The following is a 288,358-nucleotide window of genomic DNA, read 5'->3' as shown; positions in this document are numbered from 1 at the left end:
AGTACAGTCTGCTGTTCTGTAAGGACCGCTATCGGTCCACAATACATAGGGTTGCCGTGCACTACTGCTGACCGCTGCCCTATACTGCAGCAGTCCTTCATTGGTATAGGGACTGACGTACAGTCTGCTAATCACTAACACACAACCTGCTTGGTCCACAAAAGTTCTTATAAGGACTGGTAACTTGGTATAGGGTGCTACGGTACATAGGCCTGAGTGCGTTACAGTCTGCTGTTCTGTAAGGACCGCTATCGGTCCACAATACATAGGGTTGACGTGCACCACTGCTGACCGCTGCCCTATACTGCAGCAGTCCTTCAGCGGTATAGGGACTGACGTACAGTCTGCTAAACACTAATACACAACCTGCTTGGTCCACAAAAGTTCTTATAAGGACTGGTAACTTGGTATAGGGTGCTACGGTACATAGGCTTGAGTGCGGTACAGTCTGCTGTTCTGTAAGGACCGCTATCGGTCCACAATAGATAGGGTTGACGTGCACCACTGCTGACCGCTGCCCTATACTGCAGCAGTCCTTCAGCGGTATAGGGACTGACGCACAGTCTGCTAAACACTAACACACAACCTGCTTGGTCCACAAAAGTTTTTATAAGGACTGGTAACTTGGTATAGGGTGCTACGGTACATAGGCCTGAGTGCGTTACAGTCTGCTGTTCTGTAAGGACCGCTATCGGTCCACAATACATAGGGTTGCCGTGCACTACTGCTGACCGCTGCCCTATACTGCAGCAGTCCTTCATTGGTATAGGGACTGACGTACAGTCTGCTAATCACTAACACACAACCTGCTTGGTCCACAAAAGTTCTTATAAGGACTGGTAACTTGGTATAGGGTGCTACGGTACATAGGCCTGAGTGCGTTACAGTCTGCTGTTCTGTAAGGACCGCTATCGGTCCACAATACATAGGGTTGACGTGCACCACTGCTGACCGCTGCCCTATACTGCAGCAGTCCTTCATTGGTATAGGGACTGACGTACAGTCTGCTAATCACTAACACACAACCTGCTTGTTCCACAAAAGTTCTTATAAGGACTGGTAACTTGGTATAGGGTGCTACGGTACATAGGCTTGAGTGCGGTACAGTCTGCTGTTCTGTAAGGACCGCTATCGGTCCACAATAGATAGGGTTGACGTGCACCACTGCTGACCGCTGCCCTATACTGCAGCAGTCCTTCAGCGGTATAGGGACTGACGTACAGTCTGCTAAACACTAATACACAACCTGCTTGGTCCACAAAAGTTCTTATAAGGACTGGTAACTTGGTATAGGGTGCTACGGTACATAGGCTTGAGTGCGGTACAGTCTGCTGTTCTGTAAGGACCGCTATCGGTCCACAATAGATAGGGTTGACGTGCACCACTGCTGACCGCTGCCCTATACTGCAGCAGTCCTTCAGCGGTATAGGGACTGACGTACAGTCTGCTAAACACTAATACACAACCTGCTTGGTCCACAAAAGTTCTTATAAGGACTGGTAACTTGGTATAGGGTGCTACGGTACATAGGCTTGAGTGCGGTACAGTCTGCTGTTCTGTAAGGACCGCTATCGGTCCACAATACATAGGGTTGCCGTGCACTACTGCTGACCGCTGCCCTATACTGCAGCAGTCCTTCATTGGTATAGGGACTGACGTACAGTCTGCTAATCACTAACACACAACCTGCTTGTTCCACAAAAGTTCTTATAAGGACTGGTAACTTGGTATAGGGTGCTACGGTACATAGGCTTGAGTGCGGTACAGTCTGCTGTTCTGTAAGGACCGCTATCGGTCCACAATAGATAGGGTTGACGTGCACCACTGCTGACCGCTGCCCTATACTGCAGCAGTCCTTCAGCGGTATAGGGACTGACGTACAGTCTGCTAAACACTAATACACAACCTGCTTGGTCCACAAAAGTTCTTATAAGGACTGGTAACTTGGTATAGGGTGCTACGGTACATAGGCTTGAGTGCGGTACAGTCTGCTGTTCTGTAAGGACCGCTATCGGTCCACAATAGATAGGGTTGACGTGCACCACTGCTGACCGCTGCCCTATACTGCAGCAGTCCTTCAGCGGTATAGGGACTGACGTACAGTCTGCTAAACACTAATACACAACCTGCTTGGTCCACAAAAGTTCTTATAAGGACTGGTAACTTGGTATAGGGTGCTACGGTACATAGGCTTGAGTGCGGTACAGTCTGCTGTTCTGTAAGGACCGCTATAGGTCCACAATAGATAGGGTTGACGTGCACCACTGCTGACCGCTCACCTATACTGCAGCAGTCCTTCAGCGGTATAGGGACTAAGAGTTTTGTCACAGGGTCATTTAAAAAATGACATGCAGAGGAAGAGGCAGGCCCTTCCGCAGGGGTGGTAGGGGTAGGGCAGGAGCAACAGGCTTGAGCCAAAGTGGGAAGTTGCAGAAGGTGCGTTCAATTACTTTAAAGGATGCACCAGACTTGGTTGAGTGGCTCGCTCAGCCTTACTCTTCTGCACCCTCCTCATCCTCTCGATCTGCACCCTCTTCTTCACTCTCTGCTATGTGCACCCCCAAAGACACTACCACCAACAACACGACCACCACCACCACCACCACATACCTTCCGCTTGAGTCACTGGAATTATTTTCCGATCCATATCAAGAGGACATTTCTGATGCGCAGCCACTCTTGGTATTGGATCAGGAAGAGGAGGTAGCAACAAGCGCTACTCAGCAGTCTGACGCCAGTACCCAGATCAGCCCAAGGAGGAGGTTGGTCCCCGGTGTTGCTGCCTACTCTACTTATAGCGGTGGGGAAGGTGACGTTGATGATGACGTGTCTAGTGATGTCACGTGGGTGCCCACAAGAGAGGAAGAGGAGGGGAGTTCAGAGGGAGATATGGACCAGCAGATAGGGAGGAGAAGCAGCAATGACTTACATTGCACAGCAGGGACAAAGCAGACTGCAAATGTATCAGGAGCGAGTCATCGACCATGTACGGTCACATCTGGCGCTCCCAGGACACCGGCACATGGCTCCGCAGTGTGGGCTTTTTTTAACGTGTCCGCTGCTGACAATAGCGTTGCCATCTGCAATCTTTGCAGTCAACGCGTTAGTCGCGGTAAGCCCAATACTCACCTAGGGACGACCGCCTTAAGAAGGCACATGAGCAGCCATCACCGAGCCCAGTGGGAGCAACGGAACACACAAAGCCACACTGCAGGCTCTCACCGTCCAGCCTCGTCTTCTACTTCTCCTTCTCCTCTCTCCTCACAATTGTCCTCCACTCCACCTTCCATCACGCCAAGCTCACATTTTTCTGCAAAAAGGCAGGCTTCCGTGGGCCTAATGTTTGAGCGTAAAAAAATGATGACGCCGGATAACCCTCTTGCCCAACGGTTGGCGGCTGGCTTGTCAGAACTCATAGCCCGCCAACTACTGCCATATAAACTGGTGGACTCGGAGGCCTTTCGCAAATTTGTGGCCATTGGAACACCACAATGGAAGGTCCCAGGAAGGAAGTATTTCTCAGAGAAGGGCATCCCAGAGCTATATGGCCATGTTCAGCGGCAAGTGAATGTATCTCTGGCACACAGTGTCGGTGCCAAGATACATCTGACCACAGACACGTGGTCTAGCAAACACGGGCAGGGAAGGTATATCAGTTTTACTGCCCACTGGGTGAACCTTCTGACGGCCGTCAAGCATGTAACCCGTGGCACCCGTGTAGATTTGGTTTTACCGCCACGGATTGCATGCAGGCCTGACTCTTCTTCTCCTCCTCCTACTCCATCCTCCTCCCTCTCCTCCTCAGCTGCCTCCTCCTTTTCCGCTGCTAGCGTCTCTTCCACTGCACCGCCCAAGCTCCCCAGAACCTATTCCACATGCCAGGTGAGACGTTGCCATGCCGTGCTGCGTCTGTTGTGCCTGGAAGCAAAGAGCCACACTGGCCCGGCACTCCTTTCAGCTTTGCGTTCACAGGCAGATGAGTGGCTAACACCGCTCAATTTGACAGTTGGTAAAGTGGTGTGTGACAACGGTGCCAATCTGCTTAGCGCATTGAAACAGGGCAAAATCACGCACGTGCCGTGCATGGCACACGTCTTAAACTTGGTCGTGCAGCGATTCCTTGTCAAATACCCTGGGGTCCAGGACATCTTGCGGCAGGCAAGGAAAATCTCGGCCCATTTCAGAAGATCTTACACGGCCATGGCTCGCCTTGCTGACATTCAGCGGCGACACCATCTGCCGGTCAGACGTCTTATTTGCGATTGCCCGACGCGATGGAACTCAACCTTCTATATGCTTGATAGGCTGCTCCAGCAGAAACGTGCAGTTAACGTCTACCTGTATGAACTCTGCGAAAGAAACGGTTCTGGGGAGCTGGGTTTTTTTTCACCGCGCCAGTGGCTGCTCATGCGCGACACATGCAGACTTCTGCGGCCATTTGAGGAGATCACCAAACTGGTCAGTCGCAGCCATGGCGCCATCAGTGACATGGTACCTTATGCCTTCTTTCTGGAGCGTGCATTGCGTCGTGTCATTGATCAGGCTGTGGAGGAGCAGGAGCGGGAAGATGAGGAAGTCGCAATGCTGGATGAATTCCCAGGGGGGGCTACTCTATCTGAGACAAGTCAACAACAGGAGTCTGATGAGGAGTCAGAGGAGGATGGTGCCGGGGCGGATGAGCAGGAGCAAGAAGAGCATGCTTTAAACCTTTCTGGGATCCCTGTTGTGCGAGGATGGGGAGAGGAGAATGAAGAGGACGACATTATCCTGGATGATGAGCAGGAGCCAGGCCACCACACCGCTTCCACTTTAGTGCAAATGGGGGCCTTCATGCTCCAGTGTTTTAATAGGGACCCCCGTATAAAAAGCATGAGGGTCAAGGACCAGTACTGGGTGGCAACGTACTTAGACCCCCGGTACAAACACAAAATGGCGGAAATGTTACCGCCGTCGCAGAGGGCTGTCAGAATGCAGCACTTCCAGGCCTTGCTTCGAGAAATGCTGCATTCTGCTTTTGCGTGCGCTGGCAGAGGAGCAATTCCCACTCCCAGAGAAGGATTTGCGGGTACCAATCCAACAGCGCCTGCAAGAAGAGGCCGGTTTGAAGATGTGTTGGTGACTTCGGATATGAGGTCATTCTTTCAGCCGACCCATCGACAGGTGTCATCCGGATCCAGCATCAGGGAACGCCTAGACCGTCAGGTGTCCGACTACATTGGGTTAACGGCCGATGTGGACGCTCTGAGGAGTGATGAACCCCTAGACTACTGGGTGGGCAGGCTTGACCTCTGGCCAGAGCTTGCCCAATTTGCAATCGAACTGTTGGCTTGCCCCTCATCCAGTGTCCTGTCCGAAAGGACGTTCAGCGCAGCAGGGGGGATTGTGACCGATAAGCGTACTCGCCTAGCTCACCACAGTGTTAACTACCTCACATTTCTAAAAATGAATGAGGCATGGATCTCGGAGGAATTCAACACATGTGATCAGTAGACCATGTATATGTCTATAAACAATTTTTGGAATCAAGCACACAGACCTTCTTAATTCATTTGGCTCACTTCCCTGACCCAAAAAAGCACACCGTACTATATGCCCCTACCCTCCTCTTTGAAGAGGTTGAGCGGTGTCATATTTCTACTGGGGCTGCTTATTATGAGGGGTTCCCACCATCCCTGTGCTGTGCTGACTTCCTCCTGGGTGTTCTTATTATGAGGGGCTCCCACCATCCCTGTGCTGTGCTGACTTCCTCCTGGGGGTTCTTATTATGAGGGGATCACACCATCCCTGTGCTGTGCTGACTTCCTCCTGGGGCTGCTTACGGTGCTGCTGTCAGCGCTGTATGTCACGGAGCTGCTGTCAGCGCTGTATGTCACGGAGCTGCTGTCAGCGCTGTATGTCACGGAGCTGCTGTCAGCGCTGTATGTCACGGAGCTGCTGTCAGCGCTGTATGTCACGGTGCTGCTGTCAGCGCTGTATGTCACGGAGCTGCTGTCAGCGCTGTATGTCACGGAGCTGCTGTCAGTGCTGTATGTCACGGAGCTGCTGTCAGCGCTGTATGTCACGGAGCTGCTGTCAGCGCTGTATGTCACGGAGCTGCTGTCAGCGCTGTATGTCACGGTGCTGCTGTCAGCGCTGTATGTCACGGAGCTGCTGTCAGCGCTGTATGTCACGGAGCTGCTGTCAGCGCTGTATGTCACGGAGCTGCTGTCAGCGCTGTATGTCACGGAGCTGCTGTCAGCGCTGTATGTCACGGAGCTGCTGTCAGCGCTGTATGTCACGGTGCTGCTGTCAGCGCTGTATGTCACGGAGCTGCTGTCAGCGCTGTATGTCACGGAGCTGCTGTCAGTGCTGTATGTCACGGAGCTGCTGTCAGCGCTGTATGTCACGGAGCTGCTGTCAGCGCTGTATGTCACGGAGCTGCTGTCAGCGCTGTATGTCACGGTGCTGCTGTCAGCGCTGTATGTCACGGAGCTGCTGTCAGCGCTGTATGTCACGGAGCTGCTGTCAGCGCTGTATGTCACGGAGCTGCTGTCAGCGCTGTATGTCACGGAGCTGCTGTCAGCGCTGTATGTCACGGAGCTGCTGTCAGCGCTGTATGTCACGGTGCTGATGTCAGTGCTCTGTATTACGGTGCTGCTGTCAGTGCTCTGTATCTCCTGCACCCTCTTGTTTGCCTACCCTGGTCCCTGACCTTCCCTCTCCTCCATTGCCTTCATTAGCTCCATAGTCCTGAATTGTCAGAACAATTTCCCAAATAAAAAAAAAATGCTTGTAGTTATCGATCCCAAATTCACCTCATACATGTATTATGCTATTGTCCAGGTGGTGGGACTACGTGCTACCCCCTAATAATTACCCCGTGGCCGCAAATTCGACCTAAAGGTTTGCGAAATTCGCCTCCCATTGAAGTCAATGGAGCCCGCGGCGAACGGTCGTTTTCGCGAACGTTTGTGTCCGTTCGCGTTTCGCGTTCGCGAAACGTCCCGTCGGAAGTTCGTCCATCACTAGTGACACCTACTACGGTGATTTTCAGCTTCCGGGGGGGAGTGCTCAGGTATGGCACATACATACTTACATTGGTCCAAACTAACTATAGTACTTAAAAATCGTTATACCCATAGGCGTACACAGGGGGTGTGCCAGATGTGCCTGGGTACATGCTAATTACTCTGTGCGGTGCCGATTCCCCTTACTGCCCGGGCTTCCCCCTTATTAACTTTCCCCCATCGCAGTGCTGCTGGTTTACCTCCTCTCCTCTTCCCTCGGCTACTGCGGGAGATATTTCAGGAAGAGAAGGGTCTAGTCAATAAGTCATTTACTGGCTTCTTCCTTTTCTAAATGAACACAGTGAACACACTATTTCATTTGTAATGGAAGCATAGTAAACTATGTTTACTATGCTTTCGTTTGTGAATGAACAGGAAGTCACTCAGCACAGAGCACTTCCCATTCATTTACTGGGCAGTGCAGCTGAGGCTGCAAGGAAAGACATGTGTGTTTGAGCTTTGGGGGGAACACCCTTATGCAATAGGCTGTGCACATACCTAAACTTCAGCTTTAATATTATTTGTAGCATGCCTAAATACAATAAACCTTGCTGAATTTAGAATCCATGATGAAGAATCCCTGGCTCACTGATGTATCTACATTTGATATATTAGGTTATATAAGGAAATGCCAACAGCAGCTGAAAGAAGTAATCTTGCTGCTTTGCACAGTGGAATGTTAAGGGAAAATTCTCTCTTTATTTAGCATGTAATTATATAGAGGTGTAACATGACATTATAAATGCAGGCTATTTATTTTTAGTAACGGTCACTCCCACAATAAAGTGACCTCCATTGACTTAGATCATCAGTGGGTGTGTTGTGATAATATCTGCTTTAAAATATGATTTCTTGGGTGTTGTAATGATGCAGAATATTTAGTCTTAATTTACACGTGTTCACCTGCCCTTGACCTGAATAATACAGGTGTGTTTTGTGCAATTAGTATCGCACTCTGCCTATACAAGAAACAGTACTGGAGCAGGTGTATCACTGTGTTCTTTTTCTCATGATTAAAGGGGGAAAAAAAAAGAATGTTACCTATGAGGCACATTTGATGCTATTTCTGACCCCTATAGCTCGTTACCGCCATTGATGATGCAGCGGCGGATCCAGGGGGGGGGGGGGGCAATGGGGCAATTGCCCCCTCCGAGAATATGCCCAGCGGGTGCCAGCGCGGCCGGTTCCGCGGGTACAATCGCGGCCGGTTCCGCGGGTACAATCGCGGCCGGTTCTGCGGGTGCTAGCAGAAAAGTGGCACAGTAGGTGACAATCCGCAATGTGTGGCAGGCTACGTGGCAATCCGAAATGTGTGGCAGGCTACGTGGCAGTCCGCAATGTGTGGCAGGTGACGTGGCAAGTGACAATCCGCAATGTGTCGCAGGTGACGTGGCAAGTGGCAATCTGCAATGTGTGGCAGGCTACGTGACAATCCGCAATGTGTGGCAGGCGACGTGGCAAGTGGCAATCCGCAATGTGTGGCAGGCTGCGTGTCAATCCGCAATGTGTGGCAGGTGACATGGCAAGTGGCAATCCGCAATGTGTGGCAAGCGACGTGGCAAGTGACAATCAGCAATGTGTTGCAGGTGACGTGGCAAGTGACAATCCGCAATGTGTGGCAGGCTACGTGGCAATCCGCAATGTGTGGCAGGTGACGTGGCAAGTGAAAATCCGCAATGTGTGGCAGGTGACGTGGAAAGTGGCAATTCGCAATGTGTGGCAGGCTATGTGACAATCCGCAATGTGTGGCAGGCGACGTGGCAAGTGGCAATCCGCAATGTGTGGCAGGCTACGTGACAATCCGCAATGTGTGGCAGGCGACGTGGCAAGTGACAATCCGCAATGTGTGGCAGGTGACGTGGCAAGTGACAATCCGCAATGTGTGGCAGGCGGCAATCCGCAATGTGTGGCAGGCTACGTGTCAATCCGCAATGTGTGGCAGGTGACGTGGCAAGTGACAATCCGCAATGTGTGGTAGGTGACGTGACAAGTGGCAATCCGCAATGTGTGGTAGGCGACGTGGCAAGTGACAATCCGCAATGTGTGGCAGGCTACGTGGCAAGTGACAATCAGCAATGTGTGGCAGGTGACGTGGCAAGTGACAATCCGCAATGTGTGGCAGACTACGTGGCAAGTGACAATCCGCAATGTGTGGCAGGCGACGTGGCAAGTGACAATCCACAATGTGTGACAGGCTATGTGGCAAGTGACAATCCGCAATGTGTGGCAGGTGACGTGGCAAGTGACAATCCGCAATGTGTGGCAGGTGGCAATCCGCAATGTGTGGCAGGCTACGTGTCAACCCGCAATGTGTGGCAGGTGACGTGGCAAGTGACAATCCGCAATGTGTGGTAGGTGACGTGGCAAGTGGCAATCTGCAATGTGTGGTAGGCGACGTGGCAAGTCACAATCCGCAATGTGTGGCAGGCTACGTGGCAAGTGACAATCAGCAATGTGTGGCAGGTGACGTAGCAAGTGACAATCCGCAATGTGTGGCAGACTACGTGGCAAGTGGCAATCCGCAATGTGTGGCAGGCGACGTGGCAAGTGACAATCCACAATGTGTGACAGGCTATGTGGCAAGTGACAATCCGCAATGTGTGGCAGGTGATGTGGCAAGTGACAATCCGCAATGTGTGGCAGGTGGCAATCCGCAATGTGTGGCAGGCTACGTGTCAATCCGCAATGTGTGGCAGATGACGTGGCAAGTAAAAATCCGCAATGTGTGGTAGGTGACGTGGCAAGTGGCAATCCGCAATGTGTGGCAGGCGACGTGGCAAGTGACAATCCGCAATGTGTGGCAGGTTACGTGGCAAGTGACAATCAGCAATGTGTGGCAGGTGACGTGGCAAGTGACAATCCGCAATGTGTGGCAGACTACGTGGCAAGTGGCAATCCGCAATGTGTGGCAGGCCACGTGGCAAGTGACATTCCGCAATGTGTGGCAGGCTACGTGACAATCCGTATTTGGTGACAAGTGACGTGGCAAGTGGCAATCCGCATTTGGTGGCAGGCGACATGGCGAAAGACACCCTCAGGGCTCCCATTGATTCTGCATTATGGTGAGTTGAACCATTTAATTTTATATTACAATGTATTAATAGAAATAATGTGCTTCAATCATCCTGACACCATAACAACCATGGTGCCGTAATGATTGAAGTGCCAATACCAGCCATTTCCCATATAAATTGCCCCCAAAAAAACGTATTTTATAGAAGTGCCCCTCCCGAGACTAGACTCTGGATCCGCCCCTGTGATGATGGGGATTTTCACTTTACACCAGAAAAGGTAAATTCCAGATTTGTTGACTAAAAATAACATCATCTATGTAAACTACTTTATATACAGTACATTGCAAAGTTTTTAGTAAACTTTGCTGATTTCTGCCTTGCTCCTATCCTGTAGATCAGGGGACTCAAACTGGTGGCACTCCAGCTGTTGCGAAACTACAAGTCCAATGATGCCACGTACACGCGACTGGGCTTTCCGTCAGAATAAACTCTGACGGTCTTTCCGACGGAGTTCCATCAGAGTTCCGACCAAACGGACTTGCCTACACGCAATCACACCAAAGTCTGTTTGTTTTGAAAGCGATGACATATGATGGGACTAGAAAAAGAAGTTCAATAGCCAGTAGCCAATAGCTGCCCTTGCGTCGTATTTGGTCTGTCGGAATAGCATACAGACAAACGGTTTTGCCGATAGGAATTGATTCCGTCGGAAAGATTTAAAACATGTTCTAATTCTAGGTCAGTCAGAATTTTTGAAGAAAAAAGTCAGATGAAGCCCGCACACAATCGGAATATCCGATGAAATGATTTCATCTGACCTTTTCTGCTGGAAAGTCCGGTCGTGTATACGCGGCATTAGGCATTGCAAGGCTGACAGTCACAATCTTGACTACCACAGGCATGATGGGACTTTCGCAAAAGCTGGAGAGCTGTCAGTTTGAGACCCCTGCTGTAGATGTTTAAACAGAGCTTGGTAGCATTTTCTTAAAGGTTAAAGCGGTAGTAAACCCGCAATTTTTTTTTTTTTTTTTTTTAAACCTGCAAAGCAAAAGGCATAATGAGCTAGTATGCACCGCATACTAGCTCATTATGAAATACTTACCTTAGAACGAGGCCCCGACATCTGGCCCGATCCACGCCGAGGGAGCCGACATGCTCCCTCGGCGTCTCTTCCGGGTATCGCGGCTCCGGCGCTGTGAGTGGCCAGAGCCGCGATATCGTCACTCCCGCGCATGCGCGCGGGAGATTTCAGTCCGGCCGCACGAGCGCTGCCGGATTTTCACGGAGAGAACCCCCTTGTGCGCATGCGCCGCTGCAGTCAGCGGCGCATACCGAGGGGAATATCTCCTAAACCGTACAGGTTTAGGAGATATTTTTTTTACCTACAGGTAAGCCTTATTATAGGCTTTCCTGTAGGTAAAAGTTAAAAAATTGACCATACTACCACTTTAAGTCCATCTTAACAAGATTAAATAAATTCACGTGTAGCTCCTTTAGTGTGTGCTGCTAATGTTAGTACAAGCAAAATATAGTCTGGTTCTGGGATAAACCTGAGTCATTGAATCTGTGTCAGGGTTATGAGAGGCCAGGGCTGGATGACTCATCCTGGCAGCTCTCTGGTGCCTCCCCCTGTTTCTACAATGTTGGAGAACATTCTAGAAAATAGTGGGCAGAAGGGGTTGCCTTGAATATTTTTAACACATACTGTTAGGTCAATTCGGTTGGTCGCAGGCTGGTTGATAAGTTGGTAAGTTGAGCTTGGAAATGTATTTGGTTTTATTTGACATACAGTACGTTGTCCTTCCAGTGCTCCATGCTGCAAAGGCCAGTTATAGGTGGGGCAGTGGCCACTTGTTTGTATTGTTAATATATTGGTCAGGCAATGCACTGACACCTTTGCTGCCATAGTGCTATGTGCTGGGTGTTCAATGTGGCCCTGCACCTTTAAGGAGGGGTGGACTCCCTCCGGCTCACCTGCCCTCTATCTATCCATTAAAAAGCATGTGCTTCCACTGTAGAGACTCTTAAAAGTTATGCCTCATACACATGAGCGGATTTTCCATCTGAAAAAACTTGGATGGTTTTTCCGACGGAATTCCGCTCAAGCTTGGCTTGCATACACACGGTCACACATAAGTTCTCGGAACTTTCGAACATCAAGAAGGCGGTGACGTATAGCACTATGACAAGCTGGAAAATGAAGTTCAATGCTTCCAAGTATGTGTCAAATTTTTTCTGAGCATGCGTAGGAATTTTGCGCGACGGAATTTGTGCAAACTATCAGAATTTCCGACCGAAAAAATAGAGAACCTGTTCTCAATCTTTTGCTGGCTGGAATTCTGCCAGCAAAAGTCTAATGAAGCATACACATGGTCAGAATTTCTGACCAAAAGCTCACATCCGACTTTTGCTGTCAGAATTTCTGATCATGTGTATGGGGCTTAAGAGTCACAGGTAACAGGGTACCTTGACGGGGCCTGTAGCTTATGCATGCATTTGCAAATGTATGCAGAATAAACTCCTGTTTTTAATGCATACTGTTGGACAGGTCAATTCAGTTGGTCACAGGCTGGTTGGTAAGTTGAGCTCGGAAATTTCTTTGTTTTTTTTTAATGTTTAGGGGCCTTTAGCCAATACCCAGTTTGGGGGCCTGGCAGGGAACTAAAAATTCTTTAAACAGACATGTGCCAAGCCAGCAGGGGAGTCGTGGGAGATGGAGAAGCAGTGCTGAGAGAGGCTGTCGTGGCCTCTGAAAGACCCTGAGAAAGGAGAAGGTTTTCCAGCAGGGGTTCCAGCCGGAGAGGCAGCAGGGAGAGCAAGGAGAGAAAGTGAGATCAGCAAGGTGCAGGGACAGACACGGGGAGAGACTGCTAGCTGTAGAGGTGCTCTCTTGAAGACAGCGGTGTGCCAAGTCTTCATCAAACCTTACAATGGGGAATCTCTATGTACATGTCAGTGAGGACTGGGAAGATAAAAGCAGCCAGGTCGGCTAGCATTTTCTGCAAGCAGTGGAACTGGGATCAGTGGTCATGCGGAAGCAGATGGTGATGTGTTGTGCTGTTCATGCCTTAAGTGCTACTTTACTAAGGGACTGAGAGTTCCTGCCTGTACTGTGCCATTGCTGAACTGACAATTGACTGTTAGTTCCCCCAGGAGTGAACCAGCAGAAACTGTACAAAGAAGAACAAAGTTTGTGCAGGAGGAAGGAAAAAGTCTGTAAATAGGGAGGAAGTGTCCCTGATGTATTGTTGTTGTCACACTGGGCAACCCAAAAGCCCTTACCCCATCCAAGTTATCATCACGTAATAAATCTACATAAACAAGCCAAAGACTGTTTTCTGTGTCCGGAAGAAAGAATGAAATGCTGTGTGACTGACTGCAGCAGTGGAGAACCCTGACTTCAACAACTTTTACGGGGGTCATACTACACTGTTTTTGAAGGTAAAGCATTGCACCCACGATCAGTGGATACTTTAGACGCTACAGACACTTTCTACAGCTCTTTCCATACCTTTGTAGCACCCACCTAGGTAGGTGCTAGGATAAGTAAATAAGTGTTATGCCTTGTACACACGGTCGGATTTCCAACGGAAACGGTCCGATCGGATTATGTTGTCAGAAAATCCAATCGTGTGTGGGCTCTATCTGACTTTTTGAAGTTTCAGAGATGGATCTAAAATTTTCCAACAACAAGATCCGATCTGACTTTTTCCGATTGTTTGTAGAGAATTCTGATGGACAAAGTGCCACACATGCTCAGAATAAATTACAAGATGAAAGCTATTGGCTACTGGCCTCTACATAGTCCCGTCTTACGTAACGAACATCACCGCGTTCAGAACGATCAGATTGTCCGACCGCGTGTATGCAACAAGTTTCGGTGAAAATCCATCGGAAAAAATCTGATAGATTTTGTGGTCGGAATGTCCGACTGTGTGTACAGTGCTCTGATAGCATGCTGGGAGATTGTATTTACTCTGGGAGCACACAGAGTTCTGGGTCTTTTCCTATAATAGAGGAGTCCAGCCTGAGGGGGGGCACACTGCCCTCCCAGGCAGAAGCTGCTGTTGATGAGGCCTCAGGTGGATGACCTGAGGAGAAGAATGCTGAGACTCAGGTGATAGGAAGAGGCTTACTAAGGGGAGCTGTCTGCCACATATCTGTCTGGTATCACTGGAGGGTATCACTTGGAAGATTGCAAGGAGGTTACAATCTGTCCTTGGGCCTTGTGAGTACAGACACTGAGACACTGATCTCGGGGACCTTGTGCTCTAGTTACCCCTCATTCCTTATAGTCAGCTGTGGGTCTTGAAGAGCTCTGTCTAGATAATATCCTACTTAAAGGGACTTTGCTTTTGTGGCCCTAACTACTACTACTACTACTACTAATTAACTTAAAGTCTACTGTTTGTTTCAAGCCTGGACTTCATTACATTATAGCTTGTTCAATAAGGAAGATCAAGTCCTCAGGCAGTACGTAGTTCTTATCTTTAAAAAATCCCACCACTTCCCTCAACCCTTTCCAAGTTTTCCAAAAATAAAAAACACAAAAACAACTTCCCCTAAACTGGTCCTTGAAGAAAGTGTGAATGAGCCTACTGTATGCCTGGCTGCATGGCAGAAGATTTGGGAAGATCTGCACAGTAATGCTGCGACTCCTACAGGGGTAGTGCTACACCTCTGTACAAGCTTTCAGTTACAGAGCTGCAAGAAGTGTCAATGGTCTACGAATGCACTGATCGGAGCATTTGTAGTGCATTGAGAGCTACAAGTCCATCTGCTGTTGAGGAAAATGGGACATGTAGTGTATTCATTCACAGATCTCTGTGAATGAATGACGTGGATGTGTGGGCAAAGTATTTAGAACTTAACAAACACCCAAAGACTGCCGCGTATAGACCTGGTGAGAGGGTCATACCCCCATACATTTTGTTCCCCTAAGATAGCTAAACTCCCTTGCTGTCAACTCTCACTGAAAGCAGAAGGCGTCCAGGCATGTAACAGTCAACATCATGCCGGTACCCAAGCTTAGTGATGAACCATACACTGTGTGCAGTGATTAATATACAGAGTTCTTCTGTGAGTTCCTCTTGTCTCCCGTTCCTACAGACCTTGCAGTCAAGTGTTTGCCTCTAGGAGGGACACTGCTGAGTCCACTCCACTAATCCAGCATACCTATGCCACCAAACTCCCAGTGACATAATGGGGTCCTATTGTGCATATAGTAGGGATTTCATGTGCGCACTTAGTTAACTTTTTTCACTCTCCCGTACCATGCGTCAAGGTACATGAGGTCTCTGTACCACGGGTTAGGGCCAAGATGCTTTGGGGGAACCAACTGCTAGGGAGGGAGTCAGATCACCGACCACCCCGCTACAGGAGGACCTGTCACCTACGTCAGGTACCATAATTTATGAACTGGCTGCTGTATATTTCACAAAGAGTTCTAGGTTACCCGTGGCAACTGTTCTTTAACTCCAACACTTCTGCCGAGTTAACTCTTAGTAGTGGCCTTGCTTTCATACCCCATTGTGCTTTACAGACGCTGTTCTTCTGATACACCATAATCTACAATGCACCCCTTTAATTAACTTCAGACCAGGCTTAGAATGTTTTTAAAACTTTACTAAGAACTTCTCATGGCAAAGTCCGTAACAGTACAATACAGTTCCAGTGCAACACTTCTCTAAATCATAACCACCTAAACTGATGCTGCCCAGGTATACCTTTGTAGCACTGCCTCCTTGAGGACTGCTGGCAAATACATGTCCCTCTGTGCAGCCTTCTCCCTGTGAACCTCCCAGCCCTCCTGACACTCTAGGTTCAGACATATTGTGCATACCTTTAAATGACACACAGACACAGTTAGGGTTGCCACTTTTTTTTCAAATCAAACCTGAACACTTTAGCGGCGCACAGCATAACATTTTTTTTTAGCATACTCCATAGGATTGTAAAAGACCTGGGACACTTTGGGCGCTCCAAAGAGAATAGTAATGGGGCGTGCATAGTGTCCCCACACCCTCCTATCAGGCTCTGTTCTGAGCTACATTCCTGTCTGAATATTGTGCCTGGGATTCAGGTGGACTGAAACCTGGACACATGATTCAAAACCTGAACTGTCTGGGTGAATCCCGGACAGGTGGCAACCCTAGACACAGTGCAAATAGTTTGAGCTCTCTTAGATTTACTTACTAAAGAGAATAGCCTGAAAAAGAGAGTTGATCAGCCAAATCCTGGTAACAATAACAATTAAGTGATACCAATATACACAGTAAACAACAGTAACAATTACATTTCTTAGGGAAGCTAAAAGTGGCTAAAAGTGGCTATATGGAATGCTTCTGCTTAAAGAGGAATCCCAGGCTTGCCTATAATACCTTTAATCCTAATGAGAGATAATGTAATATAGATACCAGACCAGTGATGTGACACCTTTAAAAGTAATGAACAGCAATGTTGTAATGAAGGCCTTGCTACTGTCTTCGCCTGGCAGTTGGAGCTCATAGAACAAGAATTCCTTAATGTGGCAAAGTGATAGTGAACAAAGCAAAGTGTCTGGTTCTGACTTATAATCCAGGTAAATGTTGTCTGTGCACAGTGTTCAGAGTGTAGCGTTAATGGCTGTCTATGGAATCTGTGGGTAAATGCCCTCTCCCCAATCCCGACAGCATTCAGCAACCTCCTGGAGGACAATCAGACGATTCTCCTTGCTGCAGATGGACAGAGATGACGATCAGTCTGCTGCGTCAGCAACCCGGCCGGTTCCTCAGTGTCCTGCTCTGCTGCCTAGCGTCCTTCTGGAAACGAGCAACGTTCTGACCCTCTGGGGCTGTATCTGTAGGCTGTGCACCACATGGTAGGCCGTGGTCTCCTCACACAGCGGCAAGATGGTGCTCACACAATGGGATCCAGGAAGCAAGACAACATGGGCCTGCCTTGCAGAACATTTTATAGCCTCTTCCAGAATTCTCCCCTGGAGCCAATTGCTAGTTGGGAGATGTAGTCCATGGACAGTTCTGCAGTTCAGTAATGTCTGCTCAGAAAACTACAGTTGCCACAATTTTCTGCAGACTCAGTAGTGTGATGCAAGAAACCCGAGCCCAGCACTAGGGAGATACAGGAACAGACTGAGATGGCAGAAGACAAGTCTGCAAGATCAAATAACTGTAGTCAGCTCCTAGCTACACCTTGTCAAAGGTGGAAGTCCATGAATAGCATTGTCCAGACACTTTGCAGTTCCTCCGGTAATCTGGTGTTCTGTAGGACCACATGGCTCAGTGGCCCTATTCAGTATCCCAGGTTGGTTTCGGCCAGAAGCGGGAACGGAGGACTCTCGGGACCTGTCCTTTCCCCTCTTTTATATCACAGGGTAGGCAGGCAGGACCCAAAAAGCCCAGGAAAGGAGTCCAAACCTAGTTAAGCTCTTCCCAGCCTGGACAGGCTAAGTAACTCACTATAACAAAAACCCACATTTGCAAGCAACCTGCCTAATGCTTTGACCGGCCACTCTTAAAGGACTAAGGATAATCTGTAATTTATCTGTTCTTAAACTCTTCACAGTCCATGCATGCCAGCCATTATCCTGAACTTTCCAGATTTTGTGAGCTACCTGAAGGCAAAACTTGGCTGCATGTGTAGTGTGTCAAACACTCAGACCTAAGCCTAACCCATCTTCCCTGAAAGTCCCCAAGTGAGCTAGTCTGTCACATTAATTGTTAGCCCTATACTATAGCTATTGTTTATGCATTGGCAGTGGCAGCATGTCCATTAAGGGTGCACAGGCAATGCCCCCTCTCTCCAGCCACCCCCTCTATGTAAAATGGATAGGTTCATGGATTGCATGAATCTATCCATGGCTGCTGTAGCCACCCCCTACTCAGGCATCCAGCCCCTTTTCGTATGCCGAACTCCTGAATTACAGCGGCGGGGGTGTTTTTGAAGCACCCAATTAGAGCCATAGGCTCTAATAGGCTTAAAAAAAAAGTGAACAGCAAGCACAGAGCATTGCGCTCGCAGTCCACCCAGGCTTTGCTAATACTAAACCACCTCTCTGCCAATCAGGAGGCGTGGATCTAATACCGGTCACCTGATTGGCTGAAGGCAGAGGCAATCCCAATGGCCGCCTAGCAGAACAGGAAGAAGAGACACAGGGAGGACACAGCTGCCATCCCACAGCTCGCTGCCTGACCCGTCACCACAATGGGGTAAGTGTTGGGTAGGCAGCAGGCAGGCAGGTGGGGGGCACAGTGGCTGCATATTGATGGGCACAGTTGGCTGCATTTGCTGGGCACAGAGGCTGCGTATGATGGGCACATTTGACTGCATATGATGGGCACAGTCAGCTGCATTTGCTGGGCACAGTTGGCTGCATATGATGGGCACAGTGGTTGCATATGATGGGTACAGTGGCTGCAATTGATGGGCATAGTTGGCTGCATATGATGGGCACAGTGGCTGCATATGATGGGCACAGTGGCTGCATATGATGTTTTTGTTTCAGTATTTTTCAGTTTCCTTGCGCCCCCCCCAAAAAAAAAAAAAACTATTTGAGCACCAGTCGCCACTGCATTTTGGTACTGCAGTACATACCAAGATCACCTTTAAAGGTACTTGAATTGACTACATTGTGTCCATTATTGCACTGGTTTATTATCTGCCATTGTTGAACTACTGGTTTATTGTGTTACCTATCTACTCTGGTTTGCCATTATAAACTGTTTATTTCCCATAATAAGCAGTGGGTGCTATTTTTGTGTGACTGTTATGCATAGGATGCATTAAAGCGGAGGTCCACCCTAAAGTGGACCTCCGCTCATCGGAACCCTCCCCCCCTCCGGCGCCACAATTGGCACCTTTCAAGGGGGAGGGGGGTGCAGATACCTGTACAGTACAGGTATTCTGCACCCACTTCCGGGATAGCTCTCTGCGGAAAGGGGCGTAGATTACGCCCCTTTCCGCAAGTGCCCGCCCCTTTCCGCAAGTGCCCCGCTGCCTGCTGGGAAACACACAGATCCCAGAGGCAGCAGGGACCGTCCTTATTGCGCAGCGCGATTCGCGCATGCGCAGTAGGGAACCGGGAAATGAAGCCGAAAGGCTCCATTTCCTGATTCCCATACCCAAGATGGCGGCGGCAGCACCTTACAGACGATCTAGAGATCGGCTTCGGGTGCCGACATCGCGGGCGCGCTGGACAGGTAAGTGTCACTATTTTAAAAGTCAGCAGCTGCAGTATTTGTAGCTGCTGGCTTTTAAAAAAAAAACGCGGAGTCCCGGTGGACTCCCGCTTTAAGGTGAAAAAACACAAAGCTTTACAACCCCTTTAAGTGGTTAAAACCTTTTGGAAGGCACCTACTTACAAAGAGAGAAGTGACCTCATCAGTCTGCCGCTGCTCCTCCAGTTTCCAGTTAGCAGGCTCGGGAGATGATACCACAGTATTCCCTAATTGCGACAGAGAGAGTGGTGTTGTCCATCTGGCTGTGCTATGTAAATCAGCTGTGTAGATCTCAGCAGTAATTGGATAGAAATGCAAATCCTTTTTCAGATTAATTAGCCCCATGCATTTCATCTGTGTATTTAAATGTTTGTCTGGAGTTCAACTTTAATGTATATCTAGTTTGGGAACCCCTTAACAATTGCTATGAAAGCAACTAGTATCCTATATCACTAGAAGAATAGCCTGTGGGATGGAGATTAGAGAGGTAGGGGCCCCTAATGATTTTGCTTTGGGGCCCCCATCACACATAGTTACGGCCATGCTGACGAGTTCATTTTAAATGTAACCCTTTTAGCTACGAAATAATTGCTACCGAATACAGAAAGAGTTCTTGTGAACCATGAAAAAGACATCTGTGTGCCTGCTTACGCAGTCACAAAATACCACAGGCAGGATGAAAAACCATGGCAGAATGCCGGCTGCCAATTTCATGTAATTTGTGTTTGTTTAAGCCTGGTGACTGGATCAATGTGTTGTGCAATTCCACGGTGATGAATACTTTGTAGCAAAGGCCAGAGCTCACTAACATTTTTAAATTTTTACTTGGAACTGCAAAGTCGCAATAACTTGGTATGTTAACATAGTACTAGAAATGCAACAAATTAAAGAACACAAGGCTAAATGTAAAACGTATATTTCGTCTGCAGGAACCTTCACGCACTTTGCGTTCCAATTGTTGCAAAAGAAAAACAAAAAAAAAGTCATATTGGGGTATATTTACTAAAACTGATGCACACAAAATCTGGTGAAGCCGTGCATGGTAGCCAATCAGCTTCTAACTTCAGTTTGTTCAATTAAGCTTTGGCAATAAAACCTGGAAGCGGATTGGTTTTCCTGCAGAGCTGCACCAGATGTTGCACTCTTCAGTTTTAGTAAATAACCCCTATTGCTTGAATATATTAGTTTATCAATGTAGGCCCACTGGTTTCTAGATGGGGAGATATTGCCTGCTGCAGTCATAAACATCTTGCTTTATATCTTGGGTAACTCACATTGCAGAAGTCTCAGTCAAGCCTCCCTGGTTTTCCTAATCCTATATGTATTGAGGTTAATTTAGTAGTGGAGATTAATAATATAAAGCTGTGAAAGTTCACTAACCATAGTAAATAAGGTGAAGTTGTGTAATAATTATACTCTCAGATCCCACCGCTGTGACCAGAATCTGATGTATTACACAATCGCCTAAGCCTCCCCAGAGATTTTCCAGCTCTGTGACAACCCTCTAAGCATCTGCAGTCATCAAAGGGCAGGTTAATTAACCACTTAAGCCCCGGACCAATTTGCAGCCAAAGGATCAAGCCCCTTTTTTCGATTGGGCACTGCGTCGCTTTAACTGACAATTGCACGGTCATGCGACGCGACTCCCAAACAAAATTGGCGTTCTTTTTTTCCCACAAATAGAGCTTTTTTTTAATGGTATTTGATCACTTCTGCGGTTTTTATTTTTTGCGCTATAAACAAAAATAGAGCGACAATTTTGAAAAAAATGCAATATTTTTTACTTTTTGCTATAATAAATATCCCCCAAAAATATATAAAAAAACTTTTTTTCCTCAGTTTAGGCCGATACATATTCTTCTACATATTTAGCAATTAGCGATTATTGATTGGTTTGCACAAAAGTTATAGCGTTTACAAAATAGGGGATAGTTTTATAGCATTTTTTTTCTTTTTACTAGTAATGGCGGCTATCAGTGATTTTTATTTTGACTGCGACATGGCGGACACATCGGAAAATGTTGACACATTTTTGGAACCATTGTCATTTATACAGCAATCAGTGCTATACAAATGCACTGATTCCTGTGTAAATGACACTGGCAGTGAAAGAGTTAACCACTAGGGGGCAGTGTAGGTGTTATGTATGACGTTATGTTTTTTTTATTGTAGGGGGTGTGGTCTGGCATGTGACGTCACTGATTGTCCTTCCCTATAAAAGGGAACAGACGATCGGTGACAGCCACACAGGGAAGCACGGGGAGAGGTTTGTTTACACAGACCTCTCCTCGTTCTTCAGCTCTGTGACCCGATCGCGGGACACCAGCGGCGATCGGGTCCGCTGGTCCTGCGGTCATGGAGCACAGGACCGGGTCGGGAGCGCGCCGCCGCCGGCACGCTCCCGACCTACGGCTGGGCACTTAAAAAGCAACGTACAAGTACGTGCTTGTGCCCAGCCACGCCATTCTGCCGACGTACATCGGCATGAGGCGGTCCTTAAGTGGTTAAGCAATTAGCCATTTACACATGCATCATTCACAGCTTCTGCTGTTGCAATTCTGTCCTTCAAGAAATGTCTATAACACTTGCTGCCACACCAAGACAGGAATGTTACAGATGTAGCGCTTATACCAGCAGGAGCCGCTGGTGATGATGACTTCTCTGTTCTGCCATGACTCTTAAAGCTTCTCAGTCCCTACTGACACACACAGTTAGAGGCAAAGGGCCACTCACACCTGGAATTAACACCAATCAATAGAACACTTTAAAGCGGGAGTCCGCCGGGAGTTCCGCCGTTTTTTTTTTTTAAAAAGCCAGCAGCTACAAATACTGCAGCTGCTGACTTTTAAAATAAGGACACTTACCCGCCCAGCGCGCCCGCGATGTCGGCACCCGAAGCCGATCTCTCGATCGTCTCTCGGGTGCTGCCGCCGCCATCTTGGGTATGGGAATCAGGAAGTGGAGCCTTTCGGCTTAATTTCCCGGTTCCCTACTGCGCATGCACGAGTCGCGCTGCGCAATAAGGATGGTCCCGCTGCCTCTGGGATCCGTGTGTTTCCCAGCAGGCAGCGGGGGACTTTCGGAAAGGGGCGTAATCTACGCCCCTTTCCGCAGATAGCTATGCCTGAAGTGGGTGCAGATACCTGTACTGTACAGGTACCTGCACCCCCCTCCCCCCTGAAAGGTGCCAATTGTGGCACCGGAGGGGGGGGATTCCAATGAGCGGAAGGTCCACTTTAGGGTGGACCTCCGCTTTAACACTGCAGAACTATGTGAAGTAAACTCTAGCCTATAAGAGGATGAAGTAACTAAACTGCAACAGTGTCAGTTCAAATTATAACTGAGGTTCCTGGTAGTGAACAGAATCAGATCCAATCAACACAATAATAGTGTTTTTTTTTGGAGTGCATTCTGTACTAATATCCTGGATGTCAGTATCCGTAAATGTTCCTGAGCAGGGTACCCCTCAATGGTGGTGTCTCAAGTACCTGGCGCCTTAATGTTAATGCTGGCGGGCTTGCAGTGGGGCTCTTCTGGTGGTGGTGCACAAGAATCTGTCTCTTTATGAGTATGTGGGGTATAGGTGCTAAGTAACAAGCAATCTCTGTGGGACTGGGTGTAGCAAGGGGTTACGTTTTGTATCTCCTCTCACCACTCCTGGCACGTGACAACTCTGGTTCTAATCACTTTGTGGTTAGCAGTTCTAAATGTGGGGTCACAAAGGCTCAGTCTCTCATCTCTGGCCCACACACATGGCTTGGTATCTCAGCTCTGCTTCACATATTGTGCAGTCTCTGGCAAGCTCTGGCAGCAAGTCTGTCCTCCCTCTGATGCAAGCAGGCAAGCTCAGGCAGCAAGTCTTCTCTGTGTAATGCTCTTTCTCTGGTGTAGCTGTGGCCTGTCCCACAGCAGGTCTTCTCGGTTCAGTTTCTCACCATAAAAGCCTCCCCATAACCCGATTTTGCCTTTGAAGGGAAGGGGAGTGAGCAGAAGTAGCAGAGTTCACACTGACATGGCCAAAGCTGTACATAAACAACCTGCTGCAGTCTCTGCTCATAGCGGGGAAGTGGATGATTGGCGAATCACACGGTCAGCACAAAGAGAGAGTAGAGCACTGATACCCACAGCCTGCCCATGCTCTAACACAACCCCTTGGGGGGGGGGGGGGGTCGAACAGATAGATGGAGTGATCCAGCACTGCTTTGCACATCTGGCGGAGGGAGGATAAGCGGGAAGACATGAGAGCACACAGCACACAGAGCCAGTTACACAGAGTTTACAATATGGTGGTACCTTACAGAGGCAGAATTTCTTTCATTTATAATTAGAACATTCGGAGATTCAGCTTAACAGTTTTTTTATGTCATTTTAAAGCAGATCTCCAGCGCCCCCATCAAAACATACTGTAGCTGCTAACTTTTAAAATTAGGACACTTGCCTGTCCAGGGATCCTACGATGTTGGCTCCCCAGCCAAATTTTTCAATCGCCTCTCGGGTGCTGCCACTGCTATTCCTTGTAAGGGAAACCAGCAGTGAAGCCTTGTGGCTTCACAGCCGTTTCCCTACTGCGCATGTGCGAAGCCTGGCAATGTGGAAAGAAGGAGGGAGGCCGAACTTCCAGGGGACTTCACTGTGGTGAGGTCACCAGAAGGTGGGGACGGGTACCTGTTAAAAACAGGTACCCGCTCCCCCCTGGAAGGTGCCAAATGTAGCAGCGGAGGGTGGAAGGAAAAGCTCCATTTTGATGAAACACAAGAAAAACTGTGCAGAAGAAAAATGTTGCAAAACAGATAAAGCAGCAACAGTAAAACAAAAGGAGTAAAAAGTGTATTTGTAACATACAGAATTTGTCATTTGTATTTAGTAAAAGCTAAATTTGTCTGTTCTGTAGTTCTGTAAAGAATTTTGCTTGCAGAGTAGTCCATATTTAAGAGTCACCCACTCTCATAAATGACAGGGAGATATCACATGCTGCAGTCATAACCATTTTGCTTTATATTCTTATATATAACATGCATGTGCAGAGGTCTCAGTCAAGCCTCTCTGGTTTTGGTATATGTATTGGGTTTGCGTTAATAAAGTAATGGAAAATAAGAGGTTGATTTACTAAAGGCAAATATACTGTGTACTAGAAGGGCACTGCAAGTGCAGTTGCTCTAGATCTGAGTGGAAGCTCTGAAATGACGGGGAGCTCTGCTGATTTCTGTCATCCAAGCATGTGCAAGCAAAACGTTTTTTGTCTTTTTTATCATTAAAGAAAACATAGCTTGATATTCTACTAAGCTTAGCGATAGCGAACATTCATAAGTGAGCAGTCTTCTGCATTAGCAAATCATCCACATTTAGTGTTGGTGCATATGCATGATTGTACAGATTAACAAATCCTAATATGCGCCTGTGTGCTTTCAGATTCACTGATCCACCAACAGACTGATCTCTGTTTCATGTTTGCTCTTAGAAAAAATCAAAAAGGGTGGCACTGTTACTCAACTAAAGTCAGGCAAGATTTTAATTACAACAGCAGAGGGAGTAGATTGGGAACCTCAAGGTGACCCGTCTGAGAAATGTGAACGGTTAAAGGAAATTATATTATTGCAGTGAGGCATGGTAAACTTGGGCTCTATATAGCTTAGACTCAGTTAAGCTTATATCCACTACAGTATATATACCTTATTCAATGGAACCATTTAGTTCAGGAGTCTCCAAACTGCGGCCCTTTGCTAGTCTTTATCCGGCCCTTTGGACACTATTCCTTGAAATGATATTAAGCACTATTCGTCCCACTGGCACCAACAATGGGGCATTATTTCTTCCACCGATACCAATGATGGGGCATTACTCTTCCTACTGACCACCAACCCCAAGGCCATGTTTATTCTCACTGATGCTGAGTTTTTTCTACCCCCACTGGCTACATTCCAGCCCCCCAGAGGTCTGGAGGCTGGTAAACTGGACCTTTGTTTGGAAAGTCTTGAGACTCTTGGTTTAGGCCTAATTCACACCTATGCATGTTGCAGTTTGCATATTGCAGGTGCATATTGCATATTTCAATACATGCTTTTCATCCATTGAAGTCCATGGAACCAAAAAACTGAAAAAAGTGCCTGTCCCTTTCCTACATCGTTACATCCTACATGGTTAACTACATTGATAGGAAACCATGTTAAATGGACTGTAGTATGTTCCTGCAAAACTGAAAAAAATGCATAGGTGTGAACCAGGCCTAAGTTTAGAAGAAAATTTTAACTTACTCCTATCTAATGTACGGGTAAGGTAGAATGTATTTTTAGCCATCAGATATTTTGAGTTATCCTTGCAATGGTGACCTTAAATGATTCCTGTCACCAACTTGAAAAATTGCAAATAAAAACACTGTAAATCAAACTAAATTACTTAGTGTTTTTCATTAGTGTGGCCAGGATCTGGATATATATATATATATATTCCTGCAGTCAGGAGACACTGTGTGGCTTTGCTGCGGGGAAGCCAGTTCCCTCTAGTGCTGAGTTTGACACTGACCGGTTACCTCCTTGATACAGAGACAAGGCAGAGCAAAGCAATTTCGGACATGTAGTCCAAATGGATGGGATTTGGCCTCTTGCTGAATCACCAGGAACTACAACTACCAGATGGCTGATGGGGAAGAACAGACTGGGAGAGTCTATAAGAGCAACTGTTTGAGGCCTGGCGCACTCTCTTGGGACCCGGCGTGGGTCTATGTGCAGGGATTCTGTGATGGTGTGTGCTGCAGCAGAGTTGGTGCCATTGCCGGCAATAGCCGCTGATTTGGCATGTAATTTGACATGTCAAATCGCATGCCAGCTTGGCCCAATGTAAATTTGAACTTCAAGTGGATACCAAGTGTAGCATCACCAGTGCCCATCAAAGCAGCCTCACCAGTGCCGCCTCATCAGTCCTCCCCTAGCATCAGGGACACAGAGGGTTAATTTGCCAGAGAGTCCATATATCAGATAAGAGGGAGACAGGGGAACCAAAGTGGGAAACTGTAGCACAGATAAGCTGTGGCATGAGGTTTTCAAGGAGACACAGTGAGGATCAGTATCATACTCTCACCCCTTCCAAGTCAGATATAAAGAATGTACAGTAGCTGGATCCACTGCTGAAGCCACAATCTCCTCACCAGTGCCCATCAAAGCAGCCTCACCAGTGCCGCCTCATCAGTCCTCCCCTAGCATCAGGGACACAGAGGGTTAATTTGCCAGAGAGTCCATATTTCAGATAAGAGGGAGACAGGGGAAACAAAGTGGGAAAGCTGTAGCACAGATAAGCCATGGCATGAGGTTTTCAAGTAGACACAGTGAGGATCAGTATCATACTCTCACCCCTTCCAAGTCAGATATAAAGAATGTACAGTAGCTGGATCCACTGCTGAAGCCACAATCTGATGGCTCCATGTGCACCCAGGGTCACAACACAGGAAGAGAAACTGACCAGCTGTCTCTTTGCTCCCACATCTGTGTGGAGGGGAAGGGGAAGAGGGAACTGTCACCACACACTCTATGAGAGAGAAGTTCTCCCAACACTGCAGCCAACAACCCCTGGCACTGAATGGGCTGACTCAAGAGCGGGGGGCTTTTTTAGTGCGGGGGCGGCTTTTCCCCCCCCCTCCCCCAAAGTGCCACCCTAGACCTGGGATTGTCAGCCTAGGCCAAGACACAGCACTGAACCCCCCTTCAGATTCCTGTCTTTATCTCCCCTTCATATGACCCCCCCTTCACATTATTCCCAGCTTCCATCCCATCTTTAACAGCAGTGATATTGCCCTCTCACCTGTCCTACCTTACACAGGGCAGAAGGTGGGAGGCACAGCAGGGCTAGAGCTGACATTGGAGACAGGACAGTTCTAGATGGAGGGCTGGAGCTGCACCAATTTTCAAGTTAACCAACTTGTGATTGGTTACCAATCACTTGCTGGTTTACCTAAAACATTAACTCAGCAGTTCCTGTTCTCCGTCCACAGCTGTCCTACCTTCCAATGTCAGCTCTGTGAAGAAGACAGCGGTGGCGGCAGCTGAGGAGAAGAACCGGCTCCTAAATGGCAGGACCACGGCAATCTGGATTAGACAGTGATGTGGTCCAGATCTTGACTGTGGTCCGCCATTTAGTGATACTTGGTATAGAGGGTCACTTAAGAAACAGTTCTAAGACTACTAAGACTACTGGTACTGCACATCCAAGATGGTAGTGCCCAGAAGCAGTCCCAGTGCTTTTGGAGGTCTACACAAAGGAGGCTTTAACACGCTTAAATAACATGCCTAAAATCTAATAAATGGGCATATAATATTATGGGAAAATTTAAGTTGTGGTAATGTAAAGTAAACTTGTGCTTTACCCATGCAGAGCAAAACAGCAGGCTCACTTTAATGCCCCTTCCCCAGGAGCCCATAATCACCTTTCTTTCACTAACTCACTGTTTAATTCTGGCACTGGAAAATGCCTGTCAATGCTCCAATAACAATGTGTTGCTTATCAAAGAATGAGGACTCTCTTCCTGTCTGCAAATGTAGCCAATCACCAAATACCAGGTCTGTCACATTTGAGAAAGGATACATGGCGGCAGTAGCATTACATTAATGTAAGAATGGGCAGCTGGGGAACATAGCATTTAAGGAAAAAAATTACCTTGTCCTGTCATTTTTTTATTTATTTTTTTGCGATTCACATTTTAAAATTCTAGCTTTTCCAAATTTCTTGTTATTGTGTATTTAGAAATTAATAGATGAGCCTCTAGATGCAAATTGTTCACTATAATCACTCTTGTGCTTGTCAATGTTGGTGCAGTTAAAATATCTCATATTAAAAATCCCACATCAAATGCACACAACTCTTCAGAGATAGGATCTTGATATAGTGCAGAAAACTACTTACCTATTTCCACATGTCATTCTCTCGCTGGCCAGATGAGGGTGGCTCACTAGCAAGTGAAATTTTGCTGTTTTCACCACTGGAAAAATGAGGCTTCTCTTTTTCAATCAGTAAAGCCTCGTACACGCGGTATGATTGTTGACCAACTGAGCGTCTGATTTTTGTCAAAAGGGCGTGTGCCAGGATCTCGTCTTGCATACTAAAGGTACACAATTGTCGTGCCACAAACACGAAAGTAGTGACGTACTACGAGGAATTTCAGCTCTTGAAAGCCACCCTTTGGGCCCCTTCTGCTAATTTTGTGTTTGGTGAGCATTGATTCCGAGCATGTGTGTCTATACTTTCGACTTTTGTGTGACGGATTTGTGAACTGACCAATACGAAAATCAGACGTGGAGCCGTTCTCCGCTGAAAATTTACTAGCCTGCCATCCGTTTGTTGGCCGAAAATTGGAAAACTATTGTCTAAAGGAGCATACTAACCGTAAAGCCCCGTACACACGAGCGGACTTTTCAACATCCAAAGTCCGACGGACTGATTCCGTCAGACTATTCGATCGTGTGTGGGCTGCAACGGACTTTTGACTCGCCAAAGTCTGAAGGACTTTAGAATATGGAACATGCTTCAAATTTTTCCGAAGGAACTCCGCCGGACCCGGTCCCTTCGAAAAATTCGCTCGTGTGTATGCTATTCCGACGGACTAAAACCGACGCTAGGGCAGCTATTGGCTACTGGCTATGAACTTCCTTATTCGAATCCAGTCGTACGTCATCACGTTCGAATCCGTCGGAGTTTAGTGTGATTGTGTGAGGCCAAGTCCGCTCAGCCGAAAAGTCTGTCAGAACTCTGTCGGAACTCTGGCAGAACTCCGACAGAACTCCTTCGGAAGTCTGTCGGACATAAGTCCTCTCGTGTGTACGGGGCTTAAGAATTTAGGACAACAGCCTATCAACAGACAATCCACTTCCAACAATCGAACTATGTGTACGAGGCTTAAGTTAGCAGTCAGAATTTTCTCTGCCCTGCTTAGCAATATATGTATCTAAATCTGCTCCCAAATTTAGGCCCTGTCTGTTCTGAAAATGAAAACAAACAAAAAAAATTCCCGGCACATTATGGCAGCATACAATGTGTTGTGGCTCCTCCCCCACAACCTGATAAGACTGGTTAACTATAAATCAAAGACAGACCCGGCTTGTAGCATTCCCTTTTTGTCCTCACCTGATCAGGTTTGGAGTGGTAAGGTATCCCTTAGACCTCTTTTTACACTAAGGTGGTTTTCAGGCGTTTTAGTGCTAGAAATAGTCTCTAAATAGCGCCTGAACACCGCCTCTCATTCATTTCAGTGTGACTTTTGACACTAGGGAAGTGTGCTTGCGGGACCTTAGGAAAAGTCCTGCAAGCAGCATCTTTGGGGTGGTTTGTGAGCGCTGTATACAGCGCTCCCAAAACGCCCTGTCTATTGAAATGAATGGGCAGCACTTCCAAAGTGCCTGAAAAGTGCTTCGGAAATGCCGCAACATCACCGCTTTTAACCCCTTCTTTGGGTTTTAAAGCGCTCCGCTAGGGGCCACAGCTCAGTGTGAAATGGATCTTACCATTTGTCGCCCCAGCCAGGTTCAGCCTCTCCTGGGTGGAAGTCCTTCCTGTACAGTCTCTACATGAGCTATATGGTTGGAGCCCCATTCTGGTGCTGCAGACCTGTCAAAGAAAGCTTTAAACAAGCTTTGGCGTAAGTGCCAGTGTTTTTCCTTTGCTTTCTATAAGCTTTTCACTTCTGTTTCTCTGAGCGTGAAAGGCAGGAAGCGATGCGACCTCTGTGCCCAGTTTCCTGGCTAGCCCCTTTCCAAGATGGCGATCTGAGCATTCTCAGGCACTGATAGCATCACTGAGTAAATACTACGCTGTGCTATAAATATGATCTCATCAAAAATAAATAAATACATATAAAAGGTATTGGATCAATATAACATACAGCGGCTAAAATCACAATAAATTATTAAATAATTAAATTGGAAAAGTGCTGTGCTAGGTATTATGCACTATATACCCAATAATTGGATAACAAATGCATACATATCATAAAAACACACACATATTGACCAATGGTGAAGTGTCAATAAATAAAAAATAAAAAATAATAAAAAATAAAATAAGAGAGTGGAAAACTCAAATGCACAGTAAGTATATAGTGCTCATGTGAGAAAACATATAAACTCAGAAGATTCATAAAGTTCATAAAAGTCCATATAGTGTATAAGAAAAAATATATAACAAATATTAAAGTGCTCATGTGCAGACAAAGTGTCTTGCTGTGCTTCTAATCAATACGCTGAGTAGTCCATGCAATCGCAAAAACAACTTGGTAGGTGTTCAAATATGCCAAGGTGTTCTCCCTTCAGTGATCCCCTAGGTAGTGAACGCTCACCTTAGCGTGTGACTTGGCGATTAAGCTAAGTCTAAACACTCATTAGAGCCTCCTCTGGGCTCAGAAGGGGAAAACTGCTTCCAGGGCTCCTCAGTGAAATACCTCCATTTTATGCAAAAATAAAAGCGCTTGATAGTGTAGTAAGGTTTAAACAATTTAATGAACACAAGTAAACAAACCCTAATACAGGGTACTCACATTTATGAAGTGCGTCTAGTGCATCACTCTATTGCCAACAATAACCAATAAGATCAGATACTGGATAGGTATGGGGGTGATGTTTGTCTCCTCCTATGACAGGTAAACTGCTCCTCGTGTCGTCCTCCCCCCGACACATATTCGATACAGGGAATTCGTATCTAGATAATCTACCCTGAAGTAGATAAGAATTCCCATCTTTCTTGGTGAAGCGAGAGAACCACATACCCTTGATGTTGATCTAATTTTGATGGCCTGCTTGCCAGCTACCTTTTCATTCAGGAAAGCTGAAATCTGTGCTTGGTTCCAGCATGGCTTAAGGCAGGGTCAGTCAGTATCAACACATACAGTCACCACCCACATTGCTAAGACAACTAAAAGAGCCTACTCTTCACAAGACCTTCTTGTTCCAGGGAGGACTTAAGAATAAGGATGGCCTGAACACCCCACTATTCTGTTCGCAGAAGAACTTCCGAACAGGGGAGATGTTCTAATTCGAACAAGAACCCATTGAAGTATATGGGAGCCAAACAGGAAAAATCAAAAGTGCCCATTTTGAAGGCTTATGTGCAAGTAACTGGCCGTAAAAGGGGTATGGGGGGTCCAGGTACTGCTCTGGGGGACATGTATCAATACTTTTTTTTTTTAACAATAATTTTTTCAGGAGCAGTGATTTTAATTATGCTTAAAGTGCAATAAGTGCTTAAACAATAAAAATGAAAAATTCCCTTAAATATGGTGCCAGGGGGCCCTTAATGTGCCTGAAAAGTAGCACATCTGTAGCATGCCTAAAACAAAAATAACATTTTCCCTCCCCTTTCCTGACCCGCCGGACTGCATGCTCAGATGAGGCTCTGGTATGGATTTCAGAGGGAACCCCACACGTATTTTCTTAATTTTGGCATGGCGTTCCCCTTAAAATCCATTGCAGACCCGAATGGCCTGGTATGGACTGGGGGGAACCCCATGCAGTTTTTTTTCTTCCTTTTTTTTTTTTTTTTCTTTTTTTTACCAGCAATTTATTTTCTTTTATTCAGCTGTCAGCAGGAAACCCATTGACAGCTGATGACTCATCGGTTGTTAAGGAAACACGGCCGGCTTCATGACCCTGCTCCTTAACAACCAGCTTACACTGCACCCTGATTGGGAAAAGCATTGCCCAATCAGGACACAGAATGCACTATGCAGGCTCCAGTGCATTGCAGGGTGTTCGCCAGGGGTGAACACCCAGTGAACACTCTGCAAATTCTTGTGTTCGGCGAACAGGTAAATGTTTGGCATGAACTCATGCTCAAGCTGAACCGTTTGCCCATCCCTACTTGAGTGCACATATAACCAGGGCAGTGCCAGCTCTGTGAACTTTTCAGATTTTTCTTTCACTCTCCCATATGGAACAGGGGTCAACAGAGACAGATGAATCACTGGAAACTCAGAAGCGAACAGGGATCAACAGAAACACATGAATCAATGGAGATCCAGAAGCACAGAGGGTTACAGGAGTATACAGGGGTCAATGGAGACCCAGAAGTGCAGAGGGGTCACTAAGGATGGGAAGCAGTAAAGGAGGACTGTAGCAGGGGTCCTGGCTTAGGATTACACATGCATTACTTGAGTTTCTAGCAGCACATCAGTGTTTTCAGATTGGCCATTGCACCAGTGAAACTTGTAAGTTCCAGTGGCTACACCCCCATAATAAAAACCCAATACTAAATCCATGGAGAAGTGAGTATAACACTTTCTACTTTCTGCCTGTGCTGTCTGGTATCAAATACATTGTTCTCAGGTATCTCTGAGCACTACAGAACCATACCCCTCTATGTTATGGGGGATAGAAGAGGAGTTGTAAAGCGCTGCGTAAATTGCTGGCGCTATATAAATCCTGAATAATAATAATAATAATAGTAATATCCTTTTTCTCATGTCCCAATGCAGAAGGGTGAGTAAGCGTTGTCATCCTAGGACTAGAAGTGTGTTAGAGGTAGAATCACCAGGTACAAATACCAGATAAAAAGTCTGAATAATATAAGAAAACTTATATAGCATCCTACTAGCTAGGCTGCTGGATAAATTTAATCTTTGATTCCACGGTTGTGAGTGGAGTAGCAATCGATTGTTTTGATCTTGTTGGGGTTTCCTAAGAGTTTGATTGCTTGCTCCCGGAAGAAGCTTAGGGAGCGCGATTCAAATGATAAGTTGAATATTTATCAGGCCCCAGCCAATCCCTGGGAAGGTGACTGAGGAAGTAACAAATATGCAGATGAGCCTGCTCATGCTCCCCAGGAGGGTTCCAAACCTTAGGGGGCTGTTGCCCCTAGGGACAGCTGAAGTGAGTTAAGGATTACAGTCTGGGCCTCAGCAGGTGCTTGGCTGTAGTATTGGGGAAGGATTACCAAAGGACTATGTAGCACTAACCCCCGAAGGAGCTGCTGGTTAGATTTGGGTTTACCGTTACCGTCTGTTCTCCTCATTGTACGTCTAGGGGTGTCCTGTGGTAATGGCCCAGTAACTTGAGAGGCAACAGATTCACTTGAATGGATTTTATTTGCAAAACGTAGACAATGAACAGTCTCTTAAATTGGGATCAGAGGGTTGGAAAAGGAATTCAGGTACTCTTAGTGGCAAAGTCAAATTGTTGAAGAACTTGCTCACTTTGACTGCATCCAGAGAATAGCCATTCACAACTGGATGATCACTCAGGTTGGACAGTCCCTCTCTCACAAGGACTAGCAGCCAACAAGGTGCTTATTCAGGAACAAGTCTCTGTCACAGACGTTGTTGTAGAATGTACAAGATAATGTCTCTGCCACAGACGTTGTTGATGAACACGTAGGGAAACTAAGCTTGAAACACTTGTAGGATACCTGGATCTTTCAGCCAGCTTGGCGTTATCCACAAGACCGGATTCTCTAGGATACTTCAGCCCTTCCAGGCTCTTACTAAGAAACCAACCCGTAAGTGGTCTTCTTCTGAAGAGTCCTCCCCTGGAATGCTTGAAGTCACTGGGTCTCTCCCAAGCCGGAGACAGCACCCAACCACCTCAGAATCCTTCTTTTAGTTTCCTTGCCTCTGGCTAGCCAGCGCCGAGACGTCAAAGTCGGGTGGATCCGCACCCCAGGCCATAGCCTTCCTGGGGGCTGGTCAGGAGGACCAGGACCATGAAGTCAACACATCATTCTGGACCGGAACCCCAAACCACGTGACGTCCGCATCTTAAATACCCTCTCCCAGAAAGCACAGTGAGAGCGCCACTCCCACTGGGTGGGCTCCGAGAGAGTAACTTAAACACTTAACCAGACCATAGTTCCATGCCTGCCAGAAGAGACAGTGCCCCCTGTGGCCAGGCTGAACATCTCACAGTCCAGTCAGACTGATGCTGAAGTCTAATTTAGATAATTGCACCCAAACTAAACTAAAGTTTAGGTAATTTTAACTTTTGAGAAACCGCATAGCGCATCCTCTTCAGGAGCCACCGCTACAGCTATATTTGCTGGAGTGCACTATCCCTAAGGCCTGGTCTGGAGAAAGGATATTTTATCTCTATCACGGAGGATCTACCTGTGCATGCTGCATGGCAGACAACTCCTGGTGTGTTGTGAGTAAAGACCTTGCTGTGGGACTTTACTTTATGGGATCTTGTCTGGAGAAGGATTGTCTCCCTCACTGGGAAGTGTCCGGTGGAAAGCTGGAAAGTGTGTAACTGTTCTGTGGATTTGTGAGTACTGAACTGGAATTATGATCCCTGGCAATCATGTGCTCTTGTGATGTAAATGCCAGAGGTAGCTATAGACTGAGACAGCTCTCATGATGAGGTCTCAGAATACTGGCCATTCATCTGTGTCCTTAGCAGAATCCGTGTATGAGAGTTTAGAGAAATGAGTCCTGTTAGTGTACAAGAGTTTTGGATTATCCCATGCCCTAATCCCCCTCCTTTCAAGCAATAAATATCAAAAAGACATCCCCTAGACTGAGTTATTGGAGTCGATGTGCCTACAGCATACAGCAATTCAAGTAGTTATAGACTCAAAATGGTCTTTTTACCTTAATGCATTATCTGCATTAAGGTAAAAAAAAAAAAAAAAAACTCTAAATTCGAATGTGTAATAAAGTCTTAGCCCTTGTACACACGGTCGGAGATTCCGACGGAATGTGTCCGATCGGACCGTTTTGTCGGATATTCCGACTGTGTGTGGTCTACATCGGACTGTTTCCGTCGGAGTATCCGACGGACCAAGTTTTCCAACTTGTTGGTAAAATTTTCCGACAAAATGCTCCGATCGGACATACTCCGATCATGTGTAGAGAATTCCGATCGGACAAAGTGCCACGCATGCTCAGATCAAATTCCTACACCAAAGCTATTGGCTACTAGCGTGAACGTAGTCCCGTTGTAACAAAATAACGTTGTCAAGTCGGATTTTCTGACAACTTTGTCCGACCGTGTGTATGCAACAGTTTCGGACAAAATCGACAATATCCGACGGATTTGGTTGTCGGAATCTCCGACCGTGTGTACAAGGGCTAACAAAGATCACAAAGTGCACAATAATCCTTGCTTGAATTTTATTTTGTACACAGGCAAAATAATCCTTCCAAGACATACAGTGTGGGTGAAAGTCCCTCCGTAGGTCAATCTTTTTTCTTATTTTCATTAATGAGCAGTTACTTTTTTTTAAACATCTCAACATTATATGATACGAAGACCACCTGTACTGTAAGGTTGGATATATCACATGGAAAATAATGGTGGAGATACATTCATTTGTGTTGGCACATTCGATGGAATGCATCCTAAGTGTTTTTGCCTTGCACAGAAAAATCCTTTACATTCTGCCTGGATTTATAGATCAAAAGCTTAAATATATGAGAGTAGTTAAAAATTTCCTCTTGCTTGTAAGAATATGTAACAGATTTTAAACTGGCAGTCAATAATCCCACAAAGACCACCGACTGTTTCTCCCATCTCACATATTTTGGCAAACAGATTTGCGGGTTCTCAACGGACCACTAATTGGAGCTTATTTCAAGCCATCAGGTGGGTTGACGAGAATGACTTGTTGGTTTAGGATCGAAAGATCTCACTGTCTATTTACAGAAAAAAAAAACAGCTTTGCCTGTGATTGAGTATTTTGCTATAGTTGTTAGCAGCTTGTAGCACCTACACACCTGTTTTTCCCCCAATTTGCTTTAGTTTTCGGTTTGCAAAGTCAGTTGCTCCTGTGAATTTAACTTGCTTACTGGACACTTGAACCCATTTCCTGCCCAGGCCAATTTTTCAGCTTTCATCGCTGTCACTCTTTGAATGACAATTGCGCGTTCATGCAACACTGTACCCAGATTAAACATTTTTCCTTTTTTTCACACAAAAAAAATATTTCTTTTGGTGGTATTTAACCACTTCCCGAGCGTACGTCGGCAGAATGGCATGGGCAGGCATATTGGCGTACAGTGTGTCCAGTTTTAAATGCCGCCCTGCCATCGCGAGCGTGCCGCCCTGCCATCCAGCCGCGGGTCCCGCGGACTCGATCGCCGCGGGAATACCCGCGATCGTCTCACGGGGCGGCTGAAGGAGGAGATGCCGTTGTAAACAGCATCTCCCCGTTCTGCCTAGCAACAAGTGACGCTGATCTCTGCTCCATGTGATTGGAGCAGAGATCAGTGTTCACTAAAACAAAGCCCAGCCCCCCACAGTTAGTAACACGCCCCTAGGAACACTTAACCCCTATATTGCCACCCACTGGTTAACCCCTTCACTGCCAGTGTCATTTACACAGGAATCACTGCATTTGTATAGCAGTGATTGCTGTAAAAATGACAATGGTCCCAAAAATATGTAAAAAATGTCCGATGTGTCCGCCATAATGTCGCAGTCACAATGAAAATCGCTGATCGCCACCATTACTAGTAAAAAAAAAAATGATGAATAAAAATGCCATAAAACTATCCCCTATTTTGTAAACGATATAACTTTTGTGCAAACCAATCAATAATCGCTTATTGTGATTTTTTTACCAAAAAAATTTAGAAGAATATGTATCGGCCTAAACTGAGGGAATAAATAGTTTTTTATATATTTTTGGGGGATATTTATTATAACAAAAAGTAAAAAAAAGTGTTTTTTTCAAAATTGTCACTCTATTTTTATTTATAGCGCAAAAAATAAAAATTGCAGGGGTGATCAAATACACCCAAAAGAAAGCTCTATTTGTGGGAAAAAAGGACGTCAATTTTGTTTGGGAGCCACATTGCACGACCGCGCAATTGTCAGTTAAAGCGACGCAGTGCCGAATCTCAAAAAGTTGTCTGGTCTTAAAGCGGAGGTCCACCCTAAAGTGGACCTTCCACTCATTGGAACCCCCCCCCCCTCCGGCGCCACAATTGGCACTTTTCAGGGGGGAGGGGGCAGCAGGTACCTGTACAGTACAGGTATCTGCACCCACTTCCGGCGTAGATTCTGCAGAAGGTACGCCCCTTTCCGCAGAATCTACGCCCCTTTCCGAAGGTCCCCCGCTGCCTGCTGGGAAACACACGGATCCCAGAGACAGCGGGGACCATCCTTATTGCGCAGCGCGACTCGCGCATGCGCAGTAGGGAACCGGGAAATGAAGCCGAAAGGCTCCACTTCCTGATTCCCATACCCAAGATGGCGGCGGCAGCACCCGAGAGACGATCGAGAGATCGGCTTTGGGTGCCGACATCGCGGGCGCGCTGGGCGGGTAAGTGTCATTATTTTAAAAGTCAGCAGCTGCAGTATTTGTAGCTGCTGGCTTTTAAAAAAAATAAAACGGCGGACTCCCGCTTTAAGCCAGCAAAATGGTCCAGTCTGAAAGTAGTTAATCACTGCTGGGTTTTTTCTTTTTTGCTAAAAAAACGAAAAAAGACAGAAAAGTTTGAAAAAATAAAAACTGTTTTAAAGTTTGTATTTTGCTAATTTTTCTCCTTCATTGATGTGCGCTGATGAGGCTACACTGATGGCCACTGATGGGCACTGATAGGCTGCATTGATGGACACTGATAAGGTGGCACTGATGGGTGGCACTGAAGGGCATTGATAGGTAGCACTGATGGGTGGCACTGATGGGCACTGGTAGGTGGCACTGATGATGAGGCACTGATTGGCAGCACTGATGGGCATTGATAGGTGGCACTGGTGGGCACTGGTAGATAGCACTGGTGGGCACTGATTGGCGGCACTGATATGCACTGGAAGGTGGCACTGGTGGGCACTGACAGGCAGAACTGGTGGGCACAGATGAGGTGGTGGTTTCTCCCCCTGTTCAGGACCGTTGTCCCTTTGAAAGAAGCCAGCCATCGTTTTTTTTTTTTCAAAGAGCTGATTACCAATCTTCTGTTTACATCACGTGATCAGCTGTCATTGGCTTACAGCTGATCACATTGCAAGGGGACGGGACCGGGATTGTTTCAACTAGGTATTTTAGTAGTCATATTCCGTGTGTTGTTTGTTTGCCTTATGTAATGATGGCCTCACATATTGCTGCTGCTGTTTGTAGTGTCATGGCTAATCTATTCCTATGTATTCTTTCACCTAGCTTGTCCCTATTCACTAAAGGGTCAGGCAACTTCTTGGTCACAATCCATGCCTCGCCTTTTACTCTTTGTTGCATCACAAAAATGGGATTGCTAAAGTTATGAATGTATGGCAGCCATTCTCAACCAGGGTTCCATGGAACCCTGGGGTTCCTCCAGAGGTTGCTAGGGGTTCCTTGAGATGTGGCTGATGAATCACCTTTTTTATGGTGCCTACAGAGTTCGAGATTCAGCATCCCTTGGCAAAGCCAGCAGCATGACACCAAATATCTTTTTAGCTGTCTTTAAGTGTGGCATTCTGAGTAGTGATGGAGGAACTTCCGACGGGACGTTTTCGCGAACGCGGACCGCGAACGCGGCCGATAGTTCGCAAACCGTAACGTTCGCGGGGGGCCCCATTGACTTCCATGGGAGGTGAACTTTGCAAACCTACAGGTCAAATTTGCAGCCACAGGGGGCGTGGCAAGATGGCAACCTGAGCGGACGTGCGGGACGGAAGCTCCGCATTGCATTGGCCAAATTATCCGGCTAGAGAGACTTTAAATCACCCTTATACTCCTGTATTGGTGCCACTTGGCTCTGGGAATGCGAAGAGGCAACCCCGGCTCACAGAGGAAGCGGCAGCAGAACCCAAAGACCCCGCCGACTAACCGGGACGCACGTGCATCCTCCTCTAACATGGCGTCCCAGACTGATAACCCGGAGGCGTCGGCCGCGCTGGGGAGTGAGCAATTCACTAAGGTTAGTGTTGTTCCCGGCCGCCTGTCCCCTGTGTGTCCCTGCCGTTTGCTCTGTGCTCTGACATGCTGCGCCTAACTGTCCATATGTGTCTCCGGTTGCTGCCCGCTCAGTCGACCCCCCTTGTTTTTCCCCCCCTGGAGCAGAGCCTTCTGCGCTTGGGCAACTGGCTGCGGCGGGGCTGCACGGGGCGCTGAGCACTGGCGGGCTCCGGGGCGCTTCCTTCGGAGCACATCGGCCCGGGGGCTGAGACATATTGGAGACACGGTTGCCTATCTGTGGACCGGTGCAGAGCAGCTATCTGACTTCTCGACCGACTCGCCTGCTGGCGTGGTTGAGAGGACTGTCTCGTTTTCCACTCTGGTGGGGCACGTCTCTGCTCCCCCCCCCCGAATGACTTCTCCTGTTGAGGTTGGTGGAGCTGGGGACAGGCGGTGGGGACACAAGTTAGGAGCCTTGGTGACTGTCAGGAGACGGTAGCTGCACATGTTCTCCTGAATGTACGGGACTGCTATGTTTTCTTAATGCAGGAACTTTGTACATGTGTTGCGGTGTGGGGCTCCCAGGTTCCCACCCCCCCATTTGGTTCTTTTTTTCCCTTTTCTTTTTCTTTCTTTCCCGGTGGGAGTTGTGTCCATGGTGTGTTGTCTGTGCCACATTCCCCCACTAGGAGACATTCCTAATTAAGACTTTCTTTTTGGTTGGTTTGGGTATGCAAACACCCTACGCTACGTTAGGCGGGGTGTGGGGAGGGAGGGGTTGGGTGTTTAAGTTTCCATTTTGTTATGTTCTTATTTTTCAGTTTTTTTTTGTTATATTATATGCCAGACAGTTATGTGGTAACAAATACATGTGGTTAATGCGGTTGGGGGTTGCCCCGGGGCTGCACCTCTACTATGGAAGCTGGGCAGGAGCTGATATTGTCTTAGGGGAGGGGCCGCTTCACCGGGACCCGCCTACTCTACCATTCCCCGTGAGTTATCCCATTCCCTACAGGCTATGGCCCAGCTAAAAGTTCTCTTGTGGAACGTTAGGGGGCTTAATAGCAAAATTAAACGTTCCCTTGTATTTGAGTTCCTTAAAAAGTACAGCCCTCATATTTGTATCTTGCAGGAAACCCACTTGGTGGGCAGCAAAATTCTCAGTCTCAAACGGCCATGGGTGGGGAGGCACTTTCATGCTACCCACAGGGCGTACTCCCGGGGGGTCAGCATCTTAATACATAAACACCTTAATTTTGAATTGCTGGATGTTAAGTTGGACCCCAGGGGACGCTATGTCATACTTCATGCACTCATAGATGCGGTGGAGATGGTGGTGCTGGGCCTGTACCTGCCCCCCCGGTGGACCTGTCCCTGCTCTATAATATTGTCCCCATCCTGGCTCAATACTCCACAGATAATATCCTTTTGGCGGGGGACTTCAACATTGCCCCGAATCCCTCTCTGGATAGAGCGGCCCCGGGTTCCTCAACCGAGTCTAACTTATCCAAATGGGCGGGATTGTTTGGCCTGGAGGATGTGTGGCGGTGGAAAAACCCCTCGGAGCATTCCTATACTTGCCACTCCCTCCCCCACAATTCACTGTCACGCATTGATCTTGCCTATGCTTGTGTTACCCTGCTTCCTAGGATTGGGGATGTTACCACTCTCCCTAGGGGCATCTCGGATCACTCCCCCTTGCTCTGTAGTATACAAACATCTACCGCCCCATTAGATAGAATCTGGCGTCTTTCCAGGTTTTGGGTTAAGCATCCCACTATAGAATTTGAAATGGCTGCGCTGATACAACAGTACTGGCGGTTGAACGCAGGTACAGCTTCGATAGGTAGTGTATGGGACGCTTTCAAAGCGTACATACGGGGGTGCTACCTCTTGGCTATAGCAAGGGAACGCAGGAATGATCAGGTCACCCTTGAGGAAGCCGAGGCCAGAGCCCAGTCCTTGGAATCTAGGTTTGCCAGTACGGCCAATCCGGTTACGGGACAGGACATGAAGGCGGCGTAAAGGGAAGTAATGCTCCTGAGGGTAGCTAAGGTGCACAAGCGGCAACTGGCCCAGACACAAAGAATTTTTGAGCAGGGGGAAAAGACTGGAAGGATGCTGGCCTGTATAGCTCGGGAACAGTCCCCAATCTCCACCATAGCTAGGATACAGTCTGAAGATGGGACCGTTAATATAGACCCAGCAGGCATTAATAAGTGCTTTGAGGACTTTTACACTAAGCTGTACTCCTCTAGAGTGGCCTACTCCACTGAACAGCTGCACAATTTTTTAGATGACGTAAAGTTTCCAACCCTGACCCCTGAGGCTAAGGAGGCCCTGGATAGCCCAATTACGATTCAAGAGGTGCGGGTGGCGCTGGGCTCTCCAGTCGGGTAAGACCCCAGGTACGGATGGACTTCCACCTGAATTCTTTAAACAATACGTAGAGGATTTGGCGCCCAGACTTCATGACACGTTTACAAAGACGTTGTCTGGCGGTGAGCTTCCCCACTCTATGGCACAAGCTATTATTGTGGTAATACCTAAACCCGGGAAGGACCCCCAGCTCTGCTCCTCCTATAGGCATATCTCCCTTCTTAACTCTGACGCCAAGGTATTGACTAAAATCCTGGCCAGGCGCCTCAATGAGGTGATACTTTAATACCCGATACCCTAATTCATGAAGACCAGTCGGGCTTTATGCCTGGGAAGGGGACGGACATCAATCTTTGGAGACTGTATGCGGTCTTGTCCTCGGGGGTCGGAGACGTTGACGAATCGGTGGTGGCCTCCCTGGAATCGGAAAAGGTGTTTGATTCAGTGGAGTGGATCTATCTATGGGAGGTCCTCCGCAGATTTGGCATTGGTCCCGTCTTCGTCTCCTGGGTTGAGGCCGTGTACAGATCCCTGACTGCTAGGGTGCGCACGGGGACGGTTCTCTCCCCACCCTTCCCCCTGCGAAGGGGGACGAGACAGGGTTGCCCTCTGTCCCTGGGGCTGTTCGCCTTGGCGATAGAACCTATGGCTATCCTTCTCAGATCTGCGACTCAAGTGAAGGGTATAGATATAGGTCTCCTGCAGGAAAAAGTGTCGCAATATGCAGAGGTTCCTCCTTACAACGGGCCCTTGAAGTTATTGACAGGTTTGGGAGATACTCAGGGGTCTGTATAAACTGGGGCAAGTCAGTATTATTTCCTCTCCATTCAAAGGTGGGCCCTGTAGATTCAGATGGGCAGCTCAAGCGGGTATCCCAGTTTAGATACCTGGGAGTGGAGATTGGTGGAGATCTCGGGAACTTCGTTGCTCTTAACCTCGCCCCAGTGGTGTCTCGGGTTGCCCAGCGATGTGCGGTGTGGAGATCTTTCCCCCTCTCCCCGGTGGGTGGAGTCAACTTAATTAAAATGTCCATCCTACATCGACTCCTCTATCTCTTTAGGCAGACCCCCGTCAACATACCCATGTCCTTCTTTAGGAGACTGGACAGTGTGATGGTGTCCTTTATTTGGAATGGGAGAGCCCCCAGGATAGCGAAATCTACGCTACAACTACCGGTCACGCTGGGGGGCCTTGCCCTCCCGTGTTTCATAAAATATTACTGGGCGGCGGTTCTAGTGACACTCAAGTGGTGGTTGGCCCGGGAATGTGCGAACCCGGCATCGGCGGTGGAGGCTGCGTTACTGGGGTCGTGCGCCGAACTGCGGAATCTAATATTTAGAGGACCGAGAGCCAATGCGGGGGTGATACCACCTATGAGGGCAACTATTCAGGTATGGGACACGGTGGCCAGGAAGTTGGGGAAACCTAACACATGGTCCCTGGAGACGCCGTTGTGGGGTAACCCGAGACTCCCCCACTTTCACTCGATCCCAGACCCAGTAGTATGGACTAGGTATGGGATTGCCACTCTGGGGGATATAGTGTCCCAGGGACAGCTCATTACGTTTGATGCTCTGAAGGCCCTTAGGGGTCTTCCGAATCGGATGTTTTTCAGGTACCTATAGATGTGTCACGCATATAGGTCCCAATTTCCTGAACCGATCACCCTACAAATGTCGACTCTGGAATTAGAGCTTCGATCCCCAGAGCAAAATAAAACATTATCGACCATCTACAACATGCTAGCTCTACTAGACACCTCTATGGTCTCCCAGCTGTATGAGACTTGGAGACGGGACATATCGGACCTGACGGGGGAGGATTGGGAGGAAGGGATTCAACAGTACCTGACCTTGGCTATCTCCTCGAGGGATAGATTTGGCCAACTTAAATTCCTCCACTGGGCTTACTTCTCCCCGTTGCGGTTGGCCAAAATATATCCAGACAGATCAGCTGCATGCCCCAGATGCGGAGCAGGGGAGGCAGATTTCTTCAAAAAGGTTTGGTCATGTCCGCTGATCAGAGATTTCTGGTTGGGGGTCCTGGATGACATCCACTCTATAGGGCAGTTAAATGTACCTAATAGTCCAATCCCCCTCCTCCTGGGTATATGCTCCTCCATTGAGGCTCCTCAGCGGAAAAAGCTATATGTCTTTTACACCTCTATGTACGCTAGAAAGGCTATTCTTTTGAACTGGAATCAAGCTCAACCCCCCACCAAGCAGCTCTGGCTACAACTTATTAATAGTGCACTGCCTTTATACAAATTAACTTACATGGGGAGGAATTGCCCAGGGAAGTTTGATAGAATATGGGCAGATTGGGTGGAGGCCAAGCAACTGACTATTGGGTAGACGGGTGCTCCTATCCGGAATGACCGGGCCTGGAGCTGTCAAATGGCTGTCATTGGGGGCGGGGGGGGGCTGGGGGGGACATGGCGAGCTTGGTGCCCCTCTCCCCCCCCCCCCCTCTGGTGGTGCTTTTTTGCACGCGGGACGCCCACATGCTGCAAGGGTTGAGAGTGGGCTGTGCCCCACAGTACTACTCCGGTCGGTTACATATGTATTTGATAAGGAACAGGGTTACAGATTGTACTACATTGTCTGGCTAAACTGTACTGATTCTGGATTGTATTAATTGTGTTGTTATGGTTAAATAAAAATTTTATGTTTAAAAAATTTGCAGCCACAAAATAATTACTAGCTGTGCAAACATAGTCCCACCACATGGCCAATGACATAACACATGTATGAGGTGAATCTGGGATCGACAACTACAAGCATTCTTTTTTTATATGTGAAATTGTTGTGACAATTCAGGACTGTGGAGCGCATGAAGGCAATGGAGGAGAGGGAAGGTCAGGGTAGGCAAAGAAGAGGGTGCAGGAGATGATCACCAGCAGCGTGACATACAGCAATGACACCTGCACCGTGATAGAGAGCACTGACATCAGCAGCGTGACATACAGCAATGACACCTGCACCGTGATAGAGTCATCTGACACCAGCACCGTGATAGAGAGCACTGACATCAGCAGCGTGACATACAGCAATGACACCTGCACCGTGATAGATTGATCTGACACCAGCACCGTGATAGAGAACACTGACATCAGCAGCGTGACATAAAGCACTGACACCAGCACCATGATATACAGCACTGACACCAGCACCGTGATAGAGAGCACTGACATCAGCAGCGTGACATAAAGCACTCACACCAGCACCGTGATATACAGCACTGACACCAGCACCGTGATATACAGCACTGACACCTGCACCGTAAGCAGCCCCAGGAGGAAGTCAGCATAGCACAGGGATGGTGGGAGTACCTCATAATGAGCATAGCACAGGGATGGTGGGAGCCCCTCATAATATGCACAGCAGAGGTACAGCCCCAGGAGGAAGTCAGCACAGCACAGGGATGGTGGGAGCCCCTCATAATAAGCAGCCCCAGGAGGAAGTCAGCACAGCACAGGGATGTGGGAGCCCCTCATAATAAGCAGCCGCAGGAGGATGTCAGCATAGCACAGGGATGGTGGGAGCCCCTCATAATGAGCATAGCACAGGGATGGTGGGAGCCCCTCATAATATGCACAGCAGAGGTACAGCCCCAGGAGGAAGTCAGCACAGGGATGGTGGGAGCCCCTCATAATAAGCAGCCCCAGGAGGATGTCAGCATAGCACAGGGATGGTGGGAGCCCCTCATAATAAGCAGCCCCAGGAGGAAGTCAGCACAGCACAGGGATGGTGGGAGCCCCTCATAATGAGCATAGCACAGGGATGGTGGGAGCCCCTCATAATATGCACAGCAGAGGTACAGCCCCAGGAGGAAGTCAGCACAGCACAGGGAGCCCCTCATAATAAGCAGCCCCAGTAGAAATATGACACCGCTCAAGCTCTTCAAACAGGAGGGTACGGGCATATAGTACGGTGTGCTTTTTTTGGACAAGGAAGTGAGCCAAATGAAGAAAGAAGGTCTGTGTGCTCGATTAAAAAAATCGTTTATAGACATATACATGGTCTACTGGTCACATGTGTTGAATTCCTCCGAGATCCACGCCTCATTAATTTTTAGAAATGTGAGGTAGTTAACACTGTCGTGAGCTAGGCGAGTACGCTTATCGGTCACGATCCCCCCTGCTGCGCTGAACGTCCTTTCTGACAGGACACTGGACGAGGGGCAAGCCAACAGTTCGATTGCAAATTGGGCAAGCTCTGGCCAGAGGTCAAGCCTGCCCACCCAGTAGTCCAGGGGCTCATCACTCCTCAGAGCGTCCACATCGGCCGTTAACCTGATGTGGTCAGACACCTGACGGTCTAGGCGTTCCCTGATGCTGGATCCGGATGACACCTGTCGATGGGTCAGCTGAAAGAATGACCTCATATCAGAAGTCACCAACACATCTTCAAACCGGCCTCTTCTTGCAGGCGCTGTTGGATTGGTACCCGCAACTCCTTCTCTGGGAGTGGGAATTGCTCCTCTGCCAGCGCACGCAAAAGCAGAATGCAGAATTTCGCGAAGCAAGGCCTGGAAGTGCTCCATTCTGACAGCCCTCTGTGACGGCGGTAACATTTCCGCCATTTTGTGTTTGTACCGGGGGTCTAAGTACGTTGCCACCCAGTACTGGTCCTTGACCCTTATGCTTTTTATACGGGGGTCCCTGTTAAAACACTGGAGCATGAAGGCCCCCATTTGCACTAAACTGGAAGCGGTGTGGTGGCCTGGCTCCTGCTCATCATCCAGGATAATGTCGTCCTCTTCATTCTCCTCTCTCCATCCACGCACAACAACAGGTATCCCAGAAAGGTTTAAAGCATGCTCTTCTTGCTCCTCCTCATCCGCCCAGGCACCATCCTCCTCTGACTCCTCTTCAGACTCCTGTTGTTGACTTGTCTCAGATAGAGTAGCCCCCCCTGGGAATTCATCCAGCATTGCGACTTCCTCATCTTCCCGCTCCTGCTCCTCCACAGCTTGATCAATGACACGAGGCAATGCACGCTCCATAAAGAAGGCATAAGGTACCATGTCACTGATGGCGCCATGGCTGCGACTGACCAGTTTGGTGATCTCCTCAAATGGGCGCAGAAGTCTGCATGCGTCGATCATGAGCAGCCACTTGCGCAGTGAAAAAAACCCCAGCTCCCCAGAACCTGTTCTGCCGCAGAGTTCATACAGGTAGACGTTAACTGCACGTTTCTGCTGGAGCAGCCTATCAAGCATATAGAAGGTTGAGTTCCATCGCGTTGGGCAATCGCAAATAAGACGTCTGACCGGCAGATTGTGTCGCTGCTGAATGTCAGCAAGGCGAGCCATGGCCGTGTAAGATCTTCTGAAATGGGCCGAGATTTTCCTTGCCTGCCGCAAGATGTCCTGGACCCCAGGGTATTTGACAGCGAATCGATGCACGACCAAATTTAAGACGTGTGTCATGCATGGCACGTGCGTCATTTTGCCCTGTTTCAATGCGCTAAGCAGATTGGCACCGTTGTCACACACCACTTTACCAACTGTCAAATTGAGCGGTGTTAGCCGCTGATCTGCCTGTGAATGCAAAGCTGAAAGGAGTGCCGGGCCAGTGTGGCTCTTGGCTTCCAGGCACAACAGACGCAGCACGGCATGGCAATGTCTCACCTGGCATGTCGAATAGGTTCTGGGGAGCTTGGCCGGCGCAGCGGAAGAGACGCTAGCAGCGGAAAAGGAGGAGGCAGCCGAGGAGGAGAGGGAGGAGGAGGCGAAGAAGAGCCAGGCCTGCATGCAATCCGTGGCGGTAAAACCAAATCTACACGGGTGCCACGGGTTACATGCTTGACGGCCGTCAGAAGGTTCAACCAGGGGGCAGTAAAAGTGATATACCTTCCCTGCCCGTGTTTGCTAGACCACGTGTCTGTGGTCAGATGTATCTTGGCACCGACACTGTGTGCCAGATATACATTTACTAGCCGCTGAACATGGCCATATAGCTCTGGGATGCCCTTCTGTGAGAAATACTTCCTTCCTGGGACCTTCCATTGTGGTGTTCCAATGGCCACAAATTTGCGAAAGGCCTCCGAGTCCACCAGTTTATATGGCAGTAGTTGGCGGGCTATGAGTTCTGACAAGCCAGCCGTCAACCGTTGGGCAAGAGGGTTATCCGGCGTCATCATATTTTTACGCTCGAACATTAGGCCCACGGAAGCCTGCCTTTTTGCAGAAAAACGTGAGCTTGGCGTAATGGAAGGTGGAGTGGAGGACAATTGTGAGGAGGGAGGAGAAGGAGAAGTAGAAGACGAGGCTGGACGGTGAGAGCCTGAAGTGTGGCTTTGTGTTCCATTGCTCCCACTGGGCTCGGTGATGGCTGCTCATGTGCCTTCTTAAGGCGGTCGTCCCTAGGTGAGTGTTGGGCTTACCGCGACTAATGCGTTGACTGCAAAGATTTCAGATGGCAACGCTATTGTCAGCAGCGGACACGTTAAAAAAAGCCCACACAGCGGAGCCATGTGCCGGTGTCCTGGGAGCGCCAGATGTGACCGTACATGGTCGATGACTCGCTCCTGATACATTTGTAGTCTGCTTTGTCCCTCCTGTGCAATGTCAGTTATTCCTGCTTCTCCTCCCTATCTGCTGGTCCATATCTCCCTCTGAACTCCCCTCCTCTTCCTCTCTTGTGGGCACCCACGTGACATCACTAGACACGTCATCATCTATGTCACCTTCCCCGCCACTATAAGTAGAGATCTCGGAGTAGGCAGCAACACCAGGGACCAACCTCCTCCTTGGGCTGATCTGGGTACTGTCGTCAGACTGCTGAGTGGCGGTTTTTGCTATCTCCTCTTCCTGATCCAATACCAACAGTGGCTGCGCATCAGAAATGTCTTGATATGGATCGGAAAATAATTCCTGTGACTCAAGCGGAAGGTATGTGGTGGTGGTGGTGTTGTTGGTGGTAGTGTCTTTGGGGGTGCACATAGCAGAGAGTGAAGAAGAGGGTGCAGATCGAGAGGATGAGGAGGGTGCAGAAGAATAAGGCTGAGTGAGCCACTCAACCAAGTCTGGTGCGTCCTTTAAATGAATTGAACGCACCTTCTGCAACTTCCCACTTTGGCTTAAGCCTGTTGCTCCTGCCCTACCCCTACCACCCCTGCGGAAGGGCCTGCCTCTTCCTCTGCCTGTCATTTTTTAAATGACCCTGTGACAAAACTCTCAGTCCCTATACTGATAAAGGACTGCTGCAGTATAGGGCAGGCTCACTCAACCCTATGTACTGTAGTACCCTATACCTTACCAGTCCTTATAAGGACCTTTGTGGAACAAGTAGGTTGTGAATGATTAGCAGACTGTACCTCAGTCCCTATACTGATAAAGGACTACTGCAGCAGAAGGGCAGCAGTCAGCAGTAGTGTACCTCAACCCTATGTATTGTGGACCTATACCAGTCCTTACGGAATAGCAGACTGTACCTCACTCAACCCTATGTACTGTAGTACCCTATACCTTACCAGTCCTTATAAGGACCTTTGTGGAACAAGTAGGTTGTGAATGATTAGCAGACTGTACCTCAGTCCCTATACTGATAAAGGACTACTGCAGCAGAAGGGCAGCAGTCAGCAGTAGTGCACCTCAACCCTATGTATTGTGGACCTATACCAGTCCTTACGGAATAGCAGACTGTACCTCACTCAACCCTATGTACTGTAGTACCCTATACCTTACCAGTCCTTATAAGGACCTTTGTGGAACAAGTAGGTTGTGAATGATTAAGAGACTGTACCTCAGTCCCTATACTGATAAAGGACTACTGCAGCAGAAGGGCAGCAGTTAGCAGTAGTGCACCTCAACCCTATGTATTGTGGACCTATACCAGTCCTTAAGGAATAGCAGACTGTACCTCACCCAACCCTATGTACTGTAGTACCCTATACCTTACCAGTCCTTATAAGGACCTTTGTGGAACAAGTAGGTTGTGAATGATTAGCAGACTGTACCTCAGTCCTTATACTGATAAAGGACTACTGCAGCAGAAGGGTAGCAATCAAGTATAATATTCTTTCTATATTTGGAAGAAAGAATATTATACGTGTACAAGCCTATTACCATACCAGTCCTGAAAAGAACCTTTGTGGACCTAATAGTAACAGCTACTGATTAAACTGACTGTCCCTCACTGCCTCACACACAGCTTCCTGCCTGTCCCTATTTAAACTGACAAAACAGAGGCTGCTGGAACAATAACCTGAAGAGCACTTTTGTGGACCTAATAGTAACAGCTAATGATTAAACTGACTGTCCCTGCAGCACACAGCGTCCTGTCCCTCTCTCTACACTGACAAAAGACAGGCTGCTGCAAAAATCAGTAGCACAGCAGTGCCTCAAACCTATATCCTGAACTACACCTAACACCTATACCAGTCCTGAAAATAACTTTTGTGGACCAAATAGCTAGCGATTTGGGTCACTGCAGTCTCTCCCTACTCCACACAGCAACCTCTCCCTATAGTGACAGAAGAAAGAATGTAAAATGGCCGCCAGATCGGGTCTATTTATAAGTTAGGGGGAATGTCCAAGTGTCCATGTGCTGTAATGTCTCAATTGGCTGTCCTGTACCCCATGATGGATGTGTCATCATAGGTCAAAGTTCTTTTACACAGTAAACACGGAAGTCCACCGGGCGATTGACGGCAATAGTCCGCTGATCGGGCGGACGGCGGCAATAGTCCGCCAATCGGGCGGACGGCGAACAGCTGAAATTCACCACGAAACGACCGCCGGGCGAACCGTTCGGCCATCCCTAATTCTGAGCACCACTTTAAGGGGGACATTCTTCCTATTGGCCACCAGTATAAGAGCATTGTACCTATTGACCCCTGATAAATTGGTTTTAGTAAGGGTTCCTCGAGACCTGAAAATTATTTTTGGGGTTACTTCAGGGTTAAAAGGTTGCGAAAGGCTGCTGTATGGTAATATCTCTGTTGCTCTGCATCCTTGGTCTGTGTCAGATCTAATTACTGCAGGGCACTAGAGTGAGAGACCCAGCGATTGTGGGATATTTAGGTGGTAGTTTGTAGGTTGGGTGCAGCATGGTATGGCGGCAATACACACAGGCCCAGTGCGATAAAAGATCTATTGAAATACTGCAAAGACAGTACACAATTAAACCTGTGAGAAGGCAGTTTAGCTGGGAACACTCACAAGTCCAACACTGTGCAGAAAAACAGGTTTCAACTGAACTGACAGGGATTGTTGAGAAGGGCAGAATGCGGTCTAGCCGTCTTGAGTCCAAGAGGAAGGAAATTGAAAAATAACAATACTAGCAGGATCAGCATGTAAAAAAAATCAAATAAAAATATATAACACGTTTGGTTTTGGCTTTAAAGTAGTATTAATCCCATAGCCAAAAATGTATTATATACTGCAGTTTACAAATCATTACGTGTTAGCTACGTTTGTTTTTTGGCTTTTCTCTGTTTTCACCTGGTGATCTGGCCACTAACACACCTCCTATATTAGAGTGACTCCACTCTGGATGAAAGACCAACAGAGACACCTTTGGACAGCAGCATTGTTAATCTGGGGGAGGGGTGTGTTAGATGTACTAGCAGATGTAAATATGTTAACAAATTTAAAGAGGTTATAAACCAAGGCTAAGAAAACAAAAAAAACTGTAAGACAAAGGCATAATGAGCTAGTATTCATGAAGAATGATGCCCTGCAGCAGCAACCGCACACCGCTGACATGGTCGATATCTTTCCCAGTGTTTATTCCGGGTTCGTGAGCTCCGGCATTGTGATTGGCTGGAGCCGCCCTGATGTTACTCCCATGCATGCGCATTGGGAGCCGCTGGTCACAGGTGGCCGTTCCTTCAGAGTGCATGCGCCAATGACGTAATACAGTAAAAATCTCCTAAACGGTGCAAGTTTAGCAGATATTTACAGTACCTATAGGTAAGCCTTATTATAGGCTTACCTATAGGTAAAATAAACACACAAAGGGAGTTTACTTCCTCTTTAAGCCAAACTAGAGGTAACACTATATAAGCAGTTACAGCAAACATTTTTTTTTCTTTTTGGGATAAAGGGTGAGTTCATTTCATTCAACAAACGGGCTGAACATAACAAACCTCACAGATTCCACACAAGTGATGTGGATGAAGGGATCTCTCCTGCTGTGCTACGTATTCTGACAGCAGGGACTCCTCCCCTGTCAGAATACACTGATCAGTGCTTCAGCCATTGGCTACAGCAGCTGATTAAATGCTGGTTTTCCAGCAGAGCCTTTAACAGAATATGGTCTAAATTCAGCTGGTTCCTGGTGCATGTCCCTATTTTATGGATTATTTTGGTCTTAATGGTGCTGAGAATGTTAGGGGTGGGGGGCCTTTTCTTAGATTTCCACTACAAAACATTTACTACTCTCATGCAGGGCAAAGCAATAGGTCCCTGCCCTCTGAAACTAAATATACCTTCCACTTCTAGCCCCCCAAGTTCTCATCGGATATCAGTTGCAAAGATAGAAACACATGGGGAGAAAATATAGCTTTGTGTAAGCTAGGACTTAAGCAATTTGTAGCTTAGACATGGTGCCACAGGGTGCCCATTTACTCACCATGTTCAGATGCAGGCATAGACCCTCTAAATATATTTCCCACAACTTCCTGGGTTCCTGGACATGCCCAATTATTGGTAAGATAAGTTACTCAGCTTCCCTCCCTCAGAGAGTCAGAAGACTTAAGCCCCGTACACACGAGAGGACTTATGTCCGACAGACTTCCGAAGGAGTTCCGTCGGAGTTCTGCTGGAATTCCGACGGAGTTCTGACAGACTTTTCGGCCGAGCGGACTTGGCCACACACGATCACACTAAACTCCGACGGATTCGAACGTGATGACGTACGACCCGACTCGAATAAGGAAGTTCATAGCCAGTAGCCAATAGCTGCCCTAGCGTCGGTTTTAGTCCGTCGGAGTAGCATACACACGAGTGGAGTTTTCGAAGGGGACCGGGTCCGGCGGAGTTCCTTCGGGAAAATTTGAAGCATGTTCCATATTCTAAAGTCCGTCAGACTTTGGTGAATCAAAAGTCCGTTGCAGCCCACACACGATCGGATAGTCTGACGGACTCGGTCCTTCGGACTTTGGATGTTGAAAAGTCCACTCGTGTGTACGCGGCATAATAGTTTACAGCTTCTCCAGAAGACCCAGCTACTGTGGGAAGCCCCTCTCCAATTGCTACCAGAGGACTCCAGTTTCGATGGGGAGGCTCTTTATCCTTGCTCATTTGATCCCTCCAACTGTTCACATGTATTACCAGAGCTACCCTGGACTTCACTGAATTGGTGCTGTTTATAAAGATAATCACAAGAAGTTTTTTTTTTTCTTTTGAATGGTTTTACTGTAGTAGTAGTAAAACAGTCAATGTAGAACTAAGCCAGAAATACTATCCTCCACTTTCCAATAATGGGGCAGTTACATCGCTCATGGGCTGCTGTCATCTTCTTCCGGGTGCCTGGTTAGACAGGGTCAATTCGGTTTGTTGGAGGCTAGCTGGTAAATGAGCTGGGATTTTTTGTTTGTTATTTCTTGACATTTTTGACATGCGTCGCCCTTCCATGTGCTCCCTGCTGCAAAGGCCAGTTGTAGGTTGGAATGGCTGCTATTTGTTTGTACTGTTGGTAATTGGTGGGCACGCACTGGAAAGTTTGCCTGCCATTGTGCTATTGCTGGGTGTCCAGTGTGTCCCTGCACCGTTAAGAAGGGGTGGGCTCCCTCCAGACTTACCTGCCCTTAGAGTAATGAGAAAGAAGGGGGTAAAGTGGCACTGCCTAATCTTATTGTGTGATATTGTCAGGGCTGGCTTAGCCCTTCCTTCTCCTGTGCTATCTGCTCAGCTGTCGGCTAATTGCCAGCTCTCATCTCTCTCTACAGTTACCAGCTGTTCCTGATCATGCTCGTCTGACCTGCCTACTTAAAGCTGTCCAGCTCACTTCACCTCTGCCTTCGCCTTGGTCACATCACAAGAAACCATCTCCTGCGGTTCTGTTTAAAGACTGGCTTGCTGACATCTCTTCTGGCTCCTTATCCTGCTTGCTGTTGCTCTACTTGGATCCCTGACTTCTGGCCTGGCTGATTACCCGATCTGGTTATTGAACTCTGGCCTGGCTGACTACTCGATCTGGTTAATGGACTCTGGCTATGCTTTGACTATGCTTTTTCTATTTACGTTTTTATTTTTATTTAATAAACAAGTGTGATTTAATTGTGCTTCTGTCTCGGTCTGATTCATGGTTTCTGACAGATATAAAAAATAATGTAAATTGAATTAAATTAAATGAAGTGAAAAATAAATAAATTGTGTACTGTAAATAACAAAATCACACTGGAAGATAAGTACTGTATATAAACTGCACAGACTCAATCATGCTGACTGAAAACATCAATCGCTGACAAAATTAATGTCCATAACTAATAAAGTGCTCAAAGTGCTTCTGGTGCAAAAAAAACAAAGTTCCACAAAAAAAAAATCACAATTCATGGATTCACATGGGTGATCGTATTCAAAAAGTGATTTGTGCTTGAGAAAATCATTTCATTGGTGAAAGTAGGTGAATATCCACACGTGCTCCTCCTTCAGGTCCACACTCACCAAAAAGATGTACCCCTGCAAGAGTGAAAAGCATCACACTGGAATGGGCTCTTTGTCCTGTGTTTCCTCCTCCTCATCCGCGGTGAAACCAATCAGTGGGTACACTCACATGGGAATGGGTAGAGAGAAAAGGAATCTCATCGCGTAAATCCTTAAAACCAAATTTTATTAAATAAGGAGTTAATAAAAAGCACTCTCAATACTGCTGCGGGATAATATACAGCTGTACAACAATGTGTCTGGGACGTCTTGCGCAAGTAATCACAGACACATTGTTGTACAGCTGTATATTATCCCGCAGAACTATTGAGAGTTTTTTTATTAACTTCTTATTTAATAAAACTTGGTTTTACGGATTTAAATGATGAGATGCCTTTTCTCTTTACGCATTCCTTGTGGGTGCACGTGCACTGCCCTGCTATCCATACGCCCAACCCCTTTCAGGATGCCGGGCGCATAAATGGCAGCGGCAGGGTTTTTTTTTTAAACACCTGATTAGAGCCAGAGGCTCTAATAGGCTTCAAAATAGGGTGGGCTCGGGACGCAGAGCATTGCTTCTGGAGCCCACCCAGTTGTGTTCCAAAACAGCGAATGAATATTCACTTTTGCAACACTGATCCTCCTCCTGACCAATCGGGAAGTGGGTCTGATACTCGTCACCCGATTGGCTGAAAGGACAAGTGATCCTATTGGACACCTAGGAGGAGGGGAGGAGATGCTTAGCGGAAGCAAGGAGGAGAAGAGCGGCTGGCTGATGCCTGGATATCTGATGCCTGGATGCCCAATCCCCGCCGCTGCTTGGTACCCCGATACCTGCCTCTCCTCGGATGCCCGATCCTAGCCGGTGCTAGGATGCTTGCCGATGTCCGCCACCTATATGGGGTCAGTGCAGGTGGACCGACAGGCAGACAGCACGGGGGGGGGGGTTGAGTTGTCGTGGGGGGTCCGATTGTTTGCCACCCCCCAAACAAAAAACACCAGCTGCCACTGGTACCCACTGATTGGTTTCACCGCGGATGAGGAGGAGGAAATACGGGACAAAGAGCCGATTCCAGTGTGATGCCCCTGCAGGGGTACATCTTATTGGTGAGTGTGGACCTGAGGGGGGAACACATGTGGAAATCCACCAGTTTTCACCAATGATATGATTTTCTCAAGCACAAGCCACTTTTTGATTACGATCACCCATGTGAATCCATGAACTGTGCTTTTTTTGCTGATTTTTCTGTTTGTATTTTGTGTATACAATATTGAATATTTTTGCACCAGAAGCACTTTGAGCACATTATTAGTTATGGACATTACTATTGTCAGTGATTGATGTTTTCAGTCAGCACGATTGAGTCTGTGCACTTTTTATACTTATCTTCCAGTGGGATTTTCTTATTTAAAGAGACAGTACACAATTAATTTATTTTTCACTTCATTTCATTTATTTCAATTTACATAATTTTTTATATCACACAATAAGATTAGGTAGCCCCACTTTACCCCTTCCTTTCTCATTACACTTATACTGATCCCATATCTGTGGGATTTGGTTTGGGTGGGCAGCAGCTATTTCATCACCATTGCCTGGAACATCATATTTACATTATACCTGCCCTTACTCTATCCATTTTTATACATGTAGCACCACCCCAGTGAGGGCCGCTGGAAGATGACTGATCCAAAGGTTGTCCTGACCTTACAAGCCTCCCGACACTTCTGACACCCTGGGTTCAGACATATTTCAAAATGACAATGTAATTACACAGACAGCAGACTGCAACAAAGTAACCAAGTATTTTTACTTAAAGAGGAAGTAAACCCTGATGAGTTTACTTCCTCTTTCATTCCCTGCAAAGGTAAAGCATAATGGACTACTATGCATCGCATAGTAGTCCATTATGTGTCACTTACCTGACACAGGAGCCAGCGAAGTCACCGCTGTCCCCTGTAGTCCGGCGCATCCATCTTCTTGGTGGGTCTTGCTTCTCCGCCACTGTCATTCGTCAAAGCTGCGATGACGTCACTCGGGAGTCGCCACGCGCGGAATATCGTCGTTGACGGCGGCACGCTCAGTGCACCTGCGCGCCGATGTCTACAGCGCATGCGCCGTAGACAGTGGTGCCTGTCTTTCGGCAAATATCTCCTAAACCGTGTAGGTTTAGGAGATATTTCTTGGACCTACAGGTAAGCCTTAATCTAGGCTTACCTGTAGGTCAAAGTATGTTGTAAGGGTTTGCAACCACTTTAAAGTTCTTCAAGCAGAAAGAACAAGCATGGCTAATGGTTGCTATACACTATACGAAAAATCATCCGAAATTCGGTCATTTAGACAGTTTGTTCGTTTTTCAGCCAGTTAATTGGCACAAAATCGATAATCGTTAAGACATTTTTGAGCTGTAAAAAAGGACAAGTTTGGAAATTTTCTGCCGAACGATAAATTGAAAGGTTAATGTGTTTCCTGTCCGAACTGTCTGCACTAGGTGTATGTAAAAAAAATGAACAAAAAATGCATTCATTTATGTCCACTGAACAATTTATCAGTCATTACATGATGTCACGATCGTTTGCTCTCATGGCCCAATGTTCGTTTTTCGAAAATGGGTTTGGCCGCTTTTTCATATAATGTATGGCCAGCATAAGGCAAATATTCTTTTAGTATTAAACTCTTACCCTCGGTACATATAAAACAGGTATGCAATACATGGAGAATTACAGTATAACAAATGGTAGCAACCAGTAGACTCTGGAAGAGCCTATGACCACAGGTATAAAAAGGGTGGAGAATGACCCCTTATGTCAGACTGCTCCCTTTAACTCTTGATGTCACAGGCCCAATAAACTCTGTAACATAATTATAGAACAACAAATTACCAGAAATATAACACCCATTCTCTGAAAAGAGTTCCCCTTAATGTGTGCAGATATTGTGCACAAAGTCCTTTAAGTAGGGGGAAGAAGAGTGGAGAAGTCCTTGTGATGTACGTGTTTGGTGTCTTCAGCTAACTTAACAAGGGCCCAGAGGAATTCCTGTACAATGGCATCCAGTACTGCAAATAGCATGTGCAAAGTGTCTTCTTGTTGAAGCTTTAGTGCAAAAAAGAGGAATAATGGTGTCTGCATGCAGTATCTTTTAGGGATGTATAGAAGGTGGAATTCTGCCCTCTCACCAATCCTGACGATACCAGGCTCAAGGAATAGGAGGTCTCGGGACAGGCACCTGTAGAATCTGCCACCAGACAAAAAGCCGACAAAAAGCTGGCGACAATGGATCCGTTCACACCCTCCAGAGACACCGTGATGCCTGGTCTGTGGCACTGGCTCATATCCTTCTGGCCATCCGCAGGGCTGCTGGTAGAAACAAAGTGCAGGTTTGTCTCCAAGTGATAATTTATCATGCCACACCATGCCATCCATAGTAAATATGTGCAGAGTAAAGTGCAATACAGTACAATCACCACACCATGCCATATTGCCATCCATAGTAAATATGTGCAGTCAGAGTGCAGTGCAATGCAGTATAATTTTCACTCCCAATCAGGCTGTGCTGCAGCAACCACAATCCGCAGGGACTGCAGGCATTATACAAGAGACAGTCAGAGACTGCAGGCATGCTACAGGAGTCAGTCAGAGACTGTAGGCATTATACAGGAGTCAGTCAGAGACTGCAGGCGTTATATAAGAGACAATCAGAGATTGCAGGCATTATATAGGAGACAGTCAGGGACTGCAGGCATCATACAGGAGACAGTCAGTGACTGCAGGAATCATACAGGAGACAGTCAGAGACTGCAGGCATCATACAAGAGACAGTCAGGGACTGCAGGCATTATACAAGAGATGGTCAGAGACTGCAGACATCATACAGGAGACGGTCAGAGACTGCAGGGATTATACAGGAAACAGTCAGAGTCTGCAGTGTAGTACTGTGGATGGTGATATTGCAGTCAGTATAAATATCTCTAGGGAAGCTTGTCCTCCCTCCCTCTAGAAGACACATGTGTGATCCCTGCCCCCTCCCCCCTCCTCTGTGTGCAGCTATAGCAAGAGCTCTGGTCACTTACATAAGCAGTGTCCCGGTCCAGATGGCCGGTCCCCTCAGACTCCTGGTCCTTCCGTTGTCATTGGGATGTACAGCACTAAAGGTGGAGGCAAAGCAGCTCAGGAGGAGGAAGTTACATCTTCCTCCTCTGAGTGCTGGGGCCTCCATGCACTTGATTGGTTGCTAGGATGCTAGACGGGCCCAGCAACCAATCATTTTGACAGGCAGGACATGGACATGCTGGGAGCTCTGCCACTGGTCCGGCCTTTTACTCGAAGACTACCAGACTGACTGTCTCTGAGGTTGCCAGGCCTCCCCGCTGAGCCGAGGACACCAGGCCCGGTACAACAGAGCCAGTTGTACTGGCCTATCAGCATCTGGGTCCCTACTCGCAGCTGAAGGCCGTGGTTTCAAGAGAAAAACTCCTCCCCAGACCCGGCTATATATGTTATTACCCATCATTCTGCTCTCTCTACCACTTGGAACTTGAAGTCTGCGTCAGTCTCAAACGCAAATCCTGGCTCCTCGGACCTCATATCACAAGTTCCCTTGCTCTCAGCTATGATATATGCTCGCTCTTAATTCAGGACATGATGACACAGAAAAAAACAGGCCCACTACAGCTGATGCTAGAGAATGTCCCACAATGACAAAAGCAAAGCTAGCCAGCACCTGGCAACATATATGTGCTCCAACTGCAGCTTATGCATGTATTTGCAAAATTTATGCAAACTAAATCCCTTGGTTTTCATGTGAACTGTCATACAGGGTCAAATTGATTTGTTGCAGGCTGGCTGGTAAGTGAGCTGGGAATTTTTTTGTTGTTGCTTTTTGACAGGTTGTGGTACCAACTAATCAAACCATGGAATAAACTGGAGTGTGGGAATGAAAACTGGAGAGAGGGGAAAGAGGAGCATAGAAACAAAAGAAGACATCAATAAATTTATAACATTTAAGAATATACCAGGAAAGAGGTACAAAATATTAAAAGAGGTTATACAATCCTCAGCAGGAATATTTTTTTGTCCAAGAGACACAAATATTACATGAAACAAACAAAGTTATATTCAAAAGATTATTCAACATGGTATTATGGGGACTCAACTACAACAAAAATGGCAAAAGGAATGGCCATTGGGCTGGCCAAAGAGCTACAGTTTACTCTAAAAGAAAGGATGGTGGACCCTGAAGGTCAATTTCTGTTTCTAAAGGAAAGTTTATAAAAAATTGATGAAATGGACATTTATTGCCCCAATAAGAACCCAATATGCCACTTTAAGGAGATCATGGGGAAATTAATGGATTCTAAAAAAGGTAACCTGATCATGGCAGGAGATGAAAATTTTTGTATGGACGCAAAATTTTTGTATGGACCCAACAATAGACAGTGCGACCCATGCACAGGGGACTAAGAAATAACATCTTAGAATCAGTGGCTGCCACTCCATTAGGGGCACAGGGGCACCGCCCCCAAATCCATTCGCCCGGCCCATATTCTACATGCAGGGCGTCAGACGCATTGATTTTAATGGGGCTTTTTTTTAAGCACGTGATTAGAGCCAGAGGCGCTAATTGGCTTTAAAAAAGGATGAACGTGTGGCGCAGAGCACTGCGCCCTGAGCCCACCCAGTTCTGTGACATTAGTGACTTAATATTCGCTAATATCTTTATACTCCTCCTCCTGGCCAATCAGGAAGTGGGTCCCAAGAACCGATTGGCAGGGAGTCCTAGGACTCCCGGCCAGTTGGGTCTCAGAACCCACTTCCTGTTGGGCCAGGAGGAGAAGCAATGGCCTGCCACTTCCCATGACAAGCTGGAGCGAGGAGCAGCCTAAGGTAAGGCCACTGATCGCTGCCTTCCCATCTGTCTCCTGCAGCAGTGCGAGTGAGGGGGGCAGGTTTTTTTGCCCCCCCTCCCAAAATATTGAGCACTGGCTGCCACTGCTTAGAATACTAAAGAAGAAGCTATATCAATGCCAAATGATAGACATGTGGAGAGTGTGACATCCTAAAACACAGGACTACACATTCCACTCCCTTGTGCATGGGACATACTCAAGGACTGATTACATAATGGTCAAACATAGATCACTAGAACTAGTGGTGAAAACAAATATTGAAATAATCTCACTGTCAGACCATGCCCAAGTGATCATGAAAATGAAGTCCCCAGGAGTCCAAAATAACACAAACGCATGGAGATTAAACAAGGAGTTGATACAGGATAAAGAAGTGGAGGATAAAATAAAAAAAGAACTAGAACAATATTTTGAATTAAATCAAACCTGAGACATGTTGGAGGCCACAATATGGAAGGCCCATAAGGCCTACATTAGGGGCATGCTGATTTCCATGGGAGCGCAAAAAAAGAAGGAAAGAACAAAGAAAATGGAAATATTAATAAAATAATAACATTAATTAGAACAATTACATAAAAGAAAAGTAGATTTAGAGGTACACCATGCACTGGTGTTAAAAAGGGATGAATCAAAAGAACTAATGGAGCAAGAGATAAGAAGGGTTTTTAATAGAATAACTAAGGAAAGATATCAGTCAGAAAAAAGTAATTGTTACTGGGGAAAAAAACAATATATGTGAATAGCAATATTTTAGTTTTTTAAAGTTTTGTATTTTGATACATTGGAAATTAATGCATAAAAAATAAAAAAAACTGCAGCTTTTGCATGTATTTGCAAATGTGTGCAAACTAAACCCTTTGGCTTTAACGTTAACTGTTGGACAGGGTCAGCTCGATTTGTTGCAGGTTGGCTGGTAAGTGAGCTGGGAATTTTTGTTTGTTGTTTTTTGACAGGTTGTGGTACCAATATAATCAAGAAATCATACTCCCCATGAATGCTAGTTCTGAACAGGGATTACTTCTCCTATGGATCACAAGAGTGCAGTTAGTTATGCACTCCTGTGACCCGTTTTCAGCCAACTGAGTCCGCTACCGACTGACGTCACTGAGCTGGTCCAGGCTTTGAAAAGATTCCAACCGTATGGTTGGGATCCCCCCAGCAGCCTAGACCTGCACCTGGCTAAGCCTCTCAGCGATCCGCTGAGAGCCTGAGCCAGCCCCTCTCGCCTCCTCCACAGCCTGGTGCTGGTGGGCAGAGCAGAGAGCCAGACTGACAGTCCCAACTCTCTGCTCAGAGTAGAGGGGGAGAACTGAGAAATCAGTGGTGTCAGATCGCTCAGTTCTCAATGCAGAGGCTGCAGGCGACAGATGTAGCATTGGATTGATGCTGCATCCACCCCGGTGAGTATTAATTCCTTTTTTTTTTTTTTACAAAATCCTTCTTTTTTAATTTTTTGCCAGGACTCTCACAGTGGTTCGGCAAACTACAGAAGTAGTTAAAATCCGTAACAACAAGATTTTGGCCCTAATCATAGATGTGATTGCCTGCAAGTTGGGACACTTACAGCTTTCAGAGTTTCATTGTTGTCTCTACGTGGTAAGAATCAACATGACTCAGTGGCTGGCAGGAATTAGCCAAGGGTTACAAGAATGAGTCATTAGGAGAAAACTAGAGCAGACAGAATTTGGAACAGCTGTGCATGGCAACCAATCAGCTCATAGCTTTCATTTTTAAAGCTGAACAAGCTGAAGATAGAAGCTGATTGATTGCCATGCACTGTTCCAAATTCTGACTGCACCAGTTTTGATAAATTTCCCTCACTGTGTTTTACATGTACGTCGGCAAAATGTAACGGACAGGCAGATGGGCGTACAGGTACGTCCCTGTAAATTTGCCTCCATCCCATCGCGTGCACGCTGCCATGAGTCAGATCGTGGGTCCCGCGGATTCGAATGTAAACAAGCATCTCCCCATTCTGCCTAGTGACAGTTTCACTGATCTCTGCTCCGTGTGATCGGAGCAGAGATTGGTGACGTGTCATAGACAGCCACGCCCCCCCACAGTTAGAAACATGCCCCTGGGACACTCATAACCCCTACACTGCCACCTAGTGGTTAACCCCTTCACTGCCAGTGTCATTTACACAGGAATCGGTGCATTTGTATAGCACTGATTTCTGTATACATGATAATGGTCCCAAAAATGTGTCAAAAATGTCCGATGTGTCCGCCATAATGTCACAGTCTTAATAAAAATCGCTGATCGCCGCCATTACTAGTAAAAAAAAAAAATTATTAATAAAAATGCCATAAAACCATCCCCTATTTTGTAAACGCTATAACTTTTGCGCAAACCAATCAATAATCGCTTATTTCGTTTTTTTTTACCAAAAATATGTAGAAGAATACGTATCGGCCTAAACTGAGGAAAAAAATGTTTTTTTTTTATATATTTTTGGGGGATATTTATTATAGCAAAATCAAAATTGTCGCTCTTTTTTTGTTTATAGTGCAAAAAATAAAAAGGGGTGATCAAATACCACAAAAAGGAAGCTCTATTTGTGGGAAAAAATGGACGTCAATTGTGTTTGGGAGCTACGTCGCATGACCGCACAATTGTCAGTTAAAGCGACGCAGTGCTGAATCGCAAAAAGTGGTCTGGTCTTTGGCCTGCAATATGATCCGGGGCTTAAGTGGTTAAAGTGGTTGTAAAGACACAAGATTTTTAATCTTCATGCATTCTATGCATGAAGGTAAAAAACCTTCTGTGTGCAGCAGCCCCCTCCTGCCCCACCTAAATCTTACCTGGGCCCCCTCTCGATCCAGAGATATCCACGAGAGCCTTGGCTGTCTGGGGACTCGCACTCCTGATTGGCTTTTGGCAGCAGCAGAAGCCATTGGCTCACACTACTGTCAATCACAGCCAGTGAGTCAATCAGAAAGCAGAAGGAGAGGAGTCGAGCCATGGCTCCGTGTGTGAATGGACACACAGAGCCGCGGCTCGGGAGCTTGCCTGCTTGGGGGCCCCCCTAGCAGGCTGCTTGCTGTGGGGCACCCAGAAAGAGGGAGGGGCCAGGGGTGCCAGCGAGGGACCCGAGAAGAGGAGGATCCAAGCTGTTCTGTGCAAAACCACTACACAGAGCAGGTAAGTATAACATGTTTATTATTTAGAAAAAAACATGACTTTGATATCACTTTAAGGTTAGCGGTATGCAGTAAAGGACATGCAATAAAACAGTTTTATTTTATTAAAATTAGAATACTGAGGTTTGTACTGTCTGTTACATACTCGCTTGTGGCACAGTCTTTAACGCAGTTTTGGCGTGGTGCCGCTATATTGCCACATACCATTTATCTTGGGGGGTGCAAAAAAATGTCCAGCCCCGGGTGCCAGATGTGCTAGCTACGCCACTACAAAAAAACACAACATTGAGGAACTGCAACCTACTCTTTTAGAACCAGTAAGGAATCTGTTGGATAAATTGTCAAAGTCGTTCTTATAGGTGGACCATAACCTGGTATCAATGGGATTTCAAATGAGATACCCCCAGGAGAGAGCCCTCCCATCTGTGAGAGATAACTTAGGGTACCTCCACAAGTTAAGCAGATCCTTGTTGCCAAGGGGGAATAACCAAATACCACTTTCATTACTTTAATGAGATTGCGATAGTTCAAAAGAATGCCCTTTGGGTTGAACAAAGGACCTTCCATTTTCTATGGAACACTACCTCGAGAACAAGTAACTGTATCGTGATCTAACTAGACAATGTAATGGTGTTTTCTGCCACATTTGAGGATCATCTTGCACACTCAGACTAGACATGGGCGCCGTCAATAAATTAGTTTCGTTCTGTTCCATTTCGATTCGTAATAAAATGAATTCGTACTTCGTATTTCTTGTCCGAAATTCCGTTCTGTTTCGTACGAAATACGAATTGTCGTTAGGTTCGTTAACGTGTACGAACGTTCTTTACGATGAATTTAAAGGCAAAAACATTGCTCATTATGCTTATTATGACTTGCAAAAGACTTCTGTAATAGAAGTCAATGTAAGTTGCCTGAAGACATCAGTGAAGGACTTTCCTCCTCTCTGGGCAGGCTGCCAAGAAAAGATCAAAGTGATAAGATGTTTCTTCTTCAATGGGCTGAACTCTGTGTGTAGAAGTTCTCAGTTTAACCATTTAAAGACTAAATCTTTTCTGACACTTGTTGCTTACAAGTAAAAATCCAGTATTTTATGCTAGAAAATCACTCAGAAGCCCCAAAAATTATATATATATATTTTTTAGCAGAGACCCTAGGGAATAAAATAGCGGTTGTTGCAATATTTTATGTGACGCGGTATTTGCGCAGAGATCTTTCAAATGCAAGTTAGCCCTTTTTTTTTCGGTCGACCTCTAGAGAGCACTGACATTAGCAGCGTGACATACAGCAATTACACCTGCACCGTGATAGAGTGATCTGACACCAGCACCGTTATAGAGAGCACTGACATCAGCAGCGTGACATACAGCAATGACACCTGCACCGTGATAGAGTGATCTGACACCAGCACCGTGATAGAGAGCACTGACATCAGCAGCGTGACATAAAGCACTGACACCAGCACCGTGATATACAGCACTGACACCAGCACCGTGATATACAGCACTGACACCACCACCGTGATATACAGCACTGACACCTGCACCGTAAGCAGCCCCAGGAGGAAGTCAGCATAGCACAGGGATGGTGGGAGCCCCGCCTCATAATAAGCAGCCCCAGGAGGAAGTCAGCACATCACAGGGATGGTGAACTTTACAAACCTACAGGTCATATTTGCAGCCACAAAATAATTACTAGCTGTGCACACATAGTCCCACCACATGGCCAATGACATAACACATGTATGAGGTGAATCTGGGATCGACAACTACAAGCATTCTTTTTTTTTTATGTGAAATTCTGAAAATTCAGGACTCTTGAGACAATGGAGGTGAGGGAAGGTGAGGGTAGGCAAAGAAGAGGGTGCAGGAGATGATCACCAGCACCAGCACCGTGATATAGAGCACTGACACCTGCACCGTGATAGAGTGATCTGACACCAGCACCGTGATAGAGAGCACTGACATCAGCAGTGTGACATAAAGCACTGACACCAGCACCGTGATATACAGCACTGACACCAGCACCGTGATATACAGCACTGACACCAGCACCGTGATATACAGCACTGACACCTGCACCGTAAGCAGCCCCAGGAGGAAGTCAGCATAGCACAGGGATGGTGGGAGCCCCTCCTCATAATAAGCAGCCCCAGGAGGAAGTCAGCACATCACAGGGATGGTGAACTTTACAAACCTACAGGTCATATTTGCAGCCACAAAATAATTACTAGCTGTGCACACATAGTCCCACCACATGGCCAATGACATAACACATGTATGAGGTGAATCTGGGATCGACAACTACAAGCATTCTTTTTTTTTTATGTGAAATTCTGAAAATTCAGGACTCTTGAGACAATGGAGGTGAGGGAAGGTGAGGGTAGGCAAAGAAGAGGGTGCAGGAGATGATCACCAGCACCAGCACCGTGATATAGAGCACTGACACCTGCACCGTGATAGAGTGATCTGACACCAGCACCGTGATAGAGAGCACTGACATCAGCAGTGTGACATAAAGCACTGACACCAGCACCGTGATATACAGCACTGACACCAGCACCGTGATATACAGCACTGACACCAGCACCGTGATATACAGCACTGACACCTGCACCGTAAGCAGCCCCAGGAGGAAGTCAGCATAGCACAGGGATGGTGGGAGCCCCTCCTCATAATAAGCAGCCCCAGGAGGAAGTCAGCACATCACAGGGATGGTGAACTTTACAAACCTACAGGTCATATTTGCAGCCACAAAATAATTACTAGCTGTGCACACATAGTCCCACCACATGGCCAATGACATAACACATGTATGAGGTGAATCTGGGATCGACAACTACAAGCATTCTTTTTTTTTATGTGAAATTCTGAAAATTCAGGACTCTTGAGACAATGGAAGCGAGGGAAGGTGAGGGTAGGCAAAGAAGAGGGTGCAGGAGATGATCACCAGCACCAGCACCGTGATATAGAGCACTGACACCTGCACCGTGATAGAGTGATCTGACACCAGCACCGTGACATAACACATGTATGAGGTGACTCTGGGATCGACAACTACAAGCATTCTTTTTTTATATGTGAAATTCTGAAAATTCAGGACTCTTGAGACAATGGAGGCGAGGGAAGGTCAGGGTAGGCAAAGAACATGTCTAACTCAGACGCTGTGTTGGTCAGTCTGCATCAATGATGCTCAAACCTAACAAGTGCCATCTAGACATGTGCAATTAGTTTTGTCCCCGAATTCGTTTTTTAACAAATTTTGACAAAATCGTTAATTCGGAAATATCAGAATTAACAAAAACCTGTTTGAAAAAAATTCTGAAATTTGAATATTTGAAAATTAGTAAATTTGGAAATTTGAAATTCTGAAAACCCTAAAATTTGAAAATCTGAAATAATAACTAACTAATAATAACTTAACTATTACTAACTATTAAATTATAGCCTAGGTATTGGAATTTCATTTCAAATTTGGCTGTTAGTGAATGTAATGAATAAGAATTTATCCAAAGTTACAAATTATCTGAAATACTGAATGCTGTATCTAAACGAATGGAACTTAACAAAATAATAATAATAAATAACAATAATAATATTGAAAAAACTTTTTATTATTACAGTGGTACCTCGTTTAACGAACTTAATTTGGGAAACGACTCTGATCGCGAACCAAATTGGTTGTGAATCAACCAAGGCAAATTTTCCCATAGGGTTTAATGTAAATCAGATTATTATCTTCTGAACTTTTTTTTTTGCTTATATATACATTATAAATACATATACATATATTATAAAATGTATGTAGAAAAAAAAAGGATTTTAAACATATATTACATACAGTCTTTTACATTAAGCTGACCTCTTTCATGGATCTAAAAAGAAAAAAGAAAACTATAGCTCCTCTTTAGAGCCCTTTCACACTGTGCAACGCCGGCCGCTAGCGGGGTGCTTTTAACCCCCGCTAGCGGCCAAAGAAAGGGTTGAATGCACCCAAAAAGCGTCGCTGTCAAATCGCTTTTCAGGCGCTTCGCAGCGCTGCCCATTCAATTCAATGAGCAGGGGCAGTCTAGTAGTGGTGTAGTCCTGTTCCCTGTATTGCTTTCTTTTATGTGATCACGTTTTTATTTTAAAAAAATATAGTTTTTTTATCCTGTTTTCGCTGACTTTATGCCAATAAACAGCCATCTGATATTTTTCATCTACACTATGGGAAGCTGTTTTTTCTTTTTTGTCCCTTATGTGATCCTCTATATGAGTTTGGCCTTGCTTACTATCCTGTTTTTTTGGTTGGAGTTGATTCTTTCCATCCATTCCATTGGGACCCTGGAGAAATTGGAATCTTGTGGATGATACAGACCATTCCTCCTATGACCAGAGGACCTACAGTAATTCCAACGACTGTAAGCCCTTGTACACACAGTCGGAGATTCCGACGTAATGTGTCCGATCAGACCATTTTGTCGGATATTCCGACTGTGTGTGGTCTCCATCGGACTGTTTCCGTCGGAGTATCCGACGGCCCAAGTTTTCCAACTTGTTGGTAAAATTTTCAGACAAAATGCTCCGATCGGACATACTCCGATCATGTGTACAGAATTCCGATCGGACAAAGTGCCACACATGCTCAGATCAAATTCCTACATCAAAGCTATTGGCTACTAGCCTGAACGTAGTCCTGTCGTAACGAAATAACGGCATCACGTGACCTCATGGTTTTGGTAAGAGTACCCATCTTGTTCGTTTCTACTTAGAATTCACTACTTTGAGATGTCTCCAAGATCACTCTCTAGTCTCTATATAATATCTCTATGTCCTATGTGGACTCTAAGGACTTTTTGTATTCACTTATTATTTGGACTTTATTAAATTTCCTTTTTAATACTTGTCACATGTGTTTTCACAGTACCTTTTAAGCGCTACATTATATTGTTTAGTTTTATTTATGAATTTGGTTCGTATGTAGCTGCTTGTTTTCACATAAATTTTTGGTTAGCGCAATATTTTTCTCCTTCTTTATATTATGTTGATAGTTGATGCATGACATGATGAAATGCGTAGGTTTTGGAGTCTAGCCTTAAGTAGAGTTAATGAAAATAAATAGAATTGTTGCTGTTGTAACTGCCATATTTTCCAACAACAACAAAAAATTATTAAACCAATATTCTATTTAAAGTGGTAGTAAACCACCAACGATTTTTATTTTTTTTTAACTTGCAAGGCAAAGTTATAATGTGCTAGTATGCATCGCATACTAGCACATTATGTGAAACTTACCTTAGAACGAAGCCCTTCTAGCGCAAGCTGTCATTACCGACACGGCTTCCATCTTCACCTTGTCTTCCTTCTGGGTTTGCGGACCATGGCTGTATGAGTGTCCGGAGCTGCATTGACATCACTCCCATGCATGCTTGCGTGAGCCGTTGTTTACGGCACATGACTCTGAAGGAATGGCCCGGGTGGCCGTTCCTTTAGAGCGCATGCGCCGGGGACATCAAAGGCTGCATCTACAGTAAATATCTTCTAAACGGTGCATGTTTAGGAGATATTTACAGTAACTACAGTGAGGGAAAAAGGTGTTTGATCTCCTACTGATTTTGTACGTTTCCCCTCTGACAAAGAAATGATCAGTCTATAATTTTAATGGTAGGTTTATTTTAACAGTGAGAGATAGAACAACAACAAAAATATCCAGAAAAATGCATTTCAAAAAAGTTATAAATTGATTTGCATTTGAATGAGTAAAATAGGTATTTGATCCCCTATCGATCAGCAAGATTTCTAGCTCCCAGGTGTCTTCTATACAGGTAACAAGCTGAGATTAGGAGCACTTTCTTAAGGGGGGTACTCCTAATCTCAGCTTTTTACCTGTATACAAGACACCTGTCCACAGAAACAATCAATCAGATTCCAATCTCTCCACCATGGCCAAGACCAAAGAGCTACCAAAGGATGTCAGGGACAAGATTGTAGAGGTACACAAAGTTGGAATGGGTCACAAGACCATCACCAAGCAGCTTGGTGAGAGGGTGACAACAGTTGGGGCGATTATTTGCAAATGGAAGAAACACAAAACTGTCAATCTCCCTCAGTCTGGCACTCCATGCAAGATCTCACCCGTGGAGCTTCAATGATCATGAAAACAGTGAGGAATCAGTCCAGAACTACACAGGAGATTCTCGTCAATGATCTCAAGGCAGCTGGGACCATAGTTACCAAGAAAACAATTACTAGTAACTAGGGATGAGCTTCGTGTTCGAGTCGAACATACGTTCGACTCGAACATCGGCTGTTCGCTCGTTCGGCGAATTCCGAACGTTATGGGCCGTTCACGCCAAATTCGTGTGGCGCTCACGGCCCACAATGCACTGCGTCATCGCAGTGCATTGCTGGCTCATGATTGGCCAAGCATGCACTGTGACCCCGCATGCTTGGCCAATCACAGCGCCAGCAGCGAGGAGAGCCATGATTGGCCACAGGCAGGATGCCTGTGGCCAATCATAGCTCAGGCTGTGTAGTACACGCCCCACACTATATAAGGCCGCCAGAGCGGCGGCCTAGTGTAGTGTGTTGGCGTCTGAAGCAGTTAGTGGGTGTTCTGTGTACCTTCAACACAGTACACACCGATCGTTTTCGACCGATTTTCGATCTTGCTGTTGTGTAGTGGTTGTTGTCTGTGTGCCCTGACCGCAGTATACACCGCTATATTCACCTCACCTATATAGCTAGTGATCTATCTTTTATAATAGAGCTTGCAGTCAGTAGTGTTAGGAGCTTGTGCGTGCTGTCTGCGTGCTCTGTACCCAGTACACACCGCTATATCCACCTACATAGCTCTTCTCTATTTGAGCCCACTTGCCATCTGCAGGAGTTATTGGAAGTTGTGTGTGCCTCCAGCACAGCACAGTATACATCTGTATATACCCCTTTATCTCTGGTGTTCTATAAAAAAGGCATCTGCAGGAGTTAGTGGGTTTTTTGTGCCTCCAGCACAATATACACCTGTATCTACCCTTTATTGCTGTTCTCTAATAGAGCCATCTGCAGGGCTTAGTGGGTGTTGTGTGACTCAATTACAGTATACCCCTTTATCTCTGGTGTTCTATAATAAAGGCATCTGCAGGAGTTAGTGGGTGTTGTGTGACTCCAGCACAATATACACCTGTATCTACCGTTTATTGCTGTTCTCTAATAGAGCCATCTGCAGGGCTTAGTGGGTGTTGTGTGACTCCATTACACTGCTGTTTTACCCAACTCCCTTCAGGCCATTACCATGTCTGGAAGGCCAGCAAGGAGAGGCAGACAGGCGCGAGCCGATAAAAGAGGGCAAGCAGGCTCTGTGTCTAGAGACAACAGTGCTGGTCGTGGACGCGGTGCATTGTCATCAGCACGTGGCCATGGGACACGCTTGTCCTTCTTTTCGGCAGCTGGACATGTTGAGCCGCAACATGCCAACGACTTGGTAGAGTGGATGACCAAGCCCTCTTCATCCTCCTCATCCTCTCTCACCCAGTCTCAGGGTACTAGCAAAGCAGCTGCCAACGCATCGTCTTCCCTCCTCTCAATGTCATCATCAGTGACTCCTTCCCTAGACCCACCACGTCCTCCTGAGGAGTCTCCTGAACTCTTTGAGCACAGTGTTGGGTACATGCTCGAGGAGGATGCCCAGTGTTTTTTTGGGCTCTGATGATGACACTCAGCTAGAGGAAGGCAGTAGCGTGAGCGCAGAGAGAGGGGATGCTCAAGAAGGACAGCAATCTGGCAGTCATGTTCCACAAGCTGCAGCATACTGCCAGGTTTGCTACAGCGATGAAGAGGGAGGGGATGATGAGGGCACTGACTCCACGTGGGTGCCTGGAAGGAGAGAGGAGGAGGAGGAGGAGGAGGAGGCACATGTCCAACGAGGCAGGATGCCCTCCGGGGGCCAGCTTAGGTGCAGCACACCGACTGAATCACACCGCAGAGCTCCGCCTGTGCAGGGCGCTGCCTCTGCGCGTTATTCTAAAAGTTCTTTGGTGTGGGCCTTTTTTGAGACGAGTGCATCAGATCGCACCGCTGCTATTTGCAACATATGTCTCAAGCGTATCTCGCGTGGCCAAAACATCAGCCGCTTGGGCCCCACATGCTTGACCAGACATATGTTGACCTGCCATGCAGCTCGTTGGCAAAGACCCACACCAAAGAACAAAGCGGACCTCTCCTTGCTCCTCATCAGCTGGCATCTCCAACCCCACTAGACCTTCAGTCCTCTCTGAAACCTGCTCTGAGAGGAATGAAGGTGTAGAATTAGGTGTGTCACAGCCAAGTGCTTCCGGGAACTCTGCTAGCGGTACACCCACGTCCGATTATAGCAGGCAAATGTCCCTGCCCCAGCTGCTGGACCGGCGAAAGAAGTTCACTCCCAGCCATCCACATGCCCAGCGGTTGAATGCTAGCTTGGCTAAATTGCTAGCACTTCAACTGCTGCCTTTTCAGTTGGTAGACTCGGCCCCCTTCCGTGAGTTTGTACAATGTGCGGTTCCTCAGTGGCAGGTCCCCAAACGCCACTTTTTCTCACGGAAGGCGATTCCGGCTCTCTACCGGCATGTGGAAGGCAATGTCCTTGCCTCGCTGGACAGGGCGGTCAGCGGTAAGGTGCATATTACCGCTGACTCATGGTCCAGCAGGCATGGACAGGGACGTTACCTGTCTTTCACGGCCCATTGGGTCACTCTTCTGGCAGCTGGGAAGGATGCAGGACAAGATGCAGTAGTGTCAAACAAAGAAATGATTCAAACCTCCATCAGTACCCCATTAATTGACACCTCATCCCTTTTTAGAAATATCAAAAAAGGTTTTTTAAGGTAAACCAAGCCTAAGGGAGTGGGATGTTAACGGTGCAATAAGTCAAAAACTGTATTCTTATTAAAAAAAAAAAACTTTACCATCTATTGGACCACAAAGTTGTATATAACCTCAGTATGATTATACAGATCATTGTTCTGCTTTTATGAATTATGTATAAATAAATTTTGTTAATTTTTTTTTTTTTAATAAGAATACAGTTTTTGACTTATTGCACCGTTAACATCCCACTCCCTTAGGCTTGGTTTACCTTAAAAAACCTTTTTTGAAGATGCAGTAGTGTTGGAGGTTGTTCCGCCACCACGCCTCCAAAATACTACTAATGGTTGTGACACACCTCTCTCCTCCACCCCCTCCTCTTCTTCTTCCTTCATGGCCTCTTCCAGTGCTCTGTCCTCAGAACCAGCGGTGCTTCGTAGGCGTTCCAGGGGCTACGCAAGTACGCAGGCAAAACGATGCCATGCCGTGCTTGCGCTGGTTTGTTTGGGGGACAGGAGCCACACTGGGGCGGATGTTTTGTCAGCTCTGCAGGGGTAGGCCGAGAGGTGGTTGACGCCATGCCAGCTTAAGCCAGGAATGGTGGTTTGTGACAATGGCACCAACCTCCTCTCCGCCCTCCGACAGGGACAACTGACCCATGTGCCCTGTGTAGCTCACGTCCTTAACCTGGTGGTGCAGCGGTTCTTGGGCAGGTACCCCGGCTTACAGGATGTCCTGAAGCAGGCCAGGAAAGTCTGTGTGCATTTCCGCCGATCATTTAATGCCTGTGCTCGGCTGGCTGAGCTCCAAAAGGAGTTGAACCTGCCCAAGAACCGCCTTATATGTGACATGCCCACCAGGTGGAACTCAACGTTGGCCATGCTGCAGCGGCTGCACACGCAGCAGAGGGCCATCAATGAGTACCTGTGTGACTACGGCACCAGGACAGGGTCAGGGGAGCTCGGTTTTTTCTCACCACGCCAGTGGGGCATGATCAGGGATGCATGCACTGTCCTGTCACCGTTTGAGGAGGCCACAAGGATGGTGAGCAGTGACAGTGCATGCATCAGTGACACTGTACCTCTTGTCCACCTCTTGGAGCATACGCTGCGTGGAATAATGGACAGGGCACTTGAGGCAGAACAGAGGCAGGAAGAGGAGGACTTCCTTGCCTCTCAAGGCCCCCTTTATCCAGACAGTGTTCCTGCTGTGCCACCCATCACACAGGAAGAGGATGAGGAGGAGGAAGAGGATGAGGAGGAGGAAGAGGATGAGGAGGAGGAAGAGGAGGAGGAGGATGATTGTGTCAGCATGGAGGTGGAGGCTGGCACTCAGCATCAGCAGCAGCAGCAGTCTTGTAGGGATGATTTACAGTCCCAAGAAACACGTGGACTTGTACGTGGCTGGGAGGAGGTAGCTGCGGATCATGTTGTCCTTAGTGACCCAGAGGACTCCGGACCGAATGCCTCAGCTAACCTACGCTGCATGGCCTCCCTGATCCTGCAAAGCCTGCGGAAGGATCCTCGTATTCTTCGGATCAAGGAGAGGGACCATTACTGGCTGGCCACTCTCCTTGATCCACGGTACAAGGGTAAGGTTGCCGACCTTATCTTGCCATCGCAGAGGGAGCAGAGGATGAGACATCTCTGGGAGGCCTTGCAGAAAGGTCTGTGCAACGCGTTCCCAGAGACTGGGAGGTTACAAACTCCTGGTCCTGGACAACGTGTTGCTGAGGCATCGGTCAGAAGGAGCGGTGGAGAAGGTGGCTGTCTGACTGATGCTTTCAGACAATTTTTTAGTCCGCAGCCCCAAGGTATGATCGGTTCCAGCACCCATCGCCAGCGTCTGATTTACATGGTGCAGGAATACCTAGGGGCAAGGTCAGACTTGGACACCTTTCCCACCGAAAATCCTCTGGCTTACTGGGTCTTGAGGATGGATCACTGGCCAGAGCTTGCACAGTATGCAATTGAGCTACTGGCCTGTCCTGCATCCAGTGTTCTTTCGGAACGCACCTTCAGTGCTGCTGGTGGCTTTGTTACCGATCACAGGGTGCGCCTGTCCACCGAATCAGTTGATCGACTGACCTTCATCAAGATGAATCAGTCTTGGCTCACCCACAGCTACCAAGCACCTGAAGCTAATGTAACAGAATAATTTTTTTTTAAATATCACATCCCTTCAAGACTGCCTATGCTGATGCTGAGTGACTGTCCTGTTATGTTGATTGTCTATCCTCTTCCTCCTCCGCTGATATGTTGGAAGAACATTTCTGGTTCTGGGTGATGCCTAAGGCCCAATTTTTCTGCCCCTGTTTAACAAGGACGTTTAATTACAATTTTTGATGCAATGCTTTGCAGCAGGGCTAATTCCTGCAATAAAACTAGAGTATATGGCAGAGGTTGCAGTGTGGTGGCACCAGCAGCAGTGCCTAAGGCCAAATTTTTCTGCCCCTGTTTAACAGGGACATGTAATTACAATTCTTGATATAATATTTCACAGGAGGGCCCCTTCCTGTGCCCACCCAGAGTAACGGTGAGGACTTATAGTGTTGTGGCACCAGCACCACAACCACCAAAGGTCAATTTTTCTACCACTGTTCAACAATGGCATGTAATTACAATTCTTGATATAATCGTTCACTGCAGGGCGCTCCAGCGCCCACCAAGAGTCACTTTGAGGGCTTACAGTGTTGTGGCAAAACCAACACCTTGTTCCGCCATTTCTGCAGAGCATATAGGGCAGGCCCCTACTTTCAAACATCCAATTTACAAACATCTCCTACTTGCAAACGGAAGGAGACAACAGCAAGTGAGATGAAAAAAGATGGACGACAAAACAAATTATACAGGGGTGATAACCCTTCCCTATGTTTTCCAAAAAGCTTAAAGAGGAGGGCCAGTTAAAAAAAAAAAAAAAAAAAAAAAGTCAGCAGCTGCAAACACTGCAGCTGCTGACTTAATAAACACACTTACCTGTCCAGGGCGCCCGCGATGTCGGCCGCCCGAGGACGACCCGTCCCTCGGCTCTCGGGTCCCGACGCCGCCATTCCCTCTAAGGGAAACAGACAGCGGAGCCTTACGGCTTCACTGCCCGTTTCCTACTGCGCATGCGTGAGTCCCGCAGCTACTGCGCATGCGCGAGTCCCGCAGCGCTTTCTGAATGGGACGCGCTGTGTTCTGGAACACACAGTTCCCAGAACACAGCGCGACCCATTACCCAAAAGACGCCGCGACGAAGACAGAAGACAGAAGATCTCCGCGGAGGAGGAAGAGGAAGATTAGGATAAAGTGCCTAGCAACAGGCATTTCTGGTAAGTAAAAAAAAAAAATTTTTTTCATTTTATTTTTTTCAGATTTTTTTGTCATTTTTAACATTTTTTGGTTTTCAAGGTGGCCCTCCACTTTAAAAATAGTTTTTTTGACTGGAGCTACACTTTAAAAATGTACCAGTTGAAAATTACAAACAGATTCAACTTAACACAACAAACCTACACAGTCCCTATCTTGTTTGCACCGTCTGTATACTGCTGTTCTGAGTATATAGGGCCTGGGGGCCACACGCATTTCCTTTTTTTAATATGGGTACAGGGTTCCCCTTAATATGCGTACAAGACCCAAATAGGCTGGTAATGGGCAGGGAGGGCTACCCATGCCATTTTTCTGAATGATTTTCAACCATATTGCAGGAACCAGATATAACATTAAAACCGCAAGCAGTTTTAAATGGTGTTATTTCCGTTTAATGTCATTTTGTGCAGGGACTGTTCTAAACACGGGAAACACGTGGCACTTCACAGGCATACTACAGACACCCCCCAGGCACCATATTTAAAGTAATAATTTACTTTTTTTTTTCACTTTAATCGTCATTAAAATCATTAAAGGAAAAGGAGAATTTTCGGGACTTTGAATGAGGCTGGCACTAAAGGAATGCCTACCTCCATCCCTGTCAATATTATATGAGAGAAGAGAACAGAATTGGGACTTTAAATGAAGCACACATCAGTAAGAGAATAAGTCAAGTGACTGCAATAAATATTTATTTTGTATAGTCCATGATATGTCATACAAACATTTTGGGCATCAACCTCTAAAATGCTCTGGGCATACAGCCTCCATACAATGAGTCATGGACTAATATTTCACAATAATTTACAATCCAAAAAGCATTCTCATAAAATACAAAGAACAGTATGCATGTATGTACGTTATTTTGCCGTGGTTGAACCCAAAATGGCCAATATAACCATGGTAACTAAGTAATAAATAAATCAGTTAAAAATGCCTAATTAATAATTTATAAATCAAAAAGGATCATATGATTCTTGATTTTCCATGATTGGGATAGAGGATAATGGCTAAAAGCTCTACGCGTTTCGCGGTATTCCAACCGCTCATCAGGAGCATACATCATGGCATAATTCTACAGAATGTATAAAAAGAAAAAAAAATTAATCTTTTTATTTAATATATAAATTAGGTAAAAATTTGCAAAATAATTTAATAATTATAAATTATAATTAATTTGAAGGCTAGGCGTCCAACTCACGTCTGCATCAGCGGGCCAGTTAAACGGCATCAGGGTCCGCAGAAAAAGCCACAGTGCACGGCCGCCAAGCACCGGGGCAGCCTGCAGAACAGGTAACCACCAAAATGGGCACTCCCAGGGTGGGTAGAGGGTGCAGGGTCTGTGGAATGAATGAAGATATCTATGTGAGAGATCTATGAGGAATAGACCACATATGGATCTGTGTATGTGTTGTGTATAAGATATGTGTTTTGGAAATAAATATGGTGAGGTGACAAAGGGGCAAAAAGGAAATCCGTGATGAAACTGTCGAACTAACAAAGAACAAAGACCACCATAACAAAAGAACAAAAGGGGAAAAAAAAGGAGAATGGGGAGTGAGAGTTATGGGGAAACCTAATGTGATTAGGTATGTGAGGTTAGTGTCAAAATTATATGTGGGTGTGCTGGGAAGGGGAAGGAAAGGTGTATAGCCCTACCTGTGAAGTACCCACAATGGGGAACCATCCTGGTTCCAGACACGGACGTCACGCTGGCAACACATACTACCGGAGTTGGACCGCCTTCACCTGGGCGGCTCAGCCGTCTGGCGATTAGCGCCGGTCCATCTCCCCAGTGTGTTTGCTATGAGATGGCAATCCGACGGCACCGGCGCGCCACGAGGACGCCTAGTGCCCGGCACATATAGCATGACGTCCATGAAAAGAGACCAAGTATCCGCCCCCTCCACGTGACCAAAGGGCGGGGAGAGGGGAGGAAATCCACAAAGCATACCTCCACACATAGAGGCCAGCAATGGCGGACAGGTCTGCGAGACCCGAATCACCGCCAAGGGCCCGCGGATGCAGTCCAAGCGGGACGCATTTGCCTAGTTATAACTAAATAAATAGTAACAATAGGGCCATTTATCACAGCAGCCCATACATACTAGTAAAAATAATGTGCAAACTACTGATGTGTGCTTCCATCCCGGGTATTTGATAATCATTAAAGGAAAAGGAGAATTTTCGGGACTTTGAATGAGGCTGGCACTAAAGGAATGCCTACCTCCATCCCTGTCAATATTATATGAGAGAAGAGAACAGAATTGGGACTTTAAATGAAGCACACATCAGTAAGAGAATAAGTCAAGTGACTGCAATAAATATTTATTTTGTATAGTCCATGATATGTCATACAAACATTTTGGGCATCAACCTCTAAAATGCTCTGGGCATACAGCCTCCATACAATGAGTCATGGACTAATATTTCACAATAATTTACAATCCAAAAAGCATTCTCATAAAATACAAAGAACAGTATGCATGTATGTACGTTATTTTGCTGTGGTTGAACCCAAAATGGCCAATATAACCATGGTAACTAAGTAATAAATAAATCAGTTAAAAATGCCTAATTAATAATTTATAAATCAAAAAGGATCATATGATTCTTGATTTTCCATGATTGGGATAGAGGATAATGGCTAAAAGCTCTACGCGTTTCGCGGTATTCCAACCGCTCATCAGGAGCATACATCATGGCATAATTCTACAGAAAGTATAAAAAGAAAAAAAAAATTAATCTTTTTATTTAATATATAAATTAGGTAAAAATTTGCAAAATAATTTAATAATTATAAATTATAATTAATTTGAAGGCTAGGCATCCAACTCACGTCTGCATCAGCGGGCCAGTTAAACGGCATCAGGGTCCGCAGATAAAGCCACAGTGCACGGCCGCCAAGCACCGGGGCAGCCTGCAGAACAGGTAACCACCAAAATGGGCACTCCCAGGGTGGGTAGAGGGTGCAGGGTCTGTGGAATGAATGAAGATATCTATGTGAGAGATCTATGAGGAATAGACCACATATGGATCTGTGTATGTGTTGTGTATAAGATATGTGTGTTGGAAATAAATATGGTGAGGTGACAAAGGGGCAAAAAGGAAAACCGTGATGAAACTGTCGAACTAACAAAGAACAAAGACCACCATAACAAAAGAACAAAAGGGGAAAAAAAAGGAGAATGGGGAGTGAGAGTTATGGGGAAACCTAATGTGATTAGGTATGTGAGGTTAGTGTCAAAATTATATGTGGGTGTGCTGGGAAGGGGAAGGAAAGGTGTATAGCCCTACCTGTGAAGTACCCACAATGGAGAACCATCCTGGTTCCAGACACGGACGTCACGCTGGCAACACATACTACCGGAGAGTAGGACCGCCTTCACCTGGGCGGCTCAGCCATCTGGCGATTAGCGCCGGTCCATCTCCCCAGTGTGTTTGCTATGAGATGGCAATCCGACGGCACCGGCGCGCCACGAGGACGCCTAGTGCCCGGCACATATAGCATGACGTCCATGAAAAGAGACCAAGTATCCGCCCCCTCCACGTGACCAAAGGGCGGGGAGAGGGGAGGAAATCCACAAAGCATACCTCCACACATAGAGGCCAGCAATGGCGGACAGGTCTGCGAGACCCGAATCACCGCCAAGGGCCCGCGGATGCAGTCCAAGCGGGACGCATTTGCCTAGTTATAACTAAATAAATAGTAACAATAGGGCCATTTATCACAGCAGCCCATACATACTAGTAAAAATAATGTGCAAACTACTGATGTGTGCTTCCATCCCGGGTATTTGATAATCATTAAAGGAAAAGGAGAATTTTCGGGACTTTGAATGAGGCTGGCACTAAAGGAATGCCTACCTCCATCCCTGTCAATATTATATAAGAGAAGAGAACAGAATTGGGACTTTAAATGAAGCACACATCAGTAAGAGAATAAGTCAAGTGACTGCAATAAATATTTATTTTGTATAGTCCATGATATGTCATACAAACATTTTGGGCATCAACCTCTAAAATGCTCTGGGCATACAGCCTCCATACAATGAGTCATGGACTAATATTTCACAATAATTTACAATCCAAAAAGCATTCTCATAAAATACAAAGAACAGTATGCATGTATGTATGTTATTTTGCTGTGGTTGAATTGCTGTGGTTCATTTAAAGTCATTAAAATCAGTGCTCCCGCCAAAACGGCCATTTTTAAAAACATTTTAGGCATTGACCCATGTCCCCTGGGGCAGGAGCCAGGTCCCCAAACCCTTTTTAGGACAGTATCTTGCATATTAGCCGTTAAAATTAGCACTTTTAATTTCGAACGTTCGAGTCCCATAGACTTCAATGGGGTTCTAACGTTCGTTCGAATTTGGGGTCCGTTCGAAAGTTCTGGTGCGAACCGAAGCGGGGGGTGTTCGGCTCATCCCTACTAGTAACACACTGAAGGACTTAAATCCTGCAGTGCCCGCAAGGTTCCCCTGCTTAAAGCGGTGTTCCGCCCAAAAAAAATAATTAAAAGCCAGCAGCTACACATACTGTAGCTGCTGGCTTATAACAATAGGACACTTACCTGTCCTGGAGTCCAGCGATTTTGGCAGCACAGCTGATGTTTCCATCAGCTGTTTCCATCAGATGAAGGTGGCAACTAAACTCGCTTAACTCACCCACTAATTTGCATCAAATTAGCCTCAGAACCTGTGTAATTCTGAGGCCGCGTACACACGGGCGGACTGTTCGCCCAACCTTGTCCGCTGAACAGTGTTTGGGCGGACAGTCCGCCCGTGTGTGGGCTTTCAGCGGACAGTTTCAGCGGACAGTTGGACGGACAAAGTCTTTCGGAAATTCCGAAAAACTGTCCGCTGAAACTGTGTTTGAGCGAACAGTCCGCCCGTGTGTGGGCCTGTCCGCTGTACTTTCGAAATGAGCGGACTGTTCCCGCTCGGAAAGTCCGCCCATTTCGAGCGCGTGTACAGGTAGGCGGGGCCCGCGAAGGAGACGTCGCGGGCTCCGCCGCCTGGAATGGGCTTAAAGGGGAACCCCAACGCCGAAAAAAATCGGCGTGGGGGTTCCCCCAAAGTCCACACCAGACCCTTGTCCGAGCACGCTACCCGGCCGGCCAGGAAAGGGGGGCGAGCGAGCGCGCCCCCCCTCCTGAGCCGTACCAGGCCGCGTGCCCTCAACATGGGGGGGTGCCTTGGGGAAGGGGGGGCCGCGCGGCCCCCCACCCCAAAGCACCTTGTCCCCATGTTGATGAGGACAAGGGCCTCTTCCCGACAACCCTGGCCGTTGGTTGTCGGGGTCTGCGGGCGGGGGGCTTATCGGAATCCGGGAGCCCCCTTTAAGAAGGGGGCCCCCGGATACCGGCCCCCCACCCTATGTGAATGAGTATGGGGTACAATGTACCCCTACCCATTCACCTGTGAAATAAAGTACAAAAAAAAACACAACACAGGGAAAAAATATTTTATTGCACAGCTCCGGGGGTCTTCCGTCTTCGGGGGTCTTCTCGCCGGACTCCTCCGCTATCTGTGTGTAGCTCTTTTACTAGCGGAGGAGTCCGGCTTTCTTCCTCCCCGCCGCCGGCCTCTTCTCCCGACTTCGGGGGTCTTGTCCCCCTCTTCGGTTCTTCTGCCGGGCCACCGCGCCTTCTTGTAGCTCTTTTACAGGCGGTGGCCCGGTCTTCTGTCGCCGCTGCCTTCCGTTCTTCTGTCGCCGCCTTCGGTTCTTCTGCCGGGCCACCGCGCCTTCTTGTAGCTCTTTTACAGGCGGTGGCCCGGTCTTCTGTCGCCGCTGTCGTCGCCGCCGCCGCCTTCCGTTCTTGTTCTTCTTCTTGTTCTTCTTCTTCTTCTTCTCCTGGAGATGTTGACTCGACGAGCTCTCCGGCCGGAATGCCAGAGCCGCGCTGTGCGGTTACTTATATAGTGACAATGGGGCGGTGTCACATGGTATATGTCACATGGGTTGGTCACATGGGTTGATGTCACATGGGGACTATGACATCGTAAGGGGGCGGGGTCACCATGTGACCAACCCATGTGACATATACCATGTGACACCGCCCCATTGTCACTATATAAGTGGCAGCGGAGCGTGTCCCTGGCATTCCGGCCGGAGAGCTCGTCGAGTCAACATCTCCAGGAGAAGAAGAAGAAGAAGAACAAGAAGAAGAACAAGAACGGAAGGCGGCGGCGGCGACGACAGCGGCGACAGAAGACCGGGCCACCGCCTGTAAAAGAGCTACAAGAAGGCGCGGTGGCCCGGCAGAAGAACCGAAGGCGGCGACAGAAGAACGGAAGGCAGCGGCGACAGAAGACCGGGCCACCGCCTGTAAAAGAGCTACAAGAAGGCGCGGTGGCCCGGCAGAAGAACCGAAGAGGGGGACAAGACCCCCGAAGTCGGGAGAAGAGGCCGGCGGCGGGGAGGAAGAAAGCCGGACTCCTCCGCTAGTAAAAGAGCTACACACAGATAGCGGAGGAGTCCGGCGAGAAGACCCCCGAAGACGGAAGACCCCCCGGAGCTGTGCAATAAAATATTTTTTCCCTGTGTTGTGTTTTTTTTTGTACTTTATTTCACAGGTGAATGGGTAGGGGTACATTGTACCCCATACTCATTCACATAGGGTGGGGGGCCGGTATCCGGGGGCCCCCTTCTTAAAGAGGGCTCCCGGATTCCGATAAGCCCCCCGCCCGCAGACCCCGACAACCAACGGCCAGGGTTGTCGGGAAGAGGCCCTTGTCCTCATCAACATGGGGACAAGGTGCTTTGGGGTGGGGGGGCCGCGCGGCCCCCCCTTCCCCAAGGCACCCCCCCATGTTGAGGGCACGCGGCCTGGTACGGCTCAGGAGGGGGGCGCGCTCGCTCGCCCCCCTTTCCTGGCCGGCCGGGTAGCGTGCTCGGACAAGGGTCTGGTGTGGACTTTGGGGGAACCCCCACGCCGATTTTTTTCGGCGTTGGGGTTCCCCTTTAAGCCCATTCCAGGCGGCGGAGCCCGCGACGTCTCCTTCGCGGGCCCCGCCTACCTGTACACGCGCTCGAAATGGGCGGATTTGCCTCCTCCTTACGTGGGCGAGTCCGTTCATTTCAAAAGTTGAGCGAACTGTTTGCCCAACCTTGTTCGTCAAACAGTCCGCTCGTGTGTGGGCAAGTCCGCTCATGCAAATTTTGAGCGGACTGTTTGCCGAAACTGTTTGACGAACAAGGTTGGGCAAACAGTCCGTGCGTGTGTACGCGGCCTTATGTGTTTGGTTTTAAAGAAATGAGGTGGCAACCCCATGTCCATCCCTTTATGACTACAGTATACCCATCTTTTGATGGCTCCTTCCAGCAGGATAATGCACCAAGTCACAAAGATCAAATCATCTCACCACTGGTTTCTTGAACATGGCAATGAGTTCACTGCACTCCAATGGCCTCTACAGTCACCAGATCTCAATCCAATAGAGCACCTTTGGGATGTGGTGAAAAGGGAAATTTGCATCATTGATGTGCAGCTGACCAATCTGCAGCAACTGTGTGATGCTATCATGTCAATATGGACCAAAATCTCAGGAATATTTCCAATACCTTGTTGAACCTCTACCATGAAGAATTAAGGCAGTCCTGAAGGCAAAATGTGGTCCAAAATAGTACTAGCAAGGTCACGGCTACAGCGCGGATCTGCTTTTCCCGGAGGCCGTCAATAGATGTCCTCCCCTTTGCACACTCGCCACTCCCCCTGAAGGGAGCGTACTGTGATCACCTGAGTCAATGAGACTTGGGTGATCACAGATCGGAGTGAGAGGTCGATCCCGGCCCCTTACCACGTGATCAGCTGTCAGCCAATGACAGCTGATCACGTGATGTACAGAGAAGATCGGTAATCATTTGCCAGTGCCACAAATCAGTGCCCACCAGTACATAAGTGCCAGCAATCAGTGCCACCTATCAATGCCCACGAGTGCCACCTATCAATGCCCACCAGTGGTGCCAATCAGTGCCTCATCAGTGCCACCTAGCTGTGCTGCCTATCAGTGTCAACTACCAGTGTCGATCAGTGCCCATCACTGCCACCCATCTGTGCCCATCACTTGCACCCATCAGTGCCCTTCAGTGCCACCTATCAATGCCCTTCAGTGCCGTCCATCTGTGCTCACTAATGCCACCTCATCAGTGCCCCCGAGTGCCACCTATTAGTGCCCATCAATCCCGCCTTATCAGTGCCCATCAGTGTCGCCTTATGGGTGCCCATAAGTGCAAACTATCAGTGCCCATCAGTGTAGTCTCATCAGCGTACATCAATGAAGGAGAAAAGTGACCTGTTTGCAAACTTTATTAACAAAATATAAAGCGGTTTTGTATTTTTTTTTCTTTCTGTCTTTTTTAATTTTTTAACAAACAATAAAAAACCCTGAGGTGATCAAATACCACCAAAAGAAAGCTCTATTTGTTGGAAAAAAATTATAAAAATGTCATTTGGGTACAGTGTTGTATGACCATGCAATTGTCATTCAAAGAGTGACAGCGCTGAAAGCTGAAAATTGGTCTGGGCGGGGGGGGGGGGGGGGGGGGGGGGTTTAGGTGCCCAGTAGGAAAGTGGTTAAGTCCTTATTCTTGCCCATTTTTTCTGCTTTCAACTCATCAACCTCATAAAGTGATCATCAATTTTATTCCCTTTACCTGTCAGTGGTCATTATGTTATGAATGATCAGTATTAGCCATACAGCCCCACCATTTACATGAAACCCACCAATCACAGCTCTCCCTCCTCCTGTCACTGCACAAAAACTTTCAGCTAAGACGTTCCTGCTCTTCTATGGGCGGGGTTTCATGGACATGGGAAGGAAAGCTTGCACGTGGGCGTGGTCATGTCAAACAAAGGGGCGTGCTAGTTATTCAAGGAGTGCAAATCGAAAGGCTCGAAGGCGTGCCCTTCTCCGTGCCGTTCTCGGTTGGCAAGGAGGGGGCGTGTTTCATGACGAAAGGGCAGGCGGAGCCACTGGGCAGCGGCAAGGGGAGAGGCTGTGAGCCGGGGGTTGGGCGTCCGATCAACTCTTCTGTAGTTGTGTTAGGATCCTCCCCGTTCTCTAGTGATGTTTACTAATGGACGCGTCCAACCCCCCCCGCCCCCCCCCCTTCCCTCAGCTATGCGCGGCTCCGAGTTCTGGGACTGTGATAGTCGGGAGTGACTGAGCGCCTGCTGTGTGTTGGCTTCTCCGGACTGCGCGCCGCCGGATATGTGCTGATTCGTCCGGACTTCAGTGCTCGGGACCCCGGAGCTGCGGCTGAGGTACATGTCAGTGAGAGCCCCGGGAGGGACACTTTTCCCGGGACTTCTTCCAGGGTGTCTGGAGTCCCCGGCTGGCTCTATGAACAAGGAGCTCCGCCGCTCTACCACCTTCCAAACTTTCTCCACTTCCAGGCGGCTTGTCCCCTCACACTGACCCGGGCTCCTCATGACAAGGGCTCCCCGCACTACATTCATGGTTGCCCATAGCAACCAATCAGCTTCCAGTTCTCACTTCTGCAGAACAGAGGTGAAATGAAACATGTATTCTGATTGGTTGCCATGGAAAGCAGCCCATTGATTAATGGCACATTCTTCATACTGGGGTGTTGTGGTCAGCCTGCACTTTTCTGTATTGACATTGAAGATGTGACTGTGTAATGGGCATTGTCCTCTGTGTTCTCTCCTATAGAGGGTGAGCGGTGTGCTCGGCGCTGTGCACTCCTCTGCTTGTGGCTCACAGAAGTTTGTTAAACTTCTCAGACTAATCATTGTGTATTGGTGTCACCATGGTGTCATCTCAGTGCATGGACCACTCTGTCCACACAGTGTACGGCCCATGGTGCATGCCAGGATTGCCGGATAACCAGTACAGGCGTGTAGGGGGCAACGGGGCTCTTACAGGGTCCAGGTGTTATTGTCAGCGGCTGCAATGTGTTCACCGAGGAAGGGGAGCTGTGCTGACTGGCGGACACGCATACTCTTCTGTACTGCCCCCATCTATTCTACATCTCCCCTGTACCCCTCCGTACTACCCCTATCTATTCTACATCTCCCCTGTACCCCTCCGTACTACCCCTATCTATTCTACATCTCCCCTGTACTCCTCTATACTACCCCTATCTATTCTACATCTCCCCTGTACTCTTCTGTACTGCCCCCATCTATTCTACATCTCCCCTGTACTCTTCTGTACTGCCCCCATCTATTCTACATCTCCCCTGTACTCCCTCCATCTATTCTACATCTCCACGTACCCATCTATACTACCCCTATCTATTCTACATCTCCCCCGTAGCCATCTATACTGCCCCCATCTATTCTACATCTCCCCTGTACTCTTCTGTACTGCCCCCATCTATTCTACATCTCCCCTGTACCCCTCCATCTATTCTACATCTCCCCTGTACCCCTCCATACTACCCCCATCTATTCTACATCTCCACGTACCCATCTATACTACCCCTATCTATTCTACATCTACCCGTAGCCATCTATACTGCCCCCATCTATTCTACATCTCCCCTGTACTCTTCTGTACTGCCCCCATCTATTCTACATCTCCCCTGTACCCCTCCATCTATTCTACATCTCCCCTGTACCCCTCCATACTACCCCCATCTATTCTACATCTCCCCTGTACTCTTCTGTACTGCCCCCATCTATTCTACATCTCCCCTGTACTCTTCTGTACTGCCCCCATCTATTCTATTCTACATCTCCCCTGTACCCCTCCATCTATTCTACATCTCCCCTGTACTCTTCTGTACTGCCCCCATCTATTCTATTCTACATCTCCCCTGTACCCCCCCATCTATTCTACATCTCCCCTGTACTCCCTCCATCTATTCTACATCTCCCCTGTACTCCCTCCATCTATTCTACATCTCCACGTACCCATCTATACTACCCCTATCTATTCTACATCTCCCCCGTAGCCATCTATACTGCCCCCATCTATTCTACATCTCCCCTGTACTCCTCTATACTACCCCTATCTATTCTACATCTCCCCTGTACTCCTCTATACTACCCCTATCTATTCTACATCTCCCCTGTACTCCTCTATACTACCCCTATCTATTCTACATCTCCCCTGTACTCCTCTATACTACCCCCATCTATTCTACATCTCCCCTGTACCTCTCTATACTGCTCCTTTCTATTCTAAATCTCCTCTGTACCCATCTATACTACCCCTATCTATTCTACATCTCCTCTGTACCCATCTATACTACCCCTATCTATTCTACATCTCCTCTGTACCCATCTATACTACCCCTATCTATTCTACATCTCCGCCGTACCCCTCTATGCTACCTCTATCTATTCTACATCTCTGCCGTGCCTCTCTCTATTCTACATCTCCCTGTACCCCTCTATACTACCCCATCTATTCTACATCTCTGCCGTGCCTCTCTCTATTCTACATCTCTGCCGTGCCTCTCTCTATTCTACATCTCTGCCGTGCCTCTATATATTCTACATCTCTGCCGTACCCCTCTATACTACCCCATCTATTCTACATCTCCCCTGTACTCCTCTATACTACCCCTATCTATTCTACATCTCCCCTGTACTCCTCTATACTACCCCTATCTATTCTACATCTCCCCTGTACTCCTCTATACTACCCCTATCTATTCTACATCTCCCCTGTACTCCTCTATACTACCCCTATCTATTCTACATCTCCCCTGTACTCCTCTATACTGCCCCCATCTATTCTACATCTCCCCTGTACCTCTCTATACTGCTCCTTTCTATTCTAAATCTCCTCTGTACCCATCTATACTACCCCTATCTATTCTACATCTCCTCTGTACCCATCTATACTACCCCTATCTATTCTACATCTCTGCCGTACCCCTCTATGCTACCTCTATCTATTCTACATCTCTGCCGTGCCTCTCTCTATTCTACATCTCCCTGTACCCCTCTATACTACCCCATCTATTCTACATCTTTGCCGTGCCTCTCTCTATTCTACATCTCTGCCGTGCCTCTCTATTCTACATCTCTGCCGTACCCCTCTATACTACCCCATCTATTCTACATCTCCCCTGTATCCCTCTATACTACCCCATCTATTCTACATCTCCCCTGTATCCCTCTATACTACCCCTAACTTTTCTACATCTGACCTGTAATACAGAGGAGTACAAGGGAGATGTAGAATAGTTAGGGGCGTTTTATGTTACACACTTGGAGCAAGTGAGGATTGTTCACTGCTCTACTAACTGTTCTTTTTTGTTTTTTACTAAAACAATAAAAAACACTGAAAGAGAATAGATAGGGGCAGTATAACAGAGTACGGGGGAGATGTAGTATAAAGAGGTACGGGGGAGATGTAGTATAAAGAGGTACGGGGGAGATGTAGTATAAAGAGGTACAGGGGAGATGTAGAATAGATAGGGGCAGCATAGAGGGGTACAGGGGGAGATTTAGAATAACTATGGGCAGTAAAGAGGGGTACAGGAGGAGATGTAGTATAGAGGAGTACAGCGGAGATGTAGAATAGTTAGTAATAGTACAGAGTAGTGGTTCTCAACCTCAGGCCTCAAGTACCCCCAACAACCCTTGTTTTCATGTTTTCCTTTACTTTGCACAGCTGCTTTAAATCAGTGACTTGGTATTGATAAGGGCTATTATCTAGGGAAAGTTCCCAAAACATGGCCCATTGGGGGTAATTGAGGACTGAGGTTGAGAACCACTGATGTAGAGGGAGTACATGGGAGATGTAGTATGGAGCAGTGTTTCTCAAGGCTCCCCAACAGGTCATGTTTGCAGGATTTCTCTCAGATGATTCAGCTGTAATAATAAGTCGGTGAAACTGATCAAATCACCTGTGCAAAATAATGGAAAGCCTGAAAACATGACCTGTTGGGGCTCCTTGAGGACTAGAGTTGAGAAACGCTGGTATAGAGTAGTACAGGGGAGATGTAGAATAGTTAGGGGTTCTATAGATGGGAACTGGACAGATGTAGAATGGGGTACTATTGTGGGGTGCAGGGCAGCCATGTAGTTGAGGGGTATGGGTGGTGACAAGGGGCCCTGGGCATTGGTGTAGTATTGAGGTTATGGGGTAGCACCATTATACCAAGGGGTAATATTGTGGTAAATGGAAGGTCAAATATAAGAGGGTTGTGATAGCAGCCCCCATATTGAGGGGCGCAGGGGGTAACATTGAGGTGTATGGGCAAGCAGCCTCATGTTGCGGAGCAGTGATGTTCTATTTAGGGGAATACGGAAGCAGCATCATGTCGATGGTCGGTTGGCTAATATAGGGGTGTAAGAGAAAGTAGTGTTACATTGAGGGGAGCAGGGTACACGGGGAAGCAGCCTCATGTTAAGGGGTGAGGGGGTAATAATGATGGGCAGTGGGGTAATATTGAGGTACATGGGGAAGCAGCATCTTGATGTCATGTAGGGTGACCTCAAATGGGTATAGGGCAGTAGAGTTATGTTGAGGATACTGAGAAATGTAAGTGTGCAGTGTATAGAGTCATGTAGTGTTCAGTATTGTGGTAGAGCGGTCCCCGTCATTATCAGGAGATTTATATGACTGTCCTGGATACAGTTTGTTGCTGAGGTTCCTGGTAGTGGGACGCTTGTATTTTGGTATGTATGGAGTAAGATGGTGTGTGGGATAAATTCTACTCTAATCCACACAGCATTGTAGTCCTCTTGGGAAATTTAGCAGAAATAACATTTGGATTTGTACAGTAAGCAGGTTTTATAGCTGGTGGTGTATGTTTGAACTGAGCAGTGGCTAATGGAGTTCATTAGGACCTCTCAGGTATTCAGAAATCTTTCCATTTTGGACTGGCCATGATGTCGGTATTTTTGCTGTGCTCAGGTTTGTTTGAGGATATTCGGTGTGTGAAGGGTGCTGGGACACACTTGGATACAGATCTAGCAGGGTTATGTATCGGTGATACTTTGTTACCAATGGCTTTGGGTTTGTTATTCGTTCCCATTTGTTTGCATTTCATTCCAAGTTCCTCCATGTGTAAACAGGCTCTGGATGTAATGCATATTCAGCACCCGTGCAGCGTTTGGTCAGCTTCTGACAACCCACCAACTCCAAAGATTGCAGAATCACTACACTAAGGCCTCATTCACAGGAGCAGCTAAAGGGTGGTAAAACTAGGTGGTTAAGCTGTGGTTTGACCTCCCCAAAGCACTTGCCTGAACACCAACATCCTCCTTGCCACCTGTCACATGCCCTCTAAAAAGCGATCTGAGTGCACAAACCCCAAGACTCTACAGTAAGGAGGCACAACACAAGCTGATAATTGCTTGTCTCTTTAGATGCCAGGTGCCCAATCTACAGCTCAGGGGCTGCATGCTGTCCTTTGCCAGTGCTATGCAGCCCTTGTAAGTTTTAAATCTTACTCTAGCCAATGAAGGAAAAATTCCCATAGACGGCTCGAATCTCGACTGACTCAGCAGGAACCAGACAAGATTTGAAGCATGTATGGGCAGGCTAAATGTCCCCAAGTTAATCGATCAACTTTGGTAAAGCCAACCTGCCAGATTTTTGCAATTATCGCTAGTGGCTGTTGCAGCTGCTAGCAATAATCACTGTATTCTCCTGGCGAGGGATGGCTTATCCCGCCACCACCTTTGGAAGAACATAATGGCCCCTCACGTGAGTTGCAGGAAAGAAAATGGCTCTGTCTATGGCTGGCCCTAGATTGGCTTGTAGCAGTTTGGTTTATTCCTTTCAAACTGTCTTATATGTACACATGCTAGAAAATCAATCTAGGTCATACTTGCTCAGGTGTCTGAACATACTATACATTGCTCTTAGCAACGACTTGGTTTCATCTTCTCATGCTTCCATCATAAGTGGCAAAGAGAAGATAGTTAGTTGCTATTAGCAATCTAGGCAGATCTTTCAGATGGGTTTTTTTTTATTTTTATTGATGAGGAGCAGTTAATTGATGATCTACAGGTTCAGTCTAGCTGTTTGAAATTGTATATATTTTACCTGCATTGCCTAGTGGTTTGTAAACCGCATTATTGTGCTTGTTCTTACTCAACTGCTCTGCTTCCAAAAATTGTCCAGTGCCATGTAGAACAGTGATGGTAAAAAGCCAATCAGAATTCCGTGGAATGTTCCGGTTCCTCCAGATGTTACTAGGGGATCCTTGCGCTGTGGCCAATTGACTTTCAATGTAATGGTTGCCTCCTTAGTGCCAAGACTATGACCCCATATACACTATCCAACTTTTGTCTAATTTCCTTTAGATTTACCAAAACCATGTAGTGCAAGTGCCTGCCTGATTGCATACAAATTGAAGCTTCAAAGGTTTGACCTCATATTAGATGGTTTTGGTAAATCTAAAGGAAAAAATCTGCAGAAAATTGTATCCTGCTTTATGCCACTTAGCCGAGCCAACAGCATGATGCCAGTGATCTTTTTAGCTCTCTGTAAGGGTGACATCCTTACTACCAATGTAATTCTCCGTTCAAACCATGGAGGCGTGGTCAAGCAAGTGCGTTTGCTCATTTTTGTGGGTTTTTGCGTGTCTCAATTAGGACCGCATTGGGCTGCCATATACGCAAGAAATGCTCAATAAGCCCTCCTTCACATTGGAGCAAGTTCTCATGACAGGTCAAATCACATGACAGGTCGCACTCTATTGTCGGCAGTGGCATTGTTCAATACAGTGCGATGCAGACTTTGCTGTTAAACATCGATTTGAAAAAGTAGTTCTTGGACAACTTTTGGCGATTTCAGGTGCGACTTGCATAGACATCCTCAAAGTCGCACTGACATGCAGCTTTGAAATTGTGCAATTTTAGATGAAGTCACTCAATTTCAATGCTGCATTCAATGCGAGCGAGGGCTAAAGGTGCTAGCACCAATTTAAAGATTGTACCACATACCATGGCCCCCTGTGTTTTGGTGCAAGATACAGGCATACCCCACTTTTAAGTACACAATGGGGTTTACTAAACCTGGAAAGTGCAAAATCGGGCTCACTTCTGCATAGAAACCAATGAGCTTCCATTTTATTACCAAAGCTGAACAATCTGGGGTTAGAAGCTCATTGGTTTCTATGCAGAAGTGAGCCTGATTTTGCAGTTTCCAACTTTAGTAAATAAACCCCGTTGTGTACTTAATAGTGGGGTATGCCTGTACGTAGAGCGTGCCATTAGAGAATATGGCACTGCCATGTGCCTACAAAGGGCAGCACATTTTGGTGTGGGAAAGCATGTGATTTGCGCACGTTTCCACAGCGCACTGGTGTGAATGAAGAGTAAGGCCTCATTCCCACGAGGTGGATCTGCTTCTACGGAGTCCGCCAGCTCAGCGGGAGATCTCTCCGTTGAGCCGGTGGCTGACAGGTCCTTCTCTGCTCACTGAGCGGGGAGGGGCTTGTCCAGCGCCGTTGGTTTCTATGGAGAGATCGGATGAAAACGGACATGTCCGTTTTCATCAGATCTCACCCGATCTGATCCACCAGCGCCGGATCCGGACGTAGGGCCATCCGTCTGCTTTTGGCGGATCGGACCAGGTCGGATATCGTCGGACATGTCACTGCTGACATCCGTTGCTCCATAGACCAGCATTGAGCGCCCGTTCAGGCCAGCTGTCAAAACTGACAGGTGGACCTGAATGGTCCGACAGTGTGAAAGGGGCCTTCTTTCCCCTAACCAACAATGTATGGGGTATTCTTCCCATTAAATGTTATCTTGGTTTTCCAAAGGTGTGAAAATTATTCCAAGGGTTCTTCTGGGGTGAAAAGATTGAGACATTTTGTTTCATTCCGACTGATACTGTTTTATAGTAAGTAATCAGTGATGATCAAAATTTGAAAAAATATTCCCCGTGTTCCACTTATGCTGTTTTGCTTAAAGGAAAAAAAAAGTTACACAACTCCTAAGAATTTGCAGTGTCCAAATGTTATTTTTTAAGTCCAGGGTTTTTGTGCCAAGATCTAGCCCTGTGTATAAACATGCTTAAATCTTCTGGGTGGAAGAAGTGTCAGCTGGAATTCTTTCTTTATAGAGAGAGCAGTCATTCTATCGAATGGAAATACATTCCGTCCATTAGCCTAGTCCTTCTCTCATGTCAGCAGGCAACCTTCGGGGTAAGCGGTGCCACCTGTATTGATTGGTGCCACCTGTATTGATCGGTGCCTGCCCCGCGCTGCAACCTCTGCGCTGTCAGTTGAGACGTATGACTTTGCTCTGTCGAATATTCAGTTCTCTTTGCCAAGCTGCCTGTTTTTCTGGCTAGCGTTGGTACTTCCTGGATTCAATTTGCATACGCTTTGCTCCCTCGTCCTGCTTTAGAACTTGTTAGGATTTTATCTGTAAACAGGCTGCAGCTGGGATACATCTCCTGAAATGATTCCCCCCCCCCCCCCACACGAGCGCTCTATGATCTAAATGTTCTTGTAACCTATGAAAAATGTGTCACAATTTCCTAGCAGTCAAGCGAAAAAGGCTTTATGAAATTCTGAAAGATTGTGTCAGATCCGTCCATGATGTACTTTTAGTGAAATAGGGATATCGGGTGCTTCAAAGTACTGTGATCTGAGGCATCACATCTCTCACTTCATAGGACTTGTCTTTGATTCCAGACTCTGGCAGGACCCAATCCCGGACGGCCACAGAGCTCTCTATAAGGCGGACCTTGGCTGTGCTCCAGACTACAGATTACATTGTATGGAGTCTTTCCCAGAGAGAAGTTCATGTATGGGAGTTCACGGGCCCATGATTCTTATGGGTACATGTCTTTTTAATTGCTTTTACATCACTCAGATTGAAGTTTTTTCTCTTTATCGTTCACTTTCTTTTTGTATTTTAGTTTTGAAAGTATACAGAATGAAATCCTATTGGGGGAGGATTTAAAGAGTTAAACTCACATCATAAAAAGCTATCCATTTTTTTTTTTTTTGTATTACATGCTATTAATAGTCACTATGAGATTTGTTTTCTGTATTCTGCAAAAACCTGGTTGATCCTGCTGCTCTCTATCTCCACCTTCTGTAATTGTCCCCAATTAGGCTAGGGATTTTACAGCTGTGGTGGCAACTCTGCACATGCTCAGTTTTTAGGGAGTTTGTATACTGAGAATTTCTTCCCTATCACTTCTGAGCAGCCCATGCGACTTTATAGTGGTAAATGACAGCCCACTCCCCCCCCTCCTCCATGTCCACTAACCAGATAAACACAATGGGGGTGGGACTTTACATCTTGATTATTGGAGGCTTCACCTCCCTCTTATTTTAAGATACAGGCTGGAGGGGTGTGGCACAGTCTGACTGGCAGAAAGCTGCCCACACCTTGTTATTGCCAAAAGGAATGAAGATTTAAAGCGGAGCTCCACCCTAAAGTGGAGCTTCCGCTCATTGGAACCCTCCCCCCCCCTCCGGCTCCACAATTGGCATCTTTCAGGGGGGAGGGGGGTGCAGGTACCTGTACAGTACAGGTATCTGAACCCACTTCCAGCATAGATATCCGCAGAATCGACGCCCCTTTCCGCAGGTCCCCCGCTGTCTGCTGGGAAACAGACGGATCCCAGAGACAGCGGGGACCATCCTTATTGCGCAGCGCGACTCGCGCAAATGCGCAGTAGGGAACCGGGAAATGAAGCTGCAAGGCTCTGCTTCCTGATCCCCATACCCAGGATGGCGGCGGCAGCACCCGAGAGACGATCAAGAGATCGGCTTCGGGTGCCGACATCGCGGGCGCGCTGGGCGGGTAAGTGTCCTTATTTTAAAAGTCAGCAGCTGCAGTATTTGTAGCTGCTGGCTTTTAAAAAAAAAACGGCGAAACTCCCGCTTTCATTTTAAATCTATATTTGTATGACAGTTTAAAAATGTTTTATTGTTGTTATACTACTTTGTAGTCCAAAGGCTTTTTTATTTTGAACAACTAGTAGCTCCTCCTGCTTATGTTTCATTGCAGACAGGCTGGGAGAGAGCTGGGTCATGTGACAGCTGTATATCTAATAGGAAAGAAGGTGCTTAGATGTTTTGTATTTTAATAATAAAAAAATAAAGTTATCCACATACAGAAATAGAAGGGACACTGTAAATTAAACTGTGTATTTAGTGTCACTTTAACTGCTTCAATACCAGGCACTTTCACCCCTTCCTGCCCAGGCCAATTTGCAGCTTTCAGTGCTTTCGCAGTTTGAATGACAATTGTGCGGACATGCTATATATATATATATATATATATATATATATATATATATATATATATATATATATATAATTTATTTATTTCTATCCTTTTCTTCACAGATAGAGATTTCTTTTGGTGGTATTTATTTTTTGCTAAACTGGGCGCCGTCATATGCCATCATTTGACGATGGTCGGGAAGTGGTTAATAAAGCTTCTGCACCACTTTTCTGGTGTTAATACCACTTAAGGTATTGTGCCAAATTTGCAACTCTTTTGTTTCTGACACTCATGCATCAAATCCAGATAGTTCTAAAATGCCCCGTTTACATGTTTACAGTGCCACATTTCAATGTGCCACTATAACATTGGGTGTGTCACTGAGCCAAGGTCCATTCACCTTGGAGATTTTTTATTTTTTTGTGGTAGGCGTAGCGTTGCCTACTACAGTAATTTTCGGCTTTCACAGGTGAGGCATGTATGTACTTATATTGGTCCAAGTTGAACCATAGTAACAATGCAAACATTGCCATACCTAAACGTCAACTTTAAAGAGGAAGTAAATACTGCCTTTTTTTTTTTTCTGCTGACCTGCAAAGTAAAAGCATAATGTGGTAGTTTGCATCGCATACTAGCACATTATGTGAAACTTACCTGCAAATGAAGCCTTGTTATCACTGCTGGAGGCCGCATCCATCTCGGCTAGTCTTCCTTCTGGAGCCACAGACTCCGGCTGTGTGACAGGCCAGAGCCACGAGACGTCACTCCCGCGCATGCATGCTGGAGCCACCGGTCACGACACAGGGCTCCAAAGAAATGGCACGGATGGCCGTTCCTTTAGCGTGCATGTGTTGATGTCGTCATTGGCGGCGTATACTGTAAAAATTTCAAACCGTGCAAGTTTAGGAGATATTTATAGTGCCTATAGGTACAAACAATCCAGGGATGTTTTTACTTCTTTAGGTTTCATTCACACAGCGTTGTGATGTAGTAGTGTGTCGCACCCTCCTGCGGTGAAAAGTGCTGCATGCGACCCGTTGGTGTGACCTGACGCCACAGATTACCTTGTCTTTGCTTTGGGACTGCGCTGGGCAGGGTTGCCCCATACAGCCGGGGAGAATGAGTCCTTCGTGATTCATTGCCAACCATTTCAGCAGCATGATTGAGCCGCTTACATTTGTCTTCACGTGTGCTTTGAGACAATTTCCCATTCTGCCTTTTTTTATTTATTTATTTATTTTTTTTATAGAATTTTTTTTCTTGCTGTTTTTTCCTAAAACGCAGCCAAAACCCTAATGACAGAGATGAGCCCTTAAAATATTCCAGGCATTTCAAGAAGACAAACCTTGCCTGCTGCTACAACCTTTCTAAAGAGATTTGTACCAATCACACACACAAGCTGCACAATGTTGCTGCCTTGTTTCATCAGGCAGTGGTGACCTTGAGTTCATTGTTTTATGACAGGCCGCTGGTGCTTCAAATGATTTTGCTAATATTTATTTTAGGGTTTTTTTTTGTTTTTTTTTCTATGGCTGTAAATTTTTCTGGGAAAGGCTTTACCTCTAATGTCAGAATTTGGACCCTTGTTCCTTACGTGATCAAGAATGGAAAACGCTGAGAGCAAGACAATGCTTAGGAGCTATCATTGCTTGTTTTTAAAGGAGCAGGGTTGTCATCTGCTCTGATTTTGAAAACCCTAATGAGCCATTGACCTGGAGAAGGTAGGCTTGGTAATGTCTGGGACATAATGTATAGTTAATAGTATGTTTGTAGTACATAGTATCTTAGATGGTTTTAAACTAGGGGTGGGGGAAAAAAAGTCGATTTTTAATCTTGAATCGAGTTGAGTTCAGATTTGATTATATATATATATATATATATAATCTGGCTGGGGAATACAGAGGTCTGTGGGCGGGGCCAGAATCTCCACTGACGTGCCCACTCCGATCACTGCTCTAACTCTGTTCCGAGTGGAGCTCCCGGCCCTGTCCCCGTCCCCTCTCTGCTAGCACGCAAATACAGCCTCCTGTGTCCTCTGTACAGTGCACTCTGCAAAGCTGTCATCAGGGCCCCAATTCACAGGCAATCCCATGCGGTATACCCACAGTCTCTGGTAATCTCGTGCAACGTGTCCGCAGTCTCTGGTAATCTCGTGCAGCGTGTCCGCAGTCTCTGGTAATCTCGTGCAGCATGTCCGCAGTCTCTGGTAATCTCGTGCAGCGTGTCCGCAGTCTGTGGTAATCTCGTGCAGCGTGTCTGCAGTCTGTGGTAATCTCGTGCAGCGTGTCCGCAGTCTGTGGTAATCTCGTGCAGCGTGTCCGCAGTCTGTGGTAATCTCGTGCAGCGTGTCCGCGATGATTGCGAACACATGACCAGCCAGCTCTGTGTAATGACCCTCTGATCGCAAAGCTTAGGTGCATTCTTGGAAAAACTAAAAACAAAAAAACTTAAAGTGAATATAAATGCTTGTTGGGTTTTTATTTTATTTATTTATTTTTAATAATATCATACTTCCACTTTTGTTTTGCGCAGTGGCTCGGATCATCCCCTGCCAGGGTCCCCCGGCGGTGCTATCGGCTCCTTCCTGCATTGTATAACCCCCTAGGAGAAGCGCTCTCTCGGGGGGTTACCTTGCTCCAGAGTCCAGGTTTTGTGTCCATTGACGCAGAATGCAGGACTTGGCCCCAGCGCCCGAGCCATTGGATTTGATTGACAGCAGCGGAGCCAATGGCTGCACTGCTATCAGTCCAATCAAGAGCTGAGAACCCCAGGTAGAGAGTACAGCATGTCTCCGCCGAGGGGAACAAAGGGCTCAAGTGAGTAAAATGGGGGCTGGGGCGCCGGTCAGAAGTTTTTTCACCCTAAGGCATAGATAGCATTAAGGTGGAAAAAAATACGAGGGTTTACAACCCCTTTTAAGGAAACGTGGAGGTTTCCATTTTTGACTTTTTCATTCTGAAAATGCCAATCACCTGGCTGCCATGCGGCGTGCTGGAATGACGTAAAGTAATAAGCATGCGCAACTGGAGTCCCCAGAAAGTACTTTCTCCTACTTTCAGAGCCTTGCCTGCTGACCTGATTCATTGCCCGAGTTCCTAAACCCCCCCCCCCCCCCCCCCAAAAATGCAAGCGCTGATTTTATAAAATTCTGTAATCGCATAGGGCCAATCATAACTCAAAACAACTTGACAGCTCCTGGGCCATGTGATAGACTGCTTTGCTGTGCTGATTTGTAGAAGGTCGGGTATAGTGTCCTTGTTTGTCCCTTACCCACATGAGTGTTTTCCTGGGACTATGGCAGATTCCAATAGCAGGGGAGTGCACTGAGGAAAGGTTATACCTCCTGGTAGACATTCCTTTTACTTTACTCAATGTGGGCAAATAACAGATTTCATTTATTTATTTACGAGGCTAATTTACTAAAGACGTCAAATCTTCTCTTAACACATAAAATTGTGTGACTATTCACTTCAATTATCCAACTGTGAAAAGTCCATTTCTGTGCACTTTGAATACCTGATCATGTGCAGATGCTTTTCCCCTAATTTGCATCATTTTTTCGTATGACGATTTTAGTAAATGAGCCCCATTGCCTCCTAAAAAAACAAAACAAAAAAAAAAAAACTGCAAGTATGAAGTTAGAGCACCAAAATGTATTGGCATAGACCTGCATCAGCTTCAGATATCATCCAGATACAGCCAATTACGGGGCCATTCTCCCAGGCAAAGCTATGGGACTTTCTAATATTGCTGATGAAGATGAGCCAATAGGAATGTGAAGGTGCGGCACTACCTGGAAATGTCAGCTTTATCTTTTCACAACAGCCCAACATTCAGTCATATCTGCAGACTGATTGAAGTTGTTGCAGGTTTATATTTTATTAGGCCCTTGCACACTCATTGGTGTGTGTTACACAGCACAAAACACGTCAACACATGCATTGTGGTATGAATGGACACTTACTCTTTATAATTGAATGACTTAATTTACAGTATGTATATGAAATGTATATAATATATATATATATTTTTTTTTTATGGACATTTGCTTAAAAGGCATAGAGATTGGCTTTAGTATTTTGTGAAAAGCGTTATTAAAGTCCTTGAGTTTTACCAAATCTTGCTTTGATCACTATAGTTTATCTGTTTCTTTCCTTTTTAGAGCAAATCTACGACCGCCATAAAATGAGGGATTGTTCCTGTCGGTTAATATTTACAGAACTTAAAGTGGTAGTAAAGTCCGTTTTGTTATTTTTTTTTTTATTTTTTTTACCTACATGTAAGCTTATAATAAAGCTGTAGGTAAAAGAAATATCTCTTAAAAGTGCACAGTTTAGGATAAGGAGGATAAGGATAGGCAATTAGCAGACCTCCAGCTGTTGCAGAACTACACGTCCCATGAGGCATAGCAAGACTCTGACAGCCAGAAGCATGGCACCCAGAGGCATGATAGGACTTGTAGTTATGTAACAGCTGGAGGTCCGCTAATTGCATATCTCTGGTTTAGGAGAAATTTGCTCTTTTGGCAGCCAGTGACGTTGCTGGCACATGCGTTCTGAAGTTATGGCATACCTGTGCTGTTCCTTGAGAAAGCTGTGTCATGGCCATGACTCCTGCTCGCATGCGCGGGAGTGACGTCATTGTGGCTTGTTTATTCAAGCTCCTGGAGCCCACAAACCCAGAAGGGAGATTGGAGGGCTTGCATTCTAAGGTAAGTAGTTCATAATGTGCTAGTATGTGAGGCATACTAGCACATTATGCCATTGCCTTGCAGGGGATTTAAAAAAAAAAATGCAGTGGTTTACTACCACTTTATAGCTCCAGGTCAATATAAAAGATACAAATTCAGGCAGCTCTGTATGAATGCATTGCTTTTTAAATTAAAGCAGTGTGTGCACATTAATTTGACTTGGCCTGAGCCTGGCAGAGCTCAGACTGACGATGGAGAAGCAGCACAAGGAACCAGTTTGTTGTGCTTCAGTAAAAGAGCATGTTGATGGGTGTAGAGAGCAAAATGACAGTTGTGATTATCAGTCTGCTGCTTCTCCTTTGATTGTCCAGTGGCATAATGGGGGTAGGGAGAGACCTGTAAGTGTAACTTAAAATGATTGTAAAGGGTTTGTTATTTAAAAAAAAAAAAAAAAAAAAAAAAAAATGTTATACTTACCTCGTCTGTGCAAGGGTTTTGTCAGCTTCATCCCAGACTCGAGCCAGGTCACACCTCCAATCCATTTCGTCCCATCTCTTGGAGCTTAAAGTGGGGTGCCCCCAATGCATTTCGCTCCATCTCTTGGAGCTTAATTATGATTATGCTCCGAGGGGTAAAGAAATGTGTTGGGGGCTTGGCCTGGCTGGAGTCTGGGATGAAGCTGCCATTCATCTCGCTTTGTACACATGGGTCTGCTTCATGATGTGCAGGTGATGGATTTTTTCCTTTGACAACTAAGCAGAGAGTGTTATGTATTCTCTTAATACCAGGATATTCAAGTTACCTGTGTTTTTTTTATTTTTTTTAATTTAGAGATGTTGATCTTTAAGTATAGCTCTTTGTAGAACTAAGGCCTCTTTCACACGGGGCGGATCAGTAAAGATCCGCCCCGTGATGATCCGCTCGCTCAGCGGGGATCGCTCCGTTGTCCCCGCTGAGCCGGCTGCGGACAGGGCGGTCTCCGCACACTGTGCGGGGACCGCCCTGTCAGCTCTCCGCTCTCCGCTCTCCTCTATGGGGATCGGACGAGCACGGACCGTGTGTCTGTGTTCATCCGATCTGCTCTGCAGACGGACAGAAAAATAGGATTTTCCTCCGTCTGCAGAATCGGACAATAGCGGGTGTCTGCGGATGCTCATCCGCAGACACCCGCTATCCCATAGGGATGAATGTATGCCCCGTATTTCATCCGCAAACGGATGGATGAAATACGGACATACCATCCGCATGTGTGAAAGGGGCCTAACTTTCGCTACAATTACAGCTGCAAGTCTTTTGGGTATGTCTTTCTTCTTGCCACTCTTCCATAAAGGCCAGCTTTGTTTAAGGCACGACTGAGGCCGCGTACACACGCGGGGACTGTTCTCTCAACTTTGCCCGCTGAACAGTGTTTCGGCGGACAGTCCGCTCGTGTGTGGGCTTTCAGCGGACAGTTTCAGCGGACAGTCTGACGAACAAAGTTTTTCGGAAATTCCGAAAAACTGTCCGCTGAAACTTGGTCTGAGCGGACAGTCCGCCCGTGTGTAGGCTTGTTCGTCAAACTAAGTCTCGCGCATGCTCGGAAAGAATTTACACGCCGAAGGTTGCATTGCAGTGTATAGGACGTCGTTTTCTAGTCCCGTCGTACGTGCCGTTCACGTCATCGCGCACGGTTTCAGCGGACTGTTCGTTCGTCGTGTGTGGGCAAGTCCGTCCATGCTAATTTTGAGCGGACTGTCCGCTGAAACTGTTTGACGGACAAAGTTGAGCGAACAGTCCCCGCGTGTGTACGCGGCCTGATAGTTGTCCTGTGGACAGATTCTCCCACCTGAGCTGTGGATCTCTGCAGCTCCTCCGGAGTTACCATGGGCCTCTTGGCTGCTTCTCTGATTAAGGCTCTCCTTAGGTGACTTCTGAAGGCAATCGGTTCCACTAGATTTTAGTGATGGGTATCAGAGTAAAGGGGGCTGAATACAAATGAACGCCACACTTTTCAGATATTTATTTGTAAAAAAAAAAAAAAATTTAAAACAATTTATCATTTTCCTTTCACTTCAGAATTATGTGCCACTTTTTATTGGTCTATCACATAAAATACATTTTTGGTTGTAATCTGACAAAATGTGGAAAATTTCAAGGGATATTAATTCTTTTTCAAGGCACTGTAAATAGAGCCTTGTCATACACGTGGCAAAGGCTGTGTGCCACTGGACAGGGTCGCACAGTGAAAAAGCTGGGGCTGATAACAGAACACTAATGCCGCGTACACACGACCGGACCTTCTGTCGGAATGAACTCTGACGGACCTCTCTACTGACTTCTCAACGGAGTTCCGCTGAAACGGACTTGCCTACACACGATCACACCAAAGTAAATCGTTTAGCGCAATGATGTACGACGGGACTAGGAAAAGGAAGTTCAATAGCCAGTAGCCAATAGCTGCCCTTGCGTCGTCGTTGATCCGTCAGACCTGCATACAGACGAGTGGTTTTCTCTATAGGAACCGGTTCCAGCGGAAAGATTTGAAACCTGTTCTATTTCTAAAGTCCATCAGATTTTTCGACAGAAAAGGTCAGATGAAGCCCACACACGATCGACTAATGGATTCCAATGGATTCGTTCCGTCTGAACTTTGCTGTCAAAGTCCGGTCGTGTGTACGTGGCATAAGGGGTTTACTAAATGTTGTTCTCAAAGCTAGTCAGTCGCATACATTTCATAGAAGAGAACCAAGTGCAATTTATTTTTCTTCTTTTTTTTAACAATGTGTTTTTGGCTTCACAGTCTGTACCTCTCTTCTGGCCTGGTAAATTCTATATGTAAGTCACAACATGTTCTTCCCTGAAGGAGTATCTTCCATTAAAGTGTACATTTCCTTCCAAGTCCTTAAACATTACATCCTGTTTCTTTTGTACCTTCACAAATGCTGCCTTCCTTGGGCTGAGTGTGCCCTGAAATGTTAGGACATTGAATTACTCTGGTCATGTAAGGTTAGTCTTTATACAGCCCTGGCCAAAAGTTTTTTGAATGACCCAAATATTCATTTTCACAATCTGGTTCCACAATTTTTATGATGGCAATTTGCATGTGCTCCAGAATGTTATGACGAGTGGTCAGATGAATTGCAAAGTCCCTCTGACATGAAAATACACTTAATCCCCCCAATAAAAAAACATTTCCACTGCATTTCAGCCCTGTCCGTGTCAACCATGTCAGTGATTCTCTTGTTGGCACAGGTGTCAGTGTTGACTATGACAAGCCTGGCAATCTCTCTGTAATGCTGATTGAGTTAGAATAACAGACTGGAAGCTTTAAAAGGAGGCTGGTGCTACATCATTCTTCCTCTGTTAACCATGGTTACCTGCAAGGAAACACATGCAGTCATCATTCCTTTGCACAAAAAGGGATTCACGGGCAAGGATATTGCTTCTGCTAAGATTGCGCCTAAATCAACCATTTATTGGATCATCAAGAACTTCGAGGGAAGTTCAATTGTTGTGAAGGCTTCAGGGCGCCCAAGAAAGTCCAGCAAGGGCCCCGGGCGTCTCCTACAGTTAATTTACCAGTGCAGAACTTGCTCAGGAATTGCAACAGGCAAGTGTGAGTGACTCTCGCCTTTTGGAGGATGGCCTGGTGTCAAGGGCAGCAAAAAAGCCACCACTTTCCAGGAAAAACATCAGAGACAGACTGATATTCTGCAAAAGGTACAGGGATGAATCTCCTTTCCAGTTGTTTGGAGCATCTGGAAAAAAAACTTGGAGAAGAAAAGATGAGCACTACCATCAGTCCTGTGTCATGCCAACAGTAAAGCATTTCAAGACCGTTCAGGTGTGGGTTTGCTTCTCAGCCAAAGGCGTGGGCTCACTTACAGTTTTTGGCTAAGAACACAGCCATGATTAAAGAATGGTACAAAAACTTCTCCCAACCATCCAAGGGCAGTTTGACTAACCATGCCTTTTCCAGCATGATGGAGCACCTTTCCATCCTTCGCAGACTCATCCCGTTTATCCCAAAAAATGACAAAGCAGTGGTAGTTGGAACAATCATTCATTCACGACTGGACTACGCAAATTCGCTTTACATAGGATTACCACAATATCAACTTGCGCGATTACAACTGATCCAAAACACGGCGGCAAGGCTGATAACAGGAAAAAAACCCTGGGAATCCATCTCTCCTTCGCTGAGGAGCTTACATTGGCTAACCGTAAAAAATCGGATCACGTTCAAGACCCTTTGCCTCACCCACAAATGCGTGCATAGAGAAGCTCCGCAATACCTAATGGAGAAAATAAATCATTACACACCAAACCGCAGTCTTCAATCGGCCAAAGACCTTCCTCTTTTAGCAGATGATCAAAGCTCGCCACAGCGCCTAGAGGCGATTCAGTTCGCATTGTGCGCTATACAAGTATTTCATTCATTCGTTCAAGGCAAAAATTATAACTTAAAGCGGAGTTCCACCCAAAAATTGAATTTCCGCTTTTCTCTTCGGGGAGCACATACCTGTCTAATACAGGTATTTTGCTCCCAGTTCCTGGCATAGATACCCAGCCACCCGTGGGTATCTACACCACTTCCCCTCCTCACTGTCTTCCGGGAGACACGAGGGTCCCAGAAAACAGCAGTGACCAGTGGGATAGCGCAGCGTGAGTCGTGCATGCGCAGTAGGGAACCAGGAAGTGAAGCTGCAAGGCTCAGGATGGTGGAGGCAGCACCCGTGAGCCGAGCGATAGACCGCCTTCGGGGGCCGACATTGCGGGCACCCTGGACAGGTAAGTGTCCTTATTTTAAAAGTCAGCAACTGCAGTATTTGTAGCTGCTGACTTAAAGCGGAGTTCCTCCCTTTTTTTTATTTTTTTATTTTTTATTTTTTTAAGTGGCTTGGGAAACGAAACGTCAATTTTGGGTCCATGGCCAGGAAACTCCCCAGAGCTTAATCCCATTGAGAACAACTCCCCCCACAAATTCTGACAAACTCCAAGCATTGATTATGTAAGAATGGGCTGGCATCATGTCAGGATGTGGCCCAGAACATGCCAGGGTGAATTGCAGAGGTCTTGAAAAACAAGGGTCAACACTGCAAATATTGACTCTTTGCATACAATTAAAGGGGTCGTAATGCATTAAGGCAGTGGTCATCAACCCTGTCCTCAGGGCCCACTAACAGGCCAGGTTTGCAAGATAACGGCAATACATCACAGGTGATATCCTTTGCTGCTCAGTGATTGCAGTATTCTAGTCTGCATCTCCCCCAAGGTAATACAGAAAACCTGGCCTGTTAGTTGGCCTGAGGACAGGGTTGAAGACCATTGCATCGTGAAAAACCTTGAGGGGTTTACAACTCCTTTAATGTGATTGTCAATAAATGTCTTTGAAACTTATGAAATGCTTTTAATTCTATTTCAGTATACCATAGGTACATCTGACAAAAAGATCTAAAAACACTGAAGCAGCAGACTTTGTGAAAATTATTGGTGTCGTTCTCAAAACTTTTGCCCATGGCTGTACACTGGAATGCTATTTCAACATACATTTACCAGTAAACCTATGTTCAGAAGTGTAGAGAGGCAACAATTGTTGCAATCTTAAATTACATAATGTTTTATGATGATTACTGACACATGAGTCTTTCTTTTTTTCTTTTTTCTGTGGTGTTGCACAGAAGCGGTCCCTTTCCCCCTCTTCTGTGGTCCCCCGCCGCTGCTCTTGGCTTCTCCTCCCTTCCACATTCCCCCATAGCAAACTGCTTGATCCCAAGCTGGGCAGTGTGCATCTATAGACAAACGTACTGCGGCTTAACCCCACCCTTCCTCCCCAGGATTTGATTGACCGCAACAGGAGCCAATGGTTTCTGTTACTGCCTCTTAGTCCTGTGAGGGGAGAGAAAGCAGCGTCGCTGCTCTCAGGCACAGCACAAATCGAGATAGGACTCGGGCAAGTGTTTAGGTGGGATGATGGGGGTTGGCTGGCTGAGAGCTGATCGTGGAAAGTTGTTTTGGTGAGAATGCATTAGCACAATAAACCTACCTTTTATAACCACTAAACCCTCCCTAGTGACTTTTAACTATAGGTAAGCCTGGAATAAGGCTTACCTAAAAGTAGTGTAAATATCTCCTAAACGTGCGCCGTTTTGGAGATATTTCACTTGTAGTTTGCCGATGATGTAATAGGCACATGCACTGCGAAGAAACGGACCATGCTCTTTCTTCCCTCAGTGTGTGCCGTTACTGACGGCTCCCGTGTGGCAGTGACGTCACGCGACACCAACCAGTCACAGATCAGGAGTCCGCGGCCCCTGGAAGGAAGAGGTGCGAAGATGGACGCAGCCTGCACAGGGAACAGCGATGGATTCATTTGCAGGTAAGTGTCACATAATGGGCTAGAATTCAATGCATACTAGCCCATTATGCTTTTAATTTGCAGCCTTTGCAGGGAGCAAAAGAAGAAGTAAAACCCATCAGAGTTTACTTCCTTTTTAAGTTCACTGACGTGGATTGCTGGACCTGCACACTTGTTCTGGGCAATGGTTTGGAATGTGTTTTAAAGCCAGGCAAAAAGCATTTTGGAAACTATTCACCCATTGCAGTCTTTGTGTGTCTTCTCAGTGCAGGTCTCCATTTAGAAGGCAGTTGCTGTAGTTTCTCTTATCCTCCCAAGTCTCCAAAAAATGCTTGTTCTTTATGGTTGCCTTTTAGGTAGTAAATACAAATCCCTGGCATTGTGCTATTCACATTGGTAAATACCTCTGGAAACAACTGCTGTTTTGTCTTTGTGTGTGTGTGTTTTTTTTTTTTTTTTTTTTTTTTTATAATTTCACAGGTGGCATGCTATGCCTGAACATGTACTGAACCTGCGGTATATTGTATGTTGTTATAAAGCAGACTGGAATGTCAGATGTGTCTGAATAATAGAATCTACAGTTGTGCTCATAAGTTTACATACCCTGGCAGAATTGATGATTTCTTGGACATTTTTCAGAGAATATTATGATGACACAAAAACTTGTATTTCACTCTTGGTTAGTGTTTGGCTGAAGCCATTTATTATCATTCACTGTTTACTCTTTTTAAATCATGGCAACAAACTACCCAAATGACCCTGACCAAAAGTTTACATACCCCAGTTCTTAAAACCATGTGTTGCCCCCTTTAACATCAATGACAACTTCAAGTCTTTGGTATTTATGGATGAGGCTCTTTATCTTCTCAGATGGTAAATTGCTCATTCCACTTGGCAAAAAGCCTCCAGTTCTTGTAAATTCTTGGGCTGTCTTGCATGAACTTGAGATCTCCCCAGAGTGGCTCAATGATATTGAGGTCAGGAGACTCAGATGGCCACTCCAGAACCTTCAATTTATTATGCTGTAGCCAATGACAGATTGACTTGGCCTTGTGTTTTGGTTCGTTGTCATGTTGGAATATCCAAGTACTTTTCATGTGCAGCTTCCTGGCTGATGAATGCAAATGTTCCTCCAGTATTTTTGATAACATACTGCATTCATCTTACCATCAATTTGTAGCGCAAACATCCCCAAAACATCAGCGATCCACCTCCCATGTTTCACAGTAGGAATGGTGTACCTTTCATCATAGGTCTTGCTGACTCCTCTCCAAATGTAGCATTTATGGTTTTGGCCAAGAAGCTCAATTTTGGTCTCATCGCTCCAAATGACTTTTGTACCAGAAGGTTTGAGGCTTGTCTCTGTGCTGTTTTATTGTAAGCAGGATACTTTTGCGTAGTAATGGCTTTCTTCTGGCGACTCCACCAAGTGCCTCCTTATTGTGCATCTTGAAACAGCCACACCACATGTTTTCAGAGTCCTGTATTTCACCTAAAGTTATTTGTGGGTTTTTCTTTTCCTGGCAGTTGTGGCTGAAATTTTAGTTGGTCTACCTGACCGTGGTTTGGTTTCAACAGAACCCATAATTTTCCACTTCTTGATTAGAATATGAACAATTGCTATTTGGCATTCTCAATTCCTTGGATATCTTTTCATATCCCTTTCCTGTTTTATACAGTTCAGCTACCTTTTCCTGCAGATCCTTTGACAATTATTTTGCTTTCCCCATGGCTCAGAATCCAGAAACGTCAGTGCAGCACGGGATGAAAGATGCAAGGGTCAGTCCAGAAAATCATTGACACACACTAACTATAAGACCCCTTTCACACCACACCGGCCATTGCGTCGGCGGTAAAACGCCGCTATTTTTAGCGGCGTTTTACCTCTGGATTTGCGTCGGATTCGCATTGCTAACACCCCCGCTAGCGGCCGCGAAAGGGTTAAAATCGGCGGCAATATGCCGCAATAGCGGCGTTTTGCCGCCGGTATTACAGCGCTGCCCCATTGATTTCAATGGGGAGCAGCGATAAACACACCACTCCTTCACCGCTCCAAAGAAGCTGCTGGCAGGACTTTTTTCTGACGTCCTGCCAGCGCACCGCTGTAGTGTGAAAGCCCTCTGGGCTTTCACACTACACACAATGGTGCAGCTTCTTTAGGGCGGATTGCAGGCGCTATTTCTAACGCTATAGCGCCTGCAAAACGCCCTGGTGTGAAAGGGGTGTAAGCAAACTGATTACAGGTGAGGATGGTTACCTTTAATAGCCATTCAAACCCCTTTGTGTCAACTTGTGTGAATTTTATTAGGCCAAAATCACCTATAAACTTTTTTGATCAGGGTCATTTGGATAGTTTCTGTTATTATGATTTACAACGAGTAAACACAGTTGATTCGTAAAAAATGGCTTCAGCCACACGCTAACCATGAGTGAAAAAAGTTTTTGTGTTCATAATCTTTGAAAACCGGCCAAGAAATCATAAATTCTGCCAGGGTATGTAAACTTATGAGCACAACTGTATACATTGTGCTGTTTTCATCTAGTTAAGACTTTTGTTTTTGTTGTAGGTATTTGTACTTTGTATATGCCATTATTGGGAAGGCTATATTCAGATTGCTTGGCATTCCTGGGAATTACACAAAGTGTATAGAATCTATTTCTTAAAGGCCCATTTACACCGTTGTAACATGCATTCCAATGAGCTCGGATTCGTGTGTCCAACTTCCCCATAATAAAGGTAGTGCCTGTGCCCCACTCCGCAGTGCATTACAATTTGTATATTTTTTTTCAGTGTTTTTATGGCATTGGATAAGCTCATGGCAGCACATCTAAATGGATATGACATGCATGTTGATGCATGGACTAAGGTATTTAAAGTGGTTATAAACTCGAAAGGTTTTTTTTTTTTTCTTCTAAATGCATTCTCTACATTAACCCCTTCAGCCCCGGAAGATTTTACCCCCTTCCTGACCAGAGCACTTTTTACAATTTGGCACTGCGTCGCTTTAACTGACAATTGCGTGTTCGTCGCTGTACCCAAATGACATTTGCGCCCTTTTTCCCCCACAAATAGAGCTTTCTTTTGGTGGTATTTGATCACCTCTGTGGCTTTTATTTTTTGTGCTATAAACAATAAAAGCGACAATTTTGAGAAATAAATGCATTTTTTACTTTTTGCTATAGTCAATATCCCCAAACATTTAAAAAAAAAAAAGTCTTCATTAGTTTAGGCCAATATATATTCTTCTACGTATTTTTGGTAAAAAAAAATCGCAATAAGCGTGTATTAAATGGTTTGCGCAAAAGTTAGTGTTTATAAACTATGGAAAATTATTTATGGCGATCTGCGATTTTTGTGGTATTGCGACAGACAGATCGGAGACTTTTGACACTTTTTTGGGGCCATTGGCATTTATACACAGATGAGTGCTATAAAAATGCACTGATTACTGTGTAAATGTCACTGACAGGGAAGGGGTTAACACTAGGGGCCGACCAAGGGGTTAATTGTGTGTTCCCTCAGGGTATGAGGAGGCATGTGAATGAGCCCTGAGGCTTGCCTTCTTCTTACTGGATACCAATGCAAGCAGCATTTTTTATTTTTTTTTCACTGACATTCAATTGGTTTTAGCAGGACTTCTGTTAGGGAGGGCATGCCAATAGATAAGATGATCCCACTATGCGGACCTCTGCCTCTTCATAGGCTAATTCACATTCCTTCTCGTGGATGTAGGAATTGGGCACAAGCTCATGTGCATCGGCCTCCTCATTTGCACTCTTGACAGCTGCGTGAGCATGCCAATTCACACATGCATGCGCCCAATTTCTACATCCAGGAGAAGGAATGTGGATTAGCATGTAAAGATGCATAGAGGTCCACCCAGAGGGGCCATCTTGTTTATTGGCATGCCCTTCCTGACAGGTTTCCTTAGACCCGAAAACTGAGGGATTGCTTTGGGGTAGAAAGGTTGATATATATAACCACATCAGGGATGGCTTCGGGGGGGGGGCAACGGGGCAATTGTCCCCTCCGAGAATGCGGGTAGCTCCAGGGGTGATAGCATGGGCAGGCGGCCCCGTGGGTGACAGTGCGGGTGGCTCAGTCGGTGAGTGGGCGGGTGGGGGGGAGGGCAGCTGGGCGGCTCGGTGTCAGGAAGCCGGCGGGCAGGGGAGCAGGGAGATGACATCATCTGTCACTGCCCTGCATCCCTGCAGTTCCGCCCTCACTGTGCGGGAAGCTGTGAGCAGCAGAGAGATTACATCATCTCTCTGCTGCCTAATTTCACTCTGGGGCACAGCAAAAGACCATTTTAGCAGGAAAGTGACACAGTAGGTGACAATCCACTAGGGCTGCAACTAACGATTATTTTCATAATCGATTAGTTGGCCGATTTATTGTTTCGATTAATCGGTTAACAACCTTAAAAAAAAAAGAAAAAAAAAGTGGGTCAAATTGATATTCATTTTCAACCACAGTAACAGGAAAATTTTGAAATAGAAAACTTCAGTGTATGTGGTTTTCGTTTAGAAATTACATTCATTTTAAAAACAGAATGTTAAAAACAAGTGAAAATTTCAAACAAAATTCTTTCATTCAGCGAATGTACAAAGATTTTTAGTCTGAATATTCTCATCTGAAAATTGATCCGTGTGAAGAAACATAAGGCTCGGTACACACCTATGCAGTTTGCTTTTGATCTGTTTCTGCAGTGCTTTTTGCTGTGTGTTTTTGATTTTTGCGCACGTGATTTTACTGCAATTTGCATTTTTAAATTATTTTTTTTTGGGCAGATTAAAAAACACAAATTGCTGCAAAAACTCATTACATGCTTTTCTGCAACTTCTCCATTGAAGTATATTGAACCAATAAGGCTGGATTCACACCTATGCATTTTTAGTGTTTTTTGCATTTTGCAGATTTGCACTACAGAAAGTGTTCCATAGGAAACCATGTTAAATGGACTGTAGTGTAAATCTGCAAAATGAAAAAAGTACTTAAAATGCATAGGTGTGAATCCAGTCTTAAGCACCATTTTGCGTTAAAAGTGCCTGACCCTTTCAGATGTGAACGTGTCCCATTGGAAACCATGTAAATGAACTGTAGTGCATTTCTGCAAAAGGCACCATAAAACGCATAGATGTGAACCAGGTCTAAGACATTTAGTAACATAATGGGGTTAAAAAAATTAAAGTTAGCCCTTTAGAAAAAAGCATATAATCATTACTGTAAGGCTCCATGCACACTGAAGCTCAAAAAAGCTATTTCTGGACGCCAGATTGATGGCAGAAAAGCTGGTTGAAAAACCTGCTTTTAACAGCGTTTTATACTAGCGTTAATGAGCGTTAATGAGCGTTTTACAGCGTTAGCGTTAATGGGCGTTTTTTATAAAAATACACAGAGAACACTCCAAAAATCCCACAATGCATTGAAAAATAGAATGCCGAACACTAATGAATGAGCGTTAATGAGCGTTAATGAGCGTTTGTCGTTTTTTGCCGCTGAAAAACGGCACTTTGAACGCAAATTTCTGGCGTTCAGAAAAAAGCCCATAAACTCCACTGCTCATTAAAGCTGAAAAACGTCCATGTGTGCATGGACACATAGGCTAACATAGAGTGGAGTTTATGGGCTTTTACAAAAAACGCCCAAACTCCAATAAACTGCAGTTTATCAGCTTCAGTGTGCATGGAGCCTAAGGTGTTCATTTTTGTACTGTAGAACAGTGAAAGTAATATTTACAGTAGCGATTATTTGCTCTTTTTGTACTATAAAGGGCTAATTTTCTTTTTTTAACCCCATTGTTACTGGCCGATTAATCGATTCATTTCATCGATTAGTTGTCGATTAATCAATTAGGTGTTTCAGCCCTACAATCCACAACATTTGGCAGGCGGCAACCCTAGTGTCTAATGAGAATTTATAATGTGTGGCAAGTGACAATCCACATCTGCTGACAGGCAAAGTGGCAAGTGCCAATCTGCATAGCAGATTGACGTGGCAAGTGACCATCCGCAATGTGTGGCAGGTGACAATCCACATCTGCTGACAGGCAAATTGGCAATCTGCATAGCAGATGCAGATTGACGTGGCAAGTGACAATCCGTAATGTGTGGCAGGCTACGTGGCAAGGGACAATCTGCAATGTATGGCAGGTGGTGTGGCAAGTGACAATCCGCAATGTGTGGCAAGTGACAATCCACATTGATGACAGGTGATGTGACAATCCGCATTTGGTGGCAGGCGACACCCTCAGGGCTCTCGCTGATACTGCATTATGTTGAGTTGAACCATTTAATTTTATATAACAATGTAATAATAGGAATGATGTGCTTAAATCATCCTGACACCATAACAACCATGGTGCCGGGATGATTGAAGCGCCAACACCAGCCATTGATAAATTGCCCCCAAAAATGCATATTTTTTAGCAGTGCCCCTCCTGAGATTAGACTCTGGATCTGCCCCTGAACCACATATATCATGGGCAGGTAATTGAAATCTATTACCAAGGCATTTCATGCATAACGTTGGAAGGGGAGACTTTATTAGCTGACACTTCTATAGAAATAAAACAGTGTGACCATAGATAGAAACTGCAAACTTACTACTGCTTTTAGTTTTTCTTATTTACATAAGTTATTAGACCCCATCAGTGTAATAACCACTATAATCAATTATATGTAATCTATGTTTATGATTGAAGACAAATTTGTTAAAGTCGTCATTCAAATCCTAATTGATAGAATGCTAATGATGAGATTTCCATCCAGTAAAGCCTAGATTTATTCTGCATGTAGGAACATCCAATCCCTGCATGGTGGAGGGCTGAGGGCTGCCCGGTATCTAAATGGAGAACGTTTCTGAGCTCCAGTGCTGCAGAAAAAGCTCCAGAAAATCCCCCAGACCCAGGAGGAGGTACCGGAGTGCTCTTCTTTTGGCCATAGAACTCTGTGACTTGGAATAACCTCATATTTTACAGTCGGAAGTACACTATTCCCATTATAGCAGAATGTGACTTGCTGTACCATCAGCGGTTTCTGGATGAAATAAAGGTCATTCAGTTTTGGCATTTTACTCGCTCATTATAAAGAGGTTAACTCAGTTCAGCACACAGCCTGCATGTACTACAACATTTTCACTGTGGTTCCCCACTGGCACAGTTTGTGTTTACTGGTAACAACTTGTGGGCCTCATGCACACGAGCGAACACTCAAACTTTGAGCGCAGAGCTACTGCGTTAGGGGGGAGAGTGCATGTGAAGGGGTTTGAACTGGAGTAAAAGCTTGACACTGTGATGGTAGAGGTGAACCGTAAGAGCTAGGAGTTTCTTAGCAATGTCCTAGCAAGGCAGGCTGAATGATTTCTTCTCTGGGAGTTTTCTGTTAGGCCTCAGCGGGTATGTAAATGGGCTACACCTAAAGCAAGGAGATTTGTTTTCATCTACAGGTGCCCCTTACCTGCTTAGGTCGTTTTTTGGGAACGGTGAATTATGCTTTTAACCACTTCAGCTCCATCGCTGGAGTTTGAGTAGTTAGTACTGGGATGATGCCTGCAGCTGCAGGCATTATTCACTGTTTTTTTTAGAGATTGTGGTCAGCTCTCTTGTAAAAGCAATCCTAGTGGCTAACCAGCTGCTGGATTGCTTTTACAAGCAGCGGTGTGGCTATTCCGGTATCTCCCATCCCACCAGGAGTCCTGATTAACCAGCCGGCACTTCCACCGGCTGATCCTAGAGCCCAGCAAAGAACAGAATGGGCTTTATTGGGCTTTAGGATATAGTAACACAAATGATTACATCTCTTGCAGGTTACCCAGATGTCAGCGGCACCTTTTTTAACCACTTCAATACAGAGCATTTATACACCCTTCCTGCCCAGACCAATTTTTTATAGCTTTCATCGCTCTCACACTTTGAATGCCAATTAGTTGTGCAACACTGTACCAAAACAAAATTTGTATCATTTTTTTTTTCCATACAAATAGAGCTTTCTTTTTTAATCACCATTGGGTTTTTTGTTTTTTGCGACATAAGTGAAAAACACTTATTTTTAATTTTTTGGCATAAAAAAAATAAATTTCACAAAAAAATGGTTGAATAACTGCTGCTCGAATACTGTGTGACATGAATTTAAAACCCACCAATTTTATTCTCTAGGGCCTCTTCAAAAAAATAAAATAAAAAAATCTATATCTATCTCTATCCTTGAAAAATAAGTATTTTGGTATTCTCTGAGCAGAGCACCTTCTTCTAGAGGTCGACCGATATATCGGCCGATATTTGCCGTTTGTGAAATAATCGGCATCGGCCGATTGTGCTGATAAAAAGCCGATTTAGAACTACAGCGGGACTTTGAAATGACTTCTGTAATAGAAGTCAGTATAAGTTGACTGAGTCTTCATAGAAGGGACTTTCCTCCTCTCTGGGCAGACTGCCAAGAAAAGAACAAAATGATACAATGTTTACACTTAAATAAATGAAGTCATCTCTGTGTGTAGAAGTTCTCAGTTTAACCATTTAAAGACTAAATCTTTTCTGACACTTGTTGCTTACAAGTAAAAATCCTGTATTTTCTGCCAGAAAATCACTTAGACCCCCCCAAAAATTATATATATTTTTTTTAGCAGAGATCCTAGGGAATAAAATAGCGGTTGTTGCAATATTTTATGTCACACGGCATTTGCACAGAGGTCTTTCAAATGCATTTTTTTGGGAAAAAAATACACTATTTAAAAAATAAAAATAAAATAAAAACAGTAAAGTTAGCCCATTTTTTTTTTTTTTTTTTTATATAAATCATACATACAAGTAAACTGATTGGAGGTTTGTTTTGTTTAATAAATGTTTAAATGTAAGATATTTTCTGTATCACTTATGAAGGCTGCTTTCACACTGGAGCGGGCAGGCGTTTGATGGTAAAATGCAAGTTTTAGCGGCTCTTTACCATCATTTTAGCGGTGCTATTTGGCTGCTAGTGGGGCACATATAACCCAGCTAGCGGCCAAGGAAGAGGTTAAATGCGCCCATGAAGCACTGCTGCCAAATCGCATTGCATGCGCTTCGGCAGTGGTGCCCATTCATATCAATAGGCAGGAGTGGTGGAGGAGCGGTATACACCACTCCAAACGTGCTGCTTGGAGGACTTTTTTTTTAAGATCCTGCCAGAGCATCGCCTCAGTGTGAAAGCGCTCTGTCTTTCACACAGACTGCAGGGGAGCCATTTTGCAGGCACTTTATAGGCGCTATTTTTATCCCAAAAGCGCCTGAAAAACGCCCCAGTGGGAAAGGTGTGTTAGATCAAGGGGGATTAAAAAAAGGAAAAAAATAAATAAAATAAAATCGGCCTAACATATCGGCCCAAAAAAATCGGCATCATATATCGGCTATCAGCCGCCATGATTTCTAAATATCGGCATCGGCCAGAGAAAAACCCATATCGGTCGACCTCTACCTTCTTCTACATGTTTTCTGTGTCTTCCCACATGGTTTCTTGCAAACTGGACTTCTTATATCTTTCTTTCAACAAATGGCTTTCTTCTTGCCACTCTTCCATAAAGGTCAGATTTGTGGAGTGCACGACTGATAGTTGTCCTGTGGACAGATTCTCCCGCCTGAGCTGTGGATCTCTGCAGCTCCTCCAGAGTTACCATGGGCCTCTTGGCTGCTTCTCTGAATGCTCTCCTTGCCTGGGCTGTCAGTTTAGGTGGACGGCCATGTCTCGGTAGGTTTGCAGTTGTCGTACCTCTGATGATATCCACATAGGATGAAACATGTCAGGCTGGCTGATGCAAGCACGTTATATACTGCAGATTTTTTTTTTTTATATGTTCTGATGTTGGTGTCACTCTGTAAGTAGACTACAATAAATTTTAAGTGTTATACCCTTACGGGCTTCACTATTGTTGCTCCTTCTTCTGTTCTGGCGATGATTGCTTTAATCCATCCTCTGATGTGAGTTTTGATGTTCCATCTGACACTGATGTACCTGGTTAACCCTGTGATCCATCCATCCATCCATCCATCCATCCATCCATCAAGTCTGGAGGGGGCCATCCAAGTTTGCTATCTGCCATCTTTCATTGCATGATTATACACCTGTCTTCTTTTCATTCTGATAAGCAGATTGAGAGCACGAGGGTATAGTGTGCTTCATATATGCACTTTGAATCTTGGTGGAAGATTTCCGTCACTGTCTATGGACAATCACGTTTAAAGTTCTTTTATTCACATTTATTTGGTATGGACAATCATTCTTTACCCACATTTTGTTTTTTATGGACAATCACATTTTAAAACTGTTGTGTAGCGCTGCACTATTGGACTTTATATTATTATTTGATAAATCAGCAAACTGTGGTTTTTGGCCCCATTCACGCCTGAGTGTTTTGTAGCTTGAAGCCTGAAGCTACAAAACGCTAGAGGGGAAAAAATCTATTCTCAATGGAGATGGTTCACATCTCCACTCCATGTCGCCTGAAGCCAAACGGCTGAAGCTCAAACAAGTTCCGGACCCTTTTTTTGTCGCTCAAATCGGGCAGATTTGGGCGTTTTTCTTCTTTTTACATTGGTGACCTTTTGTCCTGCAAAAAATCGCAGCTAAAATGCTGCAAAATCGCTGTAAAATCGTGCAATTTTCTGCCTGAAAACGCTATGTTCAGGTGTGAATGGGGCCTTTTTTGCAGTTGTGCCATACTCTTTCCATTTTCGGATGATGGATTGAACAGTGCTCTGCAAAATGTTGAAAGCTTGTGTGTTTTTTTTTTTTTATTTTTTTTTTTTATTTTTTTAACCTAACCCCGCTTTAAACCTCTCCACAACTTTATCCCTGACCTGTCTGGTGTGTTCCTCTGCCTTCACAATGCTGTTTGTTCACAAAGATTCTCTAACAAATCTCTGAAGGCTTCACAGAACAGCTGTATTTATACTGAGATTAAATTACACACAGGTGGACTCTGTTTACTAATTAGGTGACTTCTGAAGGCAATTGGTTCCACTAGTCTTTAGTTGGGGCTATCAAAGTAAAGCGGGTTGAATACAAATGCATGGTAATCTTCATATTATTATTTGGAAAACCATTTATCAGTTTCCTTTCACTTCAAAATGATTTGCCGCTGTGTGTATGTCTGGCACATAAAATCCCAATAACATACATTTACGTTTTTTGGTTGTAACATGACAAAATGTGGAAAATTTCAAGGGGTATGAATGAATACTTTTTTTTAAGGCATTGTGTGTGTGTGTGTGTGTGTGTGTGTGTGTATATATATTATATTGAAGTTTGGGGGTTCAAAGAAAATTTTCAGCAAAAAATACTGATTGTTACAAAAAGTGGCAGAAGAGGCCTGGTCTGGTCTTCCAGTGGTTGTACACCCACTTTAAAAATAAAAATGACTGATGGTGTCTCTTCTGTCATAAAAGCCCGGTCTCTTTTGTCATAAATTCTTCCCCTGCCAGTCAGAAGCTTGTGTAGAAGTGCCACCTTGCATTGGTGGTCAGTGTCAGCAGGAGATCAGTTTGCTGAAGGAGCCCTAGGACTGTTTGGCACCCTGGTGGAGAAAGGACACTATTGTCCCGGAGTCCCTAGGCAAAAAATCGAATGTGAGCTTGAAGACCATGATCGAATAAGATTGCTGTAACTGTAATGATGGCAATTTAATACAGCCCAACTTCTCACGGATGCATAGTACTTGTTTGTCTCTGGAAAGTCTAGTAATTGTCCTCATCTCACCCTGTATGTGTGATCCAATGCTATATACAAAGCCTAAGGCTACAGCGCACAGATGTTTGCCATGCACTGCTACCTGCCGTTGAGGTGTGGTGTCTCCAGCAGAGTTGTATGAGACTGAAGTCCCCCATGATCACTGCATTGGCTGTTTGTGACTTCAGGTTTACCTCTGTGTAATGGCCCGATGCACAGAATAGTGCTAGCAGAAAGATCTTCACATTTGCCGTTGTTTGTACAGTTTGTTTGGTGCTTGTTCCTACCTTCATAGTGCGTCCTTTCTATCTGATCTGCCACTCTTCGCACTGCAATGACCCTCACGGCTTTTTATAAGATTCCTTCCAATTGTGTCCATTGCCAGCCTTCAATTTTTGTATTTAGTTGTGTTTTATAATGTATTACTGACCTCTGTTTTTCAAAGCTGAACTGATGATGGCTTATGATTGATGGGGGACATAAGATAATTTGCCTGTATTGTGCGTGTTTTGTGACCAGATGTGGATGTTTCCATTTCATAGCGCAACAGCTGATTAAAACTCTTGTTCTTTCCACTGAACACATGCTTTGGATATTGTCCTAAATAAACAATCTGAGTTGGGCCTTTTTATACGCAACACATTATATTGCACACAATAAACATTTACCATTTGTGTCAGTTCTTTGCCGATTCCTGTTTTCTAGTTGATCAATTTTTTCAAACTGCAGATCAAGTACAAAAAAAACAGCTTGGTGCCCAATCTGGACAAACCATTGACTGTAGACAAAATATGGAGGGCTTTTCCCAGTAGCACTCCATGCTATGAAATGTTATAGCAGTGGCTGCTTAGCTTCCTGTAATTACACAATCAATGTTGGCTATTTTAAAACAAAATAGTGTAGAAGAAGTTTGGGTAAGTCTAGGGTTGCCACCTCATCCCTTTAAACCCGAACACATATTAATTACACAGGTTCTGTGGATGATTAAGGTGGTAATTAAACTCGTGTCTTATCTGCATTAAATTAGCCTCAGAACCTGTGTAATTCATATGTGTTTGGGTTTAAAGGGATGAGGTGGCAACCCTAGGTAAGTCCTGGTAACAAAGCTGCTGGACAATTAAAACTGGCATATAACGTGATTGAGAATAGAGGCTGCCAATGCCAACTTCCCCACCAAAATTGCCATGCTGGTCTTATCATTTTGCTTTGAGGCAACGACTTGGATGAAGTATGCAGACTTAGGAGTTCATTACTAAGCTGCTTGTTTTCATCATTGACTTAAAATGTGTTGGAGCCAAAGACAGCCAGACACCTAGTTTGTTTAGATGGTCAGCAGTGAGCCTGCATATTTCTAGCAGTACAAGTGTCCTTAAAGCAACTCTGTTGCTTAACTAACAGTCACAGCAAAGGAATCGCCTGCAAAGACTATCAAATACGTCTCCTGCTGCCTTTGAATGTCTCTTGGGAAACCAACAATTCTGAAATTTCTCCTGTGTCCCCTGCAGTGCTTGGGGGTCCTTTCACTGACCACAATGTGTTCTGTCGGGTTGCAGGCCAGTCAAGTTCCTCCACCCCAAACGCACTCATTTTGAGGGGGGATTATGGTGTAGGGTTTGTTTGTGTAAAGGGAACTCTCAAAGCGGTAGTAAACCCGCTAATTTATTTTATTTTTTTCCACCTGCAAAGCAAAAGGCATAATGAGCTAGTATGCACCGCATACTAGCTCATTATGAAATACTTACCTTAGAACGAGGCCCTGACATCTGGCCCGATCCACGCCGAGGGAGCTGACATGCTCCCTCTGCGTTTCTTCCGGGTATCGTGGCTCCGGCGCTGTGAGTGGCCGAAGCCGCAATATCATCATGTGCGCGGGAGATTTCATCCCGGCCGGGTCTGGCCACTGCCAGACTTTCAGCTGAGAATCCCCTTGTGCGCATGCGCCGCTGCAGTCAGCGGCGCATACCGAGGGGAATATCTCCTAAACCGTACAGGTTTAGGAGATTTTTTTTTTTTTTTTTTTTTTTACCTACAGGTAAGCCTTACTATAGGCTTTCCTGTAGGTAAAAGTAAAAAAAATGAGTATACAACCGCTTTAAGGCGTCAGCATACCAAGACATTTTGGACAATTTCATGCTCCCAACTTTGGAAAAGTTTGGGGATGGCTCCATCCTGTTCTAACATGACTGCACACCAGTGCACAAAGCAAGGTCCATAAAGACCTTGATGAACGGGGTTGGGTTGGGAGGAACTTGACTGGCCTACACAGAGCCCTGACCTCAACCCAATAGAACAGCTTTGGGATAGACTGCGAGACAGGCCTTCTCCTCCACATTAGTGCCTAATCTCACAAGTGCGCTTCTGGAAGAATGGTCAAACATTCCCATAGACACACTCCTAAACCTTGCGGACAGCCTTCCCAGAAGAGTTGAAGCTGTTATAACTGCAAAGAGTGGGCCAACTCAATATTGAACCCTATGGACTAAGACTGGGATGCCATTAAAGTTCATGTGTGTGTAAAGGCAGGCGTTCCAATGCTTTTGGTAATGTATGGTATTTTGTCACATCCGGTTTGAAAACTGGTGTGACATCTTTGTGGCCTATGGATATATATCGGCAATACAAGCTGCTTTACTGAGCTTTGATGCTTTTCATTTTATCTGAGTTCAGTTGTGTGGTAATGCTATATGATACAAAGTCCTTGCACATGGAGGATGTCCCTGTGTTCTTACACTCCTGGAGACCGGATGAAGCTGGAGAAATGGAAAGGTGCCCATATGCTGCTGGAGGACGTGGCATTAAAACCAACCTGTTGCTTTGCCCAGATGTTTGCAGATGGCTCATTTTATGGCAGACATCCCCTGCTTGAGCTTTCCGGGGAAAAGTGAATTTTTCCTGGCCGATCATCACGGGTCCCCCCACCCCAAAAGAGACTGTAGCCAGGAATGTCTACTATACACTCCTGCCAATGTGTTTGTGCCACAATCTTTCATCGTGATCTTTCAGAAGCCGGATCTTACATGATCATCGATGACTGTAAGTAAGTCTGTAGGTAGCTTTTCTGTATTTCCCTTTCTGCTTTCCAAGAATCGCTGCTGACTAAACATTTTTAGGTTTCAGAACTTGTGACTTCATTATTATGCAGGCAGCCTTGGTTTTAATCATGAAATGGCTATGGAACATAACCCTTCTATAACTCCAGTATACAGGGAGTGCCTTGAGCATGACCGCATTCCCTTGCCTGATGTCTCTGTAGCTGAAGACCGTGTAGATGAGCCCTGTCACTGAGCAAAGACACGGATATTTATGGAAACAGTTGCGCGTGATTATAGTGCTGATACACATAGTAATTGGACTCTTGCTTTAGTTTAATTGGTTAGATTCTTGTTGCTGTGGGTAACTGAATTTACACCAGTTGTTGTTAATGAAGCCATTGTAGTCTGTACATTATGAACAGTTGGGTTGTGTGAAGCAGCTGTGGCTTTGAAGATCTGCCTAGGATAGGTACAATGCTGATTTTATATTCCAAGGACCTAACGTGATTTGTGGCATAAGGCTTTAGGTACTGAAGAAAAAAAGTGGTATGTGCCTAACCTAAAGGAAAACTCCACTTCTAATTTATAAAAATATTAGCATGTAAAATTGCTACACAATCCATTATGTAAATACATTTTATTAAAAATTTCCTTTGCATTTTATTTTGCAGCCACTGTAATTTTCTAAAAATGTGAAAAAAATATATATTTTAATATGGCAACCTGAACTGTTCTGTACACAGCTCTGTTTCTCCATTACCTCGCTGGCTGAACAAATAAAATAAAAACCTTTTAAGGCCCTTTTGCACGGGCGCTCCAATCAGGTCTGCCTGTCAGTTTTTCACTCCTGTGGAGCGGCAGATGTCACCGATCTGATCCTGTAAGTGAAATTCAGATGAGGGGTGACCCTATTTTTCCATCTGCTGACAAAGCCGCATAGGACGTAACACGTACGGGTGGAGGAGCCATGTTCCATGACGTGACCCAGCCGAATGTCAGCTGTTTGGCGCACTGATGTATATATGATTTACATGCCTGAACCAAGACGTGGATCTTTGTAAATGTTTTACCAATGAAATCGTTCCTTTTAAAACAGTGAGCACTTGGATCCTTTTTATCTTTTATATGCACCCGGTCATATCTGTGAATGCTGGAATGGCTCGGAGCTGTCTGCATCTGCCATCTCTCATCCCTTGGTATAGGGAACCTGTGCAGTTGACCTTCCTGTTAGTTCAGGGGTCCACTTACTGAGGCGAGCTATCTGTGTGCTGGTGGTGGGCTCATTCACACAAAGATTTGGCTTCTCAGATGTTTTCACTCGAGGGATTCTTGTCTATATGACAGTCTACTTTTGGGGTCTGGATTATTTTATGTGGACATTTTATCATTCATTGCTGACTCTGCACTGTTTTCATGAGAATACTCTTGGGGCTATGTCAATTTTTGCTAATCTATAAAGCGATCAAATTCTGGTGGACAATCAAATGTGTGTGCATGACTGCGAGGGAGATTGCTCAGATTGTGGTGAAAATTGCCACAAGTATGGCTGGCTTAAGACTGATCCTCACAAACTTGGGCCCCGTTCACATTCCCGCTCCCACATTCATGTTTGTGTTCTTGCTCATGATTTTTTTAATTTTTTGAGAGGTTAACACCTATTTCTGCATGTTGCACTTATGGTGGTCCATTCATATGAATGGGCCACTTTTTGCACATTTGTCATTGCAAAGAAGCTGGAGGACTACATTTTGTCCCTGTGCCAGGTGTGTTTTTTTTACTCCATTTCATGACAGTTGAGACAAAATCGAACTGCATTTGGGATGCCAGTAAGAATGAATGAGTTCTTGCAGCGATTTTAGCGTGATTTGTAATTCTGGGCAGAGTTACAATGCTCATGTCCACGATTCGAAATTGCTACGTGGGAATGAGGTATTTAACCCTAATCGCTGTCTCAGTGGATACATTAAGTTTTTATCAAACTTTAAGTTAAGATAAACTGTATAGACAAGAGAACCGTTCACACTGATGATGCATTGCTCCGTTTTAGAATTCGTCATGCCTGCTGCATTTTGGATGCGATAATCTGCATATTGCCATTCAAATCATGATATAAAAATGCACCTAAACAAATGGCAATGCCACCTATGCATGCAAGGGTAACAAAAGTGAGAGTACACACCTCATATTTTTGTAAATATTTTATTATATCTTTTCAACAACAGTGACAACACTGAAGAAATTAAACTTTGCTACAATGTAAAGTAATGCAGACCATGATCCCCTCCCTTCGGAGGCTGGGCCGTAGGGCAGTATTCCAGCATGATAACGAACACCAAACACACCTCCAAGATGACCACTGCCTTGCTAAAGAAGCTGAGGGTAAAGGTGATGGACTGGCCAAGCATGTCTCCAGACCTAAACCCTATTGTGCATCTGTGGGGCATCCTCAAACGGAAGGTGGAGGAGTGCAAGGTCTCTAACATCCATCAGCTCTGTGATGTCATCATGGAGGAGCGCAAGGTCTCTAACATCCACCAGCTCCTTGATGTCATTGTGGAGGAGTGGAAGAGGACTCCAGTGGCAACCTGTGAAGCTCTGGTGAACTCCATGCCCAAAAGGGTTAAGGAGAGCTGGGAAATAATGATCCTTTGGGCCCAATTTGTACATTTTCACTTAGGGGTGTACTCACTGTTGTTGCCAACGGTTTAGACATTAATGGCTGTGTTGAGTTATATTGAGGGGACAGCAAATTTACACTGTTATACAAGCTGTACACTCACTACTTTACATTGTAGCTAAGTGAAATTTCTTCAGTGTTGTCACATGAAAAGTTATAATAAAATATTTACAGAAATGTGAGGGGTGTACTCACTTTTGTGAGATACTGGTATGTGTGTGAGATACATTTTATAATATATTATACACAGCTATATATTGTATGCAGTACATCTGTACAATACATGCTATTTCCCTATGTTTTTGTCTCTTTAAATACACTGCATAGCTTTTTTACCACAATTGCATACAGGCTACTGATGTATTTAACAGGAAGGAAAGATAATGACAAGCAGAACAATCTACTATTGTTAAAACACGGGCAATCACTAAAACTAATAAACTAAAAAGAAAAGAGTGTAGTCAAAAAGAAACATCCTTGGACTCTGTTTAGGCTTCATGTACACTAGCCTACCTTGACTGCAGCTGCGGAAAAAAACGTATAACACTGCAAAAAACTGAAAATTAGTTACCGCAATTGCGCCCCCCCCCCCCCCCCCCAAGGCGATTCTTCCACGTTAATGAGAGGGAGGTTTAACCTCACGTAAACTAAGGCTTCATGTAAACTTGAACTACTTTGACCGCCGGCCTTGGGGAAAAACGCAAAACGTGGTAAAAATCGAAGCGAACATAGAAGTGTCCTCTGCCCCCACTTTCCCCACAGCAGTGACCACTGGTCCCCCTCCACTCCCTAGTTTCTGCACAGAGCAGTGTCCCAAAGCAGTGTCCAATAGCAGGGTGGGAGCTATTTAAGTGACTTTTCACATTAAAAATTTGGTGATTGGTTGCTAGGGCCGCCTTCTGTGTAAGCAACCAATCATCTGCCGGTTAACTTGAAAGGATAATTTGGCCAGCTTCTCCACCTGCCCTCCGTCCTGAGTTGTGCTGCCCGCTGCTCTCTGCTGTGCCATGAGGGTGAGGGCAGCAGAGGAGGCTGAGGGGAGGGTTGGTAGAAGAATCAGCACCTAAAAGGTGGGGGTCAGCGACGCAGGGTTGCGGTCTACCTGTCGCCTGCCCACGGTCGACAGAATGCTATCAATGCATTGCTGACCCCAACCTTATAGACTACCCTGGGGTGCTTGCATGTTTTCATTTATGTCAACAGTTTATCAGGTCTTAAACCAGGGTGGATAAAAATCAATGATCGTTTTTTTTTTTTACTAGTGAATTAAATCATGATTTAAATTGTAATTTAAGTAGACGGTTTAAATCAAATCCACCCTGATTTAAACTACAGAGAGAAGAACATCTGCTTACTCAGGACAGAGCCAGCTTTGCTCAGGCATCATTAAGCATCTACTTACTACACTGGGATAGATGAGTCTGATATCTTAGGTAAGGTTACTTGGCTGTATTCTTTAAAGAGGAACTTCAGTCTCCTGATACTTTGGTCCTGCCCCTCCACAAATCTTGCACATGCTCAGATGTGCCACAAATCTCTGCCAATCCCTGTGATTGAGCACATCACGCTGGTATCTTGGTACTGAACATTAGCGGTGCATGCAGGAAACCCCCATGGGTGGACTGATGGCTGATAATCTCTGCAGAGTCCCAACAATCTGTGGCGCAACTGCACAAGTGTGGAATCCTTTAAGATCAGTTTATCTTTGTGCCCAATTACAATGAATTCTGGGACATTCAAGACAGTTTTCAACTGGGATCAAGCTGTTAAAATGGAAGGCTACAGAGGTTCAAGCGGTATTAAGCCCAAAAAACAAAAATGTATTATATTGAAGTTTAGCAGTCATTAGATGTGATGGCTGCAACCGTTTTTTTTTTTTTTTTTGGCTTTTTTCCCCTGGTGATCCAAGCACACTGACTTAAACAAACAAAAAAACACACTCATAGAATTCATGTTTTGCCTGTAGAAGCAACTAAAAGTATTCTATGTGTCCATGTGCATTAGTCATTTAGAGGCAGAAAAAATGGTAAATGCTCCTAAATGCTAGCAAAAAAAAAAATTCTCAAAATTTTGAGTTTTTTGTTTTTGCCAAGAGCACTGGTGTTTTTTAAGCCAGTGCGCATGGAACCTAAGTGAGACAACTCTGGAGCAATGGGCACAGGAGACGAAGCAGCCAGCAGTATTGTCAGTCTGAGGGAGGGAGTGGGGTGGTTAAATCGTTAAATGTATTAGCAGATTAAGATACACTAATGTAGCACTGACTCCCGAAGGAGCGGCTGGTTTTATGGGCTTACCGTTACCTTCTTCACCTTGATTTGTCTAGGGGTTCCCTGTGGTAGATGGCCCAAGAACTATAGAGACTGATGACCGATCCGCTTAAAGGGATTTTTATTTTCAAAAACGTAGTTTACAAACAGTCTCTCCGTATAGGATCAGAGGGTTTAGGTGAAAAGTCCAGGTACTCTTGATAGCAAAGGATACAGGAGAACTCTCTCACTTTGACTAAATTCAGAGAATAGCCATTCACAGCTGGATTCTCACCCTAGTTGGATAGTCCTTCTCTCACCAGGCCTAGCCAGCAGGGTGCTTGAATCAGGAACAAGTCTCTGCCACAGACTGTTATAGAACATGAACAAGGAAACTTGAACACTTGTAGAACACCCGTGTGTTACCAGTATCTTGCAGCCGGTCTAGCGATACCGCACGAGATTGGATTCATTTAGGTCCTTCAGCTTTACCAGGCTCTTGTTGAAAAGCCAACCCTTGCGTGGCCTTTTCCCGAAGAGTCCTCCCCTGGATAACTTGCTGGGTCTCTACAACCTGAGACGGCACCGAACCACCTCCAAATCCTTTGTTTAGTTTCCTTGCCTCTGGCTAGCCAGCCCAAGACGTAAAATCGGGTGGATCCACACCCCAGGCCATAGGCGTCCTGGGGGCTGGTCAGGAGGACCAGGACCATGCAGTCAGAACATCCTTCTGGACTGGAACCCCGAAACACGTGACGTATGCATCTTAAGTACCCTCTCCCAGAAAGAACAGCAAGAGTGACACTCCCACTGGGCTGACTGACAGAAAGTAACCTTAAAGCACCCAACCAGACTGTTACCATACGTGCCAGAAGTGACAGTGCCCCTAACCCCCCCCATGGCCAGACAGAACATCTTGTAGTCTAGTCAGACTGATGCTGAGGTCAACATTTGGAGTAATTAAACCCAAACCAAACTGCAGTTTAGGTGTAATATTAAATTTCAAAAACACATAGCTTGTGCTGTTCAGGAGCCGGCGCTACACTGACAAATCTGAGCCAAACTACAGCTTAAACTATAAAATCCGTTACAGCAAATCATTTTTTTCCCTTTTGGGATAAAGGTTTTAAAAGCTGATCATTTTAATCACCCCTGCTATTAATTCTCATCCATGTAAAAAGGAAACATTATGCCGGGGGGCTTTGGTTTTTGAAAAACAGACTAGCTGGCTGGATCCCTAGATGAAAAAACAAGAAAGCCTAAAAAGGAAACAAATGCAGCCGTCACATCTAAGAATTGGAAAGCTGCACTATATTAAAGATTTGCTGACGGGTTTAATACAACATTCACTTTAGAATACAGAAAGATTATATGCTTAAAATGAAGCATATCTAAGTTAATATCAGCACATGAGGCATGTGACACTTCTGGGATTTTTGTGTGTGTTGCAAAAGTGAGTTTGAACAGATCTATACTTTCTGGGATCCAGAGTTGTATCGGCACACACCGAGTCTGGACAGATTTACTGGATTCCCTACATCTATTGGGAGACTCACCGCAGTCCATCTCCGATCCCACTGCTGACTATAACCTTATTAACAGGGCCTGGGTATATAACCCTGACAGAGGAAGAAGTGCAGGTCATATTGTGCAATCACCGACATCAGTTCAGCTGACAAAATCGGAAATACAAAAAGGAGGGTTAAGAGGAACTATGCCGACTTTTTTCTTTCTAAATAAACTTACAGAACACCAAAAGGCAAAAGCTGGTTAGAAGAAGTTTGGATGTTATTTATTTCTTGCAGACTGCACCCTAAAAAGATCAACTGTTTGGAGGGACTGATATATTAAGTTTGTCAATGGAGTGATCAGAAGGAGAAGGCAAATTAATCTACAACTTATTGGGTTGCAAACTGCATGTGGAAGCAGCCTCAGGCATCATCTAGATCCCCCCCCGGTATGGCTAAAACTGCAAACTAGGAGCACACTAGAGTTCTTGTACATAAATGTGCAATAAGGGCTGTATTTGGAAATGGCGCATGTATAGTGGTGTTGGTACAAACTCTTGTTCTAGTAAAACACAAAATGTATGCCATCAGGATTGTCATCAATTTTGTATTTAAAATTTAGACAACTAAATACCTTCCAAGTGCAGCAAAATAAAAAACATTCAAACTAAAAGTTAAAGTGGTTCTAAAGGCAAGGTAAAAAAAAAAAACCTTCTGCAAGCACTTCTCTCCCCCCCCCCCCCTTATTATACTTGCCCAAGTTCGATCCAGCGATATACACGAGAGCAGTGTTTCTCTCGGCTCTCTCCCTCCTCATTGGCTCAGATACAGCAGTGTGAGCCATTAGCGCTTGCTGCTGTCACACAGAGGCGGCTTGGGAGCGAGCATGTACGAGTGCCCCCATAGCAAGCTACTTGCTATGGGGGCTCTAGGCGGGGGGGGGGGGGGGGTGGAGAATAGAGAGGGGTCCCACTTTAAGTTGAACTGTAAAGCTGGCCATACTCATAAGTGAGGTTGAAGGAGACATTAAGTTGTGTGTGTTGTGTTTTTAATTTTTATTTTTTATTTTTTTATGCAAATATGATGTGCACTATAAGTGCAGTTGCTCTAGATCTGAGGAGAAGCTCTGCTGATTTCTATCATCCAATTATGAGCAAGCAAAAATGCTGTATTTTTTTTTTTTTATCTTGCATGACCCCCCTCAGATCTAGAGCACCTGCAGTGCAGACTATTTGCCTTTAGTAAATCAACCCAAGTGTACATTGACAGCTGCACTTGGTGCCGTCAGAATACACTGATCAGTGGCTCACGTTTTCTAATATGTCCATTCGACGCAAGTCAGTCTAATGTCTGACTCCTGTTGAACAAGAACAGCCACAGGCTGACCGAAATTTGACCAGTTCTTAGACCCCTTTCACACTGGGTCGCTTTGCAGGCGTTACATCACTAAAAATAGTGCCTGCAAAGTGCCCTGAAAGAGCCGCTCCTGTGTCTCCAATGTGAAAGCCCAGAGGGGGGGCCGAAAGTGGGGCGGCCGAATAGCGCCGTGAAATTTATGGAAAATAGCGGCGCTTTACCTCCAACGCACCCACCGCCCCAGTGTGAAAGGGGCCTTACTAAGCCAGCCGAATTTAGATTAGTCTATAGCTGGCTTCAGTATACTCCTTATACATTGTGTGGAGTGTTGGTGTTTTATAAATTATAATTGGAATGTTACTGATTGAAGGTTGGCTTGGGTTTCCTAAATAAATCATTGACTGACAGCTGAAAAATATTTCTCAGTGCTTCCCTTATCAAAGTTAGTAATGATAAATTCATTTTACTGTGGGCTGAAAAACTATTCCTGTGCCAAACGGCAGCTGTATTAAAAGTTTAAAAAGTAGGCAATCACTGCGTCCAGGAGAGATTAAACAGTCGATTTGTTCAAAGCAAGACCAGTCAGCCCTAAATGACCACTATATCAAACTAAATTGATTAGGAGAGAAAAAGACTTCTGCATCCAAGATTTTAAATAGACCTATAGGCAAAACTTTTTTTTTTTTCATTTTGGATAGAGCAAGGGAGAGTTCTTACCACTGTCAAATTTTTTTTTTTTTTTTTTTTTTTTTTTCGCCATCTGTGTCCCATTTCAGAGATTTCCCTTCACTTCCCGTCCCATAGCCCAACAGGAAGTGAGAGCAAATCCCTGCAAATAAAGGAATTTTGTGAGGACTCCCAGGTCACCATTGGAAGATTTCCCCTCTTTTTTTTGGGGACAACCCAAAATTTGGGATTTTCTATTACTTTCAATGAGAATGGTAAACGGGACAGAGGCTGGATCTCCTTAACGGGGGGGGGGGGGGGCACAGACAGCAATAAAAACTGACCAGATGTTCCAATAACTCTCCATTCTATCCAAAACTAAAAAAAAAAAAAAAAAAAGTTTTGCCTTTAGTTATACTTTAAACCCAGCTGTCCAAAGGACACTCTGGCCTCATTAGTAAAAGTGTGGTGAAGATAACTGGCAAAGTGCAGCCTTCTCAGGGCAAATTACTAACCTGACAAAGCGCATTGTGAAAGTATTGAGGCATAGTGATTTATTATGAAATCCTATGAATCCTTTACATATCGACTGACTAGGGTTTACCCTCTTTCCTAAAATGGATTTAAACTCTCTATAGTAGTGTTTAAATCTGAACTCCAGGAAGGTATAAAAGGCACACATGAATGCAGCTTTGCATTCATTATTACATCATTAAATGTAATTCTTCAAATGCAAGCAATGTATGTACCTAACTTTGACATGCTATCACCCTTGAAATCCACTGTACAGCGGAGCGCAGATTGGGAGAGAGCGAATCCGTACAAAGAGCAAGCCAAGGAGTATGCCTGTATGAGGAGAAAGCAGAGTGACATAGCATCATGAGAGTGCTGCTGCTTCTCTTCCTTATTAATTCCTTACAGGACCCCCACAAGCTGGGGGTCCTGTAAGGGTTACTGAAGTACAACAGAGAAATCCCTACCAGATTAGGCTGTGTGGCAGAGCTGTATAAATCTCAAGACTAGATGGATGGAAATATTGTACAAATCCTTTGGCAGGATGAGGGGGGCACCCAGTTTTTAATTGGCTTCCAATATTTTTTTATTTTTTTTGTGGCAGTGCATCGTGAGCCTGTGGGCATTTTTACATGACATCATTGCGTTGGTGCACGTACTGCATCTATGACATCAGCATGACTTCATAGTAGAAGAATCCAGGTGCTTAAGTGGCCTGCAGTCCAGACCTTTCACCAAATATGAAAATATTTGGAATATTTTGAAATGAAAAAATATGACGAAAGACCCAGGACAGTTGAGCAATTAGAATCCTAAATTGGGCACAGGCAAGAATGGGGACAGCAGTCCTCTCCCAAAAATCCAGCCACTGTTCTACTCAGTTCCAAGATGTGTACATTATTTTGGTAAAAGAGGGGATGATACACCGTGGTAAACATGGCTCTTTCTCAACTTTTTTTGAGATGTGTTGCGGCCACCAGTTTCAAAATTAAATTTTTTTCTTAAAATGGTACATTTACTCTGTTTTCAACCACTTGCCGACCAGCTCACACTGATATACATTGGCAGAATGGCAAGGGTGCGCAAAACCATGTACTTGTATGTCAGTCTGTCACCGGTGGCTAGCGGGGTGCACAGCAGGAGCGCGCCCGTGGGTCCCACGGACTCTGTCCGCCGGTGGCCCACGATCATAGCACAGAGAGGCAGAATGGGGAGATGCCTATGTAAAGAAGAATTTCCCTGTTCTGCCTAGCAACATGACAGGGATCTACTGCTCCCAGTGATAGGTAACAATGATCTCTGTCATGTTCTAGTAAGCCCCTCCCCCACACTAAGAACTCACTGAGGGAACACACTTAACCCCTTGAGCACTCCCTAGTGTTAACCTCTTCCCTGCCATGACATTTACACAGTAATTGGTGAATTTTTATAGCACTAATCAATGTATAAATGTCAATGGTCCCAAAATGCTGTCAAAATTGCCCACCAGTGCCCACCTCGAGAAGCCTGTCAGTGCCTGGTAATGCGATGTCACACTGTGTGTCAGAGCTGGATCTGAATCACCATGCAGCCTCTGTAACAATGTCTGCCTTCTATGACACATGGCACAATAATTCCTAGCATTGGATCAGTGCGCCATCTATCACGAGAATCGGTCTAGGAGGCGGGACATCATTACAGAGGCTGTATGGTGATTCAGATCTGGGGCACAGCGTGAGCTCACGCTACCAGGCACCGGGGAGGCTGCGTCTCATCACACTTGTGAGAACAGCAGGGGGGAGGGGAGACTGATGGGTGCGTTTGGATAATGCATGTGCACCACCTAGCCGGATGGCCCACCCCTTTTTCTGCCCCATTATCGGCACTTATTTTCCGCCGATATGTTTTGGCAGATGAAATTTTGGTGCACCACTACTATAAAGGGATATGACTTTAACTGTGCATCCAGACTTAGCCAGCTCAGTCAAAATAAGTGAAACCCATGGGTTTAAAGAGGAAGTAAACCCTGATGAGTTTACTTCCTCTTTCATTCCCTGCAAAGGCAAAGCATAATGGACTACTATGCATCGCATAGTAGCCCATTATGTGTCACTTACCTGACACAGGAGCCAGCGAAGTCACCGCTGTCCCCTGTAGTCCGCCGCATCCATCTTGTTGGTGGCGTCTCGCAGCTCCGCCGCTGTCATTCGGCGAAGCCGCGATGACGTCGCTCCCGCGCATGCGCACGGGAGTCGACACACGCGGCAGCTCCATTCTTGGAAATGCCGCGCTCAGTGCGCCAGCGCGCCGCTGTCTACAGCGCATGCGCCGTAGACAGCGGTGCCCGTTTTAGGGCAAATATCTCCTAAACCATATAGGTTTAGGAGATATTTCTTGGACCTACAGGTAAGCCTTAATCTAGGCTTACCTGTAGGTCAAAGTGGTTTGTAAGGGTCCTTTCACACGGGGCGGATCAGTTCTGATCCGCCCCGTGGATGTCCGTTTGCTCAGCGGGGATCACTCCGCCGATCCCCGCTGAGCAGGGAGATGACAGCTCCGTCTCTGCACACTGCGCAGGGACGGACCTGTCACAGCGCCGCTCTCCCCTATGGGAGATCGGATGACGACGGACCGCAGTGCCCGTCGTCACCCGATCCGATCCGCAGACGGATGGAAAAATAGCTCTTTCCTCCGTTACACTTTTTCGGATCGGAGCGGGTCGGATGTCAGCGGACATGTCACCGCTGACATCCGACGCTCCATAGACCTCTATGGAGCACCCGTTCAGGTCCGCCTGAAAAACTGAACGGGACGTCAGTGTGAAAGAGGCCTAAGGGTTTACAACCACTTTAAGGCCTTCTACTTATACCATGGGCATATCAGGCCATGTAAGACCTAAAATTGCACTTATTTCTGCACTTATTTCTGCACCCGACAAGTCCAGGTGATGCGTACAATCGCCCCGTAGACATAAATGCTGGTATACACTGGTACTTGCATAAATGTGTGTACCGGCATACAGCTGTACACAGCAATTCATGTGAATGGGTGGGCTGTAGACGGCACCTGGACTTCATGTGCTCAGAAATATGTCAGATTTCACACACCACGCAGTCCATGTGCAATAAGGCCTAACAAGCTTAAATTTTGGCCCTATGGCTTGGTAAGTATATTATTAATATTCTTATGGAATTTAACTTTTTTATGTTTTAGGCTAGGTTCACACCCACAGCTGTGACTGAGCGCATAGGGCAGCCCATTCAATTTAATGAATGCACCTATGTGTTGGTTATTAAAGCGGAGTTCCACCTTAAAGGGGAACTTCCCCTTTAAGGCCTTCTCCCCGACTCCTGTTTGTGAAACAAAGATTGTGGGGAGGAGGAGGGGGGGGAGCAGGTTCTCCATTTTGACAGGTACCTGCTCCCACTTTCGTTCTGGTCGCCTTAGGCAATCAGAAGTTCTCCCTCCCCTAGTCTTCTGGGACATATGACGGGTCCTACAAGACTTCGGGACCAGTCAGAGCGCAGCGCTGCTCGAGTGGGCACATGACTGTGAATCCGCAAGCTGTTACAGCCGGGTGTCAATAGTAGACGCCGGCACCGCCGAGGGCGGACACGGAGAGAACACATCGCGGGTGAGTGGCTGTTAAGTCAGCAGTTACACTTTTTGTAGCTGCTGACTTTTAAGAAACAAAAATATGACTGGGACTCGCCTTTAAAGCTATGTGATCAGTCTTGTGGTGATGCTTCAATTAAAGTGGAAGTAAACTCCCCTATCGTATTCAGCCAAGGAAGCTGCCATCTTTGCCTCCGTTTAATCTTCAACTGCTATGGTGCTGCACATGTGATTCATTATGACACCAGCCATTTGATGGTTTGATAGTTTGGCTGAGAGCACAGCCAATGTGCCGTTGGCATTCCCGGCATGCCCTTTTTTTTTAACTCTTTAAATCAATGGGTTTACTTCCACTTTAAGGGGGTAATAGCAGTGCAACAAACAAGGTCCACGCTCTTCACAGGTGAGCCGGCTCCAACAGTATGATCTCCTCCGTGCAGGGTGCTCACCCCGCGGGGCTTTGATCAAGCACAATTTGTGTGCGAAACATGTAAGCCGTGTCACCGTTGCTTGTACATGTAGTGCTTCTCATGTTCTTCATGGTTTTATGTGGATAAAGACGTTTGGATCTCAGTTTGGTGCGCAGCCATCTGGACTTTCCTTTCATTAAGGGGGTAATAGCTTGGGCAAAAAAGTTTTCTTCCCTTTTTTTTTTTTTTTTTTTTTTTTTTCTTCCCTGAGAAACTTTAACAATTTAGAGGAATACTATTTGTGAATTATACTATTTGGAAAGTTTTTTGTTTTAAAGTTATACTTGACTGCTCTGTGCAGTGGTTTTGCACAAAACAGGCCGGATCCTCCTCTTCTGGGCTCCCCTGCCAGTGATCTTTGCTCCTCCTTCCTCCACCCACACACACACTGCCCCACCCCCTTCTCCGCTCACAGGATTTGAGTGACAGCAGTAGAAGCCAATGGTGGGAGAGAGCAGCTGTAGATGGGCACAGCTCTGGATCAAGATAAGACTTGTGTAACTATAAAGGGAGGTGAGAGGGCAATACAAATACATTTTTTTACCTTAATGCAGGGAATGCATTAAGGTAAAAAGACCGGAGAACCACTTAAGTGTATGATGATGAATAGCATGTGGCTGCTTAGTAGTTGCTAAAGGCTACCATTTTCCTTAGGTCCGTGTTGGTTGTGTCTGCGAAAGGTGCAATCATGAAGTTTGTCCGCGATGGGAAGAGTATTCAGACATGATTGCAAGCAAACATTTACTCAGCTTGAGGATAAAAGAATGTTTAGCGTGGGTCTGATCATGACTATTTGTACAGTGAAGTGCACACTGACACATTCTAAGTACATGACCGCTGACACTGTGACAGCAATGGGAATGTTTCCTCCAGATAGGCCGTCTTAACAATTTCATGGGTGGTTTTGCATTCAAAATACAAATAGATTGCATTGGGGGTAGTTTCTAGATGGGAATGAAATCTTACTGGACAGCTGGAATATCTGCAAGCTCTATAGTATAGAGAAATGGAGCCATCTGCTCCCTACAGCCCTGCCAACTGTTTTCATTACTTGAGACGTGAGAATCGGCTCTGCAGAATCAATGATATCCCAGACTGATCAGAGTGGCAAGCTGGACTTTAAGTTTCTCCGGAGGCCAAATTTATTATTCTGCAAAAAGATTTCCCAGTTACTATCAAACGGCTAGAAAAATGGTGAAAAACCTCCATTCCTCGGACACCGGTCTTATGTATTTGCTTGGCTTTTGCTGCTGTTTTTAAATCCCGCCCTGTCCCAGGAGATCTTCCACCGAAAAATCAAAATACTTCAGAGGTTAAATGTTTCATTGGTATATTGTTAGTCTGCGAGACACTTCTGCTCTGTCTTTTTCCTATTCATGATACTTAATCAACAATGTCATTTCTTGATTTTTTTTTTTTTGAAAGTTAAAAAGCAACTCTAGGCAATAACACAAAGCTCACCTGTTAACACTTCTTAAAGTAAAGGTAAAGTGGAACTAGTGTCAAAATAAAAATACATACAGTATGTGGTGTAGTCTCTTCATAGCATAAATACAGCAGTTTGTTACGTAGTTATGTTACCTGTTGATCCTGCCAGTAAGTCTGTTGTTTTTCAGCTTTCTTTAACAGACAGCTGTCCACCAAAAATGTCATTTACAAATGTGCTACAGTTGTTTCACTTTTAGGCTCCATGCACACTGAAGCTCAAAAAAGCTTTTTCTGGACGCCAGATTGCTGGCAGAAAAACGCTGGTTGAAAAACTTGCTTTTAACAGCGTTTTGTACTAGCGTTTATGAGCGTTTATGAGCGTTTATGAGCGTTTATTAGCGTTAGCGTTTATGGGCGTTTTCAATAAAAATACACAGAGGGCACTCCGAAAATCCCACAGTACATTCCAAACTCCCATAATGCATTGAAAAAATAGAATGCTGAACACTAATTAACGCGCGTTTATAAGCGTTTATGAGCGTTTATCAGCGTTTGTCGTTTTTTGGCGGTGAAAAACGGCACTTTGAACGCAAATTTCTGGCGTTCAGAAAAAAGCCCATAAACTCCACTGCTCATTAAAGCTGAAAAACGTCCATGTGTGCATGGACACATAGGCCAACATAGAGTGGAGTTTATGGGCTTTTAAAAAAAAACGCCCAAACTCCAATAAACTGCAGTTTATGAGCTCCAGTGTGCATGGAGCCTAAAACTGCATGTCTGTCCTGGACTACTGTCCTCAGGGTAACAAGGCTGCTGCATTATTTCAATGCTGAACAAACTGCTTTGTCACCTTACTATAGAAAGTGGAAAACATAATGGATGTATGAGAAGTATACCCAGGTGACCTTACAGAGGCAACTTAAGTCAGTCAGTGGGAGGAATAGTGCCCTATCATTGGAGACAGGGGGAGAAATAGTATACCATCATTGGTATCAGTGGGAGGAATGTTGCCCCATCATTGGCGTCAGTGGGAGGGAATGGTGCCCCGTCATTGGTGTCAGTGGGAGGGAATGGTGCCCTGTCATTGGTGTCAGTGGGAGAAATAGTGCCTTATCATTGGTGTCAGTGGGAGAAATGGTGCCCTATCATTGGTGTCAGTGGGAGAAATAGTATACCATCATTGGTATCAGTGGGAGGAATGTTGCCCCATGATTGGTGTCGGTGGAAGGGAATGTTGCCCCCGTCATTGGTATACTATTTCTCCCACTGACACCACTGACACCAATGACGGGGCAACATTCCCTTCCACCGACACCAATCATGGGGCAACATTCCTCCCACTGATACCAATGATGGTATACTATTTCTCCCACTGACACCATCATTGGTATCAGTGGGAGGAATGTTGCCCCATGATTGGTGTCGGTGGAAGGGAATGTTGCCCCGTCATTGGTGTCAGTGGGAGGGAATGTTGCCCCGTCATTGGTGTCAGTGGGAGGGAATGTTGCCCCGTCATTGGTGTCAGTGGGAGGGAATGTTGCCCCGTCATTGGTGTCAGTGGGAGGGAATGTTGCCCCGTCATTGGTGTCAGTGGGAGGGAATGTTGCCCCGTCATTGGTGTCAGTGGGAGGGAATGTTGCCCCGTCATTGGTGTCAGTGGGAGGGAATGTTGCCCCGTCATTGGTGTCAGTGGGAGGGAATGTTGCCCCGTCATTGGTGTCAGTGGGAGGGAATGTTGCCCCGTCATTGGTGTCTGTGGGAGGGAATGTTGCCCCGTCATTGGTGTCTGTGGGAGGGAATGTTGCCCCGTCATTGGTGTCTGTGGGAGGGAATGTTGCCCCGTCATTGGTGTCTGTGGGAGGGAATGTTGCCCCGTCATTGGTGTCTGTGGGAGGGAATGTTGCCCCGTCATTGGTGTCTGTGGGAGGGAATGGTGCCCCGTCATTGGTGTCTGTGGGAGGGAATGGTGCCCCGTCATTGGTGTCTGTGGGAGGGAATGGTGCCCCGTCATTGGTGTCTGTGGGAGGGAATGGTGCCCCGTCATTGGTGTCTGTGGGAGGGAATGGTGCCCCGTCATTGGTGTCTGTGGGAGGGAATGGTGCCCCGTCATTGGTGTCTGTGGGAGGGAATGGTGCCCCGTCAATGGTGTCAGTGGGAGGGAATGGTGCCCCATCAGTGTTGACAATGGGAGGTGATGATGCCCCATCATTGGTGATAGTGGGAGAGAATGGTGCCCCGTCAGTGATGACAATGGGAGGTGATGGTGCCCCTTCAAGATATTAGCCAGCAATGGAGACTTTGATCTTTGTAGCCTATTTTCCTTTTTAAAGCTGAGTTCTAGGCAGACAACTAAATATACAGTTGAAATGCATTCATGTGAATAGTCTTATTGGAGAAGAGAATAGTAAATCTGTATAGTCACCTTTACAATTCATAGATCTTTTTTGATTTTGTGTTATTAAAGCTGCTGGGGAGCAGATTTTCAAATACATTCTAAAAGGTGAAATCGGGCTGCCTAATAGACCAGATTTGGTCGTATTGGGGTTTATTTACTAAAGCTAGAGAGAGCAAAATTAGTCGCGTTTCTATGCAGAATGCCAATCGGCTTCTAACCTCAGCTTGTTCAATCAAGCTTTGGCAATAAAACCTGGAAGCTGATTGGTTTCTAAGCAGAACTGACCAATTTTGCCCTCTCTAGCTTTAGTAAATAAACCCCATTGCGTCTGCATGTTGGACTGCCTTGTTTAAGGCTCGGTTCACACAGTACGCGGCACGACTTGCAGCGCCGTGACCTGCACACGATCAGCGGCGACTTGCAAAACGGCTTCTGTATAGAAGTCAATGCAAGTCGCCCGAAGTCGCCGCAAAAGTAGTACAGGAACCTTTTTTCTAAGTCGGAGCGACTTGAGTCGCTCCTATTAGAACGGTTCCGTAGTACAGAACGGGGCGCGACTTGTCAGGCCGCGAAGTCGCCTGGACAAGTCGCCCCTGTGTGAACCGAGCCTAAGTCTGTCCAGGTTTACCTCTGCCTGTGGGATTGCCATAAGAATTAAGGCTAGGTTCACACTGGTGCGATTGTGGACATGTCATGTGATTTGCACCCCATTTCTGTGCACATGACATGTGATGTCTGTGCGGTGCGATTTGAGCCATCTGTATGGCTGAAATCGCATAGCATTCGGACCAAAATGGTGCAGGACCCTTTTTTAAATTTTTTAAATTTATTTTTTATGCACTGGAGTCAGATCGCCTGGGTGACACTTCCGATTTCACAGTTTGCACTGCGTTCTGCAAACCGATTCGGGGGTGTCATTAACTTTATATATATTTATATGTCAGTGTCAGCTGCCTGCGAGTCCAGATACGATGTGGGAACCCACACAGGAACCGTTTGGGGCCCGCTTACCACCAGTGTGAACCGAGCCTAACGCTGTACTTTTATTTTATATTTCCGTTTTTGTGCATTGGTACCCTCTGCACCCTCAAGTCCAGAGGGTATCCGTGTTTATTACACACCCTACATCAATGCATAGTGCTGTGTATACATGTAATAATGCTTACATACATACATGTTTTAATTCAGTTTCATTCGTTCTTTCTGTATTGTTTTTACCATATGCATAATCTCATGAAAAAATTTTAATTTTAAAGTGTAACAAACTGCCAATTTGTGACTTTTTGTAAAATGACTACTTTTGTAGTTAAACCTTTTGGTGCCCCTTCCCAGAGCAATGAGCGCAGTGCCTTAAAATAGCCTTCAAATACTACAACTACTGTTGGCTAACGCTAGACATGACCACAGATACCAGCCCCCACCTCCATGAATACATATTACATATACTATTCCTGGAGCACAGCTAATGTTAGTTCATGAAATGTGACTGCTTTCAGTTGATGTTCTAATATATATATTTGTGTGGGGGGGAGGGGGGGTTCTCTTTGCCTCCCTTTCCTGTAACTGCGCTAAAGCTGAACTCCAAGGCAGAAGATGCACACATTGATGTAGCTATTTGCTATTAAAACATTGTGCCAGCTATTGGGCAACCATACAAAGGACAAATAAATACAACTGCAATTCTAAAAAATGTTCAGAGAAAATTTTACCATTTTAAGAAAAAAAGAAAAAAAGTGAGAGACGGCAATCCCTACTCATAGGATTTAGTGAATGTGTCACAGAATTCAAGAAAGTAAGTGTGGGGATCTTTACAAAGCAAATAACAAACAATAAACAAGCTTTAAGATCACTAAGAATATTAGGCATAGGCTAGAAATAATAATAATGCGATGCAGAGCTGAATATATGGTTTTGACCATAGATACACTTTTTAAAGAGTATTTTTATTTATTTTTTAATCATGGGGGGGGGGGTGCAGTATCGGTCCAATGCTGCATCTGTTCCCCTGCTGGCTCAGCGGTCTCCGATTGTTCAGTGCTCCGTGAGCAGAGAGCTGGCGACTGTCAGTCACCGGTTCTCTGGTCTGACCAAGCCTCCTACCCACCCCACATTCACTGGAGCTCTGGGCTGTGGATGGAGCGGCTGGCTCAGGCTCTCGGGCTTGCTGAGCCAGATGTCAGCCCAGACATCTGTGTGGATCCTGACCAAATGGTGATTTTTCCCCGAGTCTGGACTGTCTCTTTGACACCAGCTGACAGCGGGCTTCAACCAGCTGTCTGCTGAAAATGGGTCACATGAGTATGCTTGTTACTGCAATGCACTGTATGTGTGCTGCCATTCATTGTCTGTTTCATACCAAAGCACATCTACAGTATAATACGCTGCAGCTCAAAGATGCTAATGCTTTGTGTTGCCTGTTGCTATGTTTTTAATTTCTTGAAGAGGTGATGGTGACTCTGACAGAGCTCCAGCGTTTTTCTGTGCAGAGGAGAGAACCTTCCAGAAGAACAACCATCAATGCAGCACTCCACCAACCGGGCCTGTATGGTAGAATGGCCAGACGCAAGCCAATCCTCAGTAAAAGGCACATGACGGCCCACCTGGAGTTTGCCAAAAGGCACCTGAAGCACTCTGCCCATGAGAAACAAAATTGATTAAACCAATATTGAACTCTTTGGCCTGATTGGCTAGCATCATGTCTGGAGGAAACCAGGCACCTCTCATCACCTGGCCAATGCCAGAGTGAATTAAATCCATTTTGGAATAAGGCAGTAACATAATATAAAATGTGGAAAAAGTGAAGCTGTGACTACTTTCTGGATGGTGTGTGTGTGTGTGTAATAAATATATATATATATATATATATATATATATATATATATATATATATATATATATACTTTTTGGGGGTTTTAAAGCAGAAGTCTGCCCAAAAAAAATAAAATAATTAAAGCCATCAGCTTCACATACTGCAGGTGCTGGCTTTTAACAATAGGACACTTGCCTGTCCTGGAGTCCAGCGATGTCGGCACTGCAGCTGATATTTTCATAAGCTGTCGGTTGCTCCCGCTGCCATTGCGCGTAAGGGTACCCAGCAGTTTAGCCTTTAGAGCTTCATGTCGGGAAGCCTACTGCGCATGCGCGAGGCCTCCCTCCCTCTCTCCTACTAGCCCGGTGAAGGGGAGGAAAGGTGCCAATTGTGGCACCGGAGGGGCATAGCAGACAAATGAGTGGAAGTTCCACTTTTGGGTGAGAAGAGAAGTGTCCGAATTGTCTTGGGCAGCAAGTGTTTAAAGTGACAGCGAGCACTCCGACTAGGATTGGTGCACTGTTCTACATTTACAAACTGGAGCTGAATGGTGCTTTGTAAAAGCTTTAATGTTACTAAAACCACAACAGTAAAATCAGTCTGTATATGCAGTATATGGGCTAATCCTCTTCATTGTGTAAATAGGCTTTTTTTTTTAAGTTTTATTTATTGCTTTTTAACATAGCAAGCTTACACAAGACCCAATGGGCCACACACAAAAAAGCTATTTACATTCTTCAGCATGGACTCTCTCCTCGTCCTTCCGGACCCTCACTCAGTGAAAAGATCAAAACAATAAGGCCACCTTATCTTGATAAGTCAATGCTACTTTAGATATGTCAAACAGTTACATACGTGTTAAATCCCACTGCAAATGTATTTTATTAGGTGCCACTCAATCCGCCCCCTTAGTTTATTCATCCAACTGCCCCACACTTTATCCAATTTCTGTGTTATGCCCTTGCTAATGTTTGTTGCCTTGTATAGAGGTGCAGCCCTATTGACCACACCCTTCCACACTGATACCGATGGAGAATTGGGCTTTTTCCATGATAACACAATCATTTTCCTAGCATAATAGATTAGTAATCGTCAGCAAAGTACGAGTTACTCTTTTTGGAGCTAGGTTGTCTACCAGTCCCAAAAAGCACACCTCTATCGTGGGCTGTATAGGGATGGTGGTTACTTTTGCTATACATTCTGTGACCCCCTTCCAAAATACTTGGATGCTCGAGCAATTCCAGAAGATATGCATGAAATCAGCAGTGAGGGATCTGCACCAACAACAACCGGGTGACTGGATAGGGAACATTGTAGCCAATCTAGCTGGAGTTAGATATATATGATGCAGGAATTGAATGAGTTGGTCCCTAGCAGAGACCAATCTAGTAAAATGAATGTCCCATACATCATCCCAGTCACCCCCGTCCATCTGGGGGAACACCTCACCCCACACCGCCCTACACTTTGCAAGGAGGTCTCCTCCCTCTGTGAACAGTTGTTTATATATGGTAGACAAGGCCTTGTCCAACGTGTAGTCCCTCAGTAAAGACTCTAGATCACAAATTTTCAGGGTAATACCAGTATCTCCACATTGGGCATTGTATACATGTGTGAGCTGAAGATAACAGAACAAGTGGATGTTGGGAAGATTAAACTTACTTTTCAGGGCATCAAACTGTAGAAGTTTCCCACCACCCGCTATGTCTTTCAGCGTCTTAATACCAAACTTGGTCCAGATGATTGGGTCACAGTACTCACAAAAGTGGGTTAATTTGGGATTCTTCCAAAGTGGTGCGTGGGGAGAAATCTCAGAAGCACTACCCTACCCATCTTTGTCACTGCTACCTATGCCCTACTGGTTGCACGCATGGATATCGTGAGCTTATATGGAGCTCTGATACCCCAATGCAGGGTAAATGGGCCATTCTTCTCTGATCCTCCTTCTTTCATTGTCCCCAACCCATCTCCTTATGGAACAGAGCCTTGGAGGCAAGCTGCACATGCCCAGTTTGCTGTGTATTGTTAGATTTTATTTTTTTTTTTCTAGGAGAGTTCATGTGATCACACAGGGCCAATAAGCATTGTCCACACACAGGGTCAGGGGTCTTATAGCCTCATAGGACAATTGGGGAGAATGAAAACTCCTCTTACAAGCTTTCAAGACTGATGAGAAAAGGTATTTAGCAGTTTATATTTACTAAAATAATTAAATTTCCATATTCTGTGTACTGTGGGAAACCAGATATAGTGAATGCAGGTTCCTGGGTTTAGTAACTCTTTAGGCAAGCCATAGACGAGTCAAAAACCTAATGAAAGGTTTTTTTGCATCGTTAGTGTGCCAGCTGTGACGAACATAATTTTCACACCGCAATCAAAAGTGCCTGATCCAACATGCTGGAATATGTTTAGAAATACGAAACAAATGATGGCACAATCATTTTAGTTTTTCGATCAATAGAACGTTCACCCAATGTGAAACGTGCATAAGAAAAAAAATTAAAAAGTCTGTGGCACTGAAGAATAAACTCATACCCTCGCAGTGCCAACACTGATTGCACGAACAGGAGCAATCCAGAGACCTTTGGTGGCTTCTTAGACTTCTCCAGATGAAGCATTCACGTAGGACTACCATGTAAACGTATTGAGAAATCTTTACTTTCTGGAAAATCTTGCAGTGTTTTATTCCTAGGAATCATTACCTAAAAGACTTGCTTAACTTGCTTATCATTTTTAAAGTTGGCCTAGTGTCAGCAAGCATGCATTTGATATAAAACATATGCTGGAGGTGATTGTAGCCGTATTAGGGCACTTGCGACAGAAACAATTTGAGTACTGTCCGTGATGATTTATTTGCCCTAACCTATAATTTTTCAGGGAATGTTCCCCCCCTTCGAGGTCCCAGCTGTACTCTAATATATATATATATATATATATATATATATATATATATATATCTCAAAGTATAATAGGTAAGCTTAAAAGTGGCCAAGAACATTACAATCTGATTGTATAATCCCTTTCAGGTTTACCAAAGTCATGTAATTGGATTTCCCACCTAACCAATCTATTTAAAGTGATTGTAAAGCTTCTGTTTGTTAATTAACCACTTGCTTACTGTGCACTTAAACCCCCCTCCTGCCCAGACCAATTTTCAGCTTTCAGCGCTGATGCACCTTGAATGACAATTGCGCGACCATACAACGCTGTACCCAAATGAAATTTTTATCATTTTTTCCCCACAAATAGAGCTTTCTTTTGGTGGTATTTGATTACAGCTGGGAGTTTTATTTGTTGCTAAACAAACAAAAAGATGCAAAATAAAAATATTAAAAATCATGTTTAATAGTTTGTTATAAAATTTTGCAAACAGGTCATTTTTCTCCTTCATTGAAGTGCGCTGATTAGGCGGCACTGGTGGGCACTGATAGGCGGCACTGGTGGTTACTGATAGTTAAGGTGGCACCGATAGGCACAGATAAGGTGGCACCGATAGGCACATATAAGGCAGTACTGATGGGCACAGATAAGATGGCACGGATGGGTGGCACTAAGGGGCACTGATAGGTACCACTGATAGATGGGACTGATGGGCTCTGATAGGTGGCACTGATAGGTGGCACTGCTGGGCACTGATGGGCGGCACTGGTAGATGACACTGATGGGCACGGATATGTGGCACTAGGGTGCAGCACCGTTGTTGAGGCAGATTGTGGGCACTGATGGGTGGCACTATGGGCACTGATGGGAGGCACTTTTTAATTACTGAGGTGGCACTGGTAGGGGGCAGGTGGGCACTGGTAAGCTGGCCGTGATCGGGACTGATGTCCCGATCACGGCCGCCGGTGATCGGCTCTTTTTTTTTTTTTTTTCTCCTCGCGAGGAGGAAAAATAGCCGATTACCGGCTCCGTTGTATCACATGAGCAGCTGTCATTGGCTGACAGCTGATCACGTGGTAAGGGGTCGGGATCGACCCCTTGCTTCGATCCGTGATCAGGCGAGTCTCATAGACTCGCTGATCACAGAGCGCGCCGCGCGTGCCCCTCGGGGCGCGCAGGCCGCTCGTGCGCGGGACAACGTCAATAGCCGTCATTTGGCTATAGCGCGGATCTCTAGTGGTTAACATGGCATATGCGCCTCTGTGCAATGTTTTTGTGCAGAGCAGCCCTGATCCTCCTCCTCTTGTGTGCCCTGCTATATGCCCACTATAGAAAGCTGGTTTCTATGGGGGCACTCGTGTGGCTTCGCTCCTAAGCCCTGCTGGTTGCATTTATAGACAGACAGCATGGCTCAGCCCTGCGCCCCCCCATCCTCGACATAGGATTAGACTGATAGCAGCGGGAGCCAATGGCACAGGCCCAATCAGCACTATCTAGACAGAGGGTCAGGGGTCATAATGCCTCATAGGAGAGTCAGAGAAGCATGAAAACTCCTACAAGTCTTAACCAGTGCTCAGCCTGACACCGATAGAAGTCACAAAAGGTATTTAGCAGTTTATATTTACTGAAATAATTTCATTTCCATATACTGTGGGAGACCAGATATAGTGAATGCAGGGTTCTGGGTTTAGTAACACTTTAAGGCTTTAGGACCACTTTAAATCCTGCCTAAAAAGGCAGGACCTTGTACTACCTACTTGTGGGCAAAGGTTTTATAATTGGTTTGTAACGTGTGTGACGTCTTATCACTTTCTGGTATTGCTTAACCACTTAAGGACCGAGCCTCTTTCTGAGATTTGTTTACAAGTTAAACGTTTTTAGTTTTTTTTTGCTAGAAAATTACTTGGAACCCCCAAACATTATACTTTTTTTTTTTTTTTTTCTAACACCATAGAGAATAAAATGGCGGTCGTTGCAATACTTTGTCACACTGTATCTGCTCAGTTTTTTTTGGAAAAAATACACTTTAAAAAAAATAAATAAGACAACAGTAAAGTTAGCCCAATATATATATATTTTTTTTATATTGTGAAACATAATGTTATGCCGAGTAAAGTGATATGTCATGCTTCAAAATTGCTCCTGCTCGTGGAATGACGACAAACTTTTACACATAGAAATCTCCATAGGCGATGTTTAAAAAATTCTACAGGTTGCATGTTTTAAGTTAGAGGAGGTCTAGAGCTATCACTTTTGCTCTCGCTCCAATGATTGTGGCCATACCTCACATGTGTGGTGTGGTGACTGAACACCGTTTTCATATGAAACATTTTATTTTTCTTATTTGAACCTTCTTTTTTTTTATTTTTTATTTTTTTTTATTATTTTTTTTTTTTTACAATTTTACACCATTTTAAAAAAAAATTGTCACTTTTATTCCTATTACAAGGGATCTAAACATTACATAGAAAAAAAGCATGAAAGGACCTCTTAAATATGAGATCTGGGGTAAAAAAAAATGGGGAAAAAAAGCCCTTTAAGAGCTATGGGCAGAAGTGATGTTTTGACATCGCTTCCGCTCTGCAGTGATATGGAGATGGGTGGGGGCCATCTTCCCCTCACTCATCTACATACTGCCAATGGCTCCTGTAAGTGGGGTGGGGGGGGGCATCTTTAGAAAGGGCTGGTGGTTCATGTAGCTTTTACTTCCTGGAATCCTTCTGCCCTTAGTTGAAGCAGGCATGTCGGAGAGTGCGCTTGTTGAGAAAACCTCTCCTCTCCTGGGATGTATGACATCATTTGCCTAGGCCTGAAAATCGGGTAGTAACTGAAATGTAAAAAGAAAAAGTTTTAAACAAGTAAATGATATACTTTACTTTCCATTTACCCTAGGTTCACATCTATGCATTTTTTTTAGTGCGTTTTACAGTTTGCCAGTTTTCCTATGGTACACATTCACATCTGCGTTTTTTTGAAAAGGGTCGGGGACTTTTTTCTGTGGATTTTGTGTAATAGACTTCAATGGAATTGCAACAGATGTGTTTAGGGTTTTGCATTTTTTCTTTTGCATTTTATTTTTTTATGATAGAATATATTATATATACTGTATGCATAATCTGGTTGCGAAGGAGGGGGCCGGGAACCCTGGCTGCGGCCTCTTTAACCGATGAGTTAACCCAGGGCCCGGGAACCCCACTGACAGCTGCATGTATAATAAAATTGCTGGAAAAAAGAGAAAATGGTGTGGAATTACCCCCCCCCCCTGGTCCATACCAGGCCCTTTGGGTCTAGTATGGATTCTGATTAGGAGGGAACCGCCTCACGCCAACTTATTATTATTTTTTTTTTTTAAATGGCGTGGGGTCCCCCCCAAATCCATACCAGAGCCTTATCCGAGCATGCTGCCTGGCAGGTCAGCAAAGGGAGGGGGCAAAGACGGCTCGGGGAGAAGATGGCTTGGAGCTATTTTTGTTTAATAAAGGACTTGCCAAAAAACTGCTATTTTTTTTTTTTTTTTTAAACGTGTCACTGCTCTTTGGGATGAATGGGTACGGGTACAATATACCCTATACCCATTCACATGGGGGGTGGGATCTGGGGGCCTCCTTGTTAAAGAGGGCCTCCAGAGTCCGATAAGCCCCCCTGCCCGTAGACATTGACAACCATGGGCCAGAGTTTTTGGCAAGAGGCCCTTGTCTTTTTTTTTTTTTTTTACATTCAGCTGTCAGCGGGTAACCCCGTTGACAGCTGATGATTCATCAGTTGCTAAGGATGCGGCAGCCGCCTTCTCGGGCCCTGCTTGGCAACCAGCTATATACAGTGTGTTTTAAAGAGAAAAAAAACCCCGCAAAATTCATGAAAACTTTCAAAATGCACTGCAAAATGTGCCTGAAAACACCAAGCGCAGCTGCAGAGATGTGAACCTAGACTAATGTTGGCAGCATGAGGATTAAAAATAATCATTGTTGATTCGGAGAGTGAAGTTCCACTTTAAGGAAGTTGCTCATAAAAGTCCTAAATTGTTCTGAAAAGCAGCAATCAGTTTGGAGAAGGGAAGGATCTTTTTATGGTGTATGATTGTGCAGTGAAAAGAAAAGGCGCAGGAAGGAAGAAATCCCAGCCACTATGAATGTTTGGCAACAAAAAGATTTGCCTGTGTATGGCCAACCTAACAACACTGAACTCCTTCTGATATAGATTCACAAAGCAAGTCCATTTATTCCCTTGTGTTGTAAGAAAAATCATATCTGCTCAGAATATCTCGAAGTACAAAGTAATGCAAAGATTTCTTGAATGGGTGTTCTTGTTTCTCTTGAGACGCATCCATTCTGCTCTTGAGCCTGTTGCTAAAAGATAAGGGTGCCAGTGTTGGCAGCATTCAGGTTTCATGTAATCACTCACCCCAATTGGGCCCTTTGCCCATTCTGTCTTATTCCTTTCACTTTGGGTGTGTAAATTAGGCTGGTCACTTCATGGAACTACATCTCCCAGCTGTGTCCATGTTTATATCGGCTTTTGAGCATCCTGCCAAGGGATATCGATTGCCCTTTTCTTTTAACAGCATGTCTGCGTCTATGCCTTTTTCCCATCTAAATGTCTTCTGCTGAGATGTTTTCCATTTATGATGCTTCTTTAACCCCATATAGCTTGTTGGGAAACAGAGCCAGAGGTCATCAGGACAGAACAGGATGGCATTGTCTCTCACCATCCAGGCATAAGGCAGAGTCATAGACGGTGTACATGGCAGCCAATATTATAATAGGGGCCCCTTTTTTAAGGGCCTTACTGGAAGTCACGTGCTCATGGCAAAGTTTTAAGTGGGTCCAAAATCGATGGCAGCAGATTTATAAAGGACCTCTACTGTATTTACACCCCCTAAAGTATGTTATCTCTGACAGGCAGCCTTTATGGTACCCCTGTTTACATCCTCCTAAAACTGCTGGTCTGTAATGTAACTCTGTTTACATCCTTTATATTACAATAGGTCAGGGGTGGATGAGCAGCATTCTTTACCACCCCCTATTTTTTTGCTTGATACAGATGTATTTCTACTTAAACAAAAAAAATCATGTTAACACCTTGGAAATTATTTCTGGACAGAAATTTGGATCAGTAGCAAGAGCAACAAAGCCGATAAGTGCAACATCTATACTTTGTAACATATTGAGATTGATTCTTTTATTAGTACAATTGCATCTCCAGGGACATGAATCACAAGTTTAACACTTTTATCAGCAACAGGTTATCAAGTATTTACTCAGCTACTTTCACCTGTGCTTTTTGCCATAGCCATAAAAAAAACTGTTAGGGGTTCTAGCCCCTCTGCTCTTCCAGAACTAAACAAATCTGTCTGTCAGTGACGCGGCGCTTTAACACAGCGCTTTAACACAGCGCTTTGACACAGCGCTTTGACACAGCGCTTTGACACAGCGCTTTGACACAGCGCTTTGACACAGAGCTTTGACACAGAGCTTTGACACAGAGCTTTGACACAGAGCTTTGACACAGAGCTTTGACACAGAGCTTTGACACAGAGCTTTGACACAGAGCTTTGACACAGAGCTTTGACACAGAGCTTTGACACAGAGCTTTGACACAGAGCTTTGACACAGAGCTTTGACACAGAGCTTTGACACAGAGCTTTGACACAGCGCTTTGACACAGCGCTTTGACACAGCGCTTTGACACAGCGCTTTGACACAGCGCTTTGACACAGCGCTTTGACACAGCGCTTTGACACAGCGCTTTAAAGAGGAAGTAAACTCGCCCCTCAGAATCCACATTCATCTTTGAATCAATACTTTCAAATATTACAAAGTACACTGCCATGTCAATTCTTCTATTAATGTTTGTTTTTATATAATTTTTCCTTACTTTCTATATTGATTTTCTGGTAGCAGGCTGCGCCATTTCAACTCCTGGAATCCTGTTCCAGAGCGGAGTATGTTTCTGTCCTTCCTGCCGTAATCCCGCGCATGTGCGGGTCTTCCCATCTTGCAGGCCATAGACCCGCTGTTTACACAGCCCGCAAGTGCCGGCGCTCTCACAGGATTAAAATAGATGCCGTCGCGTGCTGATGACGCCGGCACGGCAAATTTGTGAAGGGCTCGATGGCCTCTTAGTGTGCCGTGAATCAGCTCATGCGCGAAAGAGGGCACTGCAGGGGACAGGTCGATTTCTCAGGAACGGTGCAGCTGTGGGGAAAATAAAACCAAGTTACATGTAAGTTATTACAGTATGCTTTGAATGTAGAAAAGTTCTATAGGAGGGTTTACAACCACTTTAACACATATGTTACCCCCAACATTTCATATTTCTAATGTGGGTCTGTGTTATGTCGTTGTAATAAAAAGTATTCTGTTTTCTTTGCAATACTACTTTTGTGTGAAATACCTGGTGATCCTGAGAGTCCTCCTGCTTTCCCTTTTCAAGCTGACCACACTAGACAATGAAACACATTCATCTAGAATTGGGAACAAATGCCTGTATTAGACTGGTATCTGCCCCCCACCCCCGAAAGGTGCCAAATGTGACACCAGAGGGGAGAGGAACCGCATAAGCGGAAGTTCCAGTTTTGGGTGGACACTTTAAGGGTACAGGTGGGTCTGCTCATATACTTGGCTTTCTTATGAGTTGCTGCATTACTGAACCTGCTCTGTGTTTCAAAAAAAGGGATTGTCCCTTTTGTGCGCAGTTGGAACTAAACTTGTTCAGGCAGAAAGATTCCATACTGAAATTGAATCCCCTTTCCCGAAAGGCCCCATAGACACAACAAGGGCTTCTATGACTGTAGGTCTGCCCTTGCCCACTTTTTTAATTGAATTGGTCATTTGTCTCTCTCTCTGGCTTCACTTAGCCAATGCATTTACACCATCACTGCTACTTTGTCTGAAATGAAGGTTGTGTAAGCTGGAATTCCCCTTTTATTTATATGTTAGAGCTGTTATTAGTAATGATTTACTTCTGGAGACACCAGTCTCTGTGATGTCACATATTCCTGATCCACTGAGCAGCACAAAGGAACTGCGCCTGTAAATATTATTTTGGCATTGGGTAAAAGAAAAAAAACTGCATGCGAGTGTGTACAGGCGTCATTATATAAACTGTTTATCTCCACATATCCCAAAGGACAGGCCTGAATAAATTCACAAGCAGTTTACCTGCGGTCAGCCGTGCTCACATTAGCTGTTCATTGTTTCATTCTCCATTCCTCAGCTGATTGGCCAGTGAGCTTTATTTGATGTATATGAAAATAAAATACTTTTTCAAAAATTATTTGTTGGAAAACATCATCCACCGTCACTTAACCAGTAAGATAGTGTATGGAAGTGATGTGTGGTACCCCCAAAAGCTAATTGGTAACGTAAGACCTCATGCACACTGGACGTTTTTACAGCTGCTGTTTTTGGCTTCAGACTTTTTTTTTTTTTTTTCTGCTGGGGCATTTTCTGGCTAGAAAAAAAAAACCCAGCACTAGTTGGTTTTGACAGGAGATTTTACGCTGTAAAAACACTCTAACTCTGATAAAAGCAGAAAAACGTGGCTATTCTACGTTTGTTAGCATTTTTGAGTTCTAAGATTCTGTGGGAGTATAGTTTTGCTAAAAAAAACACGGCAAAACTCTCATTCTCCAGCTACAGCTTTCTACAGCTAATGCTACTGATGTTTTTATAACATCCAGGGGGTTATTTATGAAAGGCAAATCCACTTTGCACTGAATGTAGATCTGAAATAAGTGGAAGCTCTGCTGATTTTATTATCCAATCATGTGCAAGCTAAAATGCTGTTTTTTATTTTCCTTGCATGTCCCCCTCGGATCTGCAGCGACTTTACTTCCAAGTGCATTTGCAGTGCAAAGTGGATCTTCCCTTCGTAAATACCCCCCCCCCCCCCCCCCCAGTGTGCATAAGGCCTTAAAGTTCCAGTAATTTATTAAGTCAGCAGCTACCAAAAATTGTAGCTGCTGACTTTTAATAAACGGCCACTCGCCTGTCCCACAGTCCAGTAGTGTACTCACCGCAGTATTTATGAAATACTTGACTTGGAACAAAGCTCCCTAGCGTCACGTTGTCACCGCTGAGAGGGCTGACGTCTTCCCCCGGTATTTCTTCCGGCTGTGTACGTGCGAGCAGCACTGCACTCTAACTGGTCCTGATGTCTTCTAGGACCTGTCATATGTCCCAGAAGACTTCGGGAGGGAGAGCTTCTACTAGGCAGCCAGAAAGGAAGTGGGAGCAGGTACCTGTCAAATTCGAGTACCTGCTTCCTCTTCCCCAAAAGTTCAGTTTCACAAACAGGAGCTGGGGAGGGGGCCTTAAAGCAAAGTAACACTTTTGGGTGGAACTCCGCTTAAAGAATACACGAAAAAACAACCTAAAAGTTGTTTTGTGTAGTTGGCAGAAATAGTGTTATGATCATTCTTGCATCTTCTCCCTTTTATTCTTTACAAAATTAAATTTAACTTGGTGATGTCTTTTTGTTTTAAATTCACAGTTCTATAGCACTACGGAACCATATAATGGTGTCGCCACCCAGTAACTTCTTTGTAATGTTGTAAATCAATTGCATTTTTGAGATGCAAGAGTAACTTATTTTGTGTTGATTTTGTGTAAATGGGCTACTATTAATCGTTGTCATTGGGGTCCTGAAAGAAATAAATGTACTGCAGGTTATCCAATCCACAGATGCCCACCCATACCTGAAAGGCCAGCTTTATTTGGAGTTATCCTGTGACGTAAAGCAATTCTAAAATAAAAAAAACAAACATGTCTTTGCTTGCCTGATCTGTGCAATGGAATTGCACAGAGCGCTTGCCAACCTCTTCTTGGGTCCCTTGCCAGTGCTCCTGGCCCCTCCTCTGTCCAGTCCCTCTGTGGCAAGTGTGCTCTCTCCCGAGGCCCACTGATGCATCCATTGACACGGAATGCATTAAAGTAGAACTATAGGCAAACTTTTTTTCTTTTAAATTTGGATAGGGCAAGGGAGGGTTATAACCCCTGTCAATTTTTTTTCTCTCCACTTGTGTCCCATTGCTGAAATTCCCCTTCACTTCCTGTCCCAAAGCCAAAGAGGAAGTGAGAGGAAATCGATGCAAATTAGGGAATTCCTTGGGGACCCCCAAGTCCCCATTGTTAGATTTCCCCTCTAGTACTTTTCTGGGGACAACCCAAAATTTGTGATTTTTTTTTTTTTTTATTTTCACTTTCAATGATAATGGTAAACATGAGGGTGAATCTCCCTAACGGGGGCACCGACAGAAATAAAGACTGACAGGCACTCTAATCCCACTCCCCTCTATCCAAAACAAAACAAAAAGTTTTGCCTTTTTTAGTTTTACTAAGAAGTTTTTAGGATTTTAGAACCACTTTAATCCCGTGCAACAACAGTTTCAGTGCAGACTTCACCAGCCCCACAAGCTGCTTTTTTTTCTTTTCCTTTTTTTTTTTTTTTTGCCATCAGGAGAAAAAGGAAACCCTTGTTTGTACCAAGCGATAGAATCCTGTTGTAAAAATGGCTCACTACAGTCACAACTCAGTTCACATGGGCCTACATCCTTGCGAGAGCCGCGTTTGCCTGCACAGGTGTTCCATGCTGGCAGTCCCGTTCATGTCAATAGGGACACAGCAGCTGCACGGGCAGAGGCACTGCTACCAATTTCAACATCCTTGTGAGAATGGGTGCATGTGCAATTGTTAAATTGAGAGCAGTGGCTGTGTCCGTGCAGCCACTGCAACCCAATTTACATGAATAGGACTGCCAGCATGTAACGCCTGTGCATCCCTGTTCAGGCAAATGTGGCCCTTGCATAGGTATGCGATTAAGTACGCACATGTGAATGAGGCCTTTGGCTTGTGGCCCTCAATGGAGAAGCAGGGGAGTGAAAGAAACAAGAGTATATGCTGCTGGGTATGGTGGAATTACCACAAACCTGTTTTACCCTGAGCAGAACTGGACATTTACAGGCAGCTAAATACAGCTGAGGCTCATTAAAAGGACATTTGTGCATAGCCTTTAGTGCAGGTTCACACTGAGGCAACACGACTTGCAGCGCGACTGCCTCAGGCGACCTGGACACGACCGCTGCGGCGACATGCAAAACGACTTCTCTATAGAAGTCAATGCAAGTCGCCCCCAAAGTCGTACTGGAACCTTTTTCTAAGTGGGAGCAACTTGTGTCGCTCCGATTAGAATGGTTTCATTGTATAGAAGGGGACACGACTTGTCAGGCGGCTAAGTCGCCTGACAAGTCATCCCAGTGGAAACTGACCCTTACAGTTCATTTACTTTAGAAAGTGTGCACAGCTTGGATACCTGGGTAGAAATGCCTACCCCCTGCCAGCCTGCTTTAGCGAAGGATCACTGTTCTTTGTGGAAGCAGTGGTCACTCTGCAGAGGTCTGACACTCCCGAAGGTGAGTCGGAGCTAAAGCTCTTCAATCAGGAAGCATTTTGATGCACCTAGAATATATTTTAACAGATTTAAACTGAAAGTTCGATTGGGATTCAAAGGATTGTAAACGCAAGGCTGACTTGGTGTGTTTCCACTTTTGCAGTCGAATTTTAGAAAACTCCACTATATGATTGTGTTCCCGTTTATACAACATACCTAGGAGAAAAAAAAAATTCTTGCTTTTTTAGAGATGTGTTTGGAGCAGATTTTTGGGCAGACTGCAAGCTACTCTGAACAATTTAAAAGCGAGTCAGTCGAGACAAAAACTAGGGATACAGTTTCCCATCAATAAAGTGACATTAAACCCTAAAATGTAGGGGTGCAATGGATCAAAAAACTCACAGCTCGGATCAGAGTCACAGATCGGATCATTTTTCGGATCAGCAACTAATAATTAAATTTTCAAAAACCTGTGAAAATTCCACTACTATATAGTCCCCACTGTAATATCCACATCTCCCCCACTGTAATATCCACATCTCCCCCACTGTAATATTGGCTGAGCATGGAGGGGACTGTATAGGCGTACAGGGGATGGAGGGGACTGTATAGGCGTACAGGGGATGGAGGGGACTGTATAGGCGTACAGGGGATGGAGGGGACTGTATAGGCGTACAGGGGATGGAGGGGACTGTATAGGCGTACAGAGATGGGGATGACCTATGGGGCGGGGGGAGAGATCAATGATGGGAAGGATGATTTTTTTATGTACAATAAAGGAGACTCTGGGGACATATCGGATCACTTTGGATGTGGGAGAGTTGTTAGTCTCCCTCTACTATGTACTGTACACAGGGATGCTCTCTACACATAGCACTGTGTACATTACAGAGAACAGACACGGGGCACATGTTACTATGCTGCTTACCATGTCTCCTCTTCTCATATAACACAGTGCTATCTGTAGAGAACTTATCTGTGTTCATTGCTGGACATGAGAAGTGTTCAGTGCTTCTCCCCCCTCCCCCTGAAGGAGACACTGAAAGAGACTTTGAATAAGTGAGGGTAAGGAGCATTCGGAAGACACGGGAAGGAACATCAAAGCCCAGGAGAGAGTTGTTGGAGTCTTGCAGAGGAGAGCTTGCATAACAGCCAGGGAAAGGTGAGGAGACTTCACTTGTCACACTGTCTCTCTGCTTCAGGGTTTTAGCTGGGGACACGCTGCCATGGAAACGGAAGCACGTGAAGAACGTGCTCGTTCTAGATAGCAGCCTGGGTGTGTACCTCTTCACCAAACACACCTTACAGAGGGAGGGAGTGAAGAAGGGGCTGGATTGTGGAGCTGTGTCCACCCCCTGGAAACTTTTGAATGGAGAACAGTTAGAGGCTGATTCTGGGGTCTTCAAAAGACTATTCTACAAAAACGAAAGGACTGGGGAAAGAAAGAAATGCAATGCAGGTATGAGGGTAGCACATACTACCTGTTTTTACATTCCCAAACTTCTCCTTTAACATTGCATAGTGGAGTAAATCTTTGGAGGGTTTTTATTTTAATTTTTTTAAATCTTTAAGGCAAATATGTAAGTAGCACTTTTAAAATATTTTTAAAAGTTATGCTTTGTGAATAGGAACAGAAATAGAACATAGGCGTTATCCCAATTTGGCTGAAAAAGCGTAAATACACTTTACATGGAAAAAATAAGCCCTTCTCTCATTTTTGTACCACGAATCCGGGTAACGGCGACAGTACGAGACATTAGTAGGCATTATCTGGCTTGATTCATAGGTATGGTTATGCAAACAGGCAATGGTTATTTACTCTTATTTGCAACACTTTATATGATGCCATAGAAAATGCTGAAACGTTTTTTAATGATCAAGGATTATAATCCTAACCCTGAAAGGAATCAATCTTGCCTAATTTTGCCTAAACTGATTTCTGGTGTGAAATCTGAAATGGCATTATTCCAGGTACCTACCATACCTGTTTTTGGCAGGACGGACCTAAAAGAGTGAATATTGGGTAGTATCTGGTGTGCCAATGTGTAAACGACGTGTCTGAGCCCAGCCTCTCCCATACCGCTCATAATGTTCTGTTTGGTTTGTCTGTTCTGCTGTAGCAGAGAAACCTGCTTGTGATGTTTTCTCTCCAGCCTGTTTACTCTGGACATGACAGGCCACTGGCTGGGCCTATTTATAATACTGTCCTTTCAGGACTCACAGCAAGGGTCTTCTGTGCCAGAATAAATATTTATTGGTTCTGTGGCTTGCCTTTTTGCTACACGATAAATATTTGTGGGCCATCTGAAGCATTTACTGGGATTCGCATGATCTTTATTGTTTGCACGCTGAAAACTGTTGCCGAAAACACAAATAGTTAAACTTGTCTTATGTGAACATGATTTGAAATTGTACAGCAAGAAGTGTAATGGTATTATGGTTCTGGGAATGTGACATTATCATTTATTTATAATGTCATAAAATATGCAAACGTTTAACCAATTGAAAGTGTCTGTTAAAAAGGTTGTCCAGTTTTAGGTAAAAATGGAAAATCTGTTCAGTTGGCCGGCGCCCATTGAACTGCAATCTCACATTTTGCACAATCGTTGATTAAGAGGTTTGTATCCACTTTGACAGATGTCTAACTCAATTTCATTGTGGGCCACATCAGCATTCTGGTTGCCCTTTAAGATCTGGTTCTATCTGTAAATCTAAATGTCCAGAGCATCCCACCCCTCTTTACATCAGATGTCAACAGTCCCCAACCCTCTCTTACAACTCGGTGTACCCCTTTACCTTGTGCTGTCACTGGGAAGAAGCTGGGGGCGGAAGCAGAAAGTGCAGGGACTGAAGGACCAGAGGAGGGCTAGAGACTGCTGAATGCTGTGACTAGGGGAGGCAGAGATGAGGGGGTGCTATGGCTGCACAGAGAGGCACAGGATCTGTAGGAGGAGTTCTGTCCTCTCCGCTGCTGAGAAAAGGTGGGGGCAAAGACCAGGGGGGGTTCCAGAGCTCAAGGAAAGGAGTGAGGGCCACAAGAAATGGCCTGGTGGGCTGGTTTTGGCTTGTGGGCTTTGTGTTTTGACACATATACGCGCTATGAGATTAAAGCTGTCGATACACTTAGAGATTTCTAACAGATTCCTCCATCTACATGCAGACAGAAAAACAGGAGGGGGGGGGGGGGATAGAGCAGTGGGGCAGATGTGAAAGGAGGTGTATTGGTGGAGCTGGGGGTTTCCAGTGTTGGGGCAAGAGATCAGGGGGAACAGAGGTGAGACAGATGTGGTCACCGAGTGATGTCACACAGTGACCTCACCCCTTATGACGTCAAGTCCCAGGGCATGCTGGGACTGTGATGTCATAAGGGGCGGGGTCACCGTGTGCCATCACCCGGTGACCATGCCCCATATCTATATAAGTCACCGCGCACGTCGCACAAGCCATTACAGAGGAAGAGAGCGTCATGTCAACATCGAAAGAAGAGTGAAGGAGGACGGAGGAGACCGGGCTCCTCCGCTAGTAATAGAGCTGCAAAGAAGATAGCGGAGGAGCCCAGAAGAGCGGGAGAAGTCGGAAGAAGACCCCCGGAGCTGATTAATCAATTACTTTAAAAACTGTGTTGTGTTTATTTTTTGACACTTTTTTCCCTCAAGTGAATGGGTAGGGGTACGATGTACCCCTTACTCTTTCACATAGGGTGGGGGGCTGGGATCTGGGGGCCCCCTTATTAAAGGAGGCGCCCAGATTCTGATAAGCCCCCCCCGCTCGCAGACCCCGACAACCAACGGCCAGGGTTGTCGGAAAGAGGCCCTTGTCCTCATCAACCTGGGGACAAGGTGCTTTGGGGTGGGGGGGGCCCGCAGAGCACCCCCTTCCCCAAAGCACCCACCTCTCATGTTGGGGGCCTGTGGCCTGGTACGGCTCAGGGGGGTGCTCACTCGTCCCCACTCCCTTTGCTGACCGGCCATGCTGCATGCTCAGATAAGGGTCTGATATGGATTGTGGGGGGACCCCCACGCCATATTTTTTTTCGGTGTTGGGTTCTCCTTAAATCCATACCAGACTGAAGGGCCTGGTATCGTCCTGGGGGGGGGGCCTCGAGCTAAAAAAAAATTTTTTTACATTTCCGCGGGGTTCCCCTTCAAGCTTCTCAGCACACAAGTCGCACCGCAAGTCGGATCATCTTGATCCAACTTCTGTTCAAATCAATGGGTTCCCATAGTGAACCATTGGTTTTTAAATAGAGACAGAGAAACGTGGCTGAAAGCTAGCGTGGCTTAACATTTAATTCAATGAAAAACACGGAAAAAAACACACTTTTAACGCTGCTTTTTTAATGGCGTCTGTACTAGCTTTACAGCCCGTTTTTTAAAACGTCCGTGTGCATGAGGACTAAGTGGGACTAGTGTGCTGCACAGTGATTGGCTCATGGTCACAGTGTGGCCCTTTTGACTTGAATGGCTAGGTTTGACATGAGGTGCTGCTTGTCAACTCAAGCAAGCTGTGTTACATTTGCAGAGGCGCAAAGCATTGTGCCCTGTGAACAGCTCCTTCCGGCTGGCTTTGGGCGGGCAGTATACAAAACAAAGTATAAAATGAAATGTAGAAATAAAGCTTTTTTTTGGCAGCATGCAGTGTTTTGTAGCTCTTTTTTTTTTTTTTTTGGTTGGCAATTCTGAAAACCTGGCAGCAGAAACCCGGCATTTTAAAAATTTAAAAGAACCGTTTGTGTCCTCATTGCGAGTTTTCCCCTCAACTCCTTGTGACAACATTTTAGCTTTCTCTTTATTTTCTGTTCTGGTGAAAGGTCCTAAGTACAGAGAACAGCCTGATTAGCTCACTTATTTTTAGAGGTCGACTGATATGGGTTTTTCTCTGGCCGGTGCCGATATTTAGAAAAATCGTGACGGACGATTTATTTTTATTTTTTCCTTTCCCCTTCATCTCATAAAATCTAACAGTTAATAAGTGGTACAGTAAATGTCTTGCATTAAACAAGGCTCCAATAAGTGCACTTGTATTTATAATTTTAGATAACAAAAAACTATGTATCTTGAATATTAAATGCACAAAAACAGGTAATCAAAACTTTTGGACAAAAAAAAATTGGCTACTGTTGTTTTTAGTTTTTTTTTTTTTATTCATTAAAGTGTATTTTTCCCCAAAAAATTGCATTTGAAAGACTGCTGTGACATAAATATTGTAACAACTGCCATTTTATTCTCTAGGGTCTCCGCTAAAAAAAATATATATAATGTTTGGGGGTTCTAAGTGATTTTCTAGCAGAAAATACTGGATTTTTACATATCAGACAAGATTGTCTTTAAATGGTTAACCTGAGATCTTCTATACACCTGAGTTCATTCCTTTGATAAGTAGAAACCTTGCATCTCTTTGCTTCTTTTATCAGCGATGTTCTCAGACTTGGCAGGCTGCCCAGATAGACTCAAGTTGCTCCGACGAGGAGACTTCAGGCGTCTTGCATTGACTTCTATTACAGAAGTCATTCGCAAGTCGCGTTGTGCGAGGTCACCCCGGAAGTCGGATCACCCCTGTGTGAACCCGGCTAATGCATAAATGAATCGGCCTATATATCGGTCGATCTCTATTTAATTTAAGGCTGGCCATACACAATACAATTTTCTTGTACAAATTTCCTTTAGAGTTACCAAAACCATATAATATGAGGTCGAACCTAAAAACTTTCAATTTGTATGCAGTCAGGCAGGCTCTTGTACTACAGTGAAGGTAAATCTAAAGGAAATTGAATAAGAAAATTGTATAATGTATGGCCAGCTTTAACCTTTACACCCCATCTACACTTGTTGCATGAAAGTCGTACCTCAACTGTTTTACATGCAACAGTGGGTCCACTTTGCAGAGGGACAACAAGACACATCTAAGTTGCACCCATCCAAAGTTGCATCAAAGTTTGGAGTCCTACAAGTGTGAACGGAGCCTTAGTTGTCTTTTCAGAAATCCTAATGGTTTCTGAAATAATGGAAAAAAGAAAATAAAGAGACTGTCAGTGAGTGTCCGAGCTCCGACTTCATACCATATCTTGATTTAGGGAACTCTGACAAGCTGACTTGGCATAAAGCACTGTACATAGCAACGTGTGCAAAATGACATCATCTTTCTTTCCGAAATTTTCTTTCCACAGTTCTTGGCTGCTGTAGAAAGAATTGGACATCTTGTTAATGTTTTAGTTTCTATGAACGTGTTGTCACTCTGTGTGTAATTATTTCCTTTTGACACACAGAGTTATGGCTTGTGCAGGAATTGGACAAGGTTGGGTTCAGTTTAGCATGTCACCGTAACGCTCATGCACCATGTATGTCAATACGACACAAATTCAGGCTGGAAAAATTCCAGGAGCTGTTTTTACTGCCAGAGATTTTTTCTTTCTTTTTTTTTTTCTTCACGCGTTAAAATTCACATTTAGAGTTTAAAGTGATACTAAGTGCGCTTTCACACTGAACCGCGGGGGGGGGCTTCAGCGGTAAAGCGGTGCTATTTTTAGCACCGCTTCAGTAGCTCTATTCTGCCGCTAGTAGGGCGGATTCAACCCCCCGATAGCGGACAAAAAAGGGTTAAATCTGCCTGCAAAAGGGCCTCAGAGTGGCATTTTGTCGGCGGTATCGCAGAACTGCCCCATTGATTTCAATGGGGAGCAGTGGTGGAGGAGCGGTGAGTTCACCGCTCCAAAGAAGCTGCTGGCAGGACTTTTTGTGACGCCCTGCCAGCGCACCGATTTGGAGTGCATGGAGCAGCTTTTTACAGGCGCTATTTTTAGTGATGTATCGCCTGAAAAACGCTGGCAGTGTGAAAGGGGTCTTAATGCACGTTTCATTTAATTTACATTGTCCCTTTAAATTTCTGTATGTGGATGATGCCACTGTAATTATTTTAGTAGAAAAAAGTACCTTTTCCCTAATTGATATATAGCCATCATGACCCAGATCTTTCCCAGCCTTTCTGCAGGAAAACCTAAGCAGGAGGAGCTTCTAGTCCATTGCTGCTGGTCACGTGACCAAAATTAAAAGAACAGCCTTTGGAAAACAGAATAAAAATAATTAACAATAAACTGTTTTAAATTGTTCATACAAATGTATGTTTGAAATGAAGTCATTATTTTTTGGCAATAACATTGTTTGGGTAGATTTCTACCAGTCACCTCCAGCCTTTGCCTTCGAATAACAGGGAGGTGAAGCCTCCATTAATCAAGATGTAATATCTGGCCTCCATTGTGTTTAGCTGATTAGTGGGCAGGGAGGGGAGTAGGCTGTCATTTACCACTGTGTATACACCCACATGTGTGACTGTATAGTCACATGTGCTGCTCAGATGTGCTCAACATAGAAAAACTTCTCTGCAAAATCCCCAACTGCAGCGGGGACAAGGACAGAAGGGGGAGATGAAGAGCATCAGGATCAATTAGGGTTTTTGCAGAATACAGAAAACAAATCAGCGACTGTGTGAAGTATGAACAGCATGTAATACAACATTTAATGATAGTTTTTAGTGATGTGGGTTAAGACTACTTAAACCCCTCCTATAAACATATTTTCTTATAGCGGAGACCCTGTTGAATAAAATTGTGGCAGTTGCATTTTTTTTATGTTTGATAACTGTGCTACTGTTTAGCAAATCTATTTTTTCAGTAAAAAAACAAACAAAACAAAAGCAAATGCATGCGGTATAGTAAAATGGTTTGTGCCATAGTATCCCTGTAGTCAATATATCGGCAGTATCCTTTATTGACTTATAGTCCAAGTTTTTTGAATAAGTAGTTGGGTGTGCCTGATGAAGAGGGAACTTGTGTTCACTTTTCAGGTACAGTATACATTACCCTAACACAGGGCTTGACAAATTTGATTGGAATCTAGGAGCCAGCTAAAAAAGTTAGCAGCCAGGTCCGTAATGGCGATCTGGACCTGTCCCTGGCCTGACATGGAGATGAGTGAGGGTGAGATAGCCCCCCCCCCCCCCCCGCCACCTGTCTCCAAGTCATTGCCCATAGCTCTTAGAGGGACATTTTATTTTTTTTAATTTTTTTTCAATTGCCAATTTTTTTTTTAAATTGCATTTTAGTGTAAATATGAGATCTGAGGTCTCTCTGGCCCCAGATCTCATATTTAAGAGGTCCTGTCATGCTTTTTTCTACTACAAGGGATTTTTACATTCCTTGTAATAGGAATAAAAGTGACACAATTTTTTTTTTTTTTTTTTTAAAGAACAATGAAAAAAAATTAAGAAAATAATTTTTTTTAAACGCGCCCTGTCCCGCCCGCATATGAAAGCGTTGTTCAAACCACACGTGAGGTATCGCGGTGATCGGTAGAGCGAGAGCAACGTGCAACCTGTAGAATTTTTTAAATGTCGCCTGTGGAGATTTTAAAGGGTAAAAGTTTGTCGCCATTCCATGAGCGGGCGCAATTTTGAAGGATGACATGTTGGGTATCAATTTACTCCGTGTAACATTATCTTTCACATACGGTGTGACAGACTGTATTGCAGCGACCACCATTTTATTCTCTAGGGTGTTAGAATAAAAAATATATATAATGTTTAGGGGTTCTAAATAAAGGTAAGGAGATAGGCAGGGGAAGCTCCATTAGCACTGCTGGTTGTCATACCAACGGCCACCACAAGAGGGCGCCAGATTCCAAAGGAATCATAGGACCGCAGAAGGCCTCAAAGCCGCGGCCTCAATTACCGGCCGCCGGCGGAACGGCCCAACTGATACCCCCAACTGTGCGGCGCCAGGTCGCAAATGCAACCTGGCGCCCGGGTTTTGTCGAGCCCTGCCCTAACATATTTAAGTGGACCTAAACCTTCCGATTAACTTTGCATTGTTCACAACCTCTCTTCTGTGCTTTTAACCTGGAACTAAAATGTTTCAGATATTCCACACAAAAAATGACCCAGGCCCGCTCTGGCTGTAACTGGGTGTTACCAAATGTCAACCAGTTGTCCTGCCCGATCAAGTCCCTGGTTTCTGGTAATCTTTCTATCTTAGAGTGGATGTAAACCCTCACATATACTCAGTGAAGTGAACAGCCTCAGATGATACACAGAGATGAAACAAATCTCCCTACACAAGTTTTACATGTATATCTTCAGATTTATATACTGTTTAGAAAGTGCAGGTCCTGTTAGAATTTTCTTTTCCTGTTCCAGCAGTGGGAGGAGAGTCTTGCAATACACTGTGAGACAGCTGATTGGAGGAAAGGCACACTCCCCTCTCATAGGCAGAGCCTTGCAGAGCTGTGCGGTGAATTTACCAGCTTTCTGCTAATCTATTTATAGTACCCAGCCTGACACAAAATTCAGCCTGGTTTTATCACAGTTGACAGATTACTTGTCAGAAGTCATCATGCTGATAACAGAAGAATGGAGCAGGAGAAAGCCACAGAACTTAGGGCTTTGGGCAGAGATCAGAAAACACTGCAGATATGTGCTTGGCTCAAATTTCACGAATTGGGTTTACATCCGCTTTAATCCTGTTGAGGAAGCTACATGATTTTCTGTGCTCAACACCTGATGAGGGTTTACTGAAGGGGAGAGCACAGGGATTACCACTTCTCTAGGTCTGTGTGCTGCTATGTCTTCCTTGTCTAATCACAAGTGGCAGTTGGGTCCTTGACCAAGTGTATAGCTCATCTGCAGAGTTCCAAAACCTTTCAGGCAGAGGTGTCTGAATCACAAGACTGGCTCGACAGAATCTTTTACAGTTTTCAAGCTGCAGCTTTAATTTTCTGGGAAAATTCAATGCAATATGGCAACATGGACATCTTCTGTACACAGTTCGTGTGCAGAACAACCCCAGAAATGTAATTTCCTGCTTGTGTGATTGGCTCATTGATTTCCCCCGACATCTGCCCTAAGATACAAGTCAGAATTTAGGCATCCTCTGCAACAGAGATGTAATTTTTGATGAGATACTCCCAAAGGGTTAATTACCTCTAAAGGGGGGCAGACCCTGCAGCTTTCCTCATTGGAACATTGCAAGTGCACCAGCTGATAATGAAAAAGTTCTTCTTATTCATAATCGGTATCCAAAAACATAATGGAACAAGCAGATTTTTCTTCAGAGCAGAAACTGGTAGGAATCTTCAAAGTTTGGTAAAATCCTTGAAATGTACATTGACCACCCAGAAGGGATTGTTGTTTTTTTTTTTTTTTTTTTTTTAAATAAAAGTAGAGTTACTCTTTAAAGCACTTTATATATGCATTCTAGCATGTATAGGTCTGTTTGCTTCATTCCAACTTAATAGAAGGTGCCAAAATCTTTCATTCTTTAAATATTCTGGACTATTTTGCTCTCTACAATGCAAATACCATGTCACTGGAATAATTTGCTTTGATTTAAAAATGGGGATACTCACCTGTGTAGATTTTGATATCTATATGCTAGTTACAAGCATGACTTCCAAAGGCAGGGACTTGACACCCCTGCAATAGATCATAGGAAAACTCACGCAGACGAGTCTTCTGCTTTCCGGGTAATCATTACAGAACAATGTAATTAAAAAATGAAGGTAATAAAGGGTGACCAATATTCTTGCAATTGGCCAGACTTGCCTAAAAAAGGGCCTAAGGTTACAATAGCGGTGGAAGGATTTTGCCTTATGGTGCCTACAAGACTGTGTTGATCTAGAAATCAATCTCTGCGCTTCTGTGGAGCACATTGCTTTCTTTAGGCTGTACACAAAGCTTAGGCCCGGTTTAAAGACTGGTACTATGACTCATAGGAGCTCTCCTAATACAAGAAACTCATGTCTGCTCTTTAGTATTTTTTTAATTTTATTTTATGCATGTTCTAATAATTTTATTAATTACCCCCAATTTATTTTAGGTGACTTATTACCAATGGAGCATATTCAGGGAGCGTGGATGAAGATCAGCAATGGATTTGGGCTAAAGGACTCTGTATTTGATGGACCTAGTTGTATGTCCCCAACTATTGCTCAGCAGTTTGGCTATCAGAGGCGGGCATCTGATGATGGCAGGCTGGGCGACCCTTCAAAAGCGAGCAATACTATTCGTGTCTACCTACCCAATAAGCAGAGAACAGTGGTAAGTTCAAAACCTAGTGATATTTTTATTTTTATTTTTTTGCAATATTATTCTTTCATTTTGCTTTTTACTGTGCAAGTTATTAGTTTGTGATCTATTAAATGTTGATATATACTTTGTGGCATTTTATATTTACTATTCATTAGATTGTACTTTAGCCACTTGACATTTAGTCCTTTGGTCTGAGTAAGTGGTCTCCAAACCTCTCAGTATGAGGGCCACTACATATATTTTACAAATATTTGTGGGTGGAAAATGTCCACTAAATTCCTCCTTGCATCAGGATCCCCATCAATGTCCCCCTTCCCCCTTGCATCAGGGTCCCCATCAATGTCCCCCTTCCCCCTTACATCAGGGTCCCCATCAATGTCCCCCTTCCATCAGACGAACCCCCGCTTATATTTATACTGCCCCCCCCCCCCCCCCCACAAGGCAGCCTCTGCTAACCTAATCCTCAGTCCTTGCAGATTAAGAATTTGTCCCTGTCTGTGGGCTGTATAAAAATGAAATGTCGCAGTCCATATGAGGCCCACGGGCCGTAGTTTAGAGACCTGTGGTCTGATTCATGATCATGTAGGTATTCAAACTTTGATGAGATAAAAAACTGAAAATCAAGGCTTCTGCTTGAATGTTCTCTGTGTACTGCAGCATTTTTATACACCAGTACTCTCTCCTATTTTAGACCAAGGTCTGTACATAAGAATATTTTTGATTATAGCTTTAAAGCGATTGTAAAGGAACTTTTTAAACAAAACCCCTCAATACTTACCTGCTTATACAATGGAATTCCACAGAATAGCCCCGAATCTCTTCTTGTGTCCCCCGTCGGTGCTCTTGACTCCTCCTATTTGTCCAGTGCCCCCACTGGAGTCCGCTTTCCATGAGGGCTCTTGTACATGCTCGCTCCTGACATACAGCAGGATTCAGCCCTGCACCCTCGTCGCTGAGTTGATTGACAGAAGCTCTCGCTATCAATCTGCCCAATGAGGAGGGAGAGAGCAGCGAGAGCCGCTGTTCTCATGCATATTCCTGGATCGGATTGAGCTCCGCTAAGAATAAGGGGCGGGGGGAACCTGCATCAGAGAAGGTTTTTTTTTTTTTTTTTTTTTTACTTTTTACCTTAGTGCATATGCCTTAAGGTGAAAAACTGTGGCTTTTCAACTGCTTTACGTAAGAAACTTATTTTAAACTGTGCTGTCTACTAGAATTTTTTTGTGTTTTTTTTTTTTTTTTTTTTTCTTTTTGTATAGGGTGTACCTAATGTAATTTTTATATTGCTGATTGGAGGATGAATGGATGGCGGCCCCTAAAACCTGCTAGTGATATGTGTAGCATTTTTAAACTGTCCAATAAAGTTCACAAAAAGGTTCAAGCAGAGTTGGTTGTCAAAGCCATCATGTGTTTGGTACTCAAGGATACTACCTTGATCAGAGCTTGACATGCAGGTTAATTATCAGATGGACTTTAGGTGTAAATGGTGAGGCAGCTTTTTACACACACACGAACACACACACACACACACACGAACACACACACACACGAACACACACACACACGAACACACACACACACGAACACACACACACACGAACACACACACACACGAACACACACACACACGAACACACACACACACGAACACACACACACGAACACACACACACGAACACACACACACGAACACACACACACGAACACACACACACGAACACACACACACGAACACACACACACGAACACACACACACGAACACACACACACGAACACACACACACGAACACACACACACGAACACACACACACGAACACACACACACGAACACACACACACGAACACACACACACGAACACACACACACGAACACACACACACGAACACACACACACACACACACGAACACACACACACTTGCAGCCTGTTGATTTTTTTTTTGTTTTGCTTACAGAAAAGTAGGAACCTCTTTTAGGCCTGCTTCATTTGGGCTTCAGCTTGTATAACAGTAAGCTTTTGAAAAGCATTTACAGAGCTTTCAGCAAGCTTTGTTGAAGCTTTTAAAGTATCAGTCCGCATCAGTTTGTAAATGCTGAACACCAATTCTAGTGGGAGTGCTGACTGTCGCTTTAAACACGCTAATTTGCAGCTTGCTTAAAGTGACAGCGCTCCATTAGTATCTGTGTTCAACATTTACAAACTGGAGCTGAATGGCACTTTAAAAGCTTGCTGACCACTCTGCAAATGCTTTGAAAAAGCTTGCTGTTCACACTGCTCTTATACAAGCTAAAGCCCACATGAAACAGACCTTAGGCTTTCATAGCTGCCTGTGGTTTTGTGTCCTGGTGACTCCTGTTCCCCCTCATCACTTGTGTCACAGGGGTGAAAATTCCATGCAGATCACTGGCACATCATTGACCAGAATTATTTAGTAAAGCATTTATTAGCCACTGTAGGACAAATGTTTTACCTATAATTCTCATTAATGTTGTGCTGGTGATACCACTATGTATGGACTTTGTATTTTGAGCATGACAATAATCACTTCACTGCAGAACCCAGGAATTTAAGGTCTATAGCTATAAGGAGTGTGCGGGATCATACAAATCTACAGAAATGAAAAGTAATGTGATGGCTCTCAGTTGATTCACAAACTGCAATAAACCAAAACTAGCTGGAGATTGTAGCGCTTTCTCACTTCATCCATTCTCTGTGAGCCTCTATGTGCTACTCATATTTAACATGGTATGAAAACAGCAAAAATCTCTACCGTATATAGAATGTATGGCTTACATGCAGGCTCTGGGCCTGTTTGATGGGATAGTGAGTTGATTAGCCAAGTATAGGTCTCAGTTTTTTTTTCCTTTTGTCAATTGGTGAGATATATAGGTTGTATAGCAGGCAAACTGGCAACCAAGATTAGATGCCAAAAGAAGAACAGCTTTTATTGGTAGGCGCAAGAATTCTGAGAGCCAACATGCCTTCTTTTCTCCAATCGGGAACTCTTCAAGTCTTCGTTAAATGTAGAATTATTCATTGCCTGGTGCTGCGACTGTCAGTATAGTGATGGAAAAGTGTCACTCTGCCCTCCCATGGAATAGCCAACGTTGCATGCAGGGCACCTATCTAAAGCTTACATGCACCCAGACATGGCCATTTATATTCTGCTCTGAGAGTATTGTGTTCATACTCTAACAAAACTATTGCCAAAGTGATCTGTGGATTTTTTTTCTCCTGTCCATATTGTGGACTCTTGTGCCCATTTTGTGAAATGCTGAATCCTTACCGATCTGTTTTCTTACATAATCCCATCATCAGAATCTGGTCTGAATAAGGATTATTAAATTGTCCAAGGGGACCCAGTTGGGCTCTAATATACCCCTCTCATCGAGATCGGGTGGCTATTGTAACTAGAAAACAACAATTTTTTTGTGTTGGCATCAATACTCCCTAAAACATTGCAATATAAACAGTACAGAGGCAAAACTGGAGATGTGGGTAATGCAATAAATATTCAGCAAGAGAAAGTAGTTTTAAGGTCAAACTCTAAATGAATGTTTATGCTTCTAAAAGCATGTGGAATGAAAATGTTATGGCAACATGGCCTATTTTTGCGGTTACCTTTTATGCTACCACTTCTTACATGTGAAACTCGATCTCCGTTTAACTCATTGAAGTTGAGAGACATTTTGAAAGGTCTGGGCTTAGTTAAGAGTATTTTTATGTAGTAATTGGGAAAATATGGAATCTAACAAAATACTTTGTATAAATAGAGGTTGTGAATTCTGTTTGGGGGAAATCCCTCCTACCAAGACATTGTGTTCTGGGGGGTTTGGTGTAAGTCCTCCCTACTGGGAGAAGACTGTGATTATTACCGTCTGAGATTCGAACCATGTGTGGGGAGGCTGACGAACGATCAACTTGGGTACAACCAGTCTGCTGGATTTATGTGCCATTATCGCTATAGCGGCTGCTAGCATTTTTTGCAAGTAATTCTGGCTGGCTGGTTGTACCCAAGTCGATCGATCGTCAACTTGGTACATTGAGCCTGCCTTCACACAGTTCGAATTGTGGCTGGTTCAGCAATTTGAACAGTGTATGGCCGGCCTTAAAGGGACTCTATCCTGAGAGGATCACGGAGGGCTGCCATTGATGGCCTCTCTTGGCAATGCTAGTTTCCTGACTCTTGATACTTTGGCTTCAATGCTGAGTAGCTAATACAGAAATGGAAGTCTGAAATTTTCCTGACCCTTGTTTTAAAGCATTTTTGTTCTGGGTCTGTGATTCAAAATCATTACCGTAGTCTTGCACAGCCAGGGAACTAGCATGTAAGGAGAAGACTGCACTGGCAGCTCTCATACTTCCTTATGACTGATATCAGTTCTGTATTTAAAGTGACTCAGTGGGGTCTATTTAGAAATATTCTCATAAAAAGATTCACAATGTTTACACAGGTGTGAATCCTGGAAGAAATTGTGTAAAACTTTTGTTTTTATACATAGACTTTTAATTATCAGTGCTAATGTCAATGGGGTTATGCCGCATCACCAATCAGATTTGGGGTACCTTGGAAGTTGGGTCTGGTAATATAGCAGTCATAAATTGGTGGAGTCGTACAGCACAGTGTTCAGGAAGCAGACCCCCAACGATGTGTGACAAGTTCTCTGGCATCTGGCTGCAGTAAAATTATATAGATTTCAAGTTAAAAAGGGTACCTGTGCTTTGGCCTTACAGGGCAAATTGTTCGGCTTGGAGTAGGAGCAGTTTCCATGACCTCATGGGACATTTGCAAACCTTATAGTTACACCGTAACAAAATCCACCCTTCTGTTGACATTGTGCATTGGTCACAGTAAGTTTAACCCATGGTGGTACATTAACGTTTATGATATGTTTTGCACGTGTCAGGGATGCTCCCAACAAGAGAATTTATAATGGCTAATGCTGACACACCTACTTGACACACTCGTTAGTCCACATCGTTGTACATTCTGCATATATATCTATATATACATAACCGATATAATTTTATAGTGGTTTCGTTGTGATGTCAAGAGAAGGAATTTCTTTCCTTCATTAACTCAGATGTGAACATGGTGAGATGTTTGCTGGAATGAGGATGTTGGCACACCCAACTCAAGTCTTAATCTTTTCTTTTGTTGCCTTATGTAGTTAGACGTTTTATTATAGCAGTTTTAGAGGATTGTTTTGCAAAAATGCTTCTTTAAAGAATATCTGTCACTAATCTGGGCATTATGATAGAAAAAAATCCACAAGCAGAGGTTGAAAAATGCGTATCAGGAGGATTTGTACATCCAAAGGTATAGGCAGGTAAAGATTTTTTTTGTATGGCGAAGTCAACTTTTCCTTTTTTATAGTTTTGAGATTGAAACCATTTCATCTCCAGCCTTTCATGCCTCTGAATTGGTCTCTTTAATTACTATTCTCTTTGCTTTTCCAGTAGAGAGCAGAGCAGGATCATTGCTTTGATTTCCCCCCCCCCCCCCAACTAGCTGTTCATACTTTCCTTCTCTCCGTTTAAATGCTGGGAGCAAGAGAGGGATGCCTTGCGTACGTGCTTTGTCACTACCATGTGACAGCAGAATGATTCACGTGCTTCTCCATACCCCAAAAAAAGGTATATCTTACTTGTACAGCACAGGACTTGTGTTGGACTATGGTTTATTAGCAAAATATCAAGGTGATTGGACACTGGCATAAAAAGTCTGCTAGGGCCGCCCCTAGTGCATCTTTATAACCTTAAGACAAGGGAACAAAAAGGAAGCGCCACCTAAGTGCAATAAGTTAAGTAAGATTTTAATGACCCAGCAATAAATGCACTTACAGGAAGGTGAATAAAATCGGGCTCATCTGTGCTGTGGGCACAAGGTGCAGTCCATTGGCTGGTCCATTCTAATCCACAGAGAGGTAGTTGTGGGAGACAAGATGTGCAGTCTTTTTATGTGGCCACCAGGAAGACAGCCAGGTCTGATGTGGAACACACGCGGAACACAGGTGATTATGTCACAGGAAGCAGAACTAAGGGAAGCAACAAGGGAGGAAGTTCTGGGGAGAACAAACAGGCCCTGTTGCTCCTTGTTGCCGATGTGCATGCTGGAAAATCAGCAGCCAACTGACTTCTAATCAGCACTCTAAACCAATGGCAGAGAGCGCTTATCAGTGTTCTGGCTGGGGCGTGTCTGAACAAAATAGCTCAGCAGGGGAGATCACTGGACTAACTTTGCATGGTTCGTACAGCAGCTGCTGACCGGAGCTGTCAGTGTGTACCCGACTTTAATCTCAGGAGGATGAGGTAGCTGTCGTGCCTCCTGGATAATGCATCCCAGACCACTTTTTCCGCTGTAAATGCACACAGCATGTCACTGCATTCCTGTTGCCGTCTTTTTTTAGAGGCACTGCCACAGTCAGCTGATGGTTTATAGTGACTGATTTTTTTATGGACATGCAAAACCCCGTCCATTCTGTACTCCATAACTGTAAGTACCTCACTGGGGATCCCCTCACCAACTATGGTGCCTTATAGGTGCAATTGAACTGGGACAGATGAATAACATTCATTTGGCAAACAACCTACAGGAAACTTAACACTACTCCAGGTGATAGCAGTTCCCTTGTCCCAGAGCAATATCCGTTTGACACGGCTTCCCTCCTCTGACTCTAGAACCTTCTCAGACATGCAACATGCAGCCTGTCTTGATAAAAGCAGATTTATCTGCCACTATGTTTGAATTCCTTGGGAAACTTTCAAGGCTTCTAGAAACTTTGGCTTCAGAGGCCAGAAATGCTACATATATCATATTCCTTGTGACTGTTTTGGATTTGGAAGCAGAACCTCCTTAACTTGAATAGAAGAAAGTATTGAGGATCCTGATTTTGTAGCAGAGACTGCAGAGGGTATTCCTGCATTTTATGAGGTACAAGCTTTGGCTTCACTCCAAATGCTCTCTATCCTGGTCATTAATTGATGCAGTATGCTCTAGTCTTTGCCTAACAGCATCTGACTCTCCACAGACAAAACAAGCCCCTATGGGAGCTAAAAGACTGGTTAAGTTGAAAAATACTTTTTCCAGTACATGGACAGATTATATACCTTATGGCTATTGGCTTGGTCATCCAATCCGCTGCGGATCCTTCTCTGGTAGCTCGGAGCCTTATGCTGGCTTTACCGGCATCTGAGTATCCTCCTGCTGCCATTTCCATCACTGTGGTTTACTTCATCTACTGAGCACCGAGCTTAGAGCTGGGTCAGTCAGTGGCTGTGAGGATCCCTCTGTCCCGGTGGTTACCCGGGAAGCCTTGTGCCTGCATTCATGCACATGCCATGTTTGCTGAGGACAGCATCGTCCAGGCCTTTGGCTTAATGTCATGCCAGGGGAAGAGATGCACACAGTACCTACAAAGTAACCATTATGGCTGTCATGCTGATACAAGCCTCTGTTTGGAGTGCAATCTTTTTACTTTGTTTTAACTCCTTCATTAAAGTTACCTGCACTGAGTCTGTGTGCTCTTTTGTTTTTTGTCTTTAGTTTTCCAGTACTCGCTGGTGTTCTTGGGATCTAGTTACTCTGTTACCAACTATATTATCTTGCAACTGTGGACCCATATATGCAGCTATCCTGGGCATTAGCACAAGTACTATCTGGCGATGATGGCACAAAGTCTGTCAAGCCAGCCTAAAAGCCCTCTTATCAATGAAGGGGCAACATCTGTTGGTGTTTGCTCCAGTTTGGATCCAAGAAGTCTCGGACCTCTGGGTCCAGTCTGTCATTACAAATGGGTGCACAAGATTTTTTTACCTTCCAGTCTGCCAGCTTCAGGCCAAAAGAAGGCAGATTTTATAACTGCCTTGCACCAACTTCAGACACACAGAATGGTTGTACCAGTTTAAGGGTTTCTATTCAGTCTCAAAACCAAATTGGGCCATCTGCCCAATACTGGACCTAAAATCTTTAAACTGATTTCTTTGTGTACCTAAATTCCAATAGGAGTCAACAAGATCTGTCATTGACAAGAGGAATTGTTATTTGTAGACATACAGGATACCTATGTACATCATTGCTTTCTGCATTTTGCTGTGGGAGACCAGCTATTTGTAGTACTATCATTTGAGTGTTCCCTTTGCCCAGTTTCGTGCCAGATGGGCAAATCGCAGCTAGTGAGACGGGCGGAGGGGATCCACTACAGAGCAGGTAAGTTTGAAATTTTTTTGTTTTAAAAAAAAAAAAAATTCCCTTCACTTTAAGATTTTTGTGTAAGTTCAGCTGTAAACCACTCTGGATATGTTGGTTTTGACTTCTTGTTCTTACTGATGGTGAAATGTTTATGCATATTTTCATCATATTCTGGCTTTGAATTTGTTTTACTGTTGAAAAGTATATTTGTGTCTGACAAGTACGGCGCATGTAATCGTATAAAGTTTTGATGGGGCTGAACAGATCCCAGTGGTCGGTACTTTGAAAAGCTGGTAACGTTTTTTTGAGCCTGTTATTTTGTTGTCTCTGGAAGGTTACACCACTAAATGCCTGCCAGCTCCTAGACTGGACTAACCAGCTTCTGATTTCTTTGTCTTGTCATTTTCTTATATAGAGTGAATCTAGAGCCACACAGGAATTGTTTTCTTTAGTAGATTATTCATGCTACTAAAGAAAATTGCTGGCTTTTTCAATGAGTAGCAACTGCTTGCAAAACCAATAGAACAAATGGCTCTCTATTTTGAAACTACACAAGTAGCATGTAGTGTTGATGGTAGTTTTTCAATAATTATTGAATCTCTGTGTAGCTTTGACTTGGGGCTCAGTTGGGTTTTTTCTGTGATAATGTAGGGGTGACATACAACCAGGGCGGATGCAAAGGGTGCACCGCGCCCAGGTGCAGCGATCTGAGCAGTGTTGCCAAACCAGCCTGTGACCGCCTCGGCTTGAAACTGCGCATTGCTCAGATCCTGAGGACGTGAAATGAAGCGTACATTGAGGCGTGCCATGTTTACACAATCCTACCTCATTTCCGGTCCCTCTAGTTGTCGGTGGTCATCGGTGAAACGCATGCCCAGCAGCTACCACACGCAGAGTGGATTCTCCATTATAACTACAAGCTCACTAGCCCCAGTTTTGTAGGCACTACAAAATGTAAGCGGCCACTTGGCTTTCTGTTTCATTATATCTTTTATTAAAAATTGGATTACACTATTGTGCTGTTTGCATCTCCTTTGCATCTCCACCAGTGGCTGGTACCACTGGTGGAGAGGAGGTGAACATACCCCGCATGGTCTACTTTTTGGTTGTGATAGCAAGCAATTTCTTGCACAAAGCCTTGACCTTTTTCTAACCATTAAGGTGTCAACACCCTCTGGTAAGGAGATATCCATTTTCTGAGCACATTTGGGTGTTCGGCACAGTCGGTGGAGGTGGTACATTCGCATAGTGGAAATAATTATTTTGCACATGTTTGTTTATGCACTGGATTGGAATCTACACAGAAGACGTATACATCTATTTCTTCCCAGGACTGTACACATTTCATATATAGGATTTGTCATTGCTAAATAGCACTATTGTAATTTTTTTGCGCGTGATTATAGTGTATTATTTTCTATTATGCAAATCCCGTTTTGGCACTTACGAATAGTTGTAGTCATTAATATTAGTGGCAACATATTTGTTTCAGCGCCCCTCATCACACTTGTCACATTCAGTTCTAGAGTTGCCCCAGAGCCAGCTGTCTGAGACATTCTGATAGGAGCCTCTGCAGCTAGGACAATTGCTCCGCCCCCCGCTGCCTCTCAGCCAATCTGCAATAGAGCTCTACTGTAACCCAGCCCCCCTTTTCACAGCCCGCCACATTTAACAAGAAGATGCGGGCAGCCAGAAGACAGTGGGACTGTAGTGTATCGGGCCAGAAAGGCGAAACACTAGCAGTGAGCAGCAGTCTCTTGTGTTTGCTGGGCAGGCTGAGGCTGGCAGCAGATCCACCCACAGAGGGATGGGAGGAGGAGGTTACAAGGATGGATCTCAGGGACTCAGGCTGGCACTTGTATTCCCTTCTTATGGGGATGTGATTTCCCCCGCCCCCCAAAAGTAAAGGGTTACAGGTCCCAGCATCAACCCCTCAGAGCTGAGGCTGTAGCACCCCCTCCCCCCCAAAACTAGTGGACTACAGGTTTCACTGTCCCACCATGAACCCCTCAGAGCTGAAGAGGTGTCCCCCCTAACTAGTCTAAGGGGTCACATCCTTAGATCTCATGGGTTTATGCCGAGACTAGTTGGGAGGGGGTGTGACATGCTCAGCTCTGAGGGGTTCATGTTGGGACTTGTAGTCTGTCACTTTTGGGGATGTAACCCTCCCAAAAGTAAAGGACTGCAAGTCCCAGCATGAACCCTCAAAGCATAGGATTTGTCGCCAACCCCCAACTAGTGGAGGACAAATGGTCCCAATAAGTGTACATTGATTGGTTTGTGCAAAAGTTATAGCATCTACAGACTATGTCATATTTTTTTTTTATTAGTAGTGGCGTCGATCAGTGACTTATAGCGGGACTTGTTGCCATAGAAACATTTGTAAAGGGGAGGCGTTAGTAAGATGACTATGCCCATGTGGGGGCACCATAAATATTTCTGCACCCAGGCTTATGTGACCCTAGGATCGGCCCTGCATACAACCAATTCAAATGAAAAGCTTTTCTGTATTTTATAGTAGTGGAGCGGTTCGCTGAACATTACCTAATTGTTGTTTTGGAAGTTGGGAAGATGGTTTATTTTTAAATTGGCTGTTCTTCCAAAACTTTCAGAATTTGTAGTCCTTTCTTGACTTCTTTTCAATGGGGTGACATGGGTGCTTTATATATTGTACAATCACATCAGTCCCTGTCCTCAAGGATCTTACAATTGATGATACCAACCTCGCATGCATACGTAGACATGCTAAGTCTAGCCAGTTAGTGCTGTAACCACTAAGCCTCTGCGGTATAACCTGAGTTTTCTGTAATGCTAGCCACTAAATCGATTTTTGAAAGAATGTTCCTACAAACAAATTCTCATTAAATTCAATAATATGGCAGATGTATTGTGTTTAAAAAAAAAAAAAAGTTTAGCTTGTAATATTTTACTTTGTATGTGAATAGACTTTGCTGAACAAAAACCACATTCACTGTTAGAATTTGTTTGTTAGACACATTTTCTATCCTGCTCCTAATTCTCATCACTGTGGTCGAAAACAAAATTCTACTGTATAGAATTATCAACATAATCTGATAACGCTGGGTTCACAAGCACCAAATGTGTTTTCTGGGTGTTGCTTCCTTGGGTCATATGATTGTGTTTTTGCAACATTTCCATTTTTCTTTGTTTTGTCTTTAGTGCTCACACCCTCACTTTTATCTTCATTGGTTATGCTATGGTTTTCTCATGATCATTTTTTTATTGTTTTATTTATTTTGTTTTTGTTTTTTTGCTTTTCATTATCTGTTACATACAGATTGGTATATGATATGTAGTGTAAAGATCTCTTTGTAATCAAAGACTACAGTTTCCCTGGGAATTCCAGTCTGTTCCATTCCTCAGATAAGACACTCGGTTCATTGCTGGTTATGTTTCGGGGGATTTCATCTTTCTAAATCCCTAATCCGAACATGTAGGTGTATGTACATCTAAATTTAAATTGTAATGTTGTAAGACTGTGAGAAGACTTCTGTATTAAAGTACAACTAAAGGAAAATTGTAAAATCCAGTATGGAAAACTGAAAATGGGGAAAAATAAATTTTTATTAGAGTTTGTAACCCTACATTATAATTTTCTGCCAGCCTCCATTTTAACCTGCACTCTAGTTGTTTTTTAAAATTGAAGCCTCAAAATACCTTTTTGTAAGGCATCTTCAGAGCGGTCATGTGACTCCTGGTCACTCCGATCCAAGCTCTCGCTCTGATACTCCAATCCGAGATCTCCTCCTGATGTCAGCCGGGAGTCACGTGACTGCCGAGCTAGCCGCTCGGCTCCTCCCGCTGTAGCACTGGATAAGAGTATTAGAGTGGCCGGGAGTCACGTGACCGGCCTGAAGATACCTCACAAAAAGGTATTTAGAGGACTTGTTTCTAACAAGTAATTACACAGTGCAGGATGGAAGCTTAAAAGAGGGGCTGGCAGCAATTTATTTTCATCGTAGTATTTTACAAACTTTGGGGGGGGGGGGGGGCAGAGGAGCAGATAGGAGAGCTGCAGGCGATGAAGGCATGTAAACTGACCACAGTGTCGGAGCTCAGCAGCCAAGATAAACCGTGGCCAGTTTACAGGGGGAAGGGCAGAAACTGGCAGGATCAGCCAGGTTGTTTACAGCTTCCAGAAGGGCAGGTTGGACAACACAAGCACTGTGCTGCTTAACCTGCATAAGGGAATAGGATACGCTTTGCAACCCAAAAAAAACCCCACTTTAAATTGAATTGCCATCTTTTAGTTTTGTTAAAATGGGTTTATTAAACAACCGGTGATTCTGTGTGTGTTTTTAGATGCATGTGCTGTAGACACAGGGCGCACTCTTCGGCTGTTTTCCCCAACACATACCTTGACCCTTGCACAGATAGAGACCATAACAACCCCAAAACCTAAAACGAAAAAGCCCCCTTTATGTAAGAGTTCTGAAAGTTGTGGGCCATAGACTGTGGCCAGGCCAAACCGGCTGCAGTTTGTGAATGTAGTGGGGTCTAGAAAAGAACATTGCTGAAAACTCCAGACAGCCGATGTCTGTCTCTTCTGTATAGGGCCTGTCATATACTACTGTTATCAGTTTTGGGATTGCTGGCCTTTAAAAAAGGATGTTGCCTGTTTTGTCTTGAGTTCTACATTAACTTTGCATTTATTTTCTGATCTCAAAACTAAACTTGCTGTTTGTTTTTATGGATGGTTTCTGTTAAACACTGCAATAATAACTCAATATACAGTAGGTGTACCCTGTAAATGCTGTGTACTTTCCCTATCATTTACCTTGCTGCTGAAAATTGCCAGGCCATAGGCCCATAAGACATTTCCCAGAAATACATCTTTTCTCTCTGGATCCAGTAATTACTATTAACATATTTAATTATTAATTACCTAATTGGTGGCCGAACCACCTTAGAAAACATATTTACAACATTTGAAGAAACCATTTCAAATGTAATTCTAGTGCTACCCTCTGAATTAAGTCTGTATTTTATATGGACACAGTAGGCACATTAGATCTCGGAGTGCTGTGGAATTTGACAGAGTGGTATAAAATTAATTAAACTATCAATTGAGGAGCCACCAAACCTATGAAAAGTACTTGTTTCCCTGTGCATTTCAGTGGCCACCTGGGCTTCCTGCACGTTACAAGACCATTGCTGGCTACAGGCATTGATTTTGCAATAGACAAGCAGGTACACTATATAGATAAAGGCCCATTCACACTAGGAGCTACACATTTACTGCAAGTTTTTTCCTTACACGTATACATGCATTTGATGTGCGTTTTACATATGCAGTTGATGCATGTTTTCTATCTGCAGTTGTCCTGTGAGATCGCTTTTTTTCTTTCTTTCCCTTGGCTTCTTTGTACAGTGAATTTGTACACGTTTGTGGGGCATAAAAATGCAGCATGCTCTTATTTTTTTTTTTTTTTTTAATGCACTACAATATTGTGAACTATGCCCATAGGATTACCTTTATTTTTGGGCTGTCTATGCAGTTTGGGTGCAGTTCAAATTGCATCCCACTGCATTAGGTGTGGAAGGTCCCTAAAAGTTTGGGGATTTCTGATCATCCCACCTATATGAGGTTTATAGGTTCAGGAACAGCTTTCCACCCACAACCTATGAATCCCAATGCAATTTAAGAGTGATTCTAATATATATTACCGTATGCAAATAATCTTAAAACCTAGAGGTGCACAAATACAAAATGTCCAGTATTATATATATATATATATATATATATATATATATAACAGTGCCCAAATATCACATAAATAGTCCTGTTTACCCAACAATGATCCGTAATCCTCCCCAGCAAATTCCCCAGTTTTGTCAAACCAACACTTCCACCCATGTGATCAGAGCAACTCGCCAAACTGAACTGACCCTAAATTAATAGAAGGCCAGTAGCACTTACATGCAGTAAAATCTCCACTATAAATCTCCTTAAAATGTATTTCTACTTTTATCAAATTTGAGAGAGCCCCGCTAGCTTATGTGCTCCTTACTCAACATGCCTGAAAAGAGGTATAAAAAAAATATTTGACTGTTATACGCTTATAAGGAGTCCTATTTGTTCAGGTCACACCATTGCATTGCGGTGTGGTGTGCTCTGGAACAAAAAGTGGGACGTGCAGTACTTTTTTTTTTTTTTTTTTTCACTGCGGTGCTTTGCAACACACTTCGCTGCATTTCAACATGCTGTCATGAAGAAACTTACGTGCAATGTTATTTTGCTTCATTCCAAAATGTAGAAATAAAGTAAACCATGTAATATAAGCCGTAATTGGCATGTCGGCTCGGCACTATGTAGTCCACAATGCACACCAGCTCCTGCATTACAATGTGGCTGTGTTAGTGAACCAGCTCTAAATCTCTAATGTAAAGATACGTTCTGCGTGTGCGCTGCCTGATGACATTTACTGTGTTTGCAAACCTGTCCTGTGTCTGTCCCATTGTGGTGTTGTAGAACATAACTGGTAGGTGGGATGAGGAATATGATGCTGTGGATTAAAGTATAACTAAAAAAACTTAAGGCAAAACCCTATTTTATATATATATATATATATATATATATATATATATATATATATATATATATATATATATATATATATATATATATATATATATATATAATATAGTTTTTAGCACTTGTCAGTTTTTATTGCTATTTGTGCCCAAGTTAAGGAGAGTCACACTTTCTATCTGTCCTGCTTGCCATCATCCGTGAAAGTAAAAAATTCTCAAATTTTGGCTTGCCCCAGAAGAGTAGTAGAAGGGAAAGCCTCCAATGGGGACACTAGTTCTGGTAAACTGGAGGGTGCCTCCCAAGGAATTCCCCTAATTTGCAGGCTATGGAACAAAGTGAAGGGAAATCTCCGCAACTGGACAAAAATTTGATGGGCTAGAACTTTCTCTATCCAAAATGGGGGGGGGAAAAAAAAGTTTTGCCTGTAGATCTACTTCAAATTGGAAAATTTTATTTTTGGCTAAAAACAAACTCCAGTCTAAACTTATAATTTCATACATTGGCAGAAAGGGTTAAAGCAGTGGTGCTCAACCGGTGGCCCACAGGCCACATGTGCCCCGTGGAGCCCTTTCATGTGGCTCAGAACTTCCTGCTCTGAGATGGTGCATTGGCAAGCCCAGATCGCAGTTTGCTGACCCGCCAGTCCAAAGCATCAGAGAGGAGGAAGCTACCGCTGGAGGGAGTAAGTGGCTGCAGAGTGAGCAGGAGCTGCATAAGCTCAGTCCTGTCCTCAGGCAAAGTGCATTTCGTATCACTTCTCCGGAGACAGGAACAGCCAGCAATGCCAGCAGAAACTGAAAGATACAAGGTGCACCTGCGGCTTTGCTGTGGGTTAGCTGCACTTAGCCATAGCTTATTATATCCTGTGGGTTTGATGCGCTTCCTGAAAGTGCACCAAAACTCCTGAATGCAGGGGTTTTTGGTGTGCTTTCAGAAAGTGCACCACACCTGCAAGATATAATAGAAACTATGGCAAAGTGCAGCTAAACTGCAGGAAATTGCCTGCACCATGATGCAGGTAAACAGCAGCTTATCAGTGTGAATGCAGCTGATTTAATCCGATCAGTCTGATTGGGTCCGCCTGTCCGTTTTCTTATTTTTGTGATTAAACAGTGGGCAAACATCCAACGAGGATTGGTCTCTTGGAAAATAATGATTCTGATTGTTAAAAAAAAAAAAAATTTTATTATGCTATTTAACCTCTTCACTCCCAAGCTATAGCTGAAAGAAGGCTACAGCGCAGGCCTAAATTGCTGGAAGGGCATCCATGTACATCCTCCCATGCATGAGCTGCCTGTGCACCTCCTGCGGGGCATGCGCGGCGCACTCTGTGATCAGTGAGTCTATGAGACTCGGCTGATCATAGATGGGAATGGTAACCGATCACTGACTTCGGTCAGAGGGACATCAGTCTTGAACAGGGAGAGTTACTGCCCCCCACACCTGTGCCCATTAGTGCTGCCCATCAGTGTCTCCTACCATCAGGTTTAGTGCCCCATCTTTGAATAGTGGGAGAATTTATGCCCCACTACTGGTGTCCGTGGAAGGAATGGTGTCTCATCATTGGTGTCAGTAGGAGAAATGGTATCTTTGTATCAATGGGAGGAATAGTGTCCAAAGGGATGGATAAAGTCAATCAAAGGGCCGCAGTTTTGGAGGTCACTGCTCTAGATCACAGCAGCAAAAAGGGATTTGTAGGAGGCCGAGTGTATTAGAAGGTATTTTTTGAGTTAAGAATACACACCAACATTTCTTTTTTGTAAACCAGAATTTGAGTATATACTAGAATTTCTAAAACAAGAGTTAAGTGTCATTTTACTTTCACCCACTCTATCAAAAACCTAAAATATTGACTGGAGTTGGGATTTAATGATCTGGTGAGTTATAGTCAGTAGCTTTAATGCGCACTTGTAATACATGAATGTAAATGACATCTGAAGTTCTCCCCCAATAACATGGACTTTTCCCAGCAGGCTGTGATGACAGAAAGATAGAAGAAGTGTTGTCAATCGCTTGCAGTGTGCTCCATGCAGGCAGCTCGCTGACTTTCCAGATCCCTTGTCCAAGATAAATATTAGTGAGAGCATAACTTGGATCCAAATAAGAAAAATACACTAGACTACATAACTCACATCTGACACCATTAAAAATAACAAACATTTCTTAGTAATTCCCTAGAAGAACACCCTAGCTGGAATAATGTATATATTTTTTGGGGATTCTGAAGTCAAAGCGGACACAAAATTGAGCTTTTATTTAGCAGTCAGGAACATGAAAGGGCTTTTTCACCCTGTGACCTTTTTGCCTTCCACACCCAGTAACTGAGCTTGACTTGACTTGTTTTTGGCAAATAAAACTGAAATAAATAAGTAAATAAGTCGGACCGTTATTCTGCTCATTTTGTGGTGAGCTGGATGAAGACGCGCGCTGTGTGCGATCACAAGTGAATAAAAAAAATCATTACCTAAAGTCTTGAATGATCTGGTAAACATCTTACTGTTATAGAAGGTATACACCAATCTTCAGATTTGGGGCTTATTTACTATTTAACAAGTTATTTAAATGATGGTGGAATTTGGTATTTATCGTTTATTTGTTTTTTGTGGGGTTTTTGATCTCAAATTTTGTCCTTTTTTATTCTAGTTTCTGGAAGATGTCTCCAATGTCCAAACATACCTGGATGCAATTGGTGATTGCTGGTCTTTATTATTCAGCACTACTTTTTGTCACTGGCACCTGTTGGTGTTGGACTGTGGGCTTTAAAGTAGTACCAATGTTTTATTTTATTTTAAAGGCAGATTGCTCCCCCACCTGAAGAAAAAAAAAAGAAAAAAAGGCAATGTTCACTTGCCCTCTCTATGCTCCAGCATGGTCCTCAACTTTATTCCGTGGTCCAGCACCAGCTTTCGGGGGCAGAAGGCCATTGAGTGGGTGCGCCTCAGTACTAGAAGAATGATCAACTTCCACCAAAAAATAAAACCAAAATAAATAAAATAAAAGGAAGATCCATCTATCATATCAGTAGGGCGGCTCTATGACTGCAAGAAATTATTTTTTAATTTTTAATTTTTTTTTTATACAGGGGCTGGGGATGCCTTTAAAAGTAGAAGGTGTTTTTTTAATTTAATTTTTTAGTAATCCTTTTCTTTTTAGAGTTAAGGTTGTATTAGAGAGTACGTTAAAGAGGAACTATAAGACCAGAGCAGGCATATCAAACTCTTATGAAACAGTAGGCTGAATTGAATGAATAAATTAAAGCTGAACTCTAGGTAGATAAAAAAGACACATTTGTGCTTCTCTATTATCCTTAAAGTGATTGTAAAGGTTTGTTTTTTGTTAAATAACAAATGTGTCATACTTGCCTGCTCTGTGCAAGGGTTTTTCACAGAGCGGCCCCGATCCTCCTTTTCTGGGGTACCCCGAACGGCGCTCCTGGCTCTCTCTTCATCTGGTGCCCCCATGAAGAGCCGATTTCCATCGGGGCACTCATGCGGGTGTCCAAAAGAGTCCCGCTGCTGTGTCCATTGATACAGACAGCAGGGCTCTACCCTGCCCCCGTGTCACTGGATTTAATTGACAGCAGTGGGAGCCAATAGCTCCTGCTGCTATCAATCTATCCAATGAGGACCCCAGACATGCATTAAAGCGCAGTGCTGCCAAAATTTTGTATTTTTTTTTTTTCTAAACCCCAAACTTTGGATCATGCCATACTTTAATGCCACTGACGGTTTTAATAGCATTCGCCCCTCTAATAAACATATTGATGACCTGAATGAATGGCATGCACCGCCCGTGCTCGCGCACACGCAGTATGAAAAGATCGCGTTGCTGGAAACTTATTTAAAAAATAAAATTAAAAAAAGGTTTCCATTGTTCAATCTATATGCTGCAAGAATGATTTTGAGAATAAGTTATAAAAGTGGGTGGAACTCCGCTATAAGGTGAAAAACCACGGGACTTTACAACCCTTTTAAAGTGATTTGTAAAGTTAATATTTTTTTAAATAAACATGTATGTTATATTTACCTGCTCTGTGCAATAGAATTGCACAGAGCAGCCCCGATCCTTCTATTAAGGTCCCCCGCTAGCACTCCTGGCTCCTCCTCTTCTTGGTGTGCCACCATAGGAAAACGCTTCTGATTGGTTGCCATGCAGAGCTGCTCTCCTGGTCCTGGCTTCTCCAATCTTCATACATTCCTCTCATATCAAAGAAAAAGGGGCAAACTGTTCTGGAAGTATTGCGCTGCAAAATCACATAAGGTTAATGTAGCCTTTATAAACCGGAGAACAGACAGGGACTGAAGGGCCACAAAGGCATGAAAGGAAGAGCTTGTGGTAAAACAAAAATGTGTGACATACAGAACTTGGACTAAAGCTACAGGGGCAATTATCAGTAGCCCATTATGCCTCTAAAATAACAAAAAAAGGTATTTCTAATGGTAGCAACAGATTAGTAAACCTATGGAATTCGTGTCTCCCTATGGTGTAGGGTCATTGGGTTGTTACCTTTGGGTCAGACGCTGATATGAATGGTTAATGGCTCTCTGTAAAGTGCTGCAAAGAATGACAGCGCTGTATAAATATTTACAAGTCTAACCAATCGGTGAGCTGCTACAAGTACATGCAGTTTACCTTAATCTGAGTTATTGGGAATCCTCACATCCAAGTCTAATGCAGTTCATTTAAAGTGGTTATAAAGACTAAACATTTTTTACCTTAATGCATTCTTTGCATTAAGGGATGAAAATGTTTAGGTGTCAGCATCCCCCCTCACTCCGCCTTCTACTTACCCGAGCCCTCATTCAATCCACGTGCACATCTGCAGCTCTTTTTTTCTCTTCACTTCTGGGTTTCGCTGGCTTTGCTGGGGCATCGGAAGCCATTGGCTCCCATTGTTGTCAATCAAAGCCAGTGATAAGGGAGCGGGGGGTCTGTGTCCATGGATGCAGCAGCATGGCTCAGAAGCGAGCACGCACAAATGCTCCCATGGGAAGCAGCACTGGACAGAGCAGGGGCCATGGGTTCTAGTAAAGAGGAGGTTTGGGGCCACTCTGTGCACAGAGCAGGTAAGTATAGACATGTTGTTTAAAAGAAAAAAATTGTACCTTTAAGGTAATCACTTTAAGGGTCCATTCACACAGGGGCAACTCAGATCCGACTTCAAGTCACCCCAAGTCGCCTCAGGTCGCACAACATGTAGAAATCAATGTAAGTGAATGAGAGCCGTCTTAATGCACACTACTGAAGTCGCTCCGACTTTAGAAAAGGTTCCTGTACTACTTCAATCCGACTTGTAGGCGACTGGTACCCATTGATTTCAATGGAGGTCGCCTCCAAGTCGGATCGCAGTCTATACGGAGGCGACTCTCAGAGAATTATCAGCTCTCAAAAGGGAACTCCACACCAAATGTATTAAAAAAAAATTGGCGTGGGTTCCCCCTCCAAAAGTCGTGTTGCCCCTGTGTGAGCCGACCCGAAGGGTCACCAGATGTCTACTTCATGGCGTATGTGGGTGTGTTTGGGAATTTCTTCACAAGTCGAGCTTCTCGGATCACTGGATTCCCACAGAGAGGAGTTTGGAGCGAAGTAAAGTACGGCACTGACCAAATGAAGAACTTAAGTGCTGATTAGGTAGGCAGGCTGTGCTCCCTGCATATATCTGAAAGCTTCATTTTCAATGTTAATTGGGCTGTACCTTTAAATGCTCTGTATATTTCATAATGTGTGTTCTCACTCCTCCTAGGTAAATTACAAAACAATAAGAAGGGCTCACCAGCTTATTACCTTAAAGTGGTAATTAAACCCAAAACTAAACATTTATTATATTGCCTCTTATCAATAATTAGATGTGATGGCTGTATTAGTTTTCTTTTTTAGGCGTTCTAGCTTTTATTTTCTTCGGTTGATCTGGCCAGTAACTCTGTTGTTTTTCAACAGAACAAGCTGTTCCACAAATGTATCAGTTAAGATTAAGACAAACCATTTACCACTGACAGGGAAGCTTACAATGATCAGATTTTATTTATTCATGTAAAACCTTTATCCCAAAAGAAAAAAACTCTTTGCTGTAACAGCAGTGTAAGCTGGCGTTTGGCTTCAATTTGTTAGTGTATCCAAATCTGTTGCACTTTTATCCAGAGTGGAGACACTAATACTGGAGGCAGTGGTGTCACTAGGGGGTGGCTTTTGGGGCTATAGCATAGAATCTGGAGCCCATAGACCACAGTCTCTGCAGGTGTCCCCAAGGAGAGGGGAGACTCTCTGGGAACCCTGATGCAAGTGGGAGGAGGCTCTCTGGGAACCCTGATGCAAGTGGGGGGAGGCTCTCTGGGAACCCTGATGCAAGTGGGGGGAGGCTCTCTGGAAACCCTGATGCAAGTGGGGGGGGGGCTCTCTGGGAACCCTGATGCAAGTGTGGGGGGGGCCCTTCTGGGGATCCTGATTTTAAGGGGGAGGCTCTCTGGGGATCCTGGTTTTAAGGGGGAGGTTCTCTGGGATCCTGATTTTAAGGGGGATGCTCTCTGGGGACCCTGATGTAAGTGGGGGGCTCTCTGGGGACCCTGATGTAAGTGGGGGGCTCTCTGGGGACCCTGATGTAAGTGGGGGGCTCTCTGGGGACCCTGATGTAAGTGGGGGGCTCTCTGGGGACCCTGATGTAAGTGGGGGGCTCTCTGGGGACCCTGATGTAAGTGAGGGGCTCTCTGGGGACCCTGATGCAAGGGGGAGGCTCTCTGGGGACCCTGATGCAAGGGGGGGGCTCTCTGGGGACCCTGATGTAAGGGAGAGGCTCTCTGGGGACCCTGATGTAAGGGAGAGGCTCTCTGGGGACCCTGATGTAAGGGGGGCTTTCTGGGGACCCTGATGTAAGTGGGAGGGGGGTCTCTGGGGATATATACACATGTGTATATTACTGTATATACATGTGTATGCCCACCCAAGCGTATGAATTTCTTTACTACACTGCTATGGGCTCTAGCCCCAGATCTTTTGTAGACCTAGCAACACCCCTGACTGGAGGTGTGTTACCAGCCAAATCACCAGGGGAAAAAGCCTAAAAAAGAAAACAAATACAGACACCACATCTAATTGGAAAAACTGCAATATATATTACATTTTTGGTTTGTTGTTTATTACCACTTTAAGCACAATTTATTAATAAATTAAAGTATATTCACAAGAGCCATATAATCATATGCTTGAAAAAATTGAGAACCTAAATGCTCAATCAGGATCTGAACTATACTAGACAGGAGAAATGAGGCCTAGCACATTTTGAAGAATATACGCTCTTCCTCAGAACCCAATCTGAAGAAGGCAGCAAAGCCTGAAGTTTTCCTGGGCACTGTATTGAAGTGTGGAGTCATCAAGTCCTTCTGTTCCAGGACTGCTTCATGTATCTTATACTGTCTCTCATCACTTTAGTGCTGATGTGGTGTTTTTATTGTCCTCCCAGGTAAATGTTCGAAATGGTATGACCCTTCATGACTGTCTAATGAAAGCGCTAAAGGTTCGAGGACTCCAGCCAGAGTGTTGTGCAGTTTTTCGTCTTTTGCTAGACACAAAAAGGTAAGAATTTTTGGTTTTTAAGTAAAGAGCATGATGGTTTGTTTGGTGCTTGCGGGCTTTTATTGTGTTCTAGAAACATCTGAAGATCCAACTGAACAATTATATAGTTCCCAACATATGTGAATGTGGCATTTTAATTCAAGAGTTGATCTGTTTAGTCATCTAATTTTGTGTATGACAGGGATTGGTGGTCCTAATTTCAGATATATTTGTTGTGTCAAGTGTATGCAGAGTATTTTGTAAGTGTGACACTTTCAGGTGTTGGTTACTCCTTGGTGACCTTATAAACCACTTGAAGACCACCTAATGTACATATACAGTATCTCACAAAAGTGAGTACACCCCTCACATTTTTGCAAATATTTTTATATCTATGTGACAACACAGAAGAAATTGTACTTTGCTACAATGTAAAGTAGTGTGTGTACAGCTTGTATAACAGTGTCAATTTGCTGTCCCCTCAAAATAACTCAACACACAGTCATTAATGTCTAAACCACTGGCAACAAAAGTGAGTACACCCCTAAGTGAACATGTCCCAATTGGACCAAATTAGCCATTTTCCCTTCATGGCAAAGAACTCTCTGAGGATCTGAAAAAAAGAATCGTTGCTCTACATAAAAATGGCCTAGGCTATAAGAAGATTGTCAGGACTCTGAAACTGAGCTGCAGCACGATGGCCAAGACCATACAGCTGTTTACCAGGACAGGTTCCGCTCAGAACAGGCCTTGCCATGGTCGACCAAAGTAGTTGAGTGCGCGTACTCAGCGTCATATCCAGAGGTTGTGTTTGGGAAATGGATATATGAGTGCTGCCAGCATTGCTGCAGAGGTTGAAGGGGTGGGGGGTCGGCCTGTTAGTGCTCAGACCATATGCCACACACTGCATCAAATTGGTGTGCATGGCTGTCATCCCAGAAGGAAGCATCTTCTAAAGATGTACAAGAAAGCCCGCAAACAGTTTGCTGCAGACAAAGGACATGGATTACTGGAATCATGTCCTGTGGTGTGATGAGACCAAGATGAACTTATTTGGTTCAGATGGTGTCAAGCATGTGTGAGGGCAACCAGGTGAGGAGTACAAAGACAAGTGTGTCTTGCCTACAGTCAAGAATGGTGTGGGAATGTCCTGGTCTGGGGCTGCATGAGTACTGCCGGCACTGGGAGCTACAGTTCATTGAGGGATCCATGAATGCCAACAAGTAATGCGACATTCTAAAGCAGAGCACAATCCTATCCCTTTGGAGACTGTGCCACAGTGCAGTATTCCAACATAACATACCCAAACAAACCTACAAGACGACCGCTGCGTTGCTAAAGAAGCTGAGGGTAAAGGTGATGAACTGTCCAAGCATGTCTCCACACCTAAACCCTACTGAGCATCTGTGGGGCATCTACAATCGGAAGGTTGATAAGGGCAAGGTCTCTAAACTCCACCTGCTCTGTGATGTAGTTATAGAGGAGTAGAAGAGGACTCCAGTGGCGACCTGTGAAGCTCTGGTGGACTCCATGCCCAAGAGGGTTAAGGCAGTGCTGGAAAATGGTGGCCACACAAAATATTGACACTTTTGGCCCAATTTGGACATTTTCACTTAGGAGTGTACTCACTTTTGTGTTGCCAGCGGTTTAAACATTAATGGCTGTGTTGAGTTATTTTGAGGGGACAGGAAATCTACTCTGTTATACAAGTTGTACACACACTACTTTCCATTGTAGCAAAATGTTTTTATTCAGTGTTATCACATGAAAAGATATAATAAAATATTTACAAAAATGTGAAGGGTGTACTCACGTTTGTGAGACGCTGTAACTGGTATCTTTTTTTTTTTCTTTTTTTTTGTAAAAGCCATCCTAGCTGCTAAGTAGCCACGGGATTGCTTTTACAGGCAGCGGGAGGGGTTGCCAACTTACCATAGAGCTTTTCGAGGGCTGGAAGGTCCCCGATGAGCTCTATGGTATAGTAAACCAGAAGCACTGAGTATTTGCGTCACTTTCGGTTTCCTTGGATGTAAACCGCTCCATTTTTAAAATGGGAAAGCATCTGATCACACTCATCTTGGTGTGATCAAATGCTTTTAAGGGAGGAGGAGACATCTGAGGTCTAATCTCTCCATAAGCAGTACCTGTCACTGTCTATTGCTGTCACAGGGGATGGTTACATTCCTTGTGACAGCAATAAAAGTTATCAAAAAATTTGAAAAACTGTGTAAAGAGAAGTTTTTTTTAACGTACCCCCGTCCCCTCATGCTCACCTGCAGAGGTTAAAGCACGCATTGGTCCTGCATGCATACATAAACGGCGATCGTATCACACATGTGAGTTATTGCTGCAAACATCAGAGTGAGGGCAAGAATTCTAGCACAAGACCTCCTCTGTAACTCACCACTGGTAATCTGTAAAGGCCTTAAAAGTGTCGCCTACAAAGATTTTTAAGGGTCATAGGTTGGCGCAATTTTAAAGCATGACATGTTGGGTATCTATTTGCTCCCCATAACGCCATCTTTTATATTTTACCAAACATTTGGATATTCTGTTTGTGTGCATTAGTATTTTTCCCTAAAAATGTGTGTTCAAAAAAACGCTGCGCAAATACCATGTGACAAAACAAATGCCAAAACCCACCATTTTATTCTCTAGTGCCTCTGCTAAAAATATATAAAAATATTTGGGGGTTCTAGGTAATTTTCTAGCAAAAAGTGGATATAGAACGCCTTTTGACAATTATATAATACACTTGTCTCTCTAAAAGGATGGTGCAATATTTGTTCAAGGACTATCCAGTGGTTTCTGGACTGAAATGCTGGCTCCGAAATAGCAGTTACAGTATGTACATTTGGTGCCTAGGTGTTGACAAATGTCTTAAGCCCTTGTACACACGGTCGGACATTCTCACAACCAAATCCGTTGGATTTTGTCCGGATTTTGTCCGAACCTGTTGCATACACACGGTCGGACAAAGTTGGCGGAAATTTCGATGTACATAATGTGATGACGTTATTTTCGTTACAACGGGACTACGTTCAGGCTAGTAGCCAATAGCTTTGGTCTAGGAATTTGATCTGAGCATGCGTGGCACTTTGTCTGATCGGAATTCTGTACACATGATCGGAGTATGTCCGATCAGAGCATTTTGTCAGAAAATTTTACCGGCAAGTTGGAAAAGTTGGTCCGTCGGATATTCCGACGGAAACAGTCCGATGGAGACCACACAGTCGGAATATCCAACAAAACGTCCCGATAGGACACATTCCGTCGGAATCTCCGACCGTGTGTACAAGGGCTAACACAGATCTGCCTATTCTGCAACCTCTAAAGCAGGGGTGCTCAACCTGTGGCTCTCCAGCTGTTGCAAAACTACAAGTCCCATCATGCCTCTGCCTCTGGGTGTCATGCTTGTGGCTGTCGGAGTCTTGCTATGCCTCATGGGACTTGTAGTTCCGCAACAGCTGTAGAGCCACACGTTGAGCACCCCTGCTCTAAAGGGACCTGCTACAAGGGCACATTGTTATCAGTCGGGTAGTGGGGATTGAGCAAATGCTTGCTCCTGCCTGCTAGAAACTTATGACACTGTCTCAGTCTAGGCCAGTGTTTCTCAACTCTAGTCCTCAAGGAGCACAAACAGCTCATGTTTTCAGGTTTTCCATTATTTTGCATAGGTGATTTGATCAGTTTCACTGCCTTAGCAATTACCACGGGAAATCCTGCAAACATGACCTGTTGGGGCGCCTTGAGGACTGGAGTTGAGAAACACTGGTCTAGGCAAAGTAACTTGACTGGAGGTCAAAAACGAATTTTAAGGTCTTGTGCACATAGGTGCTTGAAGGGGCCCTAATACTTGATTGCCACCTCTTTGACATTGTCTGGGTCCCAGCACAGTCACATGATCGGAGGAGTGACATCACAGCTTCTGTTAGTCACCAATGCCAGTCTTTTCAGGGCTGATTGTGGGGGGAAGGAGAAGGGCATTGTTATAAAGGTGTTGGGAGGGCGCAATAGGGTCCTTTTCAGAGCCACTATCGCTTTGCCTGGCATGACAAGGGTTATAGTATCTAAGAGGAGTCTCATGACTTAGACAGAGTTTGGTTATTGTTCTTTAGATCTATGTTGTTTTTGGCTATAGCCATTTCTAAAATGTTGTAATACAATGGTTTTGATGTTTTGAGCTCTGCTGTGAATTATGCAATAGGATGAAATTGTGTCCTGGAATATAGAGCTGTGAGCGTCTGGTTTGAAGTCGTGGCCTCCGTCTCCCCACCATGCACACTTGGCGAGAAGCTGGCTACAGTTGGAAGTGCTGGGACGTTTCCCAGTGCGAGTTTTTTGTTTTGGTTGAGGTAATCAGATACTAAGTTTGTGTAGGTGGGGACAAGTCACGCAACTTATTCCTGTGGGATTTGTGAAACTGCTGTGTGTGTCAGCCAACAGATACAATGACTTTCTGGTTGTGCCTTTCCAAATATTCCATTGAAATTCACAAATAGAAGCTGAGGTGTGTGTGCGGCACTTAATCAGGCTTGTGTCTGTATATGTGTTCCAGCTGGGTCTAGCATGTTGCCTCAGGCTGCACTTTGAATCTGTTTATGGTTCATTACTCCAGCATTGATATTGCTCACATTTTTCTTACCACTGGAATTTTGTGTAAATAAAGCACATTATCAATGCAGTTATTTTACTGAATATGTAGGAAGACCAAGCACGGCTTCTTCAATGTGTATTTAAAAGTAGACTTGAACTACAAAGGTGAAGGTTTGCTGTGTTCTAAGGAACATCTAGAAGTGTAAGTTGTGCTAAGCAGTACTTTGAAAAATCTATATTTTATCAGGAATTTACTTTGAAAAGTAACAGTGCTCTTCCTAGTATGCAAGAGTGCGTAGAGCGTCGCCACTGTTTATCTGCTGTGTGAAATCTAAGGCCGCGTACACACGCGCGGACTGTTGGCCCAACTTTGTCCGTCCAACAGTTTGAGCGAACAGTCCGCTCAAACTTAGCATGGACGGACATGGCCACACACGACGAACGAACAGTTTGCTGAAACCGTGCGCGATGACGTGAACGGCACGTACGACGGGACGCAAAATACGACGTCCTATACACTGCAATGCAACCTTCCGACGTGGAAATCCTTTCTGAGCATGCGCGAGACTTAGTTGGCCGAACAAGCCTACACACGAGCGAACAGTCCGCTGAAACCTTGTTTCAGCGGACAGTTTTTCGGAATTTCCGTAAGACCTTGTTCGGCCAACTGTCCGCTGAAACTGTCCGCTGAAGCCCCACACACGAGCGGACTGTCCGCCCAAACACTGTTCAGCGGACAAGGTTGGGCCAACAGTCCGCGCGTGTGTACGCGGCCTAAGACCTTGTTCGGCCAACTGTCCGCTGAAACTGTCCGCTGAAGCCCCACACACGAGCGGACTGTCCGCCCAAACACTGTTCAGCGGACAAGGTTGGGCGAACAGTCCGCGCGTGTGTACGCGGCCTAAGGCACTGCTGCCTTTGACTGCTATGAGATTTGGTGATGTCACTACTGTGATGTCCCCTGCTCTATTTTCTTGAGTCGCTGACATGAAGAAGCAAAGCCTCGCCTCTACCAAAATGGCCGCTTCCAAGACAGCGTTGAACAAATCATATTAAGTCAGTAATAGGGAAAGATCAGCTGATTAGTCCTGTCTGCCTTTCTTTCTTTTTTTTTTTTTTTTTTTTCTTTTTTTTTTTTTTTGGACTCAGCTTCCAGTTTTAAGTTCCTCTTAGACCCTCTTAGCATTAACCCCAAGCTTTACTTGGGCTGGGAATCTTGGTTAAAATTGGTAATCCCAAGCATTATTTTGGGTAACTGTTTTTGGATATTACCTTGTACCTGATAAACTGTTGGGGTTTACACAGAGGAGGCTGGGGTAGTGGTGAGAGCTTGGGGAACGTAATTTGCCAATCCTCTCATTTTGTTATGAATCTGGAAAAACTCTGCTCTGAGCACACGACTGTCAGATTCCGGCACATGGCTGCAACAGTCGTATTCCATTTGTTGTAAGCAGCGCAGGGGATACATCAGGTTAGGGCTGCAACTAACAATTATTTTCATAATCGATTAGTTGGTTGATTATTGTTTCGATTAATCGGTTAATAACCTTTAAAAAAAAAAGTAATTTTGCTGCATTTTTACTTATTTTTTGGCCCAATTTGTTGGGCAGATTAAAAAAAAACACAAATTGCTGCAAAAACGCATTATTGCATGCTTTTCTGCAGCTTCTCCATTGAAATATAATGAACCGAAAAAACAAAATAGCACCGTTTTGCGTTAAAAAAAAGTCCTTGTCTTTTCCAAATACGCAGCAGCTGAAAAAATCATGGATGTGAACGTGTCCCATAGGAAATGTAAATGAACTGTAGTGCATTTATGCAAAAAGCACCAAAAAACAAAGAGGTGTGACCCAGGCCTGAGATGTTTAGTAACATAATGGGGTTAAAAAAAACTAAAATTGGTTCAAAAGAGCAAATAATCGCTACAGTAAGGGGTTAATTTTTTTACTATGGGACAGTGAAAGTAATATTTACAGTACCAATTTGCTCTTTTTGTACTATAAAGGGCTAATTTTAGTTTTTTTCTAACCCCATTATGCTAGTGGCCGATTAATCGATTATGAAAATAGTAATCGATTAATTTCATAATCGATTAGTTGTCGATTAATCGATTAGTTGTTTCGTCCGTTATTTTTATTTTTACTTGTGTCCTAGACGGTTGGATGCCTTTTTCTTCAGCTTCGCTATTTTTCTGCTAGCTAGTTGTGGATTTTTTTTCCCTCTGACTTGAATTATGATTGCTGGTTACACTGCAACTTGAGCTAGTCTCTATATAGCAGCTATCAAGAAGATCATTATTTACTCAGGCTAGCTTTGGAGGTCTCGCTCGAACCCCTCTAAACTGTATTTGCGGGGGTAGTCCTTCAGGCACTGGGCTCTGTATTGTGGTGTATTCTAGACTGAAAGTCTATTGTTTTAGCTACAGGGTGCTTCCCAGGTCCAGAGCCGTGGCACAGCCCCAGGTTTGACCCTGCCTCGGAAGCTTCATTTTGTGTATAGGATCTTTGGACTAAAGCACTGGGAGCTTCCTCTCAGTTTACATGGCTGAACACTTTTTAACATTTCCACCGCTGCTGGTTTTACCGCAGTAACCTTATCTGCTGAGTTAAGCGACACACGCACGCCATGCTCTTTCTCACCATTCTATCTGGAGGATGCATCATCCTGCTGCTGCTTCTGCAGCACCACATGGACCTCCATTCTGTTTCTACTGCCTGTCTACAGTGACCTGGTCACCTCTGGCCCCATAAAACCCTCCTTAGCACCCAGCTGTCCAGGTTTGTGAGAACCTGAGGCCTTACCTAGTCTTTGGGCCTAGTTGCTACAGAGGCAACATATCCTCTCCATGAGACAGAGGGGACACTTGCAGCTTTTAGTTGCTTAAAACAATCCCTCATGGGGTACTGCACAAAGCACTGCTTATTTACCTGACTCCCTCGGTTCCCTATATACTGCGACCACTGGTCCCCTTCTAACTGGAAGCCCTGGTTTTGGAGTTGTACAGTATCTAGTTACTCCACTTCTTTTGGGAAAATCCTCTGCCTTTGGGTCCTGGGTCAGCATCTCTGGTCTCCAGGGGAACTCCTTGCCCTAAAGATTAACTAGTGCCTGCTCTGGATGTTCTTTACTTAAAGTAGGACCTGGCCCTTGGCATCCTTCGAAGGCACCTGTTTCTTTTCGGGCCATTGGTCCTGGGTTCACCATAGAGGTTTCTTGCTGTTCTCATCTTTTAAAATTTACAAAGAAAATATATACATTTTAGAATGTTTGTGTGTATAAAATCAGCTATTTATTCTATACTTTCAGAAAATAAAATTTTTGGTGTAATTGCCAGACCTAAAATTTGCATTTGAACCTGCAACACATTATTGATGTGCTTTTTGCAACTTTTTCTGAAGATTTTTCCAGAGGTAAAGTATTACCAAGGTAGATAAGCATATGTACGTGTATTTAAAGTGTAATTCGTCTTAAAACGGATTGTTTCAAGTAGGGGGCAGTAGGCTAAATTTTTAAGGCTCTGTTCACCTCTATGCGTTCCAGGGACACGTGAAAAATGGATGTTGTGCTTGCAGTGTCATTAATTGTTAATGTAACCTGAATTGTGACACGCAAACACGTTTTAGCGCATGCAAAAACTTGCAACGTACTCAGCAAAATGTATGGTAAAAAATGTGCAAACCGGACTGCAGCAAAAAGCTTCACGAGTTGCTTTGACGAGCATAGGGCAGCCCATTGAAATTAATGTCGCGTGAAAAATCGGCAAAAAAAAGGATGTTTCAATGGGTCCATTGGGCTCTGGAAATTTTGCTATACTTGCTTTCAACAAGAGTTCTTTCCTTTCTTAGTTATGTAGTGGTGTTTGAAAATGTGGGCACTCCGCCATAGAGATCTTGCCAATGGAGATATGAAGGCAGTAAATTAACTTCCTGTGAACCATGCCAAACTGAAATGATTTATCTGAGCTTTACTAGCCACTGGTAGCATTGTACAAGGAAATGTTGGGGGGGGAAAAAGGTCAAAGCATTTACAGAAAGACGGTTAGCTGGCTATTGCTGCTAGAAAGAAATCGGCAAAACTCACCGATCACCTGCCTTTTATGGTCTTCTAGCAGGTGTTTATTATTCATTGAGGTGGGGGGGCAAAGAACTGTAAAGGGCTTGGAGTGAGAGGCTGGCAAACTTAGCAGTAACCACAACATCTACTGATGTGAGAGGAAGCTATGGACAGTGGTTTAGCTGAAACTTCAGGGGCACAATTGTTTATAGATGATGCCTCCACAACACAAGGGAAAAAGATAGGATCCTTAATCCACATCTAAATTCCCAGAACTACCTGGCTGTGTTATGGACAGGGCAGGACTTAGGGTGGTGGGGGCCCCTGGGCTTGAGTCACTTTCGGGCCCTACCTTCTATACGTTACCGTATTTATCAGCGTATAACACGCACCCCAAGCTTAGGAGGGAATTTTAAGGAAAAAAATTGTATTTAAATGCCCATCAATGCAGCCTTATCAGTGTCCATCTGCAGCCTTGCCCATCCATCTGCAGCCTTTTCAGTGTCATTTGCAGCCTTATCAGTGTAGCCTTGTCATTAAAGTCTTGAAGTTTAAAAATGGCCCCTGCTGAGATAGAGTCCTGTGTATCTCGGCGTCTCTCAGGTCCTCTCGCACTCCTGAGCGGAGCCGTGAGTAGCCGAATGTATTCGGCTCGGCTCAGTCACGCCCAGTCCCTGTGTTATGTCCATCATAGGGCGGGACTGAGCGTGACTGTGAGTGCAGCCGAGCCGAGTACACTCAGCTATGTATCTCGGCGGGGCCCCCTGTTGGGTGGGGCCCATGGGCTTGAGCCCAGTCAAGCCCAATGGTAAGTCCAGCCCTGGTTATGGACTCTACTCTAAACTCGCAAAGGGAGATCTAAATGTCAGCTAGGACTCTGCGCCACCCCGATCTCTGTAAAGATCCACTGACTCAGCTTTTTAACCATGTGATCGGCTGTGTCCAATCACATCCGATCACATGTAAATACAGGAAGTGCCGGTAATTGGCTCTTATCACCTCACACTGACAATGTGGTGAGGAGAGCCGATCAGCGGCATCTCCTTGCAGGGGACAACGAGATGTAATCAGGGCACTGATCATCAGTGCCCTCATTACAGTAAAGCGCCAGAAGTGCCAGCAATTGGTGCCCACCAGTGCCAGCAATCAGTGCCCATTAGTAATGCCAGTCAGTGCTGGCTTACAGTGCTCATTAATCCATGCCCATAAGTGCCACCTCATCAGTGCACATCAGCGAAGGAGATAAAGTACAACATTTACTGACTTAAACTAAGAAAAACACATTTTTTTTTTTCAGCAGTGATTAAATACCATCAAAAGAAAGCTCTATTTGTGTGAAGAAAAGGCTAACAATTTCACATGGTTACAGTGTAGCATGACTGCGCAATTGTCATTCAAATTGTGACAACGCTAACAGCTGAATAATGGCCTTGGCAGGAAGGGGGTGAAAGTGCCCAGTATTATTGCTTACAAGTTAAAAATCTGTATTTTTTTTGCTAGAAAATTACCTAGAACCCCCAAACATTATAATATATATAATACATTTTATATATATATATTTTTTTTTTAGCAGAGACCCTAGAGAATAAAATGGCGGTCGTTGCAATATTTTATGTCACATTGAAAGACCGCTGCACAAATACAAACTTTTTTGGGAAGAAAATACACTTCAATTAATAAAAAAAAACATAAAAAAAAAACTAAACCGTAGAGTTAGCCAATTTTTTTTGGTATGATGTGAAAAGAGAATTGTGATCTTCTAATCAAAAATAAATTGTGATTCTCATTTTTCCAGAATCGTACAGCTCTAATACACAGTGGTAAATGACTGCCCGCTAACCGGCTAAACACTATGGGGGTGGGATTTTACATCTTGATTGGTGGTGGCTTCACCTCCCTGTTATTCTAAGACCCAGGCTGTGACTGACAAAAATCTGGCTGCACCATGTTATTGCCACAAAATAATAAAGACTTGATTTCAAATATATAATTTTATGGCAATTTAAAACCGTTTATTGTTTATTTTTACTCTGTATTCCAAAGGCAGTTTTGCTTGTGTTTCCCTGCAGGCAGCCTGGGAGAGAGTCTGGGTCATGTGACAGCTGTATATTGTTTTTATTAAAATAATTGCAGTGCCATTATCCACATACAGAAATAGAAGGAACAATGTAAATTAAACCGCATATGTTTATTATCACTTTAATATGTGAGGTACATGCTATTAAGAGGTAAAATCGAGCATCTGGCTACTTGTGGCTCCAAAACATTTGGTTAGAACACAGCACTTTAATATGATTTTATATTCCAGCAAGAAGAATCGACTAGACTGGGCTACGGATGCCACGTTATTAATCGGAGCGGAGCTGCAAGTGGAATTTTTGGATCATGTCCCTCTTACCACCCATAATTTTGTAAGTTGATGGCAACGCTCCTGGATTTCTCACTATATGCATTGCATAAACCTCTTCAGATCAACTTTTTAAAACTACATCATCAATTTACTTTCTTCAGTTTTATTGCTTTTTGAAGTTTATAGTGTATTGACCAGTCAGACCATTTTTTTATATTTATTTGATATTAGTCTAACAAAAGCAAGGAGTTATTAAACATCCTGTTGGGTTTTTCTTTTTGCTGTCTGCGTCCCCCTTGGTAAGATCTTCTTTTACTTCTGTCCCAGAAACACAACAAAGGTGAGAGGAATCCTCTCCAAAGAGGAATATACCGTCTTTAAAGAGGTGAAACCATAACCGGTATCCCCGTCTACCATGTTTTTTTAGACCTATTTTTTTACACAGACCCATTTCTCCCTATTTCCTTTACTGGTACTGGTTGCGCTTCCTAGTGCACAGATAGGGATAGTAACTTTTAAAATTATATGCATAGCATTTTAATTTGAATAGATTAGGGCAGGGTTAGAACCCCAGTCAGATTTTTATTTCTATCTGTGTCCCCACTAGGTAGAGTGACTGCCTCGATTTTGTCTTAGTAACTATTTACTGAAATAGAAAATAATGGGGAATCCAAAATGTAGCAGTTGTCACCAGAAGAAGAGGAGATGTCAAATCTAGTGATGGGGTCACCTGATTCAGTAACATCTGTTCAAGAGGGGAATTCTCTTAACATCCTGTTATGTTCCCAGGGCAGAAGTGAAATCTCCCCATGGGACACAGTAAGCAGAATATAAACCCAACAGTGAGCTTTTCTTATATGCTCTATTTTTGTCTGTTACAACAAAACCCTTTCAGTGCTATGTGTATCTGTTCAATAAGTCCAGAAACAACATACCTGATGATCTTGTCAGAAATGTACATCTGTTCTATGCACACTTCCAAGGAAGGTAATTGACCCTCCCAATTCTTACCTTGAAAAACAAAATAATGAGTACCTATGTTGTGGGGAGTATTTGGTGGTTTAGCAAAAGACAGCCAGACTGACACTATTCTGTGTACAAAATGCTGTGTGTGTGTCAGCCCACATCAAAAAATTAGGAGTACATTTTTGACACAATAGCAGATATCTTTGTGGATGTGCATGTATTGCAGAGATGTACTGCGTATGTTTTTCTTTTTTCTATTTTTGCCGTTACATGTACTTTAATTACTGGCATTTTCAAAGTTAGCAGGATAGGGAGTTCTGTAGTTTACAGCATTTTTATTTTTACAGTTACCTTTGCTTTGTACAAGATAACCAAATGTTGCCATAGAGCATATCTAAACCCAAAACACCTGACCAGCCCTTGGATGTAGTAACTGCATTTGTTTCTCTTTTTCAGGCTTTATTCCCTTTTAGGCCCCTTTCACATCGGGCAGGCTCTGCTAGGAGTCCGCTTGTTCAGCGGAGGATCTGTCCATTGATCCCCACCTGAGCAGGCAGATGACTGGTCCGTGTCTGCTCTGCTGATGCAGAGTGGACAAGGACACAGCCCGCTCTCCATTATGGGCGGTCAGATGTAAATGGTCGCCTGTCTGTTTACACCCACCTGCCATCCAATCTGCTAGAAGGATGGGGAATGAATCCCCATCCATCTGTTTTTAGCAGATCGGATTGAATGTTGGCGAGTTTGTTTAAACTCTCCACTCCATAGAGGAGAATGGAGGGTCTGCCTGAAAAACTGACAGGCGGACCGATTGGTCAACTCATGTGAAAGGGGCCTTGTTTTCACCTGCTATAACCCTGCAAGTAATACTACTACTGTCCCTTTGGGTGAGATTTACTAAAACTGGTGCAGCTCTGTATAGAAACCAGTCAGCCCCCAGGTTTTATTGTCAATGCTTAATTGAACAAGCTGAAGTTGGAAGCTGATTGGTTACTATGAACAGCTGCACCAGAGTCTGTGTGAGCCAGTTTAGGGAAATGCTATACTTTTCTCTCTATTATATCCATGGGGGCAGCCATGGTTGTTACAAATGCTAATCTTCAAACTTGTCTCTTTTTAATCTCCATTACATAGTGACTTGAAGAGACTAGTAGCATATACAATATAGATGAGGAATTTCATTCTTTTAAGATTGTTGAAAGTTACAAGGACACTGCAATTCTGACAAAATAAACAGATATTTTCTGTACTTGCTGAAAATATTCTAATGCCACGTACACACGATCGGACTTTCCTGGCGGACAATCCGCCGGACTTTGCAGCGGAGGTCCGACAGACTTTCAAAATGAACGGACTTGCCCACATATGGACTAAAGTCCGTTCATTTTGAACGTGACTGCAGGTACGACGGGACTAGAGAAGGAAGTCAAACTCGCCGCTTTCATCAGCAAGATTGACACCTTGCGAGTTATTGGTGTAAAGTGCTGCGTAAACTGTTGGCGCTATATAAATCCTGTATAATAATAATAATTGGTCTTTTTAACTTGTACTGACTTTAACTGACGTGAACTTCTCTTTGACAGGTACGAAAGACTTTCCTGAAGTTGGCGTTTTGTGACATCTGTCAGAAGTTCCTTCTAAATGGTTTCCGCTGTCAGACATGCATGTACAAGTTTCATGAACACTGCAGCACCAAAGTGCCGACCATGTGTGTGGACTGGAGCAATGTCCGGCAGCTGCTGTGAGTGACCGTTACAGGCAGGACTGAATCCCAGAATGCCCTACAGATTGACAGGGTGCTTGGTTTATGTCATTGCAGAAATCCAGTCTAATTTGGAGACTGGCTCTTCTAATTGGATGAGTAGAGATCTCGGCACTTGGGGAAACATCTGGATGAACTAGTTTATTCTATATTTAAACAAAGTTATTATTGTAAATGAAATGACAGCGAGATGAGCAAAGGGCATAAACACGGCCTCCTTCCAAGTAATTACCACAGGCTTTCATCATCCTTGAATAGAAAGTTCGCAAAAGGAGCTCATGCAAAGGGCTGTGTTACCACGCCAGCACGGAGTGTACATAGAGTGTAAATAATTATCTCATTAACTTCTAGCACATGTGCTGAGCTTCATCAAATGTTAAAAGCATTTCTGCTATTTTATTGCCCGCTTTATTTATCTTTTACTAAAGCCTATTTTATCAACAAAGATCTTCAATAAGGCCACCCATGAGTACCAGGCAGCCTTTTCCCACTAAGGACAAGTGCCATGTCAGGGCTGTGGTGGTTTCATGTATAGAATACAAGCAATGGGAAACAGAAGCATTCGCAGTAGAAAATGGGGACCTTTTTTGAAAGAAAGTTTGGGGTTACCCCTCGTAACTGGATTGCGGCTGTTGTTTTCTAGTGCGGATTGGGAAATAAAAATCAGTCCAAGAAAGGGTGCAAATACCCGAGGCCACTCTATTGTTGGTGCCTGATTGCACTGCCTTTTTCTTTTGTGTCTACCACAAGCTAAATTTTAACATCTTCAAAGCTATTTAAACCATTTATTTTGTGTGTGTGTGGGGGGGGGGGGGGGCGGCGTTAGGCAGGGAGAAGGGGTCCTTGGATAGAGTAAGGTTGTTTGTTTTTTGATTGTAAATGCAGAAGTTGTTTTTATCTTAATGCATTCTATGCATTAAGAAAAAAAAAAACCTTCTGTGTGCATCAGCCCCCTTAATACTTACCTGAGCCCCATCTAGATCCAGCGATCTTGCAGGAGTGTTTCCGCTGCCCGGGATTCCCCTCCTCATTTGCTGAGATAGCGGTGCAACGCCATTGGCTCCCGCTGCTGTCAGTCAGCCAATGAGGTGAGAGGGGGCGGGGCCCGGCTGCGGCTTCATGTCTGAATGGACACGGAGCTGTTTTTTTTTTGCTGGCACAAAAGTACCATGCGATCCAGTTTGTGTGGTTCCTAACTTGGTGCCCGCATGGCTTTGGTGCAATGCGGTGTGATTTGAGCCCATTCAAAATTAATATACTCAAATCGCACCACACTGAATCGCTTGTGAATTGAATAGGAATGCATTACAGTTGCTGTGCTATTCACATGCAGCTTATAATGTAAACCAAGGTTTGACCATGGTCATCGCCACAGGTGTCGCCTTTAGAAGAGACGTCCTACTACTGTTCTAGTGACAGCTGTGAAATTTTGAATCTCATCGTTTTCTATCCCTATGACGGTGGTCTACAGGACCTTTGAGGACACACAAAGCAATAAAAGCCCAACAACTTTTTAAATGTTTCCATATTTTGTTTATAAGGAAAAAAAGTTTGGGGTAAATTTTTTTTTTTTTTTTTTTAGTGTTGCCTTTTTTTCCTATGTAGTGGAGTCTTGTGTATATTAAATGATGTACTGTCTCTTCTGCTTGCTGCAAGTTAGACCAAAAAACCCATATATCCTTGCAGTTTGTAAATACCCCTGGGAACCCTGAATTCACACACTAGCCTCCCCTCAGGGATGGGTCAGTGAGGGCATCTATCACATTGATAGGCCAATGGTGAGGTTCATATGTGGGCAGGTCAAGTGTTATCAGGAGTATTCGCTATCTGTGTATTAAAGCTCTCTGGGGTTCAGGGCTAGTTGGGCTCATTTGAAGATATTTAGAAGTACGTTTTGCTCCCACTAGGTACCTGCTTTTTTGTATTTAGTTAACTTGACAAAAAATCAGGCTTATTTTTGAGGCATGTGTTTGTATTACAATCAGTGTTAAAAGTACAGTCAACATTTTATTAAGAGATGGGCAGAGCAGGGTTAGAACCTCTGTCAGGTTTTTATTGCAGTCTGTCGTTCTCTTGTGGAGTTTTCCCCTCTCTCTTTGCCGTGGAGTTGGACTTTAACATTCCAGCTGAAATAAAGCTCTTGTCACCATCAGCTGAGCCCTTTCTTCTAAACTGGAGGTTGATTCAAACTATGCTGTCAGCTAAATTGTAATGTCTCTGCCTTCTGCTTCTTTACTGGTATTACTCAGTTCCCCATTTTTCATATGCTGTATATTATAATATATATTAGATTTCCGGAAATACTAGCTAGTTTTGTAGCCAGTGCTCCTAGAAGTTACAGCTAAAGCATAACTTTTGCCTTTTTTTCTTTATTGCTGTTAACGTTTTCTTTGATTCCTTTATTATATCTCTTGGCTGCAATTATACATTTGCCCAGCCTTAAAGTGGTTTTAAAGGCGAAAGGTTTTTACCTTTGTGCATTCTCTGCATTAAGGTAAGAAAAAAACTTCCAATACCAGCTCTGCCCGAGCCATTGGCTCCAGCGGCTGTCAGCCAAATCCCTGTGGGTTTGGAGTGGGGGCATGGCCAAGCCACGCTGTATGTGTCTATGGATGCACACAGCCCAGCTCAGGGGGGTGCCTGCACAATTGCCTGGTTGGCATGCTGGCTCAGGGGCATGCCTGCACAAGTGCCCCCACAGCAGCCGGTTTGCTGAGGGGCACTCATAGAGGGGGGGGGGGGGGCGCAGTGCTGGTAGGGACTCCAGAATAGGAGAGAAGGGAAAACTCAGTGCAATGCAATTGCATAGAGCAGGTAAGTAGAACATGTTATAGGAAAAAAATAATCAGCCTTTACAACCACTTTTATTAACATACCCCAGTCATTTACATTTCTCCTCTTGTCTTGACAGAGTTCCAACTCCTAATTATGCAGACGGTGGCATGCCTGCATTGCCATCCCTTACCATGCGGCGGATGCGGGATTCAGCCCGTGGCTCAGCCAGGTACATCATTTTATAAAAGAAAACGTTGTGCTAAAATAATTATGAAACCAAATATAGTGACTAATAAATATCAATCTATCAGACACAATACAGATATAAACTCTCCTTATAACCCAACATTGCATCAAATGAAAATGCAACACTACTGAAGTGTGCAAAAAACTAAAACAATGAATGTCCAATCCAGTCCAATGGTTTACACAAAAGATATTCCACAAGAAATATAATTCAAAAATGACAGTTCACCATGATGGTTCCTCAACCCTCTCATTAGTGACATGTAATAACGACACCAATGATATTACTGCCGCTTATCAGCTTTCAAGATCTCTTATTTAAGGAGATCACAAAGGCCTGTGGCTTTTTGCCCGGCCCCGGCTCTCTGTGCTTGGATAGCTAGATGTTCCCAGACATTCCGTTCAAGGTATACACAATGCAGATGGTATTCACACATCCCCATGTAAGGCTGGAAAAGCTTCCATAGTGTGATAATTTGTGGTGTTTCCTCTACAACATATAACGTGTAAAGGAAGTCTTCTGGAAGGGCTGGCCCAGACCTCATACAACACCTGAGCTATGTACACACCTGATTGGACTTGGTCAACTTAAACACCACAAATTATCCCACTATGGGAGCTTTTCTATCTTTACATAAGGATGTGTGAATACCATCTGTATTGTGGATACCTTGAACGGAGTGTCTGGCAACATCTAGCTATCCAAGCACAGAGAGCCGGGGCTGGGGAAAAAGCCACCGGCATTTGTGATCTCCTTAAACAAGAGATCTTGAAAGCTGGTAAGTGGCAGTAATATAATTGGTGGAGGATCTATCCTGCTATACCCCGTCACATACTCCTGGGTGCCGTTATTACATGTCACTAATGAGAGGGTTGAGGAACCATCATGGTGAACTGACATTTTTAAATGATATTCCTTGTGGAACATCTTTTGTGTAACCCATTGGACTGGATTGGACATTTGGAGAATTTTTGCAGCCTTAATTGTTTTATTTTTTTGCACACTTCAGTACTTTTGTGTTTTTGTGTTTTTCATTTATATGATTATATCTGTATTGTGTCTGATATATTGATATTTATTAGTCACTATATTTTGTTTCATAATTATTTTAAGCAGCTTTTTCTTTTTCTTATTTTGATTGTGTGTGTCTCACATTTTAGTTGCGGCTGTTATTTCACATTTTCGAGTGACGCTAGCACAGCGTAGTGAAATATTTTTCCCATTTATACATCAGTTTATAGAATACGGTTATTTTGACTACAGGAATTTTACAAGCAATAAATATTTTATAGGCCGACTGTAGTGTGACACACATGCATTATTGTGGGTTTAGGGTGGCTAATATCTACAGTATTGGTGTATAACCACGTAATGTGCATTGTCACCAATTGTATGTCTTTCATACTGTGATGAACAAGAACTACTCTAGTCATATGTAAAAATGTCAGTGTATGTATATATGCACTTTTTATATTAACTTATTGAGCATCTAAAGTTCATTTTAGTTGGTTACATTTTAAGTAATTTGTTTTTGTATAGTTCCCAGCACCGATATTCTACCCCTCAACCCTTCAACCTTTCAACACCAAATCCATCTTCTGAAGGTTCCCTCTCTCAAAGGCAGCGGTCCACTTCAACACCCAATGTCCACATGGTCAGCACCACAATGCCAGTGGACAGCAGGATGATTGAGGTATCAGCAGATTTTCATTTATTATTGGATCGCTTGATACATTCTGTTGTCATTTTTATAAGTCTTCAATATGTGTCCTGTAGACGCATTCTGCTCTGGGTTGGCTATAACTGTACTTTAAAAGACTTTGTAGGAAAAAAAGTATATTAAGTTCTTTAATTCTTTTCCTGGTTTAATTAGTGTTTGAGAGTCAGTCTCTATTAAGGTGCAAACATTTTAATATCCTGTCTTAAATTGTTCGATATTTGCATTGTTACATAAATCATTGAATAGTTCACGAATATCACAAATGTTTGTTTCTGTTTAAAGTATATGTCAGGGCGAAAACTTTATTTTTTCTAGTTTTGTATAGTGTAGAGAAGGATAAGAACTTCTTTCGGGTTTTTACTGCTATCCGGGGCTCTGTTAGGTACTTCCCATCCTCATGACAAGTTGCCCCAGACAGGAAGGGACCCAGTTGGAAATAATCTGAAAAGGTTTCTAGTAGAACTTCACAACTCTGGGGAAAAAATGAGAATCACAATTTTTTTCATTTTTATTGCTTAGAATAAAGATCACGATTCTCTCCCAATTCTCTGCATAACATCTTCCACATTATACAAAAAAATTGCTTTAACTTTACTGGTTTTATTTATTTTTTTAATTCATAGAAGTGTATTTTCCCCCAAAAAATTTAGTTTTGAAAGACTATTGCGCAAATACAGTGTGACGTAAAATATTGCAACGACCGCCATTTTATTCTCTTTGGGGGTTAGTCATTTAAAATAATTTTCTAGCAAAAAATACAGATTTTTAACTTGTATGAAATCAGTGTCAGAAAAAGGCTTGGTCTTCAAAGAGGTTATAAAAAAAACAAAAAAAAAACCACCGTGAGACAAAGGCATAATGAGCGAGTATGCATTGCATACTCGCTCATAATGAAATACTTCTCTTAGAACTAAGCTGTTTCAGCGGTGCCCACACGCAGCTGAGGCGGATGGCGATTTCCCCCCCCCCCCCCCCCCCGAGTCTCTTCTGGGGTCGTGGGCTCCGGCACTGTGATTGCCCGGAGCCGCGATATCACTCCCGTGCGTGCGCACGGGTGCCGAGGGTCATGGCACAGGGCCCTGAAGAAATGGCACGATCGGTTATTCCTTCAGTGCGCTAATTGCGGCAGCATACATAGTAAATATCTCCTAAATGGTGCAAGTTTAGGAGATATTTACAGTACCTACAGGTAAGCTTTATTATAGGCTTACATGTAGGTGCAATTAAACAGGAAGACTTTTCTTCCTCTTTAAGTGGTTAAACTGACCTCGTTTGCAGACAGAAGTGCATGCCTTTGATCTAAAAGAACCAAATGATATAATGTTTATAGTTATCTCGCAATGTTGATAAACATTTGCCGTAGGCTTTTTTTTTTTTTTTTTTGATAGCTGTGAGTGAGGAGAGAACGGCTCTGCACTGTTTACATAGAATCGTGGAAATGGCAGATTAAGATTGTGGTGGAGGGGGGTCGAATCGAGATTGCGATTTATTTATTTATTTTTTTAACGATTAATCGTGCAGCTCTAGCTTCTAGCCTTCCCCTTACTCCACTAAACCAAAACATCTTTGTTTTGGTCTGTACTACTGCTGGAAAGTCGTTGGCAGAACAAGAAGTGCAGAGAATCTCTATACCAGAGGCTCAGATAGCAGTAAAAACCTGACAGGCATTCTAGCTTCATCCAAAACTATAAAAAAATGTTTTGGGTGAACATATGCCTCAGTTCACAACCATTATTTGAGATACGTTTTGCTACAAGATAATGCAGTGATTATAATGTGATTTGTAATAAATATTTGGAAATTGTGTTAATTTGAGCTAGAATAAGAAATAAAAATGTCATTATTCTTGAAAAATTATGGAGGGAAATGTTAACGTGATTGTAGATCGAATAGAAAGAAGGTCTTTATAAAAAAAAAAAAAAAAAGATAGAAGTAGAATTCCTGTCTTACACTAACTAGTGTTAAACATGCCCCTTCCCCCTCCTACCTATGCTAACTAACCTGTGTAGAAAAAGGGAAAAAAAAGTGTATGGTTACCTATATTCAGCTCATTCTGCTTGTCATAGAATTTGTCCCCTGTGTCAATGAGTGGCTGCTGCAGGGGAGAGGATGGATCATTGGCAATGGCTGGAACACTGGGAGTCTGTAAGTGACATCTGGATATCCCAGTCGTTGTCCAGCTCTCTCTACTCTCCTCTACAGCTGCTGCTCACCGACGCAGGAGATCGCATAACAAAAACGGAGCAGGCTAAAAATAAGTACACATTTTTTTTTTTTTACACAGGATAATCGGCATAGGTAGTAGGAGTGGAGGTATTTTTATACCTATTGTTGGGCAGGAATTCCACTTTAATACTTTCCTGTCATGTTGCTAACCTTTGTCTTGAAGAGTTACAGTAGCTGTGGAATCATCAGCTTCCTGCTAAGTGCAGCAGTTCCGTCGTCCAGTGTCCTGTGTTACTACTGTGTCCTGTAGTAGGTAGAACTCGGCAGATGGAACCAGTGCGCTTAGCGGGAGACCAGGCGCTTGGCACTGCTTGAATTGCTGGTTGCTGAAGATTCATCAACAAGCTTTAGCTTCTTCAGAGCAATGATCAGTGGAATGGGTGGAAGGACAGTTAAGGAAGGCCTTTTTGCTTCAGGAAGACCTTATTATGAAGTTTCTTTTTTTTTTTTTTTTTTTTTTTTTTAAGCAACAGTAGCATGCAGCAAGCACTTTCTAGGAGCCAGAGTATAAATGTTGAATTGACTCTCTAAAACTCCTTAAGGCTGAACTCCAGGATTAATTTGCCTTTGCCAAATAATTCTATTTCAATGATCAATACATCCACAGATACAACTTCTAAATTTTTTGCCTCCATTGCCATAAAAATAATTTTCAAGTACCTGTGATGTGCTTGTTCTTCCCAGTCTTCTCGCTGTCCTAGGACACAAGGAGAATGTTTGACGTGCAGCATCTAATCTGGAAACTACATGTGTCATTCTATGGAACTCAAATGTAGTTTGTGGGTAGTGAACGGAGCATTACGAAGAAGGATTATATGAGACTAGATACCCATTCAATGCCTACCAGCAGCAGCATAGATAGCACCATGGCATCATCTCTATAGTCTCTAGAAAAGGGGTCTCCAAACTTCAGACTTAATCGGGGGCCGGACTGTGGACATTGTAAGAAGAAAATTTCCCGGCATCAAAAGGAATAAACCCCATCTTTGGTGTCGGTGAGGAATTGTGTCCCATCGCAAGTGTAATTGTGTAGGAAGCATCATACCCCATCATTGATGGAATTGTGCCACTCCGTTGGTGTCACTGGGGGGGAATTATGCCCAATTGTTGGTGTCAGAAGATGAAATATTTCCCCAAGGGCCAGATAAAAGCAAGCGGGCCACAGTTTGGAGATAACTGCTCTACAACTAGAGGGCAGTGCAAGCAGCACTGGAAAAGACGGGAAGTGGCTGTGTCACACTTTACTATTGTACAGCTGGAAGAATATTCATATAAATCCAAATTAAAGATTTTGATTGCAATTGCTGATAATTTATGTGGGAAATGGGAAAACAAGACAGCTTCAAGGAGGCATTTCACTGACATGGCATTATAAGTTTAACAAGGTTGGAGTTCCGCTTTTAACAAAGCTTCAAAAATGTTTGTGTCTGGGATACCTGGCTCCTAGAATATTTTGCCCTGTTGGATACTCCATGTATTTTTTGCAGTGAAGACGCTTTTAATGGGCCACAGTAATGACAACATTTAAAAGGTCTTGCCAACGTGGCTATATAAATATAGTTTATTTTCCTTTAACTTGTTTTTTCCTGTCTAGATCCATTTATCTTTTCTTTATTCTTCTTGTATCCCATTATAATAACTAGAATAACTGGCTCAATACTTCTCCCAAGTCCCGGGGCAGACGTTTTTGTTTGTGGGGCAGAGTACGTATTTCCGGGCTTGCTTTCTTGTAGTGATCTGTTGAATGGTTCTTCTCTGTCTTCTTCCTGTTGTGCCTGATTTGCAATGCCTGAGGGCACTGTGATGTTGTAACCTACTTGCTTGGTGTGAATCTGAAAGCAGCATAACCCCCCCCCCCCCTTTTTTTATTTTATTTTAACATTTCTTTGAAAGTTCTGACCTATAAAATTTCCTAGGTCAAAGGTTTTAATTGGGATGACACAAGGCCTCTCAGATCAGGTAGCGGAATAGGTCGATATTGTCAGTGTGGGATTTTGTAGTGATTTTATAGTGTAAGGGGCAACTGATAGGTTAGCAAGTCCCACTTATCTGTTTAGGTTCCAGGTTATAGGAATGCCTTCAGCTGTGTTCAGTACACACAATGGCGCGCCATGGGCTGTTTCACCGCATGCCCACCTAGTGCACCTGTGCCCAGACTATGGACATTAAAGTGAATCCCTAATGCTTTTTTTGCCAATTTCTGCCATCGAAAGAAAATAAAAAAATACTTCTCTCCGTCTCAACTTTGGGAGACATGATTTACATCACTGAGTCTCACCACTGCCACCTGGGATAGCTGGATACTCAAAATACTGAGACTGAAAAAAAAAAAAGAGACTGCGCCCAGACCATTGCAGGAGTATACATTTTCATTGGGATTTCAAATACCCAGGAGACAACAGAGAGGCACAGTGATGTCACTCCTGTCTGTTGGAAGTGGAGACTGAGGTGAGTATTTTGTCAAATGTTTATTCCTTTTCTGCATTTAATTAATTTTTTTGTGACCGGCAGCTGGCAGGAAAGAAAACATTCTATTTATCTATATATATATATATATATATATCTTATTTTTATCTATCTATCTATCTATCTATCTATCTATCTATCTATCTATCTATATATAATATATATATATATATTTATTTATTTTTTATCCGGCCCTGTGCCCCACTACCATTCGACCCTAGGCCACAATGTCATGTCCTTGGTGCTGTAGCCTCCTGGGATACTAAATTTGCATCTCCCAGAAGGCTGCAGGACCAGGCACACATAGCTGCTAGAGGGTGCACTGATGCCTTATCGGGAGTTGGCTGCTTGTATCCCAAAGATACAGCCATACGGCAAAACACTAGCTATGTCACCTGAACAGTGGATCGCAGTGAGACAACTCTGTATTCCCTGTGTGGATGAGTGTGTTTTGAAGATAACCAAGCAATATGGGTAAGAAGGGGGAGTAAAAAACATGGTAAGATTTAGTTCTGCTTTAATGTTTATACTCTGGACACAGGTGCACACCAGTCGGGTGTATTTATTCACATCAGGTGCATTTTGTAAGTTCAGTATTTAATCATGCTTCTTGTAAGCTCAAGCTGATTATCCGTATTATAATCTGATTGTACAATCTCCTTTAGATCTTCTGATAGGTATGTAGTGCATGGGCCTGCTTGAATAGTTAGACTACATAGATTAACAGGTCCTCATATTACATTGTTCTGGTAAAACTATGGAAGATTGTATAATCAGATTGTAACAGGTATGAGCTGGCATATACACCAATACTTGGTGATATTTTAATTCATTTATTGATGGGCTATTATTAAGCTCTTTAAATTGTCAACGTCTCAATATTGTTTGTATATTTGAAGCATGGAGTTGTGATTTTTGTTGTTTCTGAGTTTTTGTCTTTATCTTGATTTTCTTATTGTCTTATAAAGTATGATTTTCAAAGCCCACTCTCCTCTTTCTGATTTTGTGAAATATGCTTAGTGATTGAAAACGTAATAATTTTTAACAAGTATGTCAGGCTTACCTCACTTATGGAGGCGCTTGTGTGGGCTCAATCCTGTGTCATGTGCTGTGCTGTGTGTCCATAGACACACACAGAGTGTGGCCCGGTCCCACCCCTGTTGTCTGCTTACTGCCTATATTTGACAGCAGCAGGAAGCCAAGGACTGCTGCCTCCATATCCAGTAAGGAGAGGGAGAGCAGAGAGCCACTTGGGCGCAGCGCTATATCAAGATTAGTCTTGGGTTAGAATAAGGGGAGCTGTACACAGCCTTTTTTTTTTTTTAACCTTAATGCGGAGAATGGATTAAGGTAAAAAAAAAAACTCCATTTCCACTTTAAAGTAATAGTTCATTTCAGGCTTTTCCCACATTGCATTGCGTGGATGTATTACTATGCAAGTGCTAAACAGCTACATAGACTTCTATTGGCTTCCCTTTCATCAGACCATGAGCTTATGTATGTGCAGCCATAGAAGTCTATGCTATGCTTAGCACCTGAGCAGTTGTGCACTTAGCCAGCTTTGGGGACAGCCTTGTAATCAAAAGTAGAGCACATTGGATCTGCTAGTATACTGCTAGTTGGGTCTGCTAGTATACAAGTGTCTGTTCAAAGGTCTGCAATTTGACTCAAGACATGTGGAGGGGAGGGTCCTGGGGTCTTTTGATTAAATATTTAATACAATTCCAGTTCCACGCTAATAAAGGAGAACTCTTATCCCTTTTGCTCAAACCTGCTCTCTTGAACTGTCAGCTGTGCTCATAAAATTTAGTCCATCTTTAACCAAATGCACACTATGCTCTTTCCTAAGAGTATAGCAGTATAGTGTGCTAAATCTACCTTCTAGCAAGGGCTTCCTTTCAGTTCAAAGAATGTAGAGCAGTGTTTCTCAACTTCAGTCCTCGAGGTGCCCCAACGGGTCATGTTTTCAGGATTTCCCTCAGATGAAATGGCTGTGGTAATTACTAAGGCAGTGAAACTGATCAAATCACCTGTGCAAAATAATGAAAAACCTGAAAACATGACCTATTGGGGGTGCCTTGGGGACTGGAGTTGAGAAACACTGTAGACCAAAACCGCATTAAAATTGCACCTTTTTAAAATCCTCTACAGCCTGTGATAGGTGCGACCCTAATTTTTGTAAAGACTGAGCAGCTGTTGGGACAAGCACCCGCTAGTGCATAGGAGAAAGCGCCATCCTGTTATTTCAGACCAAACATGTGCAGTGTTTCTCTCTCCTATCACAGCCGATGAGCTTATAGGTGAAAGATAAATGTATACACTGCACATGTGTGGCCCGAAAGAACAAAGCAGCGGCTCCATCCTGTGGCACTAGGAGGTTGTGGTTCCAATGACTGCTCTGTCTTCACAATTTTCCATGAAGGAGCCATCACAGGCTGTGGAAGATTTTAAAAGGTTTCTTTTTAATGTTTTGGGCTATATTCTTTGAATAAAAATGGGGACTTGGCTGGAAGTTAGGTTTAGCATACTATGCGTCTATATTCATATGGCACAGCGTTGTGTGCCTTTTGGTAAAAGTCACCTTACCCTTTAAAGTCGCATATGTCAATTTGGAGAATTTCAGAGCTTTAATTACAAATCTCTGAAGTACTGAAATGAGACTGTCATTGGTCCAGATGTGTAGAGCATGTACAGGCATAACATGATACACAGAAACCACAGTTTCCAACACCAAATGTGTTGAAAGGTTTAGTAGAGCTTTAATGCATGCTTTTGTTGCTTAAACCTGTGTGACTTGTAAAGTGTTACAAAATCATTTAGCGCTTGAGTAGGTGAAATATTTGCCATTTGCCTTTTTTTAACATACCTGGAGTAACTTTGGAATGATCATGGAGTGCCTAACTTATTGTTAATAAAGACATTCTATGAAATGTCAATTTACATGCTTGCATCTGACCTTTTTGCATCCTTCACTGTCAGATCAGTATTCTTTCCATAATAAAATAATCTACATGATGATCACTTTCATTGACATTAGAATCCAATTTGTATAGATTATTCTTTTTGACCTGATATCATTTACGTTCTAGTGAATTTAAGATGGTAAAATGCAATAAGGGATTGCACTGGCTTGCAAACTTGGTGCAAGCTTGTTGTGGTCCTTCGTGCAAGCTTGGTGTGGTCCTGCAATGCTGGTTTTTGGTAAATGTAGAAAGGTTTTCTCAACAAAAGATTACTTGTGCTTCCAAGCAAAAAAGATTAATCAAGTATTCTAAATCTGAATGAAGCTGTCTCTGAAAACAGGTGCAAGAAACCTTCCTTGTTTTGTGGTTGTTTTTGTCAACAGGCATCTGGGACACCTAGACACAGAATGGTAAGGGTTTGTTCAGATGGGGTGGCCATTAAAAACAGGTAGTTGAACAGAACAACCGTTTTACCACCCATCTAAAGAACATGCAGCCATTTGTCTAGTCTGTGGCAGAGCATGCGGTTGAGATTTGGTGGGTTTGGCCTATCCAGGGTTAATGGATGTGGTGAGAAGGTGACATATCACCTCCTAGCCGCTTGTCAACCACCCTCTGAAAAGTGATCAATCCCTTATGCCCTCCTGAACAAGAGCTTAGAGAGAAGAGTTGTTATGCACTGTACCATAAAAATTAGATGCATGCAACAGATAGCAAGATAGTATACAAGTATGATTATATATCGTGTTAGTCATTCAGTTTGTTTTTAGCACTGTTTGATTAAAAAGTGAATTAATGACGGTCTCTGGTTTCTGTTCCAGGATGCTGTAAGAATTCACAGTGAATCGGGTAAATGCTTTTTTGCTTCAAAACTATTTTACTGTCCTGTGTTATAATAGGATCTGTGCTCTAATCCTCACCCATCTTTTTGACAGGGAGTCCCAATAATTTGAGTCCCACTGGATGGTCTCAGTCCAAAACCCCAGCTCCAACTCACAGAGAGAAGTCTACAATGTCCAGCAGTCAGGAAAAAAACAAGATTGTAAGTGTCATATTGAATTTGAAATACAACCTATCGGCCGATTTTACTCATGGATGAATACGTATTTTCAGTTAATTATAGGAGTAATTGGATGTGGTGCTCTTGCAGGGCAGAGGTGTGAGTGGACCGATTGTTGGCTACACCACTCTACAGGGGAGAACTGACATTCAGAGCTGGGTCTCTCAGTAAAACTCAGTAATGGAAATAGCATTGCTTGAAGACAAGTGGGAAAAGTGATCCCCTTTTGCTTGATTCTGTAAGAAGTGCCATTCGGAACTCTTAGATAAGTAGAAAGACCACTAATGTGGTGGGCAAAGCTGTGGTACTATGTCTGCATTCATTTATGTATTCTGAGCAAGCAGTAAAAGCAATCACTGACCTCTGTATCTGTCAGCATTGTGGAGAAATGATTCTTAAAAGTTTACAACAAAGTCACTAAAATGTAATGCTCCTGCCACATTTCTTTATACTAATGGCTATACTTTTAAAACCATGCAGTTCTTGAAGTTGGGGTACAGTTCAGCTGTTATTTGTACCCCAAGACTCAAACTTGCATGGGTATGTAAAATTCATCTGATTCGAACAAAAGTCCAAAAAAAAAAAAAAAGTTCAATTCAGGCCCTTAACATCTTTCCGATTGCATAACACATGTACTGTATGCAGCAGCGAGTAAAGTAGCCTTTAATGCCTAATTGCTGCACATATGCAACCACAGTGATCTGGGGTTGTGTGCTGAAAGCTGCTCAATGTGGTTCCAGTACACTGACTGAGCTGTCGCCAACAGCTCTTGTTCGTGGCTTTTGATCGGGAGGCGGTGGAACAGGCTACTGATCATGTGATAGCTTTGAGAAGGGCAGTCACATGATCAGGACTGCTCTGCCTCACAGCAGTAAAGGCTAGCAACTGTCAGAAAACGTTAAGGCTGAACAACTAGAGACTGTCATGCATGGTCATCTTTTATGCATTTGGCTTTTGTTTAGTAATTCTTAATTTTGCAGCGCTCCCGGGGACAGAGAGATTCCAGCTACTATTGGGAGATCGAAGCCAGTGAGGTGATGCTATCTACTAGAATAGGATCTGGATCATTTGGGACAGTGTATAAAGGCAAATGGCATGGTAAGTGCAATAACCTAGTTGAATGCATGTCTGCTGCCTTTTATTGCCACTTTTTTAGTTTTTGTGTGTAAAGTCCTCTGCATGTAACAAAACCAAACCAAATGTCACAAGTCGAGTTGTTGCCCAGAATGATGTAGAACGTCAAGTACATTTGCCAAACATTGAATGAATCCATGATGTATTTTGCCTACTATATCATCTTGTCAGCTTGTTTTAAATTAAAATGAGCAATACATTGCAGAGCAAAGGAGAGGCAGCTGCGAGCTAGTACTATCTGAGGTTGATGTGATATGGTTATTTTGAACGCTACAGTATCTGCACTAAGACTCACTTCAATAGGGTTACAGACACACACACAGCTATTCCATGTAGCACATGCACAATACACTAATAAATGCACATGATTATTACAAACAATACTATTGTTTTTTCAGAATATATATATATATATTTTTTTTAATTACACATAAATGGCAGCAAGATCATTGTATTAATGAATATACAGTTCAGGGGTTATAGTGTACAAAATGGTAAGTAAAGTGTAATGTTAATGCTGACATAAAAAGGCACAGATTAATGCAGCTCTGTATCCATTCTTTATAAATGGATTTTTCTTTAATCGTACATCACAGGAGACAAAGCCATAGTAATTACTATGTGGGTTATAGTCCACCTTCAGGTGCTGGACACTGGTACACCCTAAACAGGAAGTTGTCTCCCTATATAACCCCTCCCATGCCCGGGAGCATCTCAGTTTTTTTTCGTCCGTGTCTAAAGTGTTAGTGCTGAGCTCCACTGGAGCAATCCTTGCTGGGGCTAGCTATGCAGCCAGATCCATTCAAAGTGTCTTTTAGGCCAAATTGAATGGTGCACGGGCCCCGTATCCGAAGAAATTAGGTTTGGCTTGTAAACGTTTCTTTTTAGAGAGCTGGACCCCCAGGAACCAGTACTTCTGGTATTAAGGCCATAAAGTTTTACAGGCGGGGTGCTATTACAGGTCCAAGATTGTGGGTTCCCCGAGGGTCCCCGGTTCTTGAAGGTTTAACGGGAACCCACTGTGAAGGGTAAAGAATTGGGTCTGTTGGTTTTACCACAGAAAACCCTGCGGCGGGAAAGGTAAGTGGAGTTTTTAAATTGTCTTATGAAATGTCTCCTTTAAAGTAAATGGCCTGACTAAATGTGACCACTGGGGGCTGTATGGAGCATGTACCTGCTCATGCTTTGCTCAGAGATTACCCTGTGTCACAGAAGCAGCAGTTTTTTTTTTTTTTTTTTTTCCGGCTAGCAGGCAGACCTCCGGTAAGTTTGGGGGGGGTTTTGCTTCCTCCAGACACCCCCACCTGGGCTGAACTCTTCCCCTCTTCATGAGGATGCGTGTAAGGGAGAACTGAAAACGATAGGCAATGCCGTTTTCTTTCACCCTCCTACTTGGCAGCAGCTTCCAGGTCTCCTCTACGCCATCCCTCCCTCACTCACAAGCCGATTCCATCGGATCGGAGGCCCTTGCTTGCGCGGGAAAACTTTTTTTTTTTTTTTTTAAAAGAGAAAGAAGGGGGGGGGGGCGCAATGCGAGGTGGGGGCAGGGCTTAGCACGTGTTGGCATCCTCTAACGCGGGAGTGTGTTTAAAAAAAACTCCATTTGTGCTGGCTGCAGAATTGTCAGAGAGGCAGAAGAGCAAAGAGGAGCATGAAAGAGGTTTTGGTGACACATGCATTTCCTATTTGACACATTTACTATTTGCATCAGGCTGAGCATTAATAGCAGTGGCTGGACTATTGCTCAAGCAGTGGATGCGATTTCTTCTGGTAGTACCTCTGCTTTATGCATCAAGCTAAGGTCAGAAGGAGGGGTTGAAACCCCCCAAAAAAGATCTTAAAGGGTATCCCTCAAGCTCTTCAAAGCCTACTCATTTCTACAAATGGCATCCTCCCTGAGAGAGGGTGGCTGGTCAGAGTGAGCATCGGGGCCATTCAATATTTGCAACTGTTTTCAACATTGCAGGCCCTGTTTATTTTACTAAAAATATTTTTTTTTTCCTCAGCCATGATAGGTTTAAAAAAAAAAGTTTAGCGACTTTAATCGCATCCCAGTATGGGTCACAATGTGACGGGTTCTCTACCATTGCCCAGGACCCTAAAACTGAGGAACTAGGGGCAGGAGAAGACTAATTCCCTCAGGGGACCGTGGTGAGGCTGATGACTCCTCTTCTGAGGTGTCAAATGCGGGAGAATCGGCTGTTTCAATCTTAAGATTGATGGGGCAATTTCTTGCTGAATGCTCCACTCCGCATTTATGTACCCTTAACTGAGTGTTTGGGTTCACTAAAGCCTCCTCAAGCTGTGCATGCCTTTCCTGTCCATTCATTGCTGGAAAAGCTTTTTTGTATCTAAGAGGATCACCCAGATGAGCATTATTTTCCCTCCTAAAAAGATTTTCACACTTTATCCTATGATGGAGGAAATTCACTAAGTAGGGTATACCAGCAATTAATGCTGTTATATCCTCCGTGAATAAGAGTTTGACTTGTCCAGCAGACAATGCTCAAATGCTTAGGGATCCAACGGATAAAAAGTTGGAATTCCAATAAAAAAGAAAACACTTTTTTCTCTGACAGTAATTGCTTAATCATTGAGAGGCCAGTTTAAACAGGTGTTCAAGGATATCCTGCTCAGCAGGCCTAGGATCTGGCAGCTTTGTTTACAATAGTTGCTATGAGAGATTCTATCCTTCAGACCTTGCTCCCTTCGCTAAGCACCATGCAGAAGCTCCTGGCTAGTCTGCCTTTTGTGGTGAAACAGCTGTTTGGGGATGTTTTGGATAATACATCCTAAGAAATTCGACTGGAAAAAGTACCCCTTTTGCCATTTTTAAGAAAGGGAGTAAATGTATTTTTGCTTTTAAAGCTCCTCCTCCTGTGCCAGGGGCATCAGCCTCTAGGCAGTCACGACGGCTTCTGCCATCAGGTTCAAAAGGTAATCCTCGGGGTTAACCCCAGGGACAAAAGAGGTCTTGGGGGAAGAAACCTACAATATACTGATGCCTCCTTATAAGGAGGCGTCCCTGCTCGCTCAATAGGGGGAATTCTTCTGCAGTTCTCAAGGATCTGGCAGGAAGAGTGTCAAGACGAATGGGGGACCAATGGCTCCAGGGTACAAACTGGAGTTCCTAAGAGTTCCTGTCTCCTTGTTTTCTCAGATCAAATGTTCCTAAGGATCCAGAGAAAAAGTCTTTCTCTCAAGCATTGGACCATCTTTTGGCAAAAAGTGAGAAGTGTAAGAGCAGAGGTTGGGGTTTGGTTAAATCAGAATGGATATTCTGAATTTCAAAAATCTAAATTCAATTCCTGAATATAACCACTCTTTTTCCGTATGGAGTCAATCCAATCAGTTATCTCCATCCTATAAGGAGGAGAACTTCTGGCGTCAATCGACGTCATAGATGCATACCTCCATATGGCCATTTCCTTGCTCACTAGTAATATCTACTTTTCAAGGTGGAAAATCGTCATTTTCAGTGAGTAGTTCTGCTTTCCGGTCTAGCTACTGCACCTTGAGTGTTTACAAAGGTTCTGGCCCCTCTGCTAGCCAGATTAAGGGACCAAGGTATAATGATTATGCTTTACCAGGACAATCTATTCTTGATAGTTCAGTCAGTAGCCCACTTAGACCAAAGTATGGTCACCACATTCAACTACCTGGAATATTTAGGCCGGTTTCTCAGCCTAGGAGAAATCTTCTTTAAAACCATGAAAAGGGCTAAGATACTTGGGTCTGATCATAGGTACACCCAGAAAAGAGATTCTTGCCCCAGGCAAAGCTCAGCGCCATAAAGGAACTGATTTAGGTGGTCGAAGCAAGATGAATTCTTCTATCCAAGTTTGCATGAGGTTGTTGGGAAAGATGGTGGCTTCATTCGAGGCCTTTCCTTATGCTCAGTTTCATTCGAGACTGCTGCAAAACATTGTCCTATCGGCTTGGAACAAGGGGTCCAAGATCTAGATTTCCAATGTGTCTGACTCCAAAGCCTACGGTCACATCACCCTGAAAGCGCCCGATCTCAGAGGCTTAGTAGGGTCGTCCTGGTTAGCACCCGGATGGACCACCTGGAAATACCAGGTACTGTAAGCTGGGTATGCCAGAGCCTCAGTTTATGGTTAATATCCAAAAATCTGCAAAGGTGAAAATCCTTCAGTTACCATGGAAGTGGCCCAGATCAGAAATGACCTTGCCCATTATGATTCTAGAAATTCAGGCAGAGCACTTGATTCTGAGGGCCTGAACGTTCGGTTTACAGTATTGTCCTGACAGTATTCAATCCGACTATGCCACAGCAATGACCTGTATTAATCACCAAGGGGGCACAAGAAGTTGTGTGGCCCAGAGAAATGTGAATCGTATCCTATCTTGGGCAGAAAATAATGTACTTTGCCTATCGGCGGTCCTCATTCTAGGAATAGAAAATTGGCAGGTGGACTACTTGAGTAGCCAGCAGTTGTTCCCGAGAAGATGGTTTTCACACCGATATCTTCCTCTCAATGTCAAAGATGGGGGATCACAGACCTAGATCTGTTTACGTCCAGGTTCAACAAAGAAATGGACAACTTTGTGTCAAAAACAAAGGCTCCGCTAGCATGCGGAACAGATGTCTTGCTATTCCCGTGGAATCGGTTCTCACCGATTTATGCATTCCCTCCCTGAAGAAAGTGGGCTGTCAGGTTCAGCAATTTCTATCTTGGTTAATGCAAGGGAGCAGGCCTCCATAATTGTATAATATGGAGTCTGGAAAGCATATGCCTCCTGGTATGAAACCAGGAGTTTCACCCCAGCAAATAGGTCAAAGGTAGAATCCTTGATTTTCTGCAGATGGGGTGAGAAAAAAAGCTGGCCTTGAGTGCTTTTTAAGGATAGCTCTCGGCATTATCGGTATTATTTCACCGATCACTTGCTTGGCTTTCTTTGGTTCATAACTTTTTTGACAAGTAAACTATTTTTTCTGGTTACCATATCTGCTGCAAGAAGGGTATCAGAATTGGCTGCTTTTTCTTGTAAAGAGCCATATCATTATTGTTCACAAGAAATAAGGTAGTATGGTGTCATCCTAACTTTTTACCGAAGATAGTATCAGGTTTTTATCTAAACCAGGATATTGTACTATCTTCATTTTTTCCAGAACCCTGTTCTATGGAAGAAAAATCACTACGTTCTCTTGATATGGTGAGAGCAGTCTACTTAGACGCCTGCTCAGATTCGGAGAACGGATGTTTTGTTTGTTTTGCTTGAAGGTCCTAAAAGAGGACAGGCAGCATGGAAATCTACTATTCTAAATGGATTTGACAAGTAATTGCTCTAGCTTATGGTTTAGAGAGGTCGTTTCTACCCTCTCAAATCAAAACGCACTTCTCTAAGGCTGTTAGTGCTTTGTGGGCAGTGCATCACCAAGCCTCCATGGCTTAAATCTGCAAGGCCGCAACTTGGTCTTCAATCCATACATTTACCAGATTCTATCTATCTACAATTAAAGAAAATAGGATTTTTATAGCAGCTTACCTGTAAAATCCTTTCCTTTTTGAAGTACATCATGGGACACAGAGGTTCCGCCCCTCTTTCTAGTATACACGTGTATTGCTTTGCTACAAAACTGAGATGCTCCTGGTATGGGAGAGGTTATATAGGGAGGCTACTTTCTATTTAGGGTGTGCCAGTGTCCAGCACCTGAAAGTGGACTATAACCCACATAGTAATTACTATGACGCTGTGTCCCGTGATGTACTTCAAAAGAAAAGGATTTTAAAGGTAAGTCGTTATAAAAATCCTATTTTTCTGCATTCAAGTAAGCATGAAAATACCTGAATTTGACTTGGCATCTGTCTTTTGTAGTGCCTGTACAGTTGTGCTCAGATAGGAAAAGTGTGAAGCAGCCCAAGGAGCCAGTCCGCTGTACAGCGGGGCTCATGTGCTAACAAGGAGCACACGGATGAGGAGAAAGCAGGTTTGACGGTTGAGCTTACCAGTCTGCCGCTTCTCCAGTCAAGACACAAAAAAGGTGCATGTGCTGTGTTTTTTTTTTTTTTTTAATGCAGTACACCACAATGCAGGGTGAGCATTGCTGTGAGTTGTGGTACACTGAACCTCTGTTGGTTACCGCCCTGCAACACTGTGAACCCAGTATTAAGCAGTAGGCTGAACTATTGCTGCACTGATGCAGAGATTTTATACTGGGGTTTTAGGGCCTTGCCAACTCTGAAAGTCTCTCTAAACCAAAGGAGGATGTTGGAGATTGAGGTGGAAAATAGTACATTTGCATTTACAACACACACCTTCCCAGCCCATGTAGTCAGTAAATTGGATTCTTTGAAGCCAGAAAACTTGCAGGAGAGGACAACTCAATGTAAGATAAAAAAAGGAAGGGTCATATGTCCGAAATTTTGAGTCCGCTATCAAAGCAGAAAGTTTAAATCCAAACTTATGGGTTAAATATGCACTCTGGAGAATATATGATTGGATGAGTCTCTTGCTTATGTCAGAGACATCTGATTCTCTGCAATAAGGTAAAAAAATATGTTTAAGTAGCCGTATCACCCCCCTCCCCCAAACTTTTCCCCTTCTGCTCATTGGATCCAGCGCTGTGCCAATCTGTAGTGGCAAAAGCCACTGGCTCCACGCTGTTGTCAGTCAAATTTGGCAACGGAGTGGGGCAGAGCCGTGCGATCTGTCTATGGATGCAGGCATGAGTGCTCCCATAGCAAGCACTTACTATTGGGGCACTTTCAGAAGTAGAGGAGCCAGGAGTGCTGGCAGGGGACCCGAGAAGAGGGCAGCTCTGTGCAATTCCTTAAGCAAGTTAAAAAGACTTTACAATCACTTTAAAAAGCTCAGTTAAATAATAACTAAGCCTACAATACTGTGGGTACTTCACAGAAAGCTAACACTTTCTTGGCCTTCTTAAAGAAAAACTATACAGCAATGAGCAACATATAAGAGGGGAAAAAAACACCTAGATCATTATTGTGTCATATGCAACATATTCTATAGAGTGCAGGGGCCAGTTAAATCTAGTAATTGTTCCGGTTTGCGTACTAATGATCACTTATAAGAATTGTCGACTGTTTTTCTTCTTTGGAATCAAGGAATTGCCATTTTACATGGCAGTCTTTTCTCTTTAGGGGTGCACAAGTAGCCAGGCAGCTCAAGGTAGGGTGGCACTCGTCTTGGATGGAGCTTTGTGTCCCCTGTGCTTGCTGCTCGCAGTTTACTTGGACAGTATGCCATGTCCAAAATGGCAGGTGACTTTCCTTGGCCATCAACAAGTGGCACCGGAGGAGTAGGCTCTGTCAGCAATTGGATCATGCCAGACGTGGATTGACATCCAGATGATTGAGAAACTAGATAGAGGAATTTGCAGTGACAATCCCTGAAAACACGACAATCTGTCTTTTTTTTTTTTCTCTTTTACAGTTCTTCAGTATCTGCCTTCACAGGATCCGGGTGAAAGGATGCTGGGGTTTTTTCACCACACTAGCTTGCCCCAGGGGAACATGGTATTTTAGTGTTCCATCCTTCCTTAAAACCCCTGGTTTGAACAGCAGAGCAAATTATTTCTGTGGGACTCCACTTTGGAGGCTATTACTATGGCAGGAAGGTCAAAATTTGTCTCTCCGTTGTAAGGAATCCTTTTCTTGTGCTCCACTGGGTCAAGGTGGTTCTTCAACCTCAGGCATTGGTCTTGATAAATGTGGTTCTTTCCATCTGAACCATGGTGGTGTTCTTTCAATCTGAATCAAAGTGAGTTTTTCCTTCTGTTTTTCCCTGGCTTCAGTCGCTGGAAGACCTGGTCCTTCACTCACTGGAAGTGGTTTGACTGCTGTCAGGAAGCCAGATTAGATTTTTTTTTCGACCAGAGAAGGGTCAGACTGTTACCAAATCAACCGCTTCCTGCGGGTTTCATCAGCTTATTTCTCAAGCCTATGGTTTGAAAAGAGACTCCACCATTTCCGGTGATGGCAGATTTTACCAGGAGTGTGCCTTTATGGGCTGCCTGTCCTCAGGCTTCAGGGGCTCAGGTCTGTAAGGCTGCAATGTGGCCTTTTTTGGATCACACCATTGCTAGGATTTACCAGGTGGATGTAAGAGCCACTGAGAACATTGCATTTGGTCGCAATGTTTTTGCAGGCTACTGTATAAATTATTTTTCGTCTGTCCTGGGTGGTTGTCTCCCTCCCCCTTATGGGCATTGCTTTGGGACATACCGGGTAGTTATGATTTATAGCGGCTCTGTATACCGTAATGTACGATATAAAAGAACTGAATTTTTGTACTTGCCTGTAAAATCTGTTTCTTGGAGTACATCACAGGACACACAGATCCCTCCCCTCTGTAGTGGTTCATTGCTTGCTACAAAACTGAGGTACTTGCTGTATGGGAGGGCTTATATAGGGGAGGACTTCATGTCTTTTTTTTTTTTTTTGGCAGTGTCCAACCTCCTGTAGGTGGCGTATAACCCATGCAGTCATCATTTAGAGCTGGCTTAGCTTACAAAATTCCTGTTATTCTTAACCAGGTTTGTGGAGATTTGAAAATGTATAGTCGTGTGACTATAATAAAGATCCTTATCTTTGTATTTTATAGTTTTTTTTTTTTTTTTTTGTTTATTAAGCCTATTTTACTCTCCCTATAGCTCATATGAAATCTCTGTGCAGGCAGCTAAAAAGGAGCGTGCAAGTGAATTAAAAACTAACAAAATATGGTACCAATAAATGAAGACTATTTCTCTATAACATACAGTATAAACCGGAGTGAACCATGAATTAAAGCCTTGCTCCCATAATGCAACCAGAATGTCGCCTCTTATATAAAGTATATTCAGTAGTGTCCGTTAGCAAGATGTCATGGAAGGGACAGGGGCAGATATTTTTTCAGGTAATTGACCTACTTTAAAAAACAGCTATCCCATTGCAAGCAAAGCGTGATAAACGTGTTACTTATATTTAATATACTTATATTTAATGGTTTCAGCCGATTCTCATTTCATACAATATCTTTCTTTTCTTCATAATGTAAGCATATATTTTCATCTTTGATGGAATTTGTTACAGACTGCTGCTGAATAATCTCTCAGAAAATCAGTAGTAACTGAATGTGTTTAGTGTAGAATAACTCGAGTATGACTACTTTTCATATACTTTTAATCAAGCCTGCAAAAGCATTGTAAAAGCTACATTAGATTAGAGGGATGCATTTAGGCATGTCCAAACTGGTCGGATGAGATAACCCGCACATTGCAGTGATTGTCATCACCCAACACACAGTCTGCATTGAACTGTCTACAAGCAGATTTCAAACAGATGTTACTAGTAAACTAAGAATTTGGTAAAACCCTCAGTTAATATTGGTGAATACTTCAGGCTGCATTCACACAATATAATTTTGTGAACATGGGCAAAATCTCACCGTGTAATATGCTTGTTTTTTCACCATATGCATAGGGCAGCCCATTCATTTGAGTTTACTGTTTTACACGTGACAAACATGGCAAAGTGGCTTTTTTGAGCTTCGTGAATTTTTTTTTTTTCTGCATGTCAGTTTTGCAACTCTTTCAGGTGCTATTGACAAAAAATGGTAACACAATCATGGCTCGCATCTTGCGTGCAATTTACGAAGCGCGTAAAAAAAAATTGTGCATAATATGCGGTACCATTTATTAAATGATAGTGCAGTCATGGCACACATTTTTGGGGAATTGACAAAATGTACTAAAAATGCATGTATCACATGCAGTGCCATTTGTTCATTCACCCCAAACTTTGCAAGACAGACACACTTATTCTATTGTTGTGAATGCGGCCTTATTGTGTTCTGTGACCATAATTAAGAACACAATTGTCCTCCAAATGTCCTCAAATTGTCAGTTTTGGTATGTATATTTTTGTAAGTTTACTTTTTTTAAGTTTTGTATAAATTTTACACATTGTAGTTTGTGTAATCTGGTATCCCCTCTCATTTCATAACACTACTATAAGGCTCCATGCACACTGGCGCTCAAAAATGCTTTTTCTGGACGCCAGATTGCTGGCAGAAAACGGGCTTTTAACATAGTTTTGTACTAGTGTTTATGCACGTTTTTTAGAGTTAGCGTTTATGGTTGTTTTTAATAAAAATACACAGGGGGCACTCCAAAAATCCCACAATGCATTCCCAAACTCCAACAATACACTGAAAAAATAGAACGCCGAACGCTAATAAACGTGTGTTTATGTGCGCTTATAAGCGTTTAGTGTGTTTTACCTTTTTTTTGTGGTCAGAAAAACGGCACTTTGAACGTGATTTTATGGCGTTCAGAGAACAGCCCATAAACTCCACTACTGATAAAAGCTAAAAAAAATGTCCATGTGTGCATGGACACACACGATAACATAGAGTGGAGTTTATGGGCTGTTAATAAAAAAAAAAAAAACTGAAAACGCCAAAACTCCAAAAAAGGCCGTTTATGAGGTTCAGTGTGCATGTAGCCTAAATCTATCTCTAGATTGTTTTTTTACGTGGAGTTTATCACTTTGCTTCAAATGGAAGATGTGAAATATTAACATTTTCAAAATGGGTATTTCGTTTAAGTGTGACATATACTTTATCGATGTGTCCCAGTTAAGGCCCCTTTCACACTTGTGCAACTTGTGACTGCAAATGCGCACAACAAGTCATACCCCATGATTTCCAATGAGTACCATTCATATCTGTGCGACTTCAAAGTAGTCCCTGTACTAGTCTGGTCCGACTTTGATGCCAATTGAGGTCCACAGACCTCAAGTTTACACAGCCATCCTCTGAAATCGTGGTAAAATCGCATGACTTTGAAGTTGCGGAAGTGTGAAAGGGGTCTAATATGAATGGGACTGCTTGCATTGGGATGCAAGGAACACCTGTACATCCCTTTTGTAGGCAAACACGGCCTTCACATCTTTTACATTTTACCAAAAATGGGTTTTATATTGTCTTTTGTGTGCACTAACATTTTATTTTATTTTTTTTCTTAAAAAAATGTGCATTTGATAAAAAAAATCAATCCTTATTAATCTTAAACTGCAACTACTATCTTTTTATTCTACAAGGCTTCTGTTTTCAGAAAATGTATAATGTTCTGGAGGTTTTAAAGGCTAAGTTCACCATTAGGGAAATAATCACACACATTTTTGCTGAAGAAAAATTGCGCAATTATTTTTTTTCCTCCTGGAGCCTGCAAAGCATTGCACCTGATTAGTGGATGGTGGGCGCAATGTTGGGCTCCTGCAGAAGTGTCCTACAGCTGGAAGAAGTGTGAATTCAACTAGCTCAACAGTGTCCTCGCAAGTCATTGAGAACTACAAGCCATCTGCTGTGGTGGCAGAAGGGACTTCCAGTTTTCTTCATTCGCAGATTTCTGTAAATGAAATGAATGATGTGGCTGTACAGGGGGAGTCCTGCGCAGCAGCCTTGCCAATTTTGACAATGAGTCTGACAAATGAGTGCGGGGCGGGGGGCTGGTAGTGTTGGCTGTGTGTGTCGTATGGGTCGGGAGCTAGAGTGCATGTTACACCCTAAATGTGGATGGAATGTGTAACATGCTCCAGAAGGTGAACATTTGCCTCATTTTATAGCCAACAAAGGCAGACTTTTTTCCTTGCTCTAGAGCAGAAATGGTTAAACCTCATACACACAATCAGATTTTCCACTGGAATTGTGTGATGACACTGTTGGCCAAAAATCTTCCCGTTTTTGTATGCTCCATCAGACAATTGTCAGACTTTCCACCGACAAATGTTGGATGGCAAGATTATATGTTTTCCACGGACAACAGTCTGTTGTCAGATTGTCCTATTGTACACAAGTCCATCATATAAAAGTCCAAAGTACAAACACGCATGCTCAGAATCGATGCTCACCAAACACGACATTAGCAGAAGGTGCCCAAAGGGTGGCGCTCAAGAGATGAAATTCCTTGTAGTACGCCACTACGTTCGTGTTTGTTGGCCGACAATTGTGTACCGTTTGTATGCAAGACAAGTTCACGGCACACATCCCTACGGACAAAAGTCTGATGCTTTGTGGAAAATCTGATCATGTGTACGAGGATTAAGTCTTGACTTCAATGGGCTCCTTGTAATTCCTGTGCCTAGGATCCAGAGGGCACCACATGGAAATAAGTCTTCGTTTTGAAGACAAAACAGGTGCTTCAACGCTGTTACCTTTTAAAGAATTTTAAAGTGTATGTAAACCCTAACAATGCGCTTCTCTTTTTGGTCTATAAATATGCCATTAAAAGTAGGGGTGCAACGAATGGGTTTTTTGGTGCCGAAACAGATACCAAAAATGAAAAATATACTAGGCCGAAAACCAATACCGAAATGGCACTGATACCGAAACATATTTTTCAGAGACTGGGGACACGGTACAGAAGATGGTCAGAGACTGGGGACACGGTACAGGAGATGGTCAGAGACTGGGGACACGGTACAGGAGATGGTCAGAGACTGGGGACACAGTACAGGAGATGGTCAGAGACTGGGGACACGGTACAGGAGATGGTCAGAGACTGGGGACACGGTACAGGAGATGGTCAGAGACTGGGGACACGGTACAGGAGATGGTCAGAGACTGGGGACACGGTACAGGAGATGGTCAGAGACTGGGGACACGGTACAGGAGATGGTCAGAGACTGGGGACACGGTACAGGAGATGGTCAGAGACTGGGGACACGGTACAGGAGATGGTCAGAGACTGGGGACATGGTAGCCAGCCAGTGTCTCCCATTTTGCAGCCAGCCAGTGTCTCCCATTTTGCAGCCAGCCAGTGTCTCCCATTTTGCAGCCAGCCAGTGTCCCCCATTTTGCAGCCAGCCAGTGTCCCCCATTTTGCAGCCAGCCAGTGTCCCCCATTTTGCAGCCAGCCAGTGTCCCCCATTTTGCAGCCAGCCAGTGTCCCCCATTTTGCAGCCAGCCAGTGTCCCCCATTTTGCAGCCAGCCAGTGTCCCCCATTTTGCAGCCAGCCAGTGTCCCCCATTTTGCAGCCAGCCAGTGTCCCCCATTTTGCAGCCAGCCAGTGTCCCCCATTTTGCAGCCAGCCAGTGTCCCCCATTTTGCAGCCAGCCAGTGTCCCCCATTTTGCAGCCAGCCAGTGTCCCCCATTTTGCAGCCAGCCAGTGTCCCCCATTTTGCAGCCAGCCAGTGTCCCCCATTTTGCAGCCAGCCAGTGTCCCCCATTTTGCAGCCAGCCAGTGTCCCCCATTTTGCAGCCAGCCAGTGTCCCCCATTTTGCAGCCAGCCAGTGTCCCCCATTTTGCAGCCAGCCAGTGTCCCCCATTTTGCAGCCAGCCAGTGTCCCCCATTTTGCAGCCAGCCAGTGTCCCCCATTTTGCAGCCAGCCAGTGTCCCCCATTTTGCAGCCAGCCAGTGTCCCCCATTTTGCAGCCAGCCAGTGTCCCCCATTTTGCAGCCAGCCAGTGTCCCCCATTTTGCAGCCAGCCAGTGTCCCCCATTTTGCAGCCAGCCAGTGTCCCCCATTTTGCAGCCAGCCAGTGTCCCCCATTTTGCAGCCAGCCAGTGTCCCCCATTTTGCAGCCAGCCAGTGTCCCCCATTTTGCAGCCAGCCAGTGTCCCCCATTTTGCAGCCAGCCAGTGTCCCCCATTTTGCAGCCAGCCAGTGTCCCCCATTTTGCAGCCAGCCAGTGTCCCCCATTTTGCAGCCAGCCAGTGTCCCCCATTTTGCAGCCAGCCAGTGTCCCCCATTTTGCAGCCAGCCAGTGTCCCCCATTTTGCAGCCAGCCAGTGTCCCCCATTTTGCAGCCAGCCAGTGTCCCCCATTTTGCAGCCAGCCAGTGTCCCCCATTTTGCAGCCAGCCAGTGTCCCCCATTTTGCAGCCAGCCAGTGTCCCCCATTTTGCAGCCAGCCAGTGTCCCCCATTTTGCAGCCAGCCAGTGTCCCCCATTTTGCAGCCAGCCAGTGTCCCCCATTTTGCAGCCAGCCAGTGTCCCCCATTTTGCAGCCAGCCAGTGTCCCCCATTTTGCAGCCAGCCAGTGTCCCTCCCCATTTTTGGCTCCATTTTCAGCCGTTTTTCTCTTTCGGCAAATCGCCGAAAAGGGCATTTTAGGCCAATATGTTTTGGCGGCCGAAATTTCGGCGCATCCCTAATTAAAAGCATTTTGTTATGTTTGTTCAATAAGTGCAAGTTAAAAACCTTGTTGGAAATTCAGAGCTGTCCTTTGCACACCTTCTGTGTTCTCGATAAGTCTAATTGGCCCACCTAGTTCTTAGTTTGAACTACAGAACAATTAGTTGCTATGTTGTGAATGAAGCGGCTGGAAGTGATTTGGTAGTTTTCCACTCAATCCACAAAAATGCTTTGTGTTGTCAGCCCACACAAGAAAATTGGTATGCAAGTGCATTTCTGGTGGATCATCTTTTTTTTTTTTTTTTTTTTTCTTTTTTTGTGCTTTGTAGGGCTTTTAAAGGGATAAAACATGAGGGAAAGTTGCTTATATTGAAGACATATACTGTATGTTTTTGCTTACATTTTTTTCCCTAATATACACTTTAGACCAGGTCAGGTCTAAGGTAAAGGACAACTCTAGACAAGAAAATATAAGTCAACAAACTACTTACATAATTGTGGAATAATATTTTAACTACTACTATTTGATTTCTGCATTATTTATGACTCACTAAGATCACCAACTGGTCTTTACGGATGTTTATAGACTTTCCTGTGAACTGAAGTTTTAGCAGCATACACAAATACATGAAAACAATTAGATCAATGACTATTTTTCAAAGTTTGTGGTTGTTTTCGATATTTGACATTATCACGGAAAATCTTTTTGTTTTTTTTATATAGTGTGTATGTATACATTACATACAGGTTGGTGTTTATTTGGAGAATGTGTTTCTATACCTGCTGGGTGATGAACTACTGTTATATTTTTACCATAATTACATTTTTTGGGTTTGTCAGCACGTGAGAAAATTAGTTTAGACTCTTGGCAGTAAATCCGTTGTCTTCTTTCTTCAGAAACCAAGAGAAGCATGAAGTTTTGGCAGATGACTGTAATTTTGGGTGTTGCCTTAGAAGTGGGAATTACATCATACATATTCCTCCTTGAAACTGAGGCAAACCTGCTGGCTGCTCTTACGTTAACATTAACTCTATGGAGCAACAATATTTTATTGCATATAGTGGGCTGAGCCCCTCTGAAAAGTCTATTGCAGAATAAAGTTTATACATCATATCCTTTTTAAAATCCCTGTGAGGGCCCTAGATCTACAATAACTGGATCTCTTTTTAGTAAGCACCCAGGAGGTTACTGTGACACAAGTGCGAGGATCGCCCACTTCTTTCGTGTGTATGTACAGTGCATCCGGAAAGTATTCACAGAGCTTTACTTTTTTCACATTTAGTTTCAGCCTTATTCCAAAATGGATTAGATTCATTATTTTCCCCAAAAGTTCTACAAACAATACCCCATAATAACGTGAAAGAAGTTTGTTTGAAATCTTTGCAAATTTATTAAAACAGTCCACCTGTGGTAAATTCAGATGATGGGACATGATTTGGAAAAGCACACAACTGTCTATATAATGTCCCACAGTTAACAGTGCATGTCAGGTCAAAAACCAAGCCATGAAGTCCAAGGAATTGTCTGTAGACCACCGAGACAGTATTGTATTGAGGCACAGATCTGGGAGAGGGTACAGAAACATTTCTGCAGCATTGAAGGTTCCAATGAGCACAGTGGCCTCCATCATCCATAAATGGAAGAAGTTTGTAACCACCAGGACTCTTCCAAGAGGGGACCCCCCAGGCCAAACTGAGCAATCAGGGGAGCAGGGCCTTAGGGAGGTGACCAAGAACCCGATGGTCACTCTGACAGAGCTCCAGCATTTCTCTGTGGAGAGAGGAGAACCTTCCAGAAGAACAACTATCTCTGCAGCATTCCACCGATCAGGCCTGTATGGTAGAGTGGCCAGACTGGTCTGATGAAACGCAGATTGAACTCTTTGACCTGAATGGCAAGCGTCGCATCTGGAGGAAACCAAGTACCGCTCATCACTCGGCCAATACCATCCCTACAATGAAGCATGATAGTGGCAACATCATGCTGTGGGAAAGCATTTTAGTGGCAGGAACTGGGAGACTAGTCAAAATCGAGGGAAAAGATGAATGCAGCAATGTACAGAGACATCCTTGATGAAAACCTTCCCCTGAGCGCTCTGGACCTCAGACTGGGGTGGAGGTTCATCTTCCAACAGGAGATAACTACCCTAAGCACACAGCCAAGATGACAAAGGAGTGGTTACGGGACAACTCTGTGAATGTCCTTCAGTAGCCCAGTCAGAGCCCAGATTTGAACCTGATCGAACATCTCTCAAGAGATCTGAAATTGGCTGTGCATGGACCCTCCCCATCCAACCTGATGGAGCTTGAGAGGTCCTGCAAAGAAGAATTGGAGACACTGCCCCCAAAAAAAAGGTGTTCCAAGCTTGTAGCATCATATTCAAAAAGACTTGAGGTTGTAATTGGTGCTAAAGATTCAACAAAGTATTGAGCAAAGGCTGTGGATACTTGTGTATCTCTGATAAAAAAAAAAAAAATGTTCCCCCTGTTTTTCATTTTTTATAAATTTGTAAAGGTTTCAAACTTCTTTCATGCTGTCATTATGGGGTATGGTCTTAAGAATTTTAAGGAAAATAATTAAATGTATCCATTTTGGAATAAAGCTGTAACATATCAACATATGGAAAAGTGAAGCACTGTAAATACTTTCCGGATGCAGTGTGTGTATGTATGTGTTATACAATTTTATTTTTTATTTACATATACAGTATGCGGTGTGTTTATATTGTGACAGATGGAAAGTATGTCACTGTGCAACAGGTAATTTTATTTAGTAAACCATTACATCTATTTATATTTTTGTTAAATGATTGAAAAGGAAAATTTGTTTCTTGCGTTCACATTCATTGTGTTTGAATCAAAATCTGTTTGCTTGTTCAAATTTATTATGAAAAAAAAAGAACAATGCTACCTTATTACAAAGCCACGTATGAAAGTAGGGGGTGCTTGAGGAAATTTGACAAAATATGGCACTCGTGGTTACAGTCCAGTGATACTGTGGGTTAGGGTCCTAACCTGAGCCCGGTTGTTTTGCGGTTGCACATTAGACGGGCTCCTACTGGTCTAGAACTCACCGGTGAAGTCTAGGGGGATACCACCCCTTAAACAATGGGATAGTTCCATGTGTTAATCCCGTATTTACAGGACTTTGAGGAAAAGTAGAATCCGGGTAATGGTCGAGATGTGACGGGGAGGAGGGGGGGGGGGGGGGGTGGGAGGGGAACTGGGAAGTTAGTAGTAAGTTAGCTTTGTTGTTAGGTGTCTGTGGGCCTCCGGGCCCGGTTGTGGATGCGGCTGTGAAGGCACATCCAATGTTGTATGTCTGTATGTTTTTTTTGTTATAAAACTAATAAAAAGATTTAAAAGAAAAAAAAAAGAACCATTTGCATAGGTTGTGCATACTTTTTCACATGAATTCATGTACAGCGTTTGTGTGTGTGTGTGTGTGTGTGTAAATCATTAAAAAGAAATCCTCCCTACATTATGTGTATGGATTAAGGCCTCCTGCGCCCTAGGGGTTTAGCCTGTTTCTTATTCTGGCATTTTCATGCATACAGAGAAGGCACAGGTGCACAGTCCTGCCCCATTGCCAGCAGCCTATAAAACTCCATGAACGGCTGAAAAATGTGGTGGTTGGGTGGATGTTGTATCAGGTTTTAAAAAGATTTAGGGCTGTATGCACCTAGGGCTGAGAGCCTAGGACACAAGAATTCTGAGTAATGGCCACCCGTCCCTGGATGCATGTGTCCTTTTTAAACTTGTCTCTCAACCTCACAGTTGGGACAGTGGGCGATCAACAAGTTCTTAAGAGTTCATTCACGAGGCTGTTGGCAGAAGCAAAGCCTACATATATGGAGCTTTAAGGGATATAAATTGTGACCTTCATAAAGAGAACTGGACACTTATTATAATTATGAAGGCAGAAGTCTCGTGCTTTACTTTGCCCTGTAATTTTCAGAAAATGCTGGGATGTGACCATAATGTTTCTCTGGATAATGGAAGGTTGCAGCTCTCTCCATGCGTCATTTACCTCTTACCGAAGGGCATTGAGCTTTACATTGGCAGAACATGTGGCAGGGCAGTCTGACATTTGTGGATTATACTTGTGTTGTCCTTTATTTTGTGTTTTACAGAAAAACATACAAATTCTCTGGTATTAAGCTAGGTAGCTAAGGGAATGCACATTTAAAAACAACTTCTAAAATCATAATTAGGCCCCTTTCACACAAGCTTGTCCATGTACTGACTCAGCTTTACTCAGGAGGGATCAGTCCGCTGATCCCCGCTGAGCAAGCTGATGACAGGTCTGTCTCCGCTCACTGTGCAAAGATGGACCTGTTAAAGCCCTGCTGTCCTCTATGGAGATCAGATGAAACCGGACCGCCTGTCGGATGCAAAATAGGGTTCCCATCCATCTGGATTTCACGGACAGAATCAGATTGGATTGTGGCGGATGTCAGCGGACATGTCACCGCTGACATCCGCAGTTCCATAGAGGTGCATGGAGTGTCCGATCAGGTCTGCCTGAAAAACTGACAGGTGGACCTGATCGGAAAGCCTGTGTGAAAGGGGCCTTAGAACACGTCTCAGTTTCTATACTTTTACTGATGTAACAAATCTGTGTGGAAGCCACAGGTGGCTATGAAGAAGCTTCTAAAAGCTTGGATGTTTTGTAGAGATATCAGTAGTGGGATGTATACAGAAATGCTTGTATTTTATAGTTAGCTGTTGTGGTGCAAACCAGACTTGCCAAACTTGGTCACATAGTCTCCCAGGGAATGAAAGGTGAAACCTGATTTGGCAGTTGTGGGCAACTATTCCAGTGTTGCTTTGATTTCTGAATCTATTATTTTCATACATCAACCACCTAGTTTCATCTTTTATCTGTCTTATACTGGCTCAAATTCAGGTAATGTGTGCATTTAAGACATATACATGAATACATACAAAATGGCAATAATTTGTGTCCTTTTAGATCTGTGTGTGTTATACCTATGTTTAGATTGTAGTTTGGTATACAAAGTGGCAGTGACTGGTATAGTTGTTCAATAGATATATATGATTAGTACTTCTGTACAGTGGTCATGACTCACTGCTCCTCTCCTCAAACTTTATTTTCTCTATTTTCTCTCAGGTGATGTAGCAGTGAAAATTCTCAAAGTTATCGATCCAACTCCAGAACAGTTCCAGGCCTTTAGAAATGAAGTTGCAGTTCTCAGGTGGGTGCATTACATTGTAATATTAGAGCTACATCAGATTTTGTGGCCATTAATCTCCCATACTCCCAAAGACAATAAAATCTCCGGAGAATTTTCCAAATGTTCTTTTCTGATTGTACAGTACGGGACAATGGCTTCTTAGTCTTTAAACTGGGTTATATACAGCTACTGTTAAGTAATTGGACACTGCAAAAGAGCTGCTGGGACATCCCCCCCATATAGCGCCTCCATCTCCCAGCTAGCCTCAGTTTTTTTGCCAGTGTCCTTAGGTTATGGACATCTCTGCCAAGGGAAGCTTACTGCAGCTGTTTATTGCAGCAGTTTACTGCAGCTTCCGGATCGGTTACATCCTTGGCAGTGCTTTGTGGGACTGTACCCAGACTCCTGCAATGAAGACGCATGGCTGACCTGTGATGATGCTGTAGATGCTCCCCTTGGCATGTATTTTAATGCATGGTGTTAGCAACAGGTCCAGAGCCATGGTCTGCTTGGCAAAGAGCCCACACTTTGAAGACCCCTGCAGGGGCATGCCCGTTCAGGAGGACAAAACCAAGAAGGGATTAACCTCCCTATATATTCCTATAGGTACAGAAATTTTACATGAGGAATACAAGGTTGGTAATTGCCCCCCACCTCCTGGGGGGCTGTCTGGCCTACATAGGCAGATTCCTATCTGTACATCCACATTTTTCTGCAGCACCATTGTTCTCTGTGTTTGGGCAACCTGCACTACCAATTTGTCAACCACCTTTTTGGCCTGTCTGTGGTTCCTCAAGTTTCCACTGAGGTCCCTACCCTCAAGGAGCCCACAATGCAAGGTTCCCATTCATATACTAGGGCCAATTTTGGACAGAAGCCAATTAACCTACCTGCATGTCTTTGGTTTGCTTAGGTTGTGGGCGTACCTGGACGATCTTCTGCTGTAGGATCAGTATCCGCTGTCCCTGAGGGACAACCGTTTCGGTTGGAGGCCCCAATCTGAGGAATTTATCACTGTAACTGTCTACTGTAACTGTCTACTAGGCTGGAGTATCTGGGCTTGATTATGTAGACAGCCTTGCCCTGTCCAATACCTTCCTGACCTGGGACAAATTTCTTTCCCTCCGAGCTTATGCCAAAAACATAAGGGCACAAATGACATCCTCGATTTTTTGCCTATATGGTCTCATGATTGCCTCCTTTTGAGGCTGCACTGTATGCCCAAATTCATTCTAGGCTGTTTCAGCTCAAAATTCTGGCAGCATGGGAAAGGCAGACGCTTTTTTGGAACTGTCTCGTACACCTGACTCCCAGGGCAAAATTCCCTTTAGCATGGTGGATTTACAGGCCAGCACTGGAGTTTGGGGATGCCTTTATCCTTTGCAGTCATGGAAAGTTCTCATGACAGATGCCAGCTTGATGGGCTAGGGAAGCAGAATTGGACACCCTGGTACTGCAGATGATGGGGTTGTGAGGATGCTCATCTTTCCACTAACATTATGGAACTTAGGGTGGTGATTTGGTTGTTTCTTCAACATTGGACTTCCCTCCTGCAAGCTCACCTGACAGTGCCACAGCTTACATCACTCATGAAGGGGTCACAAGGAGCTGTGCCATCCAAAAGGAAGCAGATCTAGTCCTCTTGGGCAGAACCTAACCTACTAGCCTTGTCCACTATCCACATCTCAGGCATGGAAAATTGGCAGGTGGATTTCTGGGGAATGGGTCTTCTCTCAGGGAGTTTTCCATACCTTTGCCACAGGTAGCAGATGTGGATCTCCTGACATCCAAGTTCAACAACAGCAACCAGGTTCAAACAGAATTGTCACTGGGTCCAGATGCCTTCTGGCATTCGCAGTAGATGCTCTGGTGACTCTATGGAATCAATTAAGTTTGATCTATGCCTGTCTGCCCTTTCAGATCCTTTCTAGTCTGCTTTGCAGAATCGAGGGTGGGGGGGGGGGGGGGGGGTGATGGTAATCCTCATTGCGCAGAAGTTTTCTGATGTTCTCAGACACTTTGTAGAAGCTCCATGGGAGCTTCCAGACCCCACAGACCAGATATTCACCCTGCTTCTTGGCCGCTGGCTTTGACAGCATAGCTGTTGAAGCCACCGTTTGGAGGGATAGTGGGCTTTCAAAATCTCTTCCCTACCCTTCTGAAGGCTAGGAAGTCCACCAATCAGAAGGTTTACCAATGCACATAAAGTTCTGTTTTATTTGGTGGGGTAAAGCCAGAGTTTCATTCCAGGAAATACCTGGTGAGCCATATTCAGTCCTTCCTCCAGTTGAGTCGGAACCAACAACTGGCCTTGAGTGCTATCAAGGGACACATTTCAGCCTTAGCCATTCTGTTCCAGAAACCTTTTTGGTTCTGACTTTCTCATGAAGGCTTTTATTCAGAGTGTAGCTATTATCTCTTATCTCCAGTCCCTTGTGTACCCTTGGGAACTCAACCTGTTTCTCTTGGCTCTGCAGAAACCGCCTTTTGAACCTATGTGGGACTTTCCGTTGTCGGAGAGTTCATGTAAGGTGACCATTCTCGTTACTTTTATGTCTGCAAGAAAATGATCTGATTTGGTGGCCTTATCTTGTAAGGATCATTTTTTTTGTATTGCGTAGAGACAATGTGAGCTGAAGGCCTCCGTTCTCCCAAAGATGGTTTCTGCCTTTCACCTTAACCAGCACTTTGTCGTTCCTACTTATGTCCTGTTCCAAGGCATCTTAAGGAGAATGCCCTACAATGCCAGGATGTGGTGTGGGTTTAAAATTTTGGAAATCGGAATCCTTTTTTGTACTGCCTGGGGTGTCGAACAAGAGTTCCTGCTTCTTGTTCCAGTAGCACAAGTTGGATTCGATGGGTTACATTCAAGGCATATGGTATGAAGGATAGGGTGCATCTCTTCCCTGTCGGTGCACATCACATCAGATCATGGACCTTCCAGCACCAGGCATCTGTTTTGCAGATTTGCAAGGCTGCCACCTGCGCCTTTGTCCTCACATATGTTAAGTTTTACCAGATGGTTTTTTGTGCATTTTTATAATGCCAGCTTTGGGCATAAGGTGCCACAGGCTACTTTGAGCTTTTGAGTCTTTTTTCACCATTGGGTTATATGGACCTTTAGGCGTTGTTGCTAACCCCTCTATTAGCCTGTATTTGAATGCCCCAGAAGCCTGCGTCCCACCAAATGCATTTTGTCATACATAATGGGACACGAGACGTTCTCCCTATTGCTTGCTACAAAAATGTATCTAGCTGGGAGTGGAGGGAAATTTGTGTCCCATGCTGTACTCCAGGAAATAGATTTTACTGGTAAATCAAAAATCGTATTTTATTTATTATCCACTGGGAACTTTGAAGGATCTGCGATTCACTGTGCACAAGGAAACTTACATCTTCTGTTGCAACATGGAATGTACACAGGGTTGTCTTGTCCTCCCTCTTCCCCTTTTTAGGACTTGACATATTTGGCATCTGTTTACTCCAAACAAATGTATTTTGTATATTTAAAAAAATGGAGATTGTTATCAGAACAAATTGGGAAGCCACACTTTCATCATGACCCCTTTTAGAATGATGAGATGCAGATGAATTTAGCTATTAGTATCATAGATCAGGAAGGAAGGTTTCAATCAACAAAAACTTTCCCAAAAATGAAATTTTTAGAATAAAACTTGAGTGTATGGCATTTATGGGAAAAAAGGTATATCTAAACAAGAACAAAAATGTAACACATTGCATCTTATCAGTGCTTTTGGTGGCTTCGTTCGTTTCAGTTTTGGCTAAGATCATTTTCAGGAAGTACAGAAAATACATGTTCTTGCCATAAATAGTGTCTGTCACTTCCAGTGAGATCCACTTAGTCAATGCCTATCTATTTCGTTTCCATTGACAGAAAGACACGGCACGTCAACATTCTGCTTTTCATGGGCTACATGACAAAAGACAACCTGGCCATCGTTACCCAGTGGTGTGAGGGAAGCAGCCTCTACAAACATCTGCATGTACAGGAGACCAAATTCCAGATGTTCCAGCTGATCGATATTGCCAGGCAAACGGCACAGGGAATGGAGTGAGTCCTTTTTTTATTTATTTTTTCTTGGGGGGGGGGGGGGGGCGGGGGGGTGCCTCTTTCTTGAAACTGTTTAAAGTGTGAGTGTGATGATTTGGTTTCCATGCAACACAGACAGTTTTTCTTGTAAATACTTTGTCACTGGGCCTTGTTTTTTAATATTCAAAACATTCAAAACTGTGATCCAAGCACAAAGAACCTGCCTACAACTGTTCCAACGTTTTAGGTTACAAACAAAAGATTTTTTGCATACATTTGGGAATACATGTAAAACCTCACTGCCATATCAAGACAGAGATCAAGTATGGACCCTAACTCAAAACTATCTGTGTGCTCGGAGAGGTTGCCCCCTTAGTTCCTGTCCTGATGACCACCTACCACCAGGACAGACATGAGGGAATCCTAATTGGGGCTGAGACCAAGGAGAATGTATACTTGGCCTTCCTCCATACTTTCCAGAGAAGCTTTGGGGTTGAGCTGATTTTTTAGTTTTTTTTTATATACATTACATTACTCCTATGTAACATAACCTAAACTGTTAGTGCATGTGTGGATATCCTTTTACATATACTGTGATAAACCATGAGTGTGACTCGTATGCCTCTTATTTCTATTGGTCCATGTTCTCCTTGTTAGACCATGATTAAGGTCCCAGGATCTCCGACTTCTGTGTAAATACAATTCTCGATATTCTTGCTTGACAACTTGTGATGTATTCTGCCAAGCAGGATATTTACCGATTACTAGCTAAATGTCAGCTTTGCTATGTGTGTGCCAGCAGGCAGGGGACTTGTTGCAACTTGTGTCCTTGTAGAACAATGATCCAGAGCAAGAGATAAAAAAAAAAAAACACACAATTCAGTCTATGCATTGGCTTGAACACACTTTAACCAGTTTTTGGAGGACCAGCCAAGTTATTCCTTTGTTTTCTTTCTTTGATGTTTAACATCTTTGTTCTTTCTTGCAGCTATTTACATGCAAAGAATATCATCCACAGAGACATGAAGTCAAACAGTATCTTTTTCTGGGTCACAAGAAAGCAAGTGTCAGTTAAAATGGGTGCAGGGCTCCTTTATGCACAATTATAGGTGTAGAATTAATGCAATGCATCCATCAGATGTGCCAGGCTATAACTAGTAGGTGGCTTTAGGCTGATTCAGGCTTCTTCATTAAAATAGTGCAAAGAACAAGGACATTGAAAGTTAATAGTACTAATAGTACATAGCAGCCAATCAGATCAGACTGCTACATGTTTATTTTTAACTTGCCACTCCTAAAGGTTAAATTTACCTTTTGGAATACATTACATGTTACACCTGTAATTGGAGTGTAACATGTTCCAGCTCACCCCTGAGCCCCCTATTCCCCTTTGACGGTGGGCAGGGGTTCTTTACCCCCTGCAGCTGTTGTCACATTTAAATTTGGTGAAGCTGTGCAGGGCTCCACAGTGATCATAATTCAAGATCCCCTTTAACACCATTTAAGTACCTTTTTTAGTGTCTCCTTTTTCTTACTTTCCACCCTTGACTTCTCTTCTGGGTAGTCAGGATCTGTTAAATTTTAATAGAGCACTTTTTTCACCCTCTTTCCAGGATATTTTCAGGCCCTGCTCAAATTCTATTGGTTACCATGTCCAGTTTATACACTAAAAACTTTTGTGTACAGTAAAGGACTTCTAATATTGCTCTAATTTGTGCCTACTAGTCAGGAAAATATCTGGTGTTCATTAAAGTACAACTAAAGGCAAACCTTTTCTCTTCATCGCACAGTACAGGACACAAGCAGAATATTCATACACCATGGGTTATAGTTGTGTACCTTCAGGTGACTGGATACTGTTAAAGCTTTAGAGGACACGTTTCCCCTACAACCCAACCCCAGTCTGGGAGTCCTCCGTTTTGTGGTAGTCTCTGAAGATGAACCTTTTCTCCTTCATGACAAAAATACCACTAGTTTTAACTTGTTTTTGATTTTTCTTTCTTAGTTTATCTTCCAGTTCTTCCATTAAACCTTCACTGTCCTCTAAGCCAGCATAGAAGCAGGACATATGGACCGGTGCAAGCTTGGTAAAACCTTTGGAGCCATACTCTGACCCCACTCTTCGGGGACAGGATCCTGCATGGGAGCTTCCCTAACACTGGAAAGTTATGACAACAGACTAAAGTCTCCCAGGCTGGGGAGGATTGTTTCAATCTTTAACAGTCCAAGGAACATGATCATTGAGGAAGCCAAGCTTCTCAGCAACATCTTGGAGCTTAGAGCAGTCAGGTCTGCCCTGAAGCACTGGACCCCCCCTTATGAAGGGGCACCCAATTAGGGCGCAGTCAGGCAATGCCACAGCGATCGCTTATATCTACAATACTATCAAAACGGCACAAGGCACCTGGCTGTCTTGAACAACAAGATAATCTCTTGGGCAGAAATGCACTGTTCAGCAATCTTTGCGATCCACATCCTGGGAGTGGACAACTTGAAAGTGGATTATCTCAACCACCTGAACCAAGAGGAATGCACCCTTCATCCAGATATCTTCAGTTAAATATGCCAAAAATAGGGGATTCCAGATGTGGCTGTCCTGGCCTCATGATTCAAAAACTTCTGTTGCTAGAACCAGGGATCCTCTATCTCTAGCCTCAGATGCCCTTATAATCTCCCGTTTCTCAGTTCAGGTTAATTCAGTTGCGAATACTACATCATCTGCTCAAAATGGAACAATAGAAGAAAACTGATTCTAATTGTACCAAACTGGCTCAGAACAGCAGGTACACAGACATATTCAATACTTTCAGCAGGTGATCCCTGGCCTTTTCCCAACAGGCCAGATCTGCTATCTCAAGGCCCATACTGCTTTTCCATCTACGGCTTAACAGCATGGCTTTTGAAACCCAGATTTTAAAGGACAGAGGGGTTTCTGAGACTGTGATTCCTACCTTTCTAAAAGCAATAAAAGCCCCTTCCAGGAAGATATATTATTGCAACTGGAAAATCTTATTTTCCTGGTGTGAACAAAGGCACTTCATTCTCAGAGATTACTCTGTACCTCACATTCTGGTCTTCCTACAATCTGGCCTTGAATAAGCACTCCTAAAGGTCAGGCCTCTGGATTCATTCTCCTTCCTGGGGGGAGGGGAGGGAACATTCTTCAAATTATATCTTGTATTAAACTCCCTTTCAGCATCCTGTACTTCCTTGGGAGCTCAAATTGGTTCTCTCTGCCCTGCATAATTTATCCCTTAAACCTATCAGGGATGTCCCCCTAAAGCATCTGCCATGCAGAGTAGTCTTTTTGGTCACTATCACGTCTGCCTGTGTGGAAGACTTTTTTCTGAACTGCCGGCCCTTCCCTCTAAGAAGTCTTTGCTTATACTTCACAATGACAAAGTTGTCTTATGTCCAAGGCCATCCTTTCTTCTGAAAGTGGTGTCAGGAGTTCACTTCAGTGAGGATATTGTCCTTCCATCCATGTTCCCTGCTCCTAAGTATCCAAAGGGAATTTCTCTACACTGCCAGAATGTAGTCTGAGCCATGCAGGGGTCTCCAAACGATGGCGCTCCAGTTGTTCAGGAACCACAATTTCCATCATGCCTAGTTATGTATGTGAATGTCAGAGTTTTACAATATCTCATGGGACGTGTAGTTCCGCAAACAGCTGGAGGGCGGTAGTTTGGAGCTCCCTGCATTAGAGTATACTTTAAAGTTACTGCTTTTAATTAGATGTTCTCTGGACTTTGCAAGGGACACCCTACTTCAAAGTCCACCATTGCACAATAGATATGAAATCTGCAAGAGCTTACAAAGACAAATCTCCTGCCCTTTTACACGCCCTTTTCAGAAGATTGGTGGGAGTTTCATAAGTAATTTATCACCAAGCCTTTGTAGACCAGTTAAGTAAGGCCGCCGCCTGGTCTTCTGTTCATACTTTCAAAGTTTTACCAGGTGGATGTCCAATATTTTGCTGTTTCAGCTTTTGGCTGTAAGATTCTTGCAGCAGCTCTGAGGTTGGGTCTTCTGGCACTTGTTGGGGCTATTGTCACAGTACAGTTTGCCTCATTGCCTACCCAATTATTTGCTTGTTGACTTCCCATGGTGTTAGAATATTCTGCCTGTGTCCTGTACTGTACGATTAAGATAAGGAGTTGCAACTTGCCTGTAAATTCCATATCTTGAAATACACTACAAGACACAGGCAATTTTCCTTTCCAATCCTTGGTTTACTCTCAATTGCTTTTTACAAAATTGAGGACTTCGGAGTAGGTTGAGGTTATAGGGAGGTGCCCAGCGACTGTGTCATCAAAAGTTTTGTCATTGTCCAATCGCCTAAAGATACACGACTATAACCCATGGTGTATAAATATTCAGCCTGTTTCCTGTACTGAAATTTACAGGCTAGTCAAAATTCCTCTTGTTCCCATTTTGGGTAGCATAAGGGAGAGCAATGACTCTTTGTGAGGTATTTTTTTTGCCATCTGTGTCCCAATGGAGAGATTTCACCAGGGTCACCAGAACTAGTATCCCCATGGAACGATTTCTACTCTATTCCTATTCTGGTGACTACCCAAAATGTGGCATTTTCTTTCAGTGATAGTGGTTGGTATACATTATAATATAAATAAAGAGGTTAGCTCTTCTTGGCAAAGGCACAGATAGCATTACGAATCTGACATTTGTTCTAATCATCCTTATCCAAAACAAAAAGTTTTAGTATAGTTATACTTTAACAGAGATTTTATATCATTGGATTTGGAAACAATCCCCTTTCAAAAATGAGGAAGTACAACTGGAAAAAGTACTACTTACCAGCTCTAGGAGTTTAGAAGCATCTAAGTACTTGTAGATGGGGCTTGAAAGGGGAGTATTGTTTGTAATGCAGACCATACACAAAGCAAATTTCTTTCCTGGAACCATGGTGACAGTGTTGACAGGGAAGTCCCTCCTGCTGAGCCATTGTAGACAGTGATTATTGCTAGTGGCTATACCAGCTGCTAGCGATAATGGCATGAAAAATTCGGCAGGCTAGATGTACATTCAGCCTGCCCATACATGGTTCAAGGGTTTCATTTGAACTGTACATAGCCAGCCTTAGTTGGACTGTCTGTGGTTACCTTGAAGGATGACTCTTCAAAAAAAAAAAAAATAGTTTTTGTCTGAGAGATAACTATGCTTATCAGGCGGTGTTAGCTATAAAGCTCTGAGGATAAAAGCAGCACAAAGGCTACTATGGGCTGGTGCACACCATTTGTCTTCACGTTGGCTTATGATTAGGAATGCTGAAGGAGAAAATGAACCACGGTGAGCAAGCAATGCAGGAATCCAAAAGCTTTAAGAATAGTTTTTTAAGGTGTCATGCATTTGATGATCTGGCTTTATTTTCCTAAACCATGGTATAGATATATTTTTGCATGAAGGACTAACGGTGAAAATTGGTGATTTTGGCTTAGCCACAGTCAAGTCCCGGTGGAGCGGTTCTCAGCAAGTAGAGCAACCAACTGGATCAATCCTGTGGATGGTAAGAAACTGAGACCAGAGACTCTAATGCATATCTTTCTATTGTTTGTGCACTTTAGACCTGAGCTGACCCAATCTGACTGTTGGCAATCACCTCAGCCATGTCATCTGGCTTGTGACCTGTCCGTGAACAAAAATAACTCCTAATCTCTGGCCAAAAGTGCAATTCATACACGGGTTAATATTTACATCTGCTTGTTGTTCTGGAACATGCAAAAGGCTTTTGTTTCAGTGTTAGGGACGGCCTGTACGGGTAGGTTCAGTGGGCACTACACCGTGTAATGGTATGAATTAGGCAAACTCTGGGAGTGCTGCACTTTTTGCAGGATACATCTAATATCTACAGAGTTTTCCATAACTTATTATATATGGGTAGTAGCCTACAATATGAAGCATTACTGCCGCAATATTTTCAGCGTGATTTAAAAACACGTTTGAAGTTTAATCTTTCAGAAAAGTATCATTTTCTCTAACGTGGTTCACAATGATTATTTTTAAAGTAGGACTCCTAGACACAATTTTATTTTATTTATTTTTTTCATTTTGGATGCAGTAAGGGAGGGTTATAATCACTGTTTTTTTTGTTTTGTTTTTTGTTTGTTTTTTCGCTATCTGTGTCCCATTAGGGAGATTTTCCTTCACTTCCTGTCCCATAGCCAAACAAGAAGTAAGAGGAAATCCCTTGGGGACCCCCAGGTCACTAGAACTAGTGTCCCCATGGTAAGATTTACCCTTTTACTTTTCTGGGGACAACCAAAAATGTGTGATTTTCTTTTACGTTCAATGATGGTAAACAGTACAAATAGGGTGAATCTTCCTAACTGGGCACAGACAGCAATAAAAACTGTCAGGGGTTCTGATCCATCTCCACTGTATCCAAAATTTAAAAAAGTTTTGACTTTTAGTTATACTTTAAGCTAGTTAAACACAGCTTTAATTTTGGCAAATTCCTACCATATCAGGCGGAATTTAAGGCATGGGTGGCCCTGTTGATACCACTCAGCTCGACAAAATTCCATTTAAAAATCAAAGGAGCCAGGTGGAAAATGATCAGCTGAACAGTTACTACATCTGTTGAATACAGTGCAGATTCCTCCATTCACACTGTTTGCATAGGTGGAGGAGTCTGTGTATTTTCTCCCATTCAGCCCCCAGACTGAATGAGAAACATCTAACAGTGTATGGCTAGTAAGTGTTAGGACTAAGGTAAGTGTTCATTGATCACAGATCTGGCTGAGATAATATCCTGGTTACTGTAGGTCTCCATTTATTCACAGTTCATGTACTCACATCTTTATCACAAGCTCCAGATTCATCTTCCATACAGTTCAGTGGTAGTTATGTACTTATAGCTGTACATGCTACCTCAAGCAGCATATTCTGTGTTTAACTTTAAAGGTAATGCTCAAATAACATACCTGGATACAAGAGACCTCCTTTGTTAACTGTAACAGCAACATATAATAGCCTAATAGCTTGCATTTATCTCAGGTAATAATTCCTGTATTTATTTCTCCACAGGCTCCAGAGGTCATCCGAATGCAAGACAATAACCCATTTAGTTTCCAGTCAGATGTGTATTCATATGGAATTGTCCTGTATGAGTTAATGACAGGAGAGCTACCCTACTCTCATATAAGAGACAGAGATCAGGTACTTCCACAAACTGAATCTTTTATGTTTTTAGTGGTTGTAAGGGCTGACTGCATTAAGGTAAAAAAAATGCCTGCATAACTAAGTTTACGGACCCAGGCAGAATTTATGATTTCTTGGCCATTTTTCAGAGAATATGAATGATAACACAAACTTTTCTTTCACTCGTGGTTAGTGTTTGGCTGAAGCAATTTATTATCAATTATCAATCAACTGTGTTTACTCTTTTTAAATCATAATGGCAACAGAAACTACCCAAATGACCCTGATCTAAAGTTTTCATACCCTGGGGACTTTTCCCTGATAACATGCACACAAGTTGACACAAGGGTTTGAATGGCTATTGACGGTAACCATCCTCACCTGTGATCTGTTTGCTTCTAATTAGTGTGTGTATGTATGTATAAAAGGTCAGTGATTTTCTGGACTCCTGACAGACCCTTGCATCTTTTATCTGGTGCTGCACTGACAATTCTGGATTCTGAGTCATGGGGAAAGCGAAAGAATTGTCAAAGGATCTGTGGGAAAAGGCAGTTGAACTGTATAAAACAGGAAAGGGATATAAAAAGATATCCAAGGAATTGAGAATGCCAATCCGCAGTGTTCAAACTCTAATGAAGAAGTGGAAAATGAGGGGTTCTGTTGAAACCAAACCACGGTCAGGTAGACCAACCAAAATTTCAGCCACAACTGCCAGAATTGTTTGGGATGCAAAGAAAAACCCACAAATAACTTCAGGGGAAATACAGGACTCTCTGAAAACATTTTGAGTGGCTGTTTTTAAGATGCACAATAAGGAGGAACTTGCAGAAAGATGGGCTGCATGGTCCACTAGCCAGAAGAAAGCAATTACTACGCAAATGCCACAAGGTATCCCGTTTACAATACACCAATTAGCAGAGACGAGCCTCTAACCTTCTGCCACAGTCATTTGGCGTGATGAGACCAAAATTTAGATTTTTGATCACAAGCATAAACGCTACATTTGGAGAGGAGTCAACAATGCCTATGATGAAAGGTACACCATTCCTACTGTGATGCACAGAGGTAGATTTCTGATGTATTGAAGATGTGTGAGCTACAAAGGCACAGGAAATTTGGTAAAAAAATGATGGCAAGATGAATGCAGTATGTTATCCAAAAAATCCAAAAATACTGGAGGAACATTTGCATTCATCAGCTAGGAAGCTCCGCATGGGACCTATTTGGACATTCCAACATGATGATGATCCAAAACACAAGGCCAAGTCAATCTGTCACTGGCTACAGCAGAATAAAGTAAAGGTTCTGGAGTGGCCATCTCAGTCTCCTGACCTCAATATCATTGAGCCACTCTGGGGAGATCTCAAACGTGCAGTTCATGCAAGACATCCCAAGAATTTACAGGAACTGGAGGCTTTTTGCCAAGAGGAATCTGCAGCTTTACCATCTAGGAAGATAAAGAGCCTCATCCACAAATGCCACAATAGACTTCAATCTGTCATTGATGTTAAAGGGGGCAATACACGATATTAAGAACTGGGGTATGTAAATTTTGATCAGGGTCATTTGGATAGTTTATGTTGCCATTATGATTTTAAAAAAAGTAAACCCGGTTGATTGAAAATAAATGGCTTCTGCCAAACACTAACCATGAGTGAAAGAAATGTTTATCATTCATATTCTCTGAAAAATGGCCAGGAAATCATAAATTCGGCCATAGTATGTAAATTACGAGCACATCTCTACCTATACCTGATCTCAATCCATTGCTGTGCACGAGAGCAGAGGTGTGCTTGCTCTCTTCATTGGCTTAGAGGTAGCAGCAATAGCCATTGGCTCCCACTGCTGTCAATCACAGCCAGTGACAAGGGAGTGGGGCGAGCTGCACCGCGCGCGTGCGTGTGTGTGTGCGTGTGTGTGTGTGCGTGTGTGTGTGCGCGTGTGTGTGTGTGTGTGTGTGTGTGTGTATATATATATATATATATATATATATATATATATATATATATATATATATATATATATATATGGACACACACAGCTGGCTTGGGAGTGAGCCTGAACAACTGTCCCCATAGCAAGCTATGGTGGACATTCAGCGGGGGAGGGGAGAGTCAGAAACCCCAGCGGGGGACCTAGGAAGAGTAGGATCTGGGCTGCTCTGTTCAAAACCATTGCAGAGCAGGTATGTATAAAATTTTTGATATTTTGGTATTTCCCCTGAAGTTATTTGTGGGTTTTTCTTTGCATCCCAAACAATTCTGGCAGTTGTGGCTGAAATTTTGGTTGGTCTACCTGACCGTGGTTTGGTTTCAACAGAACCCCTCATTTTCCACTTCTTCATTAGAGTTTGAACACTGCGGATTGGCATTCTCAATTCCTTGGATATTTTTGATATTTAAAAAAATATTTGAGCATTTAAATTATCCCCAAAAAAGTGACTGGGGTAGATTTTGACTGGAATGATTTGTTCAGAAAGGGAAAGGTCACTTTAACGGAACACTGAAGGCATTCCTTTGACCAGCTGTGATCCAGTATCTAATGACACTGAGGCTGGCCATACGCTATACAATTTGATTGTACAAGCTCCTTTAGATCCACCATCAACTATGTAGTGCAAGTGCCTGCCTGATTTGAAACCAATTTGAATAGATTGCTTAAGTTTGTTCACATACTATAGTGTTTTGATAACTCTAAAGAAAATTGTACAGTCCTACTGTATGGTGTATGGCCAGCATTAAACATGGCACAATGTGATCAGCAGATCAGTGTGAACCATGATAGGACACTGTCAGCACAAGCATCTCTATGACCCATTGTATGTTTTTTGTTTTTAAGTTTGTGCCTACTATCGTCCATTGGGAATGATGAGAGGTGTGAGGTTTATTATACATAAACGCTATGATTCTTGAATCGATGCACAATAAATGGCATTATGGCTAAAAGATCTCTTTATAAAAAGTTCTTGTGATGTCCAAAATGCTCAATATCTGCCTATATCCAATTTTCTTGATACTTCAACACGGTGTTGATGGGGGGGAATCCCTTTCACATCGCTTTTGTGTTCTGTCAGGCTTTCCCCACCAGCAGAACACAATAATCACTGCTGGCAGTTATAGCAATCGTCTCGATCTCAGGCAAAAAAAAAACAACTGACAGGCTGGTTGTACTGAAGTTAATCAATGGATCGACTTCAAGTACAACCAGCCTGCCCATAGACGGATGGAGACTTGATCCGTGCTGAACTGACTGGATTTCGATCAGTCTTTAGCCAGCTTTAGTAAGGCTCTATTACAATGGCTTGTCTGGTGATAAGCCTCACCAGTTTTATTCTCACTTGTCTATATCAATTTATTGAACCATTTTGTTTGTCTTTTGTTTAGATCATATTTTTGGTTGGCCGAGGATGTTTGATGCCTGATCTAAGTAAGCTGTATAAGAACTGTCCTAAAGCAATGAAGAGGCTTGTTGCAGACTCCATACACAAAGCAAAGGATGATAGGCCGCTGTTTCCACAAGTAAGACAGTTTTTTCACATTATATTTGGACAAGGGGCTCATTAATTCTGAGTGAAAATTATACTTTTAAGATTTGTGTTCTTGTAAGTTCTGTACTTTGGTGTCTTGTGCAATAGGTAACCTCTCACTATGGAGAAATGATGTAATTATGGCATAATTGATTAGTATGCGTCTGCTGCCATCTACAGCACTACATGTAGTATAGCAGTTAAAACAGAAAATGTATAGTTAACAGCTCAGTTGGTCTGGATGGATATTGACAAAAAATATGGGGCAAAATATTAATCGGTTAATGACCTTTAAAAAAAAAGTGTGGAGTATAATTTAGTTAAATATGCAAAGTTAAAAAAAAGGCAATTTATTCTTAAATATCTCTATGTAGTGGTAAATATAAATAACCAACTGTATGGTTAGGGAGCAAAATCTCTAATCCACAGAATAACAGACAGAAGTGATATACTGTATATACTATTAGAGGGGATATACTGTTTGTTTTTTAAACAATAGCATATTAGTAAACTAACAATTTCTTCCTTCAAAAAAAATGTAATTTTAAGAACGTTTGTTAGATTTTCTAATCGTTAGTGGGGTCAAATCGATGTTCATTTTCAACCAAAGTGACAGGAAAATTTGGAAATGGAAAAGTTCTTGGTCAAAGGAATTTTAAGACAGTGTATGTGGTTTTCGTTCAGAAATTACATTCATTTTAAAAACAAAATCTTAAAAACAAGTGAAAATTTCAAACATTCTTTCAGTGAATGTACAAAGATTTTTTTTTTGTCTGAATATTCTTGTCTGAAAATTGATATGTGTGGCCAGCATAGGGCTCGGTACACACACAGTGCTTTTTGCTGTGCGTTTTGATTTTTGCGCACATGATTTTGCTGCGATTTGGATTTGCTGCAAAAAAGCATTACATGCTTTTCTGCAGCTTCTACATTGAAGTATATTGAACCAAAAAAGCACTGTTTTGTATCCCTGACCATTTCCAAATACACAGTGGCTGAAAAAAAAGCATAGATGTGAACGTGTCCCATAAGAAACCATGTAAATTAACTGTAGTGCGTTTCTGCAAAAAAGCACCAAAAAACACATTAGGTGTGAACCAGGTCTATGATGTTTAGTAACATAATGGGGGTTAAAAAAAATATATAAAATAGTCCTTTATAGTACAAGAAAGCAGATAATCCCTACAGTAAGGGGTTCATCTTTGTTTTTACTGTAGAACTGTGTAAGTAATATTTAAAGTAGCAGCTATTTGATTTTTTTGTACTATAAAGGGCTCATTTTAGTTTTTTAACCTCATTATGTTACTGGCCGATCAATTATGAAAATAGTAATCAGATTCATAATAGATTTGTCGATTAATCGATTAGTTGTTTCAGCCCTACTTACAGCGGACCTTCAGTAATTTTTTCATCTATCTTCCCTTGTTTTAACTTTGGCTAGTAAAACATTTTTTTTTTTCTGCCAGTATATACCTTATACAGCCTACTTTCTGTTTCTTGTCTGATCATTAGCCTAGGCTTATGACCTCATGCACAGCTCTCTCTCTCACTCTCATGAGAGTTTGTCAGGAAGGGAGGGGGGATGAGTCATAAGAGGGCCAATGAAGAGCTGCAGAGCTGGAGGTGTGCCACAGTGTATGTGTAAATTCAGGAAGGGAACAGGCAGCAGCTTGGGCTGCCCACAGTTAAAATGGCTGCAGCCAGACTTGAAGGGAGATTTCTGCAGCATATTTGGCAAGTCCAGAATTTTTATTTATTTTTTTGCTTGGAGTTCTGCTTTAAATTATTTTTTGTGTGTGAATATCTATATTTTAATAACTTCCAGACCATTTTCACACCTCAGAGCTCCAAAAGGCTCAACATCCAAAGTCAGTTGTACCTGAGAGTAGTGTCAATTGAGGCTTGTAGCTGGAACAAGTACATAAGCTTCTTTTGAGCTACATGCGTCAAGCACCTCCTGGACATGCTGGTCGGGCAATGTCTGAGTAGAGGTGAAGGGGTCCCTCGCTACCAGGATGCAACTTTTGCCCCTGCCTCTGGAGTGCCCACCCACACTGGGGAATACTAATAATCCCTAATACCTAGCTTCCCATTTGATAATAAGCGCAAAAGCCCTGCGAAAAAACATGTTCAAGCGCTAAAAACGCTAAATGACCAAGGACACTCAGCACTAGTGTGAATGCAGCCTCGGGAATCTTTTCTTTGTTTTGGATTATAACTATGCTTTTATGAATTTGCTAGCTTTTCTGCTTAAGGCTACATGCACACTGGACTTGAAAAAAAACATTGATTGCACAGGCGTTTGACTTTTTTTTTTTTTTCTTATGCCTCTGGAAGCACTTCTATTGTGTTCTGTGTGTCTTTGCACATTACTACTGTATCGCATTTTCTGGAGAAGTTTAGGAGCTATAAAAACATCAGTCTCTTCTAAACTCCTCTTATCTCTTCTGAACATCAAGTTTCAACATTTTTTTTAGTTAAAAGTGTTGCCACTGTACATCATTTCCTGGCTTTTGCGGAGGGGCGTATAGTGCAGAAAAAGCCTGTAAACGAAATGCTCTTAAAATCTCATAGACTCGCCTAAACTTTGTACAATATGCTTTCAATTTGCGTCTTTTATGCCACGTTTTTAAGCTTAAAACGTTGATTTTTTTTTCTGCTTCTAGTGTGCATGGAGCCTTGCAAATAAGAAAACATTCAGCATTTGTGGTTGAACTGGATGGACTTGTGTCTTTTTTTTCAACCTGACTAACTATGTAGCATTATACTTGAATAGAAACAAATGCGTTGTTTTTCATATTATACAGCCTTTGGCGTTTTTGGTTCTTGTTGAGTTTTACTGACGTTTTGAGAACAGTTAGGCCCCTTTCACACATGCTTTCCGATCGGGTTCGCTTGTACGTTTTTTAGGAGGACCTGATCGGACCCTCCATTCAGCCCTATGGAGCGGCGGATGTCAGTGGTGACATGTCTGCTGACATCCGATCCTGTCCGTGAAATCCAGACGTATGGAGACGCTATTTTCCATCCGTCTGATTTTGGATGGAAACAAGTGTTCCGTTTTCATGTGATCTCCTATAGGGAAGAGCAGGGCTCTGACAGGTCCGTCTCTGCACAGTGAGCGGAGACAGACCTGTCGATCTGCCTGCACAGCGGGGATCAGCGGATTGTTCCCCCGATGAGCAAAACAGAGTCTGCTGGGTGGATCCGTGCATAAAACGTGCTTTAGTATTACAAAGGCAGGAGACTAGATTTATTGCATTGCATGTCCCCTTTTAAACCACAAGACCAACAAAAGCTGATATTTAGGTGTTTGGATAACTGGAGAGCTCTACTGCCTAATAGACTCCGATGAGGGAAGGAAACATTTTATATTAAAAAGGATGTAGCGGAAGGGGTGGGAAAAGTCATAACTCCAAGGTGAGAACTGAGACAAAATAAATAGAGGAAAATCATTGGGTTCCACTTTTCGATGATTTAATATCTTTTAAAGCTCTACTTTTTTTCTTCTACCTTTTTCATAAAGCTGACTGCATTTACATGCTCTTTTCAGATCCTCTCCTCCATAGAGCTGTTACAACACTCACTTCCCAAAATCAACCGAAGTGCTTCCGAGCCCTCCCTTCACCGCGCCGCCCACACAGAAGACATCAATTCGTGCACGTTGACGTCCACAAGATTGCCAGTTTTTTGAAGAGACTGTCACCCGCCAAGCTTCCTTGCTCATGAGTCTTCTGAAGAGGATAAGACTTCTGAAAAAAGCTGAAAGTGCTTTGTCTCCATGTAGAACGAGTCCTGTTCACTTTGTTATAATTCGTAAGAAAAATGCTGCTACCATTGCATTTCCGAAGCCACCAACACAAATGAAATGGAGACGAGTGAATTGTTCCGCCTTTCATAAACTGCACCTCTTGAGCCACAAGCTTAAATGTGTCCGGCCTCTTTACTGAAATGTTACAGTGCGTTGTGACGTGTTACATTGGTGCCAACGGGTTGTTAATGAGCCTGAAAACGGTTAAGTGGAAAGACTTATATCAATCCTAGTAAGATGAACAAAGAAGTAGAATCATCATGCTGTTGAATAGAAGATACCTTAAAGGACTATTTTGCACAATTACGGACATAGGAGAGTGAATAGTTTGAACTTTCCTGAGTGGACTGTTTATACCCTGACACAGCACAACCTGCTTCTCTCTGGTACTCTGGTAATGTAGTGATTGCCCTGCACTAGGACAGCTTTATCAGATGAGGGTGTGCCTGCAGCGCACCCCCTGTCTATATATATATATATATATATATATATATATATATATATATATACACACACACACACACACACATGGCCTGTGTGCGCTTTTCTGCACACACTGATACATGCACTAGAAGGGGGATCGGTGTGTATACAGTCTATTTTTTTGATTTGGGTTTTAATTTGTTTATGTCCTTCTGTTGCATTTATTGTAAACTACAGCTGTCCTGATTACCCGGTTTTAATAAATTAAATGTGTTTCACATTTTATTGTGGCTTCTTTTGCAAGTTTCCATGTATAGGATTCTTGTCCATTTCCCACACAGAAATAGACAGTGTTTTTATTGAGCTACAAAATAAATGGTCACTTTCTCTGAAACCGTAGATCATGGGTGCTCAACCTGTGGCCCTCCAGCTGTTGCAGAACTACAAGTCCCATGAGGTGTTGCGTGGCTGACCGTTACAAGCATGACTCCCACAGGCAGAGGCATGATGGGAATTATAGTTCAACAGCTGGAGAGCCACAGGTTGAGCACCCATGCCGTAGATCCTAGTGTCAAAACACAATAAATGAAGGCTTACTTAACTGGTTCCCACCCAGCCTATTAGGTAATGACGCCGGTTGGGAATGGCGCCGGCTGCGTGATCGATCACTGGCTGTGTCCACCAGACAGTCTGACTGTAACCAATCACAGCAGGTCACATGTCAGTTGTATACAATGGATGGCTTCCTTTCAAGCCATCCATTGTATACAATTGTGTTGTTAGCTGTGATTGGTTAGTATGATCACATGGTACAGAGTGGGCCAATCACAGCCCACCTGTACCATATGATTAGCTCTGACCAGTCGCAGCTAATCACAACAAAAGAAACGGAATCAATTTCATTCAGTAAAATGCTATCAATGCACTGCTATATGCAAACCTAATGTGTAAAAAAAAAAAAAAAAAATCACATCCCCACAGTAGTCCATACGGTCACCAGTCATTGTCCCTGATCACTGCCACAACAGTTATGACAATGCTGTACTGCATTGGTGACAGTATGTGATTCTCTTCTATTCACCGACCAACACAGCTCCTCTTAGCCATTGGGTTGTTATCCCCACCACTAGGAGAATACTAGGCATTAGTTGTTATATAACACTCAGAACTCTTTAGTTCCACCCTTGGGCAACAACCCTCCAGCCTGCCATGCAGTCATCAGTTTTATTTTGCCTAGTGAAGGAGAACGACCTAGGAACCCTGCGGGCCGATCGGCCCGTGCTTTTTTCTGCAGAAGCGTGACTTTTTGCGCAAGAGGATTGATCCTGTGATCTGCTATCAACAGCCGGCTGGATGACAGGCTGGATACTCTTATCCTTGTAGTCTCCCCAGTCCGGCCATCGAGCGTGTGCAGGCCGCAGCTACGCGCTAGGCAGACCACGACGAAAGCTCAGCTCCAGAAGTGGTCGTGAGCTTTTATGCTCCGGGGCATACATATGACCAGGATACTGATTGTTTGCGTCACAGTATGCCGGGCCAGCAGCCACCCTGTACTGATCAGCGAGTGGGTCTCCCTGCTCTTCGGAACTGGTAAGTACAGCTCTCCCTGCCTCGGCGGGGCTGGGCATTCCCTGGGAGGTCAATTCGGGGGTCCCTCACCTCCCTCTCTTCTCTCCCTGTCCCCCTCTCCCCCCCCCTTCCATCTGGGGATGCTGCTGAGCAGTGTGTGTGTGTGTGTGTGTCTATGCAGGGGCTCTCCGGGGGGGCTCTCACCTGGGGGAGTTGCGCTGGCTAGCTGTGTCCTGGGTCCTGTTCTTCATGCCCCTGGAAGTTGTCTGTGAGGCCATGCTGGTGTCCTGCGCAGCGCTGTGCTCACTGCCATTGTTTTCTCCCTGTACCTCATGGAGCTGCTTTCGGCGGCCATTTTAGGTGTGGGCAAGGACAGCATGCTCTTTTGGGCTTCAGCGGCCATTTTCCTGGTGATTGTTCCTATACAGGATACCGATGGCCATTTTTTTGAAGCCTGAACACGTTTTTTAGTGTTCTCTAGTGGCAGCCTGTGCTGGACACCGGGCGGCCATTTTATTGAAGCCTGAGCACACTTCAGAGCGGTTTTAGCATCATTTGCAGCTGTTTCCACCGACACAGCACTGTTTCCTCTGCACCTGGGAGCCAACAGGGACTACAGGCACTACCTGCTGGATAGCGCAGAACTCCTCAGGGTGGTGAGTCCTGGCGGGAAAGAGCCCCTCAGCCAGCTGCAGTAAGAAAGGTTGGGACTGTCGCTGTCCTAAGTCCCCTTCGGGTGGCAGACAGAGTAGGATCAGCATGGCTTCAGAAACTGGTGTTTCTTCCCCTGAAATCCAGGCAATTGCAACCGGGTCGCCTGCGTACTGCGCAGTGCCCATGGAAACCCTGACGGCCTCAATTTGTTCATTGCCAAGATGGAGTAGGCAGAAGGGTGCAAAAAAGCGGCCCCTACCCCCCCCCCGTCCTCTGGGGAGAGCTCTGACGCAGACTTGGGTCCTGTTCAGGCTGGTGACCCCTGCTCTGTCTTGTCAGATGACGCTGACCAGGACCGTTCGGACAGTGAGTATGAGTCACCGTCCGGGTCCATGCGCGACAAAGCGCTTGTTGGAGTACTTATCACAGCTGTGCGTGATACCCTGAAGATTCAGGAGGCAGCAGATCCCTCTGCTGATGTAGCGGTCCCCTTTGGGTCCCGCAAGCCAGCACGTTCACCTAAGGTGTTCCCTTATCTGACTTATTTTGACAAGTTAATTTACAAGGAATGGAGTCTCCCGCAACTGATCTTTTCGGTCCCAAAATCCATGGCAGTGCATTACCCCTTTGAGGAAAGCCTTCTCAAGAAGTGGTCGGCTCCTCCGGTCGTGGACCCCCCAGTATCCAGGTTAAATAAAGTAACTACGATCCCGGTAGAGGGGACTCCTGCATTTAAGAATCCCACAGACAGGAAGGCTTAGGCAGTGGCTCGTTCCTTGTTTATGGTTGTGGGGGTCAGCCGTGCGACCAGTACTGGCATCTGCACTTGTATCACAGACACTGAGTGGGCAAAACTGTTGCACCGCAAATTGGGAGAACAGGCTTCTCCTGTCTGCGTGGAACTAGCAGACCAACTAATGCAAGGCCTGAAGTACGTTTGTGATGCGGCCCTGGATACTCTCCCTCTGTTATCCAGGGCTTCAGTGTCAGCAGTGATGCTGAGGCACCTGATTTGGTTAAAATGCTGGTCTGCTGACCAGGCATCCACAAAAGCCCTGACTGATCTTCCCTTCCTTGGCGACCGGCTCTTTGGAGCCTCTTTGGATGACATTATTAAAAATAATAATAATAGTACCCTACTCCCGCAGGCCAGGAAGGCTAAGGAGCCACCCCGTAGGCAAGGGCCCTCTTTTTCCGCTCACAAGCGGCTTTTTTGTCCGCCCGGAGCTTTGGCTAAATGTCCCCAGCCTGACAGGATGACCACGGAAGGACAAAAACGTCCCTGGAACTGGAAGCCTAACAAGCCTGCGAAAAAAAGTGCTACCTCATGAAGGTTTGCCCCCACCCATGTCCCGGGGGGGGGGTCGCCTTCGGGAGTTTGCAGCCCGGTGGTCCTCTCGGCTATTCGACCAGTGTGTCTGCGATCTGATTTCCACAGGCTACAAAAGTTTCTCTCTTGGCCGCCAAACAGATTCTTCCCCTCCAGCATACCCGTATCCCCGGCTCGCCGGGAGGCCCTCTTGGGGGCAGTAAGGGACCTGCTGAGTCATGGGGGGGTTGTACTGGTTCGGTTCCAGAATCAGAAAGTTTCCAGGGATTCTACTCAAATCTGTTTGGACGTACCCCTTCCTTCTTGGGAACTACAATCTTGGACCTAAAAGCCCTCAATCACCTTGTAAAAGTGCAGAGGTTCAGAATGGAATCAGTTCGCTCAGTAGTCGCTGCACTCCATCAAGGGGACCCCCTGGAGTCCTTAGACATCCAGGATGCATACCTGCACATACCTATATGCCTTCGGCATCAAAAGTTTCTGCACTTTGCAGTCGGGGAAGCCCACTACCAGTTTTTGAATCTTTCTTTTGGTCTGGCATCAGCCCCCGAGTCTTTACCAAGGTATTGGTTCGTTTTGGTGTTGCTGCGGTAACGTGGGATCGCAATCGTGGGATACCTAGACGATCTCCTGAGGGCATCTTCCGCCTCAGAATTAGAGGAGGATGTGGCGATCACCATGCAGACCCTGCAAGAATTTGGGTGGTTGTTTAGCCTAAAGAAGTCAGTGATTGTACCGACCCAGCGTCTGGAGTACTTGGGCTTGCTGCTGGACTCCAGGGAAGCAAGGGTTTTTCTCCCTTCAGACAAACTGCAGACTCTCAGCTCCGCGGTAAAACTGCTGAGAAACCACAAGTGGTCGTCGCTCTGCTTCTGCATGCGAGTCCTGGGACTCATGGTAGCCTCCTTCGAGGCAGTACCATATGCCCAGTTCCACACCAGAGTCCTGCAGAAGGAGATTTTGACAAAATGGGACAGATCTCAGTTGTCCCTGGATCAACCAGATCCAGATGAGCCAGTCGGTCAGAGATTCACTGATCTGGTGGCTGAGGTCCCCGGTGATTCAGTCCGGGAAGTCGTTCCTACCTCTGAAGTGGACAGTGATCAGAACGGACGCCAGCCTATCCAGCTGGGGTGGAGTGATGGGGGTTCAGTCGGCTCAGGACCTCTGGTCGGCGGAAGAATCCAAGTTGCCGATCAATCTGCTCGAACTAAGAGCGATCAGGCTGTGCCTCTCCAAGGTCAATGAGACTTCAGGGGCATCCGATCAGGATCCAGTCAGACAACGCCACGGCTGTGGCATACGTCAATCAACAAGGGGGAACAAGAAGCTCAGCCGCCGCATGGGAGGTCGCTCACATACTTCGTGGGCAGAAAGACACGTACTGGCCCTGTCAGCCATTTACATCCCGGGAGTGGAGAACTGGCAGGCGGACTATCTGAGTCGCCAGATGCTGGACCCAGGAGAATGGGTGTTGCATCCGGAGGTATTCAGGCTACTGTGCCTGAGGTGGGGCACACCAGACGTGGATCTTCTGGCCTCCCGTCTCAATCGGAAGGTGCCAAGATTCGTGTCCAGAACAAGAGATCCATGAGCAGACGCGTCTGACATGCTGTTGGCTCCGTGGGATCAGTACCAGCTGCTCTACGCCTTTACACCACTAAAACTGTCACTACGTCTGCTTCGCAGAGTGGAAGTCAAGGGGATCCCAGTAATACTGATTGCCCCAGATTGGCCTCAGCGTCCTTGGTATGCAGACCTAGTGCGCCTGGTGGCAGATGCCCCATGGCGACGGCCGTTACAAGAGGACCTTCTGTCTCAAGGTCCAATTCTCCATCCTGCTTTAGCATCGCTGGCTTTAACGGCATTGCTATTGAGAGCCAGGTGTTGAGGAACCGGGGTCTGTCGGACTCGGTGATCCCAACTATGAGGGCGCGTAAATCTTCTTCTCGGAAGATATATCATTGTACCTGGAAGGCTTACATCTCCATGTGTGAGGAGAAAGGATGGCATCTGCACTCCTTTTCTATAGCCAGGATCCTGCTGTTTCTTCAGCAAGGAGTAGACCATAAATTGGCGTTAAGCACCATTAAGGCGCAAATATCAGCCTTGGCTGTCTCTTTTCAGCAACTCCTGGTGTCTCACTAATTAGTGAGTACCTTTGTTCAGGGGGAGCAAAATGTAGTCCCCCCGGTGCGTCCACCGTTACCCCCGTGGGATTTGAACCTGGTGTTATCGGCGCTTCAAAAAACGCAGTTTGAAAATAGGGAGATTTCCCCTTTTGACTCTTTCCCAGAAAGTGGTCTTTCTAGTGGCCATCACATCGGCCAGGAGGGTTTCGGAACTGGCGGCTTTGTCCTGCAAGTTGCCTTATCTGGTTATCCACAAGGATAAGGTGGTGTTGCGTCCGCAACAGTCTTTTCTACCAAAAGTGGTCTCTGCTTTTCATATCAATGAGGACATTGTATTACCATCTCTGTGTCCTAAGCCAAAGCACCCTAAGGAAGCAGCCCTTCACGCTCTGGACGTGGTTCAGGCTCTAAAGGTGTATTTGTCTACCACTGCTCCCTTTCGGAAGTCAGACTCACTGTTTGGTGGCTGGTCCCAAGAAAGGCATGGCGGTCTCGTGAGCCACCATTTCCAGGTGGATCAGACAGATTGTAGTACAAGCCTACTCCTTGAAGGGGCAGGTGCCCCCCTTTCCGGTCACGGCCTACTCCACAAGGGCAATCGGAACATCTTGGGCCTTCCGACACCAAGCTTCTGTCGCTCAGGTGTGTAAAGCGGCGACCTGGTCGCCTGTCCACACGTTTACCAAGTTCTACAAGGTAGACATCAGTGCATCGGCTGATGCCTGTTTTGGCCGCAAAGTTTTGCAGGCGGCCATATAGTTGCAATTGAATATGCAATATATTTTCTTTTTCCTGTTTTTATGATAAAAACGCAGTACCGTTAAGTAAATGTGCTGTTGCATTACATTCCGCAGTTTTTGGTGCGGTTGTGGGTAGTCACTCCTGTTGAGGGTACCCTGGTTTTGTGGTGGAACTCTCCACGCACTGTTTTTTTGTGGGTAAAGTTTCACTAGTTCCCACTTGCCATGGTGGATGAAGTTTTTATGCTGTTTTCCCATCCCTTTGTTTGGCACTGATTGGGGACATCCCAATGGCTGAGAGAAGCTGTGTTGGTCGGTGAATATAAGAGAAAATAGGATTTTTTTGTACTCGCTGTAAAATCCTTTTCTCTGTAATTCACCGACCAACACAGCACCCGCCCCTCCTTTTTCTCTTTACATTGTAGTGATGACTGCATGGCAGGCTGGAGGGTTGTTGCTCAGGGGACCGCCCCCTAGGCAGAACTAAAGAGTTCTGAGTGTTATAGAACAACTAATGCCTAGTATTCTAGTGGTGGGCATAACAACCCAATGGCTAAGAGAGGAGCTGTGTCGGTCAGTGAATTACAGAAAAAAGGATTTTTACAGCGAGTACAAAAAATCCTATTTTCTCTTTCGTTCACTGACTGACACAGCTCCTTTATTCTTGACCATAGGGTTGCTACACCACCTTCAGGAGAGGACTAGGCAGAACATGGTAACATGTACAAAAACATAACTTTCTAGTTCCACCCAAGGGGTGGTCTCTTCAGTAACAACCCCCCAGCCTGCTTCCTGCAGCCTGTTTTTTTTCTGCCTAGTGAAGGAGATGAACCTAGGAACCTTACGGGACCATCGGTCCTGGCATTTTTTGCAGAGGTTTGCATTTTGCGCAAGATTAGATCCTGTGATCTACTATCAACAGCCGGCTGGGTGACAAGCTGGATACCTTTTCTCCTTGTAGTCTTCTCCAGCCTGGCCATCAAGTGTGTGCAGACCATAGCTACGTGCTGGGTCAGCCATGATATGCCCCTCAGGCTCCAGGGGTGGCCGGCAAGCACAATGCTCCAGGGCACACACATAACCGGGCTACTGATGTCTGAGTCACAGTGTGCCATGGCAAGCAGCCACCCCGTACTCTTTGGGAGTGGGTCTTTGATGGAATGTCCCCAGTTCGTCCGGATGGTAAGTACAGCCCCCCCTGCCTCGGTGGGGCTGAGCAGCTGGGCATTCCCTGGGAGGTAGATTTGGGGGTCCCTCTCCTGCCTCTCTTCTCTCCCTGTCCCTATCTTCCCCCCCCCGTGGGGGATGCTGCATGGGCTGCTGAGCGGTGTGTGTGCGCCATATAGATAGGGGTCCCGTGGGGGGCTGCGCTGGGTGGCTGTGCCCCTGGGTGTCTGTTGTCTCCCTGCTGGGTGTCTGGAGGTCTGCACATTATCGCCACAACGATGTTCTGCCGCCATTTTCTGTCTTTTTTCACTGTCCCTTTCTGTACAGTTGTTTGGCCATGTTTGGTGTGACTCGGGGAGAAGCATGGTCAGGAACCATTTTACTGTAGTTCGGCGGCCATTTTCCCTGTGATTGTCCTTTATACTGGACTCTCTGCGGCCATTTTGTTGTAGCCCAGTGCGATTTTTATGCCCAGCGCTGGTCCCTGAGGCTCAGAACAGTGCGGTTTCTTCACTCAGACACCTGGGAGCTGACACAGGCACTACTAGCTGAACGGTGCAGAACTCGGTCAGGGTGACGAGTCCTCCGGTGGGGGCTCCTCAGCCTGCAGCGGCTAGGAGGGTGGGGACTATACACTAGAGGTCGACCGATATGGGTTTTTCTCTGGCCGATGCCGATATTTAGAAATCATGGCGGCCGATAGCCGATATATGATGCCGATTTTTTTTTGGGCCGATATGTTAGGCCGATTTTATTTTATTTATTTATTTATTTTTCCTTTTTTTATTTATTATTATTTTTTTTTTAATCCCCCTTGATCTAACACACCTTTCCCATTGGGGCGTTTTTCAGGCGCTTTTGGGCTAAAAATAGCGCCTGTAAAGTGCCTGCAAAATGGCTCCCCTGCAGTCTGTGTGAAAGACAGAGTGCTTTCACACTGAGGCGATGCGCTGGCAGGATCTTAAAAAAAAGTCCTGCAAGCAGCACGTTTGGAGTGGTGTATACCGCTCCTCCACCACTCCTGCCCATTGATATGAATGGGCACCACTGCCGAAGCGCATGCAATGCGATTTGGCAGCAGTGCTTCATGGGCGCATTTAACCTCTTCCTTGGCCGCTAGCTGGGTTATATGTGCCCCACTAGCAGCCAAATAGCACCGCTAAAATTATGGTAAAGAGCCGCTAAAACTTGCGTTTTACCATCAACGCTCCAGTGTGAAAGCAGCCTTCATAAGTGATACAGAAAATTTCTTACATTTAAACATTTATTAAACAAAACAAACCTCCAATCAGTTTACTTGTATGTATGATTTAGATTAAAAAAAATAAAATACCTATGTATTAAATAAAAACAGGTAGTCAAAACTTTGACGGAAAAAAAAAATGGGCTAACTTTACTGTTTTTATTTTATTTTTAAATAGTGTATTTTTTTCCCAAAAAAATGCATTTGAAAGACCTCTGTGCAAATGCCGTGCGACATAAAATATTGCAACAACCGCTATTTTATTCCCTAGGATCTCTGCTAAAAAAATATATATAATTTTTGGGGGGTCTAAGTGATTTTCTGGCAGAAAATACAGGATTTTTACTTGTAAGCAACAAGTGTCAGAAAAGATTTAGTCTTTAATTGGTTAAACTGGGAACTTCTACACACTGAGATGAGTTCATTCATCAGTGTAAACATTGTATCATTTAGTTATTTTCTTGGCAGCCTGCCCAGAGAGGAGGAAAGTGTTGCTATGACGACTCAGGCAACTCACACTGACTTCTATACAGAAGTCATTTCAAAGTCCCGCTGTAGTTCTAAATCGGCTTTTTATCAGAACAATTGGCCGATGCCGATTATTTTAAAAACGGCAAATATCGGCCGATATATCGGCCGGCCGATATATCGGTCGACCTCTACTATACACCTGTCCTAATTCTCCAACAGGTGGCAGACAGAGTGGGTCAGCATAGCTTCAGAAACTGGTGTTTCTTCCCCTCGACATGTTCGTTGCCAGGATGGAGGCGGTGCGTGGGCGCAAAGGTGGTAAAAATCGGCTCCTGCCCCCCGTCCTCGGGGGAGAGCTCTGACGCAGTCCGCGTGCAACAAATCACTAGTTGGAGCACTTATCACAGTTGTGGGTGATACCCTGAAGATTCAGGATACAGCAGATCCCTCTGTAGCGGTCCGTAAGCCAGCCCGTGCACCTAAGTTGTTTCTGTATCTGACTTATTTTGATAAGTTCATATACAAGGAATGGGGTAGACCGCAACTGACCTCTTCGGTCCCACGAAGTATGGCGGTGCGTTATCCCTTTGAGGAGAGCCTTCTTAAAAAAATGGTCAGCTCCTCCAGTCGTGGACCCCCCAGTATCCAGGTTAAATAAGGTAACCATGATCCCGATAGAGGGGTCTGCTGCGTTTAAGGACCCCACGGACAGGAAGGCCGAGGCAGTGGCCCGTTTACGGCTGTGGGGTCAGCAATGTGACCAGTACTGGCCTCTGCGCTTGTGTCACAGACACTTACTGAGTGGGCAAAACGTTTGCACCGCAAATTGGGGGAGCAACAGGCTTCTCCTGTCTGTGTGGAACTAACAAGACCAGTTAGTGCAAGGCCTTAAGTACGTTTGTGACGCGTCCCTGGATACCCTCCCTCTGTTATCCAGGGCTTCAGTGTCAGCAGTGGTGCTGAGGTGCTTGATTTGGCTAAAATGCTGGTCTGCGGACCAGGCATCTAAAAAAGCCCTGACTGATCTACCCTTCCTTGGTGAGCGGCTCTTTGGAGCCTCGTTGGATGACATCATTAAGAATGCTACAGGTGGGAAGAGCACCTTGTTCCTACAGACCAGGAAGATTAAGGAGCCACGCCATAGGCAAGGGCCCTCATTTTCCGCTCATAAATGGCTTTTTTGTCGCCTGGGGCTTTGGCTAAACATCCTCAGCCTGACAGGACGACCTCTGAAGGACAAAAGCTTCCCTGGAACCGCAAGCCTGCCGAGCAAAAGTGCTGCCGCATCAAAGTTTGCCCCGCCCATGTTACGGGTGGAGGGGGTCACCTTCAGGAGTTTGCAGCCCAGTGGGCCTCTTGGCTGTCCGACCAATGGGTCTGAAAACTGATTTCCTCTGGCTACAAAATAGAGTTCCTCTTTTGGCCACCAAAAAGATTCTTCCCTTCCAGCATACCCTTACTCCCGGCTTGCCGGGAGGCCTTCATGGGGGCAATAAGGGATCTGCTATGTTGCGGTGTGATAGTACCTGTTCCGGAGTTGGAAAGGTTTCAGGGGTTCTACTCCAATCTGTAGTCTGGGCTCCCATGGCTCCCTTTCGGAAGTCACACTCTTTGTTGGTTTCGGTAGCTGATCTGAAAGTATGGCGGACTCGTCGGCCACCATTTCCAGGTGGATTAGACAGATTGTGGTACAGGCCTATGCCTTGAAGGGGCAGGTGCCCCCCTTTCCTGTCACGGCCCATTCCACCAGGGCAATTGGAACCTCTTGGGCTTTCCGACATCAAGCGTCAGTCGATCAAGTGTGTGAGGAGGCGACTTGGTCGTCCGTTTACACTTCTACAAAATTCTACAAAGTGGATGTAAGCGCATCGGCTGATGCCTGTTTTGGCCGCAAAGTTCCTCAGGCGGCTGTGTAATGTTGCAATTACACTATATTTTCTTATCAAAAAAACAGAAAAAAATGTTACCTTTGAGTATAATGTGGTTAACAATGCAACAGTGAAAGTTCTGATGCGGATAGATAAGGTGGTGACTCCCCTGTTAGGGAGCACTTCTGGTTGTGGGTGAAGTTTTTTATGCTGTTTCCCACCCCTCGTTAAGACACTGCTTGGGGACGTCCCTATGGTCAAGAATAAAGGAGCTGTGTCAGTAAACGAAAGAGAAAATAGGATTTTTGTACTCACCTTAAAATCCTTTTCTCTGAAGTTCACTGACTGACACAGCACCCTCCTCTCTTATTGATTACGTTATACTGCTTGTTGACGTACTGAGGCTGCAGGATACAGGCTGGGGGGGTTGTTACTGAAGGGACCGTCCCTTGGGTGGAACTAGAAAGCTCTGTTTTTGTACATGTTAACATGTTCTACCTAGTCCTCTCCTGAAGGTGGCGTAACAACCCTATGGTCAAGAATAAAGGAGCTGTGTCAGTCAGTGAACTTCAGAGAAAAGGATTTTACGGTGAGTACAAAAATCCTATTTTTCCAAAAACTTATGACAAAAAAAATGACAATTTCAAAAAACCCGCCATGCCTCTTACGAAATACCTTGGACTGTCTGAATCAAAAAATTTGTGCTGCGCTTCCAAAATAGGGTGAAGCGATGGAAAAACAAAAAAACTTATCCCACAGAAATTAATATATGTGACCTTGTAACACGTGGTGTAGCCAAATACAAAGGGGACTAGCCCCAGAATAAAGTGCTCAAGTGTATATATCTAAGAACAAGTAAGTCAGATATATATAAATATATTAGTGGAACAGTTAATACCCAAACAACAAAATGTCATGCGTGACGTAACCAAATACAGAGGGGACTAGCCCCAGGATAAGGTGCTCAAGTGTATATATCTAAGAACAGGTAAATCAGATATATATCAATAGAACAGTTAATACACAAACAACAAAATGCCATGTGTGATGTAATCTAAAAAAAGTGGTAGGTGCATATGACAAACAAAACAAAAGAACAAAATAGTCCAATGGTGAATATTGCAGTGGAAATGTCAGATGCAATAATAAAGTGACATGGTGCTTTCACAGTGCAAAAACTCTTTCTCCACTTCAGTGATATCCGCGTGTTCGCTAGGCACACCAGGTAATAACCTCACCGCTGTAAGGTATACAGTGTATATGTAGCCCTTTCAGAGAAACACAGGAAATCATGAAGGGGACTTCAGACTCCCATACCGTTATCACCGTCCATATAACTACTCCATAGATGGGGTCAGTTGATGCTCAAGGAATAGATATAAAGCCAACCATAGTGTAGTAGATTTTTAAAACCAACGATTTTATTTAAAAGTTAAAACGACTCACAAAACAGCAAGGGGGAGTCACACAGTAAGGCAGACTACGAGCGGACCGCTCGAGTGTAGGCGTCACTTCCGGTATCCTACGCGTTACGTCACTTCCCGTGACTTCAACTGGGATGTTGAATCCTATTTTTCCAAAAACTTATGACAAAAAAAATGACAATTTCAAGAAACCCGCCATGCCTCTTACGAAATACCTTGGACTGTCTACTTTCTAAAAAAAAAAGGGGACATTTGGGAGAGATCTGTACTGTCCTGATATTTTTGGGCCTCAAGAAATGAGATTGGCCGTCAATACATCAGGATTGATCAATTTCCAGATATATACCATAGTTTGTGGACTCTATATAACTTTCCTGACAGGCTCCATGGCAGCATACGTGTGGGTTAGCCCCGCCTCCATAATTACCCAATAGGACCTCTACTCCCATAAATCTTTGCTCCAAGCTGCTATCCGTGTTCCTTTTTTGTCCTCCTCCATAGGACAGGTGTTTCCTATCTGAAGAGATCTTCACTACGATCAAGTCGGCTGACTATCAAGCTTTTTGTTCCTCCGATAGGCCCTGTCTGTTAAGCATGGGTATGGAGTGTATGGCAGAGTAGCGCTGAAGACTTTGTTTATCCGAAGATAAGTGCGCACGGCTTATTACCTGCTATGTAAGGTGGCCATTATCTGCCCGGTGGATCGGTGGTGTGTGCTTGAACCTGTTCGGCCAGACGATCGTTGGTGGAGTGGTGAGCTGTAAAAATTCCGTTTTTCATGGCAGCAGTGTTTATGTGTTTTCTTTTCTACCTGTGTCTTTTCATATGCCAGCTGGTTCTTGTGTATAGGCGCTGACGCTTCCGCGTTCCAGCAGCCTTTCTCCCCCTGTTTCCGGGTCCAGCGCTGCGTTCTGCGCATGCGCAGACCCATATCCAAAGCGAGGCTTGGTTCCCGCGCATGCGCGCGGGCATCTCGCGTCTGACGCCGCTGATGACGTCATGGGCGCCATATTTAAAACACAGTGAGAGATGTCAGGATTTGGGAATGATTGCAGGAGATTCAGCAACTTCCCGGGGCCATTCTCTGGTTGGTGTAAGGTAGGTTATGATCTGCTCTGATGTATTGTTGCTCCTGTGTTTTGTATGGCTGCTTATGAGGGTTTATTGTTGTTACAGTCAGCGTTTTTAGTCATGGATGCCTCACTGCCTACCAGTGACCTGCCCGCTTGTAACAGGTATGTGCATGGCTGGATTGCTGTGTATTTGTGGAGTATTCCTTAGCATTTGATACCAGCCTGGTCTGTATCTCTCTCTTTTCTTGTATATTTCCTTATAGCCCTTCTAGGTCTGAACCGCATTACAGTGCGCATAGTCGCAGTGGATCGTCAAAATCGCACCACCGCAAATCATCATCAAAGTCTGGTTACCGTAGGTCTTCCAGATCTGAACAACGCAGTGGTCACTCGCACTCAAGCAGAGGACCAGTTAATTCATGTTGGGGCTGTAAGATGCCCATCCCATCAGACAAATCGCTCTGTGATCATTGCTTCTCTAAAGTCGCAGATGAAAGAGATGGTGCGGATCAACGCTTAGAATCTATGGTGAGAAGGGTGGTAAAGGAATCCCTGCAGCAGAGGGAAGCTCATCACGCTATGGAATCCCCCTCAGACCCATTATGTCCTTCAGGTGGTGAAGGGCTCTTACAAGAGACTGGGGAATCTTCTCAACCAAGCCACCACTCTGTGCTCTTGTCTGACAGCGAATCGGATCCAGAGGATCCAGGAGTAGGATTTGATTATGCTTTAGTACCTGCTCTTGTCAAGGCAGTGAAAGAAGCTTTAAAATGGGAAGAACCCACTACTTCTCCCCTCCCCAAACAAAGAAAGTTTTTCAAACAACTCAAAAAGGAACGGCAACATTTTCCTTTCCTATCTGAATTGGGAGAAATCATTACTGAAGAGTGGAGCAAGATTGATAGGAAGAGCTCCATGCAATCAAAGGTGTCTAAATTGTACCCCTTTAAGGAGGATGATGTGAAGCACCTTGAATCAGCTCCTCTGGTAGACGCAGCACTTATGCGTTTAGTAAAATACGTGACTCTCCCTTTGGAGGACACGGTATCTTTCAAAGATCCGTTAGAGAGAAGAATTGACTCAGATCTGAAAAGAATATATCTAACTTCAGGGATGGCTTGTAAACCAACTTTGGCTTTAGCCGCAGTCTCAAAGGCTATTGAAACATGGGCCGACAATGTTGAAGAGTTCTTGAGAGGTATCTCGGTGAATACGGCTAAAGACTCTCCCATTCAGGAGATCAGAATGGCATCAGCCTTTTTGGGGGAGGCATCTATTGACATTACCCGCCTTCTGTCTCGGGCTATGTTGGCAGCAGTCTCGGCACGCCGTGCTTTGTGGCTCCGTCCCTGGTTGGCGGATCCAACATCTAAGCAGGCATGGTGTCGTATACCATTTGAGGGAACCTCCTTGTTTGGTAATAAACTAGATAGCGCCATATCCCGGGCCACAGGTGGGAGGTCTGGGTTCCTCCCTCAAGACAGACGTCTTCAAAACCAAAAACGTATCTTTCCAAGAAGGCAGACCTCGGATCGCGCTAGAGAAGCGCGCAGTTATAGACCCGGCAGGGAGTTCTCTAGATCTTGGAGGTCCAGACAATCCTCCCTTAAGAAAACCTCAAAGGGGGCTTCCGCAGGTAATCAAGATTCTACCAAATCTTTTTGAAATTGGGCCCGCTCAATCATGTCAGGTGGGGGCTCGCCTTCTTCACTACCGACATGTTTGGGCGGCCTCAATTCAAGATTATTGGACCGTCAAGACGGTTTCCTCGGGTCACAAGTGGACTTTCATCAACACTCCGAGATTAAGGTTCATTCCCACAACGATTCCAGGCTCGGAGGAAAAGAAACAGGTCCTATTGACCTACGTAAGTTGTTTGCTGGATCAAGGCGCAGCCGTGCCAGTGCCAGAAGACGAACGTGGCGAAGGCATGTATTCTCCTCTATTTATGGTTCAGAAAAGAAATGGCGCATGGAGGCCAGTGATAGATTTGACCTTCCTCAATTCCTTCATTCGCAGGGAAAAGTTCAAAATGGAGTCTCTTCTTACAATCCAACAGTCGGTGCAGCTAGGGGATTGGTTAATCTCAATCGATCTGAAGGACGCATACTTTCACGTGCCAGTAGCAAGGGATTTCCAGCAATTTCTCCGTTTCGCAGTTGGCGATCAACACCTCCAGTTTACCTGTCTCCCATTCGGGTTGACAACATCTCCTCGGGTCTTCTCCAAGGTCCTCCTAGCGATAGTAGCTCTTTTACGAGTCAAAGGAGTTCGTCTCCATCATTATCTGGACGATTTGCTCCTATTATCTCAAGACAGAGATCAAATTCTGGAACACAAGAGTTTAGTCATCTCCACTCTACAGACGTTTGGTTGGCTCCTGAACCTAGAGAAGAGCCATCTGGTTCCAACTCAAGTGATCGTGTTTCTAGGGGCTCAGTTCGACACATTAAAAGGCACTATCTCTCTGCCAGAGGAAAAAATCTGTGTTATCCGGGACAGGATTCACAAGGCTTGGGAATCATCTCATCTTTCGGCTCTACAATGCTTGAAAGTGATCGGCACAATGACGTCCACCATCCCTATGGTGAAGTGGGCCCAGTGGCACACTCGTCCCTTTCAGAAAGGGTTTCTGCAACAGTGGGACTCGTCCAATCAAACACAGCGCATACTCCTTACACCAGCGATGAGGATGTCTCTCCTCTGGTGGCTTCAAGGGAAGAATCTACGCAACCATCATTCGATAGTCCCCATTTCCTGGGTAATAATAACCTCAGATGCCAGCAACAAAGGTTGGGGCGCTCATTGCCTTACGGAAGTAGCTCAAGGAAGGTGGTCGTTCCCGTCGCTGTATGTAGTCTCCAACATCCTGGAGTTGAGAGCAGCCTTTCAAGCACTCATAGCATTTCGCCATCTGGTGGCAGGGTCATCAGTAATGTTAAGACTGGACAACACAACTGCGGTGGCCTATATAAAGAAACAAGGAGGGACTCGCAGTGGGTCTCTACTACGAGAAGTAGAACCGATAATGAACTGGGCTCAGAAGAATGTGGTCAACATTTCTGCTGTATACATCCCAGGGGTCCAGAATGTTCAAGCAGATTATCTGTCAAGGGTCAAAATAGACAACAACGAGTGGTCCCTTCACAGGGATGTCTTCGAGTGGCTTCTGACTCTGGGAGTATCTCCAGAGGTCGATCTGTTCGCTTCGCCGTACAATCGCAAGATACACAGATACTACTCGAGGTTCAGGGATCCTCAGGCGTTCGGGATAGATGCTCTCACGGATTGTTGGAAGTTCCAGAGAGCCTACGCCTTCCCTCCAGTTCCTGTAATCCTACAGTTCCTTCGCAGGCTCAGAGGGGAGAAGGTGGAAATCATTGCGATAATACCATTCTGGCCCAACAGGCCTTGGTTTCCTCTGCTGTTGCTCCTCAGCTATCAGGACCCAGTTCCCCTGCCTCTCAGGCCAGATCTACTGTCTCAAGGCACACTGTTACACCCGTGCCCATCCTGTCTACACCTCAGGGCATGGTTCTTGAGAGGGGAAGGCTAGAAGCTCTAGGTTGCCCAGAAGAAGCGATTCCAACCCTTCTTAGTGCCAGACGGAAGAGTACCAATAAAGTGTACGAGCGTATATGGGCCAGATTTATGGGCCACATGTCTTCTAGGTCAAATTCATATAATTCTCCGGCAGTTCAAGATATCTTGTCTTTCCTTCAGTCAGGGTTAGACTTGTCTCTGGCAGTTAGTTCTCTTAGAGTACAAGTTTCAGCCATTTCAGCCTTTACAGGAGTTTCGTGGGCGAATCATACATTAATACAACAATTCTTTAAAGGAGCCATCAGGCTTAGGCCACAAAGAAGGCCCAGGTTTCCCAAATGGGACCTTCCATTAGTACTGGACTTTCTTTCTGATCTTGGGAAAAGTTTGGACGTTCCCCTGTCTTTAGGAGATCTCACTATCAAGACGGTGTTTTTGGTGGCAATAACTTCAGCCAAAAGAGTGTCGGAAATTAGGAATCTTGGGTCAGTTGAACCATTTCTAACTTTCTTTCCGGACAGAGTGGTCCTGATCCCTATGCTTGGGTCAAATCCAAAAGTCACATCAGTATTTCACGAAAATCAGGAGATCGTGCTACCTACGTTTAGAATGTCAGACAACCAAGAGATTCATCCCCTGGATGTTGGTCGCACCTTGAAACAATATCTGGACGCTACAGCCTCGTTCAGACGAACAGACTTTCTTTTTGTCCTTCTTCATGGAAAAAATAAAGGGATGCGAGCATCAGTTAGATCAATCTCATCTTGGGTGGTCCAAACGATTCAAAGGGCATACAAGGCAAAGGGCATGGTTCCTCCTGAGGCAGTGACGGCTCATTCAACTCGGGGCATGTCGACCTCTTGGGCAGCAGTTCGACATGTCGCACCAGAAGTGATCTGCAGAGCAGCTTCCTGGTCTTCAATTAATACCTTTGTTTCCCATTATTGTGTAGAGCCAGCTGCGCTCTCTTCTGTTAATTTTGGTTTACAAGTATTGTCAGTGGACAATGAAAAATAAAATTCTAGTTTCTTTGCTCAACATTTTTAGCCCACCCGGGTGTGTTTGGCGAGTTATTTCCCACACGTATGCTGCCATGGAGCCTGTCAGGAAAAAGGAAAATTTATATCAAATACTTACCGTAATTTTCCTTTCCTGATGGGCTCCATGGCAGCAGGAGTTCCCTCCCAAATGTTGGAGTAGGCTAGTTACGGAACACGGATAGCAGCTTGGAGCAAAGATTTATGGGAGTAGAGGTCCTATTGGGTAATTATGGAGGCGGGGCTAACCCACACGTATGCTGCCATGGAGCCCATCAGGAAAGGAAAATTACGGTAAGTATTTGATATAAATTTTCCTTTTTCCTACAGACTAAATAATATACATTGATTTGGGTCATTTTCACCAAAGAAATGTAGCAGAATACATTTTGGCCTAAAATCACGAAGAAAGATTATTTGCTACATTTTATAACCAACACAAAGAAAAACTTTTTTGGGTTTTTTTTCAAAATTTTCTGTCTTTTTTAAAAAAAAAATTAGCAAAAAAAAAAAAAAAAAAACAGTGGTGAATAAATATCGCCTAAATAAATCACTAATGTGTGAACAAAATGATAAAAATTTAGTTTGGGTACAGCATGACCACGAATTTGTCATTGAAAGTGTGATAGCACTGAAAGCTGAAGAGCAGGAAACAGGAGCTGCCTGAGCAGGAAGGAGGTGAAAGTGCCGGTATTGAAGTGGTTAAGCAACATCATCATGACATTTGTATAACCTGCACAGGAAAAATTACAGAATCTGGTTGTTGTGGGTAAAACCTGCACTCTTCTAATAACAAAATATTTTTAAATATACAGCAGGTAAGATACATATTGAACACGTCACCATTTTTCTAGGTAAATCTATATTTCTAAAGGTGCTATTGACATGACATTTTCACCACATGTTGGTAACAAGCCATGCAATCAATCCATACATGCAAAGAAACCAAAACAACCTTCTGGTTACAGAAGGATTTCTAAACTTCCGAGTGTTCCAGTGAGCACTGTTGGGGCCATAGTCTGGACGTGGACAGAACATCATTTCACCATAAACCGGCCACGACCAGGTGCTCCTCACAAGATTTCTGACAGAGGAATGAAAAGAATTAGAAGAATTGTCCAAGAGTCGAGGACCACTTGTGGGGAGCTTCAGGAAAGACCTGGAATTAGCAGGTACAGTTGTTTCAAAGAAATCAATAACTAATGCACTCAACCACCATGACCTGTATGCACACTCGCCATACAATAATCCATTGTGGAAGAAAAGGCACGTTGAAGCTCACTTAGTTTTCTGCACAACATTTAGACAAGCCCATGAAATACTGGGAGAATATAGAGCTGCTAGAATGTCACAGACAATAACCTGACTTGAATCCAATAGAAAATCTATGGAAAGAGCCAAAAATCAGAGTTCATAGAAGAGGCGGACCAAACCTTCAAGATTTTGAAGACTGCAGAATAGGCCAAAATCACACATGACCAATGCATGCGTCTAGTTTCTCCATACAGGAGGCATCTTGAAGCTGTTATTACCAACAAAGGATTTTGTACCAAGTATTAAATTTCAGTTAGCGTGTGCAATGCTTTTTCCCTGTGTCATTTCATTTTATTATACATATCTTCATTTCTGAACATATGTTTTGGTTTCTATGTTTGTATGCATGTATGGATTGCATGGGTTGTTACCAATGTGGTGAAAACTTCATGTCAATAACACTGTTTAGAAATACACACTATTGCCAAAAGTATTGGGACACCTGCCTTTACATGAACTTAGTCCGTAGGGTTCAATATTGAGTTGGCCCACCCTTTACAGCTATAACCGCTTCAACTCTTCTGAGAAGGCTGTCCAAAGGGTTTAGGAGTGTGCCTATAGGAATGTTTGACCAGTCTTCCAGAAGCACATTTGTGAGGTCAGGCACTGATGTTGGACGAGAAGGCCTGGCTTTGTGTCCTGGTGTGTGGTCATGTTGAAACAAGAAGGGGACATCCCTAAATTGTTCCCACAAAGTTGGGAGCATAAAATTGTCCAAAATGTGTTGGTATGCTGACGCCTAAAGAGTTCCCTTTAATGGAACTAAGGGGCCAAGCCCTACCCCTGAAAAAGTTCACCTTACAGATTTTTTAAAGGTGAACTTGACCTTTAAAGTCGGGTCAGGGCCATGTTTACCACTGTTCAGAATACCCTGTCTTTTTTTAACAAGGCTCTATGAACTTGAGAAGACCAGTTGCTGGAGTTTTGGGAGATGAATGTTGTCCTATTCTTGCTTACACAGAATCCAATAAAATCTATTTTATCCACACCTAAAAACACAGAATAAAGTTTTGAATTTTGAATTTCACTTTACATCAGATTAAAAGTTTTAATGCATGGTTCAATGAATGATCCCACAACATAACCACATTAAAATCCCCTTTGCAAAAGAATCTTACGTTGTGGAAATGAGAACAATGTTCTGTAGTCTTGGCACAATTCCTTGCTAGGTTGACAATGCTGCTCCTCCATAGGTACACTACAGTGAGTGCACATTGTCATCCTAGGAAAGGAAGCATGCGACTCCCATAATCACAAGGAAAAAATAAAGGGCAGAAAACAAATGCAGTCACCATATCTGAGAATTGATAAACTATCCTACATTTTTTTTCTCCTAAATTTTAATACACTTTAAACCACACCATTTTAACTTCATTTCCAATCCTTTTATTTTAGTGCAGCATGGACAACATGACAGTAAATCCTTCAGTATCACAAAATGATATTGGCCAATGTAGTATGTTATAGAGCAGCCTTTTTCAACCAGGGTCCCTTGAGGGGTGCCTTGGCAAATTGCTAAAAAAAATTGCCCAAAAATTGTATATAAGCCAGCAGGAGAATCAAGCTTGCCTTTTAGTTGCACACAGCCATGGGTTTTCATTGTGCACTATACAACCTTTTAGTTGGCGCCATGCTTCCTAACAACCAATGACGTCATCGGTTGATAGAGAGGACGTCGGGTGCCTGCACAGCATCCTTGTTTGCTAACCCCCTGCCCCTCTCCATCAGCACTGGGATCACATTGGCTGAGTGAGGGAGAGAAGCTTAGGGAAAAGAGAAACATTGGACTACTAGTCAGTATCAGTGTGCAACGGTGTGTTTGCGTTAGAAGAATAAATCATTTGTAATGTTGGGTGTCCTATGTGTGTGGATATTGCTTCGCTATGTAAAACTATGTTTAATTTTTTTACACTTTAGAATAGGGTGCCTCAAGATTGTGCAGAATTTTAAAGAGTGTCTAGACTGAAAGTTGAGAAACGCTGTCCTAGATTGTGTCTTTTCATTCTAACAGTGGCAGCTGTGCTCCTATTGGGCAGCAAAGGAAAGATGCAGTCAATGGGTATTAAAGCTGAAGTCTAGTAACATCATATTTGTTTTCTAATTTAGCACCAGTCTACTAATGGACAGTATCTGTAACCAAGTATCCCAGGTCCTGTTGGCTGCTGGTTAGTGTAATATGCCTCCCCTCGGTGTTGCTGAATACTCCCACAGCTTCTGGTGCTGCAAGGAGAAGTTGTGACTGTGAATGATTGTGCCGCTTACCTACAGTTCATGTCTCCTTGCCCACTTTCACAACTCCTGGTAATCATACACGTGTCCCTGGGCAAGCCCTAATCACCCCGTGTGGCGCAGATTTTCCCTGCTGCCCAGCGCAATGGGTTGCTTAAAGCCTATGAAAATGTACAGTCTAACTTGAATTTTTTGGAAAATACGAACATTAATATACCTGTGCCTTGTTTCCAATCAGTTGCTTTATGCCTGAGGAGGACCATGACCCTAAGCCGAGACTCCATTCTCTCCAATTCACTATAAAGTAGAATTATAAACCAAATCCAAATTTAAATTTCTTAATTGTACATTACAGACCTTGGACAATTAGGCTATGCAGCTAGCTTCAGGTGACTGGATACTGGCAAGCAAAGCTGCAAGGGCAGCCCCAACTTCCATCAGAACTTTTTTTTTTGCCAGTGGCTTTAGGTGTATGAATTATTCTTTCAGTACCCTGAGACAATCAAACCTTTTTTCTTTATTTTGTTTTGTCTTGGCTAAACCATTTTGGCCTTGTCTATATTTTAAAATGGTTGTAAGCCTCTGACATAAAATATGAACAAAGCATAGCCCTCTATAGTGTGTACTTGTCTCTATCCAGAGCACTAATTGTCATTTCTGTCTGCTGCTTCATTCCTCCGCTATCAGCTTGAATTATTAAGTTTTCTGGACACCAAGAGAAAAATAATGATGGGGAGGGAGCTCCGGCACACAGCCTGTGATTGACAGCATCAGCTCTGTTCCTGTGAGCTTTTAGAGCTCTCCTTCCTGAGCTCTGCAGAGTGTAATTTTTGCTCCCTGCCCCCTTTTTCCTTAACGCTCAGACAAGCTTTATCAATTCTGCGCTTTGAACAGATATAGAGAATACTTCAGATAAACAGGTACAACTTATAAACCTATATAAGACGATCAGTTTTATCTGTGCATCACCTGAGGCCAGTCACTTCACTGTCTATATGTACAAAAACGTAAAAAATATAATAAACACTACTTTATACCTGCGCACTATCAAATCGCTACCAGCTGTCGTATTTAGACACCCTTTGGTATCTATCTAGATAATCTATATATACACACACTATACAGCACTATAATATAAAAATATTTCTGTAAACAATCACACTATATCAATTCATATATTATAAAGTGCACCGTGCTACACAATAAAGTGCCTCCAATCATGGGACACAGTCAGGCTAATCATTACCTACTGGGTTACACTCCATCAGGCAAATGGACACTGGTAGACCAAAAGTCTTCAGACAGGAAGTGATCCCCTATATAACCCCTCCCACACAGGAAGCACTTCAGTTTTTTACCAGTCACACCAATGGTTCTTAAATGAATCAAGGGACTGACCGATCGGATCCATTTGACACAGGCTTATATGCTTAGATAAATGGTACCCGAGCCTCGCAAATAAGACTCAAGATCCCGCAAGGTTTTGCTTGTAATGCGGCCTCCCGGGCGCTGGACCCTGCGAAGTGGAATACTGGACACTACAGCGCTAAGACATTTCTGCAGGGTGCTGTACGGGTCCAAGGGAGTGAACAGTCCTTGAATGTCCTCAAGTGACAGGAACCCGCCATGAAGATTGGGCTCTTAGTTTCTAAGCTGCCCTGCGCCTGGACGGTTAAGTGAAACCCCTTTACTTATTATTTTGGGGTGTCCCAGTGATTGTAATAATCAGTCAAGCTAGCTAGAGGCTGGACACCTGTGTATGGTGACCATACGGTGGAGTTTTGGGCTAGCTATGGGTGTTTGCAAAGTGTACTCTTTTTGCTTGTGTCTGGCTGTTTTTTACCTGTATGATGGCGCACGACTGGTCGCCATTTTGCCTTGGTTCACCAGTGCACACGTGTGTTCACAAGAGTGCCGCTATGCGCTCAGTTAGCAGTTTGTCACAAAGCGCAGTAGCCTTTCATCTGGGCGCACGTAGATTTGCGTCATATGCGAATACAGCCACTCCCATTTGCCGGGACCATGCACGCATAGAACACATCCGGAGCACATACAGCTTATTTAAGCTGTGTAGGCCAAGCATGCGGTGCTTCCAGAAGGCAGCTGTGGGACACAGAAGGCTCTGAACAGACACTTGCAGCAGTTCATTTTTTTTTCCTTACCCGGGTCACGTGAGTCGCCAAGTGTTGATTGGCAGGCTAAAGGTGCTTAGAAGGATTGTTACATAGGGCTTGGCAAGCCCTATTAAAGGGTCTCCCTTCTGAGGTGTTTTAAGTCTACACCCAAGTACTCTTTTTGTGGCTAGTAAATGTCTTCAAAAAAGAGGAGCCAAACTAACACTACAGAGAAGGGCACACCAATGTCGCCAGTAGTTCCAGATGAACATAGTCATATCCTTAGTGTTGTATTCCCTGAAGGACCAGAGGCTTCCGGGCAATCTGAGCCACTGCAGCTATCTGGTATTGTGCTTAGTCAACGCTGCTGCTTCACTCTTTTATCACTAACCACTTGCCGCCCGCCCTATAGGCAATTGACGGCTGCAAAGTGGTTTCATAATCCTGATCGGACGTCATATGACGTCCTCAGGATTTTGAGCAGCTGCGCGCCCCCTGGGGCGCGCATTGCGGCGATCGTTGTTGCGGGGTGTCAGTCTGACACCCTGCAACTACGATCTCGGTAAAGAGTCTCCGACGGAGACTCTTTACACTGTGATCAGCCGTGATTGGACATGACTGATCATGTGGTAAATAGGAAAAGCCGGTGATCGGCTTTTCCTCACTCGCGTCTGTCAGACGGGAGTAGAGGAGAGCCGATCGGCTGCTCCTCTGACAGGGGGGGGGTCTGTGCTGATCGATTATCAGTGCAGCCCCCCCGAGGATGCCCACACTGGACCACCAGGGATGCCCAGGACAAGGTAATCCTCCCTAGACCACCAGGGATGCCAGTCAGTGCCCACAATGGATGCCAATCAGTGCTCACAATGGGCATCAGTGATTGGCATGCATTATTGTTTGGCACTGATTGTCATCCATTAGTACAGTACAACATAATACAATGCTGCCTATCAGTGCCCATCCGTGCCACCTATCAGTGCCCATCTATGCCCATCTGTGCTGCCCATCCATGCCCATCTGTGCTGCCCATCCATGCCCATCTGTGCCGCCTATCCATGCCCATCTGTGCCGCCCATCCATGCCAATCCGTGCCAGCTATCAGTGCCCATCCGTGTCGCCCATCAGTGCCGCCTATCAGACCTTTTCTGTACACTGCACATCGATCTGATTGATGTGCTGTGTGCACTTGCTGTCTCTCAGTCCTTCTCCCCTCATCAGCCATGCACCTGGCTCAGGCTGTAGGGCAGACCATTATATGCAAAAAAAAGTTAAGGGTTTTTATTTAATTGGCTTTGTAACTACTGCTTTATTGCTTATAAGTACTACTATGCGGTATTTACAAAGCCAGTTATACTATTGTTGGACATGGCACCACAGGGCTCTCCAGGTGGCTCTGATCACTGCTAGAGCTGTTCTGCACCTGGGGTACATTAGATCCAAGCTGGCCAGACACTTGTCAGCCCCATGTATGGACAGATCAGCATTGTGCAGCTCCAGGGAGGGCTTTGGTGGAGGGTTTGGGGCTGCCAGGCTCCTTGGGGGGGGGGGGGTTGCCAGTGCCATGTGTCAGCTTGCCCTGTCGTTGCACACACTCTGTACACAGCTCATTCCAGAACGCTGCACTCTGTACATAGCTCAGAACACTGTAAGCAGCTCACCTCAGAACCCTGCACGCTGTACGCAGCTCACACCAGAACCCTGCACGCTGTACGCAGCTCACACCAGAACCCTGCACACTGTACGCAGCTCACCCCAGAACCCTGCACGCTGTACGTAGCTCACCCCAGAACCCTGCATGCTATACGCAGCTCACCCCAGAACCCTGCACGCTGTATGAAGCTCACCCCAGAACCCTGCACTCTGTACGTAGCTCATCCCAGAACACCCGTGCATGCTGTATGCAGTTCACCCCAGAACCCTGCACTCTGTACGTATCTCACCCCAGAACCCTGCGCTCTGTACGTAGCTCATCCCAGAACCCTGCACTTTGTATGTAGCTCATCCCAGAACCCTGCGCTCTGTACATAGCTCATCCCAGAACCATGCGCTCTGTATGTAGCCCCAGTATCCAGGTATGCTACCTGGATACCGGGAAATTTCCCGGCAGGCTGTCTGCCCTGGGACCGCTTTGAGTTGTGGCTGCAGTGCTGCACTCTTGCACTCTTTCCCTCTTTCCTCCTCCTCCTCCTATGTATCACAGAGCTGGCTGGGTCTGTGTTCGGCATCCGCGGTGTAACAAGTTCCCGCCCCCTCTAGATCGTGTAATAGTAGATTGAATCAGTGTTCCGCCTATCACACAAGCTGGTCTAGGGGGCGAGAACTTGTTACAGCGTAGCTGCTGAACACAGATCCAGCCAGCTCCATGATACACAGGAGGAGATGCCCGCTGTGTGTGTGTGTTACCATGCGATGGTGAGTCTCTATTAATTGGCACAGTGATGCTGCATTCATGGACACAGTGAGGGTGCAATTGTGGGCACAGTGAGACTGCATTCATGGGCACTGTGAGGCTGTAATGGTGGGCACAGTGAGGCTGCAATGGTGGGCACAGTGAGGCTGCAATCATGGACACAGTGAGGCTGCATTTGATGGGCACAGTAAAGCTACATTCAAGGGCACAGCAAAGCTGCATTTGATGGGACATTGTGCGTGATTGTGTAGACAGGGCCCCAGTACACTGCATTGCCCGGGGGCCTATAATGATCTTAAGATGGCACTGGCTTCCACGTCGCCCTGATCTACTGTCTCAAGGTTCCATATTCCACCCCAATTTACAGTTTCTAAATTTGACGGCTATTGAAGCTAGGGTGCTGAAGGACCATGGCATCTCGGGATCAGTAGTGTCTACTCTAGTGAATGCTATGTATCGCCGGGCTCCTGAAGAGCACGCGCTATGTTTTGTAAATTTAGTTTTTCCCTAAGACCATTGTTGGGTGTTGGGGTTGATTTCAGTAAATTATGGTTTTGGCATCAGTTTGGCTGGACTGTACTATGTTCTGCCTGGTCATAGGTGTAGGTAACACCTTTGACAGGCATTAGAACGCAGTCTGGTTGGACGCATTGGGTACCAATCTCTCTTTCAGAGCCAATCAGTGGGTACGTTGTCTCGTGTATTCCGGGAGAGGGTACTTAAGGTGCTGAGATCACGTGGTTCTGGGTTCCGGTCCAGGAGTATGTGCTGACTCCTTGGTCCTGGTCCTCCTGACCAGCCCCCAGAGGCCCTCATGGCCTGGGGTGCGGATCCATCCATTTCCGAGTCTCGGGGCTGGCTAGCCCGAGGCACAGTAACTGGAAGGAGGGTTCCGAGGTGGTCCGGTGCCGTCTCAGGTTTGGAGAGGCCCAGCAACTGAAAACGCAATCAGAAAAGGGCCATGCACGAGGCTGGCTGCTCGGTAATAGCCTGGAAGCTAAGCTGAAAGGACACCAAGTAAATCCACATTCTTATGGTATCGCCGGACCAGCTGCAAGATACTGGTATCATAAGAGAGTTCCTAATTTCATCCTTCAGTTACAACCAGTGTTTCTCAAATCCAGTCCTCAGGCCCCCCCAACAGGTCATGTTTTCAGGTTTTCCATTATTTTTCACAGGTGATTTGATCAGTTTCACTGCCTTAGCAATTACCACAGCCGTTTCATCTGAGGGAAATCCTGAAAACATGACCTGTTGGGGGGGGGGGGGGCCTGAGGACTGGATTTGAGAAACACTGAGTTACAACTAAGTTCTGAGAGACTTTCTGATTTGTTTTAAAGGTCTAAAACCAAGTCTGTGGCAGAGACTGCTAAATTTAAATCTCCTGTCGGCTGCTAAATTCACTAAAAGGGGATTTATCCAATAGTTGAAATATCCAGTTGCGAATGGCTATTCCCTGGATCGCTTAGAGAGAGAGACATTTCAAGTGTCAGTAGTTCCAAGAGTACCTGAGCTTTACTACCCATACCCTCTATTCCCGACTGAGAGACTGTGTTCTGTTCAACGTTCTTTGCAAATAAAAATTCCTAAAGGGATTCAAGTGTCGGTCTCTACAGTTTATTGGGCCATCAACCTCAGGAAACCCCTAGACGAGCACGAGGTGGAGAATGTAACGGTAAGCCCAAACAAAACCATCCGCTCCTTCGGGGGGGGGGGGGGGGGTCAGTGCTACACTAGAAAAGCTGTCACTAGGAAAATTTATCATAAGGTCTGGAATACTTATATTGCTTGGTGTGAAGCCAGAAAATGGCATCCTCGGAAATACGTGATTGGGAGAATTCTCTCTTTTCTACAGTCAGCTGTGGAAATGAAATTGGCTTTGAGTACAATCAGAGGTCAAGTTTCGGCCCAATCAGTATTCTTCCAAAGGCCTTTAGCCTCCCATTCATTGATCCAAACCTTTATGCAGGGGGTAACTCTCTTGCTTCCCCCCATTAGGTCACCTATGTGTCCTTGGGACTGAGCTTGGTATTGTTCTGTGTTACAGAAACGACCATTTGAACCTATTAAGGAAATTCCATTAGACTTGCTATCACGCAAGCTAGCCATACTTGATCCTTCTCCACGACAGGGTTGTGTTATGACCTGTTCCATCCTTTTTGCCAAAAGTGGTGTCGGCCTTTCATTTAAATCCGGACATTATTTTGCCTTCTATTTTCTCTCAGCCTCGTTCGGCGTAAGAGAGGTGACTGCATTCTTTGGGAGTTGTCCGGGCAGTCAAGGTTTATTTGTCTAGATCTGTGGAGATCCGAGGATCAGACTCCTTTTTGGTTTTACCAAAAGGACCCAAGAAAGGGCAGGCAGCTTCCAAAATTTTCCACTGCCAATTGGGTCCGTCAATTGGTCGTTCAGGCCTATGGTCTGAAACGTAAAGCTCCTCCCTTGAAGGCGAGAGCTCATTCTACCAGGGTGTAGGAACTACCTGGGTTTTTCGCCATCAGGTATCTGTGGCTCAGATTTGTAAGGCTGCTACCTGGTCTTCCGTGCATATGTTCACAAAATGTTATCAAGTTGATATTCAAACAGCCCAGGATTCAGCTTTTGGCTGCAGTGTACTGCAGGCTGCCGTATAAGTTCTGATGGCTATTGTGTTTGGTAGGGTGTCTTCCTCCCCCCAGGGCTAGTGCTCTGCGATGTCCCAGTAGGTAATGAATATTAGTCTGACTCTGTGTCCCATGATGTATTCAAAGAAAGGGTTTTACAGGCAAGTATGATGAAAAATTCCTATTTTTTTTTTTTTTTTTTTTTAAACAAAAAATCAATAAATAATTTTATGCTATGCAAGGAAAGATGCGGCGGAAGATGATTGAACCCTGGATCCTTCTTTCAACGGAGGCTCAATCCCCAACTTCCACCAGATAGGCCACTGCGGTTGGGAGATTACAACACCTTTTTCCACAGAGAGCTGGTAACCAAGTTGTAACTATACCAAGGCTTACACATGTATGTTTTACAAAAGCCTGGTTGGTGTCTTGCCATGGGCTTTTTGACTGGAGAGACCCGTTGTCCTCCCTGGTTATGATTCAGTTGTTTCTCTTAGTGAGTTGTTTGACTGTCTTGTCTCTAACCTGGATTGAGACTGGTCCCGTCCATGCAAGGCCATCAGAGTCATGGAGGCCTCTATGGGCCGACACTTCTGTTGATCGCACCACACAGTCTTTGCCACCATTTAACTGGGTTTATTTGTTTTCTGTTCACTGTTATGGAGAAGTTCACTATACCCCTCATTACCTACTGAAGCATTACCTGATGGCACTGTTCATGCCCCTTGAGAGTGTGCCCTGCCTGAATGCAATGATTCTGTCCCCAAAATGAGAGGTGAGGCCCTTTTTTTTACACTTTTCTGAACCACTGCTTATTTCCACAGGAAGGCTGCTGTGCCTATTATCTCATGGAATATTAGAGGACTTCACAACCCTCTTAAGCACTCCATAGTATTCTCCATCATAAGGAAACATTAACCTGCTATATGTGTTTTTCAGGAGACTCATCTCACATTGGACATGCTGTCATTCCAGGGATACTCTTGGGTTAGGTGGGCATTTCACTCCACCCATAACTCTTATTCGAGGGGGGTGAGCGTGCTGGTCCACCACACACTGGACTTCCAATTATATGATAAGAAAATAGACACAGGGTCAATATGTCATTCTACTATGTCGCATTTTTCATGTTAAATGTATTCTGGCATGTGTGTATATACCACCTTCGTTTAATATGGCAGTCTAAAGGGCTATATTGACTTATCAGCTGTGCAACCCTGAACTCCCCCTATTTATAGTGGGAGACCTCAATTGTTACATGGACCCAAGTTTAGATAAACACCCCCTGGCACGGCTCGGAAGTGGAAAGCGCCATACAGCACTTCTGAAATGTACTGATGAAGCAGGTTGGTTAGACCCCTGGCGTAGTAGGAACCCTGTAAAAAGGCAATTCTCTTGCTTTTCTAAAACCCATTGCTGTCATGGATTGATCTCTGTCTTTGCATCCCAGAGGCCTCATATCTATTACAAGACGTTACATATACTCAGAGAAGCGTCTCAGACCACTCACCTTTAGTTCTTTATGTAAATGTCAGACCCCGTGCATCACTGCAAAAAAAGACTTGGAAGCTTAACGATTTTTGGTAGAACCACCTCCTCTCCCCTGCATCTGTAACCTCTCAAATAACTGAATTTTGGCGCATACATGCCGACCATCAAATCCTTCTTACTACCTGGGATGACTTTAAAGCCTTCCTGTGTGGCGTGTTTATCTCAGAAATTGCAAACATTTAACAGGCCACTAACTTACAGAAAGAGCAGGCTGCACAGCTGGTAAGTCAATTGCAGGCTGATTTTATCGCTGATCCATCTGGGTCAAATAGGGAAGCATGGATCTTGGCACAAGATGCCTTTACTTATTTTTTTTTAGAAAGCTGGGCTTTTAATAGGAAGGTGAGCAGACTGGTCATCTATTGGCTAGGATTGTTCAAACTCACCAGACCCTTCATTCTATCGGTTCCTTACAAAAGCGGAACAGGGCTGTAGTGAGTAAAATTGAGAGCAAGAGGTGCATGTAGTGAGCTCACTGGACAAAATTTTGACTGAACTGGTAGTTTTACTCCGATCTATATCAGTCCAAACAATATTATTCCCCGGACTCTCTGTTAAATTTTTTTACGGGGGGGGGGGGGGGGGATTTACCATGTTTATCGGATACCCATAAGCGATTTTTGGATTCCCCTTTAGTTTCGAAAGAGCTGCAGCTGGCGACCAGTCTGTTCCCTAACTTTAAGGCACCAGGGGACAATGGGAATAAAAAGGACGGGGAGGATATCCTTCCTCACCTTCTTAACCACTTCAGCCCTGGAATGATTTACCCCCTTCCCGAGCAGAGTGTTTTTTTTGTGATTCGGCACTTTAACTGACAATGCTCCCAAACAAAATTGGCGTCCTTTTTTCCCCCCACAAATAGAGCTTTCTTTTGGTGGAATTTTATCACCGATATGGTTTTTATTTTTTGCGCTACAAACGAAAAAAAACGCATTATTTTTGCTATAATAAATATCCCCCAAAAATATATTAGATTTTTTTTCCCTCAGTTTAGGCCAATACGTATTATTTGTAGACGCTATAACTTTTGCGCAAACCAAATAGGGGATAGTTTTATGGCATTTTTATTAATGATTTTTTTTTCACTAATAATGGCGGCGATCAGCGATTTTTATCGTGACTGCGACATTACAGCGGACACATCGGACAATTTTTGGGACCATTGGCATTAATACAGCGATCAATGCTATAAAATTGCATTGATTACTGTACAAATGTCACTGGCAGTGAAGGGGATAACCGCTAGGGGGCGGGGAGGGGTTAAGTGTATCCTAGGGGCGTGTTTCTTAACTGTCTGGGGACGTGGCTGTGTGTGACACCACACTGATCGCTGCTCATGATGACAGGGAGCAGATGATCAGTGTGCTGTCATTAGGCAGAACGGGGAGATGGTGATGTGCTTGAGCTCAGTGACATGATCGCGTTATCCCCGTGGCGATCTAGTCCGCGGGACCTGCGGGCACGCTGGCAAATTCAAAGTAACATATGGGTACGTTACTTTGCCCAGCCTTGCCATTCTGCCGATGTACAAGTACAAGAGTCGGTCGGGAACCGGTTAAAATGCTCAGTGCTGCTAGATGGCAACAGTGTCTCCCTGGGTCCATGACTAAAGCGGATGATAAAAAAACAACACAAGATACTAGCGCTTTAAAAGATACTGGTGTGTCCTTTTCAGTTCAGTCTGTATCGTTCATTAAAATAAATTCAAAAACTGTTTTTATCAAAGCAAGATGTTTTTTTTTTTTTAAGTTATCTGAGAAAACAGTACTTGGAATTTGCTGAAAATCCAGAAAGGTTGCTTGCTGTCCTTAGAGGATGTATGTGCACAATCACCTGCGGCAGCTGCTTCTTTAGAGTGAAGTCATCTCATGAATAGGATACCAATAAAAGAATATATAGAAGAGCGCCAAATCAGTAAAAAGTGCATTTATTTTATACAATCAATAAAAGTCTCACTTACATCCATAATTATTATTGTCCTCCGTTTGATAGTCAAATCACTGTTCCCTTTCGCTGGTGCGGTTACTGGATCAATCCTCCTCCACAGCGTGCTAGGGGAAGCTCCGCTGTGTTCTGTGATTCACAGAGACAGACTGGCTCGTAGACAGCGTGTGACGTCAGCCGGGGGTACCCGAGAGCACAACACGTTTCTGAGCTTGCGCAAGCCTCGTTCGGGCATGCGCGCTCCTTTCTTAAGTGCAGGTATAGGCAATGCTGCGGTGGATGGCTCTTAAATAGGAGAGTGAATAGATAATGACAGACAAAATAAAAATTAACCCTGTAATCGATACAAGCAGGTTGGGAGGGTTATACTAATGATAATACTATGGCAAGTGAATACAATATATGGTAACGAAGGTGAACTTGAAAAAGGTGAAAAGTTTTAGAGAAAAATTATATATATGGGGAACAAAGAATGTATGTGTAAAAGAGTTGTGAAAAATTAAGAGAAATTAAAAAGACAATAAAAAAGACAAAAATAAAAATCATAATGAAAATAATACAGGAAAATAAATAATAAAAATTCAATGCAAAAATACTAAAAATAAAATTAATGATGATGATAATAATAATAAAAAAAAGTGATAATAATGGAAATAAAATAAAGGTAAAAATAAATATAAAGATGAAAATAAAAATATAAATAATAATAGTGATAGGAATAACAATGATAATAAAAAAATAATATAAAAACAAAGATAAATATAAAAAATCAATAAACATGAAAATAAATATAAATATAAAGATGGTAATAGTAAGTATGTTTATAGATGGTAGGTAATTTTGGATCTCAAAAGTGTTGATAATAGGCCAAATTGAGGAATGCCTATAGAGAGGTTGATAACAACTAAAGGCTTGAATAATGTGAAAATGGTGATCATAATGATAACAACAACAACAATAGTAGTAATAATAATAATGCTACTAATAATAAATCTTGACTGGTTAGAGATATTATAAATGAAGGAATAACTTCATGGTAATAGCATATAATCATGAACCCAATTACAGATTAAAAATGCGACTTAGTCGCATTTTTAAACGCACAACAATGATGTTGATGGTGGAGATACAATCATGAGCCCAATTACAGATAAATGCGACTTAGTCGCATTTTTAAACGCACAACAATGTTGATGGCGGAGATACAAAATCGATATATGACAATTGTATGTGAAAACTCGCGTCATAATTGATATAAGTGATGCCATTAAATTATGTTTAAAAGATATGTGTATAAAAAAGGTATATGTATAAAGAAATAAGGAAGGAAAATTGTTTCCTTGTCTTCTCATGGGAAAGAATGGGTGGCAGCAATAGGGGACACTCTTCATTTGGAAAGATATGTATTCCGGCATAGGGGATACCCACACAAATTATAGGCGGCGTGGTCAGACACGCATTTACTATCACCTGTTGACCTAATTTTGGATAGAATATTGTAAATGTAAGTACATATGGGATATAGTCATGATTATACTACTGGTAGGACATGGAATATAATGCCAACACAAAATGAATGTGTGGGGGATTGGGTATAGTGGGGATACTGACGGGATATTGCTTGTACGTGGTACTTCTCTGATGCGTATACCTTTTGTGTTTCTTGTTTCAATAAAAACCTCAGTTCATATCAATCAAAAGGGCTTAGTGCCCTCCAATCGTATAAAGCCCACTGTCAATTTTGTACAAAGGTGCTCCACAACACCCAGTTCTCCACCAGTGTTCTCATCACTCAGTGCAATCACTCCCACATCAGAACATTTGACCCCTTCTTTTTGTCACAAAAGTGGGTCAAACAACACTTCCTTCGCCCTCCCCCCCCCAAGAGGGATTCACTCCTTTTTGGTCTTCCAACACTTTTCCACAGTATGTTCCCAAAGGTGCATTACAAACCAGCCCAAGGGAAAGACAAAAATGCTCACATAACATAAAATCCTCTTATTTCAAACTCGCATCACATAAAACATATCGCACTCACATTCATCTGTGCTATCTCCAAGCACTTGGATCGGTACACTAAGTTATACATGTCTGCCAGGTCCCCTGATGACTCCTGGAATCGTTTTCAAGTTGATGAATGCCTCCCCCTGCTAAAGCTTCCTCTCCCCCCCCAAACTAGACTAGGAGAACATGGTGCTTGGAGCTTATCAAATTCTTTGCAAAGTCTCCTTGGACTCTACCAGATTGGCCAGAATTTCTGTCATGGGGGTCAATCTTCTATCCTGCTTCTCTGTGAATTGAATGGCTTGGATATTGAAGTCCAAGTCCTACAGGACTGTAGTCTTTAAACTCAGTCATCCCCATTTTCCTACAAGCTAGGAAATTGAATTCTTGTAAAGTCCTCCATTGCACCTGGAAAGCCTACTTTCATTACATAGTGTGAAGAAAGTGGAGAGACCAAACATAGTTGTCATGGTCCCTACCGTGCCATGCAGAGGTATTGAAGCTATGACTGCATGTTTAGTGCTCCTGTTCCTTTGCCTCTGAGCCACTCCTCAGTTCCTTTCAGCCAGTTCTGCATGAGGCAGTTTTTCCAATCAGCTGGGTATAAAGCACTGCCTCACTCTGAGGGCTTTGTCAGGTCATTGTCAAAGGTTCCTGTGTCTCTTGTTTTGCCTAAGTGTTCCAAGACTGACCCCGGCTTGTTTATCATTTATTTTGACTTATGGAATCCCCGACTATGGCTTTAACTGGACAATCCTTTGGCAAATTCCTGTCAAGCCCCTGTGTACAGATTCACAGCCCAGGTAGCTTATCTCTTTGTTACAGTGGGCTGTGTATTTGCAAGGGTGAGCCTACATCTCTGCACCATGGACTCCAACCTAGGTAAGCCCTTAAAATAGT

General features: G+C 44.4%; 1 protein-coding gene across 3 annotated transcripts; it reads left to right on the top strand.

Moving 5' to 3' along the window:
• The first annotated feature begins 84,355 nt into the window (after positions 1–84,355).
• RAF1 (Raf-1 proto-oncogene, serine/threonine kinase) lies at positions 84,356–253,318 on the top strand. Of its 3 annotated transcripts, none has more exons than XM_077452139.1 (18): positions 84,356–84,522; positions 163,941–164,161; positions 186,355–186,467; positions 197,404–197,506; positions 199,995–200,152; positions 203,085–203,177; positions 204,735–204,888; positions 208,785–208,844; positions 213,392–213,419; positions 213,506–213,612; positions 214,611–214,728; positions 234,003–234,087; positions 237,962–238,138; positions 239,106–239,152; positions 243,526–243,644; positions 245,165–245,296; positions 248,662–248,796; positions 252,358–253,318. In XM_077452139.1, the coding sequence occupies exons 2-18, from the start codon at positions 163,955–163,957 to the stop codon at positions 252,496–252,498; spliced, it is 1,977 nt and encodes a 658-aa protein (XP_077308265.1). In that variant the 5' UTR covers positions 84,356–84,522; positions 163,941–163,954; the 3' UTR covers positions 252,499–253,318. The 3 variants fall into 3 exon arrangements, with proteins under 3 accessions (XP_077308265.1, XP_077308267.1, XP_077308266.1); XM_077452140.1 differs by lacking the exon at positions 84,356–84,522 and adding an exon at positions 154,220–154,238; XM_077452141.1 differs by lacking the exon at positions 208,785–208,844.
• Positions 253,319–288,358: the final 35,040 nt, after the last annotated feature.

This window comes from Lithobates pipiens, unplaced genomic scaffold, assembly GCF_037356315.1.
Source record: "Lithobates pipiens isolate NorthernLeopardFrog02 unplaced genomic scaffold, aLitPip1_a1.2 Scaffold_23, whole genome shotgun sequence".
NCBI classification, from domain to species: Eukaryota; Metazoa; Chordata; class Amphibia; order Anura; family Ranidae; genus Lithobates; species Lithobates pipiens.
The sequence above is the reverse complement of the archived record's forward strand: the minus strand, read 5'-3'. Positions and strand labels throughout refer to the sequence as shown.

Excerpts from the sequence above, each read along its gene's own strand:
- RAF1 (XM_077452139.1), top strand. The coding sequence starts at position 163,955 with ATGGAGCATATTCAGGGAGCGTGGATGAAGATCAGCAATGGATTTGGG. Across the intron at positions 186,468-197,403 it reads CTTTTGCTAGACACAAAAAG|CAAGAAGAATCGACTAGACT; the intron begins GTAAGAATTTTT and ends TTTATATTCCAG. Across the intron at positions 234,088-237,961 it reads AATGAAGTTGCAGTTCTCAG|AAAGACACGGCACGTCAACA; the intron begins GTGGGTGCATTA and ends TTCCATTGACAG.